Here is a 253,456-nt window from a genome sequence, read left to right on the forward strand (position 1 = left end):
TATAGTTTGTAGTATTTATTATTTCCTCATTTATTACGGTTCTCAATTCAGTTCAGCTAAAACCTAATTTATGTTAAGTGCATTAGAGAAAACAAAACAGATCACAATCAATGTATCAATTCTCTTTATGGAAAAGGATATGTGTTATGAGACGTAAGTTTTGGACTAGAAAAATAATGACCCTTCACCCACACTTTACATTCAGTTTCTGTGAGAATGACGTCTACAAAACACATTTTACTGCATTCACTTAAATAGAGGCTGAATCCTGCTCAGAGTGTTCTTTTGCCAGGCCCAGCATGAAGAACTGTGTGCTCCTTGTAGGCTGCAGGGAGCAACAGCTAGTTAAGGGAGGTGGATGGGGAAGGAATGCCAAGCTTTGACTGGCATGGGTGATTCGTTGGCAAGCTGCTTAAGAGTAGGAAGTAGAGCTGAGTAAAAATTTTTGACCAAAGCTTTTTTTCCAGCAAAAAATGCAGATTAGCGACACCAAAACATTTTGCAAATGTGTCAATTTTGCAGAATTGTTTCAGTAAAAACAAACCCAAAACCAAAACAAACAAAAACCCTAAAAAACTTCCAAAAAATCAAAATGTTTTGGTTCTCATTTTCTAAACGAAACATTTCAATTTTTCAGGTTGAAATGAATTTTCATTTTGAAGTTTCCTTTCATTTTAGTTTTAAAAATTTTTTAAGTTTTTTTTGTGTGTGTGGTTTTTTTTAAAAATTCAAAATCAAAAGAAAACATTTTGTTTCAGGTCAAATGAAATATTTTGTTTGACCCACAAAGTGATTTTTGTAATATATATATATTAATTCACCAAATTTTGTAACAAATGTTTATGGTTTGATGCAAAGTTATTTTATTTCTACTCAAATTTTTTTGGAATTTTCAGCAAACTGCACAGCTCTACTTGGAAGTGCCAGGGAAGTAAGAGGTTGAGAGGGAGCCCAACCAGAATGGACTCTCTCACACTGCTAGTGGCCCTGCACTCAGACTCCGTGGCCAATAGTAGGGTAACAAGTAGGCAGGAGTGACTATGAAGAGTAAAGGCTCAGAACAGGGAAATAGATGATGCAGCCAGGGGAAGAGAAGTGACTGGGAGAAGTTGCTGTTACTCCAGGGGGACTGTGGCTGGCTGGAGCATGGTGGAGGTGAAGGGAAGGCTGCTGACTGGCAGCTTGGTGCTGAAAGTGACTTTAGTGTGAAGTATTCAGGACTAGGAAATTATGGGGTTTGGTGAGCAAATCACAGGGTGTATGTAGGAGTTGAGGTGCATATAGCTGTCAGTGTGTATGTGTGGGGAAGATGGGTGAGGAAAGGAGGTTGTAGATGACAAGGTGTGAAGAGCGGAGGTTGTAGATAATGGGAATGGACAGAGAGGAAAAGTGTTGGGTAGGAAAAAAGGTCAGGGACTTCAACTGGCATAATTAGTGTAGCTCCACTGAGAGAAGCAGTTATAGTTGCTGGGCTGTGATGGGGGAGGCGGTAGGTGGTGGGCTGTGAGGACAAATTGTAGCTATCGTGATGCAACGTTTGAGATAAGGCTCGTCATTGCCTCCCCACCTGCTCTTTACAGTTGTCCCAAACTCAGCTCCTTGCCCCACGCACATTTCTCTGATTTACTGCTATGCTGTCTTGCAAACAGAGGTTACTGTGCTGCTGCAGGGGACTGTCTCTGGAGGGCAGAGTCAGAGAAGAGCTGCTGTGGGTGTGCTAAGGGTGAGGTGGCCATGGGGGCAGGAAGGAGTTGCTGAGGTCAGAAGTGAACTGGCAGAAACTGCAAGGAGAGAGAGAGAGAGATGCAGGGATGTTAGTGGTAAGGGAGGCGCAGAAGAGAAGGTATATTAGGGGAGGGAGGGCAGAAAAGAGGCATGATGGAGGAGAAGCATGAGGAACCGGACTCAAGGGGGGGAGACTGGGGAAGAAAGTGAGAGGAACTGCAGGAGAAAGGGGAGACCTAAGAGAATGGGAGGAGAATGGGTCAAAGAACTAGGAAGGAAGATGTGATGGGGTGTACAAACGCCACACTAGGCAATAAAGGGGTAAGGAACTACTCTGGGCTCAGCCAGCCCTGCCCTGCCACTAGAAAATGCACCAGCTGGAGGAGGAGTTAAAAGGCAGGAGAACAGCTCACTTGGTGGTAGACCGGGAAAGAAAGCAGACCTGTAACTCCAGCAGAGGAGAGCTGAAGGAACGGCAGAATTTCTTCCTAAACAATTGCCCAAAGATCCTTCCCTGAGAGAAGGGAGGTCCTGCTACACAGAGAGCCTGACAGGGAAGCATCCCCTACTCCCTCTCATATGAACTCTGGGTTGTGCTAATTCCCTTTGTTTTGTTTGGACTACCCTGGCAGGGGAAAGCTCTAAACCTGGTCTGGTTCAGGAGGGAGGCCCACACCACAGAGGAAACAGTTGCCGTCCCGAGAGAAAGGAAGCTCCCATGTTGCACAGCTGCTGGAAGACCTCTTCTGGTGAACGGACACCCTTCACACCATCTTACCCTTGGGACAATTGCAGGGAGGTGGTAGGAAGTGGCCCAGGGAGGGCAGCCTTAAGTGCCCCTGGCTGTCCGATCACTGATTGCCCTCAAAGGGCTCTGGGTTAGAGCCTGATGGAATGGGAGTGCCTGGGCTCCCCTATCATCCTTACTACACATTCTACTATGCCAGGGGACCAGGGCCGGCCCACAACATTTTGGCACCTGAGGCAGGGAGCAAAAATGACATCCCCATGCCCCCTCGCTTGGGCCAAAACTTTGAAAGGTCTCAATTCTGCCTTCTTCCTGTTCTACTTCTCTCATGGTACTGCTCTGCCACCTACCCCAATAAAGGAGAACTAACAACTTAAAATGCCTTGTTCAAAAATTCTAAGTAACATTTAACTTTCAGATGCCTGAACAGCACATGTAACTTTTCTTGTCTGCATAGTAAACACTGGCATTTTTATCTGTTTGAATAATCAAAGTGGTGCCTTCCGTGCCTCCTTGGTTGCAAAGATGTGAACTGCTCCCTGCTGAAGGTGCACAGTCTGGGCCAGCTCAGTCTCTGTTGAGATGGTTGCAAGGCCGACCAGCCTCTCCTGAGTCATTGTGGAGCGTAGATGTGTTTTTATTAACTTCAGCTTGGAGAAGCTGCGTTCTCCACTGGCAACGGTTACAGGAAGTGTTAAAAGTATGTGCAGAGCAACAAAAGCATTTGGAAAGAGGGTGGTCATCTTATTTGTGCACATATATTCCAGAACAGCCTTTGGAGTTGATCCTGCTGAAATGTATCTTGAAAGTTCATCACCTAAATCACCTTTCAGTTCATCGCCTAAATCACTCGCATCAATATCGCGCATGTCATCATGTGTCAACACTGTCTCTAGTGTCCTGCATTGCTGGTGAAGGTCTTCTTCAGGTATAATGAGGAGTTTTGGAATATCATACAACATCCCAAATATACTGCTGTGTTCCTTGAGCTGCAGGAAACGTTCAACTGACTGTATTACACAATCTAGCGCCTGGTTAAAGAATTAACTTTGAATTGTTGTTTGGGATCTCTTATGGGATTAACCCATGCCTCGTAATCAAAATGTCGTCTTCTTCGGTGACTCCTGTATTCTTGAATGGGTGGGAAAATAGCTTCAGCGTGAAGTTCCTCTGCCAACTTCTGTGCACTCTTCAGAATGTTTTGAAATCCCTCATCTGATCAGTAAGACTGTAGGTATGACTTTGCTTTGTCCAGTTATTCCATTGGTCCAGATATATCAAGGTCAACACCTTGGAGTCTCTTGCTTACAACATTTATTTCAAACAGTAAGTCATGCCACAACACTAAGCCACAGAGAAATTTGAAGTTATGTATGTTTCTGGTGATTCCATTTCCCTCTGCCACTGTTCTCCCATGAACAGTTCCTGTCATAGCATTATCCTCCATAATGGCAATTATGGCATTATCTATCTTCCCAATTTGGTGTTTGATAGGCTTTATCGCCTCCACTCGGCTTTCCCATCGTGTGGCACTCAGTGGTTTCAGTATCAGAGAGGATGTTCCCAGGTGCTGCTTCAAAATTTGCCATTGATGAGTTGATGCAGAGAAAGATACATAGATGCTTTGAATTACATTAAAAAAAATCAGCAGCCTCACTAGGAGCTGATGCTGCATCACTGACCACCAAGTTCAATGAATGAGAACTGCATGGGACAAAAAAAGCTCAAGGGTTTAACTCTCGGATTCGTGTCTGCACTCCTCTGTTCTTTCCTCTCATGTTGGCACCATTATCGTAGCCCTGACCTCCCATGTCAGCTATCGCAATTCCTGTATCTTCCAGCTGTTTAAGAAGCACATTTCTCATACCAGCTCCTGTAGTGTCATCAATGTCAATAAATTCTAGAAAATTCTCTGACAGTCACCATTGCAGGGACATTTTCACTAGGTTCTGTTGTTGTTACAAACCACACCATTAAAGTCATTTGATCCATATGGCTGATGTCAGGTGTGCAGTCCAGAATAACAGAGTAATATCTTGCTGACTTCAGATCTGCAACAATCTTCTGTTTGACTTTTGTTGCCAGTAACTGTATGACCTCATTTTGAATTGTTTTTCAAAGGTAGTGGTGTGTGTACATTTCTTGGGTGGTGACTCTTCTTAGATGCTCCTGGAGTACAGCATCAAACTCAGCCATCAGCTCCACAATTTTAAGGAAGTTTCCATTGTCTGGCACGTACAGCTGATCTGAAGTGCCACGCAGTGCTAGGTTTTGGGTAGCAAACATTCTCAGAATGACAATGAACTTTTCAGAACATTTTGCCAGTAAAGAGACTCTGAGGCAATCTTCTCTTGATGCTGATCATCTGTGGTAGCCTTTAACCTCAGTCTCATCACAAGCTCTTTCCACCTATGGAATGCTGTCTGCTGATTTGCTGCCTTCTCATGGCATGCCAGATTTCTAGCCAGATTTTTCTAGTCATTTATTCCTGTAGAACACAATGTGGCTGGAACATTAGACTGGAAGAGTTTGCAACAAAAACAGTATGCAGCATTTTGGGTTTTTGAGTACATAAGCCATGGCCTCTCCACTTTGTCACCATTGGGGATTTCATGCCAGTAATGTGTTGGATGGAACTTCTATTTTCATTGTCTTTGGGGAACATGAAGTTTTTGACTTGCTGTGGTCCATGCAGTACAAGGAAGTCCCTCAGGCTACTGCTCAAGTGGGTCCACAGTGCTGGATCATCTAGACTTAAGGAACTAAACTCAGCAGCAGCTGTTTCTTGCGCCTCCACCACACGCTTCTCTGAACTACACTTTTCTTCAGGAATGTGCAAGGTTACATCCATTTGAGATGGAGATAGAAAAGCTTCCTTTGCTTGCTTTCTTTTTCTGAATGCTGCCCTAGAGGGGCATTTTCTTCTTTCACTCATAACTGCTGTTCTGTGCCAGCTATAGTGGCTCTCAACGCTCATTTGAAGGGGACAAATAAGCAGGCTGGTAGCAGGGCCTGAGCGAGGGAAGATATCAGCATCTTAAGGGCCTAACTGGCTCCTACTACTTCAGATGACTGCCTGTTCTCCCCAAGTGGGTTCAGGGAAGCAGCAGGAAACAGGAAGCTCCCTGAGAAGCTGGTGTTAATCAGTCCAGGCTGCTGGGGGTGCTAGAGAGGTGCATAAGAGGCTCCTCTTCCTCTCTCTCCCTGCAGCTCCTGCTGCTTTCTGTTATTCCCTCTCACCTTTTCTCCTGCTGCCTGTTATGTCTCTTGTGCCCGCCTTCCTCCAGCACAGCACTCCACCCTCTCTGTGCATCTAGAGCAGAGCGAATACATATGCACCAGCAGCAGACACAATTTTCTACACTCTGGGTCCTAGTGGCGCCCCCCCCCCCCAGTCTGGCACCTCAGGCAGCCGCCTCAGTTCGCCTCATGGTAAGGCCAGCCCTGCAGGGGACCCAATTACAGCACAGCATTACCGGCTTGCCAGTCCCAAAGGTGCAAAACTCATGAGTCAGACCATGAAAAGCATGAGATGGTGTGTTTTGGTTTTTGATCTTTGAACGCCCCCTGCTCACCCCCAGTACTTGTGTGGCTCTCTCCCATGTTTATAGAGGAAGCTGATTCTGGCCCCCACTTCAGGTGCTCATGCTGGCAGCCTGGTGATGTGGAGCTTCCAGCTTCTTCCAAAACTCTAATTAATTAATTCTGTATCCCCCAGCCCAGCAATTAATTTGCACCTTCCCAGCCCCCACGGTTGTAAGTGAAAGAAGAAATTGTAGGCATCACAGTGTGAGTGAAGAGGCTATAGGTACTGGGGTGTGCGTATGGAGGGGACTGTAAGTATAGAGGTAGCAGGATGCTGTGTGGGGAAGGGATTGCTTGCAGCTAAAGGTTGGGGAAGTTTAGCTTTTCATCACAGAGGGGCAGTAGGGAGTGTTATCTTCCTTTTTACTCCTCACAGCACTTGGTTAAAGCGAGCAAGCTTTACAAAAATACATATCTACTATTCTGGCCTCTCATGACCATGGGTTGCTGGGCAGTTGCTTCCCCCACACTATAGGCACAGCAGCAGGCTCTTCTGTTTACCATCCTGGTTACCTCCTCTCCCTGTTCTCAGTGCAAAGAGAGATGAGCAAACACCAGGAAGAGACAGCTCTTGACTGGCTGAGTGTGTGCCAAGGAGGAGCTGCCTGGGGGTGCAGGTTGCAGAGGCAGATGGGAAAAGGCTGTATGTATTTGTGTGTGTGCGTGCATGTGGACTACAAGGGGACAGGTAGCTATTTGGGGTCTCTGTGGGCCGAAGAGTAGGTAGTTGTGGATACAAGAAGGAAAAGTAGTGGGGAGAAAGGGGAACAGTTCCATAAAGGAGAAACGAAATGGGATATTTATTGAGAAAGGGACCTGAAAAGGGCAGAAAGACAGAGATTGAGATCAAGGAGAATAAAGACCCAAGGGAAGTGAGTCCAGGAAGAAAGTGAAAGGGAGGGTGCTCAGGCTACTGAGAGTGAAAGATTGCAGAAGAAAGAAGAGATCCAAAAGGGAAGAAAGCTTTGAAAGTATCTTGTCTCCTCATTGGTCATTTTGGTCAGGTGCCAGCGAGGTTATCCTAGCTTCTTAATCCTTTACAGGTGAAAGGGTTTTTCCTCTGGCCAGGAGGGATTTTAAAGGTGTTTACCCTTCCCTTTATATTTATGACAACCCCTGCTTTAGATTGTCACCCCTCACCATGTAAAAACACCCCTACTCCTCTCACACGCACATACACATGGCTGCCTCTCCTCCTACTTGATGTGGCCTCTTTCTGCCTCTCCACCAGGTCTGAGGCCACCATGTGCTCTCTCTTATGAGTCACTGCCTACCCACACTCACCTGACAGCCGCAAACAAGGCGCGCCTGGGGCTGCGCTGACTGCTGACTGACAAGCAGGAGGAGTGGAAAATATGGGACAATTTGCCCGTTTTTTTTTTTTTTAAAAGGCAGGACACCTGCAAGAGGGCTTAAATACGGGACTGTCCTGTTAAAAATGGGACGGATGTCACCCTATCCCAGTGCAAAGTTTATCTTTTAAATGTCATACTTACATGCATGAACAAGACGAGTAAGGTGGTAGCAATCTAGTTTCTCATCAGAATGATGTTTAGGTTATAGCTCTAAATAAAATAAAATAGAAGAGGATATCCTGTATCCTTTAGCTTAGCTTGGTAGTTAGTGAGCCTGCAAAACTCCCACCTACCGTTGCTGAAATGGCCCCAGGAAGACTTGTTAGACCATGGGTCATCCAAGAAGGTAGGGAATTTGACCAGTGATCTGGCCAACAGAAGGCCTTGGAGCACTTTGGCAGTTAGACTGTGCCAGCACTAGCCAGGAAAGGGAAGCTGCCTCCTCATCCTGTCTGAGTTACCTGAAAGCCTAAGCTTCATTCAAAGATCCAGGAGATATGGGGTGTCGTTGTGTGGAACGCGGGACTGGAAATAGGTAGATTGGAGTGGAGAAAAGTAGTCCCGTGGCTGTTGGAGGAAAGCCAAGAAGCTTAAAAGAAGCTTAAACCTTTAAAGCCAAGAAGCTTAAAACTTTAAAGAACCTGGTATTTAGAAATATAGCTGCTTATGTATTAAATAGTTTCTGTACTTTCCTCCCTTGTTCTTTATTATTATGGACATCTGTATCACATCATGCAAGACATGTTCATAATCCTGCATGCTCTTGCACAGGGGGGAAAATCCTGGCCCCCTGAATTTAAAGGGAGTTTTGTCATTGGCCTCAATGGGGCTAGGATTTTACCCAGGATTTTACTTTGTGCGCACCCATACCTACAGGCTGACGCAGACACAAAGAAAGTACTTGTGTTATTTTCAGTGGATTGCAGGTTGCTACTTAACATGATTCGCGTGTCATAATTCATGATCACTCACAGTCATGCAAAAAGTTAAGACTCGTGTGCTGACTGGCACTGTGTACTTAGCAGTAAGGGAGTGGAAGAGGCTGAATGAGAGGAAAATGATCAATCTGAGATTTTACACATAAAACACTAAATTCAGTTTTAATTGTTGCACTAATAGACATGATAACTATTGTTTCTCCTTACTTTACATCCACAGAGAAACCTTCATTTTCAGATTCAGGCAACTTGAGATGTATTGTGAAAAATGAGAGAATAAAACCAACAGGTTCCCATTGTAATTCTTTTTCTCTCCTGCTATTGTAGAAAGGATTAAATTACAGTCAGGATTGCCTTGGAGATTTAATAATTTTTCCCCTAGAGAGATTTGTGGTTTATTTTTCAAGACAAAGGAACCTGAATGCAATACACTATGACTATCCACACAGTGTCTTTTAAATGTGTTTAGTAAACTATTTACTCTAAATTTTATGTCAGCATTTGATTTTAATAATGGTCAGAGGAAAAGAAAATAATATAATCAGGAATTTACAATGGGTTAAATTAGCTTGTTCTAAGGCTGAGCTGTAGCAAATGCCTTAAAGAGGGAAATGATTGAGCTAATGAAGATTCCAAGATTTGTGCTGGACTTACCAGAAGTATTTGTTTGCACACAGAGGAGAATTTAGTGTGATGTCAGTACACTGACTAATTGCCAATATTTAAAATTTACGGGTTTTTGATCATCTTAAACTTGTTCTTTCAAAGTGACAGGAAAAAGTGATAGGAAAAGTCATCGATGATCTTAATATACTGGAGATTTGAAAAACTCCCCAGTGTCAGAATCAGTGTGAATTGTTTCTTTTGGTCTCATTGTAAACTAAACTACAAATCAAAGGCAATCAATGAAAGTGTGACGGAGTTGCAACATTTTAGAGACTTGGGAAAAGTCTGTTTATTTAATTGATGACTTTAAGCTGCAAGGAGTGGCTGTTAGTTTGTATGATATTTTATGTAACTTATTTCGTGTGGTAAAATATTGTCCTATTATTACCATGTTGTTTTCTTTATAGCAACGTTTTTTAAAAGTGTAAAAATTATTGTGGTCTTATTGGTTATTTTCAGTTTTAAAAAAGGCCTAAAAGAGTTTTGCATGGTATATATACCATAAAGAAGATACATGCACACAAGAAATGAAGTTTTAACAGATTTCTCAGTTTTATGTGTTGTATTCTAAGTATTTAAAACGACTATAAATAACGAGGTGAGGATGAGGTCCTTTAAGACTTTTACCTGGCATTGTCTTCAGCGCTGTCCTCCTGGGACCATTATTTTGATGCTTGGTCTTCTGTTTCAGTCACTCTGGGGCTGATGTCAGGATCTCACTATCAGAGCACTTTTGCAGCAGTAAACCTAGAGTAATCTTTCTTCTGTGTGCCAGGCTGTTTGGTTGGTAAGTACAATTTTAAAATTTTGGAAAACCCTTTTTTCCTCAATAACTGATTTGAGTTGGAAATATAACCCTTCAAACTGCAGTTTTTCATAGGAAGAATTTAGCACGCCTCTCCTATTTGTTAGATGAAGCCCAGAATGAAAAAATGATTGTATGGATCATCCTGTAGAATTCAAACCCAATGAAAAGGCCTATCATGTCCTGTTATGGCAGAAATAACCAAGAAAAAGATGTGTGGGGGACAAAATCTCCACAAGGAGTCTATTGCAGAATGTCTGTTTTGTTGTTCTGTTGGGAGATGGTGAGTGTTGCTTTCCCCACTCCTCCCATAGAATGGGCCATTGTTCTGTCTCTACATCTTATTGATTCTCCAGGATACTGGCAGAACCTCAGGAGGCAGGGGCTATTCCTGCATATGTTCTCTGCTTCCATGCTGGCTCTGGAGTCTCCTCCTGCTCCCAGAAAGCACAACTCCATTTGGAACTATGCTGCCAGGGAATCACTAAATGGTGGCTCACCCCCAGAACATCATCCCCCGTCACATTCACATAAAGCATTTCCAAGTGCAAAGAAGGGCTGCGGAAAAGTTCATTCATTCTCATGCTGGATTAAATTTATGACCAGTTTCCTGCAGAGTTTTAGAGAGGCGTGATGTATGTGTCATAACATCAGCTGCTGATCCCTGGGCCCACAGAGCTCTCTGCAGGTTTGGGGCCAGGAGGAAGATGGTACTATAGAAACAGCTGAGCCCAATCTACCTTTGTGGGGGATGGGGGTAGATCTGTGAGGAGAGTCTTCTCTGTACTGGTTCAATGAAAGGAGTGATCAGGCTTAAATAGTTTAGGCTAAATTCAGCCCCTGTTTACACCAGTGCGACTCTAATGGAGTGTACTAATATTATTAAGAATCTTGTAATTATGTAAAAGTAATTTAAAATTAATAGGTACTTTCACTGTGAAGTTACCAAGCAGCCTGTAACGATGAAGAACTCTGTTCACTATATCTTCTACCAGCTGAAGTATTTAGACAGCACAGGCTGCAAGACCCATGAATAACAAGAACAATAATAAACCCTTGAAATAACAAAGAAGAACATTTGCCTTTGTAAAAATCATAAATTAATGTTATGCCTTCCAACTCCAAACATTTCCTGATGCAATGCTCTTTCTGATCAGAAACATCTGCCTCTTTGACAACATCTCCAGATCGCTTTTTACATTACTTCTCCCATTCTGTCTTCGGTCAGGTTAGCGCTGTCTTCCGTCTATGTTTAAGTTAGCAAACATTATATCCTTTACAGAGGTCACGTTGTCTGGTAACATTGAGAAATGCATGTTCACAGGAATGAAATACTTATTCACATCAAGTTGTGTGCAAGGTCAGTGTTTCGAGAGGGAGGTGGAATGGGAGGAGGTGGAATAGAACTGACTGCTTTCCTTGTACACGCAGATTTCAAAATGGAAATCCAAAGGGATGTTAATGCTGCTTGAAGGCCTGGCTAGATTGGAGGGACATCGTGAGGGAGGGAAAAGAAGGGCCTGGTATGGAAAAAATTGAGATTAGAACCATTGAATTAGAGATCTGGCTAAGGAGCAGATGCTTTTGTTCTTCTTTCCTCCCTTTCACTTCACTGCAAGGCAGCTTATTAAGTGCTTTTCCTGCTATGCCTCAACTTCTTCCTCTTGCCCTGCAGGGGTGCTATAAGCAGGGAGTCTGAAGGCATTCGCCTTCTTAGCTGGTTCTTTCAGCTCCCTTCCTCTCTGCACTCACTTATAGGAGAAAAATAAGGCAGATAAAGTAGAGAGCGCCCCCTGCCGCCCACCCCAAGGGTCCCAAGAGAGATCCCTGAAGGTGAGGGACTTAAGCAGTGTGGAGACAACCACCCCACAGAGATGGGGTCCTTGAGAGACCATTGCCGCAGGATTGCGGGAAATCTGAGACACTGTCCACCACCAGGAGGAAATGACCAGAGAGACCCCAAATAGAGGACTTAAAAAACCCTCCATGTCAAAGTGTCAGAGACCCCAAGTATCAGAGGGGTAGCCATGTTAGTCTGTAGCCACAAAAACAACAAGGAGTCTGGTGGCACCTTAAAGACTAACAGATTTATTTGGGCATAAGCTTTTGTGGGTAAAAAACCCTACTTCTTGTATCTGTAATTTTCACTCCATGCATCTGAAGAAGTGGGTTTTTTTACCCATAAAACATATGCACAAATAAATCTGTTAATCTTTAAGGTGCCACTACAGACCCTAAGTGTGGGACACTCCGAGAGATCCACGAGCAGATGGGGAAGGCTCGAAGCTCCTCAACATGGAGGAGGCCCTTGGAGATGCCCCTAGGGGGAAGTGAGGGGCAGAGAGATCCTCAGCCGACTGGGGAGAGCACTGAGATGTTCCCCAGCAGGCAGAGGATGGAGGAATGAATGGGTGATTGGTGGGGAATGGTGGGTGCGAACTGTGTGTGCCGCACGGGTGATTCTACTGTATTCAGATTTTTATATTGTGCCCATCACCCGGATTTCTCAGCACTTTCCAAAGGTGCCGTAAGTGACAAGGCCAGCATCTGTCACCTGCAAGTCTCTCTCCCTTTATCCTTCTGGGGGAGAGCTGCGTGACAGTGAGCGATGGAGGAGTGGGGAGAGAATGAGTGAGTGAGTGTGTTGGTTGGCTGATTATGTGAGTGAGTCCGTAGGTGTTTTATTAGCAGAGGGAGTGATGTGTTTTTTATGTTAATCATAAAAGTAGACTCCAAGTATAAGCAAAAATAGTGCAAAATGAAAAAGTGTGGGTTTAACAAGCAGAGTTTTCACCTCAGCTATCGTTTAGAGCCTCCAGTACGTTGGTGAATTGTTACGCTGCTGTCTGGAATGATAGAAATGCAGCATATATTATTGCGACACATCTTTTGGAGGTCCATAAAATATGACAAACTATAGCACCCATACCAGTTAATTTGCTTACACAGTGAAAGCTTTTAAAAAATTGCTTGACCATGACCTTATATTACCTGTGTAGAACAACAGTGACACCGAATGGCAAGTTAAGTTAACGACCTGTACATGTATTCTCCACATCTGTAGGATATCACTGATGCCTCCTATTTGCTTTGTGAAAATGTTGGTCTGTATTTTTATATTCCAGAGAGTAATTTACTGTTTCAATAGCTTAGTGACAATTCCTTAAAATGGTTACTCTTTGATGTCTTCATGTAATGATTTACCCAAAATGTGTTGGAGTGTCTGGAGATCATCATTTTGCGCTTGAAAATATGTAGTTTGGCTGTACTGTAACATTCCTGCTCCTGAATAGCAAAAGATGAAACTTAAGACTTAAGTATTTATTAAAATTATACAGCAGAGACCCTGGATTTATGCAGCACTGCCCTCAAGTTCTCTCTTCCTCATCGCCCGTTCAGCAGTCGTCCAACCAGTACAATATGCCCTGATGTTATTTATTTATTTAAGTTGATACTGAACTAAACTTATTTTAAGGGGACACGTGGAGCTTTTGACACACAGGAATATATGGGAAGCAGTTTTGGTTTTTGGCATCCAGGAGGCAGTTGAGGCTTTTGGTACTGCAAATGGAAAGTATCTCTTCTTACTTTCCTCCTTTTGGGCACAAGGGAGATGACTTTAAATTTGGGAGAGGGGTTTGAATTCCTTGTTCCTCATCTCTTCAGCTAGTTGCCACTCTATACTCTGCCCCAAAATCTGCCACTACTTTCTGCAACAATGGATGAGCACATCAGCTTGATCCTTCTGCTTTAAAGATTAACAGGAAATAGTTAACAGTGTTATCATTTAAATTGTGGTCACTGGGCTTCAGAATCAACACCCCATTGTGATGAAGTGGAATCTTCTTTCAAAGTTATTGTTTCTGGCTGTCTTTAGCAGAAGGCACTACATCTGTAGCACCTGGTTCACATCTTGAAGGTTTTCTTCACAACCATATTGAGCGACAGACTTTTTATGATTTTAAGTGAAAGGTTCAGCTGTGGAGCTCAATTCATCTGAAATTTCAAAAGAATGCAGAATTATGTGATTATTTATTCAGCTGCATAAACATATTAAACTTAGGGTCCTGCTTAAACATTTCAGATAGCAAAAATGTAAATGACCATTCGTAGTTCAGGAATCATTTTAAAAATGTGAGCCCAGAAAAATGGCCTAAGTATCTTTTGAGGAATATTATTCTTGCCCTGCAAAATAGCCTTCTTAGTTTATTTCAGTAAATAAAAGGTAAAGGAACTAAGGTCAAACTGTTCAAATGTTGGTGCCTAAAATCAAGCACTTACAGCCATATTTAGTTAACTAGATAAAATAGAAATAACAAGTAATTTATAATAAAATTTAATTAACAGCTGATGGGTGCTCAGCACCTCTGAACTTCTGACCGTTTATTTTTGTGCTTAAACATTGATTTAGGTATCTAACTTGAGGCACCCAAGTTTGAAAAGTTTGGCCAAAATTTTAGAATAAAACTAATGTACTACAATTACAGTTCATCATATATACCCTATATGAGATGACTAGCTTGTATGAGTAACAAACCTTATACAACATTAAAAATTCCTTATTTTAAATGGATTCTATCTTAATGAGCAATAGAGTAACTTTTCTGTATCAGGAATTAAGATTTTAGAAGATAAATCGTCTCACCTGTAGCCCAGTTCCAAAATAGGAAGATTGCAGCAATTGCTTTGTTTCCAAAAGAATAAGAACAATTGTCTGTTTTGAGATCAGATGAGGAAAAAGTGGAATTGATGACATTTATTGTAAATTTGAATTTATTTTTTGCTGATGGACTGTTGAGTAACTCCATTTTGTTGTGTCAGGGTTTTTCCCATTTGCTGTGTTTATAGGAGGTTTGTAATGAATTTTCCAGTTTCCATAATGTCCTTTTGAGACACTGAATCCAGATAAGACCATGCCAGTTTCCTCAATAGTGGTCTTATGTGCCTGAATTTTTGATATTATGCGGGAGGGTCACAGACCAACAGTCTCTGTAATATGGAAAATACAAAATATTTTTAAATTGCTGGCTTAAGCAAGACTTTTCCAAGTTGGTGCTTACTAACAGTAACCCAATACAAAGTTGATTGGTTCAAGTTGCATAGCACCAAGGTAGGCTTTGCATCTGTTTTGTCTAAAGACCTTGGACGGAAAGTTTCAAGGCAGAGTGATTAACACTATAAATGGTTTGAATTAAGGGTTAGGCTGAGAAGCCTCTGGTTTTTTGGGGGTCAGCAAGACATCAGAGGCAGACTGTCATTCCAGAATCTTCAGGGCTTGGGAGAGCAAGTCACGGCATCAACAAACAGACCAGCTCAGCCTTTGACCAATCTCTGCCAGCACCCAAAGAAGTTCTGTTAGTGAGAAGTGTTTTGCCAGCAGAATATCATTGTCTGCACTCCTGCTCAATAAAAGCCCAGAAGACTGAGAGAGCTGAAGAGTTTGCGAACATTTTAAATACCTTATTTTTCCCTTTTCTGTTCTTTGTCTTTTGCTTTTATTAAGTGGGAGAGGTCTTAGCCTTTTTATTTTCTTTATTTTTAGAGTGTGGAAGTGAAAGTGTGGCTGTGTGCATGCACATCCAGAAACCCCACATGGGGAAAACACCAAAAAGAAAAGTTTCCCAGGTTTAAACAGCCCTAAATTTTTTGATAAAGACACTCGTTTTCTGATAAAGACGCTCATTACAGTGTGCTCTGTATTTAACAGTCTTGAGAGACTTTAGATTGTCACCTGCAATTTCTAGTACATAAACTTCTGCTTAAGGAGAGTGTTCTGTTACAGGTTTGTATTATAATATTGGTGTTGGGGACAGGGAAGGAAAAGGTTAGCTTCCACATGAGAACTGAAGTCTAAAAACAGGAGTACTTGTGGCACCTTAGAGACTAACAAATTTATTAGAGCACAAGCTTTCGTGGGCTACAGCCCACTTCATCGGGTGCATTGAATGGAACATATAGTAAGAAGATATATATATATAAATATATATATATATATATATAAATATACACATACAGAGAAGGTGGAATTTGCCATACAAACTGTAAGAGGCTAATTAATTAAGATGAGCAGGAGAAAAAAACTTTTGTAGTGATAATCAAGATGGCCCATTTAGACAGTTGACAAGAAGGTGTGAGGATACTTAACATGTGGAAATTGATTCAATATGTGTAATGACTTTGTTGGACCTGTAAGGACAGGTCCAACAAAGAAAATAACAGAACACCGCTAGCTGTCACCTTCAGCCCCCAACTAAAACCCCTCCAGCGCATCATCAAAGATCTACAATCTATCCTGAAAAATGATCCCTCACTCTCACAGATCTTGGGAGACAGACCAGTCCTCGCTTACAGACAGCCCCCCAACCTGAAGCAAATACTCTCCAGCAACCACACACCACACAACATAAACACTAACCAAGGAACCTATCCTTGCAACAAAGCCCGATGCCAACTCTGCCCACATATTTATTCAAGTGACACCATCATAGGACCTAATCACATTAGCCACACCATCAGGGGCTCATTCACCTGCACATCTACCAATGTGATATATGCCATCATATGCCAGCAATGCCCCTCTGCCATGTATATTGGCCAAACCGGACAGTCTCTATGCAAAAGAATAAATGGACACAAATCTGACATCAGATTTTGAATCATAACATTCAAAAACCGGTAGGAGAACACTTCAACCTCTGGCCACTCAGTACAAGACTTAAGGGTGGCAATTCTGCAACAGAAAAGCTTCAAAAACAGACTCCAATGAGAAACTGCTGAGCCTGAATTAATATGCAAACTAGATACCATTAACTTGGGTTTGAATAGAGACTGGGAGTGACTGGGTCATTACACATATTGAATCTATTTCCACATGTTAAGTATCCTCACACCTTCTTGTCAACTGTCTAAATGGGCCATCTTGATTATCATTACAAAAGTTTTTTTTCTCCTGCTGATAATAGCTCATCTTAATTAATTTGCCTCTTACAGTTTGTATGGCAAATTCCACCTTCTCTGTATATGTATATATCTATATCTATATCTATATCTTCTTACTATATGTTCCATTCAATGCATCTGATGAAGTGGGCTGTAGCCCATGAAAGCTTATGCTCTAATAAATTTGTTAGTCTCTAAGGTGCCACAAGTACTCCTGGGTTTTTTTTGTGGATACAGACTAACGCGGCTGCCACTCTGAAACCTGAATTCTAAAAGGAAGCTGGGTAATAGCTCTGAGATTGAGATTCACACATTAGGTAATAGTTTACTTTCAATATTAGGCTTTTTAACCAGATTCAAATTACACATTTGATTGACCATGGTAAAATTATTTAACTGGGATATATACCCAGCTGCACAGCCACATTCTTAGGCTCCTTAGAATTTATATGAGGATCAATTATTTTTTATATTAATTTGATGATCTAACTCCAATCCAATATTTGATTTGTTGATTTGATCTTTATTTAATTCTGATTTGGCAGTGTTTTATTTTTAGTTAGTTTATTAATACCAGCTTACCTTTGGTGATAGGTTTCTAGGTTTTATATTAGTTTGTTTCAGAATTTTAATAACATTTCTAAAATAGAACCTGATACTGACACACTTTTTTCAGTAAGCAATGTGGGTCCAGAACCTTTGAGGGTCTGAGATGGATACCAGCTGGTCAATTTAAAAGTTTGACCAGCTCCCTGTCATAAGTCTGTGGTTCTCACACCTGTATATATCTCTTTAAAGTGCTCAGTTTTTGATGTTTCATTTTTTTAGTGTCTTGAAATGAGCGATCATTTGGAAGAAAATTGTACTGAGAAAAGCAATTCTGCCCATGAGGAACCTGCAGAAGCACATGCCCCTCCTGCTAAGGATTGTCAAATAGCACAGAAGCAACTGGTATGACTTCTGAAGTACTGTGTTACTGATCAGGGCATTGGAACAAATGTGCAAGTATAAGTAAAGGCAAAATAGTGAAATGACAGCAGTACATGTGCAGGTACTTAACAGAGTGTTTAGAGCCATTCAGAGTTCTAGCATTAGCAAGGGAGGATGCAGGAAAGTGGGACAGTCCTCTCAACAGGAAGTAATCTTTGTAATTAATTTTACCCTGAGTTCTGGAAGGGATTCCTTGTGTTTGGCATTTCAGCCTCCATTGTTGTCTGTTATTTGCTTCCAGTTGGAACGTTTGTAACCTATGAGTAGGGACTGCATATTAACAGTAAAACCCAATTTCTACCCACAAAATTTAAATGTCTACATGTGGCCAGCCGATGAGGTTGTCCCACTGCTTATCAGAAGGCCAGTGGCTTTAATTTTCAGTACTTGATGTTAGCCAGCTTGCAAATAGAAGACCATCAGTTGGCTATTGGACATGTGCCACAACAACAGAGAATCTGCTTAAGCTCCCACTGCTACCACCAGTGTGGAGTGACTGGAACCCGTCCCTGGGAGCACATTGTTGTTAAAAAAATTAATATAGACTGTGATCGAAACAATATGGTGGAATCTGAAATGAAGATGATGGAAGCTGATTCACATAAATTTATGTTTGAGAAGATAAGATCAATTTATAAATAAAATAATCTACTATTACAGAAATCTTGAGAATCCCAAATAAATGTTACCTCCTTGCACCTTGTGTCATCATTTACGACATCATGTGTGTAGTGAGTGAAAAGTAGGTGTAGAATGCTACTGTTCTGACTGGTAACATTTTATGCTTACTCGCAATTGCATTGTACTGGTGTAAATGACAAACCAAGTTGTAGGACATTGGAGAATAAGGCCCATTCTTAACCCCCCAAAACAGTTTAATCCAATTGTAAATCCAGATTTCCAGCAAAAATACCATAAAATAACCCCGCTAAAGTACTGTCAATCTCTATGAATTGTTTGCTTTGGTTCCTCCACTCTTCTCCTTTTTTCATACACTTCAGTCCTGCGAGTTGTTCTTTCCTGCCCTAATGATCTTCCATACCTTCTCCTTGCCCCCAGATTCTTCTTGGAGAGATAGGCCATGGAGAGCTGAGGGAACAGAGGCGGGTAAGAGAACAGAAAGAATGATCCAGCTCAGATTAGGACAGTGACAGTATTTTCTTTTACATTGTAGGCTACTGAATTACTACCTTAAAGGCACATTGTGTACTTTAGTGGACCTTCATTTTATTGTTTAATGTTGCAATAATGCTTTCCTAATTATTGCAACATTAATAATTACTTTCAGAATAATTGCAAATGATGCAATATCCTTATTAAAGGGTTTTTTTCAGATGTTGAGTAAGAACTGTCCAAGAAACTGTAACTTGAAGAATGCAAAATTAGGTTCACAGGGGAGAATTTGGAGAAGAGCTAATATAACATAGATGAGGGCCTAGACCAGTCAGAAAGATCTTATGGGTAATTGGTAGGGATCAGGCAACATAGATATAAACAAGGGATAGGGCAGAAAGGCTCCAAACAGCATTGTGAATGAGCTATGAAAGTTTGAAAGGGTGTATTACTGAGCAGCAGAAATCAAACAATCTTTCAGCAACTCTATTTCTGTTAGAACTTCTGTTTTGAAACTCATTCTGATTCAAAGGAAAACACACAATGGCAACAGTATCTAACTGCAAAATATTTTAGAAAATGCAATGTCTGCTTTCTTAGATGGCATTTTTGAAGGTGTCCAATCTCTCTGACAGAAAGTGAACAACACAAGTGCTAAGCTCCCTCTTTCCTGTTCTTGAATTCACTCTAGCTAGGCCTTTACAAGAAGGGAGTGTTTCTGTCCACGGTGATAATTTTTCAAAAACCAAGAGAAAAACAACCAATATAATCTTTGTGGTGAGGTACTACAACCTGAGCTCTCTGGGTGTGTCTACACTGCAGCTGGGAGAGAACCTCCCAGGTCTGGCAGACAGACCTGCACTAGTGAGGTTTGATCCAGCACACTAAAAATAGCAGTGTGGATATTGCAGCTTGGGCTGTCATGTCATGCTTACCCACCTTCTTTCTCTGCATTCATACCTGCATAAAATTGGCTATGCCCTCCTCTGTTAGCTGACAAAATGGGCCTTGGGCATAATTGGTTAAAAAATTAATAGATGGGTGAACGGTTTTTAAATGGGACTATTGCTACAGTAGGTCAGATTTTTGCCTTACATGCCAATCACTGTGTCCTTTTTATATTTTTATTATGAAGATTAAAACTAGCAAACATATATGGCAGTAAATAAAAAAATTCTGGTTAGCTTTGGTGTTTATAATCTTTCCTTTGTTTGTTCATTCATAGCAGCAAATAGAGCGGCAACTAAAATGCTTAGCGTTTCAAAACCCAGGACCTCAGGTAGCCGACTTCAACCCTGAAACTAGAGAGCAGCAGAAGAAAGAGCGTATGGCAAAGATGAACCAAGATTTTTTTTATAAACACAAGTAAGACGGTATCTTTGATTTATTATATGTCTTTTGAAATTGAGGTGTTTACTCAATATACAGAAAATTTAAAAAACAAATATTTTCATCGACCTTGTTTAAAATGTGAATGTTTAGCAGAGTAAATAGACTTTCTCTATTTAGTTTAATAGAAGTTTGACTTATTTTTGTGGCACACATTACTTAACATTTAATAACTGTCTATTATTATCAGAATCTTATATTGGCATTTCGCTATGTTGCAAGAGTGTTCAGAAGAAAGTACTTGCTCCTGTGTAGATTTTTCCTCATTAGCTTACTTCAGTCATTGAGCGTGTTTGAAATATTCTCTGAAGGTCACTGTTTTTCTCTAACAGAACTATGAAGAAGTATGACAAACATGGCAGGCTGCTTTGTAATAACATGGATTTGTGTGACTGCCTGGAGAAGAACTGCCTGGGTTGCTTCTATCCGTGCCCTAAGTGCAATTCGAACAAATGTGGACCAGAGTGTCGCTGTAATAGAAAATGGGTTTATGAGAGAATTGAGACTGAAGCTGGTGAAGTGATCAGCATGTTACCATTTTTTGTCCCTGAATGATGTTTTTCTGCTAGCTTTTGTAACTGAGCAATGTTTTTCTTTTCATTCTTTTTTATTTTTTAACCTTTAATAAAAGTGAATTTTGGTTTTGTGAAAGGGGCTGGATTGACTTGGCTAAAGTACCTGCTGGTGGTGCTCATGCGCCTTTCTCTGCCTCACCAATGTGCCTTAATCCTCACCATTAGGGATAAGTATATATTTCATTCTCCTTAATCCTTGGCAACTTTGCTGAGGCAGCTAACAAGGTCTTCCTAAGTCTTTACTTTCTAAAATTACAGGTGTCAGGAATGCTGTGGTCAGACAACATCCTTACTCTGGAAAACAGGATCACATTGCTTTGATTTTTTTCCTCATTAATTTTTTTCACATATGCACATATACAACGTATGCCAAATCCATTCTTCTTCGAGTGATTCCGCTTGTATTCTGCTTCTCCTGGTGTGCATGCACTGCATGCGGGCAGGTAGCAATGTCTATTGGGGCTGCACTTGCACCCTGCATGTCCTCTGGTGCCCCATAGCTGAGGGCATAAATGGCAGTACAGCCACAACTGCCCTCCAGTTCCTGCTTACCGTTCATGTCTGTGAGACAGAACCCCTGTAGTGTCCGTGTCTCTGCTCACTGTGTGATTCTTTCCTTGTTTATTTGTTAGTTAGTTGTAGTTAGTGTTCTCAGCATAGAACACTATTTAGGTCAGTACAGTTAAATTTCTACTTCTAAGCCTGTTGCAAAAAAGAAAACTAGAAAGAAGGCTTCATGTCTAGAAGGTGATCCGGCACTGGACACCTTGGGATGTGGCGGATTCGAAATCTCCAGTATTCAAATCATGTCCTTCCTGTGAGGCAGCTATTCTCATCCGTGATGGACACTCTTCATCTTCTGCCTTGGTGAAGCACATGTACTGCACAAGTGCTCTATATGTTGTGCCTTTTGGAAAAGGCCCCCCAAAATGAGGGAATCCCACCCAAAGCTCTTTCTCTTAGGGTATGTCTTCACTACCCACCGGATCGGCGGGTGGGGATCAATTCATCGCATCTAGTCTAGATGCGATAAATCAACACCCAAGCACTCTCCTGTCGACTCCTGTACTCCAGCGCCGTGAGAGGCACAGGCAGAGTCGATGGGGGAGCGGCAGCAGTCGACTCACCACAGTGAAGACACCATGGTAAGTCGCAAAAAGAAAAGGAGTACTTGTGGCACCTTAGAGACTAACCAATTTATCTGAGCATAAGCTTTCGTGAGCTACAGCTCACTTCATTGGATGCATAAAGTGGAAAATACAGTAAAGTCGATCTAAGTACGTCGACTTCAGCTACGTTACTCATGTAGCTGAAGTTGCATAACTTCGATTGATCCCCCCAGTGTAGACCAGGGCTTAGAGAGATCTACAAAGACCTCTTTGGTTCCCAAAGAAGAGAAGACCACCTAACCTGACCAGACCATCTCAGTGATTGATTTGGTAAGCTGGGGAACGACCCAGTGCTCCAGGGCTCATTTGGTGGCAAGAAAGTCTCAGTCCTCCAACTCCTTGACTACGGAGTCAGTAAGAGATTCCCTCCCCTTGCCGACCCTCTCCTCTGAAGATAGAGGAAGGAAGGAGCACCGCTCTTGGGGTGATTGGAGTCACAGATCTCCCTCACTTTCAGGTGACACTGTAAACAAGCACCGGGCAGCATTATCTCTTGCAAATGTAAACAAACCTGTTCGAGCAATTGCCTGAACAAGAAGTAGGACTGAGTGGACTTGCAGTGTAGGGACAGGATTTTATAATTGTACTATAAAAATTGATGTAAACTTTGAATTAATTCTGCCAGCCACCCTTTTTGAATAACAGAAAGGAACGATAGATTTCAGAGCGATAGCCGTGTTAGTTTGTATCAGCAAAAAGAACCAGGAGTACTTGTGGCACCTTAGAGACTAACAAATTTATTTGAGCATAAGCTTTCATGGGCTAAAACCCACTTCATCGGATGCACGCAGTGGAGAATACACTAGGAAGATATATATATACACAGAGAACATGGAAAAATGGGTGTTGCCATACACACACTAACGAGAGTGATTAATTAAGGTGAGTTATTATCAGCAGGAGGAAAAAAACCACCGTTTGTAGTGATAATCAGGATGGCCCATTTCCAACAGTTGACAAGAAGGTGTGAGTAACAGTAGGGGGCGAAAATAAGCATGGGGAAATAGTTTTACTTTGTGGAATGATCATCTGAGACTGGGATCTTGTTTCCTATATGCATTAGAAACTTCCCTCTAGTCATTTCTTTGGTTTAAGGTTTAGTGAGTAAAAGACAGGATCTTATATTGTGTCTGTGTTAATTAGATTAAAGGAATGTTAAAGGCCTGAGCCACAATGTAAACTGTTTGGACCACAAGATTTAGTGAAGTTTAATTTACAATGTATTCTGCTGAATATAAAATACTGCTGTCTTCTCTGTGAGAGATTGTTTGTGTGAATGAGGAATGCATCCATCACGAAAAGATAAGGTGTGAAAGCCATCACAAATGTCCAGATGGTCAAAAAAAAGTAAAAGACTTGGAAACACCAGGAGACAATCAAAAAACATCCATTGTATCCTATGCTAAACATGTTAGCAGCATTGACTGCCTCAGAGGTGAGGCAACCACCCTCGAAGGCAAGACAACAAATAGGAGACAACGATGGGAAGCCCGACAATAACCATCAAATGATAACAGCGGAAAACCCCAAGATTACCACCACTTAAGGACTAATAATTACAGGATGACATTGCAAAATGCATGGACTCAAATGGGAATTTACAAGAATAAAGCTGGGGTGTTTTGCCATAAAACTCTGGGTTCAGTCCTGCCAAAACATTGGAGCATCGGATCGCAACCGACAGAGCCCAGCTCCTAACTTGTGTTCAATCTAACTGGCCATTAGATTGACTCGCGCTACAACAGACTGGGAACTATAAAAGCATCAACTGGCAGGACTGTGTGCGTGATGTGTATGTGTGTGTGACTGAAAAGCATATGCTAACTGTTGTATTCTCAATAAATGCAGCGTGCTGCCTTCCCCCCATAAAGATCCCGTGTGCTTTGTATAGCAGAACAACAGGCCCTAAAATTTTACATTATTTTATTTTTGAATGCAATATTTTTTGTACATTATCATGAAACTGAATTTGCAAGTGTAGAATAAAGAGATTGCGCTACAGCACTTGAATTAGGTGAATTGAAAAATATTATTTCTTTTGTTTTTTTACAGTGAAAATACTTGTAATCAAAAATAAATATAAAGTGAGCACTGTACACTTTGCATTTTGTGTTGTAATTGAAATCAATATATTTGAAAATGTAGAAAACACCTAAAATATTTAAATAGAATACCATTTATTATTGTTTAACGGTGCAATTAATCGTGTGATTAATCACGATTAATTTTTTAAATCACTTGACAGCCCTAATTGACGTGATTTATGGTAGTTTCACTGCTGCTATTAGTCCCTGTGGCTGGGTTGCCCCTGAGCGGGGGACCCTGGAAACCTGGGATTTTCAGCCCTGAGGTAGTCTACATGGCAGTGCTGCCCCAAAGCCATGGAAGAAAATGAACATTCTCTTGGACAGATTCAGCTAGACACAGATTAACCTTCATAAATAAATCCCTGAAGCAAGTGATTAAAAACCAGAATAATGTAAATCTACAAAGAAATCCATTTACAGGCCCATTATTTGTCTTCTAGTAGCACTTTGAAATCCTAAAATGGCTTTTGACTCCATTCTGCTGGGCATATACAAACACTGAGTGAAAGACAGCTCTTGCTCTGAAGAGCTGCAGTCTAATCTGAATATACAACAAGCGGTTGTAAGAAATAAAAAGGAAGGGGGAGGGAGGAAAAGGGCAATAAAAATAATATCATGGTACATAGGGAACTACGACACAATTTGAAGATGGTTCTTCCTGTTTCCAAACAATGTTCCCTCTACTGTTTCCTGTATGCAGAATGAGCAGCAGTCAGTGCACAAGTTTAATTCACATAAGCGCAGCTGCAGAAAACAAAACCACACAATGTCAAGCATATATTATTTATTGATAATGAAACTCAGTGACAGGTAAGAAACAAGTAGTAACAAAAGTGAAACAAAACCTAGGCACTTGCCTATTGGGCTTTGTGTAGTTAAATGTCAAATATTCAGTACTATGTTAGAGGGGACTTGCAGGTGATCTTTAGTTAAAATCTGTCAGCAACTTAAAGGGAAGGTTTGGATGATTTTCCTGCCTCCTACAAAACCACCCCCTCTCATAATAGTACAAAATCATTTTTTGCCTTATAAAAATACTTTTAAAGAGCAAATATTTTGCTCTTTGGAATAACTTTGCTCTAGAAGGCTAATTAAAAAAAATACAGGGGGGAGAAGACCTCTGGACCACCCCACAAGGTCTGTCCACACATACACACTTTCTGTCTCTCTCTTTCACTGACACGCTTCAAATTATAGAAGTTAAACAGGGTCATTATACTTAGCATATCTATTCCATACACACACAGCTTCTTTTCTGACAGTTCTAGTGCCTCAGAGTTCTCGCTATGGCTAAAATAAGATGAAAACTCAGATACATTAAAAATATAGACTGATTAAGATAAGATACCATCACACAATCTTCTTATCCCATCACCTACGGTTGGGTCATCATGCAAGCATCCACCATCTTGTCTGTCTGAGACAGTACTAAGGTCCTTCTGCTTACCATCTTTTTTGATGCAATCCAACCAGCTGTCCATTGCTTCCCAGCCGTCCATTGCTTCCTTGGCTTTCCGTAGGTTCTCCTTACTACCATCCCTTCCTGCCATGCTGTCTTTATCAGGTCCTCTTCATTCGTCCACTGCATGTGTCTGAACTAGCAAACTCTTGGTTCCTGAATTTTTTCAGCCACATCACAGACTTTTCTCCCCTAAATTCTCATTTGCGTGGTCATTGTGTTGTCTAGACTCTATATGACCACAAAGACCAGCTAAGTAAATTCTACCCTTTATGTTCTTGACAACTGGGAGAATAAAATAGAGCCACTGTGTGATTCAGTTTCTGTTTGAGTCTCAGCTGCATATTTTCATCGTACTCCATCAGATTTAGTAGAGGATAGTTAGCAATTGAAGATCACTGCTATTTAATCACATGTCCAGATCTGTAGCATAGATCATTGTAACTCCACTATAATCAATGGAGCTATGACTTACACCAGCTGAAGATCTGGCACATTATAGCTCATGTAAAAACACCACTGACACACTATATGACCTTGGGCAATCTCTTCACCTCTCTGTGCTTCAGTTTTCCCACATATAAAATTGAGCTATTCATATTTATCTTTCTTTGTTAAACACTTTGAGATCTCTGGGTAAAAAGTTATTTATTGGAGCTTAGTATTATTATTTAGGTAATTCCTTCCACCCAAAGGATCCAAAAGTACTTTAAATTACAGTTTGTACATACACCAGTACCTCTGGAGTGGAGGGTAGCAGCCAAATGGTCTATGGCATTCTGTAAAACAGCAGGTGATGGAGACCCCCCTATTTATATGAAAAGTGTCATATGATCTTGTCCACATGGAGCCTAATTTTACAGTCTTGTCCAAAAGATCCTCACCCAGTAAATTATATGGTACTTAATTTATTTATAGTGCTTAAGAAGGATGAAGGATTGTCGGCTTTGAGAGAATTCAAATCTGTGGCTCCAGAGAGTCTAGATATTTCAATCCTATGCTTAGACCACTAACCCATTCCTTCTGGTTTTAAAATAAACTTCTGTGTATTGGCTAGAAGCCAGTCAGATCCACTCCATCATTTAGAGGAAAATTAATCCGTCCTGTTATTGAACTTATACACGTCAGCATCTGTTGAGGAACGAACTCTATAGTTAATGTTCACCAGACTCTGCAGTAAAAAAAAATTGCTTTGAAGCCTTTTTCAGGCAACTCTCTTGATCCCTTTAACACCCTCTAACAAAGCAAAACTGAGCTCAAGCACTATTTCGAAACCAGATTAAGGACTCTAGCCCCAAACCAGTAGAATTTGAGACATTCCCCAGATAAATAGTTTCACCAGAATCATAATATCCTAGTTCTGTTGAATTTCTTATCTTGTAACAAAGACAATGCTTAGTCTGTAGATTCTCACTTTGGCACATTAGACATAATCTTTAGCATTTAGCATATCTGATCTCATTCCACTTGGAAAGCAGATGTGTGGAATTTGGACTAACAGCACCCTTTGTACATTTGTTACAATGTAATACTGGCACTTCATCAACTCTGATTTTGACCTTGGCATGAAACATGCAAAGGCTTTTCCCCTTTCTTTCCATCCATAAAAGTAATTTTATTAAAAAAAAAAAAAAAGGAGTACTAGTGGCACCTTAGAGACTAACCAATTTATTTGAGCATAAGCTTTCGTGAGCTACAGCTCACTTCATCGGATGCGTTCAGTGGAAAATACAGTGAGGAGATTTATATACACACAGAACATGAAAAAATGGGTGTTATCATACACACTGTAAGGAGAGTGATCACTTAAGATTGTAATGGATTTTTTACCTTCAGTCCTTTTGGTACGATGTCCATCTGTTTGCATTTGGAAAGGAAGATGATGTCTGTCTGTATCTGTACGAGTTTTTTCATGAAGTTGATAGATTTCTACTCCATACGGCTAAATGCAGTGCCTATGGAGTGGAAATCTATCAACTTCATGAAAAAACTCGTACAGATACAGACAGACATCATCTTCCTTTCCAAATGCAAACAGATGGACATCGTACCAAAAGGACTGAAGGTAAAAAATCCATTACAATCTTAAGTGATCACTCTCCTTACAGTGTGTATGATAACACCCATTTTTTCATGTTCTGTGTGTATATAAATCTCCTCACTGTATTTTCCACTGAACGCATCTGATGAAGTGAGCTGTAGCTCACGAAAGCTTATGCTCAAATAAATTGGTTAGTCTCTAAGGTTCCACTAGTACTCCTTTTCTTTTTGCGAATACAGACTAACACGGCTTGCTACTCTGAAACCAGTAATTTTATTGTTCTCTTAGGGCCAGATCCTGTATGATACTGAGCTCCCTCCATCTCTATTCAAGTGGGAGTGTATGGACCTTGGTCCCTCATAAGATCATGTCTTACATGTAGGTTCACATTATGAACAAATTATTGTCTGCAGATGCTGCTCTTGATTATAGAAGTTAGATTATGTAACCCTTACATTGTGAAGCACTGACTACTCATGTAAGTGCGCACCTGCATGAGTAAAAGATGCACAACGTAGTCCTAGAAATCCACAGTGATTATTTACATAAGGCCACGTTCTAGCACCCTTGTACATGTTGAGTGCGTAGTATCTTACTCTGTAAGTAGTCTCATTGAGTTGAGTGGAATTATTCAAAGAGAAGGGTATAACTCAGCATAAGGGTAGTAGAATCTAGCCCATAAAAATATACATAATATATAGTTCATCAACAGAAACCAACAATGGCAATGCTTGTTTATGATGTACACAGCCAAAATGAGGATATATTTAAGATGTATTTTACTAGAGGGGTTTTTTTTCAGTTAGATTTTGAACTCCAAATATATAAGGCTGGATGTGTTCCATAACAACATAGTAATCCTAGTAGTTATTTTCAGTCCCATCTCTTGCTTCACAACTTTATAGTTTGCTAGATGCTTTTGCATAAACCATTTGCTACATAATTAGTTGCAGTAAGAGAAAGTTCATGTGAAACATTATTTTTATTTAGTAGCAGGATGATTACACAGTCAACTTTTAGGGCCAGGTGCATTGTACAAACAGCATACTGAAAACAATTTTTAAGTAGTTCAATAAATTCATGGGTGTACATTCGGAACTATAGAGACACATAGTGTGTTCAAGATAGGGATACAAGAGTGTGCTTCAGAAATAAGGACAAATGCCAGAAGAGGGCAAGTGATGAAACATAAATGAGGGGGTAGGAAAAGAGAAGGAGTGAGGGAGTACAGAATGACAATGAGAAGAACAAATTGTGGGAGGGGCAGATCCAAAAGATACTTTGGAGTTGGAAATAGGGATGAATATGGACATTTTCAAAGCATTCTTTAGTTATTCATATTTCCTCTGTCTCCTGTAGGAGTATTTTAAAAATTAAAAATCACAAAGGAAATTCCTGCATGAATCCTAACTGAAAAGTTGAGTGATGAGAACAGGCTGTAAAACATTTCTGTGCAAATGATATGAAAACAGTATTTAAGGGTCTATTGGTACTTGTGCATCACAGCCTACAATAGAACAGAATATATGATTCTACACCTGAGAAGGGTAAGGCATAGATGGTCATGGAGACTGAGATTTAAAAAGCTGTTCAAGGGATTTAGAAGCCCAATGTTCATTAGCTAAATTCAGCTAAATTCCCTAAAATCTCAGCCATAATGCCTAGGTCCCTGATCCTGCAAAAGATTTCTGTAGATGGATTAAAGCACCTCACCACAGCCCATTCACTTCAAGGTCTACAGCAGTATGTCTAGAGCAACAAAGCTGGGCAATTTATGGTATTGATATACTATTAAATGGTGGAACATGCCTTTGAACCGTTTTGAAAAGATCTGTTAATCACACTGCATGAATAAATCACTTGAATAGGGGTGCAATTTTTTATCATGTTTTTCAACCCCCATATTCAAAGGACACTGTACATTTAAAAAATTCCACTTATGTCTGAACTTTTTAACCTATTATTGTTACAAGAAACACCTAAAATGAGTATAAATGAAAGACATGAGGAAAAAAGAGATTTTTTTTCTCTTTTCAGTTTTACTTTGTGCATTTGACAGCCCTTTGTGTACAGTTTCACCGCTTACTCCTTCTAATCAGTTTCCTTTGTTATTTCTGTTGGTCTTTCATACAGTAGTAGGTGAGATAAAAACATTTTAAACATAGGAAAATATAACTGTAAACCCAGAACTGGCAGGGAGATTGTGGGGCATATGCAATACCTGAACTAGATTGAAATCCTTTTTAAAAAAATTATCTGATTTCTAGTCTACCTAGTCCTTTTAAAGGGCTGATTTTTGAGAGATTCTCCAGGCATGTAGAGCTTCCCAAGCATCAGGCTATACACTGTTAAAATTCTTTTACCCTAGTGTGAAATGTTAACTTTTTGGCCAACTTTAATTTCTTTTTACTCTATTCATGGGTTGTATGTCTTCTGGTGGTTGCATGAAAATGTGTAAAAATAAATGCAACATTTGTATTTAATTATCTTTTATAGGATAGCTTGAAAAAATAGTTGACTTTCATAAAAGAGATTGCGGATTTAAATCCTGCTAATATATTTGGTGGGAATTCTGTTATTCCCTCACTCTGGAGACCTCCACTTTAGAATTCAATTCCTCTGTTGGAGTAAAGTCAGTGGTTTTACTCAGACTTTTTTTTCTGGGGTGCCATATATACTGAATTCTGTTCTGAACAAAGGATTTACTTAAATAACTACTATCCTTTAAAAAATAATGGATAAAATCCTGGCCCCACTGAAGTCAATGGCAAAATTCCTGTTGACTTCAACATGACTAGGATTTCACTCTATATGTTTAACACGTTTCTTTACATAAATTATTAATAATTCCTTCGATCAAGGATTCTCAACTTCTCTCCATCTGATTCCAGCGCCTGCCATGGTTTCTTGCCATGACTCCCGTTCCATAATCCTTTGTTATTATATATTAGATGCTCTTGTGCCTTCTGACACAAGGCAACCCAGGCTTTCCACCTCCCTTTGTCTAATGCAATGTTCTTTGCTCTGTTATAGTCTGTTTCCATGACAGCAGTATCTTTCTCAGTTGTTTTCTTATGTGTCATGTGTTGTCCTCCTCTTTTCTGCCTCCCACAAGGGGCGTCCAATCAGGGGCTTGTCTAGTAGTACAGTTTCTTGACATCCATACAGCATATCCAAACAACTTCAGTCTTCTTTCTGAAATCACTGTCTCAGCAATCTGCTGGCAAGTCCTTTCTGGTAATATCTCACAAACCTTTCAACCACATTTAACTGTTCTTTCCAGCTTTTTCATTTTTTTATTATAATAAATGCACCCATGCTTTACAAATGCCTATTTTATAAATCTAAAATAAAAATACATCCATTTAGTGCTAGTGTGTTGGGAAGTATTGCTTCAATGGTTGCATGTATGCTTCTGGGTGGGGGGTAAAATGGTAGTTAGGTCAGGGGTGGGGAAATTATATACAGGGCCATGAATGTAGGGCTAGGGCAAGGGGTGTGGGAGGGGGTGTGGTGTGCAGGAAGGGACTCAGGGCAAGGGGTTGGGGTGCAGGAAGGGGCTCAGGGCAGGGGGTTAGGGTTTGGGGTGCAGGGGGCAGGCTCTGGGGTGGCAGCAGGGCTAAAGCAGGCTCCCTGCTGCCCTGGCCCCGCGCTCCTCCTGGAAGTGGCCAGCATGTCCGGCAGTGGCTCGGTGGGGTGGGGCAGGCAGCTCTGCTGCACGCTGCCCTCACCTGTGGGTACCACTGCCGAATCTCCCATTGGCCATGGTGCCTCTTCCCGGCCAATGGGAGCTGAAGTGGCTGGTGCCTGCAGGCGAGGTCTGCGCATGGGACCCTCTGCTCCGCCCCAGGGGCCTTAGGGATATGGTGCTGGCCACTTCTGGGAGCGACGTGGGGCCAGGGAGCCTGCCTTAGCCCTGCGCCACCAATCCCGCGGGCTGGATTGTAAGCCCCAACGGGACAGATCCGGCCCACGGGCCATAGTTTGCCCTCCCCTGTGTTAAGCAGTGCTACAGGGCTTGTTGCTAATGAAAGGTGTTGAAATTGCTCCTGTTGGGAGGGGTGCTGGGTGAGGTGATGCAATGGAGATCGTAGGGTGGAAAGTACTAGATTCATTGACGCTGATCTCCCTACTGCCTTGAGCTCTGGAGAAAGGTGCTGTCTGAAAATGGTGTGGAACTGGTGTGATCAATCGGACTTGGAGGCCCTGAGCAGCCATCACACAGAAAGTTCCACACCAGCCTCAAATTTCAAGAGTTGAGCATGGTTCAGATGTGAACAGTGAAGAGATGAAGTTGGGACAGGATTGTCGTTACCAAAGGAGAAGAGAATGATCTTCTCTTTCGCTCCTCTTATGTCCTCAAAGCTGCCTTCTAGGGAGCACTTAAAAAAAAATTAAGTATGACGACTCAGACACTTCCTCACACCCACATGGGGGTAGTGAATTTGATTGTATCTAGACTAGAATAAAAAGGTGTGTTAAAATGTTTTAGTTTAACGCATTTGAAAAGTTAAGCATAGACAAGATAGCGTGTGCTGAACATGAAGCTGGTTGAGATAAAGTCAAGAGGGGGTCTATCCTTTTCAAGTGTGTTTAATTAGAACGTGTCAACTAACATGTTCTAGCAACACACCTTTAAATCCTAATCTAAACAAGGCCTTAGATGATACCAATGTAAAGAATTTTTAGAATGCAATTGCCTTTTAAAATGTAGGGCTGTGTTTTCATTTCCCCCAGACTGGACAATGAAAACCTCTGGAGTCAATTTCCCTCTGGTTGATAGTCAGTTTCCCCTTCAGTGGCGGGGCTGGTGTCAAGACTTGAGAACAGCGTGGAGCTGTACAAATGCCAGATTTCCGTCGGATTTTTAAACCTCCTGGGTCGGTTCCTTCTGCTCTCAGGTTCTGTAACAGCTGTTACCTCACACTTCGCACTGGCTCTGCGACGCCGGACTGCCAGGTTTCGGTGCGGACTCCGAAATCCAGCACCCACCACGCGCGCAGGACGCTGAGCTCCCAGACCCGCCTGTTGGAGGAGGAGACCGCAGCGCGGGCCCCGGAGCGGGCAAACCCGCTGCAGGCCCCGTTCTCCCCACGCCGGGGTGAGGCTGGGCTGGGCAAGGGCCCTGCTCCGTGCCCACTCGCTCCCGCGCTTCCCCCCGAGAGCCGGCGGCCTGGAGAAACCGCCGCCAGGCCCAGCGCCCCTAGGGGCGGACGGGTGAGGCCGCCGGGCAGCGAGTGAGGGGGCCGGCCAGCAAGGGCCGCCCATAGCACCGCCCGGCACTGGGGGCGGGGCTGGCTGAGCCTGCCGGGCTCCCGTCCGCCCCGCCTACCCCCCCTCTTGCCGGGAGCTGGCGGCGGAACCAGGCAGCGGCGGTCAGGATGGCAGCGCCCATCATCCCCGAGAGCGGCAGGTACAGACCGCCCGGCAGAGCGGCGCCTGCGGAGCCCAGGCCCGGCGGGGAGGGTGGAGCTGGGAGCGCCTGCGTCACTGGCTCGCCCCAGCCTGACACCCGGGCTGGGACCCCCCCCACCCCCCAACTCCGCAGCGCTCCGGGGGCACCCGGGCTGGGACCCCCCAACTCCGCAGCGCTCCGGGGGCACCCGGGCTGGGACCCCCCAACTCCGCAGCGCGCCGGGGGCACCCGGGCTGGGACCCCCCAACTCCGCAGCGCGCCGGGGGCACCCGGGCTGGGACCCCCCAACTCCGCAGCGCTCCGGGGGCACCCGGGCTGGGACCCCCAACTCCGCAGCGCGCCGGGGGCACCCGGACTGGGACCCCCCCACCCCCCACTCCGCAGTGCGCCGGGGGCACTGGGCCTGTGTCCCCAGTGGGTCAGTACTGCGCCTCTGGAGGTTTCTAGCATGTGGGTTTCCCCACTAACGGGGCAGTGTGACCATATCAGTATGATACAGTGGGCTGGGCTACGGCACCCAGCGTGTCAGCTCCGCTTGGTTTAATTGGAGGGTGGGACTATTTCTATTTTCATCCTTACTCTCACCTTGAATTTTTATAATTTTTATAATTTGTGTTTAAAGTATCAAACATTTAGATTAGAAGCCAGTAGCGCTAGTGTGCTTGGTTTGTGAAACACTGGAAAACAAAAATATTTGCACTACATTGTTTAAAGGCAATATGTTTATGTTGGGAAACTTACCTGATCTCTTTCATTTAATTTAGCATAAAAAAAGCAGTGTTGCTCATTAACATGATAGACACAGGCAAATTTCCTCGATTGCTCTCCCGCATCCTTCAAAAGCTTCATCTAAAGGTTTGTATAGTATGACAATAACTCCTTAGCTCTCACCTTTTAATACATTTTTAAACTCTATAATGAATATGTCATACCAGTTACTGTGTATTTTATGCTTTTTAAAATCTTGTCATAAGATACTGTTTTCTTAAATCTTTAGGTTTTGTCTTGCATGTTTAACATACACATTATTTCAAATTACAGAAAAAGTATACCCTTCTTTCTCCAGAGAAGTATATCTTGTTCTGAGTGGCAAATAGTATGGAAGGGTGGAGCTGGCTCTCCTCTCTTATACCCTTGCGGAGTTAGAAGTGAGAATAAAACCTATAATTAATTAATTCACCATAAATCATTTATGCTGGCTGCCCGTATTTCATTTCTTGCAGTTTGGGCAATGAAAATAGAATGAACAGTCAGTAGTAATCACTTTTGTTTATATCTGATGTTAGGTTGACTTTCTGGCACCAATGAATCAGAAAAGTGCTCCAGTGGAAAGCTAGAGGAAATGTTTAAATCTAAACAAACACTGTTTTTGCTGGAAGTTTTCTTTTGGCTTTATGAAATATTTCTCTTGATCCTAAATTAGGTTTTGTATAATATTTAGTCAAAAAATGTGCCTCTGTGTGCATGCTAGGAATGGATGAATCTAGATGGGTCAGATTGAATAGAATCAAGCCTATGCACAATCTGCATTTGTGCCCTATATACAATGGAAAAGGAAGACTAGTAGCTAGATTAATTAGATTAGATGCAAGTCTTTTATTAATTTTTGTTGTAAGAGAACAGAAAAGCAGAATATATAATAGTGAGAACAATAGTAACGGAAACTTGGTCTTGCCCTTCAGAGGCATGGGTACATATTTGTTCATTTGTTTCCAACTTCCCGTAGTCATTGTATCAGTGTTTGATAGATGCAAACTTGTATTTATTTTTTAAAAAGAATTTAGAATGATAGAAGGTGCCAAATTGATAGCATTGGAAATTGAAGTCTAGACACAGGACAGGTACAGCGTGGCTGAAAAAAAAAATACAAATTTACCTTTATTGTTCCAACTGTGCTCTAGTGGGACCAGGAATGTGAGGGTTGTTTCATTGCTTTGATTCAATTATTGATTTTTCTGCTGAAATTACTAACAAGAGTCTGGTAATAGTAACTGTGATTTATTTATGAATGAATGAAGATATTTGCCCACTAGCAGGTGGAAAGAGCCATTAACTTAATGTCACCTAAATTACTAAATGACCATTATATAGCATAATAATTTTTGGTGACTATTGTTCTGCACTGGATTTGAATGACTGAATTGGGTTGAAGACTCTGTATTATATTACTAGTTTCATGAGCCATGAGTTATCTAACTGTAGGGAGCATGGAATTGGTGGAAATTTTAAATAAAAACTTCCTTGTATTAGCAAAGATACTTAAAGTTGCATATTTCCTTCTAAAAGCTAAAAATTAAACAGACAAGCTTACACAGAGCTCTTGTTCAGGACTGAAGAAGAGTTCTGTGTAAACTTGAAAGCTTGTCTATCTCACCGACAGAAGTTGGTCCAATGCAAGGTATTATCTCACCCACCTTGTCTCTATAATATCCTGGGACCAGTGTGGCTACAACAATACTATATACAAAGATTAAACTAACAATTTCATTTTTGCATTCTTGTTAGAGATTCAAATGTTTTGACCATCTAGGTCTCCTTGTAATTACATCATCTTTGGTCTGACAGCCCAATTGCTTGTTTTGAGTAGCTGTGCACTTACAGCATTGCTAATTGGCCTGACTGTGTTGTTTGAAGTCTAGAACATAGAATATTTTGTTTTAAAAGATGACAATATTTGCATTATGCTTAAACATTCAGTACATTAGTTCAGTAAGATTTTCCATTCAATGATCTTTTAATACGACATGTTGTAGATTTTTGACTTTTTGTATGTGGTTTTCTAAATTTCCCCAAATAGACTTTTATTATTGTGTCTTTTAGAAGAAAATAGACTGTGTTCAGACCAGAGGAATGTCAATAGTAAACCAAGAGAAGCATATATATATGCACTATAACTTTGCCTTCTTTTTGGTGCTTTTATTTCTAGTCCAGCTGGTGTGCATTACACTGTTGTCACTGGTTTGTATTGTCAAGTATAAATATGTAACTTTTTCCACATAATGCATATTATCAAATGTGGTCAAAAGATGAGTTTTTTACATAGTAATTTCAAACATGTTTTTTATATACAGAGAGAAGTGTGCACTTGTATGCATATTTCATAAAGGCCTGATCTTAAGGCCATTAAAAGCAATGGGGAGGTTCACTGAAATCAGTGGGGTTTTGGTCAGGCCCTTGGTATCCTGATATATTTTTTCCTCTGACAACGTTTCTTTTTCCTCTCCCATTTAAAAACAAACAAACAAAACCCCTGACTCTTTAATGTTTTAACTAAACTTGCCTTCTGGATAATGAGTTCTGGATGGCAGATGGAATACCAGGAATAAACTCATTTTTGTACTTCAGGCTGAGAGCAGTTTCAGTGAAGAGGAGGAAGAAAAACTTCAAGCTGCGTTTTCAGTGGAGAAGCAAGATCTTCATTTAGTCCTTGAAACTATATCATTTATTTTGGAACAGGTACCATTTTTATCAGTATGAATTGTTAAATATTTGAAACATAATGCTTGTTTGGTAGAAAAATTATTATACAGAGCAAGTTAAAATAGACGCTTCCTGAAAACAAATATCACAGTCATGCTATTTATTTGTTCAAGGTTTGAGTCTACCTCCTTTACTAATGTTCCATAGTATCTTACTTGGCAAGTAGTCTCATTGAGGTCAGGGTTGTACTTGAGGAGCAAGGTTCTACTTAATGTGAGTAAAGGGGGGTAGAAGCTTGCCCTCAGTCTGTATCCTGTGCTTATCTAAATATGTCTGAGCACCAGCTTGTGATCCTCTCTCTCACACTGAGCAGAATCAAACTTCACAGATACAAACCCGTTTCTGTTGAAGTCAATGGGAGAACTCATGGAGTAAGGTGCTATGTATCAAGAGTATCAGAATCTGTCATTAAGTACCAGAGCCAGCCTTAGGGGCCGTGGGCCCCAACTTCCTGGGGCATGCCACATCACTTCGAGCTATTTTTCTTAATTTTATTTTATTTTATTTTTTTTTTGGGAAACTCAGCTGCTTGTGGCGGCGCCAGCAACATTTGCTGTTGTGGGTGGCAAAAAATCTAAGCCACTAAATACATTGACATACTTTAAAATGGTGCATACGATATTTAAACAACAACACTTGCAAAACTGTGAGAAACATTTCCTCCCTGATGATGTTTTAGATAAATATTTCATAATATTGTACAAAGTAATACAAAGCAATAGCTTTATTATTTAAGATATCAATCATGTAAGCCTCTACTTAAAAAGTAGAAGTTAAATCCAAGTGAGGAAAATAGAAAGGAGCATAAACTCTGGCAAATGAAGTGTAAAAATATAATTAGGAAGACCAAAAAAGAATTTTAAGACTAGCTAGCCAAGGACTCAAAAAGTAATAGCAAACATTTTTTTACGTACATCAGAAGTAGGAAGCCTGTTAAACAACCAGTGGGGCCACTGGATGATCCAGATGCTAAAGGAGCACTCAAGGATGATAAGGCCATTGTGGAGAAACTAAAAGAATTCTTTGCATCGGTCTTCACGGCTGAGGATGTGAGGGAGATTCCCAAACCTGAACCATTCTTTTTAGGTGAAAAATCTGAGGAGCTGTCCCATATTCAGGTGTCATTAGAGGAGGTTTTGGAACAAATTGATAAACTAAATAGAAATAAGTCACTTGGAATTGGAAAAGGTTCAGAAAAGGCAACAAAAATCAATAGGGGTATGGTACAGCTTCCGTATGAGGAGAGATTAAAAAGACTGGGACTTTGGAAAAGAGATGACTAATGGGAGATATGATAGAGGTCTATAAAATCATGACTGGTGTGGAGAAAGTAAATAAGGAAGTGTTATTTACTACTTCTCATAACACAAGAACTAGGGGTCACCAAATGAAATTAATAGGCAGCAGGTTTAAAACAAACAAAATACAGTATTTTTTCATACAACGCACAGTGAACCTGTGGAACTCCTTGCCAGAGGATGTTGTGAAGGCCAAGACTATAACAGGGTTCAAAAAAGAACTAGATAAGTTCATGGAGGATAGATCCATCAATGGCTATTAGCCAGGATGGGCAGGGATGGTGTCCCTAGCCTCTGTTTGCCAGAAGCTGGGAATAGGTGACAGGGAACAGATCACTTGATGATAACCTGGTCTGTTCATTCCCTCTATGCCACTTGGCATTGGCCACTGTCAGAAGACAGAATACTGGGCTAGATGGACCTTTGATCTGACCCAGTATGGCCATTCTTGTGTTCTTATGTACTTATGTAAGCAGTCTTTATCCCATTTAAGTGGGACTACTTTTATGAGTAAAAATTTGCAGGCTTGGGCCTGCAGTTTGGTTCAGTGTTGTTTTGCATACATTTTGGCTAAATTACATCTCTAATCTAAATTTTTAATATTGTTCTTCTAGAAAATGTGAATATTTTTGTCAGTAAATAAACTCAGTCAAAATGCTTCTGTGCTGAATTGTACTTTACTCTTATAAAAAATAATAAAATCTTAGGAAAAGGTCAGTTTGGGAAAGAAAGACAGAAAATGTTAAAAACGGTTTGTGGCTTCACTTTCTTTTTTTCCATGAAGAAGTGCCAAGGTGATATAGTAGGCCATAAAGAATAGAACACTTATTTTTAATGGATGGAAAGATATGTTGGCCATTGTAACTTTTGCTTTGCATAATAATACCTACCTGTGGAAAATAATAGTTTTGAAAAAATGTAATTGTGACATTCCGCTCAAGACAACCAGAACTGAGGTCTACTGTGTTATCCCTCTGCCCCAGAAAGAGTGAGAGCTTTGCTACTGCCAAGCTGTGTGTCAGCTGCCTGGCACACCAGCCTGTCTGCTTAGCCAGCAAACTCTTCAAGATTCTGCCAGGCCAAACCTTGCCTTGCAGGTAACAATCAGTGAACCTGAATTCCCCCAGAGATGTCTCCCTGCAGTGTCCATTCCCTCTCACTGAACACTCATAGCAATTAAGTTTTCTGCCTCCAAAGAAACAGAACGCATCACCTGGTTAGGTTAGCTGTAGACTCACACTTCACTTTAATACACAGCAATGAGATGGTTTTGTAGTAAAACAAGAATAAGTTTATTAACAAAGAACAGAATTTTAAGTGATGCTAAACAACAGAAAAAGAGACAGGTCTGGTTACAAGCAAAATAAAACTTGTTTTCTAGTGACTAAAACTTAATTTTAACAAGTTACAATCTTTGCCTAAGCAGTTTTCTTACTTACTTCAAGTTACCAACATCCTTAGCCTCTGGAGTAGGCGATCCAATTTTCACAGGCTCAGAGGGTGCTGTACCTTATGTCCCCAAAGTGATAGATAACTCCAATGGCTTTTTGCTCTCCTTATATTTTCCAATGTCCGTTTTCTCTGTCTCAAGAGCCAGGAAGGCTTCCTGGGGTGCAGATTCTGTCCCCCAGATGTGATTACTACACCGTCTTCTCCCCTGCTTGTTAGCTTGACGGCTTTATTGTAAAGGTAAATATACATTTTGTAATGTATATTTGTAAATATACACTTTAATGTAAATATACTTCTGTTGTCCTCTGCCTGGAAGCAAGCCAGTCAGACAGGTAAATACACATTCCTTTGTCTAGGACAAGCTGGATTTATGCACTGCCTCCCAAATACAGCATACACACAACTTTGTACACAACATGTATATATACCACATAATGATTTTTGGTACCTGCATGTCATCAGTTTACATAAGACACCTTACATGACACCTTTTAGATAATATTATGACAACAATGTGTAGGATGTAATGAGTGGGTCAGGCCTGGTGTCAGATACAGTATGGTGGGTCCTTTGTCAACTGGCATTGAGGGGCTCCCAGGCTCATAGTGATCATGTAACACGTTTTTGTTTTGCATTAATAGAATACTTTATTTTAGGCTGAAAAAATGAACCATTTAGACCTCTATAGAGAAGAGCATCCCGATTTAGAAAAGTGCTTTTCTAAATAAAGTACTAAAGTTGCATGTACCAAAATGGATTTAACTCTTTTTTTCTGCTATACAGGCAGTCTATCATAACCTGAAACCAGCTATTCTGCAACAGCAGCTGGAGAGCATTCACCTTGATCAAGACAAAGCAGAAGCATTTGTCAGTGCGTGGACTGCTGCAGGTCAAGATACAATTGAAAAGTTCAGGCAGAGGATTTTGGCCCCTCAAAAGGTAGCAATTGTTCTAGTTTTAAGTGGAACTAGTAGTTAAAACAAAAATTATTAGGACACAAATATTACAATATTCCTTTTTTTGTTCTGTAAGGACAAATTCTATTGACCAGCCAAGAAATTAAAAAACCAATAAGGAAATTTTATATATAAAGTATGTCATAGGTTTGACACTTTAAAATCCTGTACTCTACTTAAATTACACAAAGTATGTTGTAAACTGTTGTAAAGCAGTATAACTCCATTGAAGATAATGCAGCTCACCAACCAAGAATCTGGTTGTGTGCATCCTGTAAAAATGTATATGAAGCAATGAATGAATGACATGTGACAGTAGATAAAATGCACAGTATATGGGTCCTTACATATTGTGTAATTTAAGTAGAGTATAGGACATTAGCTTTAAACATGTTTGCTTCTTCCCTCCTATTAAAAAAGTGAGCTTTTTAAGTGCTGTGTGTGTTACCTATTGTTCCGCTATCTGTATGTTAGGGCCTGAACCTACAAATGACTTTGATCAGGTGTAATTCATACTCCCATTGACTTTAAAAGAACTTCTTACGATTGTAAACATTTTGCCTGTGGGACTGGCCCTTATATTACAAGATGCCATGATTAGTACTGTAAAATGGTTGGACAGCATTGGAGAAAACTAGTTTTGCTTCTGTGCTTTGTCTGAGGATAACAGTTGATTATTTAATAATTTTATTGTGTTTTTATGGTATAGAAGTAAACAATATATAGTACACAAAACTAATAGATAAACAATATTTAATACACTGACAGGAAATGAATGTATTTGTTTATGGTCACAAATTTTAAACTTCCTGCCACAGTTAAATCCTGATTTTGGGACAAAAGAATTGGGGCATGGAAGAGATCTGAGAAACTTAGAGCTGTATTAAGGGCCTAATTTTCTAAAAGGCAGAAGCTCAGGCTTGTGCACAGTTGTGTACTTCATTAAGGGATGCAGTTACTGTGACTGTATGTTCAAATCAAATATTTGTGCACTCAGATATCCAGTGAGGGAAATAATTGATAGAGAACACAAATACTAGATTTGCACATGGGGTTTCCCTTCTTTTGAAAAGATTTGTTAACAAACACCTAGATGTTCAGGTTTCGTACACTGAAATGCCAGAAGTTAGTTAAGAATCTAGAGTAGTGTCACTCTGACTTTAACAGCAAATGAGTCACTTGTGTATTAAATGAATGAGTTACCAAAATACCTTTCTTAGAATACACAAACTGCATGTAAAAATGAAGTGTGATCTAACAAAGAGAATAAAGCCAGAATGAAAAGGCTTTGTTGGTCTTAAAATATGCAGTGGAACAGCATGACCGTGAGTTCTCTTCATCCACAGCATGCAACTACATACTGGGAACTGGCTTGCTGTTGGCTACTGTTGGACATACGTGAATTTACCAGACGTGACCTTTTGGCCCTCCACTGTTTTTGGGGTTGTGGCCATCCTGAATCTTGCTCTGTGTGTGCTAAGCATGTTTGTGCATTATATGCCTTTGCTTCCCTCCTTTGTGTTTGCCTTTGGAGACTTGCATCAGATATTTCATCTTGAGTCCCTTTCTGGAGATTCTTCATGTCTTTGTCTTCATCTCATGTAGTGGAACCACATTGTGCCCAGTGTATTAGACTCAAGCCTCCGAATATAAGCAAACTCTGAATATGGTTCATAATAATCTTCCAGTAGAACAATCTTCTAGTGCAATAATGGAATGTTGCACTCACCTTAGTTGTTTACCAAAACAAATATAGGCTTAACCTGTGTGCCTAGACATGTTTAAATTACCATTTTTCTGTGGGGCAACTTCTGGGTTGTCCAGATGTTATATGATACTTTACTCAAACTTGAGAGCTGAGCATAGGAATGTAAGGAACCAGATGTAACTCTCTAAGTTGAATATAGGGATAGTGTTATGAATTTATTTTGGCTGCTTGCTTCAGAAATCTTTTAAGGACTCAGTCATGCAGATCTTACTCAGGAAAAATCTCCCCCTGAAGTTAATGGGAGGTTTCCCTTACTAAGAACTTAGAAATGCAGAACTAGTCACTATCTTCTCAGCTGTCTAATCAGCTCCAAATAGAAATAATTTTAAAATCAAAATAGGATAAGCCTGCAAGACTTTATTTATGGTTTCTCTATATTATTGGTTTCCCATGTGTTCAGCATATATGTGTAAATTCTTTCATCTAACCTTTCAATGTTTATTGATGTATTCTTAAAGTAATTGCATAGTACTGCATTTTGGTAACCATTGTGTACTCAGTCTTAAAGTCCAGAAATATTTAACCATCATCAAAGTTATAAAAGATTATTTGGTGTCATCACTTAGTTTTTATTTTCACAAAATGGGTTTTTTTGTGTACCTTTGGCAATATTGGAAAAATATACTTTGTGTTCGTATTTGGAATATGTTGTTTTAGTTCTAGCAGTAACCTCACTGTAATATTTTCATCCACCCCTATTGACAGAAAATCAAATATATTGGAGTCCTGAACATCCTTTGAAACAATTAAAGAGATGTTTTCACTGAGACTGGAATAGCATCTACATAGAAAGTAGAGATGTAAAATCCATCTAAAAATACTCTTTGACAACACTATCCTCATATATGTATATAAAACGTGGAAGATCTTTGAGGTAACATTTTTCAAAATAGTTGGAAATGTTTAAATACTCCTTTAGTTGTACTTGTGTGTGTATGTATTTGCATACGTATACTGTATTTATGTGGCCAAGTATTCAACATGTGGTATCTGTTTGCATGTGCAGTTTTCACATGTTGTCACTTATGTGTACAAATGATAGAATATATTTGTGGGATTTTTAGAGGAGTCTAATGTGACCAAATCCATAGACGTTTAATGGAAGCTCAGCAACTAACTTCCGTAGGCTCCTTTAAAAAGCTTAGCCCACGTATGCAAAATATTTGTGCTGCCCTATACCTGCAGATGAAGTCGGCCATTTGTACATTAATCATCTTTGTGTGCAAAAAAAATGACAAAGCCTCTTTGAAAACTTGTCCTATAACATTCATCAACTTCTGTTTTCCATATGAAGCTCCATTATTGTTAAGATGTACCTTTTTTTGTCACTTTCCAGTGTATTAGTGTTTTAATCTAATCAGATGCTGTTCTTTTAATGAGAGACACACACAATATTAGAGTGGTCCTAGCAAAGGTAAAGTACCAAATTTCAGTAACTTTACCAATGCATTCTAAGTTTCTCTAATAGTCAGACTGACGCGATGACTGCACTACCCTGGAGTTTGGACTATGGGGGCGTAAATAGCAGTGTGCACCAAAGTGCTGCAGTGTAACTCCCCGGGGTGGATTCTGTGGGTGCAAACTAAAAGATACCTAGTTTGCATTAGTATAGTCCTCTTCCTTTCAGTTAGTGCCTGCAGTTTCCACATGGGGGAGTTATAACACAGTACTGGTGCATGCTGCTATTCACACCTGCATAGGCCAAACTGTGTGTCAGTGTAGACAAGCCCAAAGAGGTGCATTCAGCACTTTCTCGCACAAAAGCTTATGCCACAAATTTCAAACTTGGATGCCCAGATCCTGATTAAGGGATCAGATGTTAATAGATGCCGAGTACCAGCAATTCCCATTGACTTCCAGTCAATAGGGTGCTCCTCTGAAAATCTGGCCACGTTTATTTAGCTGCCTAACTTGAGACACCCTACGGAAATGTTGGCCATGCTTTTATTTTTCTTTTAGTTTTGGGGATGTTTCAGCTCATACCGATCTAAAGATGCTGGAATTTACACTATATATTTGCAGGTCACTTTTTAAGATCCTTTTTGGCCGAGCAAAGCAGGACATTGCACTCACCTTGATGTCATTTTTCTGTGTGTCTGGATGTAATCCTTTTAAACGCTGCATCTAATCAACTGCTAAAGTTTCAGGGAATGTTCTAAGCATCAATAGGCAGAACTGCCTATTGATTTTGGTAAGCACAGGAAAAGCCATTTGCACTTAAAAAGTTGTTCCTTACTCTTTGTGCTGGAATCTGCCTAACAGCTGTGGGGCAGATGCTCAGCCAGCAGGGTGAACCAGAAGGAGAAGAGAGTGAAGTAGGTTTCATTCTTTCCACCCTCCTACTGATGCCTCCCCAAAGTCTGCTCCATGATGGGGGGGAAAGGAGGAGAAGGGGGCACCAGCTGGCTGCTGTCCCTTCCATTCTGGGGGTAAGAAAGGTATTTTGGAAGGAGGAGGAAAAAGGAGACACACAACCCCGGGAATGGGTGGCGGGGGGGACACAGAGCCCCTGGCATGGGTGAGGAGGTAGGGGGAGGGCTTCAGGTTGCTCTTGAAATAGAGGGGGATGGGACGGGTGGCACACAGGGAGCTTGTGTGTGTGTGGGGGGGGGGGGGGGGGGGGGGGGGGGAGCAGTAATTCACAAACTTTATTGGTTCAAAGAAAAGGAGTACTTGTGGCACCTTAGAGACTAACAGATTTATTTGCGTATAAGCTTTCGTGAGCTACAGCTATCTCCCCACTGTATTTTCCACTGAATGCATCCGATGAAGTGAGCTGTAGCTCACGAAAGCTTACGCTCAAATAAATTTGTTAGTCTCTAAGGTGCCACAAGTACTCCTTTTCTTTTTGCGAATACAGACTAACACGGCTGCTACTCTGAAACCTGTCTTTATTGGTTCAGATATTGATGTTTGATATACCACATGCAAATTTATCCTTTTTGTACACATTTATTTTAGGCCTTAATAAGCTGAACTTGAGTATTTACAGACTTATAGTAAAATAAGTTTTGAATATGGCTGGGCGATTCTAGGTGGGAGGGTTAGAGGACATGAGGTATAGAGCTGTGATGGGAATTTTTCAGCAAAACTTTTTTTCCTGGAAAATGGTGATTTGTCAAAACTGACCTTTTTTGGGGGGTGTGAGGGGGAAGCATCAGGAAAAGTTTCTTAAGTTCAGGATGGAATTTTTGGTTAAAACCAGAGATAGACCCTCCCCAGAATAGCCTCATGGCTAGGACACACAGATGGGCTGTGAGAGATCCGGATTCAGTTCATTAGTCTACCTGATTTAGACCAGGGACTTGAACCTGCATCTCCCACATCCCAGAGGTTTTCCCTGACCACCAGGCTACTGGTTGTCTTAGGGTGGATAAGCGCGCGCACGCTCCTCTCGCTCTCTGTGTGTGTTGGCTTCTACCTCGGATGTGGTGATATCTACCTCCATATCCTCCTTCCCATTTGTCATCCTACCATTAGCCCTAAGCTCCTCATTAAAGACTGAGGCAAAGTATTTGTTTAGATATTGGGCCGTGCCTAGATTATTCTTAACCTCCACTCCATCCTCAGTGTTTAGTGGTCCCACTTCTTTCTTTCTTTGTTTTTTTTCTTATTTATATGGCTATAGAACCTTTTACTGTTGGTTTTAATTCCCTTTGCAAGGTCCAACTCTACATGGCTTTTGGCCTTTCTCACTTTACTCCAATCACTTGCCTCAGTGGCAAACTGCAGTCCCGATTCTAGCCGCTCATCTCAGTGGCAAACTGCATTCCATTCACCAGCCACTGCCTTAGGTGGCAAGTGGGGGGAACCTGGCCCACCCGCTACTCTGAGTCTCGACTCAGGGACCCTACAGCTGACAGCCACGTACTGCCCCTCCTCCAACTCCGCTGTCTCCTTCCCTTGGCCACTTTCCCGTAGCCCTAGCATCTTCTTCACCCTTGTATCAGGGCCGCAGTCTGGCAGCTGTCAGCCTGGAGCTTTCTCCTACTCTACTGACCCTGCCCAGCACTGGTCTGTCCATGGTCCTCCAGCATTCTAAGCAGCCAGTCCTCCTCCCTCACCTTTCAGGGAGTGACTGCCGCCTCCTCTGCTCAGCATTCCCTTCTTATATGGGCCAGCCTGGCCCTGATTGGATGTTCCAATAAAGCTACTCTTGATTGGCTGGCACTATGAGCCTTTTCCTCATTGGCTGCCTCCTGCGCAGCCTCCCCAGGCTGGCTTTAACTCCTTAGCTATCAGTGAGGGGCAGCTGCCCCATGACAGTGGGTGTTTTTCTGAAGTTTCTCTTCCTTCATCAGAGTTAAAAAGTTACAGGAGAAACGGGACTATGAAGTTTTGCACTTAAAATATCAGAACTTCTTTGTGTGCTCCACCTTGCAAAATTAATAGATTTTAAAGCTAGAAAGGAGTATTAGGATCATTACATCTGATTTCTTACACAACACAGGACATGGATCCTTAACCAGTAATTTCTATTTTGTCAATAGCATATCCTTTAAAATGATGTCCAAACTTTATTTAAGCTTAAAGTGACAAAGAATCCCTAGATTAAGTCATTCCAGTTCTTTATTACCGTCAATGTTAAAAATGTGTGTCATATTTCTAGTCTAAATTTGTCTAACTTCAGCTTCCAACCATCGGATCTCATTATGTCTTTTTTCATTACCTTAAAGAGCCATCTAACTATCAGAAATCTCTTCCCCACGGGCAACCCTAATTCTGGAATTTCCTAACTTCAGAGTGTTTGCATATATGTGTATGCATATATATTAGGGCTTACGATTAATTGCATTTAACTCACGTGATTAACTCAAAAAAACAATCGCTTTTAATCGTACTGTTAAACAATAGAATACCAATTGAAATTTATTAAATATTTTGGATGCTTTTGTACATTTTCATATATATTCTATATTGTAATTGAAATCAAAGTGTATATTATTTTTGATTACAAATATTTACACTGTAAAAAACAAAACAAAAGAAATAGTATTTTTCAAGTCACCTCATACAAGTATCGTAATGCAATCTCTTTATTGTGAAAGTGCAACTTAAAGATTGTAGATTTTTTTTGTTTGTTACGTAACTGCACTCAAAAACAAAACAATGTAAAACTTCAAAGCCTACAAGTCCGCTCAGTCCTGCTTCTTGTTCAGCTAATCGCTAAGACAAACAAGTTTGTTTACATTTACAGGAGATAATGCTGCCCACTTCTTATTTACAATGTCACCAGAAAGTGAGAACAGGTATTTGCATGGCACTTTTGTAGCCATCATTGCAAGGTATTTGTGTCAGATATGCTAAGCATTCATATGCCCCCTCATACTTTGGCCACCATTCCAGAGGACATGCTTCCATGCTGATGGGACATTAGACATGCAATTTTCTTTCTATAGGTCTAAAAACTGTAGATTGGTGTGGATGGTTAGCTCAGGCTAGATAGTTCTGGATGCTTTGTATTTGTGATGAGATCACTACCACTGTCTGTAAAGTTGGTTTGGTAAGCCCAATGATTTTAAAACTTTGCATGGTGTGGTAAAGTTTTCTTCTTTAATCTTGTGTTATGTATGGTATAAGTGTTGGAAACGTTACAAAACTGTAATATTTTTAATAGTAATTTTGGAGTTACCTCACTCCTCTAGATAGGCTTCAGTTTCCAGCATACTCTGATACTGGTTGTCACCTCAGCAGACTGCTTGCTGCAATATCTCACCTAGTGGGAGCTGGTCATTCATCGTCAATGGATTGGCATTGCAATGTCTTGCAATATGATAATGAGGAAAAGCAAGTTTTTCAGGATTACTCTGGGTCAGTCAGTACATGAAGTACTGACACTGCTATATATTTTTAAAAAAATTTGTGGATACTTTCTAAATGACTTCTTACCTTAATTTTAAGACCTCTGTTCCATTGCTGACTGTCATTGTTTCTTACATATACATCAGAATAATTGGCTCCAGTTCAGCTTCTGCCAAGAGTTTGTCCAGTTATGATAGTGTCTCCTCCAGAGGGAATAAAACATAAGGGTTTATGTGTCTGCTACACATCCCCATTCACCTTGCATGTTTCTGAAAATTAAATCTCCTAGTCACTACCATCTGCCTTCTTTGTTATGTTTTCCCCATCTTCCTAGATAGTGTTCTCTTGATAGACGTACTGCCGTTGCATTACTTAACTATGCTTTCGTTTAACATGGTTTTTTTTCCGCTTTTGGGTTTGTTCATATTCATGAATCTTTTTTATACAATCTGTTTATGGATTGCTTTTAAAAATGAAAAACTCATACACTCAGCACTGGATATAGCTTAATTAGATTCAACAGTGTCCAGGTGCTTGACAGGGAATTTCTTCAATTACCCAAACAATCCACTTAATCAAAAACTCTTGGGATTTGCATACTCCTCTTTAGTCCTAAATTGTGTAAACTTTTTTTTTATAATAGATGGCACAGATAGTGATGCCTGTAGTTAAGATTGCCTGACACTTTCCATGATAAACCATGTTTTCAGTTGAGAAAATCTTTGCCAAACTTAAACTGTTTGGGCTGAAATTTTCCATGCTGTGGGTCTGCTTTGTTTTCAACCCCCACTGAAGTTTTAATTAAAACAGCTCAGCTGTTTCTGGGAATGAGTTTGGGGGAAATATGTTGTCCTGTCCATATTAGAAAAAAAAATTATCTGTTTCGCTGAGAAGCTCTAGTTCTTCCGTGAGCAGGAACTTGAAATTTGGGAGGGGGGTGGCCTTTGTGTCGGGGTGTACTTTTGCCATCCTAGCGAAAATTTGCCCAATTTTGGCCAAGTTATAAGCCCCTGAAAAATCTGTTTTTATATGCTCAATAGAGGTTTCCCAGAGTTTGGGCAGCTATCTCTTCCGAAGATTTCAGCTACACTGATTACGCTCCATGCCCTCCTAACTCCTACATACCAACTGAATTGCAGATGTTCCATCCCCCCAGAGTGAGCATGCTCCTCCAGGGGGCTGCAGAGCCTGAGAAGGACTCTTCCTGCAATTGCTCCTCCTGGCCCTGATGGTCTGCTATTACTTTGGGCAACAGAACTGAGAGTGGCGGGGCAGGGGAGAGACTCTCCTGTAGACTCTCAATGTCCCTATAGCTGGCACCAAGGCAACATGGAGGAGGAAACAGCCAGACTCATAGGCTGTGTATACACTGGAGCAGAAGGTGTGATTTTTCAGTTTAGGCAGACATACCTGAACCAGACTGACTAAGTTGGAGCACTAAAAATAGAAGTGTAGCTGCTGCTGCTGTGGGGTTTCACAACATGTGAAAGAGTACTGGCACAGGAGTCTGTGCTTTGGGAGTGTGCCTGAAAGACTAGACACAAAGCCAATGTCAGTCTCAGTAAGTTTAAAAATATATGGGATCCAAGGTTAGGTCTAATACAGCAGTCTGGTGACTATCCAAATGGGGAGCTTAGCCAAGATTGTAACATCAGAATTTTTTTTTTTTTTAAATTGGTCTATAAACAGTTAGGAATTAGGTAACACAGGTTGTGTTGTCTTTGGGATTGAGCAAATAACACTTTTACATATTAGTTAACTTATAAATAACCTGGGTTGGGTTGGGTTTTTTTAAATTTTTTTTGAGTCAGGACAATCAGTTTATTGTTCCTTCTAAATAACTTTCTCCTTTAATGTCATGAATAGTTGCTGTTCTGTCTCTTCTTTCTGTCACAAACAAATACTATAATAGCTTTTTCTGTAACCATCACTAGCCTTTCTTTTTCTCAGTCAGTTTCTCATTGTATTTATTCACCATTTTTATTCATGTGGTTTTATCTGCCTGTGTACGTGCATGCACGTGTATAATCATTACTGTTGAGGCTTACCAGCTGTCTCTTTTTTTTCAGTTGCTTTATAAACCTGCATATAAATTCCTTGTCTTTTTTTTTTCTTGAACATATATTTTTAATGTCTAGCTCAAAGGCATTTGTCATTTCACTGTGTAATGATCAAGAGGAAAACTGACCAGGAAAAGAGGTGTTTATAGCACTCAATAGAGAATCTCATGAAACATATGAGAAAGGTTTTAAAACCTATCTTTTATACAATAGGCAGCCGCTGCATATCCCCTAGGATTGGTAATGTGGCATGATATCCTCTCCAGTAAACTAAAGAGGTTATAAAACTGCAGGTTCTCTTTTAGTCTATAGAAGGAAGACTTATTTTAATGAGACCTGCTAAAAGAAGTTACAATATCTTGGCGTGTGCTACATAACTTCCGTCTCCTGGTTCTTAATCCTGTTTCCTGCCTGCAGTTTTCCAGCAATGACCCATCTTCCCACACCAGCCTAATAAAATATAAATCAATAATAGCAATTTAGAAAACAAACAGTTTTTATTTCAGATATTTTTTGTGAGAAATGCTTATCTTTGAACTGTCATACACTTGGGTTGAGTAAAATGGATATACTGGTATGTTCCTTTAAAGAAACATAGCTAAAACAAAAACTAACCTTTTTTTAAGCCGAGAAACTGAATGTTTCTCATTTCATTTTTGAAAACCCTGCTTTAAAGGATTGGGATTTTTTTTGTCAGCGCTTGTAGCCATTGGGAGGACTAAGCCTTTTCTAAGTTAATCAGGAACAAATTCATTCAATAGTCTGTAGGAAAGAGTGTGCAGAGCTGTCCCACTGAGTGGGCAGTGCAGATAGTGCTAGACAACTCTGTGTTAGTCTCTACTGCATGCAGCTTACTACACTGGTTTCTTTAGAGGGCTACTGTCCAGGAGATAGTTGTGGCTCCCTGATGCTGCCTCAGCTCTGTTGCAGTTTACAGCTGCTTAGTTAGGGCAGTTTAGTTGTCAGATACTATTCTGCCTGGTATTCACATAACTTTTTAATACTCACTTCTTCCATGACACCACCAAGAAGTGAGTCAACCAAGACATTTTTGACATTTATTTCAAATGCATAGTTTTTAAAAGCTATACAAAAATGTGTTCAACTATACTGTACGCATGTCCCTGCTGTTTTGTGTGATGTTATTGCTGTAACCCTTGTCTTCCTCCCCATGTTCACCCTATTGTTGGTTGCCCTGTCACTGTGGCATATATGAAACAATATTGCACACATTTTGGTGCAACTCATCTGTGTTGTGATGTGTCTAGCACACTTTTGAGTACTCTAAAATTTATATCTTATATAGTTTAGTTTAGTTAATATAGCATCTTAGCCATATACCATTGCGCGTAATACTTTCTATTGTTAGTTTTTTGGCCCTAGGAACTTTAAAATTAATAGATTGATTTAAGCAAAGGCTATTTTTCAAGTCTATGATTGAGGAAAAAGGGATTATTAATATGCTGATGCCAAAGTAGAAACACATTTATACTGTATGGTTAAACTAAAGTTGTTGTTTTTACTCATGGAGACTTGGCCAATGTAATTTGATTGTGATCTTTGCAAAGTTACTGTAGGTCCTGAGTTTACAAGAAAGTACTGTCCTGCCGCTTATTACTTAATACCTTCAGCCTCTGCAGTATCACCACAGAGGTACTGAAGTATGCATAATTTCTATCATCAAACATAGATAATAGTAACAATAACCTGTTGTCTCACCGGCCTGGACTTTCTTGATCTATGAAATGTTTCCAGCTTGTGGTCCAACAAAGAAGGTAGGAATCTAATTAGATTCCAAGAACTTGACCTAGCCAACATGCTCTAAAACCTTACCAACTGTTATATAATAATTATAATAAATATAAGCCAAATCCTGGATTCAGTGCATAGCCTGTGTTAAGCTTGATGCTAAGAAGAGTCACGTAGGGAAGTATCTTCCATTCCCTTGTCCTCCAGGATGTACTCAAATCACTGCTGCAGCTTCAAGGTAGTACATGGGTGGGGAAAATAGCTGATGGAGCCACATAGGTTTGTCTGCACTGCAGTCAAGGTATGTGATTGCAGCACATGTAGGCACACCCAAACTAGCTTTAATCTGGCCAGTTTGAGTACCAATAGTAGTGAAGCTGTGGCAGCATGGACTTCATCTGGGCCTCTGGGTATTTGCTCAGGATGGCTAACCCGTACTGAAGTCTTTGCTGCCAGAGCTCCATTGCTGGATCAGAGCTTGCTTGTATGTGTGTACACATGCTGCAATCACACCTCTAATTGCAGCGTACACATACCTGTAATTGCATGTTCTCCAGATCTGCCCTTATGTGTCCCTCCCACAAACCTCCTCCATTCTGGAACACAGGACTCTCCCAGTGGAACATTGCTTCCAGACACAGTAGGTGTGGACCCTTTAGTAGGGATGACCCATATGTTGCCTACCACGTGCCTTGGAATCACACTATTTATGCTCCCAGTTATGCCTTGTATACTCACTAGGGGAAAGGCAAAATATGTCCCTTATGAAGAGTCAGAGACACACTGCTCCAGCACATCTTCAAATTGTTAAACTAGCTGTAGAGAAAAGTAACTATAAATGTGAGTAATTGACTTAAAATGGCGGTTGCATCAATAGTTAAGGAGCTTTGGATTTTACATATCTTCTATACAAATGTGAATCAATGATTTCTTTACTAACAGCCTAGTAAGTAACTGGCTGAAACTGAAAGCATGAAGGTCCATCTTAGTGGCTTGAGTAGACATTGCTAATACCAGAAAGGTCACTACTGTTAGAAAGTAGCCTCAGATCTGTGCCAAGATTTAAATTTATAAAATGGATATTTATTTTCAGTCATGCTAAAATCAGTGACTGTATCACTGGAAGCTGATTTGACGCGATTGATGGGCTCATTATAAGCTAGATCAGGAGTCGGCAACCTTTCAGAAGTGGTGTGCCGAGTCTTCATTTATTCACTCTAATTTAAGGTTTCGCGTGCTGGTAATGCATTTTAACATTTTAGAAGATCTCTCTCTATAAATCTATATTATATAACTAAACTATTGTTGTATGTAAAGTAAGCAAGATTTTTAAAATGTTTAAGAAGCTTCATTTAAAATTAAATTAAAATGCAGATCTTATCAGTTTAGTGTAGTGGTTCTTAAGCTGGGGTGCACGCACCCCCTGGGGGTGTGAGATGCCCTTTCTAGGGGTGCGAGACATGCAAGATTTTTTTAGAAGGTAAATCATCAAAAACACGAATTAAGCACAGGCACATAAGTACAACTACTTTGTTTCATCAAACCTATGTATTTATTAACATTATACATTTTTTAACGATTACTGTAATATACAAAGTTTTTAAGTTTTCAAGTTTTAAAGCTAATTGTAGTGTAATTTTTGATAAGGGCTGCAGAACACTGGGCCCAGGCCAGGAGCAGAGCCCTGGGCTGGCTGCTGGTACCCTAAGCCGGCACGAGGGCTTAGCAGGGCCGGAGGCCTGGACTCCAGCTGGAACCCCAGACCAGCAGCAGAGTGAGCGGGGCCAGGGACTGGTATCCCAGGCCAGCAGCAGGCTGGGCGGGGAAGATGGCTGGGATGCTGGCTGGCAAGGGGCCGGCAGCCGGAACCTCAGACTGTCAGTGGGCTGAGCTGGGTGGCGGACAGAACCCCAGATCGGTAGCGGCTCACCCGCTGCTGGTCTGGGGTTCCACCCGCTCCTGCCAGCCGGGGTCCCGGCCCCACTCAGTCCACTGCCGGCCGGGGATTCCGTTCACTCAGGCTGGCAGTGGGCTGAGCTGGGCCGGCGGCCGGAACTCCAGACTGTCAGTGGGCTGAGCCGGGGGTGGCCAGAACTCCAGACTGGCGGTGGGCTGAGTGGCTCAGCCCGCCGCCGGTCTGGGGTTCCGTCCGTTGGCTCCTGCCAGCTGGGGTCCCGGCTGCTGGCCCCGCTCAGCCTGCTGCCGGTCTAGGGTTCCGTTCACCCAGGCAGGCAGTGGGCTGAGCGGGGCTGGCGGCCGGGACCCCGGCTGGCAGCAGCATGCCGGTAAAAATTGGCTCATGTGCTGCAGGTTGCCAACCCCTGAGCTAGATCAATAAGAGATTTAATACTGTACCATAATTTCCTTGGTATACACTTTTCTTCTCAGTAGTTGCAGTAGTACTGTGTAATCTAGCTGTTTCAAAGGAGGCTACAAAAGATGCCTATGGTTTTGTCCTTTGTCACAAACTTAGTTTACTTTAAGTTTCTGACCAACCAGTATTACATTCCATGCTAAATTTAAGTACCATTCTGTCCTACTCCCACTAGATAGCTAACTTGTCCAAAAACTTATACTGATTTAATATGAGCCAGATCCATGTGTAAGTAATCCTCTGGACTTTGTTGGGAGTATATATGCGTGTATGCTTTAAGCATGGTAGTGTTTGTGCGATCTAAAGGTTACCTTCTTAAACTTACTGTTCCAGGTACAGAAAATTATAGAACACTCACTCTCAATTTAGCACTACTGCTGCCTGCTCACAAGTATTCTGTCCAGAAGGCTATGCTTTTCTGATTTTGTAATTAGGATGAATTTGCAATGTATTTATCTGAGATAAATGTAAATTATTTTTCTACTTTGTCACACCAGGACAAAGCCAGTCAGCATTCAAATCCTTTTATATGAAAACAGGAGTAGTGTTTGTTTGTGCAGAGATCTAATGATGTATATGACAAGGTATTCAACACCATTCCTGTGTCTAGGTTTTCTATGAATATAAAGCAGTGTTATAGGCTTAATATGGTTTAATTGTGCTTGCATATATGTATTCTAATCCGAATCAGAAAATATCAAAATCTTGAATTTATTAGATATTACAATAAATTTATTTTAACAGTTATTACATAGTTTACAGTTTGTAATCATGCACAAATGAAAGGTGTAATTTGTATTACCTTTAGTGAAAAGCTAGTAATTTTAAATGCCGAACATCTGGGAATCTTGCACAAATGGGAGATGCAATTTGTATTATATTTTAGTGAAAAGCTAGTAATTTTAAATGTAGTACATTTTTTCAAAAAATCACAAGGATCTGAATGTAATAATCAAGGTATTCATAATATGTTGATACTAAAGCTTTAGCTGATTGGTTGTCACGTAATTATCTAAGCTGCTTCTTTTGTAGAAATTCTGATAATGTTGATTTCAGTACCTCTTAAAATGTGCAGCCTTTGTTACAGTTTAAGCAGTACTGCTTATTTATTGTCACTACTATCTCCACTGCTTTCTCTGGGGTAAATGCTGCTGGCACCCTCTACTCTGCAGATATGTGCTAAAGTGTGGAAAATCCGTGGAGGAGAAACAATGGGTGGTTTAGCTGATACTTCAGCATCCTGTTCATGCTGCAGAAATGTATAAACTTTCTGCTTGACCTCAGCTTGATTTTATCACAAGACTCATCATTAAAGCCCTACCAAATTCACGGTCCATTTTGGTCAATTTCACTGTCATATGATTTTAAAAATGGTAAATGTTATGATTTTAGCTATTTAAATCTGAAATTTCATGATGGTCTAATTGTAGGGGTCCTAACCCAAAAGGAGGTGTGTGTGTGTGTGTGTGGGGGGGGGGGGGGTCACAAGGTTATTATAGTGGGGTTGCGATACTGCTACTCTTACTTCTGCGCTGCTGATTGTAGTGGCACTGCCGTCAGAGCTGAGCAGCTGGAGAGTGGCGGCTGCTGGCTGGGAGCCCAGCTCTGAAGGCAGAACTACTGCCGGCAGCAGCCCAGAAGTAAGGGTAGCATGGTATGGTATGCTGCACAGCTCTGAAGTCAACACAGAAGTGAGGGTGGCAATACCGTGATCCCCTAAAATACCTCCGCCCCTCGCAGCTCCTTTTTGGTCAGGACCCCAATTTGAGAAATGCTGGTCTCCCCTGTGAAATCTGTATAGTATAGGGTAAAAGCACACAAATGACCAGATTTCTTGCGGGGCATGGGCGGGAGACACACTAGATTTCATGGTTCGTGATGTGTTTTTTCATTGCTGTGAATTTAGTAAGGCCCTACTCATAATATGTAATCCCTAGCTCTTGGAGACAGGTGATTTGGTGATAAACCCAGATTTCATGTTGTAGTTTTTTTTTTTTAAGTAAATTTTTAGTCTTCATGGTGATGGAGAAAAGCTTGAACATGTGACCAGAATGGACTCTAAAAGCTCATAAATGAGAAGACAACAAGGAGTCTGGTGGCACCTTAAAGACTAACGGATTTATTTGAGCATAAGCTTTCATAGGTAAAAATTCCACTTCTTCAGATGCATCTTCTGCATCTGAAGAAGTGGGGTTTTTACCCACGAAAGCTTATGCTCAAATAAATCTGTTAGTCTTTAAGGTGCCACCAGACTTGTTGTTTATGTGGATACAGACTAACATGGCTACCCCCGATACATAAACGAGAAGGCAACACTCCTCACTCCAACACTTCTATTTTCAAATTGCATGATTTTTAAGCCTGTCTCAGGTCCCAGAATTTTGCCTCAATTTTTTTGACCTCTTGGAGTTGAAAATTGTGACTACCCAGGTTACAGTCTGGGCTATGTCCCCTCAATTCTCCAATCTGGGTGCTTTTTACCTTGCTTTACTATGTGGGCAACCACTCCTGTGGTCTGCTCTCACACAGCCTCCAGTTTGTAAATCACTCCCAGTTATACTATATGAATGCTATAGCCAGCCACTCATGATCACATTACAGGGCAACATCAGCAAACTCCCAGTCTCAGACTTTCTCCCAGAAATGTGCGTCTTGTACTGCCCAGCACCCTCCTGTACATTACAAGCTCATATAAAGTCTGTCATTTATTAATGGAAAATAATATGCACAAATCTGGTTTCCCAAACACTTCAGTCCAAACAACAAAACAAATTTGTTAACTATGGAAAGATAGATTTTAAGTGCTTACATGTAATGAGGTAGGTATGTATGTCAGAATTGGTTACAAGGAGATAAAAGATAAAACACAACTAACACCTAACTTAACAAGCTAAGTGAATACAAAGCAAAGGTCTCTCTCACTCACCACATATTCCAGTGGTCCTGCTGCCTGAACCTCTTTCAATCAGGATTTCCCCCCTCCTTCCCCAGTACAATGCTGCTGCTTTTGTTCTTCAGGTGTTGCAGCTGGGTAGACAGCAAGGGAGAGATGATTCTCTTGTGCAAAAATCATCTCCAGGTGATGTTCAGGAGACAGAGTTTAAGCTGCTGCTTTGACAAATTGTAGCTTTTTGCCCACCCCCTCTCTCCTGCCGAAGAATGGCCACTTAATTAGGTGGTGATGGTCCATTTGATCTTGTTGACCCTGGCTGAGGGGTTGGCTAGCGTTTTGTTTCTGGGGGACTTGTTTGTGACTGCCCTCCAGAATACGTTGGAACATGTCTTGCTAACATTATTCAGTGGAATTTTATATCCTTACATACAATGTTGCCACACACATTTTACCAGGATACTAATGATCAGCAAATCATGAGTTTTCATATATCTTACACAATATGCTTTGTATAGAATTTAACATAGTCTTGTAGAAAGGGTGAACAGAGGGGTACAGACTGTCACAGCAATACGGGGAAGTGACATAAGATGTTTCACTGCCCGCTTTGAGTGTCTGCTCACATACCCAGTTCTCTCTTCGGCTGTAACGCCCCTTCTCTTCCTCTCAAATTGCACTTCTTACCAAGAATTTACCCTGATTTCATCTCCAGCTCAGTTTCTGATTGGCACATCTGACCCTGCTCTCCACACACTCAGCTGCAACCCTAAGTGTGTCTCTGTCATGGACATCCAGTGTTCCACCACTCTCAAGTTGAGCATCCTTCACAGTCCTTTCTTGCTCCTTCCCTGGCAGATGTTCCATAAATGCTAACTTGTATTGGTGATATTGATTGCCTTCCCCCCATCTTCTAGTTATACCTCCTTAGTTTACAGACACCTGAAAATGTGATTTTTTTTTTTTTAAATAAAAATGTTGAGCTAAAACTAGATAAATGTTAGTGCTATCAGTAAGACATTATGTAGCAAAATAACACGTCCACCATATTTATCTTCAAATTAGAGAGAGAGGAGCTAGCTTTTCTTCATATAAATGTGTGTGTGTGTGTAGAATATCTATCTATAGATGTGTATATTATATATATAAATGTATAAAGTATGCTGATGAGGAACTGTGAAAAGATGCCAAAAGTCTACAGTAACTGAACGCATGTATTTATTTTCATAAATTAAGAGGACTATTTTTTTTTTTTTTTAAATCCAAGGAATTACCTCTGAGATTACATTAAAACATCACAGTAGATTGTGGATACTGGAAAATCGTTCAAACCTTTTTGGGTCATTATAGTAAATATTATATTAGAAATGAAAAAATTGAAATGTCTTTTTATCCTTTGGAAAAATAATCCTAAAAGTTGTACCACTTAATTGTTGGCAAGTACTGTGAAATAAAGTATTTCGGAAATAAATATTGTACAGAAACCTTGTTACCACTCACAAAAGGTTAGTTACTATTTCAGAATTTTGAACATCTTCCAAATAAGCAAAGCCACGGCAAAATATATGTTCTATCTCCCTTTCAAGAAAATAAATAGGCAAACCATTTGAAGCTTCAGATAGCATAGAGTATATTAATCAAATATTGTTCTCATACAGCTATATTAAAATAAAAAAACCCCATGAATCTTACCAAAAACAAAGTAATTTTAAAGTAAACCAATATAAGAAAAGTTAGGGCTTTTATTGCATTGTTTAGACTATTGTGTTGCAGTATTTATTGTGTGTGTTCTAAGATGTCTGCAATATTCCAGAATAAGTGTGAATTAAGAGTGAAGTAAAAACCATAAATCTGCATTTCTAACACAACATGATATTTAGTTTACTGCTAGAGGTCCCTTTCAAAATAAAACAAACATTTGGCTCAAGCCCCCCCCTAAAACCCTATTGACACTTACAGTTCTAAGAAATTTAAACGAAAACGTTGGACTCCCTTAATGTTGTTCCATCTGGGGGCAGGTAGTGGGAGTGAGGAGTCCAGCTAAATGTGCAGCTGAGGCTACTTAACCAAGGTAGCATGCAGCCACCAGTCGTCTCTCACACACTTAAAGTTACTGAAACAATCCTGTAGTAAAACTGTCAAGGTTTTGGGGCCTAGACCATGGATGAGAGTTCTCTCAACAGCCCTGTTAGCAAATACACATTGCAAGCATGTCAAAGCATAACCACTATCCCCATTCCACTGTAACAAAATGTACAGGAGACATGAGGAAAACTCAGGAGTCGCATAGCAACCATGTGGTCTACTGAAATCACTACTGTATTGGGATTATTCCTAGCTCTGCCAGTGGCCTGCCAGGTGACCTTAGGCAAATGACTTGCCTTCTCTGTGCCTTAGTTTCCCGTCTTTAAAATGGGGATGATGAAGTAAAATACTTTGAGATGAAAAGCCCTGTATAAAAGCTGGGTCTTTTCATTATTACCTAGCCACAGTAGTATATCAGCTGCAAACCTAGGTGAGAAATAGAACTATCTAAATGACTATTAGCTCCTACCAACAAACATTTCTCTTTCTTTTTTAAAAAGCTAGGAAATTAAATGGCAAAAAACTTGATTAATGCAGCGTTAAGGTTGCTGAGTGACAGCTCATGCCTTTCCAGAATATCAAATTCAGCAAAACTCAAACTTTTGAAAATTAGGAAATACAGAGTTAAGGTAACTCCTATGCAACCTTAATGCTGCCCTCTTTGAGCAATGTCCCATAGTGCCTATAACACACACATTCCCACTGTGCTTTTTCACTTTAATTGATGGACGGTAACTTCACTTACTGTACACAATCACAGTTCTTCTTAGGAGCTCCAACTTATTCCTCTCCCATCCAATACAGTTACACGTAAATGTGAATGTGTCTGGACTATATGGAGACCATTCCCAGTGGCTACTGGAGGCTCTGGGGGCAGAGCTAAGGTTGTGTGGGCGTTTACCTTAATTCTGTATTTCCTGTTTTCAGAAGTTTTAGTTTTGCTGAATTTGACATTCTGGAAGGGCAGAAGCTATCACTGGACAACCTTAACTCTGCATTAACTAAGATTTATGTCATTTAATATATTTAGTTCCATAACCAATTTAAAATGCATTTCTATGAACAAAACATAAAGAAATTCCAAATAGAGTTAAAAATCTTTATAAGACTAACTTGAAGCAGGTGATAATTATGCTAATTAAACCTCAGCAGGTAACTGCCCTTCAGTTTTCTTCTCTTCTCCTATAGCCAGAGACATTGGTTCCTGAAAGCCCCCTAGTTCTGTGGCTTATGTAGTAATACCTCCCTTACAATGGGATATTGTGATGCATAATTTGCTAATGTTTGTAAATCACTTTAGGTCCTTGACTTAAAAGTGATATAGAGTGTATTTTGTGTGTGGTTTCCTTTTATGTGCATTTTGTTTGTTACTGAAGAAGGAACAGACTTTGCAGGTCACACTATTAGCTGTTTTGGTTCTGCAGTGTTAACAGGAGTGGAAAGCAACACAGAATAATTTTTGTCATAAATATTGGCAGGCATGATGGAATGCACCCAGGGTGTGGACCTGCTGATTAAGAATTTGCCATTTTTATTTAGTCACTTTCCAAAGCAGACCACATTTGCCATTAAGATTCTATTTTTGGAAAGGAAATTTAAGCATAAAACAGAATGTAAATGGGAACCTCAGGGGGTCAGCACTTTTGAAAATCATTTATTTTTAGATTTGATTTATAAATTGCTTCCCAAGAGTGCGGAAATCAGTGTAAGTCACTGTCCTCTTTAATTTTAGGAATACAATGATTTACTTGAACATATCAGACCTTTACCCTCAAGGCTATCACAATTACCATAGAATAAACAATATTTAAAGGGTGTTTTTGCAGATTAATTTAAAACAAGCCACATTATATAGTTGAGAGAGAATTTGCAGAATGTGCTTTGCATAGGAACCCTAATGCCTACGTAGAGCCTGGCCATCCATCTTCATTGACACAGACTACTGAGAAACGTTGAAAGCTTACCTCCTTATTGCTTCTGCAGCAACTGATTCTAATTTGAACTTGTGTTTTATAGCTTGAGACAATTGGATGGCAGCTTAACCTTCAGATGGCTCAGTCCACCCAAGCTAAACTGAAATCTCCTCAAGCTGTATTAGAACTTGGAATGAGCAATGAAGATTCAAAGGTAGGAAAGCCACTGCCTGGCAGAGTGAACTTAGGAATTTTTGTAAGTATTATTATTTTAAGGTTCTAAGACTATAACTAGCTCTACTGATGGTCATTAATCTCACAGCAGTGTTTACATTTATTTTTTTAAAGGTAATTTAATTTAAACAACTGGAATTAATAAAGAATTGCCTTATTGTTATTTGCATTAAATAGGTTTTGGGGCTGAATGCCATATAAGCAGTTCTTTGTGCTATGGGGTATGGTTATTGTATATGATGTACCTCATGATAGATAATGCTTAGATATTTTGCATATGGTTTTCCACTGCCTTCTATTTTATACTTTTTCAAAGTAGGGCTGAGATTTTATCAAATCATTATGCATGTGTTCTAAGACCACTATACAGGTGTAAATGACAGTGGAGAGCCAGGGTCTTTACATTTTTAATCGTACAGCCTTATCTACCATGTGGTTTTTAGCCATTGGTTTAGCTACACTGAGACAGCCACTGATGTAAACATACTGCACCAATGTAAACCTTGGGTTGTGTTGGTGATCTTACTTCAGTTTGAAATGGACATGCTACGTCAATGGAAGCCACTTTTTACATTTATGTTGTATATTTTGCTACTGGTTTGAATTGATTCAATTGCATTGACTTATCCACAGTGGTGGGTAAACCTTAATATCGGCAAAGTCTGACTAATAGGGAAAGTAAATTTACAAAATCCCGAAGTAATATAAATAATGTTTTGTTTATGCTTGAATAGTAAGATCTACTGGTTTAGCATATTTTAGGATAGGATTATCTCACCTTGCCAGTGGAAAGTAACCTCTCCCCAACTTTTGTGGTCTCTACCTTAATCTGTGTTAGTGAAAAAGATTTAAAAAAAGGGGGAAAAATTTAATTCAAGGGACCTGATTCTGCTCTCAGACCTACGTTAAACCACAATAACTCCACTAACTTAAGAACATAAGAATGGCCATACTGGGTCAGACCAAAGGTCCATCCAGCCCAGTATCCTGTCTACTGACAGTGACCAATGCCAGGTGCCCCAAAGGGAATGAACCTAACAGGTAATGATCTAGCGATCTCTCTCCTGCCATCCATCTCCACCCTCTGACAAACAGAGGCTAGGGACACCATTCCTTACCCATCCTGGCTAATAGCCATTAATGGACTCAACCTCCATGAATTTATCCAGTTCTCTTTTAAACCCTGTTATAGTCCTAGCCTTCACAACCTCCTCAGGCAAGATGTTCCACGGGTTGACTGTGCGCCGAGTGAAGAAGAACTTCCTTTTATTTGTTTTAAACCTGCTACCCATTAATTTCATTTGGTGGCCCCTAGTTCTTATATTATGGGAACAAGTAAATAACTTTTCCTTATTCACTTTCTCCACACCACTCATGATTTTATATACCTCTATCATATCCCCCCTTAGTCTCCTCTTTTCCAAGCTGAAAATTCCTAGCCTCTTTAATTTCTCCTCTCATGGGACCCGTTCCAAAACCCTAATCATTTCAGTTGCCCTTTTCTGAACCTTTTCTAATGCCAGTATATCTTTTTTGAGATGAGGGGACCACATCTGTACACAGTATTCAAGATGTGGGCGTACCATGGATTTATATGAGGGCAATAAGATATTCTCTGTCTTATTCTCTATCCCTTTTTTAATGATTCCTAACATCCTGTTTGCTTTTTTGACTGCCGCTGCACACTGCGTGGATGTCTTCAGAGAACTGTCCACGATGACTCCAAGATCTTTCTCCTGATTAGTTGTCGTTAAATTAGCCCCCATCATAATGTATGTATAGTTGGGGTTATTTTTTCCAATGTGCATTACTTTACATTTATTCACATTAAACTTCATTTGCCATTTTGTTGCCCAATCACTTATTTTGGCGAGATCTTTTTGAAGTTCTTCACAGTCTGCTTTGGTCTTAACTATCTTGAGCAGTTTAGTATCATCTGTAAACTTTGCAACTTCACAGTTTACCCCTTTCTCCAAATCATTTAGGAGTAGGTTGAATAGGATTGGTCCTAGGACTGACCCTTGGGGAACACCACTAGTTACCCCTCTCCATTCTGAAAATTTACCATTTATTCCTACCCTTTGTTCCCTGTCTTTTAACCAGTTCTCAAACCATGAAAGGATCTTCCCTCTTATCCCATGACAACTTAATTTACATAAGAGCTTTTGGTGAGGGACCTTGTCAAAGGCTTTCTGGAAATCTAAGTACACTATATCCACTGGATCCCCTTTGTCCACATGTTTGTTTACCCCCTCAAAGAACTCTAATAGATTAGTAAGACATGATCTCCCTTTACAGAAACCATGTTGACTTTTGCGCAACAATTTATGTTCTTCTATGTGTCTGACAATTTTATACTTTACTGTTGTTTCAACTAATTTGCCTGGTACTGATGTTAGACTTACCAGTCTGTAATTGCCAGGATCACCTCTAGAGCCCTTCTTAAATATTGGCGTTACCTTAGCTATCTTCCAGTCATTGGGTACAGTAGCTGATTTAAAGGACAGGTTACAAACCATAGCTAATAGTTCCGCAATTTCACATTTGAGTTCTTTCAGAACTCTTGGGTGAATGCCATCTGGTCCCGGTGACTTGTTACTGTTAAGTTTCTCAATTAATTCCAAAACCTCCTCTAGTGATACTTCAATCTGTGACAATTCCTCAGATTTGTCACCTACAAAAAACGGCTTAGGTTTGGGAATCTCCCTAACATCCTCAGCCATGAAGACTGAAGCAAAGAATTCATTTAGTTTCTCTGTGATGACTTTGTCTTTAAGTGCTCCTTTTGTAGCTCGATTGTCCAGGGGCCCCACTGGTTGTTTAGCAGGCTTCTGATGTACTTAAAAAACATTTTGTTATTATCTTTTGAGGTGTTGGCTCGCTGTTCTTCAAACTCCTTTTTGGCTTTTCTTATTACATTTTTACATTTAATTTGGCAGTTTATGCTCCTTCCTATTTACCTCACTAGGATTTGACTTCCACTTTCTGAAAGATGCCTTTTTATCTCTCACTGCTTCTTTTACGTGGTTGCTAAGCCACGGTGGCTCTTTTTTAGTTCTTTTACTGTGTTTTTTAATTTGGGATATACATTTAAATTGAGCCTCTATTATGGTGTCTTTGAAAAGTGTCCATGCAGCTTGCAGGAATTTTTCACTCTAGTCACTGTACCTTTTAATTTCTGTTTAACTAACTGCCTCATTTTTGCATAGTTCCCCTTTCTGAAATTAAATGCCACAGTGTTGGGCTGTTGAAGTGTTCTTCCCACCACAGGAATGTTAAATGTTATTATATTATGGTCACTATTTCCAAGCAGTCCTGTTATAGTTATCTCTTGGACCAGATCCTGTGCTCAGGACTAGATAGAGAGTTGCCTCTCCCCTTGTGGGTTCCTGAACCAGCTGCTCCAAGAAGCAGTCATTTAAAGTATCGAGAAATTTTGTCTCTGCATTTCGTCCTGAGGTGACCTGTACCCAGTCAATATGGGGATAATTGAAATCCCCCACTATTATTGAGTTCTTTATTTTGATGGCCTCTCTAATCTCCCTTAGCATTTTATCGTCACTATCACTGTCCTGGTCAGGTGGTCGATAATAGATCCCTACTGTTATTTTCTTATTACAGCATGGAATTACTATCCATAGATATTCTATGCAACATGATTCATTTAAGATTTTTATTTCATTTGATTCTACATTTTCTTTCACATATAGTGCCATTCCCCCCCCCAATGACCTGTTCTGTCCTTCCAATATATTTTGTACCCCGGAATGATTGAATAGAGTTACTCCTGACTGACACTGGAGTAAATAAGGAGACTTAGGCCCTTGGTCTTTTTGGTGCCTTAAACTGGTGCCTGTAACAGAGTTTTTTGTTGTTAGAAAAAACAGTAGATTGCCTGAGGGTGAATTTTAAAAATCTTAATACAGAAAACAGATAGCATTTTGTATACAAGTTGTAATGAGCAACATATGTAAAATGCAGCTACAAAAAATGACTAAAAGAAAACACTGGAAAAACATGCACATGCTGCTATAAAGGAATATTCCCTCTTAATAAATAGTTTCTCTTGAAGTTTTGTTGTAGTTTTGATGATAAGAGTAAGTAACCCTTTTAAAAAAAAGTGAATTTATTAAGATTTCGTACATTTATGGCAGAGAGACAGAATGGATCCTAATGCATCCAACCATGCCACCTTGAGCTATGGTTTGTCCTATATTAAAGTCACATGGGGTCAGGCTTGGTCATTACTTAGATGGGAGATCGCTAAGTGAAATGCAGGTGCTGCAGGTACTTGTATTAGTGAATCAAGTGAAGATCTTTTTGAGGAGGTGCAGAACCAATGCATATGCTTTATTTTAGTGGAGCACTGTACTGTTGGATATGCTGATTTTTGGTTGAGATGTAAAACCAGGGTCATGTTTGTAGTTATTAAAGACCCCGTAGCACTTATAACAAGAATAGGGTGATAAGGCTATGTCCTGGCCAAATTCAGACCTGCATAATTATATTCTTCTTGTTTAAATTCTTCCAGAAGAAACTGGATATTGTATTCTTTTTCACTTTTTGTCCTAAAACGTTTTGTAGCTAATGTTATCAGCTGCAGGATTGCTCCGGGCTGGGACCAAGGGGTTCGGAGGGCAGGAGGGGGATCAGGGCTGGGGCAAGGGGGTGGGGCGCGGGAGGGTGTCAGGGGTGCAGGCTCTGAGCGGCGCTTACCTCAAGCAGCTCCTGGAAGTAGCGGCATGTCCCCCCTCTGGCTCTTATGTGGAGGCACGGCCAGGAATCTCTGCGCATTGCCCCGTTTGCAGGTGCCACCCCCGCAGCTCCCATTGGCTGCAGTTCCCAGCCAATGGGAGCTGTGGAGCTGGCACTTGGGGAGGGGACAGCATGCGGAGCCCCTGGCTGCCCCTACACGTAGGAACCAGAGGACATGCCGCTGCTTCCAGGAGCCACGCAAAGCCACAGCAGCCAGGGAGCCTGCCTTAGCCCCGCTGTGCTGCCAACCGGACTTTTAACGGCCCAGTCAGCAGTGCTGACTGGAGCTGCCAGAGTCCCTTTTCAACGAGGTGTTCCGGTCAAAAACTGGACACCTTGCAACCCTAGATCCATTCCTTGTCACCCATTCCAAGCTTCTGGCAAACAGAGGCTAGGGACACCATCCCTGCCCATCCTAGCTAATAGCCACTGATGGACCTATCCTCCATGAATTTATCTAGTTCTTTTTTGAACCCTGCTATAGTCAACCTCCCAACTTAACTAGGTACAGCCTCCTTCCTTATTCGCAATGTAAACTCACAAGCCCCAGTAGTCAGAGCTCCATACCACTCTGGGCAGCAGTGATACTGTGTCCAGCTCCAGTTTGTCCTTCTTGGGAGATTTCTCCCTACCACAGTACTCTTCCTGGCTCCTGTCCTGGGATGTCCCCCGTTGGCCGCTCTGTCCCTCCCAGGCTTCGGGTAGGTTCTCGGCTTTTTCACTCTGGGAAGTCCTGCTTGCTGCTGCCCTTCTGTCTGGAGCCCCAGACACACATCCTTTTGCTCTCCCGCTCTCTCCTTACATCTCCCCCTCAAAAACAAGCAAGCAAGCAAAAGTAATAATTAATTAAAAAAAAAAAAAAAGCACTCCCTCTTCCTGGAACAATTAGCAGTTCCCCCCTTAGTACAAAGATTTAAAAGGGCTGTGCTCTCTAAACCCCAAAGGGGCTACATTTGTTTTTCTGGTACCATGATGTACGTTTTCTTATCTTTGTTGTGGATACTATATTCCACCCCAGGGTACTTCTACCCTGTGTTAGGACACAGAACCAATGGCTCTTGCCTTTGAGAGGTATTTTATTCACTAATGCCAAAAGCTACATTTAGTTTTGCAGAGTATTGTGGAATATATATTACTTGACATAAGTGAGCAAAGTGAACAGAACTGTAGGAAAGACCTAATATAATTTGGTTAACATATCTGCCCATATGCTGGGTATAATACGTTATTAATATAGCGTGCCTTACCCCTAACATACATGTATTGGCTAATAGTTAAGACTGTTAAAAGTGTGTATGCAGATGTTCATATCTTTGCAGTGTTGTGCCCACTATTTCCACCTGTGACGTGTAGGACCAAGTATATATATGTGTGTGTGTGTGCATGCGCACGCAATTATATGCATGGACACACAGCAGTTGAGTAGAGGCCCAGCTGAAAGTTTTTTCCCTTGTGTTTAGTGGATTCATTTTGGCTTGTTTTGTAATCTGTATACAGTATTTTCAGGGTTTAAAATAGAGAATTCAGGCTCTAATTCTGGCTTTCATATATTTGGCGTTAGACAAGTCACTCAATTCCTTTGCATCAGTTTCCAGCTATAAAAATATAAAGACAAAATCCTTACCCACTGGGTTGGGTTGGCATTAGATTCCTGTGGAACCAGTCTGCCTGTGTGATGTAGCTGTTGAAACCTCAATCAATATATCTCAAAAGTGGTTTTTTCCCACCCAGCCTGGCCACATAGTGACATATTAGTATTTACCAATAGATCATGTGGCTTTTTTTTAATTCAAAAGACAGTTTATTTTGTTCAACCCACCGGCACACATTTCCTTTATAAACACAACTCCAGTTCCTAAACTCTTTCTGTTGATTCTTTGTTTCTTTTTATTGATGCAATCAGATGGAATTAGATTTTCTTGCAATTTCTACAAGCCTTGAACAACTACTCTGAAATTGGTGCTTAGTAGATGGAATGGTGCAACAACAAAAACATACAAATGCTGTAGTGTTTTGGACACTGAAATTTAGAAATCTGGTTTGACCTGAAGAATAACTGCAACTGGCTTGCGGCTTATTGATCACATAGGACACGTTTTAAGACAGAAAGGCACTCATCTACCTGATTCATAAAAGTGTTGAGGCTTAATTAGTTAATGTTTGTAAAGTACTTTTCATCATCAAAGTTCTGTATATGAAAATGCTAAGTACTTATCTCAGCATCCTAAATGTTCTACAGCTTCTCATTTTCTCCCTAAACTTATACGTAGAGGTAATTGCAGCTTCTTACACAGAATTTTGATATGCATCCCAGTTACTATTCAAAATGGCTAATTGTTTATATATGCTATTTATCCTCCATGCTTGAAAGTAATGGCCTGTTGTTGCTCCATGAAGGAGAGAGATGGAAATGATTTACAGAAATTTCTTTCTAGATTAGCTCATTAGGGGGCAGTAGTGCTCTTTCACTTCATTACACTTCTCTGGCACTTGACTGTTTTTTGAAATAAAATTCAAAATCAATTGTGAAGTCAGTAGTTGTGGGAAATGCTAAGTGTTTACATTTCTAATCTGTATATAACAATAGAGTTCTGTTGCACCAGTTTACAAAATTAATGCCTATTAATCAAAAATATGCAGAGCAAAGTAAATGAAATTTGTCTTTATTTTCATTTTTGCTAATTGTACTAGTATAAGCACATTCATTTAGGTTTACTACAGCTAACTAAATTAAAGATCACTCAAACATGAGCTCCTTTGTCAGAATCTAACATTCAAAATTGGTACTTGATTTTCCTCTCTGGAGAAATAATTTTAAACCCTTGGATGTTTCTATGGTATTGTTCCACAGCTATGATTTAAAGTAGTTCAAAGGTGATCTGTGTTGAAGGGTACACAATACCTCAGATTAGTATTCCATGCAATAATTTTTGGCAGGTATAAAATGACTTTCAGAGTTATAATACTTAAAGTATTATACCAGAAAAAAACCTGAAGGAAATATTCTATTTGTATTATTAGTTGCAGAATTTTAATTGCCAAGGAAATATGCTGTCTAAAACTCTAAAATTAAACTAGGATTATCTGAATTTTGGTAAATTTGTATTCTCATTTGCTACAAGATTCATTGTTCACTTATCCTCAGTCCTTTTGTTTCGTCTGTCTTTTCCTGGGGAGCTGGTATGAAATCACCTTGACAACAAAAACATCATTTAGCTTATGGTAAATTGGATTGGAGTCTGATTACAGATGGTGCTTTATTTATGGAAAGGAAATTTTAACTTGGAGTCAAAGTGAGACCTGCTGATACATTTTGAGGATCGAAAATGTTAATTTCTGAATCTTAAACAAGGATCTAAAAAGGATTTCTTACATAGGTTTACTATAACATTTCTTAATCATAGTGCTGTTAAAAATGTCTTGTGTAATTTTAATATTTTTTTTCTTGTTAAAGAGGCACTGAAAGAAATTTGTTTGGGAATATTTTATTGGTTTTTAAAATGTTGCTACTTTTTCCCTACTGTAAATAGTTACCATTCTGACTTTTTTCAGAAATTGTAGAAAACTGATAATTTATCTAGGACCTAATGGGTATTACTGTCTTTATGGTTGAAGAGCCAGTTGACCAGTGGAAGGAATACAAGTTAATAATTCTTGTTCCGATATCTGTGCTGCCAAGTATGATACTAGTTTGCAAACAAAGAAGTAATCAAAAGAAAGAGCCCTGAGGTGTAAAAATAAATAATCTAGACAAATGCATTTTCATAATAATTTATGTATGTAGAAAATGAGGTGATACAGTATTATTATACTTTCAGACTATGGCATCAGTTGTGCCTAAATTGCAGATGACAAATCTCCATAAACCATCTCGGCCTAATCTCTATAATAGCTCAAGATTATCCTCTGTATCCCCTGGGGCCATCTCAGACACTTGTGTTGTGAAGCTCATAGAAAAAAAAAGTTTAAGAGATCTTCAGGATATCGCCTTAATGTTTGTACCGAGCGCTTCCCAAAGAGGGATGAGTGTGTTTGAGCTCCTGGAAAGGTTTAGAGGCCTGGTTGATCTGTCCCCCTTTTTACTCTCCAGGGATCATGGCTTGTTTAGTGCCATTGGCCATTCCTGCCACACCATTCCATTAGGAGCAGACAACACAAAATGGAAGAAAAGGACACATATGATTTATTGTAAGATTGGACATATATATTGCCTGAATTATACCTGAAAATCCTCATTTCCTATCTACCATTCTTCCATTTTGTATTCTGCTTAGTATTATTTTCTCCAAATATATTACCTTGTAGTTATCTAAATGAAATCTTATTCCACTGACTTCTTTTCTCCCCTTTCTTGTTGCTTTCCCCCCCTTCTCCATTTCACATACAAACTTCTTTTTAACCTTTGGTTCTTTAGGTATTTCTTTATGTGGCCACACTGGGCTTCTTTCTTTTTGCTCATATTTTTCTTTTCTACTAGAATTGCTATTTGTAGTGTTCATGTGATAATATCTCTGAGTATATTGCAGTTTTCAGGTATCCTGTTACTTCCCAAAACTTGTCACAGGTGATCCTGTCAGAGTTGCCAATATAATACGAAACAAAACTAACAAGATGCCAATTTTTTGTAAATACCCAATTTTTTCCTGACAGATCTTATTAAAATATAATTTTACCATAGTAGGTTTATGTTCATGCTTATGTCATTTTTATCAGACAACTTTAATAACACCATTGACCTTTCTAAAGGAAAGATGATAGCATTAGAAATATTTTAAACAGATTTTCTTTAATAATTTCTTTAAAATCAGTAAAGCAGTCTTACTATACTTGGCAGAAATGCAATGCATCATCACACAGGAACTATTTTAGATCTATAAAGGTCTAAAATTAGTATTTGGAGCAGACTCTTTTACTGACCGCCCAATTGCTCCCCCCATCCCTGATCTTAACAGAGTTTCTGCGAGTGTATGGACTTTGACAAGCTCAGATCCTGTCTACTTCTCTTATCTTCACAAAGTATGCTTTTTTTGTTCATTAGGTTCACCATTCTGGGCATTTCCTTCCATCTTTAACAGCAAGGCAGAGCAGACCAAGAGAAATAGTGCTTTCCTTCTCATTGAGCTATGCTATCTGCTGACTTCAGCTGAAAATGTAGTTTCTGGTCTGCATGCCACCTAGGCAGAAATGACCTGCCGTCCAGTGCACTATGGATCTTTAAGGAAAAATGTACGAAACTTTATCAAGTTTCCCTTTTCATTCTTCCTCTGAAGGGGTTTTTTTCTGTAGCTTGGGCTTAACAGTTTGAAACAGTGGCCAGTGGTGATAGCCTTTGAAGCAAGGATGGCTCTTCTTTCCCCTTCAGAGAGTAAAGCAAGTGGGGTTCAGGTTCAGGAGGCAGGGCTGAACAAATCTAAGGCTGAGGTAACCTCCCATTCCTCTTAAGAGCCTGGTGCTTCCACAGTTCAGGGATCAGGGCTTATCTGGATATTGTTTTCTCAAAAACCCCTTAATAAGTGTAGTAGGACGAGAGCCTGAAACATAAGCCCTTGTATTAGAGGCCTGGTATGAGGCAGAACCTGCTCACAAAATTTGGCAAGAACAGGGCTAATATTGCAAAAATACATATTCTTAAGGAGTGCTAGTCACAGTGCTCACGCAAACACATGCCAATATCAAGTGGTACCAAAACATCCCGATATCAAGGATGGTACAAAAATATTCCCCAAGGATAACAGGAACACACTGACCCACTCCTAAAAGATAAGGTCAGGATAACAGTACGAATAAAGATGTTTTAATCAAACCAAGATGTACAAGAATAAGTAATAACTAGCCATGTCAGGGGGAAGTAACTACAGTAACTATGTCAGAGGGGCAGTACTAACTTGTTTGTATCAGGGTATAAAAATGTATCTCAGAGGGAATATTTTTGTCTGGCCTAGGGAGGAACGGGAAGTCCTGCTGTCTGAGCTGGTCCATTGTTATGGGCATACATGTATGAGCAGTCCGGTAAAGTCTGTGGAATACTAGTACTGTGCTTCGTCAACAAGAAACCTGTCTGGGTGCCTTCATCCCTCAATGGATCTTGTGGTCATTGGGTGGTTTGCTCGAGGTCTCCTGTGCCAGCTGTCAGCGCAGGGCTGGGGCGGCACACAGAGGGAACACACACATGCAGCCAAACATCTAACCACACTAAGAAGAGTAAATTGTGCTTCCAGCTCCTTCAAAAAGAGGGCAATTAAAACAGAAACCCCTTACTTTCAGATGTTGGAGGAGTTCTCATCAGGAGCAAACAGAATGCAAAGGTAAACTGCCCCCCACAGCCTGCACCCTACCTGTGCATTCTACCCTGGCCCTTTCCCTCCTAGATAGGAAGATAAATGCTCGTTTTCCTTAGAAAACGTGTTATAGTTTTGCCTCTGTAGTACAGAGGTGAATTGAGCGCTGTACATAATTTTTCCACGGTTAATTTCAGTAATTGGAAAAATAGTTGAATTACTTAGATTACGTTAGTCAGTGATTCAGTGTGTGGTGATGTGTGGACAGAGTTAAACTTGTTCCTGGAAATTTAAGACTTTTAATGCTTAGTATCTCTAGATTTCCTGATTTTCAAATGTCCTGATATTTTTGAAATACCATGTTCTGATTGAAGGTGTATATATATTTTAGCTTTTTCTTTCTTTTATAGTTTGTTTGAAAATTTTCCTCTTAGCTATGTGACAAAGCTCTGTCCTTGCCTCTGTGGGTCCCACGTTTCCTGGCAGATTTCGCTAGCCTCAGAGGCTCACTGTGACCCTGCACGTAACCCTTCTCTCTCTAGAGATAAGGGTCACGGTCTGAGCTATTTTCATCATAAGCCAGCGAGGGAGGTGAGGAGAAGTTATCCTTGCGCAGTCTCTGTTGTCTCCCAGTCTCAGTGATTAATCAGGGGGCAAAGGTGGGGTGGGGGGAGCCTGGGCCCACCCTCTACTCTGGGCTCCAGCCCAGAGACCCTAATAGTATCAGCTATGGTAGCTGACCTTTTAGAAACATGACATGTACAATTCCCTGGGCTACTTCCCCCCCAGGAGCCCTCACTTCCTCAAGCTCCACTTCATCCTTACCTCAGGGCCTCCTTCCTTGTGCCTGATATGGTGTGTACTACACAGCCTCTCTAACAGCACCACTTCCTCCCACAGCTCCTGACATGCACACCCACCTGACTAACTGGGAGGCTTTTAACTAGTTTCAGCCAGCCCCTGATTGGCTTCAGGTGTCCCAATCAACTTAGCCTTCTCCCTGCCTTCTGGAAAGTTCTTAATTGGCCCCAGGTGTCTTAATTGACCTGGAGCAGCTGCCATTTCACTTATCCTGGTACCAGGGATTTGTTTAGCCTGGAGCTAATATATCTATCTCCCACTACTTTTCTATAGCCATCTGGCCTTGCCCCGTCACAGCTAATACTGTGGGCTTGACTCTGCAGTCTTTACTCTGGTAAAACTGCTATTAACTTCAAAATAAATTAATAGGAATTTTGTCTGGGAAAGGACTGCAGGATCGTGCTTTACATCCGAAACAAGACTCATTATAAATAACTTTTGAATCACGGGCAGCAATGTTCAACACACTCCAAGAACTGTGTTGCTGTATTAGTCTTAGAATAATATCTGGGCAGGTAAGATTATTGCCCATGAGGTCTAGCTCCTGTGAGTTTTATTTTTTTGGGACAGCCTTTCAATCAGTTTCTAAACAAAATTACTGTTACCTTCATTCTAAATTAGTGGTATATTGCAGGCTTTTACTGAAAATTCCCGTTTATTCCTTCTTTTATGTTAGCCCATAAAACTTTTTTACTTGTCATTGATGATAACTCTAGAGTCTAATTTACTGTTATAGAAATTATATATTGTACTACTCTGTTATAAGGTTTTATGAAATTGCTAAAATGCTAATTCTGTCTGGCTCCCATGGAAATTGATGGGAATTTTGCTGTTGATTTCAATAGAAACAGGATCTGGTGAACCAAAGTAATAGTTTCATAAGGAGGGAAAATGTAGTTCAGAATTAAATCAACATAGATAGTATTTTGAGAAGTCTTCATAAAAAAGTACAAGAAGTGTGTATTACTAAAAAAAGCCCTCCCTTTCTCTCGCTCTCCAGTGTCAAAACTCACCAGTGGCTACACATTATCATATCGTGTGTACCGGAATAAAACTATGCTGTCAAGTGAAATCAAGATTCAGTTTCCAATTGTATGAGCAGTATGAAATGTAATAGAACTGGAAACCCAAATAGGTTTTTTTTGTCATGTCAGCATATCAAGTTCTTTTAAATTCTGTTTGACATACCATGTGCAGCATAATTGAGAATTGCTTCACCTTTAGAATCTAAATTAAATTTTAATGGTACTCTCACTATTCTATTTTCCTGTCATTGTATGCAAATTCTTGTTAACAGAAATGGGGTAGGTAAATACATGTATGTTGAGAGGTGAATTTACACTTTTTGCTGTTTTTATCTGTTTTTAATTATGCTTTCAATTTATAAAAAAGATGTTGCGCCCATTTACTAGTATTCATTCAGTGGTCTGAACCAATGCATGTATCTTGCCCCATTGATAATATTGGAGTAGGTAAAGCTAGTTTGGTAACAAGTGTTTAAATACTACTCCTCATTTTTTTCTTTGACCCATGATATTTTATCCTTGAATATTGGAGGCATGGGAATGGGGGTGCACAAGACCAGCAGTCATATTTGGAATGGGGAACAGAGCCTAAAAACTCCTTGCTGAGGGAGTTGAAAATTAGCTGCCTACTGAAACTGTGAGTGATAGGAGATGTAGAGCGGGGGAGGATAACTACTGACTAGCTGGTGCTGGCAACTTCTCAGGAACTGCACAGAGTGATGGGAGAGGAGGTTTTTGTCCCCAGCCTGGATCCATTGCCAGGAGCTCTTCCACTCTCCCCGCCCCCTAATTCTCACCAGGACTTTAGCTTGCTACCTCCCCTTGCCTGTCAATAATCATAGAATCATAGAATGTCAGGGTTGGAAGGGACCTCAGGAGGTCATCTAGTCCAACCCCCTGCTCAAAGCAGGACCAATGCCCAACTAAATCATCCCAGCCAGGGCTTTGTTAATCCTGACCTTAAAAACTCAAAGGAAGGAGATACCTCCCTAGGTAACGCATTCCAGTGCTTCACCAACCTCCTAATGAAAAAGTTTTTACTAATATCCAACCTAAACCTCCCCCACTGCAACTTCAGACCATTACACCATAATACCTTTCTCTGTCTCAGCACTCTCCTCCTTCCTTTCTCTCATTTACCTTGTTGGCTTGGTTCCCCTTCAGTTAGCAAGCAAGTTATGTGCTCCTCTTGCAGGTCTATTAGGACTGTGGAAATTTCCCCTCACCTTGTCCTGTGTCGACTCCTTAAAGAAGAAGGAAAGAGTAGGAGTGTGGATAGGGAGGAAGAGAGAAAATGTTGTTTCTGTGTCCTATTCTAACAGCAATGTTGTGAGTTGAGCTCTGCTACATACATCAGCTCTCTCTTTCAGAAAGTGGAGGAAAGAACTAAGAAACACAAAATATGGTTTCAAACTAAATACTAATTTTTTAAAAATACCATTAGCCGTGCCCATATTTTAAAAGTGTGGAGGCATGGTGTAAACCACCCTTTAATTACCAATAAATATGAGCATTATTCTTGTTTCACAGAAGATTACAATAAATTTAACAGCAGCAGGAGTCAAGGAAGAATGGCTGTCATAAATACAATATGATTTTGTGATCCAGAAGCAACTGGAGAAGAAATGGAATATGCTTTTTATAAAATAGGAGATGAAATCACAGATGTCTTATATTGTGCATTTTGCTAGCATCAACACAATTTACAGAATTGCTGTGTGTGTGTTTGTGTACACAATCCACTGAAATGCACAGTTCCCTCTGAGATATGCTGCAGGTATTCAGCTGTGCACACAAACACCACACAGTAGTTTCATGATAGGAAGTGAAGAATATAGATTCATCCCCTGTGCATCTGTCCTAATAATGGAATACAGTTCTATGGTATCTGAGCACCTCTCAATGGATGATATCCAAAATCACGGTAGACCAGCAGTCTTAATTTTGATCCCCACTTCCCTTAAGGCAGTTTGAGCTAGATGATCTGGTTGTCCCTTCTGGCCTTAAACGCTGTGACTTTGTGACTATGAATCTGTGTGCTATTGTTTGGTTCTTTAATTTATTTTCTCCTCCCCTCTCTTTACTGTGTACCTTCTCTTGTGTCTCTTCTTTATTGTCTGTCTTCTTAGCTTTCCCATAATGTCAGGTAAAAACAGCAAAGTTGAAGTGTATTTTACATTTTGTTCTGGAGATTTGTGCTCAAATAGTACCTACTCTGCAGGTACAGTCTGCCCCTCTTTGTCCCATTTCAGATACCAGGTGTATTGTTACCAGGTATATTGGCACTCATGGCTGCTGGCTGCACATCACAGAAGTGCTTGGCACTATCTGTATTTTTTCTCTTTTTGTTTAATATTTGCCTAGAAACTTATTTGGTTCTTTAGTCTTAATTTTGTCCCTCCATTTGGCAAACATAATTTCTTTCCATATTTTTGTTGGAGTTGAATTCAGCGAGGCTGTCTTTGTTTATTAAACTGTTGTAGTTACATAGCACTGTGTTATACCAAAACTACTTGGTGTGTCTTCTACCATTCTCTAAGTGTATTTCTTTCTCTTTTGTTATTTTGGTAGTTTAGGTCCTGATTCTGGACCCATTGAAGTCAGTGGCAAAACTTCCATTGGTGTAAGTGGGAGCAGGTTCAAGTTTTTAGGGGACAAACCTTCAGGGTGCTTGCTCAGCATTTCCATGAGGTGCTGAGTACCCTCTAGCCCCTATTGTAACTCCACTCTTCTCATAATTGAGCTGTCATTGATGAAGAGTCATCAGGAGCACAAAATTGTTTTTATATGTCCAAAAAAGTATAAGTTCCTCAGCAATATTTGTTGTGATTTGTTTATTTTTGTTTTTAAGGAAGTTAGAATTTGTGGGATTTTTCCACTGCAAAGGGCAATTGGTTGTCAAAGTTTTAGTCTTAACATTTGACTTATGTTTCTTTATGTGTTATTAGTTACTCTGTGGTACACTGGCAGCAGCACATATGGTTTCTGTTTGTTTTTTAGAAGTTCATGGAATATTGATATTAATTCCTTCTATTGGATGACAACTGAATGTTTTTTGTATTGACAAATATCTCAGCAACTACGTGCAATTACAGAAGTGTGTGTGTGTGTAATTTATTTAACAGAGGGGGTAACTGAGCCATAAAGATGTTAAATGACATGCTCATATCATTCGTGTGTGTATATATATATCTGTACACGCCCATGTATAAATATACACTCACAGTTCAACTGATCCTAGAGTTTATTAGCTAGGCTATCATTTTTATGGGTAGCTTTGAGCAACTTACTATATATATTATACTGTAATTCCATAAAATCCCATTTGCAAGACCCAGGCTGTTGTGCCTTGAAGTCCATCAGCTCTGTCTCTGATGACCCATCGAAGGGAGCAGCTTTGCTACGTGACAGTCTTCAACTGAAAATAGTCCACTGCCAGTCTTATAGAGTACTGCTCAAGAACTAACAGTAGGAGCGACACACATGTCCTGTTCTTTCTAATCTGATATTAGCTACCATGATGAGATATATAGTAGGAGAGTAGACTTCTCAGGTAACTGGAACCTTTAGACCATTATATATATCCACACAAGATAAAAGATGTTGTGAAGAGGCCAGTTTGATCTAGTAGTTAGTCCAGAAGACTGGAAATCAGGAGACTGGGATTGTCTTCTTGACTGTGCTAATAATTTGCTTAGCCTCTTTGACTCAATTTTCCCATCTGTAAATGGAGATTTTTATACATTTTTGTAAAGTGATTCTTCAGTAAAAAGCACTAAATAAATACTAAGTAGTATTTTAGATCATACATATCTTCGATGAGTATCTACAGCATACCTACAAGTTAACATGCACTAATTGAAAAAAAAATTGCATTTTTTGCAAACTCTGCTAGTCTCTTAAATCCTGATCCTGCACCGCTGAAGTCAAGGGAGACTTTGCTTTGGCTTGAGTGGGTATTGGAGTAGGGTCTTAATGAGGTAAACTGTTGCAAGTGTCATAATGTCTGTTTCATGTTCACAATGAAAGAGATGATTTTGAACATTTTAAAGCAGCGGAATTTGATACTGCCGTATGCATATACATGACAATCAAAGAAACAACTTTCTCCCAGCAGGCAACTGGCCTACCACAACACATCTGTACCTATTGCCGACGGAGCTGCAGTTCCAGGATCAGACTCCTGAATCATCTCAGGACTCATATGTAAATTTGTGGTAGTTCATCCTTGAATTGAGAGATCGCTAATGAATGAATGATACATGACAGTTATTCTGTGACATGGTGTAAGCATGATTTGTAATAACTGTAAGACTTGTATGACTTCTTGGTGTCTGCCATTCTCACTTTAAAGGGATTCACTCATACTGTGCGTTGTAGGGTCCATTAATCTGTTATCTCTCTGCTTGGTTTTAATAAGATGGGCCCTTTGGGATTTGGATTTTTAAAGTGTCTTTCTTTCAAAAATATTTTTATTATTCATAATTCTAAAAATAAAATATGAATTTCTTCCCTAGTAGATTCTGGCTTGCAGTTGCGTTAAATCTTTAAGAGCTGATTCATTAATATTTTATCTACAGGAACATAACTTCCTTTCTGTAAAGTGTGGCACATTCTAGATCCTCACTTGTGATTGTCCGTCTTATTAAGGGGTGATGTGATTGCTTTCCGTGATGGAGTGTCCACCCCACACAAGCCCTGAGTGAGTTAATGTGGGCCAGGAGGGGCTAACTAATCGTAGATGCTGCACCTGGAGCGGGGAACCAAGGATTGATAAGGCCTAAAAGCAGATGAAATCCAGTGGTGGGGAGGAGCTGGTATAGGAGTATAAAGCCAAGAAGTGAGAGCATGAAAGGGGCTGCAGGGAGGAGGTCTGCAGTCACTGCCTAGAGGAAAAGGGAGTTGTCCATGGACAAGTAGGAGATCTGGGGGAAAGTAAGCCCTGGGGTCCGGTCCTGTCATGGACCAGAGTCTTACAAGAGGCACAGAGGAGTAAAGTAGCCGTGGGGAACCGAGGAAGCTCTGATGGTAAACCGACAGATAGGTAAGGAGGTGGAATAGGAAGGAACCCAGGGAAATAGCAACAGGGTCTGAAACTGAGCTGATCTAGGTTGCTAGCCATAGGGTCCCTGGGCTGGAACCTGGAATAGGAGGCAGGCCTGGGTTCCCCACCAGCTGCTGGGGAAAGTGGCACAGGACCTGAAGTTGAAATGGAAGACTACCTGAAACGGCATTCAGACAGCTAGTTCCATGGAACTTTGTTACCCTGGAAGGGAAGGACTTTATAGTGACCTGGCTGGAAGGCTGAGTCATGAAGAGGGAGTACTGAGTCCTGGCAAGAGAGAGACAGGGGCTACAGCGCAAGCAAGCAAGCAAAGGAAGGTGGCACCCGACAGGGAAAGAGCTAATTCCCAGACCTAGTTCCAATTAGGTGCACCTGTAGTGATTGGAACCGCTTCACACTTTTGTGTAGGCTATTGTGATGTAGTGCTGCTTCCAGTTGCCATTCTTTATAGTGGATCTGGAGTGGGATATGACGATGAAATACTTTCTTCCTTCCACCTAAGAAGTCAGCAATGGCCATATTTTCTTCCACCCAGTCCCCTTGTTAGGACATGATGCCATGGTATCATGGCATAGATAACAGTCTCATCTAGAACCTGTATTGTGGGGAAAGGCAGCTGCTTGAGATCCAGCTGTTGAGCTTCTCATTACTCCAGTAGTAACCACTGCAGGTTTGGTTCGGAGCAGTCGGAGCTTTGTCTTGCAGCTTTCTACCCTGTCTCTATGGCAGAAACAAGTGTTAGAAACAAGGACAGGAAGAGGAACATTCATAGTGAGTTTTTATTCCTGTTTGTTTGTATTCTGTAGCACTCACAAGGTGCTAGGTGCTGTCCAAAATGTATGTGAAAACACAGTCCCTGTCCCCAGTTAGTCTAAGAAGATGAGCAACTTATGAAAGGGGAGGGATAAAAACAGTCTCCCAAATTAGTGATCCACCTCTATAATTAGTTCACTAGCTTCTTGTAGATGTCACAGTAGAAATAAGTTTCAAGGAAGGACTTCCAGGAGAACAGGGTAATGGCCTACCTTGAACTCAAAGAGCCCCCCATGTGTATGGAGCCCCATACAGTGGAAGAAGGCACAAAGTCAGTTGTGGGAGAGCAGACAAAACGGAAATTAAGTCTACTAAAAATTCACAGAATTGGAAGTGTGGAAGGGGCGGGGAAAGTTGACTCTCAGACCCTAGTCTTTGCACAACTTTCTTGCTTTCTGGCTGCCTGCAAGATTTTTTAAAAAAAATCTTCTATACCTTCTTCCCTTGTCTGCCACTAGGTTCTGCTTCTGCAGCTTCTGCAGGGTGGTCAGGAAATACAATCAGGATCTGCAGAGAGTATTTTCTGCCTTTTGGCTTTGAGTTGTGCTGATGAGTCAAATACCAACCCTTAATGGTGTTCGTCAACAGCTCTTTGATAGGCTCTGCTGGATTCTGGGCTGTCTCCCCACCTAAACAGAACTAACAAAATTGTTGTTATGACGGAAAAGAAATGTAAACAAACACAAAGAGCTGGGGAGGAGGACCCTGCCTACCTGAGCACAGATGGTCTCCCAGGGGAAGGGTGAGCTAAAGAGTGGTATTGTGATTAGGATGTTTATTTTCTTTGTGATCTGTACTCTGTATTTCTTGTACTTAAGGAAAGAGCAATAATGTGTTAGACTTCCATGTAAAGCACATGTGTTTATTATGTGCTACACCAACCATGCAACCCCCGAGAGAATTAAAATGTAACCTAGAAGGTGGGATTTTGATAGTGAGTGTGTTTAAGATACTGGGGTATCTTGTGGGTCAACACAGGTCCTGGGGGCATAAGGTAGAAGGATTGTGGGGCTCCATTTCCATGAAGAGGTAGCAGACAGAGTCAGGATCCTGGAAATATGCCAGAGGTGCCAGGGAAGAAACAGTACTATAGCTTTCTGAGACCCAGGGAAGCTTAGCATACATGAAAAGAAAAGGAGTACTTGTGGCACCTTAGAGACTAACAAATTATTTGAGCATAAGCTTTCGTGAGCTACAGCTCACTTCGCTGGACTCTTTTGCAGCAGTCTAGTGGGCTACTTGTAAGGCAAGCCCAAGCAGAACTGTCTCCTCTCAGTTTGGCATCTCATGGACAGATCATAGCCTGTGGGTAGAGTCTGTAGAAAAGTATATTCACTATTTTTTTTTTTTTTTTTGCCTTGTCTGTGATCTGTATCTAGCACCTTAGAGTTATCGTCTGGGAACTGTGGCACTCCTGGTGATTCAGTTTCTTTTAAAAGGCAGATAGTTTTCTAACCAGTTGCATGGGAGAGGGTAAGATGTATAAGAAATGTAGCTTTCCTTTTCACTGGTAAGTATGAATGGTTGAGGGTGTTTTGTGCATGTCATTGTGCTATTTAAAAAGAACTCTGCCTCTCAAGTTAATGTTTCTGTGTAAAGCTACTGCAGGACCCTATAGCTACCAGTTAACTTATTTTTTAAGTAGATTCAGACCCTGATGTGACCCTCACTTCATGATGTCTGGGTTTTTTTTAGTCTTCAACTGCAGTGTAGAGTAGGAGTCCAACATGACTCTCATTAATGAATTATAAAATATAGTACATTTGGTTTCTTTTGCGTAAGTATTCAAGTAAAGTAGAAAAGATTCATGCAGGAAAATTGGCTGAAAACATTGTTAACCATCATTAAAAATATTCCATTAAATGCAGCATAGCCATGTCCCCACTCGCCATGTCAGCTTGGCCTGAATAACTGTTGGCTTATAACTGCCTCTTGCACATCAGCTACCTTTTTGGACACTATCCTTAAAGTGGGTCATATTGCTTGGATATTTTTTTTTCTTAATATTTAAGAGAGTACCAGCAAGACTTAGTTGGACAGAAGCCAACTATTGTGGTGGACCTAGTTGTTCAGATTTGTTTTTTGTACTTTTGAGGTTTAATAAATGTTGAAGTTGAGTGTTATCCATTTCCATGAAAATTTAGTTGTGTTGTCTGACACGACAAAATCTGAACTGTACCACTTTGGACACAGTCAACTGCATGCTGGGAGATTTCCACTAAATTCCTGAAAGGGTTAAAATTGTGTGTGCTATCTGCCTACGCAAATTGAGACTGACATGATAAACTGCAAAACTCCATTAAAAGTATGTGTTTTTATACCATTATATTGTGTGTCTGTCTGTAATAACTGTTTCTGAAATCTGTTGCAGTTTGGAATACTGGATACTAAGTAGGAGACAAGAATGTAAAATAAATACCATCTTAGAAAAGAATTTGTATGACATTGTACAAAAGTTGGCCAAAAGAGAGGAGTGAAGAAGGCAAAGGTATTTTAATAATACTCTGGTAAAAACTTGTTCAGTCCTTGTGAAACTCAAAGGTTTCCCTCAAGATTTTAGGAAAGGGCTTAGGGAGAAGATGTCATAATATTGTAGGGCTTCGTTCTACCCTTAATAACGTGATCTTTAACTGCAATTGACCTCAAAACTGGTGAGTACAAAATGTTAGGTCTCTCACTACTACTAGACTAGAGTGATGTGAATGGGAGCTGCACCTGTGAAACTGATGGAATAGTTGGGTTCTTTGTGCGTAGAGAAGAAAGTATTAATCAGGTTTTTTTGCACATTTTTAAACAAGCCCAAATTAGATTTTCTTAGTTTTAAGATCTCAAAATAAAATTAGGAGAGGCAGAGAACAAATACAAGTGTGGTGGGTTCACTATCTTTATATTGTTTGAAGAAAATGCTAGGTCAACACTAACATTTGAGCACTACAGATAACATTCTGAAAAAGCCAAACTAAATTTTGGGGGCATTTCTTTCTATTTCATGGCACCGTATTGACAGTGTTCTATCTTCTAAATGTAATTAGAAAATGTAAAGAAGCAGCCTGATTGGAGAATGACTTTTTATCTCATAAAATATTTGTACTTTCATGTTTTACCTTATGAAATCATTGTATACTCTGATGGAAACATGGGGAAATAGCCATTCAGTTTTTAATAGCAAAATATTTTGACTGAACTGGTGTATCTAAGTGGTCACCAGCCTTTTCACTAGCTTGGTCACCTCATCTTTGGAATGCTGCACAGCAAAATTTTGAAATGCACTTTCACTGTGTACTCAGCGTTTTCTCTGAAACAGTATTTTCATATTTAGTAGGAAAAAATGTTAATACAGCATTAGGGTAGTAAACTGTCTCCAGCTCTTGTCCACTGACAGTGATATGTGAGCTGATCCCATCACGTTTGTTTGTCATCAGCTTGGTTTTCTTTGCACTGATTTCCATGCCGTATTTTGCGGAGGTTTCGTCCAATTATTTCACAAGGTTGACAAGTTCATTTTCGCTGCCTGCCAGGCCATCAATGTCATCAGCGAACCGAAGATTTGAGATTGTTCGCCCCCCCAATGCTGACTGTGCATATGTGATCTTCCAGGGATTCAGTCATTTATATGTTAAGTTTAGTAAATGCTGTGGGTGCCTTTCCTATCCTTGATGTCCCTTCCTTCTTGAGGTCTCTGTTGGCCAATGTGTGCTGCCCAGGTAGGTGAATTGTTCTATTTTCTTGATATTTTTCCTTCTAATGTAATACTGCTTGACATCTGGGCTTCAAGGATGTTTGTTTTAGCATACCTAATTTTGAACCCTGCTTGGCCTACTGTTTTTGCCATGTTTTCTGTCTTTCTTTGTAACTTTTCAGGTGTGTTGCTAAGTAGCATGTTATCAGCAAAGTCGAGATCTTCTTGGCATTTGCCATCAACTCATGCTATGCCAGTGTTTGCGTTGCTAATACACTTCTTCATTATCCAGTCTGTAGCATGCCAAACAAAAGCGGAGATAAAATGCAGCCCTGTTTCATGTCAGTGTCTGTATTGAGCTACTCTGGAGTGTATGGAGCACTTTGCATCTCTGTGCATGACCTTGAAGATGTTGATGACTTTAACTGGGATTCCATAGAGTTGAAGAATATTCCATAATGTATGTCTGTGCAGGCTGCCAAATGCCTTTTGAAAAATCAATACAATTGATGGTGAGGGGAGCTTGCCATTATATACATTCTTCTATAGTGGTCCTTAATGTGAATATCTGATCTACACGAGATCTCTTGGGCCTGAGTCCAGCCTGTTCTTCTCTAAGCTTTGCATCCACTGTCTCTTTTTTTTGGTGTAGTGTCTCACTGTGGAAGGCTTTCTCTACAACAGAAAGTAATACAACTTCTCTCCAGTTATTAACGTCAGTAAGATCACCCTTTTTGGGTTTTCTGACGATAATTCCATGTTCCCACTGGTCAAGAGGGATGTTTTCCCAAACTTCATAGAACAACTCTGTCTGTTTTGTGAGGATGCTGAGGTAACGTGTGTTCAGCATTTCTGCTGTGATTTAATCCTCTCCTGCCCCTTTATTGTTTTACTGTTACTTGATTGCAGCCTGTACTTCTGACACCTCTATTGGACAGATGTTAATGTCAAGTTGATCAGGTTCACATGTTTCATCTGCAATGGGTCTGGGTCTGTTGAGGATGACTTTGAAATGCTCTGCCCATCTGTTCTGTTCTACCCCAGTTGTAAGCATTTTTCCATCATTGCTTTTTATTGGCCTGTTTCCTGTTTTGGAATGTACAGACTGGATTTTAGTCACATTGTGAATGGCTCTGTGGTTTTCTAGCATAGCAGCAGCTTCAGTTGCTAGGTCTTCAATATATCTCTGTTTCTCTTTCCTTGCATTGCTTTTCATTGCCTTTTCTGCTTTCTTGTACTTCTCCTTTGCTTTTTCCAGTATGTTGTTGGTCTTAGCATTCAGGAGTTTTCCTTTCAGTACTTTTCTGTCCTCAGTGAAACGCCACATCTTTTGACTTACCCAATTCTTGCTTTATGTTGATATCCAACTGTGACTGCTGCAGCTTGACTCACGTGCTCAGGCCAACGAACACTGCCCATTTTTCTTCAGTCCCAGTGTGTGTGTCTTGCCTTCGGCACTGCCTCAAACCTGTTCCTTAGTTCAGGTTGTAATTTCTTGCAGTACTTTTTTGTATCCAGTTTTGTACTGGTGCTATTCTTTACCACTTTCTGTTTAAAGATCTTTCTCAATTTTAGTTTCAGGTTTAGCAATGAAAAGATTGTGCTTTCTGCTGATATTTGCTGTTCGATATGCCCTGGCCTCTTGGACAGATGACCTGAATCTCAGGCTAATGCAGATGTAGTTAATGTAGTTTTTCATTTTGCCATCTGGCAAATGCCATGTTTTTTTATGTACATCTTTGTGAGGGAATCGAGGGCTTGGAAGAACTAGATTGACTACCAAGTACAGTCCAATGAGTCTCTCGTCATTTTGGTTAATGATTCCCAGCCTATGCTTCATCATTGATTTTTTCCATTTCTTGGTTGTCACATCCTATTTTAGCTTGAAAGTCACTCATCATAAGGAGTAAGTCACTTTTCCTCAACTGTTATTTTACCAAATTATACATATTTAGTCCATTCAATATGTCCTCTTAAATTAACTCTTACAGCAAAGTAATCAACTTTGTTGCTCTCCTTTGAACTCCTAGTTTACCAATCAGTTCTGGAATGTAGTGCCTGTATTGGTGGTCTCCCCCTAGAAATTCTCCAGTGCCTTTACTCACCTAGGGTACATGACATAATATTCATTTAATTCAATAAGTAATCTCTTCACATGGAAGGAGAAGTTGGGAGGGTCTTAAGTGTATTAATGGGATGTAGAATCTAGGATAGTTTCTACAACTTGCTGATTGGGGCCAGGACCTATGGAGACACCCCTCTCCTTGGGGGATCTCAGTCAGGAGCAGATAGGACAGTGCAACACACCCTTCTTTGGCTCCTTCTCCCGATGAAGTGCAGCATGGGTGTATGTGTATGCATCTTTCCTTTACCTTCCCCTCTTTCTCTGTACTGTGTTGAGGGGGTGCAGGCCATTTCACACTGCCTCTGGGCATTGGAGCTCATCCCATTCACTCCTGCTGCCATTAGCCTGGGACACTGGGGCAGCTACTTGATTTTCGCCTTCTGGAGTAAGAGGGGTGGGATGGGATGGCTACCATTTGCTGTTAAGCCAAGTAGCCATTTTGGGCTCTCTGTTCCAGTCCTACTTTTTTCCCACCTTACCTAGTATTCTAGAGTCCTGTGACACTGGGGACTAGGTTGATCTCATCAATCTTTTGTTTGGAGGTCTGGAAGGGATTTTTTTCCCATATGGCAAAATTGGCAAACTGCGGTGTGGGTTTTTTCACCTTCCATCTGACATCTTTGAGTTCCAGTTTTGGGATTTAAATTACATTTGTCACAACTTTGGTGGGTTCAAAAAGGATCTGAGATGAGATCCCTGTAACCCAGTGAGATGCCCCCAAGCACATTACTTGGTGAGGGGATATGCCCTCATGTCTCATCTAGTGTGGCTCCCCTCATCTCACATTTGCTACCTCCTGTGTGGAGGAGGGGAACGGGTTGGAATTCTGGCTTCTAGATGGGTCCCTAGGTAGGCCTGAGGGTGTAGAGGGTACATTGCTCTCATACCCACCCTCATATATGTAGAAACTGGAGCCATTGGTGCCCAGTTGAATTCCACAATGCACCAGTCATTCAGAATGGTTTGAGGGGGAAGGTTAATAATAATTGTAATAACAATAATAATTGTTGGTTAATAATCTCAAAGTTTGATTTCTCCATTTAACCATACTACGGCTGTGCGTGTCATTGTTTCCGTGTCCACATCAATGAGAGGACGGTTAATTTCAAACATGTTATAGAAAATTGGGGAGTGTTTGCCATCAAATTTTCTTTTATTTTAAATTTTACTCATTCTTTCAAATTCAGCAAAGCAACTATGCCTGAGTGATGACTAGCCACATGCTAAGAAATTTCTAAAATCAACTGTTTGAGGAATTTGAGCAGAACAAGTGTTCTTTCTCACTTGACTTCCTCAGAAATAGCTGAATAGATTTGTTTTTTGTTCAGACTTCTTGAAAGAATTCACCTTTAAGGTAAGACCAAACGTGAAGTTTCAACCCCCAAAGTATTATTTTTAGAAAGATATTAACAATTGAAAATGGGGAGCTTAGCAAGGAATGCTATTTTTAACCTCGCTATGTTTCTGTTGTGAGCCTAAAGTACAAGTCATTGATCTATATTACCAGTGCTATTATAGACTAATTGGATATTATGTATGAGCCAAAGTGCATTAAGACTGGTTAGAATAATTAATCTAGAATGCCCACATAACCTGCAGTTTATCATTACTTTTGTGAAATGTCAATTTGTGCTATTCCTTTGTCACTAATTCTTCTTTTCTTTATGTGCTTTGGACAAATCATTGTCATTTCAATGCAGAATTATAAGTGAAAGGGTAATCTTCCCAGAGATTAAAAAATTCAAACCTAAAACAGCATGCAGGGTAATTGTATGTTTCTGAATCCTCAAAAGAATTCTGACTACTCTGTATTTTTTCTGGCCATTTTACAAAATCACTAGACTTGCTTTCTTGGCAGTTTCTCCTGATGAGAACTTTTGAGTTTTTATCCACATGGAACTTTTCAGACTCACGAAACCAGGTTTCCTGAAGAATTAATACATATTCTTGAAAGATTACAAATGAAATATTGTCTTTCATCTTGTTAACATCTGTCCTGCTTGAGGCACAGAGTATATGGTACTTGCTGCCTTATCAATATTGTGTGCATTTGACACTGAGGAGGTGTCAATGGTAACAATGCTGTGGCACCCTTTACATTCATGCTTGAGGAAGAAGGTGGTATAGGTGATCACCTCAATCAGTTGCAAGCCCAGCAGTTTTCATCCATCCTGTTTCCTGTGATTTATAGCAGTCAAGGACTTGTAATCTGCAGTTATAGTGGCATTGAAGTTTGTGCCACTTGGTTTCATTAACACTTAGCTAAGTTTAACAGCAGCAATGACAAACAACCTTTTCCAGTGGTAAAATACATGAAAAATGATCTCTCTTACAGTGCAAAGAACACCACCAATGTAGCATAGTGTACAGGCCCTGAGCAAATCTTGCAGAAGTAGTACGATTGTGTAAAATCACTACTAATAAAATAACATATACATCTTTCTAAGAATGGCCTGCCAAGACACTAATAGAGACTTCAAGTAAAAGAAAACATGCATTTTTTCTCTTTTGCCTAATGAGACAGATAGTGTTACTAAGAATACACTCTGAAACCTTTTGTTACTACAAGGGCAATACAGAAACAATATAAGAACAAAAGCCATTTAATGGAAACAGTCTCCTATATTGTTGTGTTTATGTAGGAGGAAGCTACCATAACAGTTTCTTTTTCTGACCTCTTGAGAAACTTATTTCAGGACTCCTGCCATCTTCAGAATATGACTTTGTAGTCAAAGAGTTAAAGCTATTGCTCTCCAGTGTGAGAAGGAAGCATGCAAATGGGCTGAGATGAAAAATAAATTGCAGCACAGTGCTGTCTTGTTGAGGTTTCTGTTGCCTTTTCCTAAAGGAACAAAACACAGTGCAGTGCACTAAGTATAATAAAAGTAGTACAAGAATGGCTTTGTAAATGCAGGTCTCCAAATGGTTCTTTGCTTAGGGGTATGTGGGTTAGTGTGGGGTTCTTCAGTGGTGTCTGATGAAGACTTGTTAGAGAACTCCCAGTCAGCAGCTGCAAGAAATGCCATGAAATTCATGAGTGGCTGCAGCCATGTTTAAAAAGGGGTAGCAATGTTATACTGTTTCTCTTTCCTCCCTCTGCTCTCCTCCCCCCCCCCCCAACAGAGCAAAAAGAAAAAAAGCATGGAGTGAGTGAAGGGGAAGGGAGGGGAGGGCAAGACAAACTGTGCTAAAGCAGAATTTTAAAAGGAGGAAAAAAGATGAGAATGATGGGAGTGGACAGGTACACAATTGTTAAGGGCCAGATTCTGGTCCATGAGAGCTACTCTGGTGATGTACAGGGGCCTTAAAGAGGCTGTTTTGGTCCCCATGGATATTCCCTTGGTGCAGGAGCAGTGTAGGGTCAACATAAACGGTCCTGTGCTTTCCCAACCTGGAACCCATGGCATACGAGTATTCCATGGGAGGGAAAGTGGCTGTAGCTCTTTGCGCTACAGCTATTCTGGATTTTGGAGCTGTGCTGGGTTTTGAAGCTGCCCATTGGCAGCTGTAAGGAGGCTGCCATAAGTTAGAATAGCCCCAGAATGCATTGGTTCCACTGGAATGCATTGGTTTTGCCAAAGGTACTCTAGCAAGACAAATTCATTTAAGCTGCGTAGTGATTTTTGATTGAGAACATCATAACAAGGAATAGAAGCGCATGAAACTAAACCAGGAAGAAGTCAGTAAGGGCAACTAACAGCAAATAAAAGTCAATACAATGTTCTACACAGTTGAGACTTTTCCACTAGAGATATTTAAATTGTATGCTGGGGGAAAAATTGAAATTAATATATAGGAAGATAATTGTTATGCAGGATTACCCACTGGGTCTCTTTCAGCCTGACAGCTAACTCTGTCAGAGCTTGGGAGTCATTCTGAAAAATTCCTCAAACTCTTGTGAGTTCAAGTGTAGCACAATCTTGAAGCTATAAAACTCTGGTAGGCACTAGTGGGGTTATTTTAAAATTCACTTTAGCATTTTTTAAGCCACAGTGTAAACTGCTGTAGCCTTGAGGGAGTTATAAAGAACTTGGAGCCATCATTTACTTTAAAATGCTGCTAATTTTAATATAAGATGTCTGGGACAAAGAACACTTGTTGCTTTAGTGCTCTTTGAAGAGGAGACCTTGACAAATGTCAACTTGAGGCAAGCAATCAGAGTGAACCAAACACCTACAGCATATACTTCAAAGATATCTGTGGGAGGAAAAATGGAATGGTTTTCATTAAAAAAACAAAAACAAATCATACATAAATTTTGCATCTTGGTTTCTATAAGGTGTAAAGACAAAATATTTCTGCCAGTGTGTGGAGAATCATATTATCATAGACATGTAGGACTGAAAGGGACTTCAGTAGGTCATCTTGTCCAGTTCCCTGCATTGACGCAGGACTGAATGTTATCTAGACTATCCCTAACAGGTGTTGGTCTAATCTGTTCGTAAAAGCCTCCAGTGACGGAGATTTGCACAGCTTCCATAGGTAATTTGTTCCAGTGCTTAACTACCCTTACAGTTAGGAAGCTTTTCATAATGTCTAACCTAAATCTTCCTTGCTCCAATTTAAGCCCATTACTACTTGTCCTGCTCTCAGTGGTTAAGGAGAATAATTTGTCATCCTTCTCTTTATAACAATTTATTATATAGTTGAAGACTCTTTTCATGTCCCCCTCTCAGTATTCTCTTCTTCAGATTAAATAAACCCATTTTTTCCCAATCTTTCCTCATAGGTCATGTTTTCTAGACCTTTTATCATTTTTTTGTTGCTCTCCCCTGGGCTTTCTCCAATTTGTCCTCATCTTTTCTGAAGTGTAGTGCTCAGAACTGGACACAGTACTCCAGCTGAGGCCTTATCAGTGCTGAGTTCAGTGGAAGATTTACTTCTCGTGTCTTGCTTATGACTGTCCTGCTAATACATCCCAGAATGATGTTTGCTTTTTTTGCAACAGTATTAGATTGTCGATTCATATTTGGTTTGTGATCCACTGTAACCTCTATATCCTTTTTTGCAGTACTCCTTCTTCATCAGTCATTTCCCATTTTGTATTTGTGCAATTGATTATTCCTTCCTCAGGGTAGTACTTTCATTTGTCCTTATTGAATACCATCCTATTTAGTTCAGACTATTTCTCCAGTTTGTCAAGATCATTTTGAATTCTAATTCTGTTCTCCAAAGCTATTGCAACCTCTCCCAGCTTGGTATCATCTGCAAACTTTGTAAGTGTGTACTGTATGCCGTTATCCTGTCATTTATGAAGATATTGAATAGAACTGGACCCAGGACAGATCGTTGCAGAACCCCACTTGATATGTCCTTCCAGCTTGATTGTGAACCATTGATAACTACTCTGAGTACTCTTTTCTAACCAGTTGTGCACCTATGTTATAGCACGTTCATTTAGGCTATGTTTCTGTAATTTGTTTATGAGAAGGTCATGTGCAACAGTATCAAAAGCCTTACTAACGTCAAGATACACCACATCGTCTGCTTCCCCCCCATCCACAAGGTTTGTTAACCTGTCAAAGGAGGATACGAGGTTGGTTTGACGTGATTTGTTCTTGATAAATCTATATTGACTGTTACTTACCACCTTATTTTCTTTTAGGTGCTTACAAATTAATTGATTATTTGCATCATTATCTTTCCAAATACCAAAGTTAAGCTGTTTGGTCTCTAGTTTCCTGAATGATGCTTATTCTCCTTTTTATAGATAGGTACTATATTTACCCTTTTCCTGTCCTCTGGGATCTCTCCCATCCTCCATGAGCACTCAAAGATAATTGCTAATGGCTCAGAGATCTCTTCAGCCAGCTCCTTAAGTATTCTAGGGACATATTTTGTCAGGCCCTCCAGACATGAAGTCATTTAACTTGTCTAAATAATTCTTAACTTGTTGTTCTCCTATTTTAACCTTAGATCCTACTCATTTACACTAACGTTCACTATGTTAGTTGTCCAGTCACTGCGTTCTTTTTTGTTTAAAACTGAAACAAAAAAGGCATTTAACACTTCGGCCATTGCTGCATTTTTTATTATTGTCTTTCTCTTCTCATTGAGTAATGGGCCTACCCTGTCCACATTGTAAAATGTTGTTACCCTTTATGTCCCTAGCTAATTTAATCTTTTTTGCCTTGGCATTTTTAATTTTGTGCCTACATGCTTGTGTTGTTTTGTTGTGTATTCATCCTTTATAATTTGACCTAGTTTCCACTTTTTGTACGACTCTTTTGAGTTTCAGTTCATTGACGATCTCCTGGTTAATCCACACTCTTACCACTGCCTTTCTTTCCTACGCATTGGGATAGTTTGCTCTTGTGCGCTTAATAATGTTTCTTTAAAAAACTACCAATTCTCCTGAACTTTATTTCCCTTAGACTTGCTTCCCAAGGGATCTTACCTGAGTTTGTTTGCTAAAGCCTGCCTTTTTGAAGTCCATTGTCTTTATTCTGCTGTTTCCCCTCCTGCCTTTTCTTAGAATTATGAACTGTGTCATGTCCTGATCACTTCCATCTTCAAATTCTCAGCTAGTTCCTCCCTGTTCGTCAGAATGAAATTTAGAATAGCCTCTCCCCTAGTCACTTTTTCTGCCAGCTATAATAAAAAGTTGTCTCTGATTCATTCCAAGAATGTGTTGGATAGTCTGTGCCCTGCTGTATTATTTTCCCAACACATTTCTGGGTAGTTGAAGTCTCCCATTACTAGCAAATCCTGTGTTTTGGATGATTTTGTTAGTTTAAAAAAAGTTTGATCCATCTCTCTTTCTTGTCAGGTGATCTGCAGTAGACACCTATCATGACATCACCCTTGGTTTTTAGCCCTTTAGAAGAGGTGGACTTTCTCTGGCTAAAGCAGGGATCGGCAACCTTCGGCACACGGTCTGTCAGGGTAAGCCCCTGGCAGGCCGGGCCATTTGTTTACCTGCAGTGTCCACAGGTTCAGCTGATCGCAGCTCCGCCTGGCTGCGGTTCACCGTCCCAGGCCAATGGGGGCTGCAGGAAGCGGTGCGGGCCAAGGGATGTGCCTGCCACCCTTCCTGCAGCCCCCATTGGCCTGGAACGGCTAACCGCAGCCAGTGGAAGCTGCGATCAGCTGAACCTGCGGACGCAGCAGGTAAACGAATCGGCCTGGCCTGCCAGGGCTTACCCTGATGGGCTGTGTACCAAAGGTTGCCGATCCCTGGGCTAAAGTATTACAATGAAACATTTAGATCTTTAATCAAGACACATTCTGGTCTCATTCTGAATTTTTTTTCAGTAAAATATAAGATTAAAAAAGCTTCCAAGCCAACACAGAACAGCAGTTTGAATGTGTTATAAGTAGTTCACATTTTTTGTTTAATAGGACTATTTTTAGAATGCTGCAAATATTTGAAAACATGAAAGACTATTACTGGCTTTTTTTATTGCCAATGCAGCTTCAAAAATTGTCCCTTGGTATTTTTTATTATTGCTTTGAGCACTAAGGTTTTTCCAGTATTTTCTGAAGAACTTCAGTTCTTTACTTTTAGCTTTTAGTGCATCTTCAAAAAAAAAAAGGGGGGGGGGGTCGGGGGAGGGGGGAATAAAGGACCAAACTGAGTTAACTTATGAACTTGCAGAGAGAGCATTGCAACTGAGAAAAAAAATCTAGTACTAATTTCATACATCTTGTGAACTATAAAAATGTTGTAAATGCTTCACAATTCAAGAATGATATATAGCTGTGGCATGGATTTGTTTAAATCCTTCAAAACACCTTGTAAATGGGGTATTGCTACAATGGCTGCAGGTTATTATTACTCCTGGAAAAATATCCAGTAATCTATTGTTCCATCAAGAGATCTGGAACAGTTTTAAATTAATCTTTTGTTACTGAATCAATGTAACATTGTTGTCTTCATACTACTTCATAGGTAGGAAGAATAATTTACTTTTGGATTTGGTTCTGTGGAAGAAAAGTAAAGAAATTTCCAGCAGCCTGAAATAATTCAAAATATAGTTATATATGGTTGCCCCCCGGTCCATCTCTGATTTTTTTGTGTGTCTAAACTTTACAGTTACTCCTAGGTTAATCATAGGGAGAACTGGTAGTGACACCTATATTTATTTGCCCTAATACTTTCCACTATAAAAGATTCTTGTGACAGTTTTTGGGGAACAGTTCTAACCTCTGCATTGTATGCGGAAGTTGTTAAAAATTTGGCAGGGGGAAAGTCCTTGGGCTAAAGAAGTACCTTGTTTTTGACCCATAAAATTTCATTCAAGTTTAGCTGAAATTTAAACTGTTAAATATCATCATTTCCTTTTTGCTAGTCACTTTGTTGGCAATATTTTGGCAGTATGCCAAAATAAATCAATATGCACATTCTGCTCTAAGGCCCTTGTATTTTCTAAAGCAGCAGCAGATGGCATTGCACTGGGAACCCTGGGAAGCACATAGCATGGTTGCTGCTGGAGCAGATCATGTAGCTCCGGGAGGGAGAGGGCTGGGCTGGGTTCCTCCTGACAACCTCTTGGATCCAGCACATTGAACCAGCTGCCCACCTTCCCTTCCACCCCAGGGATACCTCATAAGGTGGGAGCATGCCATCTCATGTAGAGCTGGGCTGTGCTCCCCCGACCAATTCCAGACCCAGCATATGGCTTCAGCAGCTCATACTCCTCTCAAATGGGATAATGTCCTTCTGCTGCTGCCAGCTAGTGTAGTTAATCCTATAACTCAAGCTGTGCTGCATTGCTAAATGTTTAGGGTTCAAATCCTGCTGATGTTGCATGATGGGGGCTTGTTATAGTTGCACATGATAGAATTTTTGTACCATTTCTCTTAGGTTTTTTTTCCATATAATATCCTTTATTAAAAGAATATTTAGATTGCAAGGTCAAGCAGTAGGAAGTGAGGAAATAACAGAATTTATTACCCCTGAAGCCTTAAGTATATCCCACTGAGTATATGTATTATGATACATTCTTTAAGCAGATGATTACATATTTTGCCAGGTACCCCACCTTATTCAATGCATACAATGGATGGTGTTAAAAGAATAAATCAAGTGTATTGAATAATACTCTTTGTAGGACCCTGGTCTCATTTGCTGTAGAAGTTACAAGGTGTGTAGAGAAGAAAGCAATGGATTTCAAAGAACTGGCCTGTGGCAGTCGAATACTACATAGGAGAACTCTATTCTGTCCCTGTCTCTGCTTTGTGTTGCTGATCAGGGCACTTAAACCAAAATTATGGCAGGTGGCCACTAATTGTGAGACTGAGGTCTGATATTCTGAAAAGCTGACCGCTCACAGTTGCAGTAAATGAGAGCTGTGGATGCTCCACACCTCTGACAGTAATGCAGTGTGGTGTACAGGAATGAGCATGCGGCTAAGAGTTAGAAGGTCCTGAGTTCTAAGACTGACTGTCACTGATTTAATGTATGGCCCAAACAAGTCTCTGTCTTTTTTCCATTTCACAAATGGGGATGATGATGCCCTTATCTCACAGGGGAGATAAATTCATTAATAGTTGACAGTCACTCAAGTAGTGCAGAGCTGAGCTCCTTAGAAAAGATCATGAAGAAATGAATAATTCAATAGTCAGTGTAGTGTTTGGAGTGTGTGCAGTAAATAAGGCAGGGTTCTCACATTGAATGATGGGGGTAAAAAGAAATAGTGAACATCTGTCTCTTTACCTGAACACCGTTTATCCTATCACTAAATAAGACAGGTTACTGTGGGGAGAATAATATGAGATCACATAATTAAAGAGTGGGTAAAATTTTCTAAATTGGCTAAGTGGCTTAGCAGCCTAAACTCAGTTTTCAGAAGTGACTTAGGCACTTTGAAAATAATTGGGACTGACACTACTAAGTCACTTAGGTACTTCTGATAATTTTATCCTATAATCATAATGCATACACACAAGGGAGCAGAATAAAGGTTGTACTGGCAACCTGAATGCTTGTCTTTCCTAATTTATAGGGTTTAATGAGACGCTGTCAAAGTTAAGTTTCAAAACTTGAAAAAGTGGAGTGGACAGAGTATTAGAAAATATAAGTTGGGGAGCAATCATGCACTGGTGAAGGGATGGACCAGATGATCAGTAGGACTTTTCTAACAAGTTTCTGTGATTATCTGAAGATTAGTAAAACCCTAACTTTAACCCAATAAAAATAACCATAAAAAAATTCTAGGGAGGGGTACACATGTGACTAGTAAGTACAGTAACCTGTTTCTCTTAAAATGCCATTATCATGGTTGCTGATTGCATGGAGCTTGGGAGTCAATGAAGAAAGGTATGTGGAATATTCAAGCAGAATGGAGGCCAGTGCCAAAGGCAGTAATTGGGGCGATGAAGCAGGCTGTACTTGTGTAGAGTTATATGGGATTGAATTTCATGGTTTTTTTTAATAGTGTGTGTGTTTCTGTTAAACTAAGTACAGCATTTTAAAGAATTTTTACCCTTAAGTCACTGATACATAGTATCAATCTTAATGTCAATCAACTTCTAAGTTTTTGTCTGTGAAAGAATATATGTATTTCAATCCTTTGACATACCCTTTATATATATATATAGATATAGATATAAATAAATACAGGGACTATATATTTTAACCGTTTGACAAATTCTTTTTTTAATATATATATTAAATGTATATAGCTATATATCTACATATCTATCTATATAAAAAAACCAAGAATTTGTCAAAGGGTTGAAATGTCACAGAGAGACTTCTGTAATGAGACAAAACTGAAATTCAAGATAAACCACAAAAACAATAAATCAGTCAATGACTACATTAACAGATATCTTGGGCGGGGGAACCCCACCACTTACTGTTGTTCAGGCATGTATTTAAATCTAGATTGCTAATCTGAAAGATGCCAGTTACTTTTTATAAAGTACTGCATTCATGCTTTCAAGGATTGCAGCTCTCTTTTCTCTGTAGATTCTAGTGAAAGTCTCAAGAGAAGCATATTGGTCTTAAGAGAACATAAGAAAAAGCAGGGATCTCCTATATAAACATCTGGGCCCTTTAGAAGAATTGATGTCATCAGCTAATAATAAATTCATATGGATTATAGTAAGGTTATGAACATAAAATGAGTGTTCAGAGGCGGAGAGAAAAGTGCCCCTTACAATCAATAAAGTATAAATCTCTTGTTAATGGAGTCTACAGGAGGGAGAGAAAGAATAAGTTGAGAATTAAATGTTTTAGGAATTCCTTAAAGTTTTGAAAGCAGGAGATTTGTCTGCAATTTTTTTATGATGTGCTTATGAGATATTTGATTAGGTTCAGCTTCAGCCTATTATGATTATTTACTGAATGTCATCAGCATGCTTAACCTTACAGAAACATAAAGGAATATATAGTCTCTGTCCCAACAAGCTCTCACTCTTGATCAGACACACAGTACAGTTCAGACACATAGGTACGCAGATTGAAGAATCAATCTCATAGTAGTGTAGCTATTTTAAAAATCTATTTATATTATATCTTATTTTGGGGGGGAATTATGGTCCACAAAAGCACGTGATGAAGGAGGAGGAATAAAATATATAACAAATCTTAAGTAATAGAGGGAACTGATGACCCAATCATAGACTGTGGGACGTCATCAAAGGGAACACTCAAGGAAATTGTGATTTATAGATGTGGTACATAGAGCCAGCTTCTGGGACACCATATTTAAAAGGACTAAACTAGAATAGAAGAAATAACTTGTCTGATTTAAATCACCCTGGATCCTCAAAGGAAAAAATGGGGAGGGGGGAGGAAGTAAGCAATGGAAATTGCTATATGAACCATTTTCTGGTGTAAATATTATGTATATTAATAAAGGAAAAGATGAAATCACCAAATATAACAGGAAAACTGAAAAACTAAGGGTGAGTTTAAAAAGGTCAACAGGAATACAGAATGCGTGATACTCACTGAGAAAGGAAATGAAAGGCTACAGAAGAAAACCTAGCCCAAGCTGGGGGAATTAGTGTAACACTTAAAAATATTAATAGAAGGTAAGAAAAACAATGTGGCTAACTAAGGAAGTCATAGGAATAAAAGAAGTTGTGTGAAGCATGTGTAATGATGCAAAATGAAAAAGGGATAAAGAAAGTTATGAAAGAAAGCTGAAAGGGGAATAAAACTGCTTGTCAGCCAAAACAGAGATTGAAAGGAAGATTGTCCAGGTAGAACAAAAACAATACAACATTAAATACAGAAATGTTACAGACTGATGTGGAGAAAAGGAACAGCATCACTAAGTACTAGTGAAAGGAAATTTGCAGAGGAACAGGATACATGGTTTTGTAGCTGAAAAGTTTTTAAATGAGTTCTAAGTGTTCCCACAGGGTTAGACCGGGGTAGTTTCCAGATTAAAGTAAAATGTATGTGCTTTAAATTATGAAAAGATTCTAGGGTTAGTTAGATTACACCCCAGAATCCTGAGGGGGGAAAAAAGGCTTAATAGCCTAAGTACAAACTATGTGTATGTGGTTTATTCTGATTTTTTTTTTAAACACTACACCACCTTAGGGCACAAGGAAATTCCAACATCCTTTAAGAAAGGAAAGAGGAAGGCAACTATAAAATCACAGAAATTAAAGACAGAAAAGAACATTTTTTAGACAGAATTGCACTTACATTTTCTGCTAGAATCTTAATTTAGTACAGCACTTTCCACAAACACTGCACATTTAAGCAAATTTAGCCAGTTTGGCACACTTTTTTCTTCTGGGCATTAGTGAGTAATCATCAGTATTACTGCTAACATTAGACGCCAAAAAAAAAGAAAAAAAAAAAAAGTACAGCACTGGAAGCACGATATGGAACTAAACAACTCTGGTTAAAGACGCTTAGTACCTCCACAAGGTAACGTAAAATAACAACTTGTTTAGCACTTTGCAGGATATAGACCTATGTAGGATGTTAAAAAGAATTACAATACTTTGTGTAACCTGGAATTATATTCATTATGTGATGCCTACAAAATAAGAAGAAACTATTTGAGAGAGATGTACAAGTAAAAGCACTAAAGCCAGGTAATTTTAATGAGCAGTACAAAGGACCAGATGGCAATAATATCACTGGTCATGGCATATTCGTTTTGTGGAATTCCACTTTTACACCGGTTGTTAAAATAGCATGTGCACATAAATTAGAGTTTTTGGTCTTCTTATATTTGCATGGATTTACTGTGTAGATGAGTACTACAATGGACCTGGGTTCTGATCCTTTACCAGTTTCATAGTTGGTAGTGCCATTTACTTTAATAGAGATACTCTTGATTTATACCCATGTAAGTCAAATGAGAATCAGGCCTAGTGAACAGAATAGAATTCCAAAGAGACTTTTTTATATATATAATTCAGCTTCTTCTACTATTCACTAATCTATCCCTCCTCCATTTTATTGGTTCACAAAGTTCGACATTTGGGTAAACCAAAGAAGATAAATGCTGTATATTGAATTCAATTAATAGTGCATCTCTTTGAAAAGTTTTCTTATTTTACGTGCTGAATTTAATTTTTTACAATGACTGAAAGGAATGTGCAATATCTTACTCCTGAGGGAATTCTGCACCAAACTATTAAAAATTTGGCAGCAAAAATTGAAAATTCTGTGCACAACATTTTAAAATTGTACAAAATTCTGCATATTTTATTTGTCAAAATAACACAATATTGATTATTTTGGTAATTTATTTAAACTATAATACAAGATATGGAGAATAGGAGTGGGGAGCACTGGAGGAAATCCCCGGACCCTCTCTGTCTAATAGTAATATAGCTAGTATTGATCCTTTTCTTCTAGTTATTAGTCAACAAATATATGCAGCCATATGCTCAGTGTTATATCATAGGCAACTGAAGAGCAAGTGAAGACTGGGGAATCAAACTCACAGATTATATTGGCTATTGACCATCTCCAGAAAGGTCAGTAGTAAACTGTTCATGGAGCACATTTTGATATGAAAATTCTTCAGTCCAAAAATGTAGACTAATCACAAAAGCGCCATAAGCATTCATAAGGCCATACTGTCCTTTACACCACTCTGGCAATGTAAAGGAGCCTTACAACTTTTACACCTGTTTTACACTCCTGGGGGAATTCACAAAGACAATGGGAACAATTCACTAGGCAAGCAGGGCTGCTACATTCTGCTCTGCCTGAGGGGCCAGAGCCGGCCCCATGTCTATCTCCTCAGAAACACCCCGAAACGCTGCTTCTCCATGCTGAGTGTGCCACAACAGCAAGCAAGAGGGAGAGCGTGTCTCTCTCTCACGGATGACGGCCCAGCTCCTGCCCCCGGTGGTGATTTACATCTCTACCAGCTGCTCTGGGTCCCCAAATCAACCTGCCTGTGCTGCTGGGGAGGGGCTCTTGACTGCTCTTGTGGCCTCCCTTTGCTTCCCTGTCATAAGTCATTTTTCTGCAGGGAAACAAAGGAATCTGCGGGGGCCATGAATTCTGTGCACGTGCAGTGATGCACAGTTCCCCCAGGAGTAATATCTGTGTTTGTGATAATAGGAAAATGTTATAAATTTCCCCTAAGAAGAAATGAAATCAGTAGAGGAGAGAATTTCTCTGACTTGTTGCTTCAAATAGCTAATATTTGAACAAGGGTACAAAGTATAAATTCCCTGCAGCCAAAATCCATTTTGCTTTATTGAAGAAGTGCACTTCCCCACCACAATTGCAAACTGCTACCCGAAACTATTTATTACAGTGTCAAAGCTGCAATTCTTGTCTTTGACTTTCATACCACAATCATATTAATACTCTAGTCTGTTACTGAAAATGTTCTGTAATTTTGTAATGCTTTCCTTAGCTATTAGTCTCAATGTAGTGCTTATACTTCATGGAGGAGAACTGCAGTTCTATTTATGTAAACGGTACTGGACAACTCTGCAGTTTGCTTGGACTCTCTGCACCTCTGCCACTCTTAAGAAGGCAGCACACCACGCTTTTTAAGGACCCTCTTTGCCAAGAGTGCACTCTGTTTGTCTCCTCCTCCCCTCCATCTCTCTCACATAGTGTCTCCCCATCCACTACATGCAGTTTTTTTCCTCATCCCACTAGATGGGTGGAGAGACCATGAGTGTGGAATGGAGGGAGAAGCAGAGGGGCTCTGCAAGGGAGAGATGCAGCAGTGGCTGGGAGGTAGAATCGGGGCGACAGTGGAGGGAGGGGAACCATAAGGGCACTAAATGAGGAAGTAGAAGCTCGGGGGGATAAAGGAGGGAAGGAAAAGAAGTGGAAGTGTTTTAGGGTTAGAGAGAGACTGAGAGATCAGGGAATCTCTGCGATCTAGGTGAGGAGTGAGGTGGGGAGGAGTGGCTACAGTTGTTGGGAAGGTTGGAGATGTTGAAAGAGGTACAGCTGGTGACCAGGGGAGGGTTGGGAGGTGAGGCATTCAGAGAGTATGGTTACAAGAGTGCAATAAGAATCTATATAGAGTAGAATTGAGTGCCAGGACAAGCTGAAGTAGTAGGATGGCTGCACTTCTGGGAGTCATGCAGCATTGTTTCTTGAAGCTGTTGCTGGCTAATTTGGCTGACGAGGAAGAAGGTGGCAGTTGGAGAAAGTATTGTGTGCCTGTGGGGATGGTGTTTTTAAAATGTTCAGAATATGAAGATCTTATAAAAATCCAAATAGAGATACAGTATTGCACTGGAATCTTATTTAGTTCTTAATATGTTTGAGGAATAAAAAGAAAATATCTGGGAGATAAAATAACATTTTATAAATGTTTAAAAAATTGAAATCTGTATTAACCATTTACTAGAAAACCACACCTGGCAACTGAGCTTTGCTGACAAAGTGGTGTTTTACAGAGCTGCATTCTTCCAGTGCTAAGCACTGCCCAGTTTCATGCAAAACTGCATCCTTACCAACAGCATTGGTATAACTAACTGCATTATGATCATTGCAGAATATAACTGTAATAGTAACACTTGAATTCTTCCTCATTTGTAGATCATTTAGCTTCAAAAGTATGCTTTTTTTATTTAAAAAAAATCATGCTGTGGAGTGTCCTCTTCCTGATCCAGTACTCTTTTTTTTAAAGGGAGTCAGGTTTATTTCCCACACACTCACATTCTGATTAAGCCTTTGGAAAAATCTGAAAATCTTCCTTTTCCTTATCATATTGTGGTAGTAGTATTGCCCTGAAGCAGAGACCTCAAAAGAACCTTTTGTTTTTATCTGATCTCAAAGACAAGATGAGTTTATCAGGACAAACAATGTATACAAAAGGAAGGAGCTCTGATTTAGTACGTGAAAGTAACCTTTTTACAGATAAATTTGTTGGACTAATAACCATTCTTAGTTAGATGTTTCATCTGTAGATTGCAAAGTGCTTTACGAAGGAAGAGAAGTATATTTTACCTGCTTTATAGATAGAGAAACTGATTCACCTGGGAGTGAATTGACTTGCTTAAGGTGATGCAGAAAGCAAGTGGTGGACCTAGGAATTAGAGCCAAGCCCTGCCCACTGGACCATTACACAAAATATCTTAATTCTGGAATAATTGGAATAATGACACAGTCTGTTATAAGCAAATATTGTACTATTTTAATGTGCATGTGAATATTTATTTTGTTTGGTTGTTGCCTTTTTATAAGGGAGAGGGGAGAGAAGCAATAAGTGGCAAAACGTTCATTCCTCTTCTAATTTTCCACCTAACAATGTTAACATTTTTTGGCCTTCATACTGATGTTGGAATAGGTGACATAGTTGGAGCTACAATTTTTATTGATTTTGTTTTGTGGTATTGTACAGTATTCCTCTTGCTGACGTAAGTCTGAAACTTCACCATTCACTCTCACAGCCAGAAATCTACCGTGATGTCTTTCATTTTTTTCATACTGGCTTAAATCAGTTATATATTTCTATATTGAACTTTTGTTCTTTGTTTGTTAATGTTTTACTTTTAAGTATGTCATAACTTGTAGGCTTTTTAATGGGCAGGCTGAGTGATTACAAAAAATGAGAGGATGTGGATATAAAAAGAAGGCAAATAAACCTAAAATGTTGAAACCACAGACTGTAATGAAAAATGATCTGAATGGAAGGCATACGGCAATACTTATTCTGACACAAAAGGCACATACAACAAACTGGTGGGCGGGCAAGTGGCGTTTGGGTTATGATATTATCTATGGTGCACAATAAAACTGAGCTTAAAAAACAGTATAAATGAAACCATATAAGATTTGCATCTGTCCATTCATTTATTATTTTAAAATGAGGTTACAGTGAAAACTGATTTAAGTGGGCCCAAACAGAATACATTTCAGGAATGAATTATCATAGATCTTGTATGCTAAAGGTTGATATAATCAACAAAACATGATTTTGCTGTAATGCAGACAAACAAGTAGACATAATTCACCATCTGTATTTTACAAAGTATAATACTCCTGCCTTTCAAGTATCTCTCATTTAACACTAAATATCTGTTTCATAAATCTGGAAATGTCTCACTTATTATTGTAAATTACTTCAAAAGAGTGAATCAGGATATCTAGGCTATAGAAAGAAAAGGAGTACTTGTGGCACCTTAGAGACTAACCAATTTATTTGAGCATAAGCTTTCGTGAGCTACAGCTCGCTTCATCGGATGCATAAAAATGGAAAATGCAGTGAGGATATTTTTATACACACAGACCATGAAAGTAGGCTGAAGGTAGGCTATAGAAGTATTTGTGAAATAAATCCTACCTAGTAGGTAGCTTCCTGCAGTAGCTTTATTTTTATATCCTCAGTTTTAGTAGTTTATACATTTGCCAAGGACCCAAAATGGACTCTTACCCTTAACATGCTCAGTACAATCAGGTTTTTATATGCCTTTTGGCAGCTTTCTTCGGAAGGCAACATTATCCTGTTCCTGTTCATTGCCACCAAAAGGCTGCTGATTTTTTTTTTTTTTTTTTTTTAGCTAATAACATTTATATAATAAATGGCCTGATTCATCTCCAGTGTTTAACCACGCCTACTTTGGGCCATTTTATTAAAGCAAGTTAATGATATCCACATCCTTGACATAGTCATAAACGTCTCATGCCCTCTTCTATCCTCTGAAATTACTTTAAAGAAAGATTTTCATATGCAAATGGTCAACAGGAACAGATAGAGAACCTTAGTATTGTTAACCAAAAATTTTGTTTTCCTCTTGCTGTTGTAGATATTTGATATTTTTTAATCATGCTTTTATCCTCACAGCTCAGCTGCTTTATTTATATTCCAATGTGATGTGGTCATCCCGTGATTGTGACATCAGTGTTTGATAATGGAAATGGATATAACGTCAAAAATTTAGTTTGATTTTTCTGTAGGATTGTGATGGCGATGCAAATGGTCCAGAGTTGGTTTATATAATGGACTATCCTACAGGAGTCTGCAACTGTCCTAAAATATTTTTAGACCTGACATAGTGCTACCTTGTGAAACTCTACCTTTCCTCTACCTTGGAGGACAAATTTATAAATTTTAAAATGTTATTGTAAAGTGAGGGCGCAAATGCTTGTTTTAATCAGTACTTCTGAAAATTTGCCTAAATGGTTAAGGAAAACTATGAAAAACATAACAGACCATTGGATTAAACTTTCAAGTCTGATGGATTTGAAAGTTTTCTGTGTACAAAAGTCCTTTCTGATTTTCATTATCAAAAGACAATGAAACACATCTAGGCAAGAATAGGATTTATCTACACACTGGACATACCCAAAGATAAAACTTTCCTCTCAGACATTGAGCAGAATAAATTACAAGCACCACTGACTCAAAATAAAACAGTTGTCTCTTGTTTACCCTTTCACTATGGCCTTTCCTTTTCAGCTACAATTACAGAATGTGTTAAAATCAACTGAAATGCAATACCAAAGAACACATGTAAAGACTTGCTTTCCTTAATCAAATGCTGCAACTTAGAGACAAAGACTACATCAAATATTTTTTCATGCTACTGTTTCCCAATTGGTGTTTTGTTTTACTGGTTCTGGGCACACACAGCACACCACCTGTTTTTCCTTGAGATGGTAGCATAAAAGGTTAAAGAACAAATTCACCTAGAACTACGTTTCTGATGAGCTCACATAGTAATTGTAGTAACCACATGCTGTTTTACTGGAAGGGTGAATTTAGGATATTGTCTGATCTCTCTCTACCTCCCATGGTAGACCTTCTGTTAGCTTTGTGAATTTGGTAGTCGAAGGTGAACGATAAAACGTGCCATCTCTTATTTAATGAACCTTCACAGGCTGTGAGGCTGCCAAACTGCTGCAGATTTTAATTTTTTTTTACTTCATTAAGCCACACAGAGGGACAGGTCATGACAATTATCTATTCAGTCCGAACTCCATATTGACTAAAACCTTTAAATCTATAAACCAATATGTATAATAAAACAAAGAGCTTGAGTGAAGGAAGGGACATCCTCCTTGCTCCAATTGGACTGAAGAATAACTCCAGGAAAATCAAATCAAAACAATTGAATTTTTTGGATGAGTGAAGTGAAGGAAGAAAAAAGGTTAAACTGGCCTTGTTGCAATGAATTATTTTAATATTGTTTCAATAGAATAAAAGAAACTTTTCCACCATTCTTCAACTACAAGAACACACTATGTGATAGCTGTCTCCACTTTCTGTATTGGCAATAGCTTGTTCTTAGTGACACTTTGTGGTGCCTAGTGCTTCATTCTCCAAACAGCAGTATTATATTGTCTGTCGAACATTCTTTAATAATAGGCTGACCTGTATCTGCTGCTTTTATGGATTAAGACTAAGAGAATGCTAGTTTGACACCCTGCTACTCCTCCACCCCCACCAAAATGATTTACAATATAAATTGTTTTCTTTCAGTTATGAAGTCCATGTTTTCCCCAGTGTGTCTGTTTTCATGAATATTTGGCAAACATTAAAAAATATTCTCGCACCCCCCACCCCCCCCAAGTAAACAAACTATACCAGTTGGATTATACTTCTAAGCAATCTTTTAATTTATAATAGCATGATTGGAACATCATAGTTATTTTTTTTTAAGTTTTAAGATAAGGAAATTCAGTGAAACTTTTAAAAAAATCTTATGTAAACCAAAACCAGAGAAATGGAAAGCGGCAGGTCTAGTGCAAATTATAATGGCCTGATTCAAAGACCATTAAACTCAATGAAAAGATTTCCATTGACTTAAGTGGACTTTCGATCAGGTCCATACCAAGAGGATGGAGGAAAGCTAGGTCTCCAGCCCCATCTAATAGATGGAAGTCTCAATTTACATGCTGGCATGTAGAGTCTTCCTTGGGATAATGATTGAGGGTAGTGGTCTGTGGCACCTGGTTGAAAATTGAATGATACTCAGGTTGATGTTGGTACCTTAATGAGTGTTTCCAAACTGGTGGACAGAATTTCTTTGAACTTCTTGAAATTATTAGATGAGTATGTTGCTAGATGAAACTTTGGCTTTCCAATAGTTGCTGCCATGTTCGAGCCCTGCAGTGCGCACATAAACATCTAAGGCCAGCGCACAAAAAAAGTGTCTGCTGTGTAGTTTACCAAATCTGGTATCTTGTTGTATTGTTAGAGGGAAAATATGCTCTTTTAAAAAATAAAGGGGGAACATTTCCTGGCAGTTCCTTGCGTAGGTATTTTTAGTAAAATTGATTCAGGGGCCCTAGGCTCATGCTTTTTTATTAATCTTGCACCCACTATAGAACAAAAGTGAAGATTGAATTAATTCCAGATTTACATATTGAATGCCCACCTTAAACATGCTGGCAGAGGTGGTGGGTAGAAAATGAATTTTATAAACTTGCATTTAAAAAAGAAATCCTTTGTGAAATATCCCTGGAACCTCCTGGTGTGCTGGAAATATCCCAGAAAAGCTTTATTCTGGTATGGAATTTGCACAAATATACTCTCTTACGACTTTGAGGCTAAACAATTTACATTATTCTGTCCTTGAGGTTAAGCAAAACATGATGATGACATAGTAAATCTGATTCTATTGAGAAAATAATTATGAATTCCATTCTTATGGATATTCAGTATTTGGCTTGCTTTTTTATATTTTTGACTTGAACTAGTTATTTGTTCAGGTTTTGATGGTGGTTTGTTGAATGGCATTTGGTTTGTCAGACTTAATTATGACTTCTTTATAAAATGAGCTTTATTTTGCAAGCTTAATGTTTTGTCTTCTGAGATTGTTTTCTCCCTTCTGGATGTATAAAAGTTATCTGGGACTCTCAAATCACTTCAAATGCTTCTTCCCATGCAAACCCAAAATAACTGGGCTTTGTGCAGACGGCTTAGCAGGAATAGGAATGAAATTCACCTGAGATCTATGAGAAGGTACACTTCGACCCCGATATAACGCGACCCGATATAACACAAATTCGGATATAACGCGGTAAAGCAGCGCTCTGGGGGGCGAGGCGGGGCTGCGCGGTCCAGTGGATCAGCGCGTCAGCGTGTTTGGCTCCGACACGCTGCTCTGAGCGGCATGTTAAGGGTGCCGGGCCGGGGCTGAGTGGTTGGATAAGGGGCAGAGAATCTTGGGGAGTGGTCAGGGGACGGGGGGGTTGGATGGTTTGGAGGTTCTGGGGGCGGGGCGGTCAGGGGACGGGGGCGTTGGATAGGGCGTGGGAGTCCGGGGGGGCTTGTCAGGGGGTGAGGGTGTGATAGGGGGATAGGAGTTCGGGGGGGCAGTCAGGGGACAGGGAGGTGGGGGGGTTGGATGGGTCGGGGCTTCTGAGGGGGCAGGAAGTGACTATTAATAACGGAAATGCTCAAGGCCAAAGCAAGTTCGATACAACGCGGTTTCACCTGTAACGCAGTAAGATTTTTTGGCTACTGAGGACCGCATTATATCAGGGTAGAGGTGTACTTCCATTAACTGGAAGCCAATAGGAATTCCCCTTCATGCCATGCACGGGGTACAGAGATTCCCCCCCTACATGATTGTTGGTTCAGTGGGCCTACTACACAAGACTGCTGTGGACCTTAATCGGTTAAGAGAACCTTATGCAGGCTTCTAAGCAAAGGTGAGCTTTGACCATTAAGAAGGAGGATCATATTCTTTAGGACTGCCAAAAGAAAAGAACAGGAAACTTGAATTGTGATTCTAGAAAGAAAAAGTTGAGGTGGGGATATGCAAAACAGAAGTTATTCAGATGATGAAAAATTGATTGTGCCCTCATCTTTGGGACAACCTTTTCTGCATGTGGAACATTTTAGTTATGCTTTTGTATCTGTCAGGGCTAGCAAGTCTATCAGATGAAACCAAAGACTATCTGGTGTAGCCAAAGGAACTTTAGTATATGCTACAGAAGATGTGGTAAGAACTCAGGCTATAAAACACATCAGGCTCTTTGTCTGGGTAGGGGTTCCATCAAGATTCTTACATTAAAATGTCACTTATGAGTTTGCCTGCAAGTTGATTCACTGATAGCATAATTACCCAAAAATGCGAAGTCTTTGATTGTGTGAAGTATGGCACTTCTATGTAATTCCTTTAAAAGAAATCAGGATTTTGATTTTTTTGTTCGTCTCCTGTTAGATAAGATCAAATTTTCTAAAAAATCAGTTATGCTTGCCTTCACATCTGCAAGGGAAACCAACTTAAGCAAATGATTTTGTGTGTGTGCTTGATGAACCAGGTTGACTGTGCTCCTTTAATAAGAGTCCATTACAAATTCCTAATAGTCTAGAGATACCAAACTGAAAATGTTAAAAATAGGACTTCTATTGTCCCATTACTGGGTTTCTAAATCAGAGGTTGTCTTTAATTACCACTGGGGTTTTTAAATTTTTGTTCTAGGAAGTATGTAAACTAATACCTTATTAACAATGTGGTGGCAGTCAATAGATCTGCTAGCACTAAAGCTGCATTGTAGAACACCATTCATTATTGAACACCATCATTTAAGGTAATAAGACACTAACCCCCCTATCATTTTCCCTCGTCATAAATGTTAAATGTGCCCATAGTGCACACTTTAGAAGTTCCTTCGTTGTAATTACCTGAACCTAAAGAAGCAAGGAATTTCAAGATAAAGGGACCAAATGCACAAGTGGATTCTTCACAGTTACTGATTTTATTAAAGGCAATAAAACTTACTTGAGTATTGTTTGGAAGAAGAAAAAAAAAGTGAAACAAAGTTTAAAAACCCAGCAAATAGACTGTGTTTACATATAACTGTGAATTAAGTTGAAAAGTCTCAGCTTTAAATTCATTATGCTCAGCTGAATAAATACTTTAGTCTTCTTACTAGATTTAAGTAAGTTTTACATGGCAAAATTTAAGAATATTAAATTTTAGCACATAAATATATCAGTACTATTAATTAAAAAATGAAAGAGACCTCTGCTTTGCTTTGGGCCTGAGAGATGCTTTGTATTGCATTGCCCTATGGGGAAGAGTTTGAGCCTCGTATCCTATTTGAGATTCACAGGGGAACCAAGCCTGCATTGCTTCCTGCACCTCCAAAGGAAAGACAAGATGAGGGGAAAAACAAGCTGAGCACACCTCAGAGAATTTGAAAAGGGGCCAACCAGTTGCAAAGTAAAGACAGTAGTTCATTAAGACCCTGATCCAGCACAGCAGTCAAGAACAGTGTTGCCGACTTTTGCAATTTTACTGCAAGTTTCACATTTTGTGTTTTTTCTAGAAGCTCCTCAGCCGTCGTTCCGCCCCACCACCACCAAAAAAAGTGTCTAGCCCATATGGCAGTGGAGAAAAGCTTTAGAATATGTAAGTGCCCTATAAAGGCTCAGAAACCAGAATACAAATAAAAAGAACCAAATTTTATTAATTTATAAAAATCATGATTTTTTTTTTTAAGCCAGTGGGGGCACTACAAGTAGTGTCATAATTTTTTGCAGGTCTGATTCATGGTTTTTAAATGTTTGGGGTTGGCAATACTGTACTTATTTAATTTTATATGCATGAATATTCCCGTTGGCTTCAGACAGCTCATGGTTATAATTAAGCATATGCTTAAGAGATTTGCTGGATTGGGCCTCAGATGCCCCTCATTAACTGTCAGTAAAAAATGACAAGACTTGCTCTGGCTATTAGACCAAAATGGGAGAATCTGCTTGGATGTCTCAGGTGTCTGCCTAATTGAGGTCCAGATTGGTAAACACTGAAGAGGTCACTAAGAAACCGTGCTATGCCAGAGACTAATAAAACGCTTTTGCGTTAAGATACAGGATCTAATGGGTATGAACTATGAAATCTGGTCCAGAGTCCAGTTCACCTTATCCAAAGATAGTAAAGCTCAGATCTGGCGTTCTCATCCTGGAGCCATCTACAGTACCTGTAGAGACAGGTTTTTAGAAATACGTGTGTGTATGAGAAGTGAAGTAAAGTTTTCACGTCTATGATGTTTGAAAACTGGGGAAGATACTTATTAAAATATAGTTTGGGCATCATTGATAGCCTGAAACTGTTTCATACAGACCTGACATGAAATTACATAATCATTAATTTACTTTAATTTCCAGCTTCAAAGAAAATATTTTATGGTGTAAATATTCCATGCATAAAAATATGTTGCATTAGGATAGTGCTATCATTTAAAAAGAAACACGTTACTTTTAAAATGGACAAATCAAACTTCCAATGTCAAATTAATAATAATGAAAAAAATCCCAGAAGTATTAACATTTTAAAAAGCAGAAAGAGGTATTAAAAAATCACCCTCCTACAAGAGTATACGTAGCTATCCATTCTAACCCAAGAAACATATTAGCTATCCTCATCCCTTTCCTTCGTAGTGTTTGTTAGTACTCTGATTTTGTCTTTATTAGGCCTCAGTCTTGCAAAGACTTAGCATATGATATGTTTAACGTCAGCAGGACTACACATGCTTGAAGTTAAGGGCTTGTCTTCACTACCATGCCACATTGGCTCAGCTGCATCCGATGTAACACATCTGGTGAAGACATACTATTTCAACAAGAGAGCACACTCCTGTTGGTGTAATTACTCCACCACTTCAAGTCGATATAACTTATGTCACTCGGGGGTGTTTTTTCACACCCCTGAGCAACATAAGTTACATCGACTTAAGTGTTAGTGCAGACAAGCCCTAAGTCTTTGCAGGAAGTCTAGGCAGATTGCTGCATTTACGCAGAGCTCTACTGACTTCAGTTGGGCCCTGCTGCAGAGGCCTCGGTCCGTTTGCACGTTGTATATTGCAGAATTGGGGCCTAGGTTTGCAAACTGTTCTGGGCAGGGACTGTCTCTGCCTGTGTGTTTGTATAATACCAAGTTCAAAGGGGCCCAGAATTCACTGGAGCCCTTTGAGCTATTGGGATACAAATGATAATACTGTACTACACTATACCTCCATCTCTCAATATAGTAACTTAAAGAAGGATAAAATGTTGAATTTTAAAATGTTCCTGTTTTAAAATCTGTTCAACCTAATTAAAAATTGCTTATTATCACAGTGCAAGCCTTCAGCATGTGGAAAAAAATCACCTACTGTAGAAAAAGCAAAATATGAAGAAAACTCCCTTTCAGATAGTTTTATCAACACGCTTTAGCTTCTTACCTCTGTGGCTGCCACAAGTATGTGCAGCCGTGGCCTACTTAATTCTTCCAATTACTTTAACAATTTTTCTAAAAGGCCTTAAGCATTGGTTGCTATGTGAAAAATTGTTCTTTCACACTGTACTCAGTAAAAACATAGCTCTTGGTTCATCTAGTTTCCTCTGTTGTAGCATCTTCTACTGTATCTTGACTTGATTAGTTTCAGCAATCTGTTTTAAAAGGCAGGTTTGTTTCCTTGCCATCTAAGTGTTTGCTCTGCTTTAAATTTTCACAGCATCTGCAGAATGGAAATGGAAGTGTTTCATACAGTTTTGTCAATGCTTTTTTTAGTTTTATAAATTCAACAATCAAGATAAAACTTGGTGCCTTCTGCTTACTGTTTTGGCAGCGTTCGTAATATTGTACCTTTTGACTTCTACAATCTCTCTACTTTCCTGGCAAATGGATTTTTTTCTCGGCTATTATTAAACAAAATCTTCTCTTCAGAATAACTCTATCAAGTAATTTTATTGTATTTTCTAATGCCACTACTTTACTTTACATTTTATTCTAGTTTGGTTTCCTATTGATGCTCTGTTTATTGCAACACTTTAGCTTTCTTACCAATTTTGTGGGAAACTTTGAGTAGTCACACTAATGAATTCTTAGGGAAAAAAGTCTCTCAGTTACTGGTCAAATTTCAGAGCCTTCAAAACTAACTTATCCAATTTTTACAGAATGTCTCCATTTAAATTTTGGAAAGTTTAGGGGTTGAGAACAATGCTTTTGTTTTCAAGTGAAATAGTCCTGAAGACTGAAGTCCTTTCTCTATTGTATCCACAGCTAAAGGGACATTCTGGGCACTAATTAGCAGTACAGGTTACCTCACAACTCCCTCCCAATGTGCTTCAAACTTGTCATCGAGGGACCGCCTAGTGGGTCTCAATTCTGTTCAACCCCTGAGTCTGCTGCAACTACTAACAAGGTTACCAGTTGTGATGGCCATCTTGATGTGGACACCTGCCCACTAGAAACTGGACTGAGACTAATTCACTTCTCATAAGCCATCCAGGAATCAGATGGTTACAGTTTGGGTTGTTACTAAATGTAGTATGTCCCTGTGAAGCCATCTTATATTTGTAATGTAAAACTCCCACAACACTATGAAATTGAGTCACATACACAAACTTTTCGAGAGTCAAGCAGACAGAGGGTGCTCTACAATTCAAGAATGTTAACCTGGTCCCTGTATGTGCTCCTGGATTTAGTTCTACAGGGCTCTGAACCAGTTTATGCTGTATTTTAACAATTTTACTTTGTTCCCATAGGTAGGATTTTCTAAAGCCCTTAAGTGATTTAAAAACACAGATATCATAGTTTTTTAGGTGCCTTTGAAAATTCTACCGTTAGCCTTGTGGCATCTCTTCCTTCGTAAATTATCAACTTTGGATTTATTTCCTCATATCAGTAATTTTTTGCTGTCCATAGTATCTGCCTAAAAACCTGTTGCCATTGGAATTGAAGAAACAGTTACCCTAATATGTTTAATATTTTCTAATTATGTCACATTGAATTTAGAAAATTAGGATTAGATTAACTTTTTTAGTTATTTAGTTAATCTTTCTATATTCATAAAACACAAGGACAGTATACTGTCATTTTGTCAAACTTATATGATATCCTTCCTCCCCAGCCCAACTCTGGCAAACAAAATCTTTCAGTAAAAAGAAAATCAATGCTGTCATCTAAAGGTTTCTATAATTTTAAAATTTTTATGTTTAGAAATAAAATTACTTGAAATTGCCGTTGATTTTTTTTTTGTAAATTCTCAGTTGCTGTCACAAAACCCCTCATGATGCCACTTTTATCAAATAAACCCAATAATTAGCAGATTTTTTGTAAGAATAATGATTCTGTGAATTAGTTAAAACATTACAAGGACTAAAGAGATTATTCCCTCCAACTTTTAAAGGGAAACTGAAGACATGTTTAAGCAAAGAATAGAATTTCACTTTTTATGGTAGGAGAAAAGGTGAAATCACTAGGTGAAAAAGTGTGAGATCACTGTTGTAGACATCAAATGTGTAAATTGTATATGGAGAGTTGTGTACCTGTAGAATCCAAAACAATGCCTCTCGATATAATTGTAGCATCACATGTGGCTATTACATAAAGAATGACTCTAATCAATACAATCCATGCATATAGTTGCAACTGTACCTATTCCTAGAATAGCAACTATAAAACCATTTTTCAGGAAGATGCTTTCACTTTTAAGAAATGTAGCAGTTCTTTACTATGCAATCACCTTGCATTTATATAGTGCCTTTCATCCTGAAGGATCCCAAAGGGATTTACAGTGAGGTTTTTTTTCTCTCTCTGTCTCTCATACTCATTTAATGTGCCTTTATTTATGCTGTACACACACACTTCATCCACTCCTGAAATGAATATTAATTGTAACCTGGTACAAATTTTATTCAAGAAGTGTGAAATTCACCTTACTAAAGCCCTTTTTGCTGGACCAACTAAGACGCAAATGGTGCAGAGGGCAAGGTTTGATTTACCAGCATTTGAATGAATTTAATTACAAGTGAATAACCAGGGAATTTAAGTACACAGACTGTAATTACCCAAGTCAGAATTTGGCCAGAATACTTGTGAAAAATGCCATGGGATCTTTCATAAATACGAATGGTTAGGACCTCTGTGTTTCTCTTCTCATTTGAAAGATGACACCTCCAGCAGTACCTCACTCCCAAATACAAAGCCTAGTCATTAGTTCAGTACTGACTTGAAGGGAGAAACGTCACATACTCCAGTCCTAACTGTGTTAATACACCAATACAACAATGGAAGAGGATAAAATAAATTTAGATTCTATGATTAAATGAACTGGATAATTCAGAAATAAGGTAGCACAGCATTCTAGCCATTCATCATTTGATAAATCCAGATTAGTCATATCTGCTTATTGAGTGGTAAAAAGGAATTGAGGTGGGGAGCCATGCTCCCTTTTGTAGCCTCATATTGCATGTTTGAAGGGGCTTGTGCCTCTAACAGTGACTTCTTGTAGAGTGTTCTGGGTTTACTAGCTGATGAGCTTCCTACATTCTGTAGGGCTACATCACAGGAAACAACTTTTGTGTAGGAAACAACCGTTTGGTATGTTCACTGCCCCTTGTGTCATCACAATGTCTGATGGTAGTGGCTGCACTTGTGGGACATCAGTGCTGGCTTCTCTTAAATATTGCAAATTTGCCATATTCGCTAGCAGTCAATGAGAAAATGTGCTTTGGTAAAATAAAAAAAAAAAGGTAAGAAAATTCAAAGCCTTTTAAAATGACATACTGTGTGTGTTGCGTATTTTTTATTTCCTTTAGCAGATAGTATGTGTGTGCCAAATTAACCATTCTGTTTATATGTACATATAAATGTGTGTGTATTTGGAGGTGTGCACACTAGAAATAACTACAGTTGAATTTTTCAGTGATTGGATATGAAATTAACATGTTGTAAGAGCCCATTCTTACAAGGGATTAATCATCACAGCAATTACAAGAAATAGAACTTCACTTTACTACCATGTAGTATAGAAGCTGTGAAAAACAGGATCTTCCATATTTGATCTACAACTGGTCCAGAATTCCATAAACAAGCCTAGTGAGTAGGTCTTACTGTCAAGAGGCCCTGCTCTGCACAGCTTCATAGGGTAATAAAATTAGATTATATTTCTTCCAATTCCCTTTCTAGAGCATAATCTCAGGTTTTTGATGTCAAATAATCAGTAAAACTGAGAGAGCTGAGCATTTGAGATGTACCTCCTTCTCTCTTTTTTTCAGGACTTGTTATTTAAGTGTTGCATTTTTTTTTAAATCATGATTAGACATTCAAATATAGCACTTAATTTAATTAATTCAGTGTGAGACTAGTTCCATGCCAATGATTGTTTCAGTGCTTACATGCTGAAATAAGAGCAAAGGAAATCAAATGGGCATTTTTTTCATTACAAAAATAACAAAAACACAGGATGGTTCGATGAGGAAAACAAAATATTAAAGCATAAATTTAAAATTAATCAAAATTACTATATTATACATGTATAATTTAGCTAAATTTACATTTCAGTGGGAATCTTAGTTTTTGAGTTTCCTGACTTTTGATAATTAAAATTTTCAACCTAATTGGTGTATTGGAGTTTTTATTTAATAAGCAGTATTTAATAAAGTGTTAGTCATCTGCAGCTTTTTCCGTGATTATTATGGCCTGTATATAAGTAAAATATTGGTGCTTTTGGGTGGAATTTATATTATATATTATGATAAAAATGCTGGATTAGTTGCTTTAGTTTGTTTCAGAATGCAGCAGGAAACAGCTGTTAGTTTATTACCAACTTTCTTTGGGATTATATGGTAGGGACAGGGGAAAAGAGTGAGCATTTGAAGACTGATTAATTATGTGGAGCAGTGTAATATATGTTAAGCCTTCATTTGATCTCTTCACAAGGAGATGAATTGTACAAATTGAAAGGATTCACCCCCCCCCCCCACTCCCCCACCCCCCAAAAAAGGAGAATCTGAGGGAATTACTGTTAGAGCTCCACGGTCAAATTCTTCTAGTGATGATGCTGGCTAATGTCAGTGTTGTAAATGCTGTCTGAGGACCCTGAGGTAGGCAGTTCCTCAGGGTGGGGAAGCTACAGGGAAAGTGATCACCACCTCTCCTGTACCTTAGGAGGAAGGGAAAGAGGCAGTGGAACATATGGTATGTCTACACAACGGCTGGGATTGTTCTTCCCAACACGAGTAGACAGACATGCATTAGCTCTGCTTGAGCTAGTCTACTAAAATAGCAATATAACCACAGTGGGATGAGCTAGCTGCCCAAGTACGTACGCACGCAAATAATTGAATGGGATTGTATTTGGGCAGCTAGCTTGGTCTGCCTGTGCTGCTGCAGCCATACTGCTATTTTTAGCATGCTAGCTTGAGCAGAGCTGGCGCATGTCTGTCTTCCTGCACTGGAAAGCACCCTTCTAGCTGCTGTGTACAGATACCCATAGAGGGAAGGGCAGCTGAAAAAGTGTGTGTTGCTAGCTGAAAATGGGATGTGGACAAGATGTGGTTTTATTTAGTGCATCCCTTCAGCAGCCCTGGTCGTCAAGTAAAGCTGCATGACCTAACAGGATCCCCAAAGGAAGGTGGCTTTGGAAACAATTCCTTCAGGATGAATTCCTCCAGTGTCATGAGGAGTTTTGGTTGGCTTATAAAGATGCATGTGAATCTGGCCCCTGAATTTCTCTGATTAAAAATGTGCTCCTTTATAAGCTACCGTTGTGAAGAAAAAATCTAGCTGTGCTTTTTAAAGATTTAAGCAAATGACTGAAAACTTGCAATTCAATTTTTAAATGTATTTGATTTTTATATGAATTTAGAGATTGTTAGAATTAAGTTAGGTTCAGTCAGGTGTTACATGCTGTGGGAGAAAAGGAATAAAGGTTGTGGGTTTTTTTGTTTTTTGTTTTGGTTAAATTTATGTCAGAAGGACATAATGTTTTTTCTTGAAATGAGAACAAAACTCAAAAGCATTTAAAACCGAAACTGATGATATTCTTCCAACAAGATAGCTTTGGGACTGCAGTATATCCTAACGGAATGGAGGATTGAAATGTGTTTTCCTTACAAGAGAGACATATGCTCCAATCTGCTGAGAATTCTCCTCAGTCAAGCGTTGCTTCTTTAACTAGCATGGTTGTTAGACATAGATCCTCTCTGTCTTTCTTGCTAGCCTTCATCACTGTGGTAGCAGAGTGCCTCCCATCTATATAAAAGTAGGAATAGCAATCTCGTTCTACCTTCCTAGCTTGTTGGAGGTGTAGTTACATGTTTGTGATACTTAGAGGGAAAGCTAAGTTGAGGGACTGGTGCTTGCCTCTAGTTCTGAATGTAGTTGAGATCCATTGTCATTCTTATCTTTTCTAGTAGTGAGTTCTGCAATCTTTGTTCAGCTCAGGCGAAAGTTCCGTCCCCTGCACTTTTGAGCCTTCTCTTATTGGTTGACAATTTCACTGTTATGATGAAGCATAACTGTGTATAATCACAGAGTGGTGGTGGTTGTGAATGGAGTGGTGCTCTTTAGGATCAGTCCCATAGAAAGTTTTGAATAGTAGAACAGAGACTTTGAATAGTGCTCTGAATGCAACAAAAAGCCAGTGCAGGCAGTGGAGTACTGAGATGATGAGCTCATTGTGACCTGGGGTGGCTGAGTAGGTGGGCTGCAGCAATTTATATGAATTGGACTTTTTTCAAGATGTATGGATTCATTCCTGGATTAGATGAATTACAGTAATCAAGCATGGAGGTCATGTATGCATAAATAACCACGTCCAGCTCTTGGTCTGAGAAGATGGGGTGAAAATGTCAGATTAATTGTAGATGGATGTGCCTGTCTTCTGATCCAGTGGTAATCAGGAGACCAACAGGACTCTTGCAGAAAGTGTGAGGTAATATAGTGAATATCTGTTTGTTAGTGATAATTCCTGTACCCTGCGGAAGAATCTCTTTCCTGGTTTTGGTTGTTCCACAGCTGTTAAATGACAGTAGTGCTATTATGCTAACAGTGTCTAGTATTGTATTCCTTTTTCAGTGAATACTTCCACTGAAGTCAATAGGGATTTTGCTTGGGCAAGAAGTGTGGGGGATCTGGTCCCAACTAGACACTGCTTATGATGGTACAGTATTGAAGTAAAAGGAGAAGAAATACGGTTTTGTGGTGGAGCCATTTCTTTCCGTCCCAATTGCAAGTTCACCTCATGTATTCTGCTTTTCCTTCCAGGAGTAAAAAGGTGTCTACATTCTGCTTGCCTGTGGTATTCTTTTCTTTTCCTTAGAGGCATGTTAATATCTCATGGATCGCTTTTGAAAACCATTCAGTATAGGAAACAATTCTTCAGATATAATTTTTATTTTCTTTATTTCTCCTCTCCTGCTCTTAATATTGAAAACAAACATCCTGTTTTCATGGATGTCCCTAATGGTTCATTTATCCCTGATGTGTTTTCTTCAGTTAATGTAATTGCTATTTTTTGTGACCTCATAATTGGTTGCTCTGGAAAGGACTTTGATGTAGCAAAAGGCACATTCTTTCTTTAGATGAATATCTGGGAGCAGAAAATTCCTGATAAATATTTTGTTATTAAAAAAATGTTTAAAATTGTAAATGTTACAATATACATGTTCATAACACTTTTCAATAACATATCTGAGAGTGACTTTATATTCGTATAATATCAAATAAATATAAAACCATATGGGGCAGGAATTAAATTTGTATGCGATTTCTCCACGAAAAACTAGGGCAGAAAATATAGAAAAGCAAAAAGCTCTCTCCAAGCAAAGTGTTTTTCCTGGTGTTGGAAGGTCTTTAAGAAGCTGAGCATTACAGCGCTGTGCTGTGAATCTTCTCCATGCACCAGGACTAAACTGTGATACCTCAGTGCAGTAGTCAGTGAGTATAAAACACAATCCAAAGAGAGCTGAAATAAAAGAGAACTCCTAATTCTCTCATGGGATGTTGGGCTCAGCACACAATAGGGAAGGCATTGTGATGACGCCAAATGCTCTTCTGGGGCATTCAAGCTCAATTTAACTTCCACTACTAACCCTGCTTTCATGAAAATACTGCCAAGTGCGGAAGGGAGTGAGACAACTCAACCATATCTTAGGACAAGTTAGTTTTAGCCATTTGAATTAAATTTTAATAGATTAATTTGGAAATCTACTCAACCTGAAATTTCATTTAATAGGAACATGCAGAATTGTAATATGAATTAGACTGGAAATATTTATTTCAATAAACTTTTATAGTCAACGGGCCTTAATAGGCCTCAAAGTGGCATATTCAAGCCGTTGTATGTTACTGTCCTTTTCAGTGGTGAGCACTGTGGTGTTAGAAACCAAAGTTAGAGGACAAAATGATATTCCAGTTCCCATAGCAGAAGTGTCATGTCTGTGCTGTCTTTTGTACAGGGTTGGAGATCAGGAAGCACTGAAAATTGATCAGTATTGTTGTGCTGTTTTTCTAGCAACCTTGCACCCTGATTTTGAGCTGGAAAAGAAAAGAGAAATCTAGTAGCGGCATTAGGCATAGGTGCCTTAGGAAGTCACCTAGGCCTAGGATACAATGCTATAGAGAGTGCCAAAATAATCCTGTAAAGGCTTTATTTGACCTTTTTTCCTTGTTTTGATGTTCATGAAGCAAATTTCAATTTTGCTGTGTCTGGCCAACAAAAGACACTGTCACAGATTTTCACAAGGATTTAGGCATTGCTGTGCTCAGTGCTGCAACACCTAAGCCTCATTTTCAAAAGGAATTTAAACACTTAGGAAACAAAATCCAATGGAGTCAATGGGGTTTAGGTTCCTAAGTGCCTAAATCCCTTTTGAAAAAGGAGGCTTAGGCTCCTAAATCATTTAGCTGGGACAATGATGGGCGCAGCAATGCCTAATTACCCTTTAAAAATCTGGGTCACTGTGCTCCAAAGAGAGATGAAATAAAAGAAAACTCCTAATGCTCTCATGGGATGTTAGCAGCCAGTAGCCACCACTCACTTGCAGTAGAGAACAGAAGTTGTGTGTACTGCCTTCTGGGAGAATGCAGCAGCAACAGCTGCTGTCGTCCTTCTCTCTTCTCCCCCTCCCACAACCTGAGACCTTATAAAAAGACATTTCAGGCTAATCACAGACCAGGCAATGAATGAAAGGAGAAGACCCATGGATAAATGAAAGTGTGTCAGTGTGTGTGTGTGTGGGGGGGGGGGAGGAACAGCGTGATTTGCATGTGGGAAAGATCAGGAACAAAGGAACAAAGAAGTAGAAACTGTCTCTAGAAGGTGAAGGGCATGAAGAAACTGCATGAGCCCATCTCAAGAGGCATTCGACTAAACAAATGGACTGACCAGTTTGAACTCCCAGGAGTTCATCTCTGGAGATGGAGGGTAGAAGGTCTTGGAATACATCTACCATTTAATGGGTCTGTGTGTGATATTTGGAGGAGGGAAAAAAGAATGAATTTAGGGAGGGAAATGGGTGTGAGGGAACAAGGAGTGTGCCAGAGAGCAAATAGGAGGAATGTAAAATATGCTAAATACAGAAAAAGAGGAAAAGAAATGAGACCCAATGGAAGAGGGAAATAGATGGGATGAGAATGGAGAGAGATGTGGGAAGAGAGAAGAAAATAACATAAAGGAATAAGTAAAATGAGAGAGAGAAAGGAGATAGACCAAATATAGGAGAGAAAATCTAAGAAAGAAAGATGGAAGAAGGGGAAAAATAGAAAAGAGAGTAAGGAAGGGAAACCACTTGAAGGTTGATACATTCTTATTTGATTTATTAATGTACCTGCATTTTAGGGATACTTCTTGAAGATATGATTTGAGATGTGATTTATTCTATCTGTTACTTAAAATCAAATATCAACATCTCTTCATTTTGGTAAGAAATGAAAAAAAATCTTCTGTTAGAGTATCAGTGCACCTAAAACTGACACTGAAAAAGTTAAAGAAAATCTTATCCTTATCCCATGTAAAGTGCCTATGTACAGTTTGATGCTTATTGTTTAGTTGTTGGTGATTTTTAAACTAGATTTATCATTAGAGGCTGAATAAAGAGATCACGTTTGTTTGTTTGGGTGGGGGACACACCATATACCAGATGAGGACAAGTTACATTTTCCACCCCAGCCTTATAACCTCTTCTGGCTCTCTTCCCACTGCAACTTCAGCGCCCTTCCCTCCTCCTACTTTTTTGCCGTAGTTGGCCACAGCAGCTGCACCTATCCTCATCTAACCTTTTGTTCACCAACCCACATTTCTTTCTGATCCACTTCCTGATCCCCTCTTGTTCGGACGGGATACCATTTCATCTTGTGGTTCAGATTTCCTCTCAGGAGTGCAACCGCATCAAAGCAGAGGAAAAGGAAAATGAGGCTGATGGGTGAAATATCAGGCTGCTGGGCCTGACTTCAGTGGTAAAGGTCCAGTCCCACAAGGTGTTGCGTATTCTGAACTCCCGTTGGTTTTACTAGGAGTTGCAGACACCTGGCACCTTACAGGAAAGGGTGCCAAGGCCGGAGGCAAGAAGAGAATAGAGCAGGAGACATCAAAGTGGCCTTTTAGACAGAGGTGGCTGAACATCTTTCTAGATGGTTCTACTGAAATAGGGACAAAATTGGTTTTATGGAGCTGATTAGGGCACTGTGGCAGTAATTCCAAACAGTGACAACATGGTAAACTAGGACATGTGATTACCCAAACTTAAAGATCCATTTTTCCTCTCACGTGAGTTTCGCATGGGTGGAACTCCATTGACTGAGGTCTTGTCTGCACTTCGGGGGCTACAGCAGCATAGATGCAGCTATCCTGCTGTAACCCCACGGTATTGATGCAGACTACAGCAATGGAAGGAATTTTTCCATCACTGTAGGAACTCTGCCTCCCTGAGCGATGGTAGTTAGCTCCACGGATAGTCTTCCGTTGACCACAGGTGTTATGTCAGCACAATTACGTCACTTGCGGGTGAAAAATTGGGCATAGCTGGGGCACTCAAGGCGGAGAATTTTTTATCCTCCTGAGCAATGTCAATCTAAGTTTTTAGTGTAGATCAGGCCTTATTGGATTTAGTTTTGATTTGCACTGTTATAAATGAAAGAAGACTCGGGCCCAATGTGTAATTTTTCTACAAGATAAAAATTCCATTTGAAAAACTAACTCACTATCATTCGTACAGAGATAAGGAAAATTGAATTAATTATATTCCTGTCTAATCCATCTTGGTATCAGAGCACAATATTTAAGATTGACCATAATAACTGTAGACATAAAATCTAGTAGAAGGAAATGGCATTAAACAGTGTAATGCCTGTCTTTTTTTTGTTTTTGCACTCCAGATCAGCACATCTGTGTGTCTCATTTGGTGTACAGATGACATTTAATATTTTCTCTTTTTACAGGATATTTAAGAATGTAAATTGCTGTTAAAATTGTTTGAATCTAGTCTTTTAAGTGTTAAGAATGTAAGCTTCATGGTTGGATCATGACTTTGTGTTTGTGTGTGTGTTTAAATTCATCCAAGTTTAATAGTCGCTAAATTTAATCCAGTATTGAGAAGACAAACACTCAATAGAGCGGAGAAGGATTTAAAGGGAAAAGAGTCTAGCTGTAATGCATTTCATATTTAGTTACTGCTGATGTGCTGTAGTTACATTTACACATGAATTTTGAACTGACTGTATGGTTCAAGCATTCATTAGTACAGTAGATTTTTAGACACTTTGCTACTACTTACAGACATTGTTAAATATTCCTATATGAACATCTTGCTTGCAAAATCTGCTCACTAAATTATTGAAATGAATCTAGTTATGTGTTCTTTACTAATCCCACAGTATACTGTAAAATTAGTCACGGATTACTGTCTGCATCTGGTTGGTGCTACTGGTAGTGATGTAATTTCATCCTTTTGTCACAAGAATAGATACAGTTAATGACTTTAATTGGGTTCATTGCTTAGTATACCTGAAAATAGTTCCATGTTTGACTTCAGGGGGGTTTTAAGGCTTTGTTTTAGTTAGCCCATTTTGAAAGTATATGTTTTAAAATTATTTTTTGGGAAATGGGACCGTTTAGTTATGCATAGCGAGACAATAGTCAGTGGTATTTTTTTTAATTGATCACTTTATGAAGTAACTTTATCTTATCTATTTTATTTCACATATACTAGCTGTTACATTTTTCTTTAAATCGTCTTTTTTTAAAATGTTTTAAAAGTTGGCTTAAAAGATTTGTTGTGATTCCTTTAAAAAAAGAAAAGGAGTACTTGTGGCACCTTAGAGACTAACCAATTTATTTGAGCATAAGCTTTCGTGAGCTACAGCTCACTTCATCGGATGCATACTGTGGAAAATACAGAAGATGTTTCTTTAAGGCTTAAAAGTCTCTTACTATTTATCTGTATACTTTATGCATAAAATGGGTATCTTTATATAATGTCCACATGTCTCTTCTTTAAAACAGCTTCCATGGCTATCGGTTTTTTAATAATCATTTTTTTTTACCCTGAATGAAATAGACTTGATAAAACTGTCTTGTTTTTTTAATGCAACAACAGATTTTTGTTGTGGTTAAATACAGCTCTAGAGAAATAACTTGAGAGTCTAAACATGTCTGGAAAATTTAGGCTCAGGGATACTATATTACTTATCAAATAAGGGTGTGACAGGTTTAAAGGTGAAAGAGATTTGTCATATTTATATTAATGTGTGTAAACTAATTTGTCCTGTATTTTGTAGCCTCATTTGTGACATTTTGTATCGCATTATGATGCACATCAAAGCATGTTGGCACATATTTCAATAGGCTGGTGATGCAGAGCCTTCACTACTATTACTGCTTTTCAATTTAGAAATGAAGGGTTTTTGTCCAGTGTTGGATATCTCTTCTCTCAAAAACACAAGAAGAAAGAATTGGGTTTTTTCACCCAACAGCACTGGTGCTTGCATATCATTGGGAGCCAGAAATCATATCTGGGCAAAATTACATATCAAACTCAATATACTTTATCACCATGGTAATTTCAGCCAAACTAGTTCTTTCTATAAATGTTAATAAGGGAGGAGAGAAGGTAATACACCAAACCCTTGCTAGAACGTAGGGTTCGGGATCCATGCGCGGTACTGCGTTAATGCGGGGACCGTGTTATAGCGGGGGCCACGATACCATAGATCCCAAGTTAAATATTTAAATTTGGGATCCATCGCCGCGACCGCGCTATATGTGAATCCACGCTATAGTGATGCACGCTCTAGCAAGGGTCCGCTGTATGTCATCTGAAAGAGGCACATATGCATAAATGTACTTTAAAAGTTTTTATAGGTAACAAAATTATAGATTTGTTTTCCTATAGGTATAAGAAGTTTTCTTTTATATTTTTAAATATATATACACTCACCACACATACACGAGAGAGAGAGAGAGATGGGGAACTTAGGCACAGGGAGATGAAGATCAGAAATATCCACTCCTTTTGGGTGCCCAATTTGAGATATCTAGGACCTGATTTTTCAAAGTACATACCACTATATAGCACTTTATACATTCAAAGCACAGCTCTCATTGATTGATTTCAGTTGCAGTTGTGAGCACTCAGCATGTCTGCACATCAGACACCAGTGACTCAGTTCAGGCCCCAAGAAAATGAGGAATTCAAAATTAGTGACTCCCTGTGAAAAATTGAATTTAAGAGCCCACCACATACAAACTCTGTGGCAGAGGCAGAGATATACAATCCATTTCTCAGGGCATCACTCAACTGCCTTAACCCTGAGACCATCATTTCTCTTCCTGCAATCTCTTGCCTCGTTCACCCTTTCCAATTTCTGCAACAAATAAAGCATGGGTTATACCGGAGTCTCCTTCACTACAAACAGTGATTCATCCCCAGAGCAAGTCCATTCTGTCCGCTGCAAGCCATAGGGGTTCTGTGGAAAAAACAGTATGTGATCATGTAATTAAAGACTGTATGCATTATGATATACACGGGCAACCTTAATTCTGTCATTTTCTAACTTTTGAGTTCTTGACTTTGAAAACTTAATATTGCTCTTTAAACATAGGGGTGTGTGTGTGTCTGTCTAGTTACCTATATTTTTAAAAAAAGCAAAATGATTTTTTCCCCATCATACAGTATCATATTGATACCCACATGGATCATCAGCAGGGTTTGGAAATTTTAGATCCACTGCACAGATCTCTGCCACTTGAGCTAATGGATAATTGATAGCAGTCACAGGTTGTCATCTTCTATGGATACTTTGCCTCTTGGTTTCACAAATATTTGCTGGCAGCATGGGAATGATGAGACTCGGGGATTTTCGGTTCTATCCCAGGCTCTGGAGGGGAGTGTGCTATAGTGGTCACGGTCTGTTCTGCCCTATCCTCTTCTTGTCCCAGGCTGCTCGCTCCTCCCCACCCCTGGCTTCTTGTCTCTGGCCTAGTCTCCTTAACTACCTAGACCCAGTCTTCATTTCTCAGGATTCTTACCCCAGTTCCAGTCTACTTGCCTGCCAAGTGTGAGGCCCATCACCCTGGATTCCCAGTCCCAATCTCCTTGCCCAGACATTCTCAGCCCTGCCTATAATAAAGGCTGTGTATGTTAAGATGTATATGAAAATTATAGACATGTAATGTATCTCTCTCTTCCATTATTGGTATGTTGCTTGTTAGCTTAGACTGTAAGATCTTTGGAACAGGGACTGTGCTCTTCTGTGGATGAGAACCCATTGTGGATGCTGCTTAATACAAGTAATGATAAATAGTGAAGAAAACTGTGTAGATTCACTGGAATGTGTAATCCATGACTCATAAGTCTTTTTTCATGGTTTGTAAAAGCCTCAGTCTTCATGTTTAAATACAAATAAATTGTGCTTTTTTGCCAAGAGAACAATATATTTATTACAAATTCCAAGTAATTCAGGTTGATTTAGTTAAATGTCCACTCACATAAACTAGAGCCCCGCTATTGCAGTGATTGTCACCTTTATAAATACAGAAAATAGTAAGAAAAGATCTCCTATTTAATGAATCTTTTAAGATGCACCTAATTTTTTTAAAGTGAAAATAGGAAGTTGGATAAAATGATACAGAATTCATGGAAGGCTTAAATTAAAAGGTGCCATGAATGGCTAATATAAGTGGAAGTAACCTTACAGAAGATGGTTTAATAGGCCATTGTTTGATTTATTTTTTTTTAATTCTAAGCTTCAGTGAAACCTACAGATAAAGGCATGGTTCTTTTTTAATGAATGGCTTCTTAGGAGTAGCAGAGAGTCCTGTGGCACCTTATAGACTAACAGACTTATTGGAGCATAAGCTTTCGTGGGTGAATACCCACTTCGTCGGATGCGTGTGGTCTTCTTCTTAGGAGTAGAAGTCCTTGTTTGAATGTGAGTGAAGATCTGGTACGTTTTTATGTTTTTTCTCTTGGGCTTATTATAGCATTGACTGTTATGCACCATGCCTCTCTGTGACCATTTGCTTGTCAGTTAATATAACATAACTCTGATTGTGTTTTTGTGAAACGCATATTCAGAAGCATGGTAAGCATTTTTTCATAATAATTTTGTATTAATGAATGTGCCTTGTTTAAAATAGTATGTTCAGGTGTAATGATAGATAATAAGGCTTTTTTACATTGTATTCAATATGTTTCATTGTATTGACTCTACATCATTGGATGACTTCAGTGAGAGCTATTGGCTGATCAACACTTTCGAAAATCAGGCCACTTATTTATCTTTTCATTTAAATATGGATTTAAGAGCCTAACTTTAGACACCCATTTTGGAAATCTTGGTCTGTTTTTGATGTATGTTTGTTTATACCTTTTTATTTCAGTGACTAACAGGATGTCATTGTTAAAACTCGGCACTTTCGCAGTGGCATAAGAAGGTCCCAGAAGTCCCTAGTGCAAGAATAGGTTGGTGCCCCCTTCCTGATTCTGAAATCTGAGCCCCCGAACCTACCCCACTGTCTCCCAGCACCTCTCATTCCTCCAACAGCTCACTGCACTGCACCATAACATATCCTGTGTGCTCCCAACCCCTGACCCGCAGATCCCCAGCACTTCCTGCTCACCCCTAGCACAGCAACAACTCATCACCCAGCTTTGTTTCCTGACCACTCCCTGGCACCACTTGAGCTATGCAGCTCCAGCCAGTAGTTTTGCACAGCAACTCAGCTCCATCCATCAACTGCCCTGCCCTCACATAGTGCCGGCCAAATCTGAGTAATGAGTGGTGTTGCGACCTGGCACATGGGGTTGCAGCACTGCTTAGGTTCAGCCCAACCGCCTCTCTGTCATGACAGAGGGGCAGCTGGGTAAACCTGAGTGGCACTGTGACCCTGCATATACTGTTTCACTGCCATTCAAATTTGACCCAGCTGCCCTTCCATCCAACAGAGATGCAGTAGAACCAAATTTGAGTGAGTGGTGTTGAGCCACTCTGTCTAGTTGGGTCCCATAACCTTGTGGACCTTGACATGACTGCAGCACTTTGCACTATTGTAGCTACCTTATTGCACTCTCACCCCTTAAAATACGTTGTGTGGGCTAACAATGGACATCCTCCAAGATCGGCACATCCTCCACAAAAAATACAAGCAAGAATAGAATTGACATTCCTGAGATTCCACTATAAAAAACAAAACAAACAAAACCAAGCAGTGTAAAATAAATAAATAAAAAAATAAAAATAAAAACCCCACCATTTCAACTCTCTTTATACATCATAAGGAAGAGCTTTGAAAAAAAATGTGTAGAACACTCTTACGGGCAGAATTGACTAGATTTTTCATTCATTTCACAGGAAAAACTATAATCCATTGGGTTGACAGAGTGACCTCCAGTGGACAGTAATGCTATCATCCTGCAGCTGAGTGTTATTTTTCTGCAGATCACTTTTATACCCATTGGGCAATATTTTTTTGCCAATAACCTCAGAAAAAATGTCTAAAATGCCTAAATCACATTTTCAAAGGAGACATAGGCACTTAAGAGTCTTAGGTGCTTAACTAATTTTTGAAAATGGTACCTACACTCCTAATGTATTTAGATCCTTTAAAATTTTTTACCCCTACACTTCAATTAGAATTTTGTCTTTTATTAATTTTTTTGTCTCAATTTCTCTAAGCAGTTTATTTACTATGGAAATAATGTTATTAAAATGAGAGGGGTTAAATGGCAATCCATAAATTCTGCATGAAGTCATTCTGTACAGTAGTTTGCAGTTTGTACCATGACTAGATTTGGGGGTACACAGAGTAAAATATTGCCTGAGTATAAAATCAGTTCTTAATAAACACCTCCTGATATATATATTTGCTTTTCATTTCATTTCTTGCATGACTATTCATTTTAATAACTTTTATAGAATCATAAATAACTAAACCAAAGTGTACAGATGAAGCAATTTAATTTCTCTAAAATTATATCTCTGCACATTTGTGATAAAATGCTAGTGTAACTCTTCTCCCCTTCACTCCACAGTTTCACTGTTTGAGTGTTCATAACACCATTTGTTTTTTGAGAATCAAGGCTGCATTTAGGATTGTTTGAGTCACAAGTATAAAGTAGGATTTGAGGTTCCTGGCTGCATATATAAAAAGGCATAAATATGTTATGGGTAACTTACCCTGTCTCATACTATTATCTGTACTGCTGCACTCTGTACCTTGGCATTTGCAGTGCTCTGCCTTTCTTGGGTACTCCAGACCACTACTTTGAGGTAATTTGTTTTCTGTGACTTCACAAGTACATTTTACTTTGTAAAGACATCTGAAATACAATTACTGACAGTGGAAACCTGCATAGAGTTTTGTCAGACACACAGGTTTATAGGTTTTGGAAAGAGCATTTATTTAATCACTGTGGTGCAGCAGATAGGTCCCACCCTGGCAACAAGGGCATTAATGAGGCAGATAGGCCCCACGCCAGCAAAGAGAGGATTAAGGGGAGCCTGGGGATCCAGATGGCTCCAAGCCACTACACCTGCAGCAAATGTCAGGCATGGAGAGGGGAGTTAAAAGAAGCCCAGTCCAGGGCTTCAGCTGAACAAAGAAGCAGAGCTCTGCTGCTCTTAATCAGAGAGAAGTCTGGTTGCTGCCTAGAGACTGAAGTAGCTTGCTAGCTGGATAACCCCTGCTAAGGGATGACCAAACCCTGGGGATGAATCAGTGGAAGCACAGACTGCTTGTAGATAAGCCCTGCATAGGGGTTTGTTGGATGGTGTCAGTTGTGGTTGTTTTGGTTCCTAATATCCTTTGGACCTTAACACCTCAGAAGGGGTAGGACTGAAGTATGCCTGGGCGAGAAGAAATACCTTTGTACTACCTTCACTATGCATTATATTTTTCTGTAATTATAAATCGAACTGCATGACTGCTGCCTCTTGGAGTTGAAATCAGATGTGGATTATATGTTGGATGTTTCTGAATTTATCTCAGTGAGGAAAAAGTGTGAGAGGGTTGTATACCTTGTGGTAGTGCTGCCTGTTGGATTTTTGTGTGGAGAGGAAAGTTTTATTATTGAAAATTGTATCTACCTTTTAAAAAATTGCATTCTTGTGACAGTATATTTTCTGTTTTTTACCAACTGGTGGTACTTGTGATAAGAGTGTGGCCTGAAATTATGGTATATCAAGTACGATGTAATATGGGGAAAACTTTCAGCTATAATTTAAATTAATCCAGTCATTCTTCTTCACAGGGAAAGAACACAGATCCATTACAATGGGTCTTACCCCTACTTGCAGCTCCTAGGAGGCAGAACCAGACCTGTCGGTCCTGGCAGACTGGGAGTAATCATACCTGAGAAGACCCATCTGCCTCCAGCAGCTGCAAGGAGGATTTACCAGAGCTTCTGCTTAGCACAATGAGAAAAACAAATGGGGAGGGATAGCTCAGTGGTTTGAGCATTGGCCTGCTAAACCCAGGGTTGTGAGTTCAATCCTTGAGGGGGCCATTTAGGGATCTGGGGCAAAAATTGGGGATTGGTCCTGCTTTGAGCAGGGGGTTGGACAAGATGACCTCCTGAGGTCCCTTTCAACCCTTATATTCTATGATTCTATGAAAAGCACCAGAAAGGGATCCTCCTTATTCTTAATAGTCATCTTATGGGAATCTAAGCATTACTGAGCTCTTATTTAATCTCAGGAGCTCGGCGACAAGCTTGCTGGAAATACCACTTCTGATACTGAGGTAATGGGCTTTTGCAGCTTGCAGTACAGCATGTCCATGTGGGCTTCTCTGACAGGGACACCTCATTGGCAACCAGAAGAATAGAGAAGCAGGCAGGAAAGAGTGCAAAAATGCGTGGGCTAACCATATCTTGCTCATATATTGTAGGCTGGCCACGCCCAATCTGCTGGGCCAACAGGACTCTGCACATTCTGCAGGTGCAAATTTTCTTTCAGATTCCCTCTTCAGTAATATCTTGTCTCAAAAATAGAAAGGCACTCCCCCTGTGCCCTACAAAGATGCGGGGGGGGGGGCGACTTGTAAGGTAAGGGTACTGTCAGTATCCGAGTCTTCAGAGATTGATTTCTCTCTTCTTTCCCCATCCTTTCTTCCCTGACCACTTTCTCCCATCAAAATCTGAGAAATTGGGAAAGGCATCAGGGAAGGATGCTACAGATTCTGATTGCAGGGGTCACTCCTGCAGAGAGAGGAATTTCTAAAGTTCAGTTTTCCCAGTAAAACAAGTAACAAGGGGTGTAGGGAAGTTCACCATAATACATTTTTTTCTGCAGCTCAGCATCTCCCACAATGTGATATGTATGGGCATTTCCCCTCCTGTCTGCAGTTTCTGGAGGCAGTTCATATCTATAGCACAGCCCATGCCAGCCATGTCCCCCTCTCTGGCTTGCTGCCTGATCTTCTGCCGCAATGGCAGCAGTCAAGTAATGGTTTACTTTGCTCCCGACTTTTCTTTGCCAGCGTTTTTTTGTTGTCTTTTTTTTGAGCATTGGTGAGTGATTTTTCTTTAGTCTTTCTTCTCTCCCCCATCTTGGCTTAGGTGTTGAGTACTGGAGTGGTCTCAGTCACCCAGAGCCAGCACTGCAGTGCCTCTCTTCCAGATTTCTCTGTCACCTCTCAGGCAGGGCAGAGCTGTCTTGCAGCTAACCAGGCAGGGAGGCAGCTTTCACCGGCTCTTTAGAGGGCAAATTATGCCCTTTCTATCCTCAGTGAGCTTACCCTGGCATGTTGGTACAGGCTAAGTCAGGCTGGTATGTTGTGGGCCCCACGGAGCTGCGACTCCAACATGGAAAAGCTCAAGCAGGAACTACAAAACAGAACAGGAAGAGACTCCAAAGATGAGGAGCACTTCAGCCAGACAGCCCAAGGAATAAGTCCTGGGACAGAACAGAACCAGAAAGACAAAGCCTTAAGGGGCACTAGGGCATGTTTGTGTCCCCTCATGTTATACCAATAAATTAAAAACCAGCAGGATCTTATTAAAGGGAAAAAGGCAAAATACCACATTTATTGTGAATACAGAAAGAATCATAGTAAGCAGTTAGTTATAGCTATAACATTCCATTCAATCTCATATTTGTACACACACACACACACACACACACACACACACACACACACACACACAGGTTCTGCAAGGTTATCATAATAGTTACCAGCCTTAGAGTTGTTCATGCCAAGCCACTGGCCAGGTGGCCTGGACATGAGGAGGGAGCAGGGCCTTGTCAGATGCTCATCTGATGCACCTGGAAGTTGGTTTGCAGAATTAGACCCCCAGAGTTCTCACTTTCTAGAGTCCGTTTTTATAGGAGTTTCTTCCTATGCCAGTCTATGGAAATTGCTTCATCATGCTGTTGCTAAATCAATCAGCAGATGGCACATTCCTGACGGCTCCGTGCTGCTAGATGTTATCTTGTTCTTTGGTTCTCCCATTCTTAAGGCTGTTGGGTGGATTCCAGTCTGCCCTCCGGGGGTCCTCTGGTTATTTCCACTTGACGTCTTCTTCAGCCGATGGACACTGGATTCTTAGGCTGGCACCTCCCTGATCATTCAGTTATTATCCACACCAAGCATCCATCCACATACATCCTCTATCTCTATTTTAATCACAATTGTTAATACAACAAAAGGGCGGGGAGTCTCTGGGTGCTGTTTCTGTTGTTACAGAGTATTGCTTTGAGTCTCTCTGTGTGAATTGCTTTGAGAACAGACTCTGTCTTAGAATGTACTAATGCAATTAGCAGCTTGCAAGTTTCACACATAGAGGGAGAGAAACAGTACCAAAAACCAAGAGACCTCTTAATTAGTAATACCCTGGAATTTAAACTATGGGGAATCAAACTCATTTGTGATTTTAGTACAGAACTTCTTTAATATGATCCAACACTCACCCCCAAAGTACTAAAATGGATCCTAAATTGCCCTGGGAGAGAAGCAGGGCTCATACTTGGCTCCCCTTTTCCCCCAAATTGATTTAGGGAGCTCTGACAACGAAACCACATAACCCAGTCAAAGGGAGATGGACCCCAAAGGGGAGGACAGTGCGGGAGGCATATTCAGAGGGCTAACAGTGCTGCATAAAGCAAGCCACAAAAGACTGCAGCCAGGGAATGACTCCTGCAAAGTGAGCCCAAAAATCCAAAAAGATTAAAAAGGAAAAGAAAAGTACAAAAAGTCTAAGGTATTTGTCCTCTGACTCAACCCTTCCGAGGAAGGGTTGCTCTAGGATACAGGCTTTGAGCAGGACATAGTAAAAATGCAGCAAAGATTTTCTCTCTTTCAGATGTTTGAAACCATGTGCATTACAAAGATGCTGGTGGTAAACACCAAGAAGAACTCCTTGACTCTCTCCAGAGAGAGATTTCACTTGGGAGTGAACCTGAAAAAGGAGTAAATTTTTCCTGGTTTATATTCCCCAAAAGTCTTTGTTTAACATATAGTGCATCTGCTGCTTTCATGTCTTGTGCTAGAGCCACATATGCATGGTCATACTCCCTGTTGCCTTCTGTACCATTCAAGATCAGAAGAATCTCCTGGACTGGCTGTCTTTTTTTAAGAGAGATTTTTATTGGCAGTGGCTGTCATGGGAGATGTTTTGTTTCCTCAGCCCTTAACAGTCTAAGATTTACAGTAAGAGCAATGATTATATATATACATTGTGGTGTCATGACAGAGTTGAATAATAATAATATATATAAACTCTGTGTCACAATACTAGCTCCACCTAAGGCCCTGGAAAGCTAATTTGCAGGCAAAGCAGGTACTATTTACTACTAAATATCCAAGGGGGCAGGCTTTTTGGTGACGTAGTAGGTTGTGCTGCCCTGGAAACCTCCTTTCAGTTAGATTTTTTTAAAAAAATTAACTAAGGAGGCTTTTTAGCTCAAATGGAAATATAGACTCTACTGTGGGTCTTGGCACTCTTTGATCCAAATAACAATTATATGAGGAGTTTCAGAGTAGCCCCCGTGTTAGTCTGTATTCGCAAAAAGAAAAGGAGTACTTGTGGCACCTTAGAGACTAACAAATTTATTTGAGCATAAGCTTTCGTGAGCTACAGCTCGCTTCATCGGATGCATTCAGTGGAAAACACAGTGAGGAGATTTATATATACACAGAACATGAAAAAATGGGTGTTATCATACACACTGTAAGGAGAGTGATCACTTAAGATGAGCTATTACCAACAGGAGTGCAGGGGTGGGTGGGTGGAAGGGGGAAGAAAACCTTTTGTAGTGATAATCAAGGTGGGCCATTTCCAGCAATTAACAAGAATGTCTGAGGAACAGTGTGTGTGGGGGGGGGAGGGGGGGGAATAAAATGGGGAAATAGTTTTACTTTGTGTAATGACCCATCCACTCCCAGTCTCTATTCAAGCCTACGTTAATTGTATCCAGTTTGCAAATTAATTCCAATTCAGCAGTCGCTCATTGGAGTCTGTTTTTGAAATCTTTTTGTTGTAATATTGCGACTTTTAGGTGTGTAATCGAGTGACCAGAGAGATTGAAGTGTTCTCTGATTGGTTTATGAATGTTATAATTCTTGACGTCTGATTTGTGTCCATTTATTCTTTTACATAGAGACTGTCCAGTTTGGCCAATGTACATGGCAGAGGGGCATTGCTGGCACATGATGGCATATATCACATTGGTAGATGTGCAGTTGAAACAGCCTCTGATAGTGTGGCTGATGTGATTAGGCCCTATGATGGTGTCCCCTGAATAGATATGTGGACACAGTTGGCAATGGGCTTTGTTGCAAGGATAGGTTCCTGGGTTAGTGGTTCTGTAAAACCACTTTTCTTTTTAATTATATGAGGGACATCCATTAGATGAGAGACAGAAGGGATACTGCAGAAAAACCTTCTTCATTCTTCAAGCATACATGACTACAGTCTGACTACATAGTGTAGTTCCTTGAATAGGGGACAAGTGGCAGAAGATGTTGAAGTGTGGGATCACTACTACATTAGAAAAATGAATCTGAGGCAGAGAGATCCTTAGGGTTAAATGTAACCCCTAAACCAAGGTTAATGATGTCCTATTCTTCTTCCAATCAGCTGAAACTTCAGAGTATGAAGACTGCAATATATCATCTTAAAACTGCAGTAATTGATCTCCCAGGCAACAAGAAGACTTAGAAATTTACTCCATCTTCTTTTTAGAGCACAAATCATTCCAAAGACAGAGGGTGCCTAACCTCAGCTTCTTAAACTGATTCCTCTGGAAGCCATGGTTCAGGATGGAAACCCTAAATTTCACTTTAGCAACCATTTCTAAAGGAGAATTATTTTCCCCCCTCTGTCAATCAATTTGAAGAATACCTATCTGCACATCATAATATGAACCTCCCATAGGAGACATCTCATCTTCGCATGCAACAGACAACATTTGTAGTATGTTGACTTACTTTTTGGCCCACCTGCCTTTCTGAGTGCTTCTCAACATACTAGTTAACATATTGTTTTCCTTGGACAGAAAAGAATTCATGTATACTCACTCTAAAATGACCTGTTCTACAGAGTACCCTCCCTGCAAAAGGCCACATAACAGCCTAGGTTGTATTCTGGATTTGTCAACACTACCAAGAGTCAAATGATTCCACACATTTGATATTATTTACAAGAGTTATCATAGCTATCAACCTCCACAGAAGTATTTCTATCAAGAGAGGATTCAGAAGCTGGTGGCCGAAAGGCACAATATAATTTGTTATTCAGGCACAGCTATGAGCGCTCTGATGTCTCAGATTAGAACAATGGTGTTGCAGAGTGGGCTGCACGATAGCGCCCCGGCTGGCTGATCATGGCACTGTAGGCTCTCTCAACCTCAGTTTCCCCTCACCCAGGTTTTGTGTCTCTCGCAGATTCATGTGGCTCAGTTCCCTTTTGGGATAACAAAAGACCAGACTTTAATACTATAATAGGGTGGAAAGCCCTGAAGTAGGGTAAAGAGGACTCTAGGAAAATAGACTGGGAGTCAGCACTCTATCCCAGAGCAGAGAGAGTGAAAGGTTGCCCAGAGGGGCTGAGACTGTGAGAGGGACTCCAGGGAAGAATTCTGGGAATCAGCACTTTTTACCCCACTTGAGCCTCCCCTGAGCCTACCTTCTGCTCTTTTAAGTCTCTCCACTCTGTTATAGAGAACTGAGTCCCCATGTTGTTTCCCTTGGAATACACAGCTTTCTGCAGACCCTGGCTCAGGGCCTTCCACAGAAGCCTGCCCACTCCCCGTGGTTACCTATCTCTCTCAGCCTTTTTATAAGGCCCAGCTGTCCATTAAACTATCACCTAACCCTACTTAATCTTGCCCCCTCAGGCTGGGAGGCAGCAAATCAATTTTGATACAGGTAGGGCTGGCTCTGTCTCTCCTTAAAGAGGACAGTCAACCTGTGACAGTTGGTCCATTACACCAATATGCTATTGAGTGAGGTTCCATATGAATCCACTCTAGAAGCTTCCTGATTTCTTGAGTCCACAGGACCCATCATCTGTGTCCTTCCTTGTCATGTTGCAAAGGGGTACTCAGAGGGCCAGAGTATATAAAAATTGAAGAGGGTTGATGAAGCAAATTGATGTCACCTTCAAGTGCAGGGAAGCTAATTCAGGGAACAGTTTCATCCAAGGTTAATGGAGGAACAGACGTCCAGAACAGTATCAGTTGGATCAAACTCAGAGTAATCAGTTATGCCCTAAGACTTTTAATCCCAATTCTGATCAGCCAAGATGTACTTACATCTAACAACATCTTTTTTTCATCAAGAGAAGGTACCAGATCGTCAATCCTGTTATGAGCATTTAAACTTCTCTTTTCTTGGGTGAAGGGAGAAGGGATAGGAAAGGGAAGGGGGGAGAGAGCGAAAGAGAAATCTGTATTCTCAAGCACCACATGTAAATAGATTATAAACACCATACCAGCTGGTTAAGCAGGCAAAGGATAAATCCAGGAGAGAGGAGTACACACCTCTCAAGGTCTTCAAATGGGGAAACAGACCCTGTGTTGCTGCCCTTTGTCAACAGACCTTTTGCATCCAAGATCCACAAAGATACTGAAGTCGTATTCCAGATAAAGAAATTAATAGTCAGGGCATGATCATGGCTACGTTCTTCCCTGGCAAAAAGCATGACTGTCTTTTTCTGTTCATAATGTTCTCCAGGACATCTTTTTTTTTAAAAAAAGGGCAAAAGTAGGCCCCTCGTTGTCCAAAGAAATCCTGTTTCTTGAACCCAATTCAGGTACCACTAGTTGGTTATGCCACCTTTACAAGAAGACTCTTCTCTCAAGGACCAAAATCCACACCCAGGACCAGAGTAAATAATATAACTACAGAATCCTGAAGAAGTATCAATTAAAATAAGTTATTCAGATGTGTTTGTTGTACCTTTAACTTTGAGCAAGTATTCCACAAAAAGGACATATTCAGGGCCCTGCCAATATGTAAGGCATTAGTATGGATGGATCCATTCAAGACAAGTGCAAAGCCTGTCCTTTTTTGGAGTTCTTACAGTAAAGTCTTAATACAGGCCTAAAACCTCAAACTGTAATATCCAAGTGGTAACTATTTCCAGCTTGCTAGAGATAGCAAGCAGGTTTTGGATTGCCCTCTTATCCAGACATATGATTTCTTATAGCTGTGCTTCTCAGCTCTTCACAAATGAGGAGAAGTCCCTCTAGGGATCTAAATCTTGTTGTAAACACCCTGGTTAAGCATTCTTTTGATCTCTTGTCAGAAGTGCCGTTAGATTTTCTATCTTTAAAGATTGTCATCTTGGTTGCAATCACTTTGGAAAGGAGTGTTTTTGGAGGTTTTGGAGTGTTTTACTGAGGAACAGCAGTACTGAGCCTCTCATGAAGGCAAAGATGTTCTAAGAGCTAATGCAGTCTTTAGTCCAAAAATAATTTGGTTACAAGATCCTTTTTTGTGCAAAAACACCTTTTAAAATAAATAAATTTAAGGAAACCAAACAAACGTCTCACTCACCTCTGATATACTCTTGATGGGAGGAAAGCTCTAAAAATCAACATTGAATACAGTACCCAATTCAGAAAATCTCTAACTCTGTTGGGCTCTAACTTATTTATCATAAATTTTAAAAAGGCTGGTAAGTCTTTAGTTATTACATGGCTAAAGTGGTAGTTTTCAGAAACTATAGAAGGGAAAAGCTGTTTTTTCCCTTGAACATTCATGCTCATTCATTTGGGGTCATGAAAGCCTCCTAGTGTGAAGCGGTAGATGAAACACACACAAAGAATTGTGGGGTGGCCACCTGGTCATTTTTCCGCTCCATTGTGTGTGTGTGTGTGTACACGCAGACATTGCCCCCTCCTTTAAGAAACTCCCTCATATAATTTATTTTTTAAGAGGGAGTTTCTTAAAGGAGGGGGCAATGTCTGTGATTGTACATACACATATATTTATATGTATTTTAATTTTTGGAATTCAAACTGTAATTCATTACTCGTTGAGATGACTGGTTTCCTGTGTGCCAACATCTAAAACAGTAAACCACATTATCAAACTTTGAGACTTATTATGATTTTATTGCTAGTAATGTTACAGTTCTATAGTTACTTTTTTTATATATATATACATGCCAACAGTCAGTTTGGAAAACAAGAGAAAAGGATTGCATCACATCACTAATGCTAGCAAAAGAGTGAAATTTTGGCCATTTTATTTTTGTTCTGAAATACAAATGTGGTATATAATGCAGTGTCTTAAAATTGTAAGGAACACCTCATATGGAACTTCATCATAGGAGAGATCTTTTGGAGGCTTGAGCGTAGCTCTGAAACCAGTAATTTTGATTAGAAATTCAGCATTCTACATTAATTTAGCCAGAGAGACACGCTGAAAGAAAAGGTATAATACTGTTATCCATTTACCAGTAATTGATATATCTCATAATATTTATTTGTCCTCCTTTGATTGTAATATAGAATAGCATACAGTGCTCCATCATATATGATGTGTACAAATGATGTACAACAAATTTAACTTTCATCTTCCGTTTACTGGTTACCGATTATTTTGTTACCAGCTACTACATGGCCAAATGTATGCAAATAAATAAAATCATTGTTATAAAATAGTGAAACTTTCAGACAAAGTAAAGAAAGGGAGTAATTGGAAGTGTGTAATAGGATCCATGAGATTACTATCCAAACATTGGACACTTGAAAGCTTGTAATTCTCCTCGGAAACAGACCGCTAAGGGATTTCATGTTCAGTTTTATTATGACAGCTGCTACTCCTGTGAAGCTCGTTTTTGTGAAGCTTTGCCATTTTGTTGAAAATCTTATTTTTTTAGTTCTCAAAGTTTACAGTAGCTTATTCAATAGCGGATGTGTAGGAACTAGTCCAGCTTTTCTGTGTAAATGACATAATTCCCAATGGGGGAGAATTGGATGATATACAGATACTGGATATGTAACTTACATGCACTGATTCACTAGGCTTAAAATAGTTCATAAATTTCAGGAACATTGTTCAATGCCATGTGTAAGTGCTCTGAAGCCTGGTTTTAAAGAGAGATGCATGGAAAAACTAAGTTTTATTTTGCTTCTGGATGTGAGCAAACCTCTAATTTTCCCCCTTGACCACAAAAAAGCAATACTGTGTGTGCTTTTTCTCATCACTAGCTAAAGTCAGAATTTGCTTTTTAAAGGTCCAGTCCAACAACTCCCACTGAGGTTATTGCAACTCTAACTTAGCATTCAGGCTTACTAGTTGACAAATCAGATAATGAAATTATAGTTTCTTCCAGTTCATGTTTTAGGGTAGTGATGGAATATTTAAACTTTTTATTAAAAAAAAACCTATTGTAATTAATGATAACAATAAATTAGTATGTTTACAACTAAAGTTTTTTCATGGTTATACATTTGGTTAACAATTTTAGTAATTTTTCTGCACACATTGGCATGATGAATGCAAAAAGTCTGTTAATCAAAAAATGCAATAAAAATGTTTTTATATACTTGTGCTGTGGTTAAGAATGAGTTTAACTTTAAGCATGAGAGTAGTCTCATTGACTTCAGTGGGACTCGTCACATGTTTAAAGTTAGGCATGTTTCTGAATGTTTTGTTGAATCAGGGCCACCTGGAACAAAAGGTACAGTGTTCTGCTTTTGACTGGAAATTTGTCTGAGAATTTAAGTTTACTGTTAAACAATTTTAGTCTTCTGTAGTCCCTTCATTAAACACCCAAGAGTTAAGTAACTCATTGATCACTTCTAGGGAAGAATTATGTATTTATTTTTTTAAAAAATTTGTTTCTTCATGCCATATGTTGGTACTTACAATGGTATTATTTTTATACCTGAGAGAGATTTGAACAGCTAAGTTCATAAACTTCAGAGCAATTTAAGATCAGCCAAATTATTCGTCTAAACAATTGACAGTGTTAAAAAGATCTGTATTTGTAAATGACAAAAGCGATTTACTAACTGTATTGTTACACAGTGATACATTGTTAAGGGTTGTTGTGGCTTCTTCATAATGGCATTGCTGAAACAGAAATTATGTCTATAGAACCCTTGCATAGCACTTATGGCATATTTCAGAGAAATCTTCTAGAAAACACTAATAGTACACACTGTGCCTTCAAAGTTTACCTTAAAGTTAAGTTTTTATACACAACAAACCTCCTGCCCTTTAAGCTGTGGGAGTGTGTTGGCTCATAAGATCCACAAGTCACTGCTTTTCCCACTGAAACTTATGAATGAATGAGTGATACAGATGAATTTGTTTTAGAATTATAAACAGATTAGAATGTAAAAGATCCACTTAAAATATATCAGAAGACCAGTCTAATGAAAACAGAACTATTAATAAGATATGACTAAAGCTATTTCCTTGAAGAACAGACAAAGGAGGCTATTTTCTGTGTTAAGAAAATATGTACAGTAAGTGGTGTTGGCAGTACTGCACAGGTGAAAATGTCAAACAAGACAAGAATGTTACAAGAATTCTATTTCAGTGATCAGCATACACACACACCAGGAACTGTGACATGGTGAGATATTGCCATGGTTGGGGTCTGTTTGTTAATCATGAGAGTGCTGCAGCTGCTATACAGTAGCACGGTCTCAGGACATGTGCCTTCTCTTACTGGGGGGAAAAAGCGGGACACAAATGTAGTACAGTTATTTAAAAGGAAAGAAAATGGTGAAATATTTGTAATAAAAAGTATTCTGAAACCACTTAAAGTAGCTTCACCCATTAAGAAGGCATTAGAAAACTATAAATGAGGTTAAAACAATTAACGGTCAAATGTAAATCATCATAACTTCATTTGAAGTCAATGGAGCTAAAGCATTTTATGACAACTGAGAATCTGGCTAAGTGACTACAAATAAAGCATCATTTGATTAAGCTACTTTTGTTTCTGATGGCTGAAGTTAGGTGCCCCTGACCTCTGACACTAGCTGCTTCTGCTTCTGCTTCTCAGCAAGCTTAGGCCACCCAGTGCCCATAGTGAGAAGTTTCATTTTATTTAAATTAAGTGTAAAGCTGAATTGAGAATCCGGTGGATTCCCTTACACAGCTGTGTTTTGTAATATCATAGGAACCAGAACCAGAGCAGTGGATAAAGTTCACTAAAATATATTGCTGAAAAATACGTCCTGTTGATTCTGGAGGCAAAAAAGGAGAATGGTTGCAGATCATCCACTCTTTATACCAGTGTAGGGGAATCTACCTGGGTAGAAGGAATGATGTGTATGGTTCAGTCCTCTTCTGGAGCCCATGGATGTCCCTCCACAGATGCTCTGTGAGAGAGGAGCTCCAGGTGGGTTTCAGGAGACAAAATAAAAGTGGAAGAGAGAGCCAGACACTCTTAACAGGAGCATCTCCTGCCTAGCATGGAAATTTCAATGTGGAAAAGGCATGCGTTAATGCCTGCTTTGTTCAGCATAAAGTGGAGTTCACTCTGTGGCTTTTACTGACCAGCTGAAAAAGGACTTCACTAATTGCAGCAGGAAACCTGCTGGAGCAGTACTGACTAGAAATATGGCAGGGCTGGTAGAGCAGTGTGGAGGAGCAGAATATCATGCATGCAAGACAGTTCCTGCCTCTGCATATTTGTGGGGGGAACCCCCAGTGACTAGTCACTATCCTCTGCTCACACTGCAGCTCCCAAGCCCTTACCATGAGTGTCAGTGAAGTAAGGGACTGGGTTGAGCCTTCTAAAGATCACAGGACATTGAGAGATGATAGAGGGTTCAAAGGGTTGCAGGTAGGACAGTAAGGAAAGGTGGATTGGAGATAGATGATATATATGTATATATCAAGATAGATCTGGGGAATAAGAGAAGCAGTAAGGTGGAAGAGAAACATGAGTGGAGTAGAAAATCTCCTAAAATTGTATGAAAGTTAAAGGGAAGTGGAGAATGTAATTACATTTAAAAAAATGCATTGCAATACATCTTTAGACCAATCTGTGTTTTTCACTAATAAATAGGTACTGTATAACTGGTGGAAGCTCAGTGACATTCGCTAAAAAATATGACTCAGAAAACAAAAATTAAGTCCCTTCCTGTAGTTTTAATTGCCAGGGTAGTATTGCTTGTATAGACCAACTGGAGTGCAGGATTTCCCAATGTCATTTTATAATGGTAAGTATAAATATGTTATGGAAACAGTACTAAAGTAGTAGTTTGTACAGAAGTGCCAAATTTTACAGGAAAAATCCTTTCATGTGAGGCTCTATAGAAAGTTCAAGGATGTTGCATCCTGCTGAGCCATTGGGTGTTACTATTTTCAGTACTTGTTTATTACTTGAGTCATATTGATTTCCAAACATTATAAATCCATACAAAACAGGAAGAATATAATATCCTCACACAGTAGCTGAGTTAGTTTTAGATTTTTTTTGTCTTTTGGTTTTTAACCTTAGTTGGATTATTTGTTAAAATTGAGCAAGATTAGCTTGATGCAATAAATTGTTTGCGACTCATGCTGCCATTTGGTCTGAGTCACATTGTTTCTGCTGGTATCTGGAGGTAAAGCAGCAGCAAAAAATCTTTAATCTCTCTCCTTCAACCCTAAGTGGGTTGATCATATGATAGGTGCAAAGTCAGATGTGATGAGACCTAACAGTAATGTGAATTATGAAACAAAGAATGTATTTCTTGTATTTGTCTTCAAGTGATCTAATCTACTTGTCTATACCTCATTGCAGTAATTCATATAGGAGAACACCAGCTCTGCTATAGGTAAGGTTGAGCATCACTTTCTGTCTAAAGGTCAACTATTCTAAGGGTTCGTCTACACATACATTTAGTTCCCAGCAAGATGGAATGCAAATCCACCCCACACTAGCCTGCTGTGCGCAAAGTGTCCATGTGGATCCTGCTACCTTGCACCGAAAGTTCTCTAGTGCACTTTGATTTACCTCGCTTTGAAATGGAACTACAGAAGAACCTCAGAGTTACGAACACCAGAGTTACAAACTGACCAGTCAACCACGCACCTCATTTTGAACCAAAAGTACATAATCAGGTAGCAGCAGAGACAAAATAATAATAATAAAGCAAATACAATACAGTATTTTAAAAAAATATGACAAGGTAAGGGAACAGGCCAGTCCTTGCTTACAGACAGCCCCCCAACCTGAAGCAAATACTCAACAGCAACCACACAACAAAACCACTAACCAAGAACCTATTCTTGTAACAAAGCCTGTTGCCAACTGTGTCCACATATCTATTCAGGGGACACCATCATAGGGCCTAATCACATCAGCCACACTGTCAGAGGATCGTTCACCTGCATGCACATCTACCAATGTGATATATGCCATCATGTGCCAGCAATGCCCCTGTGCCATGTACATTGGCCAAACTGGACAGTCTCTACGTAAAAGAATAAATGGACACAAATCAGACATCAAGAATTATAACATTCAAAAACCAGTCGGAGAACACTTCAGTCTCTTTGGTCACTCGATTACAGACCTAAAAGTTGCAATTCTTCACCAAAAAAACTTCAAAAACAGACTCCAACGAGAGACTGCTGAATTGGAATTAATTTGCAAACTGGATACAATTAACTTAGGCTTGAATAAAGACTGGGAGTGGATGTGTCATTACACAAAGTAAAACTATTTCCCCATGTTTATTTCTCTCCCCCCCCCCGCCCTCCCACTGTTACTCACACATTCTTGTCAACTGCTGGAAATGGCCCACCTTGATTATCACTACAAAAGGTTCCCTCCCACCCCCCGCTCTCCTGCTGGTAATAGCTCACCTTACCTGATCACTCTCCTTACGGTGTGTATAAAAACACCCATTGTTTCATGTTCTCTGTGTATATAAATCTCCTCACTGTATTTTCCACTGCATGCATCCGATGAAGTGAGCTGTAGCTCATGAAAGCTTATGCTTACATAAATTTGTTAGTCTCTAAGGTGCCACAAGTACTCCTTTTCTTGTTTCTGTCCTAGTTTCATTCAAATTAAGATGGTTAAAAGCAGCATTTTCTTCTGCAAAGTAAAGTTTCAAAGCTGTATTAAGTCAATGTTCAGCTGTAAACTTTTGAAAGAACAACCAAAATGTTTTGTTCAGAGTTACGAACAGTTCAGAGTTACAACCTCCATTCCTGAGGTGTTCATAACTCTGCTGTTCTACTGTATATCAAAGTACACTAGGGAACTGTAAGTGAGCAATAAGAGGATCCATTTGGATGCTTATTGGGTGGCAGGCTAGAGTCGGGTAAATTTACACACTAGTTTTCTTGCGGGATAAATGTTCGTGTAGACAAGCCCTAAGTGCTCTAAAATCTGCATGCATTTGCTGGGAGTGAAATTCGCTGTGCCCTCTAGGTTTTTTTGATAGTGTTAGTGGTCCAAATTCAGAGTCTTAGGAGCAAGGGATTCTCAAGATACCAGCATTTTACAAAATCAACTCTCTTTTTTTTAAAACCTGTTTTTGCCCACATCTGGGGCTCAAACCAAGTTTGGCAAGAACTCAAGAGTATCATTAGCTGAAGCGAATGAAGTGCACATGTGCAGCAAGATGAGGGATCTGTTGAAGCAAGAAGGCTTCCAGGCAAGCTGTTGTCAGAGTAACTGGGTGGCTCAAAGGGTCATGTTGTGTTCATTGAAGCTGAGTTGCTTGAGTTCAAGCTCTGCCTTTGGCAGAAATCTGAGAATGATTGGTGAGCATATTGCTGCTATCTGTCTCTGCTTCAGAGAAATGTCCCCTGATCAGTACAGCTACTTTAGAAAGGACTGTATTTCCTTAAAGATAATAAATTACACATTCTTTACTCAGCTATGTGAGAGTGATTGTTGGGCAAGCTGCTATTTTTCCATCTGTGGGATAAAGGTTTTACACTGGTAGGAAAGTAGCCTTGAAAGCACAGCTAATTTAGAGGGCCCTATAATTATTTCTAACTATACTACTGCTCTGCATAGTGTCCTTGGCATGTGCCTTGTGAGTATTCCTTGCTCTCTGCCTGCATTCTGTTCCTGTTGAAAATTTTGCCTAAAACCAACATTTCTGGGTTAAGAGTGAAATTGTAAAGTGCCCTATAATCTGCATGCGCACTCTGATTTTACTTTAGAAGTATTATCAAAGAAGTTAGCAATGACTACATAGGGAGAAGATAAAAAACTGAATTGTGCACTCATGTTTCCTGCACAATGGAACTAAGTATGATCAAAGGCAAGTAAGTTGCAGGTTCACTTGATCAGGGATTCCTGATAGAGAGCCCCCTAATGTGAGCAAAACTCTGCTTTAGGTCAGATATAGCTACCACATCAGGCTACACTCAAACACTGAGCCTGCTCCACACCAACCACCCTAGACTTGCAAAAAATAACCAATCACTCCCCCCCCCCCCCCCGCCACAATACAACACACTCATTTATCTTTGACCTGTGGATTCTTTATGATGCACTGAATAAGACAACATCCTATCTACATCCCATTTTCAACCAGAACCACTCACTTTTTTGGCTGACCTTCCTTACACAGGTACACCTACACAACAGCTGGGAGGGTGCTTACCAGTGCAAACAGACAGATGTGCTAGCACTGCGCAAGCTAGCATGTTAAAAATAGCAGTGTGGCTACTGTGGCATGGGTGCCAGCCCATGGTGTTGGGTGGGTTTGTACTTGGGCAGCTAGCCCAAGCCATACCCATGCCGTGGTGGCCATACTGATATTTTTAGCCTTCTAGCTCTAATAGAGCTAGCATATGTCTGTCCAGCTGTGCTGGGAAACACCTTCCCCATTGCTGTGTACACATGCCCTAAATCCGAGAGATTACTGTTATGTATGCCGTCAGTCCCCATGGCAAGAAGGCACACTTATGCTCTTCTGTTGAAACAATCTACAAAATTCAGTGCTGAAAATGAGCCATACTTGATCCGTCAAGGTACACGTGCAATACTTTTCATATCACATTCACAACTCTGCCAAGCTGCTCCAAGTAATCCTGTCACTGTTCAATGCAGGTATACCTGGCACAGTGAATGCAGCCAGAGTGCATGCAGATAAATTCTGGAATTCAGATCTGTGGAACATATCACAAGCACATAGCACTAAAAGCAAGTTCTCATAGTCCTTCCTCATATCTGCTTATTATAGATTCATAACTTTTAAGGTGAGAAGGGACCATTTAGATCATCTAGTCTAACCTCTCTTGCCTGTGTTATCCATCCGGTTACTCCTTTATTGAACCTAATGACTTATTTTTGACTTAAACATCTTCCAGAAAAGCATGCAGTTGGATTTGAAGACATCAAGAGTTGGAGAATCCACCACTTCTGTTGAGAGTTTAATCTTTGTACTTTCATTACTGAATCATTTCCAGTCACTATGGCCAGCTCCCTGGGGGCAGAGTGTTGTGTTGCTGAGGTGGTGCGAGCCTTAACTCTTCATTTAAGTCTCTGAAAACCAGGAAGTTTTGCTACTCTCCACATTCTGGAAGGGCACGAGACACTACTGGAAAACCTTGACTCTGTGTTAACAAAGTGATGGAGCATTTAATACACATTAGGCTCAATATCTGGAGAAATAATTTGTCTTCAGTAACACCTGCAGCCACGCTGTTTTAAGGTGTGCTGTGTGGCTGCTCTTTATCACCGGGAGAGAACTCTCCTGGTGACAAAATAAAACCACCCCCAAAGAGGGGTGGTAGCTTCGTCTCTGGGAGCATGGATCCCCCCAGACGAAGCGCTGTCCACATCGTCGCTAAAACTTTCCTTGTTCAGAAGGGTGTTTTTTCACATGCCTGAGCAACAAAGGTTTTAGCAATGAAAGTGCCAGTGTAGACATAGCCTAAGGCAGGAGTTCCCAAACTTGGTTCGCAGCTTGTTCAGGGTAAGCCCCTGGCAGGCCATGAGACACTTTATCTGAGCTCGCAGCTCCCAGTGGCTGCGGTTTGCTGTTCCCTGAACAAGCCACGAACCAAGTTTGGAAACCCCTGGCCTAAGGGGAACCAACCTCAGGAAGAAAATTTAGGCTGAGGTTTCTGTTAGGATTTGTCAGTGATCAGTAAAGCCAAACCCCAGGAAAGGGGTGAAGTTTGGACACTTACGCCATGTCTACATTACCACTTATGTTGGCAAAACTTATGTCACTTGGGTGTGAAAAAACACACCTCTGAGTGACATAAGTTTCACCAGCATAAGTGGTAGTGTGCACAGCACTATGTCGACGGGAGAGCTCAGAGCAGCTACACAAGAGATCTTACTGCAGCACAGCTGCATCGGTACAGCTGTGCCGTTGTAAGGTCTCTAGTGTAGAAATAGCCTAATTCATGCTCTGCGTACTTCCCTGAGGTTGAAATATACTTTCTCTGTTTACTTTTTCTTACATGATTGAACCCTCTTCTGAGAAAACTGTGGAGGGCAAACTTTTCATAATCTGTTACTTTATCTACATTATTTTGCTAGGTTATAATATGAGAATAGAGCCATGATATTGCTATTATCTCTTTGTTCCAGTATTCTTAGTCAGACCTATTTACAAGAATTGATCTAATGGTGAATTTTAAATATCCTTTTTTCAAATGTGTGCTGGAATATCTGTCCTCTGACCCAGAAATAATCTTCTTTATTATGTTTACTTTTAAGAAATATACACGGTTTCTCAGCTAATGAAATTCTGAAAATTTTGTTTAATAGATATGTTTTTTTCCTTTAATGTCCTCCCTTCACCTGAGAAATTTCAGAAAAAGAAATAATATGAAACAGCCGCAGAAATTTTTTTTCTGACCTGGTTTAGACACTTTTAATTGATGCTCAAGCCTCAAGTGAAAATATGAAAGAGAGTTTAATTCACTTAACAAGGATGACGAAGGAAGTCTGCATTCAGTGTTATACTTCATTTTGACACAATTCTGTTCACATTTTTAATGGAATTAACTCATGATGTATGTACCCAATACTTCATATTGTATTAATTTCTATTTCCTTTTTTGGTCTTCACACTCTTTTTTAAATACAGCATTTTAATACCAGCAGTGGAGAGACACTGTGACATGAGATGATTCTGGTGTTTTGAACATTCTCCCTTGTTATGTTGTCCATTCTAAACTGACATATAAATAGTATTAGAATTTAGTTAAACCAGGTTTTTAAAAATGGTGCCTGAAAATATTCTTTGCTTCTAATAATGTGGATATGCTTAAGAACATAATTTTAAACACACTTTTAAAATTATTACGCTTGTCTGGCCAGGCGCAAGCCACATGTAAACCATTTGAGCATGAACTGTTTTCAGACTGTTTCTGTCTTGCCTTGGGATTAGCTCAGACGCTTTTGCTGAGACTGTCTTGCCCTGTTTCCTTTCTGACCAGACAAAGCATTATATACCGGTTAGGCTGCAGTTGATTTGAAAAATGGGGACAGCTATCATTGATTCTTTCGAGTACAAGCATTGCCTGAGTCTCACCAACTTCAGCACTATTACAAGGATCAAGTTTCACAAGACAAACTGTTCTGAACAGTTTTGGCCGCATGTGAGCCAATTTTTTTTCATTATCTGGACTACAGATTTCTTCTCCATTTGCTTTATTTCTCTTTAATAAATAGTTGTTTTTTCAGAATAATGAAAGGGAAATCCCAGACTATTTGTTCTCAACAGTATAAGACATGTTCCTTATAGGATGTGGTACATTCCTCACAAGATCTTATGTTGTACTGTGGTCACGTGAAATCATTCAGACATGTTAAGGGCAGTATTTAGCGTTCTTTAACTTGGTACCTTTAACCTATTTCGTTGCCCACTTCTCGTTTTACTGTATCCCAGCCCTATATATTGGTGGACTCTCAAGGCACAATTAGTATTGTAAGTAGAGGTAGTTGGGAATTTTTCATAGGAATGATTTTCCAGTGGAAAATGCCCTATTGGGAAAAATCAAAATTTTCTGTGGGAAAACTGCAATTTTGCCAAAAATAAATAAATAAATAAAAATTCCATTTTCCATTGGAAAAATATAAATAATGGTTCCCCTGCTGCCCTCCTGGAAGGCTTTTTTGTCAATTTCTCTTTCACTACATGAAATTGAGAAAAGCCTTAAAGGCAGGCAGCCAGGAAACTGAAAAATTCTATTTCAGTTCTGCTGGAAAAGGATTTTTTTTCCCCCTTTGAGTGGGATTAGGATTGATTCTTCTCATCTTGGCAATTGAAGATTCCCAAATGTGCCCTCTTCCAGTTTCCCAAGAGTGTAAGTTGGTAGCAGCAGAGAAGACAAATAGGTTTCAGCCCTCAAGAGTTCTGCGGGTTCAGTATGTGAAGGCTGCATTATGGGAGCTGCTGTCTGTTTGCTCTGAATTCTAATATGTAGTGTGCATTGGTCACTGGTGGAGATTGTATATATGGCAGAATACTGTATGAAGTCTACATTATGCTTTACCACTTGTACTATTTCTGTTTTGCTCAAAAGAGAGAAATACCCCTATGCACTGATCTAGTGTTATGGACTTAAGGTATGTGGACTGAATGGTGGGGAGAGATTAAAGTCAGATTTGGACCTTTGGGTTTTACCACTACCAAAATATTCAGTTTAGCTTTTAGGCAACTCACACTTTTGAGGCTGCTTTCCTAAATCTGATGCATTATTTACAGATGAGTGCAGATTCCTGCCAAATGGCTTATTTAAATGCATCATTAATGGACACCTCATCAGCTTCATCCATTTCAGCACTGTGTATCTTTACTTCATTTCAAAGCTTATTTTACTTAAGAAGCCACTACACCTTTGCTGATTTACTGGTTGTGCTCAGATAAGGATTTTACTGGTGTTTGTAGCCATTTACAGTATACTGTTATTACCATAGGATGTAATGCTTGTACCATTAATGCTTTTTTCTGTTTATGAACTATCCTATGAAATAGGATATCTAAATGAGTCATTTGTTTAATAGGTCATGTTCGTTTATTGTTATTTTTTAATCCAGAACTGTTGCTAAATATTTTATGCAGAATGGTTCAGAATTTCTATTTACATTGTCTCTTGACATATACCTTATTACATAAGTCCATTTGAATTTTGCTGCTTCAAATGTGTGTTAACAACAGTGTGAATGTGGTTCTGATCTGAAAACTGATTGTTCAAAGCCAGATTTTGATTGAACAGTAAGTTCTCTTTTGGTGATGTCACAATAATGAAACTGTGAACCTAGAATGTTGCATAGATAGGATTTCAGGTCCAGGTAGAAAGAGGAAAATCCCTAAATCTGTCATGTTGAATGGATTTTAGTACAAAGAAAATTAGAAGGAGGGAACACTTTACCATACTTTCGTCCACTTAATATTTCCCTATTGAAATGAATAAAATAACTATTCATCTTAACTCATGTTAGGGTGTTTATATTGCCTTTGCAGCAAAAGCCTCTAGATTACATCTCCCCTGCATCGGGTAGTGCAAGGACTGTGATTGGAGCTAGTCCTTGTTCAGGCATAACAGGGAAAGCATGGAGGAAAGCAAAGTCCTGGACTGAGGATCTTACTGTGGTGTGGGAAAAGCTGGTTCAGGTCTTGTTCCCTTAATGCTTTTATTTTTTCCACTTAATAAGCTCTTTGAGTCAGGAACCCTCTTTTTGTTCTGTTTTTGTGCAGTGCCTAGCACACTGGGGTCCTGATTCATGACTAGATTTTACGAAAATACAAATAGTGTTTAGCTGTACCACACCTAGCGTGACTGTAATGGAGGGGCAAGAGGGTTTCAGAATGCATTACCCTGCCCTGACGTTGCCCAACCAAAGCAGCTGACTAGTGTAGGAGTCCACTTCCTGAGAGATCCTAGTCATCAGCCAAAGTGAGAGAGTATGACCCATAGCAGTTCAAATATTGGGTGACACAGATGGCAGGAGACGATGAGTTTTGGGGGGATGTATCCATTTATGTTGAATGCAGGAGAGAATCACTTGGATGAGCTCCTGGAAGGGCCTGTCAGTAGTTTGGGAATATGAGTTTGTCATCCCAATTATATGACTCAATATGAGACAGTGGGTTTATAGATTGAGTGATTTGCTAATATTCTTTGGCATAGAGGTTGCCATGGAAGTAATCTGTGAGATTAGGTTTTGAGGCCTATGTTGATTCCATGGGAAGGCAATTAAGGTGCAGAAGTGCACCACTGAGAGTAGTTGTAGAACCCAGGAAAAGCAAAGATGTTAGCTGTAGGAGGAGCAGACAGCTAAAGTGTTGAGAGAGAGCTGCAGCTATCCATGCGCTTAAAAAGTTACATTGCAGTTTGATTTTGCTAGGAGTAACGCCAGTGCGTTGCTGTTAGTGGAGAAACAAGAAATGTCACTAGTGACATATTAGCAAGTATGTTGTTCCTTGTTTTTTGGGGGGGTTCATCTTTGTAAGTAGAGCAGAAAACAGTCTTTCCCTCCCATGAAACATTTCAAATTTTTGAGGAAAAAAAATCACCCTGAATTGGGATGAAAGATCAAAAAGTCAAAATTTGTCATGGGAGGGAAAGATTGAAAAAATTCCATTTCTGGAATACCAGAGTGGAATTTTTCAGCTTCCTCCCCATTCTGCCCAGTTCTGCGGATGGGTGACCATGTCAGCCATGGAAGTCCCCCCCCCCCCCGCCCCTCCAGCCCATCCCTAATTGTATGGGTAGGTTAGGGGGGAAAGGAAGTGGAGGGGCAAAAAGCCACCATTGTTGAGTTTATGTATCCATGATATTCTGGTGTGGTCCGTAATAGCTGAGATAATTAAAAGTAAACTTTGAAGCAAAATATTCAGAAAAGAATCTAGAGTTAGTGTTGCATTCCTGTGAGAGGGGTTAAAACCTTGTAAGAAGTTTTACGACTCTTCCTTGTGGAGAGTAGGAACTTGGAAGTTGTCAGTTTGTGCATTTTCCCCCCAGTCTATTCAAATTGTAATGCAAATTTATATTGGACTCCAAAATGTTTACTTATGTCATCAAGCAACTTGACTTGTACCTCTATTCAGTTTGGGTCATGGTGTGCCCCCAAGACCTATTCTACTATGGTGGTGGATAGTTCAGGTCTAAAGCATTATTCGTGATTATGCTTTTAATCATAGGTGTTGTCATTAGAGACATATTTAAAATGGATATTTAAAAATATAGAGGTGCAGGGCTAGTCACAATCTAACCACTATCATTTTCCACTCTTGATTGAATTTTTGTCAGTGGCTACCTTGAGTTCTCTTTCAGATATTAACTGCTTGTCCCAAAGATAATCAACAATGGGTTTGTAAAGGTCAAATGAAAGTTTACTAATCCCCCTTTTGAAGATTCCATCGGAGTTGAAAACTAAGCTTGGGATCCTTAGATCCTAATGTGAGTATTTATTGAGCTGCTGTAAAGTAGATTCTACATTCAAAGCGGGAAGGACAGTATAGTGGTAAAAACAGGGGACTGGAAGTGAGGAAAGCAGGATCCTATCCTCTGGTCTCCCACATTTCTGTAAATGTTTGGTTATAATACTGTGTAATTCACTGCAGTATGTAATACATATTTGAGTTTTAAATAAATGTATGCAAACAGTGAATAAGGGCCTAGCAGAGTTGGAATTAATTTTTGGATACTGTACCTCACACTTCTTTAAATGTCCAGTTAATGTACAAGCTTACTAATACCAGCTTTCTCATCTATTATATTTTGTAAACCTTTCAGTAGAACTGCAATATCAAAGCAGGAGGTAATTATTGTTTGGTTATTTTGAGACCTCCTCAAGAGTTCATGCAGCTTTAAATTGAGGTCATATGTTGATAATTTTGAAGTCCTGTGTGAAAAATAAGAATTTACTGCAGGGGTGCTTTCTCTTCCCCATTATTAGAGAATCCATGTTCTCAGAATTGAACTCTGTTTCTACTTTATATCTTTTGTAATCAATTTTAATCAAAGCTGAATAATTAGACATTTCATCTTCTCTTGCAAATTTCACTGTCTTTTGGTGGTGGCTGAGGACTTATGTCATATTCAAAAGGGCTCTAAGCCATTGTGGTTAGAAGAATCTCCCTCTTTTTCATTCCTTTTAAAAACATTTTTTGGCTGAATCCTATGCTGTGGCTTCATTAAACTGCTAGGCTTAGCTTCGTGTGTTGCCTTATTAGCTTCATATTTGATTATACTCTTTATATGAACAGTGCACCAGGAACAGAAAAGTAAATCTTAATTATCTGAATGTTTTTATTGTGTTACATTTTTACATAGTGTACATCCTTCTTGATATATTTAATTATAATGTGAATTTTGCCACATCCTTACACTCAGACATCAGGACATGACCATGCAAATGTATTTCCCACAGGAAATCTACAAAAAGCACTGTCACTGATTTGTTTATTACTCCCTTCCTTCTCTCTTCTAACTTGCAACTGGACGTCATCACATGCTAGCTTTTAAAATCCATTTCTTTTTTTAGAAATCAGAATTAGCTTTCATATCCCTCTAAAATTACTTAATCAATTAAGAGATTAACTACCATTTCTGAATGACCTAAGAAGTATTGTTTTTTTACTGAGTGCTGTCAGTGTGTTCGTACTATGCCTAAAGGGAGACATACTCTAAAATAGAGAGACAATACAGTCCAGATAAGGTTGGCAGTTCTGGGTGCCACATTTCAGGAAAAATGTGGACAAATTGGAGAAAGTGCAGAGAAGAGCAACAAAAATGATCAAAGGTCTAGAAAGCATGACCTATGAGGGAAGATTGAAAAAATTGGGTTTGTTTAGTCTGGAGAAGAGAAGAGTGAGGGGGGACATAAGTTTTCAAGTACATAAAAGGTTGTTACAAGGAAGAGGGGGAAAAAGTGTTCTCCTTAATCTCTGAGGATAGGACAAGAAGCAATGGGCTTAAATTGCGGCAATCTTAGGTTGCAGTTTAGGTTAGACATTAGAAATAACTTCCTGTTAGGGTGGGTAAGCACTGGAATAAATTACCTAAGGAGGTTGTGGAATCTCTGTCATTGGGGATTTTTAAGAGCTGTGCAGATTTTTAGACAAACACCTGTAAGGAATGGTCTAGATCAGTGGTTCTTAACCTGGGGCGCATGCACCCCCTGGGGGTGCAAGATGCCCTTTCTGGGGGTGCGAGACATGCCAGATTTTTTTAGAAGGTAAATCATCAAAAACACAAATTAAGCACAGGCATGTAAGTACAACTACTTTGTTTCATTAAACTTATGTATTTATTAACATTATACATTTTTAATGATTACTGTAATATACAAACAAAAATATATCTAGTTTAAAGAACTGACCTACTTGAACAATTTTTGTTAAGAGGTGCGAGAACATATTTTGAGAACCAAAGGGGTTCAGGCTGCAGTAAAGGTTAAGAACCACTGGTCTAGATAATACTTAGTCCCCTGCACTCAAGGCAAGACTGGGCTTGAGACTTCTCGAGGTCCCTTCCAGTCCTACTATTCTATGATTCTGTGACACAAAATGTCTTCTGGGGAGAATTTCTGTCATCACTTAGTCTCACAAGGCTTTGGATATTTGATAGAGGAGTGAGACAAAGAGGCAGACTCACACCATACTCTACACCAGGCATGGCCAAACTGGCTTGTGAGCCACATGCAGCTCTTTTACAGTTAAAGTGCAGCTCACGGACCCCGCATTCTCTACCTTATGGACGGGGAGTGTGGGGTGGGAGGGAGCCCAGGGCTTCTGCCCTGTGGCGGGGAGGGTGGGGACGGGTGGGACTAGGGGCTTCTGCCCTGCAGGGAGAGGGGGTCTAAGGGCTTTAGCCTTGAGGTGGCATGTTGGGGCAGAAGCCACACACCCTGGCAGGCACTGCCCCATGGGGCAGGTTGTGCATGTCTTGCAGCTCTTGAACTTCTGAAGATTATTGTATGCCGCTCGGCTGGTCAATAAGTTTGGCCACTCCTGCTCTACCCAATACTCTGTAGACTAGGAGAAACAACATTGAGCTGAGATCCCAGACACCATGAGTTCTAATCTCTCCACGTCACAAATATTAGAGCAAAATAGCTTCCCAAATAGATGGACTGTGATATTAAAAAGTGCTGATATGTTGATGCAAGAGAATATGAAATTGCCTTTAAGGAAGAGTGAGAGTTTGACTTTAGCGTCCACATTACTTTTCAGTTTCTGCTGGAGATGGAAACAAAATCCTTATGCAGCATGAGAGTGTTATTGATAGCATTGTAGGCAATGAGAAAACACAAGGGAATGTAGGAAACTCTTCCTTTAAGTTCTGATCTTGTTTTTAGTGTTGATAGGTTGTGTGACTTTGTGACCTTCACTGTCCCTAAACAAAGTTCTTGGTTATGTTAATTATGTCTACAGTGTTGGAGAAATGTAACTTGTGTGGTACTCTTGTGGATATTGCTGTACGATGGTATCGTGGCCTAAGTTTCAAAAGTAACTAGGGACTTTGAGTTCTTCTGTCTTTGGCTGCCAACTTGAGATACCCTAAAGGAATCTGATTTTTAGAAAATGCTGAACAAGGCATCTTCAGAAAACCAGGCTAATTTAAGGTGTCTCAAATCACTGATACAGTTTGTAGATGACACAAAAATTGCGGAAGTGGTTACTAATGAATAGGACAGGTCTCTAATTCAGAGTGATTCGATCACTTGGTAAATTGGGTGCACACAAACAATATGTATTGTAATATGGCTAAATGTAAATGTATACATCTAGGAACAAAGAAGGCAGGCCATGCTTATAGGGTGGGAAGTTTGGTACTGGGAAGCAATGGCTCTGAAAAAAGATTTTGGGGTTATGGTGGTTAATCAGCTGAACATGAGCTTCCAGTCTGATGCTTTGGCCAAAAGAGCTAATGTGATTCTGGGCTACATGAACAGGGGAATCTTGAGGAGAAGTAGAGAAGTTATTTTACCTCTATATCTGGCATTGGTCTGACTGCTGCTGGAATACTGTGTCCAGTTCTGGTGCCCACAATTCAAGAAGAATGCTGATAAATTGGAGAGGGTTCAGAGAAGAGCCATGAGAATGCTTAAAGGATTAGAAAACATGCCCTATAGTGATAGACACAGAACTCAAAATCTATTTATCTGAACAAAGAGAAGGTTAAAGGGTGACTTGGTTATAGGCTAGAAGTACATACATGGGGAACAAATATTTAATAATGGGCCCGTCAATCTAGCAGAGAAACATATAACACAATCCAATGGCTGGAAGTTGAAGCTAGACAAATTCAGACCGGAAATAAGGCATACATTTTCAATGATCAGAGTAATTAACCATTGGAACAATGTACAAGGCTCATGGTGGATTCTCCATCATTTACAATTTTAAAATGAAGATTGAATGTTTTCTAAAAAATATAATCTAGGAATTATTTTCGGGAAGTTCTGTGGCCTGTTATACAAGAGATCAGACTGGACAATCACAATAGTCACTTTTGGCCTTGGAATCTATGAAGTTGGGCACTGCAGATCACTAATCACATGTGATAATTTAGACCTTTATATCTTTCATCCTGTTGTTATACACAGTGCATCTTGAATATGTAAGCTACACATACAAGTTTATACCAATCAGATAGTATTACATATAGTGTGGTCAACATTTTGCAGGATCAGGCCTTTATCCAATATGGGTAGAATGCACCCAAGTGCAAAGGGCCCATGCTAGGGTTCTCTGCACAACTTCTGCTTTACACAGTAGCTGTACAAAGGTTATATGTCTCCCTCTGTGTATACGGGATCTGGAGATAAACTAGATAAAATATTTTAAATAGTTATTACAATGGAATTCTGCAGCAGAATGCAGTGCAGCAGTAAGACCACATACTTCTACTTTGCAGAGAGTGCTAAATTTTCCTAGAAAGATGTGGTATGCTATCAGTACCAATTGCTGTATGTTCAGGGCTTTTATTGGGATGAAGTCTCAGAAAAAAGTATTATGCTTGAACTCTGCAGACAAGCTATAATATCATAAACCGTCCAACTTCAGGCAGTTCTGCACTAAACAAATGCCAGTAAATTTTCAGAACGAGTTACCTAATATTAAACTACTCGCGTACACAGGGTCTAAGCCATGAGTATATTCAGCAAAGTCTTTGTTTTGTTTATTAATAGGTTTATGAAGGTCTCTCTTTTTTAGAAACTTTTCTTCACACTGGCAACTATTCCATTGATGTCTCTGCAACCTATAACTAGAGTTGCTGCAGTTGAATCTAATGGGATATAACAAGGTCTCTAGCTAATACTATGCAGCCATTTGATAGAATTTTAAAACAGTGCAGATAGGCACAATCAGGAAGGCCAATATTAATATACAGATTTTTTTTTCTAAATTTAGTAATTGGATAAGTATAATTTTTGACTCTGAAAGCTCAGTATCATGTATTGATTTCCCATTCTATATAGATTTTTATATCCTTTAACTCTTTTTCTCTGTGTAGTGTCTATATTCCATGCTCTTTCTTCTCCTTTCTCTCCCAGCCACACAATCTGCTGCTGTTGAGCAAAAATCAGACTTAAATATCAGACATTATTTTGTGACACAAGATCTTATGAGACTGCACTTTCTTAGACTATTATCAGCATATTGATGATGGAAAGACCACAAATGGAACATTATCATGGTATTTCTGTTTATTCACATATGGGACATACTATGAGTATTGCCTGTGACGATATTAATTTCCACAAAAACTCATTACAAAAAAGTTTTGTGGACCTACTTTATTAACATTACAACTCAGTTGCTATCAGCACAGTCACATACTGCAAGCTGTAAGCACTGTATTAAAGACAAAGAAAATTTCTCTGTTCTTAATTAGATTAACATTTCTGGATGTTTTAAATAATATGCATCATATCTCTTAGGAGAGGGAAAGAGGTGCAGCGGAAGAGTAAATCTGGGTTTACATAGTTAATGTGTGTATGGTTAAATACTGGTTTTTTTTCTGAGCCTGCCATTAAATTCAAACTAAGAGTATGAAATGTAAATAGACTATCCAATTGTCCTTAAATTGCACTGAGCTAAAAATCTGGCAAATGGTAAGGTCAGGGGGGAAGGGCCACACCACTATGCATAGCATTGAAGTAAATTTGATCACAAACTGGTTGTCAGTAATAGTAGATAATCTATAGCACCCTACTTTTTATAAATACTTATTACTTTGGACTTATTAATACCATGTTAAAATCACTGTCTTTTAGAACAGAGAAAATCACTTTATCTTACAGAATCTGTACTTTCAGGGTTGGTAGAGGAAAACTCACAAGGGAAAGCATTGTACCTCAGGTTGCCTTTTTTTTTTTCTTCTCCCCCCTTCGTTTAAATGCCTAGATGAGAGGACATAACTCTCTTCCTGACACTTAGCAATATACAGACATTGTAATGATTAGCCAAGACTAAATTATTATGATAAGTCAACATCTACCTTTAAGCAATACTAGAAACTTATTTCAACTACTATTCCATTTTTTTCTCAGCATTCCGCAGGTATTAAAAAAAAAAAAAAGTTTTGTTTTAAAAAGCCTGCCTTAACATGTGAGATGGACAGGATCTATTTAGATTGCAATTCTACATTTACAGAAGACTATTCTGAGATACTCAGTTTTGGGACAAGAAGGTTTTTTCAGCCTCCATTCCAGTGCAGTCCTTGGTCTTAACTGAGACTACCAACAGAGAGTGCCATTTGTTATGGTGTTGTTTTTCAGGTGTGTATACCTGACAGCTTGGAAATAGACTGAAATCACCCACTCATTTAACATAAGCCATTGAACAGATGGCAGCCATTTTCAGTCATTACCAGGCTTGTCCGGATTCTAACCCTTTGGACATTAATGTAGTGTACTATTAACTAGAGATGTATAAACCTTCTGAAGCATATTTTGAAACATTTGTTTCAATAAAGTCTATTGTAGCTGCTTGTAGCAGGCTCCAAGGAGACCCCTGGCTGGAAAGATGCTGCAGGGCACCCTACTAAATTACTAGGAAATTGGGGACAAAACCAGTACATTTTAAAAAAAAAACCCAAAAAACATTTTCTTTGGGCCTCCATTCTTGCATTGGGATTTTGCATAGAGAAGGCTAGCACAGGGGACTTTGAGTAAATTCTATTACCTGGTCTGTCACTGTCTGAAACTCTGATCCCTAGCCATGTCAATTAGGCCAATTCCTTCTGCCATTTTATTTAATTAGAAAATTCACCTTAACTTCACTGGGAACAGGATTGGATACATAAACTCTTTTGTGCTCCATTTTACTAAATGGGTAGAATAACACTAACATATCTCACCAGTTGTTGATAGGCTCAGTTAATTTATTGCTTTTAAAGTGCTTTGAGATTCTCAAATGCAAGCAATGAAATGTAATTTTTCAGTGGGGAAAACACATTTTGACTATGAAAACTTCCTTTCTTCATGAAAAATCAGCATGAAAAGAACCAAAATATTTTCCTTCTGTAAATCTTGCAAAAAAATGTTTTTTCTCTGGTTTAGCCACTAGTGCTAACTTATTTAGGTTACAAACACCTAAAGGCAGGGACTGGATTTCCTTGTCTTATACAGAACCAGTTGGTGATTTTAATTATTATATATTAATGATAATAATGATTAATGATATTCATACCACAGGGAAAATATTTTTAAACATGTCTTTCCCCTAATCCGGATTCACCTGTTGCTCAACCAAGTGTTCGCTACTTTATGAAAGGAAGTAAAATTCTCTCTCAAATTATTACTCTTACATATAGAGGGGAAATTGATTTCAGCAGTAAAGAGATGCAGAAGAGAAGGTGGAGAGAAGCTGCGCTAGCAGGCAAGATAGTTTGAGTGGTAACTGGGAATTAGGATAGAGAAAATTCCTTACTATTACATTGTAAAATATATCTGTTCTAAGTCAGAGCAAATAAAGTTCAGTATAACCCTTTTAATAGTGTTCTAACATCTTCCTCTGAACCTGACACTGGAACTGTTTGGCAGTTTCAGGCAGAAAAAAAACTTACTGGGATTAGTAACATGACTGTATTAAAATCACACCAGGTTTTAAAGTAACCCAGAATGCCAGTAAGTAGCTTTTATCAAAACTAAGGTATTACACAAATACCCAGGAGATCAGCAATTTCAGAATCACAGAGAAATGGAAGAAAGTTACAAAGACATTTTACAAATCTGTTTAGATTTCTATGTTAAATTTTCTCCAGCTGAAATTAAGTCTGTCCTCAAAAGGAAGAGACATGAACTTTGAAGAAACAAGCTCCTTGGTATAATATGCTCCTCCTACTTAATCTTTTTGTCCTCTTCATATTAAATATCTTGAACATGGCAGGTCTGGATAAATAAATGTATCTTCAAGAAAACTTTGTCTATTCATCTTTTTTTCCTGTCCCAGTTCTTTGTTCCACAATGACTGTGTTTTTCTCTGCCTATTCCTATATCTCTAAATCCAACAATGGGGAGAGAGTATTTAACCTTGACTAAATAAATTAAAGACTTCAATAACAACAAAGAAGATATTCCCAACCATATTATTTTACTAGTTCAGTAACAGACACACAATTAAGTGTGTTTGATGTGTTGTGGTTTTAATTTTTTAAAATGGGGTCTTTGTTGATGCCTTCTGAAAACCGACCACCCTGTTTCAGTAGAGGAAATGCCCGGGAACTGAAACAATGATACCAACCCACTCTAAATACAAAACAGTTGGAATACTTAAATATAAACAAATAAGTGGAGACAACAAGCTTGAACAAAAATGCTACAGATAAGACATTAAGTGCATCTGTATAGGACTAAGTGTTTCAGTTTGCAGTGGGTGTGACGTTGCACCCCATGATGCTTTATGGAAATATACTTATGACACAACTGGAATATGTTTTATGCTAGATATGCCATGTAACATATCTCTGCAAAGTTTATGATCTACTGGATCTATTCATCCTATTTGTATGCATGTATCATTTTTGTATTCGAAGTTATGAATATTGGCTAGGTACTTGTTTAATTTTAAGTAGCCTCAGTGAAGCAGTTGGTCAGCTTCCTGAGAAAAGACTATTCTCAGTAAGTGCCCAGTCAAGAAACACTTAAGCTAACAATGAACTTGGAGATGCCAATCCACATCTGAGCTTTCCCGGGAATGTGGCCTGGCTGGTAAACAACTCAGTCATGCATGGCCTTGTGACTTGCCCATGTGACTCCAAAAATCCAACTTGGAGCTGGATTCTGAATAGGAGAGAGGAGGGAGTCTCCATCCACAAGAGAAAGTCCATTTAAGCCCCTGGGAGACCCCTCAATTTTGTTTTCAGCTGGCTCAAGAGAGAGCCTCTCCACCCCCAAAGGATACCTGAAAGAAACTGGAACAAAGGACAGTAACCACAAGGGTGTGAGTGATTGCTGGACCCAGACTAGAAGGATACCAGTCTGTAAAAGAAGGCATGCTCATTCAAAACGCCCCCGATTTTCCTTAATCTCTTAGGCCAAGTTCATGAACATTACCAAATGTCACTGAGGACTTCATTTTTGGTTTTTATTCCCTTCCCCACCCCAACCTCCCTAATTAGATGATCTTGGGCACTGAGCTTAGTGAAGGATGGGGGAATGGAATCTATCACCAAAGCTGCTGCTGTTGTTGTCCCTTGTGTGTGCCATGGAGGCAGGTCTCCATCCTGGCTCCAAATAGATCTGAACTGAGGGTTGAGTGAACATAAGGGGAAGGATTATATGAATTCAGTATCCCCACATCTCTTTGTAGATAGGAAGCAGTCAGGAGCTGCAGCAGTTATCCAACCTATAACCAGTCAGGAACACTGAATATACCATAAACATGAGCACTGTCAGATTCTGAGAGAAAGAAGGCAGGTAGTTTTCCAGCACGGAAATCTACCTCTCCTACGCTTCAAAGGGAAATTCTTACTGGCATGATAGAACTGAAGGCAATTTGAAGTTTAGGCACCAAGGACCTCTGTGACAAGTGCACTGACTGTACTCATATGAGTCACACAATTGAGGAAGACATGTTTTCATTTCACTTGACCATAATTGGTTTTGTTTTTATATGTTCTTTTCCTGCTTTGCTGGTCCTCGGTTTTTGCATTATTATCCGAGCTGGTCAGAAAAATTGTGGCAAACCATTTTGTCAGATTTCAGAGTAGCAGCCGTGTTAGTCTCTATTCGCAAAAAGAAAAGGAGTACTTGTGGCACCTTAGAGACTAACAAATTTATTTGAGCATAAGCTTTCGTGAGCTACAGCTCACTTCATCGGATGCATTCAGTGGAAAATACAGTGGGGAGATTTGTATACACAGAGAACAGGAAACAATGGGTGTTTTTATACACACTGTAAGGAGAGTGATCACTTAAGATGAGCTAATACCAGCAGGAGAGCACGGGACGGGGGGGGGCGGGGGGGAGGGAAGAAAACCTTTTGTAGTGATAATCAAGGTGGGCCATTTCCAGTAGTTGACAAGAACGTCTGAGGAACAATGGGGCGGGGGGCGGAAATAAACATGGGGAAATAGTTTTACTTTGTGTAATGACCCATCCACTCCCAGTCTCTATTCAAGACTAAGTTAATTGTATCCAGTTTGCAAGTTAATTCCAATTCAGCAGTCTCTCACTGGAGTCGGTTTTTGAAGTCTTTTTGTTGTAATATTGCGACTTTTAGGTCTGTAATCGAGTGACCAGAGAGATTGAAGTGTTCTCTGATTGGTTTATGAATGTTATAATTCTTGACATCTGATTTGTGTCCATTTATTCTTTTACGTAGAGACTGTCCAGTTTGACCAATGTACATGGCAGAGGGGCATTGCTGGCACATGATGGCATATATAACATTGGTAGATGTGCAGGTGAGCGAGCCTCTGATAGTGTGGCTGATGTGATTAGGCCCTATGATGGTGTCCCCTGAATAGATATGTGGACACAGTTGGCAACGGGCTTTGTTGCAAGGATAGGTTCCTGGGTTAGTGGTTCTGTTGTGTGGTATGTGGTTGCTGGTGAGTATTTGCTTCAGGTTGGGGGGGCTGTCTGTAAGCAAGGACTGGTCTGTCTCCCATGATCTCTGAGAGTGACGGGTCGTCCTTCAGGATAGGTTGTAGATCCTTGATGATGCGTTGGAGAGGTTTTAGTTGGGGGCTGAAGGTGATGGCTAGAGGCGTTCTGTCCCCGCTCTCCTGCTGGTAGTAGCTCATCTTAAGTGATCACTCTCCTTACAGTGTGTATGATAACACCCATTGTTTCATGTTCTCCATGTATATAAATCTCCCCACTGTATTTTCCACTGAATGCATCCGATGAAGTGAGCTGTAGCTCACGAAAGCTCATGCTCAGATAAATTTGTTAGTCTCTAAGGTGCCACAAGTACTCCTTTTCATTTTGTCAGAATTTACCTATTTGTCAAAATCAAAGCATTCCGCAGGACCATGTCAATTTTAACAAAATTCTGATAGAAACCATATAGGATTCCGATGGAAGCTTACCTGGTTTTTTCCCTGCTTGCTCACTCTGCTCTTCAGCAGCCCACCTGATGGGCTAACAAGGGAGCCTGGGCTTCCTGGCTCTCAGCTCCGTGGCAGGCTACCTGGTGGGTTGACTGGCAGCCGGGAACCTGGAAGCCTAGAGAGTTCCAAGCATCTCAGCAGCCTGGGATTCCTGGCTCTGGGGTAGCCCATCAGATGGGAATAGAAACCAAATTTCATATTGCTGAAAGCTCTTATCACTTGTGATGTATTTGTTTGTACTGTGGTCCTACCCAGTCAGTTTTTGCGTACCATTGTGCTAGGTTCCGTACAAGCACATAGAAAGATAGGAACTCATCCTGAGAAGGTTGCAATCTAAAAAGACAAAGCAAATAATAGGCATCAAATATACAAAATATGCAAGGTATATTTCTTATTAATTATATTTTGTTTTAGTGTTTTCCTCAAAGTATAACTCCTCACCTAGGTGTCCCAGACAGTCAGCACCACCATCACTGGCCTAATGTGCTTTTTCTGTTCACAATAAATTCTGGTCCAGTGTCAGAGGGCATGTTTATAAATGGTTGCCACCTCAGAAGTACAAAAACCTGGGACATCTGGGATGATCCTGTGCCCACAAAACTGGACAACTGGCTGTGTGTACTGAGCGCCCTTACATATTTCTGTGATGGCTACCTCAGCAAAAACAATGAGGAGTACTTTTGGTACCTTAGAGACTAACACATTTATTTGGGCATAAGCTTTCGTGGGCTAAAACCCACTTCATCAGATGCATGAAGTGGTTTGCATCTGATGAAGTGGGGTTTAGCCCACGAAAGCTTATGCCCAGATAAATTTGTTAGTCTCTAAGGTGCCACAAGTACTCCTCATTGTTTTTGCTGATACAGACTAACATGGCTACCCTCTGAAACCTACCTCAGAAAAGGGATGATCCTGGGGAAATCTGGACAGGTGGCAACCCTATGTTTATGAAAACAAAAGCAAACTGAGTCAGATGGTGCTGAAGTTACTGATTACTGAAATGTCAAAGACAATCCTTTCTGGCAGCTCCAGCTGCTCTTCACCTCAAAAAGGAGGTGAGTGGAGAGGCTCTTCAACTCTGGAGGCTTTCTGTGTCAGCAGCAGGGTCCAGCATAACCTCTTTACAACCCTTTCTGGCAGCTCTGTGTTTTCCATGTGTGTCTAATTAGAAATAAGTAAGTGTTTGGAACCCTTTGATTTTGTTGTTATTGTAACAGACTTGCCATTGACAGGTTGTTCTCCCATAGGGTTCCAGAGTTGTACAAAGCAAGCATACATTTTTTGCATAATATGTTTGTTTTAAAATGTCTTTACAAATCTTCTAAGATGCAAGTAATTCCAGCTGGCATTTCAACATTTTATGGACTCCCTGCCCTTCTCATCTTTGTTTGTTTGACTGCCAGAAATTCTCCCTCCTGGTCAATGACAAAAAAGAGTGTGTGTGTGTGTAGAGTAATGTCATTTATTTGCTTTATCATGACACACTATGTAAAGATATACCCACAGTTAGTGTGGAAAAGTCTGAAGGTAGGAGTTTGGCATGTAAAGAAAATTCAGATTGTCAGTCAACTAGCTTTGCAAGCATGTTCAGACCTGCATTCTGATTCCATGCTAATAGACTGATTACTATTAATGTATGCTGTCTGGTACTGACCTATTTTGTTTGGAATGCATGTTGGTTTATAAAGTGCCATGACACTTAAGGGTTATGAATTAAAAAAAATTAAATTTTCCAAAATAAAAAAAATTCTCATACATTTTAATAGGGTTTACAAAAGAACTCCTCTACGTCTTGCCCATAGCAGGATGGTACAGAGTGAATTAAGTGTCAGTCCTTCTGTGTCCATGAAGAGGAATTGCTAATCTGGGCAAAGAAATTAATTGTCTGTTGGAATGGACAGATGGATTTGTTTAAAACCTTCTTGTTAATTGGATTTTTGAAAAATGAATACCTTTTCAAATGAGATTTCAGGCTTCAATTTTTTGTAATACCATTTACATTCTGTAAATGTTACTTGGTTTTCCGAGGGGAGGTATGTGTGAAAGTATAAGAAAATTTGTCTTCAGTGAGATTCACACTTTCTTTCTATGGGAGTATAAAACTAGCTCTGATATAATATATAAAAACTTAAACAAGCTCGCATGCATGGGCTCTCTTATATCCATCTTTGGTTAAAAAAAAATTATCCTAATAGCCTAGTGGTTAGTGCCCCTCCCTGCCTTTTCACAAACCGACCCTACTCTTTATAAACTAAAATAATATAAAACACAGTGAAGACATTATCTGCTCATCCAGGACAAGTTAATACTTTTAAATTCTCTTCACCTTTTTCAGCAACAGAAATTTTTAAAATTTTACCTTTATTATTGTGGCTAAAAAGGAAATTAAAAAGCAACAAGAAAACATTGGAATACATTTTGTGTTTCAAGGGGGAAAAAATGGAATATATCAACTGTGGCTGGGAAGTGGTTAAGAAAGTATTACTATTACTTTATAGTATAGTGAATATACTATAAAGCCAGCCTATTCTCAGAGGTAATAAGTATTTGGTGAATTCTTCAGTGTGTCAGCTCAACTGCATCTTTTTTTATAAACTACCATTTCATTTATCACCATGGACCTTTTATTCTACTGCAACTAAGATTCTGTCAGCACTTGCATTATAAACCCTTTTTTTCCCCCCTCCAGGGACTAAAAACTTGGCCATAATAAACTTGCTCTGAGCTAAACTCTGGCATGAATGGTATCTACCCAGGAAGGTTTTTTTGTTGTAAAAAACAAACCACTTACTACCCATTTAAAGAGCAGTTTACTTATTTGAAATACCTGTTTCCTATAAGAATGTCTAAAAAACAACTTCAATTTAAACAAGAGTTTAAAAGGCCAGGATACAGTAGCTTAAATAATGGATGCTGCAAATGTGCCCCAGGTATTTCACCACAACATTTTACAAGGGTTTTTACTATGGATATTAGGTTTTCCAAGCACATCATAAGAGTATAGAGGACATTAGTTTCTGAAATTGGATAAATAGGCTGATCTCTAGAAAAACAAACAAATGAAATCACTCAGAATGTACAAATAAGTACAAATTCATTGTAGTTGGCTGAAATGTAGCTGTATTTGGAAGAAAATCTGACATTTTGAGAAAACTATGCATTCCTACAAGTCTTTTAGTGGAAGGCATTCAATGGAATTATCTGACTCAGAGAGCAGAATGGCTTTTACCATTCCAGAAGCATTCTTTTTTTAAAATCTCAACTTTTTTCCTCATGTATACTTGATTAATGTAGCACTTGGGCCCAAGGCTTTGCGCCATGCACAGAGCCTGAGTAACCTGGCTTTACATAGGGATTCTCTTCGGGGTTGTGGGAGAAAATCTTTTCCCCTTCTATTTCATAGCCACAGACTGTCTCCCTCTCCACTATGTTTACTGGCTACACCCTACTTTCTGTCTTGCCCACATTCCCACCCTCGTGTTACTGTGGGGAGAGCTGCTCCGAGAGTACTCTAAGGTGTGCCTGCAACCTCCCTTTCCTGTAAAGTAGAACCACTGCAGTTCTACTGTGCTTAGTATCCCCCACTCCCATGTGGCGGTGGGAGCATGTGGCTATGGAGGATTTTACCTTATGGTAGTTTATGGATCGATAGCTCTAAAGGACTTTGCACAATATTAACAGAACAGGCACAGTGAATGGAACAGCAGTACTCATATCTCTGTCCAGGACTCTGGAATGATTATCTCTAGGAGTGAGAGGGTAGTTCATTCTCTGTGCTGATTCATATCTTGATCTTTACACGTAGACTACCAAAAATATGCTAACTTTGATTGTGCCTTTGATATTGTTTATACCTCTTTACTGGAACTGGACTGAGGCTCCCAACTCATATTACCTGCATTACCAAAGACATAATTTACACAGGGCCAAACCTCTATCACAGGTCACAGACCAAATAACTGAGCTGTGCAGTGTGAATTTGACAGGGGTCAGTAGGGAAGGAATGCACGTCTTTCCCAGCTCCTAGGTTGTGGAGCAATAGCAGAACTGTTCTTCAGGCACTACTCAGCCTCTTCTCCTTTTGTGTTCCTCTGTCAGGTCCAGGATGAATGCCTAGTGGATATTGATAGTTGTGGATCAATCATCTTATCAGCCCTATCATCTTCCATAATATCCCTGTTCACTCCATGGCACAATGTGGGTGCAGGCTAACTGAACGTCGACTCCTCTTACCCTCCATGCAGTGGAACCACCCCAATTGTGCTGCCATCTTAGGCCCTTACTGGTTATAGTGAAGGTAGTAGGATTTACTCTGTGGTCATTTTTCATTTTAAAAAATGCTTAACATTGTCCGCTCTGTAGGTGTTCACTGGAGAGGTAAATGCGTTGGGCAACCATGAACCTGAGGCACACAGAAAAATACAGGATTATTCTCTCCTTTAAAAGTTTCATTGACTTTGGCAGATTAACAATAACATATTGTTAAATACTGTAACTTTACATCATGGACCACTAGCACTTTTTCTCTCTCTAGATATTTTCAGTAAAATGTGCAGCAATATAAAGGTAAGTGTTAAGGAGATGGTATGATGCTGTATTTCCACATTTTACCCATGTTTTCTAGTAAATATTGTTAATGTCAAAATACCCTTTCTGCAGTCCTCTATGGTATTGCTTCGGGGAGGTGAAATGTTCCAAGGAGCCCCTTGGTATGTAATGGCTTTCAGCAAAGTGATTTGCAGATCAGTTTCAGTTTTTGTCTCCAGCTCTTCAGTCAGTTGTTTGCCTGGTAACATTATCATATACCAGTCTGTAAACAGTTCTTTCAGTTAATCTATAAACACTTTAAAGCAGGTCAGTACACTAAGATGAAACTAAATCCAGCAGCAAAACTTCACTTTCAAGTGTGTGCCATGCAGTCATGATGACTGGTGCTCCGAAATGTTGTTATAGTCATAAGTGACTAGAAATGGCATCTTCTTATCCAACAGATCTTTTGCTTGTGGGTACTCAGTCCCATCTTCTTGTAAATTTTCACTCTTCTAAAACTCAGAGCTCGTATGGCTATAGGAGAATGAGCTGGAATATTTCTGACTTGTGCATGTGCAAAAAATTAAGTTCCAATATCACAAAACTGTTGGTGATATGTGAGCCAGTGAGAGCTCAGCATTAGAGCTGGTTGGAAACTTTCCAATTAAACTTTTTTTGTTGAAATACATTGAATTGTCAAAAAGCTACGCTTTTTTCAGGGGAAAATACCAGTTTTCCTCAGGACAGGTTTCTCAAGTCCAGGATGGAATTTCTGGTCAAAACCAGGAGGGAGGAAGAGAGACTGACTCTGTAGCCCATTCGTCAGGGCACTTATCTGGGAGACCCAGTCCCTGCTCTGCCGTTCTCACTGGGCTATTTTGGGGTGGATGTCTCTCTTGTTTTTCATGGACAATTTCAAAGGGTCTCCGTTTCATCCTAATACAGAACGAGAAAAATTTTGAAATACTGAAAAAATTTGCAGGATAGGAAAAATGGTTTTCCTCCCCACTCTACTAAGCATAGGTTTTAGATCCTAGTGTGAATTTGCAGTGTTAGCTGTTCAATAACAATCTTTTTATTTGTCATAAGCAATGTTCCCTCTAATTTTTGACAGGCCGTGTGCGCAAAAAATTTCTTCTGTGCAAATTGTTGTGCTTCTATGCAAATTTTTGTGTGCATGATGTTTCGCACTGTGCGCAGGGTTTAGGATCTGTATGTACGCGAACAGCTTAGAGGGAACAGTGGTCATAAGAACGGCCATGCTGGATCAGACCAAAGGTCCATTTAGCCCAGTATCCTGTCTTCCATCAGTGGCCAATGCCAGGTGCTTCAGAGGGAATGAACATTCCCATTCCCAATTAAGTCAGTTGAGCAATCTGCTATGGAGTCATAAAGTTTTGATCTATTAAAGAACAGAAATAGTCCAGTAAACTGGAGAGTCTCACATTGACTAATGATACATTATTATCAATTATAATGTATCAGAATTCTGATCATGATACTGCTCCAGATTATCTACATTTGCTATGTTGTTGCTGGGGGTGGGGGGAAGATGAGGGTCGGGGATGGGGACAATTTGATGATATAGGGCTGATCTCTGAGTGGCACAATACCAGAATGACTTGCCTTGACAATGTCTTTGCAGTAGAAGAAAGTGGCATGATAAATGAGGAGGTAGAATTACAGATGTTCAGGCAATGCTTTCAATCTCTGGTTCCTAATCTATCTTGTCTGAATTGAATTTAATCAGTTTGATGTCATTTATTTCCCTACTTCTGTCAGGCACTGGAAAACACAGAACCGCAGAATCTCATCTCATTAAAAAGGAAATGTAGATCTAAGTGTCATTTTGTGGATTGGTGATGCTTCAGGCCAAAAAGTCTCTTACCTAGAAGATGTATGTGCTAATTGAACAAAAGGGGTGACAAAATAGAATCCTGCAGAAGTAGACACAAATGTCCTTTCAGAAAATTTGATTCATGATAACTGTATCTTCCTAAAGGAATGCTTGACTTCAGTCCTGCTAACCATTCTGAAGCCAGTCATACGCTCTTTCATTCATTACCTTATTGTCTATTAACCAGTAACAAATTTTCTTCTAATGTTTGTTTAACAAGGACAAAAAAGTAAAAAACAACCATAATATACATAAAAATAGGCACTGCACATGCAGCATGTTATGTGTACAGTTAGTCATTTCAGGATAGAAATTCGTAATATTACCAACATTCTGATAACTTCCCCTTCTGTTCCTTCTTCTATCCCATCACTTTACATTATATATTGTTTACTTGAAATGGGAAAAAATGTAATAATTTTGGAGTTAAATAGATTCATTGTTGGAAGTTGTATAAAACCATTTTTGGTATTAACTGACACAGTTCTAACCTGCCAAAATATTGTATTCTTGTCATCTGTAGAATAATCCAAATCTAATTCTATGTTCAACTCATCTGTCGCTCTTTTAGTCCTACATGACCTGTAAATAAAAACAACCTATAATGTATTTCATACCCTTTCTTAGTATTAATGTTTCCCTTCCAAATGTCTAAATTCTATTAATTCCTTTCCAATTATAGCACTTAAATAATGTTTTAAAAGTAAACATTTAAATATACTTGGTATAATTTTATATTTTCCTTTTGAATGGAAAAATACATTAATACCTTTACTTCTCTTCTCCCATAAATAAAAAAGGACCTTTAAAAATCTCTAGAATTATTATTGAATCCATAATGGGGACATTTGTTATATTGTTTTTTTTTTTAAGTTTCTAACTTCTTGCCAGGTTACAGAACTAATATTAGCGACTGACTTGTTCATTACACTTTTAATATTTTTAATAATCAGTGTAGACAAAACGTTAAACAAATTACATGGATTCAATATTGGTTGAGCCACTTCAGGCAGAGAAGCAATTTAGTATCTCCCTATATCCAAGATATAATAAAGTGAAGCTGAGCAGCCTCGTAATTCCATAAAGCTGGTACCACATTTCCTCCTCTCCCATAAAGATGAAATAGATTTTTGCAAAATGACCTCGTAAACCCTTATTTTTCCATTAAAAATACAAGCCTGACATATAAATATGTTTCTTAAACTTTTTTTCATTTGAAAATGTTAATCTTCCTATAAGGACAGGGACAAGATTGACCATGTAATGTCATTTTTAAAAGTTAATTTCCCAAATTGCCTGCATTAGCCAAAAAAATATTTTTTTCTCTCCCAGGTAGATATTAGCTACACATCTTTATTTATCCTCTCTGTTAATAGTAAGATTCCCCATGAATTGTGTGATTATTTTTTCTTTGTGTGAGAAAACAATACAACGCTTGGAATATTTTCCATATTTCCTCACTCTGTCTAGTTCAAGTATTATGGGACTGAACCTATATCATATTAATCAATTATAAAATGTCCATGGACATGAGATGTTAGGTCCTTATATTAGGCTTTGCAGGATATCTGGTATTTACAAGAATATAATACAGTAATATGCTGCTTTGTTACAAATAAAGATACCAAACGTTTATTTCTCTAAATATTTCCAGTTGGTTTCTGCTGAATGGGCTTTTGACCGTGTCACTCAATGAGTAGGCAGAAACATCCATGAAACTGAAGTGGGTTTTTTGGTCCCATCCCTTCTTTTCCAAGCTTTCCAAATTCATTCTGCCATGGGGAAAATCCTACTCACTTCTCTGTGTGCAGAGAGTCTTCTGGCACAAGGCCAAGCATAATTTTGCTACACAAAGGGAGGGGGAAATACATAGGGAAGCCACATAGAGAGAATGTGCGCCGCCTACATGAGGCAGTGCAGAAGCACATTCCAGAGGATGTATAGAAATGCACAGAAGGTGGCAAGAACAGCACAACATGAATCCTCTGATCCTTTCCCTCCATTAAATATGGACCCTCGGGCCCCAATCCTGCAAACATCCTGTGCAGGTGGATTCCTGTGCCCAGTACAAAGCTCCATGGACTTCAGGGCTCTGCCTGCACACAACAGAGCTTGTAGAAATGAGACCTAAATCTGCAAATATTTCTCTAGTTACCAGGCTGGCGTAACATCTGCAGAATAGCCTCCTTTGTCACTTGGCATACTGAGGGGTGAAGAGTCTTCTTCCTGATTCTGTGTAGTTCTCCAGTGCTCAGCTCTAGTTGTTCCAATTGTCTTTAAAATTTCCTATTTCAAATCCAGGTATTTCAAAGTAGCCAGAAGGATACCTTATGCTCAAGTATAGTTTTGCTAAACAAAATAACTAGTTTTTAAATGATCACCATATCATGTCACTGCTGCCATTTTTATGGTTAATATTTTTATTGTTTGTTTTCATAAAGAAAACAATACCATACACTGTACAGGATACCCAATAAAATTATACAATTACGCCACTTTACAGCTTGTCAAAGCTGCAAGAATAGACAATTTCCCCACGGATATTATTGTAGTCTGCAAAATCTAAGCTATTGCTAAAAATATCTTTCAAGCTCTTCTGGTTGCAAAGAATGCTGGCCTCTGTGCTGTGATGTAATACACAATATCAATATCTTGTTGAACGTGAGGGACTCTTAATATTAATGCCACAAAAGATCTAAACTTTCTCCATTCATCTAAGTCTGCTGTAGTTTTCAGACATGTCCTGATGTTCCATTTATTTGGATGGCTGTCCCATATAAAACTACTGCCAAAGCAGATGTGCTAGAAAGAGACCCAACCCACCATGTTCTGATCAGATCCAAATTTCCTTCATAAAAGTTTGACTTTTAGTGCAGCCAGATAGATTGGCAGCCACAAGGTTTGGATCAGGATCTGAGCTTCCTCAAAGTTCAGGGATGGGGTCAGGCTCATATCTGATTTGTGCACACCAGCAACGGAAGTATTTGTAATACATTGTTAACCAGGTCAGCTCTAAGCCTGCTTTTCAGAGAGGTTCTTTGTGAGATTCTGTAGGAGCAGAATTTTCCCTACTAGGTAGCTGAAGAACCAGGGGAGCCCCTTACACTCCCTTTGATAGGGAGTTTTGGCCACTGGATCTACATCATACCTCTGCCATCCTGTTTTATGGTTCTTGGGAAATGAACCTCCACATCTTTGTCTTTCATGACACTTCTGCAAGCTGTAATATTTGCCCTTTAATAATTAATAGCTTAATGTGCTATGAATTTTCAGATTCCAGATATTAGGCTAAATTCACCCTGGCATTTATGCTGGCTTCTGCCAGTCCTAGACTCAAAGGCACCAGGAACAGAAAACTGACTGGAGTAAGATGACAGAAAGTTGCCAAAACTCAAGAAACTGTAGGGGGCTATCAAAGCCTAAAAAATATACAGTGTTAGTTGCGGAGAGGCTATGACCATGAAAGCCATGTTTCAGAGAATCCCCTCGGCATCTTTCAGCAGCACGATTCCTAGGAAACTACTGTAGACAGGTTTTAAAACTGCCTTCTTCTAGCCAGTATGATAACAGCTTTTCCTTTCCAGTGCACAGATGTAATTTAACATCCCTGTGCCAGCTTTAGTGAATCTCTGCTTCAGAAAGATAAGTAAAGTGTGTAGCTTCCCCATGTTTTACAGGAAGAGGAATTCCAATTAGCTGTAGTAATCCAAAGTGTAAATTGTAACTGAATTGTGAAATTAACACTCATTTGGGTATACATATTGATTTCCTTGATTTTTGAAGACTGGCATGACAGCACATGGTGGAAAGAAATTAAACATACACTTACATTTGTAACGGCCTTTTCCCTGTGCATTGCAAATAACTTAATTATTGTGCAAAATATGTACTGCCATAGTCTGAAAGAACATAAAAAGTTAATTTTTATCTATTAATAAAATGCTTTAGTGGCTGAAGTAGAGAGATCCTGATTGAAGAAGGAAGAAGAGACGTTTACATTCTTATTGTCTTCGTCTACATGGAGTGTGAGCAATTTGGAGTGATAAAGGTGTGCATCCCTCCCCAGGGACCCTTTAGCTGTGTGTGATACAGTGCATTTTGCCAGGAAGAGGAATACAGCTGTTTTAAATCTGTAACCAGGTTGATGAGCCTTAAGAGAATTTACTGCACCAATAGGAATAAGATATAATTTGCAGAATAAATTAACTGATAATGCAGGAGAAATGTTATTGGTTCCTGCGAGATGGCTCCTGGAGGCCTCGTGGTCCTGCCACATCCTACCCCAGGAAAAGGAGCAGTGAAGGCCTGCCTCTGGGCCTGCCTTGAAAGGCTGCAGTGAAGCAGACAATCAGAGCCCAAAGGCTTAGTTAAAAGGAGCCACAGGGCCTGAGCAGATCAGTTGCTGGCTGGGACCAGAAGGATGAAGAAGGACAGGAAGGCTGTGAGACTCTCCAGGTGAGGAGGCCTGGGAGAGACCCTGCTCAGGCAGGGAACAGACAGAGAACTTAGCCCCTTCCTCTTCACCCTTATCTCAGGGCTGATGTGGGAAGTAGCCCAGGGAATAGCAGCAATGGAGTTAAAGGAAGCACATGGGGCTGTTATTTGTAGGGTCTCTGGGTTGGGACCCGGAGTAGTGGGCCGGGCCCTGGTTCCCCTGCTGGCAGAGTGGCCAAGTCCCAAGAAGGGGACAAGTATTGTTTAAAAGCTCAAGAAAGGGGATAGAATTTAAAGGGCTCAAGGACTTGGCTGAAGACACTAGAGGGCCAACCATTTGTTGAACTTTTTTACCCCTGGAAGGGGACTGAATGTGAGAAGTGACCTGCCTGGAGGGCTGGGTCAGTGAGAACCACTGAGGACAAAGAATTTCCAAGGAAGAAGCCCTGTGGGCACTGCTCTATCACAGGGCAGGAACGGACTTAGAGAGAGCCCAGAAGGGGCTGAGAACTGAGCCCAGAGACAGGGCTGCAGATACAGATACTGACAAGGGCACTGTGATAGGGCCAGTGGTGAGCTGGAGCCGATTCATACTGGTTCACACGAACCAGTTGTTAAATTTTGAAGTCGGTTTAGAACTGGTTGTTAAAGGGATGGGCAAACTCCAGCCCACGGGACTGTCCTGTCTGGCCCGCCTGAGCTCTCGGCTGCGGAGGCTCCCCTGAGAATCCCTTTTTAATTTTTATTCACCCAGTGGCACGGTCCTTCAGTGCTGCCGAAGACCCAAAGCAACTGAAGGAACCGGTTCTTCAGCTTTTGGCAGCTCATCACTGGTAGGCCCTGGCGGACTTTTAAGAACTGAGCTCAGAGACAGGGTTAACGACTTTACCAGGACACAGGAACAGGCCTTTTACCCTGGGTGGGGTTTTTGCGTTCATGCATATTGACTGTATGTGACTTGGCCAGAGGGCTGTGCCACTGAAAATCCACCTGACGAGATTAATAGCCGACAGGGGGGCGGGAGCAAGAGAGAGGTAGGTTCACACCTGACTGACTGGAGGTGTTCACGAGAGACGAGTGGCCCCTGCCACAACTTGGTACCAGAAGTTGGATCTTTTCGGACCAGCCCCTGAAAACAAGGGGACAATGGAGGAGTTAATAAGCACAGCTGGGCTGAAACCCAGTGGATACTAGCACAAGGGCAACAAGAGGCCCAGGTGGCTCCCCAACAACAGCAGGATGTACTCTTGGAGGTACTTCAGCTGCAGCAGCAATAACAACTCCAACATCATCGCTCTCGGGCTTGGCAGGGAGCCCAGCAGCCACAACAGCATCCAAATAAACCTGGCTGTCGCGCTTGCCAAAGGGAAAGGGGTCAGAGAGGCCCACTAAGCGGATGCAGGTATTGTGGACAAGGGGGGCATGCAAGTTCAGTTTGCTCCTGGAGTAACAGAGATAAGGGGGATTACTGGCATGTGCAGAGCACTGAGACACCTGGGGAGGTTTGGGTCACAAAGGATGTGTGCGCTCAGATGCCAGAGGCGCCAATGGTGGTGAAAAGGCATGATAAGACAGCCTGGGGCCAAGAAGACTGATGTCCCGGGGTAAGGTGTTTTAAGTGTGGGGAACCGGAGTGGGGTGTGGCAGGACTGCAAGGCCTCCAGCAGGGGGCCTCAAAGGGCCTGATACACCCTGTCAGTTCCTTAGCTTAATCAGTGGAGTACGATGAAATGGTGAAAAGTAATATGGGAAAGTGATACTAATGATTTTCGAAGACCTCTCTTATATATTACATTTGGCAGCCACAGCTAAGCTGTCCTCTGTTGAGGCTTAAAATTATAGTGACATCTCTGCACACGCGCACACTTCCTATTACATTTAGTGAATGCTGTATTGCAACTGGCAGGGAGTCAATAACCGATTTGTACAGTACATATTGTTCAAAAAAGGGAAGAACATGAAGGGCGGGGTAGGGAGCTGGCATGGAAAGAAGCCCTACTTGACTATCACAGTAAGCCTTCAGTGGACTTCTTTCCAGCAGCTGGCAGGGGGAGGGAAAGGCATGCAGCAAGACACTTTACCTGCTACTAAAGCTGTTTCAGTTCAAAATATTTCACGTATTAACTCATACAGTTAGTAATTCATTGAACAGCTTATTTGTTTGTTGTTAAACACTTTTTTTTACAAAATCATATACATTACAATAGATGTTTTTTTTCACAAACCTGAAAACTCTTGATTTCTTCATCTTCTAATCTAGGCTATATCTCCACTGCAAAAAGGTGTGTTTTTACTTTGAGATAGTTCTCTCAAGGCAAATTCCTAGTGAAGATAAGGGACAGATAATTTGTACCTCAGTATAACTATTTGAGGACAACACTGTGTCCCTCACCTGGGGTTTACCTCAGCTAGCTACATTGAAATAAAGCCTACAGTGCCTTGTCTGCACTAGGATTTTACATCAGAATAGTTATCTCAATGTGAAGAATGACCTATCCTGCCCGTAGTGCCCTGTTAACTTCATCAGTCTGTAGATATTCATACCGTTTGTCACTATGATAGCTGAACATCTATTCAATTTTTAATTTTCAAAATAAAAGCTATCAAAAATCGAACTCTTCATAAACACAGAAGTCATCGTTTCAAAGTAGACTTGTTAAAGAGAAAGCAACTCTTACAGGTGGATAGAAAGCCCTACTAGTGCATTGCAGAGTGGAACAAAAACACCATTGTGTTTCAGCTGACTCTGACATCTTTTTAAAGACTATAAAGAATTCTACTTCATTAACAATTAAAATTGCCCAAATGGGAACATACCTTAAAACTCAGGAATTTTATATACTTACAAACTAAACATAAAAATAGATATGAGAGAAATGAGTTATTTTAGACTGAAAAATGTTCTTTCCATTTCACATTCCAGATTCTGTTTTAAAATGATCACATATTAGGATCTTAAGAGTCTGGGTACAGTATTAATACAAGTGGCTTGGGCAATGAAAGTCATGAATTTTTCTAAGAAAATGGTTATTTGGTATCACAAGGACATACAAGATTGGGAAAAGGCTGAAGAGTAACTATCAGATTTTGTGGTGAGGTGTAAGGTTGGGTTAATTATAAACTTTTGCATTCAATCTGGACTCCATTATGCTCAGTTCACTCCGTTTAACCTACTTCCACCCACTTTCTGATGTCTGAATATAAGTGAGTCTTAGTGGGTGTCACTTACCCTCTTAGAGATTGGTCTATTTTACCTTACACATCCGTATGCCCTCCTGCTTTTCTTGCTATGCTGCAGTTCTCTTCTATGTACTCCCAGAATATGAGGTGCATGAACTTAAACTCACCTAGACTCAGTGGGCCAATTTCAGTGACAATATGTAAAGGGTGAGGGGCATAAGCTATATGTTGATAAGAGGGTGTGAGTCCAAAGTAGTGGTCCAACTCTGAGTTGGTGCAACACATATGCTGAGAGGTCCAAAGGGAGGTGAAGATTACTGAGCACCAATGTTGACTTATTTAAAATTGCATCTGAATTTGGCCCTAAATTTCTTGATTTGGTTATCCTAACCCTTTCAATCTATTAAAGATTTTAATAGAACTTATTAGGAGTAAACTGGAGCTTGAAAAGTAGCTGTGGAAAAAATCATATATATTAAATATGCATAATTTTGAATTGGCTCAAGGTAGCATTAAAATCTGGGACTGTGAAGAATATATTGGGTTTTTGTTGGCTCTACTTATTTGCTCTTAGCAAATTGCACTGAATATACTGAATGTTTTACATGAATTAAAAGCTACACAGCATTATTACAGAGACATGGTGGGTGAGGTAGTATTTTTATTGGACTAGTTTCTGTTGTTGGATTTCTTGCATGATTTCTAAGTAAGTTTCCTGATTCTTTTTTTTCCTTCCAGTGTGTGGGTGCATGTGATGATTATTTTGTTTGAGGTGTTCCCTTCTGGAGTATATGAGGGGCAGTAAGTGGTTCCTTAGCTTTTGTTTGTTTGTTTTTAAGTTCTTCTGCAGAGCTGTTCATCATATTTGGAGTTGTATGCAGTGATCAGAAGGTTATAGATGGTGAGACCTATGAGGAGGATGATTTGTTTCTTGCAGTTGCTCAGGAAGAAGATGTTGCTCTTAAGTTTCGCTTCCTTTTTCTTCATGTTGCGGAGCTTCCATTTCAGATGGCAAAATTTGATATATTCCCCCATTGTTGTAGCTGTGTTGGCCCCAGTATATTAGAGTGACAATGTGGGTGAGGTAATATATTTTTATTGGACCACCTGAAGCAATAAAGATATTACCTCACCCACCTTGTCTCTCTAATATCCTGGGACCAACACAGCTACAACAACACTGCATACATACAGCATTATTGTCATCAGTGATTTATAAATACAAGCCAACCTGTCTCTCCATCTGTTTGCTTTGAAGTACTTAGCATTAATTGACCAAAGCCATATCTACACAAGAAACTTGTGTCGACTGAAGTAACATTGGCATACAGCTCCTGCAGTTAATATGTTGTTTGTGCATACTTGGCTCCTTATGTTGTTGATGCGCATACTCAGCGGGAGTGCTTGTATCAATGCACAGTGCAGTGCACCATGAGCAGTTATCCCAGTGTGCAACTTGTTACCATCCAGTGCACTGTCTTTTGGGAAGTTTTGGCAGTGCATGATAGAGCCGAAACAAATTGCACAGAGGTGACTGGGAGGATGGAGTCAACTTCCCAGTTTGCAACTGTCTCCATCCTGTAATGTCATCTGTATCCCATAATTTTCATACCCACAAATCCGCGTGGCCCTACTTGCTGTCCACTATCTCCAACAGAAGCATGGAGCCTGCACAGCTCCATGTCATTAGCATTGTTATCATTGGGTGCATAATCCTATAGTATTTGCAGAGCTGCAAGAAGAGCCACAGGGAACATGATGATTCCTTGGAGGACAGATTACTATGAGACATAGCGAGAACCAATTCAAGATTATTGGTGGTGTTCACTGAGCAGCTACAGTTGGTGGAGCGCCTCTTCTGGGCCTGAGAGACAAGCACTGACTGGTGGGATTGCATCGTAATGTAGGTTTGGAATGATGAGCAGTGGCTGCAGAACTGTCAGATGTGCAAGGCCACATTCCTGGGTCTGTGTGCCAAGCTCACCCCAGTCCTCCAGCAGAGGCACACCAAATGAGAGCCATACTGACACTGGAGAAAAAAGTGGTGATCTCACTGTGGAAATGTGCAACACCAGATTGCTGACGGCTAGTTGGGAATCAGTTTGGAGTTGGGAAATTACTGTGGGGACCATTGTCATGCAAGTGCACAAGGGCATTAATCACCTGTGGACTCTCATCGACATGCAGGATGTAGTGGATGGATTTGCAGTAATGAGGTTTCTGAGCTGCAGGGGAGCGATAGATGATGCACATACCCCTCTTTTGGCACCAGACCACCTTACCTCAGAGTACATCAACAGAAAGGGCTGCTTTTCTAAGGTTATGCAAATACCGGTAGATCTCTGGGGACACTTCACTGACATCAGTGTGGGCTAGTCAGGGGATGTGCATGACGCTCACATCTTTAAGAACATAGAACTGTTAAGAAAGTTGCAAGCAGAGAATTTCTTTCCCAACTTGCAGATTACCATTGGCAATGCTGAAATGCCAGTAATGATCCTGGGCAATCCAGCCTACTCGTTGCTCCCTGGCTCATGAAGCCGTACATCAGCCACCTTAAGAAGATCAAGGAATGCTTCAACTACTGGCTCAGCAGGTGCAGAATGACAGCTGAATGTGCCTTTGGTCATTTGAAGGGATGCTGGAATTGTTTATTCACAAGATTGGACCTCAGTGAGAACTATCCCAATGGTTATAGCTGCCTGCTGTGTCCTACATAATATCTGTGAAGCAAAGGGGGAAACATTTCTACTGGAGTGGAGGTCAGAGTTGAAGCAGATGTCTGCTAAATTTGAACAGCCAGATACAAGGGCTGTTAGCAGAGCTCAAAGTGGAGCTCTACAGCTCAGGGAGGCTTTGAAAGACCATTTTAATAGTGAGATAGAGTAGGTAATGTGCTCTACATGGCCCTGCTCTTTTGCAGCCTGGTATGAATTATGTGGTGATTGCTGTACAGGTAGGGATATAACATTGCCCATTCACCTGTTAATTTTTTTGTGAATGATTTTATGAGTTGAGTGACACGGTGCAGTAATAGGTAGTTGGTCACTTTCAGAACTGATGAGCACCAGCCAGCATATGTTGTGAACTGATAAAGATGAATTATGTTCCCAATAATAGAATTTTATTCTGTAACAAAACCAGTACAAAAAAACCCATGTCAGAAACTGGGCAGAATTTAGTTGCTATAAAAATGAGAGTAGAGAATAATGGGGAAATTAAAGTGGGGGAATCAATCCTAATCAATTAGACTTATTTAAATTGTCCAGTAGTTCTCAAACTGGTACATTATTGGCATGGGAGGAAAGTGAGGATGAAACTAGATTTCATGGAGATGTATGAAGAAAGGCAAAATAGCATTAGGGTTAAAATTAACCAGTTAAATATATATTCAGTAATATTGGGTGGCTAACTATGTTAATTCACTCATTTCATAATATTTAGTCAGGTATTGGCACCCTTCCTTTTGCACTGCCTGATGGCTGCGCTGCCTTCAGAACTGGGTGGCCGGAGAGGGTGGCTGATGGCCAGGCGCCCAGCTCAGAAGGGAGCGCCACTGCCAACAGCAGTGCAGAAGTAAGGAAGATTCATAGAATCATAAAATATCAGGGTTGGAAGGGACCTCAGGAGCTCATCTAGTCCAACCCGCTGCTCAAAGTAGGACCAATCCCCAACTAAATCATCCCAGCCAGGGCTTTGTCAAGCCTGACCTTAAAAATATCTAAGGAAGGAGATTCCACCACCTCCCTAGGTAACGCATTCCAGTGTTTCACCACCCTCCTAGTGAAAAAGTTTTTCCTAATATCCAACCTAAACCTCCTCCACTGCAGACCAAACAAGACTATATACTCTACAATGGCAACTGAGTAAGTAGGTTGTGGCTACAATGTTTTTGTCCCATGACTCAATTGCAAAATATATAGATATTTTAGTGTAGACAGGACCTAATTGTAATCCTGTACCTGAGCAAAAGCCTTGGATGAGCCAAGATTTTAACCTAATTTTTGGGTCCCATCCATTCTACAGATTTTAATTATATTCTGCCGGATCATTAGACAGCTGGGTAGTAACCTGATCCCCTCACTCCATTATAGTTTAATTGTGGTTGGCTCTCAACATAGTTTTTGTTCACCAGAATATGGATAATAAATAGTAATTGTGGCAACCATTAATATTTCATTGTTGACAGAAGCCTAGGCTGGCATAGAATTATATTCCTATGAGCTGGTTATGACACTTATTCTGCAGTGCAGACAGACCTCTAACCATGTTGTTCTAACCAGACTGGTTGCTGTTTCTTCTTCTCAGTACTCTGTAATGGGGCATCATATTGAGCCTTGTCCAGTGTTTTGCTGGTGTCACCTTGTATGCTGGTCACACTATCCTCTGCTAAGGCAATATGACATAGTTGCCTGCATTTTCCCAGAATGCTCTAATCCAAGTATGCTTAGGCAGAGTAGTTGGTAGAGATACACACAATGGTTGATATGGGCTCTGATTGTGTTGTGTTTAACACCCTTTTTCCCTCCATCCCTGCAAAAAAAATATTCCCACCAGACATAACTAAAGTGTGTTAGATTTCTTAGACTGCATGCTTGCTTTTAGATTGTTAAGCCTTTGGGGTCTTCACAGATATTTGTACATTACCTAGCACAGTGAAACCTAATTCTTACTGAGCTTTCTGCGTGCTATCAGAATGTAAATATTAAATAATAATGAGGAGGAGGTCCCAGCCAGCTCTCAAAAACATGTTGAGGTTTTGTAGTGTAAATCAAAACGAAGTTAAGCAGATTTGCAGCTCAGCTCAGAATTGTTTTCTTTTCACTGGTTTGTGTCTCAGTTGTAACATTTTATTCACATGTGTACTTAAAGAAGAGTAATAAAGAAAATATTTTCAGTGTAACTTTTGTGTGTGAAGCTGCCCATAACTTGGTTATTTATGAGCAGTAGCGGAAATTGCCAAATCTTCATTGATGCTTACACAAGCTGACCCAAACTGTATTTAATATGACTAATAAACTGTAAGTAATATAATATCTTTCTTTTACTTTGCTCCTTTACTTTTCAGAGTTTCTATGTTACGTTCTTTTTTTTTTTTAAAGCACTGAAACTGCAAATGCCAAACCTGAAGTCTTGAATGACGGATCCATTTCGTACTGTGTGGGGTTTCTTTTCTTTTTCTCTTCTGCAGAAACCACTTGTTTGCTTTCTTTTGGTTTCTTAGCTGATAGAATTTCTTACAAACACTTTTACTTTCCTGTCAATGTATTATGTTCTCTGGAGAGAGGATCAGCTGGAATCATGGCAAAAAGAACCACTGTTTCTTTGATTTTTTGATTCACCATCCCGTTCCCAGAATTGCCTTGTTCCGTCTCACAGGCAGAAGACTTGTCTCTCATACAAATTACTGGTCCATTTCTTTGTAACCTTCCTGAAATCGTTGGAAAGAAGCCCTCTCTCTGGAGAAGAGGAGACGGCATTGGAGCAACAGGCTGGCCCCAGTAATTCATTGGCTTTTAATATCTCATTTTAGGAGAAACTATTAGGCATTATGTCAGGTTTCAGAGTAGCAGCCGTGTTAGTCTGTATTCTCAAAAAGAAAAGGAGTACTTGTGGCACCTTAGAGATTAACAAATTTATTTGAGCATAAGCTTTCGTGAGATGAAGTGAGCTGTAGTCTCTAAATTTGTTAATCTCTAAGGTGCCACAAGTACTCCTTTTCTTATTAGGCATTACTTACCTTGAGTACTCAGTTCTCCAGCTACTTCTGTGACATAATTGGGCCAGTGTAAATTGAGTTAATTCCAGATTGACACCATTGTAACTCAGAACAAAATCTGGCCCATAGTCCTTGGTAAATGCAAAATTTCCTTACTAACTTAAGATACACTGTTATAAGGCACTTGTAAACAAATTAAAGAGAGTACACACAAGGAGTTGGCACCATTTGAACTAGATCAGTTTCTAAACTTAATTTTGTTGAATTGGTGCAAATTTTGTGTATTGACAAGACCGTAGACACAGTTTGTATACAGAGCCTTAGGAGGCTTTTTTGAAAATGCCGTTGTTATCATGAAGAAATGTACAAGTCCTGGAAAGTCAAACACTGACATATAATATATGGAGTAATGATTATAGATTCAGTGACAAGAAAATAATAAAGTGACACGGTAAACTAAGAAAAATAGATGTGGAAAAATAACAGAAACATAAGAAGCTATAGAGCCTGTGGGAAGACAAATGAACTCATTTTTCCTCCTTTTTATATTTCCCTCTTTATTATGGCTCTCTTCAATGTAAACAGTGGTAGCAGGAGAAACGTAGTGATGTATTGAGATGCATTAATATCTGGTTTTTTTAAGAAGTGCAAGCGCGCACACACACCCTCCCCCCATGTTTAAATCTAGATGTAAACGCTTCAGGGCAGCAACTTCTTACTCTAATTCATGGTTGTACATCCCTTAGCACATTGGGATCTAATCCTGATTAGTACCCGCGGATGCAGCGGTAATGCAAATAGTTAATAATACTGTGCGGTCAAATTTGTTATTTCTTCATACAGCCTCCCGCCATTTTTCTCTGAAACACCAAAATAACATTATATGAAGTGGGAACACATTTGCCAGATCAGTAATATAATTGAAATCAGTGACAAGCATTAAATTACCTGTTTTGTGTAAGTAAGTAAAGCGGGATAGAATTTTTTATTTAACCCCCTTCCCAACCCACATAAGCATATGCGTGCAGAGGGTTATTATCTGCCATCTGTTTTATCCACAGTAGTTTCTATCAATTGGGTTATTTTGGGTTTTAAGCACTACTTTGAAGCTGTTGTGTTGTTAACTTTGGCTGAGACTGTGCGTAAATGACGATAGCAATCTCAGCATGTTAAGATCATAACTGTTAGATTAATGATGGAGGTATTAGCTCTGTGCTGGTGTATTGCATTAATGGATATGTAAGTTCAATCAAATACACTGCCTCCAGTGTCTCTGCATAACGGCATTTACTAGGTCTCAAATGGACTGCTGAGAAAAGTGAAATACAATCTTCTATTTTATCTGCGATTTAAAAAAAATAGATAATGAAATCATTCTCTTCCTAGCATATATTTTATTGTGGTTTGTGGAATCACCTCCAGAAGAACAGAGGTAATTGTAGGCCTAAGTTCTTTGCTAAAATGGAATGTGTATTTATTAGGGACATTGTGATCTCTAGAAACAATTAGAGTTGCTGGTGCAGGTATTGTACATTCCACCTAAACTTGAACCCAAAAGTCAATGACAAATTAACATTCTGTTATAAATGAAGAGTAAGAAAATAAAAGAGAAATTCACTGAACACACTAATTCCCTCCTTTTTCTTTTTTCTTCATAGAACCTGGAGAAAGTGTTTGTGGAATTCAGTCATCAGGAGCTGTTTGAGTTCTATAACAAGGTCTAGCTTTTACAGTTACCATTTCCTAATATAGTTTAATAACTTCTATTTCACACTGATAAATCTCATATTAAATACTCCTGCACCGCTGTTTTCCCCATATTACAGAAGTTAAGCTTCCACTTAACTTCCTTTGTAAACACCTTGTGCTCCTCAGCAGGAATCATTTACCTATATGAATACAATCTGATGAAACTAGAACAAAAATGGAAATAATTTTATTAAACCATTGAATTTGTTAGTTCGCATATAAAGCATTTTCAAAAGTCGTGATTGCAGTCAATGTTAGAATAAATTTAATACAGTGGTTTGGTCATTCTTAAATGTATCTTGCTGTTAAATATAGAAGAGGCGCTGAGGACTGACAGTGAGGAGCAATCTGGAAGGAGTGTCTTTGAATGTGTGTTGTCTTCAGCCCAAAATGCTATGCTCATAATCCAGTCAAAATAAACTCTATTATTTTTTTACTTTGTTATTATGCATTGGAAATTCACAGTAAAACAGCTGTGCATGCAAAAAAGGAAGTACTTAGACAACTGTTTCTTTAAAATTTGAATATTTAAACTGCAGCAATGAATTCTAATAGCTTCATGTAAAAACAAATATTCATGAGTAGGAATTTTGTATTGCCATATGAATAGATTTAATATCCATAGTTGCAGATGCAGTTATTTCTTGTCTGTTTGCATGTTTCTACACAACATTTTATGTGAATTCTTTTGTTGTTGTTGTTGTTGTTCCTTTAAATAGCTGGAGACTATACAAGCACAGCTGGATTCCCTTACGTGATGTTTTTGAAGACTTGTTTCTCCATCGCACTCCTGCCACCTCATTATTTTGAATTGAAGATAGATTGCCAAGCTGTGTTCGCTGATGAATTCAATGGGTTGCTTCCTGTAAAATTATATGGCTTATCTCCTCTTAGACCAGTAACATTAGCCAAGGGAGATCATTGTTAAAAGTTCTGAGCTTCTAATTGACTTTCTCTTGTTTTCTGAACCAACAGAATTTGTTAAGAACAGTGTTACTTGAGAAAAAAATGTAATATCATACTGCTGGTTTATAGTTCTTTTATGCTTTATTACCTGTGTTGTTTGATTCATTACATGGCTGATGGCAATTCACATACTAGTGAGGGGCAGGAGTAAAATCTGTATCAAAGTTGTTAGAAGAATTATAAAACTTAAGGAGTAACATTAGTAGAAGTAGTCAAAAAATAGACAGAATTGTCTCCATCCTTTTGAATTCCTACCTTCCCTCCCCTCACATACAGTGGCTAATGTTGATTGCAAATTAGCCAAAATACATAAATAAAAAATGAAAAAAGTGGGCTGTCTTATTTTGGGTCATTTAATTTGATTTAATTGCATTTATATTCATTTTTGGTTTCTTTTTGTTCTTGATGATGATGTCACTGCTTTGAATGTTTGCTCTTGACATTGAGATTAACTAGGGCTCCTAGGCACTGCAGTAGTACAGATAAGAAGTTAATAATAATCACTGAGTATAAAAAGGAAGGATGAAGTACTGAGAGTAGATTATCAAGAATACTGAACTAGTCATGTGACCAGATTCCTGAAAGCCATTCATTGATCCTTCCTAATATTATCTGTTTTTATTAATGTAAGTAAAGATATTCATAATCCAAGTTAATAATATTTTCACATTATTGTGGGATGAACTCAAGTCCAGGAGCACTTGATCCTGTTAGAGGGCTAGATGTAGTCTTCTTGCCTGTCACTGCAGAAAACAAATATGCGCTCTCAATACTTTATCTTAATAATAGGAAAGGTGGGCTAATAGGAGGTGAAAAGAAATAGAAATTCAAGATGTTATCATGCCTTTTTTCAGCTAAAAGACTCTGTGAACAAGGCTTTGCACTTTCACTTCCAAATCCTCCAGTGGGCCTGGTTAACACCCAGTGCAGCATTTGGTAGGAGTTCTCTTGAGATCTCAGTTTGGGGATGACATGAGTTTTAACTATCACCAAAAACATACTTTGAATATCTGGGATTTGGGTCCCCTTGTGCCTAATTTGTGGCATATATTGTATAACAGATCAACAACTCACTTTGTTTTTAGGAAGGATGTTGTCAGTTCCAAAATTTCAAACTAGAGAAGTGAGCTCTTCAGTGGCTGTAAGATTAGAGGAAAGGTTTTGAGGACAGCAGCTTACACAGAAGAAAGAGTGAGTAAAGGGCATCAAAGAGATCACAACCAATAGGCCCAGTGTCTTTGGTCAAACATATCTACTGAAGGAATATTTTAATTGCTGATAACATACCATCACACTTGCAGTATAGTGTGATACCATCAATGCAGTGATCCCACTGGGCAGACGCAATAAAGAAAAAGATTGTACACTTGAAGCATATTGAATCAATATTGTTTTTCATGGGGCAGAAAGCAAAACTGTTGAACAAGATTGACATAAAACACCAAAATTAAATTGGTAGATTGACCTGTCTTAATCTGACATAATATCCTCAGTTGTATCTAACTGAATCTTAAAACAAAATTAATGTCTCTGCTGCAACTGAGTGCATTGTTTGCTAGCACTTCCATTTGCCTCATAATCAGTTTTGACTCCAGCAGGCTGCAAGGAGCCTCTTGGCTTGCCATTTTTTTTCTACTTTCCCTTCCTGCCAGTCTCCATTCTATAAGGCCAATAAGTTCTCAGTGTGCACCAGTCAAAATTTAACGTCGTATCACTACCGAAGATAAACATAACCTATTTTTTTGCCTGGTAATAAGGGCCTCAGCATTTATACCTAGGGGACATTTTTACCCGAAAGAGTAGCTTTCTCACACGGGCAGCTCCAGGCAGGCATAGTCTCAGTGCCCTCCTCTGGACATGAAAACTCTCAGGTGGCATCAGACCAAAAAAATAAACACGCAATCCAATATGAATTGTTATATGACATCCTCAGTGTCCCTGCATGCTTTCACAAGCAATACTAACATGGATGAGCAATATTGCAAGTATGGTCCTTCGCAGTCTGAAAATCATACGGCCTAATGGCTTCTCCCTGGGAGAGAGTGAAATAAAGGAATGGTATTCAAATCTGTTTCATGCACGTATATGGGGCTTTGGTCTTTCTGATCAGATGCTCAGACAAATCAGTTCCCAGCTATCTTAGTGATACAGTGGGAAACTTTATGGACAACTGAGACTATTCAGTCATCAGAAAAGTTGACTTACATTCCTGGCTTCTGCCAGATTGTATAGAAAGCAATACAGGTTATGGGGCAAGCTGAAGCAGACTGTGAAATACAACAGGAGACAATACGTCCATACAAGTGCTAGCTAGAATAAGTGCAGGGTCAGTAGCTGCCTTTTGTTGCCTCAGAGCTATCTGTGGGTTTCCCAACCAGCCCTATCTGGAATTAGACCCTGATTGGTGCCAGGCACTTTGAATTTGGAACTAAAAGGGCTACCTGTAGCTGTGATCAAATAAGGTCACATGCCATTGTCCGTAGCGGGTACCCTATGGAGCTGTGAAATAGAAGAACAGCTTTTTCCCATTCCCAACAGATCAGAGCTTCTACAACATGCTCCCCATCCTATTTCTAGCCTCAGAGAACTGGGGACAAATGGAGCAGGGCCCTGTCTGAAGCATCTAAATAAGTTCCTGGAAGAGGCTTGTCTTCAAAGCATTCCCATTTTACCATCCTCAGACTGTTCTTACATTTGGGAAAAAAAAAAGATCCCATCCATTTGCCCCTATTTTGATCACTATCATGGTAACAATAATATTGCTTTAGAGAAGAAGGAAATTCATCTCAGCTCTTCCCAGACCATTTTTCTGTTCAGGGTTCTGTATGCAGAGAAAGCTTAAGCAAACATACAGGGTGATACAGTTCCAGGAGTACCTTGGATTCATGATAAACACAGACTCGTAATGCCAAGGAAGGCCAGAACTGAGGATGAATGCTATCAGATGCAAGAAAAATATTATCAGAAAATGAAAATATTATCTCATCCCAGAAAAATATTAACAGAAAATGAAAATGCAAAACAAGTGTCACAGAACCAAAAATCCCATTCTTATTGGAACCTGTTGGAAACTCTGATCTCATACATAGGAATGTTTCAGTGATCCAGAGCTCACGACATATATCCAGGTTTCAGAGTAATAGCCATGTTAGTCTGTATTCGCAAAAAGAAAAGGAGTACTTGTGGCACCTTAGAGACTAACCAATTTATTTGAGCATAAGCTTTCGTGAGCTACAGCTCACTTCATCAGATGCATACCATGGAAAGTGTAGAAGATCTTTTCATACACACAAAGCATGAAAAAATACCTCCCCCCACTCCACTCTCCTGCTGATCACTCTCCTTACAATGTGTATGATAATCAAGTTGGGCCATTTCCAGCACAAATCCAGGTGCTGGAAATGGCCCAACTTGATTATCATACACATTGTAAGGAGAGTGATCACTTTAGATAAGCTAGTACCAGCAGGAGAGTGGGGTGGGGGGAGAGAAAACCTTTTGTAGTGGTAAACACCCATTTTTTCATGGTTTGTGTGTATAAAAAGATCTTCTGTACTTTCCACAGTATGCATCCAATGAAGTGAGCTGTAGCTCACGAAAGCTTATGCTCAAATAAATTGGTTAGTCTCTAAGGTGCCACAAGTACTCCTTTTCTTTTTGACATATATCCAGTATCCCCTCTGCATCTCACCCTCTGGTAGAGATCTAGTTCCAACTGTATGTTCTTCACTCCCTCAACTGATGAATTCTGAGAATCAGATTTTATTTTGAAAGGATCTTTCCAATTCAGCTCAGGGAATGGGTACTAGAAAGAGAGAGCATGGCATCCACCATCTGGACCATAGTGATTCATTAATGTCTCAGAGCTCTGCTCCTTCCATGGATAACAGTAATTGTGTCTGATAGGCTTCTCAAAATAACTGGGGAAAAGATGACTGGATTTGGCTCTACCCCAGAGAGACATCTCCTGTTCTGGATGGAACAGTTTCCTATCTCTGTGCACTGCCCACTAACGAGGAAATGAACACTAAGACTTACATAGCAGAAATCAGTTAGCAGAGTGGCTCCTTCATTCAAAAATATCTCATTCATCTTAAGTCAATTTGGTTGTCTGGTGTCTTTGCCTCTGGAAGCAGTTAAATAAAGTGTCCTGTGGCTTTTGTGTGTCAGGACCCAGGATGTAAGGTGGTGAATAATAGTTTGCAAAGTTGGGCAGTGTCTCCGCTATATGCCTTCCTATCTTTTCCAATGCTCCTCAGTACAATACAGAAGATAGGAATGTAAGAGTGGCAATGATACTGCTTATGCCTTTCTGACTGAAAGGACTATAGTACGTGAGCTTGCTTGACTTCCTGTTGCCTCCTCAGATGTTTCTACCTCACAGAAGAGGTCTGCTGTTGCAAAACCAATCCTCCATCTGGGTCCAGCACGTTCAAAATGAATACTTGGATGAAGTCATTATTGTGTTCATGGACCTCAAAAGTGAAGTGAATAAATACAGTTTATTCTACTGGCTGGTGCAAAGTCCACAGTTTAATTGCAATGATAAACAAGTGAAACATAGCCTTGAGTTCCTCCAGGAGGGCCTTAGTGTGGATGTATGAGTCTCCAAGCAAAGAGATCAGGTGTCTGTGTTATAAATGCCTTCAGCATGTTCAAAAAAAAAGGAAGCACTAAATTATTCCTTATGTGATCAGCTTTAATCCAGCCCTGTAGGTCATGGAGCATGACCTTGGAATCTCATTCTGCTCCCTACACTAATACCCAGATTGAATGCCTGCAGGGGGTGTTATTACATTTCCTGTCCATTAGAGTAGACCTGCTGGCTGCTATCTCCAATCAGATGAGTACTTTATTTGAAGTTGCAAGCTTCCTGTAATACAATCCATATTGTACTTTTAATTCAGACAGGTAGGCCTTACAACTGTCATAACATTCATTCCCTAATAAATTCAAGAAATATTCCTTCCTGGGTTAAGCATCAAAATCCAGTCCTTGGAACTGATGGCTATCTCAAGGCAGGGAGTCATGTTTCCTGTATTGAGATTTGGTAGGCCATCAATACATAGATTCACCAAATTCTGCATATTGGTCATTCAATCTTAGCTAATGCCATTTTGACAGAAGTCTTTGCCACACCTTAGTGCCCAGGGGAAGACTGACGAGATATTTTATATAATCTATCCCATTTTGGATGTCCACATTTAAAAAGAACGATTCCACCCTGGAGGTGGAATCCCATATGCTCCCATAAAAATCCCATCATAACAGATCTGTTGACTTTAGCAGGAAGAATAGGTTAAATTTTCTGTGTTTACCTGAGAATGTCCTTTATTAAGGTAATAAGATCTGCAGATCTGACCCACACTAGAGAAAATGGATCATCCAGAATAGGAATGGAAATTAACATGCAAGGATTTGGGTTTATTGTCTTTTCCATGGAATTTACCATGCTCTGTAATTGTAGAAATTGGCTTCTTCTCTTAATACAAACTACAATTTAGAAAAGTAGATCTGAATCAACCTGTCTCTAGAGGTTATCTCACTGAAGGGAACTTCAGAAGTTGGGGCATTTCCCCATATGTCTGGTTCAGTCTGCAAGCTGGCTGGCATACCCATTGTAAGGTGTCTGTGGACCTTATTTTCAAGTAAGCATAGATAAATCTTCCCATTCTTCATGTGAAGGTTCACAGAATGAAAAAGTTTAACATTTTGTTATGCTTCCTTCTTTGGACTCACTTGTCCCATTAGTTTTCATCAGGATCAGGAGATTATGCTGCCTTTTGTTCTTTTTCTGCTAATTATACTGAAAATTGATGTCCAAAGATTCCTTAAATGTTTACTGTATATTAATGAAACGGGGGTTCTGTGTTGGTAAGTATTTGTTTATTTCGAAGGGCTCAAGAAAGGTCACAAGCCAAGGAAAAACTATTTTCTAAATGGATTCAGGTGTCTACACATGCATTATTCATACCTATGTTGCCCAGAGTCATTCCTGCCTGATCTTACATGCAGGCCTAGAAAAAGGAAAGAATAAATAAACTAACAAGACAAGGAAACAATAATACAGTGAAACCTGTTCAAGAGACTGACCTTATTTGGAAACCTCCTAGCTTGTGAGAACATTGCCAAAGTATCCACAAAAATAGTAACATTTCTGCTCCACCTATATTAGAAGACCACATCTATTAAGAAACCAATTTGTTACTGGTTCCTTGATCACATAAGAATTTTTTTTCTTTTTGTTCGTTAGCAGTGAATGTGGTCCATTTATCTACATATTGGTTTACAGTAATTCTCAGTTATCTGGCTGAAAAGTAATGGGTCTGGGTTACCCCAAGTAACATGGTACTATTTTATAAACTCATTCTTCCTCTTTTTAAGGATTAATATGAGCAAAGTTGTCTAGACAAATATAATGTTGAAAACATAGTGCTTAAAAGTTCCCCTTAATTTAACCAGATTATCATAATAAGTAAATAGTTAATGTGTAATGTCGGATTAAATAAAGAGTATAAAATGTTTACCTCACAGCAATATGGGGATTTATGATAGCCAGTGGTGCTGACCCAGACTTTCTTGTGGAACTGAAAAAGTAAACACAAGGTTTGCATATACTGAAAAATAATTGAGTCATTTCGATACTTCAGAGGTGATTAATGCAACACGGTCAAGTTAAATCCTCTGAAGAGACATTAACAGGATTTTTATTGATATTTTTGTAAGCATGAATTTGGTCTTATTACATGATAAATTTTAATTTCCTGCTAAGGTATGGTTGATGATCAGAACAAAGATACACATAAATTCTAGTTGCTGAGTATGCGATATTGATACGGTTTCCCTCAGCAGCAAATTATAAGGGTACAAAATGTGTTGAGTCATATGGTGCAAACTATTCCATGTTATAATAAATGTACAAAATTGAACTACAATATTCATACTGAGAGTACTGCCAAGCTACTGATAGTAGTATATAAAGCTGCTAAATAATCTTTTCTAATGCAAACTTGGGTTTGTTATCCAGAGTATTGTTTAATATTTTAAACAAAAAAAAGTTATAATTAACATTTTAAATGGCTTGATTTTCTCCAGGGATTTGTGGGTGCTCTGCACTCTGAATGTTGGACCATTAGTCTCTTGATATTCTGTTGTTTATGTTTTTGTAATATAAAGACTTTCAACCATGTTGAGTCTTGAGCTCTGTTTGCCATTGTTTTGAAGCTTTTTACTTCATGTACATTATCGTGTTAACTGTCAGAATGCAAAACAGTTGGAGCAGTAAGAAATCAGCAAGCCGTAGTACATCACTTTTGTAGTCTACTGGCTAAACTTGCCATTAATTTACAGTAATACTACTACATAGATCTTATATAGTGTTTTTCATCCAGAGAGCTTCAAATGCAAAGAAGTCATTATCATTATCCGCATTATAATGTAATTAATCTCCATTATAGTCACTCTCACCACAGAGGACATGCATGGGATGCTCTTTTCAGACTGTATGTACTGTATACTGTACCCCCCTGTATATTAAGATAAACTTTAAATTAATACAGTACTTTGGGTGGTGATTTACATATGATGGTCTATTTGTTTGGCTAAGGATCCAATGAAGCATAGCTACTATCTGTAGAATTTTCAGTGAACACCTCTAAATCAGAACACTGTCATCTAGGATAGATAAGTCCTAGTTTCCCACTTCTTGGGGGACAGTACTCAGAGTAAAGTGACTTCCTTAATCTACTGTCTCTTTACAAGCTTGCTCCATACAGCTGGAAGCTCAGTCCTGCTGCTTATAATACAAATACTTAGAATCATAGAATATCAGGGTTGGAAGGGACCTCAGGAGCTCATCTAGTCCAACCCCCTGCTCAAAGCAGGACTGATCCCCAATTAAATCATCCCAGCCAGGGCTTTGTCAAGCCTGACCTTAAAAACTTCTAAGGAAGGAGATTCCACCACCTCCCTAGGTAACACATTCCAGTGTTTCACCACCCTCCTAGTGAAAAAGTTTTTCCTAATATACAACCTAAATCTCCCCCACTGCAACTTGAGACCATTACTCCTTGTCCTGTCATCTGCTACCACTGAGAATAGTCTAGATCCATCCTCTTTGGAACCACCTTTCAGATAGTTGAAAGCAGCTATCAAATCCCCCCTCATTCTTCTCTTCTGTAGACTAAACAATCCCAGTTCCCTCAGCCTCTCCTCATAAGTCATGTGTTCCAGTCCCCTAATCATTTTTGTTGCCCTCCACTGGAGTCTCTCCAATTTTTCCACATCCTTCTTGTAGTGTGGGGCCCAAAACTGGACACAGTACTCCAGATGAGGCATCACCAATGTCGAATAGAGGGGAACGATCACGTCCCTCGATCTGCTGGCAGTGTCCCTACTTATACACCCCAAAATGCCATTGGCCTTCTTGGCAACAAGGGCACACTGTTGACTCATATCCAGCTTCTCGTCCACTGTAACGCCTAGGTCCTTTTCTGTAGAACTGCTGCCTAGCCATTCGGTCCCTAGTCTGTAGCGGTGCATGGGATTCTTCCGTCCTAAGTGCAGGACTCTGCACTTGTCCTTGTTGAACCTCATCAGATTTCTTTTGGCCCAATCCTCCAATTTGTCTAGGTCCCTCTGTATCCTATCCCTACCCTCCAGCGTATCTACCACTCCTCCCAGTTTAGTGTCGTCTGCAAACTTGCTGAGGGTGCAATCCACACCATCCTCCAGATCATTTATGAAGATATTGAACAAATCCGGCCCCAGACCGACCCTTGGGGCACTCCGCTTGATACTGGCTGCCAACTAGACATGGAGCCATTGATCACTACCCATTGAGCCCGACAATCTTGCCAACTTTCTATCCACCTTATAGTGCGTTCATCCAGCCCATACTTCTTTAACCTACTGACAAGAATACTGTGGGAGACAGTGTCAAAAGCTTTGCTAAAGTCAAGGAACAACACGTCCACTGCTTTCCCTTCATCCACAGAACCAGTTATCATGTCATAGAAGACAATTAGATTAGTCAGGCATGACTTGCCCTTGGTGAATCCATGCTGACTGTTCCTGATCACTTTCCTCTCATCTAAGTGCTTCAGAATTGATTCCTTGAGGACCTGCCCCATGATTTTCCCGGGGACTGAGGTGAGGCTGACTGGCCTATAGTTCCCAGGATCCTCCTTCTTCCCTTTTTAAAAGATGGGCACTACATTAGTCTTTTTCCAGTCGTCTGGGACTTCCCTGGATCACCATGAGTTTTCAAAGATAATGGACAATGGCTCCGCAATCACATCTGCCAACTCCTTTAGCGCTCTCGGATGCAACGCATCCGGCCCCAGGGACTTGTGCAGGTCTTGTGGATTGTGCTTTATTCTCCTATGCATTAGATAGTGCATACATTTAAGAGACAGAATGTTTCAGTATGGTAGTTTATCATCTTTGAGAAGTAAGTTGCACTAGGAACAAATCGCCTCTGGCTATAATAGCTAGAATTCATACGGTTTCATAGACATTCAGGTGCTGCTGCTTCCAAGTGTTTTGTCATCCTAAGGTAGGACTTTATTTGTACTAACTGAAATCTAAAGAGTTAACCTCTGGCTGAAGGATTTAACAAATTATAAATTAATGACCTAAATATTATACATAAAGTATGAGTTCTGAATATTTACATGATGTATAACTAACTGCTTGTTGAGCACAGTAGTTTGTCCCTTTAAGCTTTCTGCACAGAAAAAGCAAATCTGCTGTGAATTGGGGATGTCACCTGCTTCCACCTTCTACCCTCTCCTCTCAAGCAGCCAGTAAAAGAAGTGTTGGCTGTCAGTAGAAGAAAGGAGAAGCTATATGGGGAAGTAAGAAAGGATGGAGCTGAAGAATTGACTGGGAAATCAGCTACTTTCCAGCTGTCTTCCAGCCTGAGCACTGCTGACACCCTTTAGTTTGTGCAGTGGCCTGTCACCACCCCGTCACCTACTGAAAGTTCTGTTTTCACTTTGAGAGCAGTTTACATTTTAGAGCACTCTCACTTGAAGCATATACTTTAGTATATTAGTTTTTCTTTTTCTTTATTATTTCTTTGTTGTGTATTTATTTATATGGATATTTCAAATTTTCTGACAGAATTTCTTCTCAGGAAACTACAACATGGTTGATCTCTGTCAGATTTCTCTAGTATGGAAGGAAAATGCAGGATAGCCTTCACTAAGTCTTGGCATTGTGCGGCCTGTAGCATAGTACTCCAACTTTGAGTTGTAAAAATGTATCTGCTAACCAGGGTACATTGATTTGTCTCTGAATATTGTCCATGTAGAGTCAGCTTCTAGAGTGCGCACATCCCTTGGCCCAGAAGTTCTCTATGCTTTGGAAAGCAATGAGTATGCGCCCTCTCAGATCTGAACATTCTTCTAACCATCTGTCATCATAGTTCTTTTTAAACATTAAAGCTGTGAAATTGGAACTTTTTCTTTCTTGATTTCTCTTTGTCAACATTTGGCATTTTTCTCGGACTGGTTCCTAGCTTTAGCATTAAACTGATTTTTATTCTTAGTGTTTCAGAAAGCGGATAGTTGGTTTTTTAGCTTTTCAGGGTCCCAAAGGGTCAGCTCCTTCATCCATAGCCCTCCTTTCAGTTTGTGTCAACATCTCATATTAGAATGGACGACACTAAGAAGAAGGATGACTTCAAATGCTCTGCGTACTGCCAAGACAGATGTTTTTTGGGCCAACACGTCTGTTGGGTCTTATGTCTCAGCAAGAAATATCTGCCGGGATACTGCACAGCTTGTGCCAACTATTGCTGGGGCACAAAATGACAGGCGGGTTATTTTAAGAGAGGGGTTAGAGGCTAGTAGAGCTACGGAGGTGGGCCAGGCCAAGTCTCAGCCTCAAAAACATTTGACTCCTTCACCACAGAAGCCTGGAGAGAAATCAAAGAATGGATCTGCAAGCTGCCTGGATTTGAACCTGCAGAGAGCCCAGAGATCTCTGTCACTGAGGGAGAAGAAAAAGAGGAAGTAGACATCACTGATCACTATCTTCAGCCCCTTTTCAGCTTGAAGACATGCAGGAAGCATTTGTCTGCTGGAGTGTCAGTGTGGGAGAAGTCTTATTTCTTCAAGTGGTGGCCCCTGTGTGTATACGTCTCCCTAGTGGAGGTACAGGACTCTCAACGCAAATTCGTGGATATACTGCAAACTACTGGATCCAGTCGAATAGCACTTCCAGTTAATTAAGCTGTTCTGGAACCTGCTAGAGCAGTCTGACATACACCAGATATATGTGTCCCTGCCCCTAATAGAGCAGAGAAATGCTATTTTGTTCCAGTCAAGAAAGTGAAATTTCTTTTTACCCATTCCACACCTAATTCTCTGGTCATCCAGGCTGCCATGGAGAGATCTAGACAACAACATCCAAAAGCCACTCCGTCTGACAAGGAGGCTAAATGTCTAGACTTCACATCCCCTAGCCTTCAGTTCAGAATAGCAAACTATCCAGCACTGTTGGCAAAGTACAACTGTCTGAACTACTCCAAATTCACAGACTTTGTAGACAATTTGCCACAGCAAGACAGAGCTCCATTCTAAGCCCTTATTGAAGAAGGTAAGCTGGTGGTCAGAACTGCACTTCAATCAGCAGCAGACACATCATCAAGGTCAGTGGCAACATCCATTGTAATGTGCCCTGAGTCATGGCTACACGTCTTGATTTCCCGGTGAGGCCCAAAACACTGTAGAGGACTTGCCCTTCAATAAAGCCCATCTTTCCAATGAGAAGACAGATGCGTCCTTACATACTCTGAAAGACTCCAGGAGCACTGTCCGCTCCCTGGGAATATATATGCTGCCCCAAAGAGAAAGTATCACAGGCAGCCATACAAACCTAGATCAGTGACTCAACAGCTTTATTATCAGCGATTTTACAACCCTCCTTTTAAGATGCAAAGGTCTCATATCCCTGCAACTCCCATGTCAGCACCATCTTACACTGTTCCCTGGCTAAAAGATATTTTTTGAAGGGAGTTCAAGAGCTGCAAACGATGCCACCACATATCCTTCTGTGAATCTTTTGTTTAGCACTCTTCTTCCACAACCGGAGTACTGTTACAGTGGACAAGTGAGTATTGGACATCATCCAATCTAGCTATGAGATAGAGTTTACTTCCCTTCCTCCTCTAATGACCCTCTTCAGAGACCATTCTCACAGGGGCTTTTTCAGGCAGGAAGTGGAGTCCTTTCTCCAGCGAGGAACAATAGAGCAGATACCTCTCCAACACCAGGAAAAAGGCTTTTATGCAACATACTTCCTTGTACCCCCAAAAGAAGGGGTAGTTGGAGACCCATTCTCAGTCTCCACAATCTCAACCGCTTTATTCACAAACTGAAATTTCACATGGTCACATTGGCATCCATAATCCCATCCTTGGAAAAGGACATTTGGTTTGCAGCTCTGGATATAAAGTATGCATATTTCCATGTGGGCATTCACCCCATCCACAGGCACTTTCTCAGATTCATGGTGGGCCCTGACCACTTCCTATATAGGGTGCTTCCATTCAGCCTTGCCAGAGCCCTTGGAACTTTACCAAAGTCTTCTGGTAGTAGCATTTTCTAGTTGCCAGGATATGTTGAGAGGCCAACGTGTTGACCTCATTAATGCTTCAGCTCCTATCCTCTCTAGGATCAGTGTAAACGTGGAAAAGTCTATCCTCACTCTGACAGAGACCACCGATTTCATAGGGCCGACCTTGGACTCAGTCACGGCAAGAGCTTTTCTACCAGTGGATAGGTTTCAGGCCATGACCAACTTGATAGACCAGGCTAAGTGCAATCCTCAAGCATCAGCCAGAAACTTGTCTTTCCATTCTGGGACACATGGCTTCATGCACGTATATTACTCCATTCACCAGGCTCCACGTACGTTGCCTACAGGGGTGGCTGCAAAAAGTGTGTTCGCCAACCAAACACAGCATGAATACTACAGTAACAATTCCTTCCAGAGTAATGTAATTGCTAATGGGGTGGAATATCTCCACTAAGTATGCATGGGCATTCCCTTCCTGTCCCCCTCACTGGACAAGGCACATGCCTCCTTCCTGGGCTTCGGGAGCTAGGATGGGGTGGGGTGGGGGCACATAACACAGCCATACAGCACCTGGCACTTGGATGCCCAGAAGCCAGGCTGCACATCAATCTTCTGGAAGTTCAGGCAGTCAGAGAAGCTCGCAAATCCCTTCTGCAATTATCAAGTTCTACTATGTCTTCATAATGGCACACAATATGATAACTATCTTTTACATAAACCAACAAAGGGGTGAGAGCTGTTCCTGTACATAAAAGCGGTCACCCTATGGAATTGGTGTATCAGGAGTTGAATCATCCTGTCAGCAGCTTACCTTCCGGGAATGCAGAATGTGTTGGGAGACACCCTCAGCAGGCATTTCACCATATATCACAAGTGGGATCTGCACAATTTGATAGAGAACAGTATCTTTCTTCAATGGTGAATTCCCACCTGGGATCAGTTCGCCTCTCAAACAAACAGCAAATGCAACATGTATGGCTCTAGCGGAGCACTAGGTCTATGTGCTCAGGGTGATGCTCTCCTTCTCCTCAGGTCAGGACATCTGAGCTATACTGCCATCACTTAATGCTCCTACCTCAAATCCTATGGAAAATTCAACAGGCTGGCATGAGTCATCCTCATTGCCCCCACTTGGCCCAGACAGTTTTGGTTCCCAAATCTCCTCCTGATGTTACCTCATCCTCAGATCGGCATCCAGTCCTTTCCTGATATCTTGATCCAGGAGAAGGACAGGATCAAACACCCAACTCCGAAGCACTCCATCTCATGGCTTAGTTTTTGGATGGGTGTCAACCCTAGAACATTCCTTCTTTGAAGCCATACAAACCATATTAATAAAACCATAAAAAAGTCCCCTAGGAAATGCTATTCAGCCAAGTGGAAGCATTTTTCCATCTGCACATGCTTGAAACAAGTATCTCCTGTATCGGCAGATAGTCCCCTTATTTTGGACTATCTTATTTCTCTCAAAACAACTGGGCTCTCCTTCAGCGCTATATGAGTCCACCTAGCAGCCATCAGTGCTTGCCAGCCACCATCAGATGGTTACTCAATTTTCACTCATGCATCGACGAACAGATTCTTGAAAGGCCTAATCAGAATCTTCCTGACAGTTAAGAAACCTGCCCCTCACTGGAACTTGAACCTTGTACTTTCAGCACTCACTAAGCCTCCCTTTGAACTGCTAGCCGTGTGATCCATAGATCACCTATCAGTGAAAGTTGTATTCCTTGTGATCATCACCTTAGCCAGGGTAGGTGAGCCCTAATGTCAGATCCACTGTACACTATATTTAAGGCTAAGATTTTGTTATGGTTATTTTTAGTAAAAGTCATGGTCAGCTCTCAGGCAACGAACAAAAAGTCACGAAAGCCCCTTTTACTAGAAATGGGGGACAAACGGAGTGCTGCCAGGGCTTGCAGCTGCTCCAGCCCTGCCACTGCTCTGATGGGGAATCTGTGACCTGTGTGACAGAATCATACCCTTAACTATATTCCATAAGGACAAAGTCTCATTATGACTACATCTGACGTTCACCTCAAGGTACTTTCAGAGTTCCACTTAAACCAGTCAATCCAGTTACCTGGGTTTTTTTCTGAAACCACATGCATCTGAGGCAGAGAGAAGAGTTTATTCCCTCGATGTGTAATGAGCCTTGGTCCTTTACCTACAAAGGACAAAAACAATTAAAACATCACCTAGACAGTTTCTTGCCATAGCAAAATGACTCCAAGATCAAGGTATATCTTCCCAGAAGCTCTCTCAATGGATCTTTGTTGTATCATACTCTGCTACCAGCTGTCACATCATCTTCCCCTTCATGAGTAGGGCCCTACCAAATTCAGGGTCCATTTTGGTCAATTTCACGGCCATAGGATTTTAAAAATCATAAATGTCATGATTTCAGCTATTTGAAATCTGAAATGTCATGGTGTTGTAATTGCAGGGGTCCTAACCCAAAAGGAGTTGTGGGGGGTCACAAGGTTATTGTAGGGCGGGTTGCAGTACTGCTACCCTTACTTCTGCTGCTGGGGGCGGCGCTGCCTTCAGAGCTGGGCAGCTGGAGAGCGGCAGTTGCTGGCCGGGAGCCCAGCTCTGAAGGCAGAGCTGACGCCAGCAGCAGCGCAGAAGTAAGGGTGGTATAGTATGGTATTGCCACTCTTACTTCTGCACTGCTGCCTTCAGAGCTTGGCCCTCAGTCAGCAGCCACCATTCTCTGGCTGCCCAGCTCTGAAGGCAGCAACACAGAAGTAAGGGTGGCATGGTATGGTATTGCCACTCTTACTTCTGTGCTGCTGCATGCAGGGCGCTGCCTTCAGAGCTGGCACCCGGCCAACAGTTGCTGCTCTCCGGCCGCCCAGGCAGCGCGGAAGTAAGGGTGGCAATACCGCAACCCCGCTAAAATAACCTTGTGACCATCCTGCAACTCCCTTTTGGGTCAGGACCCCCAATTTGAGAAACACTAGTCTCCCCCGTGAGACCAGATTTCACAGTCCATGACATTTTTCATGGCTGTGAATTTGGTAGGGCCCTATTCATGAGATAAGGGCTCATTCTACATGAGCGCAAGCCATATAAATGGCATCTCTTCAGAAAGTATCTCCACTTGACATTTTCTCAGCAGCTATGTGACATTTCAACCGCACGTTCACCAGACATTATGCTGTAGTCCAGGACTCCACCGCTGACGCATCCTTTGGAACAGCTCTGCCACCTTCAGCCTTGCCTATTTAGTACTGGTCATCAGTTACCCACAGTGGAATACACTTAGGGACCAGCACTCAAAGAAGAGGAGTAAGTTACTTACCTTATAGTAACTGGAGGTTCTTCAAGATATGTGGTCCCTATCTGTATTTCATTACCCACTCTCCTTCCCCTCTGCTTCAGCTCATTCCTAGATTCACAGAAGAGAAGGAACTAGAGAGACACTTGGTCCACTCCTTCCTTTATATTCTCAGGTTGAGGCATGAGGGGAACAAGGGTGCACGTGTGAATTAATGTGTCCTGCTTGAAAAATTTCTCAAAGCCAGGGTGCATGAGCACATGCTCACCCACAGTGGAATACAGACAGGGACCACACACCTCAAAGAACCTCCAATTACTATAAGGTAAATAACTTACTCACGTGAAGGAGGGTCTGGATGCGCTTTGGATGCAGATCTCAGTTTTTCATATCCTAGTGTTCAGATGTTCTTGGTTCTGGGGTTTTTTGGTCTTTTTTATTTTTTTTAATTTTGCGTGTTCAAGTAAGGTTCCCCACCCCTTTAAGTCAAGTCTGTACAACCTCAGTTCTAGTTTTAACTGTTTTTTTCCCCTTGGAATAGAGATTTTTATTTGGGCCAAATTTACCCCTGCAAACACTGTAAAGTTATCTGGTGGACAACTAGGTGCAGACAGCACCAAGAAGAGACTTCCTGTGTCAGCAGGTGTTTGGTAATCTCTAAAATGGCAACAGAAAAACAATTGGTTGGACAGAAAACTAAATTCTTTAGGGATCTTTTTTATTGACATTGTCAGGATCCAAAGTGAAGGTATTATGTCAATTCAAATGGATGAGACACTCAGGTCCCCTATCAGATCAAGGAAAAACCCTTATCAGAGGATAGCAGCAGAAGGAAAAAAATGTTTCCTAGAGTTGGGTGCCCTCAGAGTAGCTATATTAATATATCAAAATGCCTTTCAAATGCCTTTGCCACAACATAGGCAAAGTGGAACAATTCTATTCTCTATTCACAGCACTATTCTCAGTCTTAAAGCAATAAAACAGTGCACCCGCTAACTTTATTGCTTTCAGACAGAGACTAGTACATTGAGCAATGCTTGCTCTTTGTTCTGTGGAGCCATTTAAGTAAATGACCACTTCACTATCTGGTTTAGCAGATAAATCAACAGGTTTCCAAGTGGATAATCTCTATTAGCAAAATAAACCTGTTTGCATTTGCACACACATGAACTGCTTCACTTCTATAGTAGAGCATGAAATCGAACAGCAATAGCCCCAAATACACTTGCTACTTGCTACAGAGCCTTTCCTTCAATGCCATTAATTTCTCTGACTCTTAAAAAAAAGTAGATCTGCAATATGAGAGTAATCGCTACAAAATTACCATGAAGACTGTTGGTACAGTATGTGAACTCAGCTGAGACTGAAATCCCCAGTTGTTTCATTGAACTTAGCAATATAAAAGGATCTATTTCTCTAGTGATCATTATGCTAGTCAGATACAATTAGCCTAACAAGGGGGGCTTAAATGCTGAAAGGCAGAGCTTCATAGGGAAGGGATATTCAGACAATGATGTGGTGCACATATATTTGTTGACACATCAATGTTAAAAACAGAAACCTTATACCATTAAATTGACAGATGAAGTGATTGTAAGGTGATGGAATATACAACAACAGTGCTGAATAAAGTCTAATAATCTTGATAGACTGGAATCCCCTGTTTGTAAGAGTGTAAGTAATTTGTTTTAGCCATGGTAGATTGAAAGATATTGGACCTTAAAACTGCAACATTATCCTGGATAGTAAAGCTGTTTTAGATTACTTTTAGAGGTTTACAAATTTTGTTAGTAATTTTCTCTCACTGAGGCTAGTTGAAATCATCATTCAAAGTTAGCTTGGCTTTTCAGTCATCGGAAAAACAAAACATCAATACTTTTTTAAAATACTCTAGAACATTTCCAAATTAGGGTTTTTTTCCTGTAAAATATATAGCATATTTTGATGGGATATCCACCCCACACAAGGCCTGAAGGGATTAAGGTGGCTAGGGTGGGCAACTAACTTCCCAGGCTGCACCTGAAGGATGAGAAGCCAGGCAGCAAGTATTAATTAGATGAGGCTCAGCTGGACAGAAACTGGAGGGGCCGTGTAAAGTCCAGGAACTGAGAGAAGCTGAGGGCTGCAGTCCCTTCCTGGGAAAGGAAGGTGTATTTGGAGGTATAGAGGCAAGTACCCTACAGTTACTCCCTGGAATGAGGGAACTTGAGCTGGCAAATTGGGAGGAAAAGCTCTGGGGAAAAGCAGCAAGGCATGAGATAGTGCAGACCTTGGCTGCTGAAAAGAGGGCCCCTGAGTTGGAACCTGGAGTAGAGAGTAGGCCCAGTTCCCCTACCAGCCAATGGTGAAGTGGTACAGACCAGGTCATGAAAAGTGAACTTCCTTGGGCAGTTTTCCTCGAAAGACTTTGATACTCCGGAAGGGGAAGACCATAGTGACCTGGCTGGAGGTACATGCCTTGAAGAGGAAGCTGCTGCTCCTGGAGCAAGAGGGGCTGCAGGGCGAGAGAGGATGACGGGTGGAGAGACTGCTAGAGGAGCGCTCAGCCCCTGGAAGGAGCTAATCCCCAGAGTAGCCAGAAGGAGGTGCCCTAACGGTGAGTGACACACAGAATTCAGGATAGTATGGAGTAACATTTGCTTGGGATAACCAACATAAGTCATTCAGGGCTTCTCCATTTGTGAGTAATGCAATCGCCCAAAGCTCATGCTGATAAAAAGCTTTATACCACTTCTCACCATCATATATGCTCTTTGGGTCAGATCCTGGGATGCAATGTGGCTGATGTTAGCCATCCTCTCAATGGATTCTGCTATAAAGCCAAGTGTAGCCAGCCTTGGGAGGATCAGCCGGTGTAGTGGGATCCTGCAATGGCATATAGGCAGCGTAAAGGCTCCTACACCACCATAACTTCACTTTTACCAGAGGGGGCATGGCTAAAGGAAAGGAGGCAGAGTCAGGAAAGCCTTTTGCTATGTCTTATCCCCAGCTCAGCTTTCAGTTCTTTGGGCCCTTTAGCAGCCCTGCTGTAACCTAAGTTTGGAGACTGGCCATTCCCAAGGAATCAATATGTCTGAAGGAATGCAAAGTTGAGTTTTACACCACCTTTGCAACAACCCTCCCCTTTCAACCTGTATTTATACCTACTCTTTCTATGTAACAATAGTCCTGTGGACCATCAATTTACTTAACTCTTGGAGTACCATCTTATAGGATCTACACCAGTGGTGGACAACCTGTGGCCCACGGGCCGCATGCAACCCATCAGGGTAATCTGATTGCAGGCCGTGAGACTTTTTGCTGATGCTGACCATCCATAGACATGACCTCCCGCAGCTCCCCGTGGCCGCAGTTCTCTGTCCACTAAGCAATGTAATGGTAAAATTTCTAAACCTGCTGCACTCTGTCTATTTAAAATAATAAAAATACAAGTGTCTGTAAAAATTGTATATGCTTCATAGATTCCAAGGCCAGACGGAACCATTGTGATAATCTAGTCTGACCTCCTGTGTAACGCAGGCCATAGAACTTCCCAAAAATAATTTCTAGTGTGTATTTTTTTGCTTGATTGTATCTGTTTCCTTACACCTTTCATATGGCACTTGTCTTCTCAAACTATATTTTTGTGGGCAGGGATCATTTGTACAGTGCCTGGTTCAATGAAGTCCACATCCAGTTATGGGCCTCTGGGTGCTATTACAACATAAATGATGAAAGAATTCCTTATATTTCATTTCAGTCAAGTTAGAACTTCGTGAAGGAAAATATCAGAAGAGCTGTGACCATTGAAATTCAGTTCTTCAGCATTCATCAGGATAGTGTAATATGAAGAACTGCTTCAGAGTTTACTCTCAAGGTGAATTCTGTTTTTCATAGATCAAGTCATAATGGTATAATTCTGTCCAGAACCTAAACATAGCAAAGAAAAGCTATGGCATAGATTTAGTGTCAGAAGGCCCTGCGGAGAGCATTAATAATTTACCTAAAAAGAACTAGATTTCAGACTTTCACAAGCTCTGTTTGTACATCTCCACACTAGATACAAGGTTAAGAAAATGTTTAAAACCACACTAACTAGTTGACTTAAAAAGCTGCATATCTGAAGCCTGCAAATCTCCACCAGATGTGATCAAAGCACACACTACTAGTTCAGTTTCAGCCTCCTGGGCAAACAGAGCAAGCTCTTTTACAGAGGGAATCTGAAAGTCAGTTACCTATTTTAATATCCATACTTTTATAAAGCATTATAAGGTAAACCTCCAAGATTTAGGGATGTAGCTTTTGGAAATAAAGGATTCCATGCTGCTGTTTCTAGTTAGTCACTGTACATTTAGCCCAAGCTCTTTATAGTTCGTTCTCTAATGTATTTATGCTTATCTTTAATAGGAGGAATAGTAGCTTAATTTCTTCCCATTCTTACTTGACTCTTAACTCTACTCTGTCTATAGCTATAGCCAGTATTCCTCTGAGGTGGGTGTTGAACTTGAGTGAAGTAATGCAGAAGCATATGTCTTGTAAATTATGTTGAATTCAGTCAAACAATGGGGCTGATTCTTGCAATAACTTTTATTAGTGACATGCATCATCAATACATGTTCCATCATTCAGCTTTGTCCAGCAGTCTGAACCTGACACCAATGGGAAAAAGAGCATTAATCTATTCTGCTTACACCAGTAGTAAGATGGAGTAGAACTACCTTGGCCATGAGGGGAAATGGCACAGCTTGTTTAGTATTACTCCTGGATGGATGGCAATGTTAAAAGATGTTTGGGTTTATCCTAATAAGCTAATTTACAGATTTGATTGTCATTTATTCAAGTTTATTAGTTTATAAATCAGTAGTTTTAGAAGAACTATTCTAGCTCCCATGGACATGCCCTTCAAACTTGCAGTGCAGACTGAGAGTTTAACCAAGAAGGATGTTACTCTTTTGTTTGAATTAACTACACTTCTATGTTCATTTTGATGCTATACATACATACTGTTCTATAAAAACACTTTTGATTCTATTTTAACTGTTTTTCGAACATAAAGATCTTAAAGTTGCTTTGTGGTTAGAGTTCTTTATTGGACTCAAATTGGCCTGGCAATACCAGAATTACCAGACGGCAGATTCATTCCATCCTGTTTCTTTCCAAATCAGATTCTGGACTAGATTAAGCACCATTCTTAACTGGAAAAAAAAATTATGGTGGAAAAAACAAAAGGGAGGCTGAAGCCAAACTTTCATATGCTTTTCTGCTGATCCACATCTTTTGTATTCAGATGAACAATTTATAAGACCCAGCTTTTAGATTTGTTTCTATTATTCAAATCATTTATAAAATCAGATGGGAAAAATCTGGAATACTATATATTTCACTAGATACATTAATGGATACTCATAAAAGATTATCCTCTTCCCCTCTCTGACTTGAGTTCACATCCAATTTAATAAGCCAGATTTCTGCTTGGTGCGTTTCCTCTGAAGTCAGTGGAGATACTATAGGGATTAATTTGCCCAATATCTACGATGAATTGAGTGTATTGGTATAACCGGGTGCACTCACTTCACGCGAGCACCCCCAGGTCGAGTGCATGTGTGCCTGCAGTTTTTTCTTCACTCACAGTGCCCCAGTCAGCCATTACGCTTGTCAGTTGGTGCATCTTTCTGTAGTCCTCCCTGGACTCAGTCATTAACCAGTCCATCTAGATTGCAAAGTTCCTATTCTGGTATTGAGCAGCACCCCGAAGGCTTCTTCCCTGGTGACTCTTTGCCTCTACTTGAGTCCTCAGTGACCCCAGCCTTCCTGCTGAGCCACTCTTCTTGAACTCAGTTTGCTAACCACAGCTCCCCGCTGAGTGAGTCCCAGAAGTGCGGCCCTCTTCCCTGGGGTGTCACAGTTCTAATTCCCTTCCTTAGCGTGTAGACACTTCCCCTACCAGCACCAGCCACTGTGGGAACCAGGTCCTACCCTGCTTCTTTTAAGTATAGTGGCCTCATGCTGCGTCCCTTTAGTAATTGGTGCTCTGTGTTTCCATGGGCCACTTCCCCATACCCTGTCTTAGTTGAGTCCCAGCAGGAGCTATTCTCAGGCTTCCCCTGTACCTGCCAGCAACTGATCTATCCAGCCCCTTTCGCCTCTGCACCCAACCAGTAACACCTCTTGTTCACTTGGTCCCTGCCAGCAGACTGAACTCACTCTAGCCCTGCAGTTCCTTTTATACAAGACTGCTGGGACCTGATTGGCTGCTCCCTGCAGCCTCTTTCCTCATTGGCTGTGTCCCATGCAACCGCTATAGGGAGTTTGGAAGATCCTCTCCACTGCCCTTTTCTGGGGTGGGTTGCAGCAGAGCCGCCATGCCTCCAGCAGGGGGCCTCAGGGGCTAGCCCACCCCTTCACAATTGAATTTATTGTGGTGCCTGAAGACAGCAGTCCTCTTCACAAAGCCATTAGCACCATATAATACTATACAACTGATTGAAAACCGAGGACCTAATTCTGATCTCAGAATGCTTTTACATTGACTTCAGTGTAGTTACTCTTGATTTTTCACCAGTGTATTAATTGGCAGTGGCGGATTAATGATTTTGCCCTCCCTAGGCCCAGAAATAATTGCTGCCCGCCCCAGCTCACCTCCGCTCCGCCTCTGCCTCCGCCTCCGCCTCCTCCCCTGAGCGCGCCACCGGGTCCTGCTTCTCCCCGCTCCCTGCCAGTGCTTGTGCGCGAAACAGTTTTGCGAAGGAGGGGGGAAAGGGGGGAACACGGCGCGCTCAGGAGAGGAGGCAGGGCTGGGAAGGGGACCAATAGGGGCAGGGAGGGGGCGGGGAATGGGGGCTGGAGAAGGGGTGGAGTTGGGGCAGGGCCGGGGGCGGAGGGCGCGAACCGGCACCGGGGGAAGCAGCCTCTGACTGCTGTTATAAATTTGCTGCCCCTGCAAATTTGCCGCCCTAGCCCTAGGCCTTGTCGGCCTAGGCGTTAACACTCTGCTGTTAATTGGTTGCACAGGGTCAGAGATGAGGCTAATAGTAAGATCTAAAGAAATTTATAAGCACAGAATATCTGAGGAAACACAAGTTTTATTCTCTACTCTAGGGAGTTGTAAATCCCTATATAAAATGCTATTGAACCCTAAATTCTTTTCTCTTTCTAGTGTTGGCTTTCTTTGTGACTGGGATTCTTGGTATCCGGTGTTGCAGTAGATGATGCTCATGCGTTCGCTGCAAAATGCCCAGCAGGGATAGAAGAGAATGATATATTCCCACTGAACTGTTCTGTCACGAATATGAGGAGTCAAAAATGCACCACTTCAAAATAGACATAGGTGAAATGTTTTCCTCCGTACACTAAACCATTAAGCGTGTTTATTTATCTGGCTGTTATTTTTGCTGTACTGAGTTGCTCCTCTTAGTGTACCATGCACAAAGGCTGCATAAAGTTCAATACAGGGAATGTGTTCCCAGGCTGAGAAGGTTACAAGAAACCCAGCAAATTAGCCAAGCTATTTTTCTATAGGTCCCTTCTAAATATGTTGCAGGTGGACTCTGGAGCATGGGTTGTGCCAAATGTTCTTTGTCTGCTTAGTGCTTTGTTTTTTTCTTTGCCTTCTTTGTTGTGTTTTCTTTGCTCATTAAGGGCCAAATTCTGATATCCCTACTCCCACCAAAATAGTACCTTATTCCCAGTGATGAGCTGCCAAAAGCTGAAGAACTGGTTCCTTCAGTCGCTCCGGGTCTTTGGTGGCACTTCAGCAGCGGGTCCTTCAGTCGCTCCGGGTCTTTGGCGGCACTGAAGGACCCGCCGCCGAAGACCCAGAGCAAGTGAAGGACCTGCCGCTGAAGTGCCACCGAAGACCCGGAGCACCGCTGGGTGAGTAAAAATTAAAAAGGGATTCTCAGGGGAGCCTCCCTAGCCGAGAGCTCAGACGGGCCGGATAGGACGGTTCCATGGGCCAGATGTGGCTCGCAGGCTGGAGTTTGCCCACCCCTTTAACAACCAGTTCTAAACCGGCTTCAAAATTTAACACCCGATTTGCGTGAACCGGTGCGAACTGGCTCCAGCTCACCACTGCTTATTTCACAAATGAAGTCAGTAGGGCTACTCACGCTAGAAGGTGTCGTTCAATGCGAGACTGTCAGAATCTAGGCCCTGGTAGCATTTATTTTTCTCCATTTGTTCTGTCTTTGTTTCTTCCTGTACTTTTAAATTGTGCTTCTTCATCATGTAAGTACTGGGGGGACAGTTGTTAAATATACGTTTGTATAATTGTTGTAGAGAGTAAGCAGTCTTAAGAAGAAGGTTTCGAAAATCAATAAGCTTTTGGGGCCACTTTCAGCAAAGTAGTTAAAACAAGTGCCTAAATATACGTATGTGAATAGCCCAACTGACTTGAGTGGGATTACTCATATATTTAAAATTAGGCATATGCTTAAATACCTTCCTGAACTGGGGCCTAGTCAGAATTTTGACAAAACTTCTTGATTTACTATAAAAAAAAAATGTTTAAAGTCTTCCTTGGATCCTGTCTACAGATCTAGCATATTAAGAATGCTGAAGTGTGTGCTGTTCTTTTCTCTCTTCTGCAGTGCGAATGACAGGAAACTTCGGTGCTTTCTAAAATTATAGATATCAGGCCTCATGTTAATACACAACAGGCAGCACCAGACAAGAAAATGAACAAATGTGACACAATAATTTTGTATCAGTGCCTCCCATATTTATTTTGGATGAGCAGCAGTGAAGTTGACTAGAATCCTGACCTATGAAGTTCTAGCAGACAGCGCCTTGATGGTTTGCAATTTTAGTTTGTTACATTTGTCCTTTTGGTGATTTGTGGCAATGAAGTAAAGCTGAATTAGAACAGTAAACTATTAAGCAATGTTTACAGCAGCGTCAGGGATCACAGTTTTGGTCAGTTTTATTTTGCTGCCATCTGGAATGTAGAGTAGAATAAAAAAGAGAGAAAATGCATTAGGAGAATGTGGAGCAGTGAAAAGAGGGAGAAAAGGGGAAGGCAGAACACAAGGAAGGGAGATATCAAGACTATAATTTAAGGCAGAGGTGGGCAAACTACAGCCCGCAGGCCACATCTGGCTCGCAGAACCACCCTGCCCGGCCCTTGAGCTCCTGGCTGGGGAGGCTAGCCCCCAGCCCCTCCCCAGCTGTCCTCCCTCCCCTGCAGCCTCAGCTCACCATGCCACCAGCGCTCTGGGTGGCGAGGCTGCGGGCTCCTGCCAGGCAGTATGGCAGCGTGGCTGATTCCGGTCGGGCGGCGCGGCTGCCAGTCCTGCTGCTCTGAGTGGCATGGTAAGGGGGTAGGGAGTGGATAAGGGGCAGGGGGACTCCCAGGGCAGTCAGGGGACAGGGAGATGTTGGATGGGGTGGAGGTTGGGGGGGGAAGTCAGAGGACTGGTAAAAGTGGGGGTTAGATAGGCATGGGAGTCCCGGAGGGGCCTGTCAGGGGGCGGGGTGTGGATAGGAGTCGGGGCAGTCAGGGGCAGGGAGGTGGGGTTTGGGAGGGGCAGTTAGGGGTGGGGGGTCCTGGGAGGGGGGTAGTCAGGAGACAAGGAGCAGAGGGGATTGGATGGGTTGGGGGTTCTGAGGGGGCAGTCAGGGGGCGGGAAGTGGGGGGAGGCGCGGATAGGGGGCGGGTGCCAGGCTGTTTGGGGAGGCACAACCTTCCCTACTCGGCCCTCCATACAGTTTCGGAATCCCGATGTGGCCCTCAGGCCAAAAAGTTTGCCCACCCCTTATTTAACGTAACTAAAGAGACATCACAATTCACAAACGAAAGGGGTAGGAAGAAAAGCACATATTATTCAGTTCCACCTGTTGCATCACACACAATTTTCCACCACCCACCCAGATCCCTCTAGATGTGTATCAGGCCCGTTTTTGAACATGTAATGATACAGCCTCAATTGCCATAGTAGGCAGTCTGTTGTAACATTACATATACTGTTAAGCATTTAGATAAGATGTTAGGAAAGTTTCTTATCTTACCACTCATCTAAAATACCACGCAGTACACAAAAATGTAGCGGGCATTTGTGGGATCCTGCAAATGTTCCTACGTGCTCCTGTTGCTTTTTGTTGAGTCTCTCTATTTGTTCACAGACCCTCCTCCTCCTCCAGCACTGATTTCCCCAACTTCATACGGATGTGTTTGTCATGAATCCTCATAGTCTTAGACTAGGAATGCTTTCAAGTCAAGGAGAAAGAATAGCCTAGGTTGTGAAATCTGGAACTTTTTGACAGAGAGCCTAGAAGGAACTATATCTGCAATTTCACTCAGCCTTATTGCGTCCTCTTACAAGTCCCAATCCAATGCCCACTGGAGTCAGTGGGTGTCATTCCATAGATTTCAGTTGGCATTGGATCAAACTTATATGCATAGGCTATATGCTGATTGGCCACATGAGCAACTTGAGGCTCATCTTTTCCATTGGATCTGAGAATACCATCTTTGTAGTGCTTCTGTCTATTGCTCCTTTGGCCATGGGAGATCATTTCTGATAGTTCAAATCCAAGTGTCTTGGTTGGTCATTTTAACTCTCTCGAAATCAAGGAGACAGTCCCACCTGCTACTTTTGAAATCAGTGACTGGAATTTCAATGTTCATATAATAATAATTAATAATAATAAAATAATAATCACTTTTACAGATCACTTTATCAGAAAATCTCAAAGCACTTTATGAAAGTGGGTAAGCACAATGAACTCCATTTTACAGATGAAGGAAGTGAGGTAGAAGTGAAATTATAGGCTTTGCCCATGGTTGCAGAGCAAGTTAATGGACTAATTATTAATCCAGAACCCTACCCCCTGGACCACACTGCCAGATTTTATTTCCTAAATTTAAAACATTTTAAATTCTTGAAAACATTGAGTAATCAAATTAAGAACATAATTACTTTACAACTCAACTAATGCTCTAATTTAAATTAAGTTTACAAAATTAAAGTAAATGTAGTTGATTTGCTTCTTAAAAATCCCCTTGTTTAATTTGACCCAAATAATTTCTGCCTATGCCTTTACTTTAAAAGAAGTATGTCAGTTTGCTTCAGCATAAGGTTTTTGGTAGATAGTGTATTTAGCACATAATGTATTGGCAAAGTGTTTCATTTTATTTTTTTTAACACTCCACTAGTCTGTAAATACAACTGGGAGAGAAAGCTGTGTTATAGTGCAGCATTATTTCTGAGTTGTTTTATCAAATATCAATAATACTTAAAGGAAGGATACAAGTGGAAAACCATGTTTATACAAACCTGATGTTCCCTGGCTTCACTATATTTTGCTCAAGAGGTTAGCAACCTTATATTTCATAACAGGAAAGAAACTAAATCATAGGGAGTTCACCTACACACACATTTTGTTAGATAATTATTCAGCTGACATCACAGAGCTTAAAAGACTCCTAGTCTTCATGGTCTCTGAAGAATGAATTCATTACGTCTTAAACAAGATAAGGTTTCCCTTTGGGATTTTGATCTGGATGCTTTCTTTATATAAATTACCAGTTTAGGAACTAGGCAAAGAGAATAGATCAACTCTTATAAGTCGGTACATATCAGATATTAAAAGATATTTTCTTGCTGTTCCAGACTTAACAATGCTTTTTATTTTTTTTTAACGTAGGCAGGCACATATTTTTGCCCTGAGTTGAGACATGAGGCCTATTCTTTGTGCCACTTTCATTTACAGTTTGCCATAAGGCAAGATGCATGGGATGTAAAGCTCTCTAGTTATGATTCTATTAAGGATACATGAAAAGAAGGTATAAATTGAACATAGGAATCCTGTCCAAAGAAGTATAACTTGCTTAAGCAATAAAGTAACAGTGGTAGTCTCTGGAAAATTTGGACATTTTTGGAAAAGTTAGTCACAGAAGTGGATATGCATCAAGAATCCTTTTGCTTCTTTTTGGCAACTGACAATTGAAAAAAATCCCTAAAATTAAAGGGGCAGATCCTTAGTATCATTCCACTGAAATTGATTTATACTGGCTGAGAATCTGGCCCAAATCGCCATTAAAATCTCCTTCTTACAGCTGAGTGGCTTAAAGCTGAGTACACAGGGACTGGTCCTAAGGATCATGTTTTCCTTGTGGAAAATGATGGTTTTTATCAATATCTGGGAAATTTCATGCTTGTGATACTCTCCTTTCTCAGTGAATAACTGAGTTCTTGTGGAATTTTCATTTTAAATGCTTGTAATTGAATCAATGGTGCCTTGAAAAGGAAGAACAACTCTGATTTAAAGTCACTAGCCCTCATGAGTTTCATAATTCACAATGGCTTCTCATTTATTCTGAAACATATAAAATAATTGCTTTTCTGCCTTAGCACAGTTTGTTACTTGCATTAGCACATGTGAAACATAGTTTTAGTTCTCAGTCCCTTTCTCCTTTTTTCCACTGGGCCTGGAATCTGTTGACTGGTCATGTAGGCTTTGGAGAAAGGAGGTAGTTTAACATTGCTGAACTGTGGTTCGTTCCACCTGCTTAAGGAGCAGCAGTGTCTGGCTTTGAAGGGTGCTGGCTGATTTTAAGCTTAAAGAGGGTGGCATGATGTGGGGTCTTGAGCACTATCTCTACACATGACCCCACTCCTCCATCAGCCTAGTATCTAAGCATTCTGGGAAACAAAGAATCCTACCAAGGGAAAAAATGCTCATCTCACTAGCAGCTGGAGCCAGGAGTAGTGGAGACACCACTGGGGAGTAGTGGGGAGGAATAAAATGTCAACCAGGAGCAGTTAGGGCAGTGCTCCACATGCTCTTCTCCCACCCCCCAACTTGCTGGGGGGGGGGGCTGCTTCTTTCTATTTCCTCTCCTCCTTCCCTTCCTTGTGTTGCAGTACAGGCATGGGGTTTTTTGGGGGTGGGGGGAAGGAAGGATGTCACATGCTGCCGCCAGGCACTGGAGCCTGTCTCTCCCACCACAGATGCCACTGGGGAGTGGTAATGGGACTGCCTGGAGAAGCTGGGGACGAGAGAGGTTGCTACTGTATGCTGCCGAGGCAAGTAGCCCTTTTGGGCTTCCCGTTTCAGCCAGTCCTTCCCATCCTTAATCTAATTTGCTGGATCTTTGGTGATGCCAGGGGCTAGGTTCATTACCAGTGTTGCAGTCTGGAAGGATTCTTTCCATATGGCAAAACTGTTTCCACCTTCCATCTGGCATCCTAGAGTTCTAGTTTTGGGTGTTTTCAATTACAATCATCAAAACTTTCATAGAGTCATAGATTCCAAGGTCATTAGGGACAATTCTGATAATCTAATCTGACTTCCTGTGTAACACAGACCATAGAACTTCCCCAAAACAATTCCTAGAGCAGATCTTTTAGAAAAACAACCCATCTTGATTTAAAAATTGTTAGTGATTGAGAATCCACCATGATCCTTAATAAGTTATTCCAATGGGTAATTACTCTCACTATTAAAAATTTAAACCTTATACCCAGCCTGAATTTGTCTAGTTTAAACTTCCAGCCATTGGATCATGTCATACCTTTCTCCACGAGCTTGAAAAACCCATTATTAAATGTTTGTTCCCCATAGGTAGGTACTGACTGTTATCAAGTCACCCTTTAACTTTTTCTTTATTAAGCTAAATAGATTGACTCAAGTAGCTCAGTCACTATAAGGCATGTTTTTTAATCCTTTAATCATTTTCATGGCTCTTCTCTGAACCTTCTCCAATTTATCAACATCCTTCTCGTATTCTGGATGCCAGAACTGGACACAATATTCCAGCAGCAGTCACACCAGTAACAAATACAGAGGTAATATAACCTCCCTACTCCTACTGATATTCTTCTATTCTATACCCAAAGATCCATATAAGCTGCCTTGGCCACAGCGCTGCACCAGGAGCTCATGTTCTGGTGATAATCCACCACGATCCTCAACTGTTTTCCAGAGTCAGTGATTCCCAGGACAGGAATAAGGATTCCCCCTTATTGTAATTATGGCCTACATTCTTTGTTCCCAGATGTATAAACTCATATTTGGCCACATTAAAACGCATATTGTTATTTTGTGCTCATTTTACCAAGCAATCCAGATTGCTCTGTAACAGTCTCCTGTCCTATTCGTTATTTACCACTCCCCCAATTTTTGTATCATCTGTAAACTTTATCAGTGATGATTTTATGTTTTCTTCCAGGTCACTGATAAACAAGTTAAATAGCGTAGGGCCAAGAATCAATCCCTATAGGTCCTTACTAGAAACATACCCATTCGATGATGATTTCCTGTTTACAATTAAATTTAGAGTCCTAGCATTACCCAGCTTTTAATGCATTTAATGTGTGCCCTGTTAATTTTGCATCTTTTTAGTTTGTTAATCAAAATGTCATGCGGTACCAAGTTGATCGCCTTGGAGAAGTCTAGGTATATTACATCAACACTGTTATCAACCAAATTTATAATCTAATCCAAAAATATATCAGATTAGTTTGAAGGGATCTAGTTTCCATAAACCCATGTTGATTGGCATTAATTATATTACAACTTTGCCAGATTCCAGTGTGATTTGTAGGTTAAAACTGGTCCCTGTAACTTGGTGGCTGCCTGGGCTTTGGTCCTGAGCACAACAGCAGTGCATGGTGACTGGAGGTGTGTCTATGTCTCAGGCATTTTATATCTTCCCTTATCTCATCTCTCCTGTGTAGAGGAAGGGAGTGGGTAGGGAACCTGACTTCAAGTTAGGGGCCCAGGGCCAACCTGAGGTTCCAAGAGGACATGGTCTTCATACCCATCCTCAAGTTTATAATACCTATGGCCGTCAGTGACAGTTGAGGTCCACACAGGAACAACCCTGCTAGGTAGTTTGTAGTTGTTACTCCAGTTGTGTAATAGTTTAAAATAAAGTTGCAGCCTTTGTAATTAACTATACTATGCCCTATGTGTCTCATTGTTTCTGTCATCACATCAGTGTTTCTTTGCACAATAGAAAGTGATGATCTTTAATCTCTTTGATGTTTATACTGTAGAATCTAAATATCTATACTGAACAAACCAGTCACTCAAGAGTGACAGTGTTATAGCTCACTTTCCTGGAATTTCTCTCTTTTGCCCAATCCCTATTAGTTAAGCATTCAAGCTTCTCTCATTCTCCCTCTGAGCTCAGTACCCCAATAGCCATCCCACCTAGAGCCGTTGTGTTAAATGTCATAAGCTAACCATGAACTGGTCGAGTCAGTACTTGAATGAAAAACCGCCAAAGAAAACTTGGGTACTGTGGAAAGTGATGTTCGTGATTCAGTAGGTGGCAGGCACTCTTCCCTCTACATCGTCGCTGAGCCAATGCTACTATATGGGGAACTGTGGTCCTGAAAATGATATATATCCTGACCACTCATGCAAATAGAAAGATTCTATAGCGGTGCAATTGAACTGTGGACTTTTTTCATATATAGCAACCATGGGTCCACATGTTCAAGAATCTTTGTGGAGGAAGATTTGAGAATCGGTTTTGGACATTGCAGAGTATGCTCTGCCATACAAAACCCTGGTACCAGTTTTGGGGTTATCAGTATTATAAACCATCTTTAAACTTCATAAAAGCATTACAATGTGTTGTACTCTGTATGGAAAAATGGCATTGTAAGGTTCCATGTTTCTTGTGTCTCATTGATTACCTGGGATCTAAATGTTAAGCTGGGCTTTTCATTTTCCTGTTTTATCACCCAGTTACTTAAGGTTCTGCAATGCAAATTATGCCCTCAGTGGCACATGTGAAATTCATTGTCTTCAACTTTGGAAGTTAGTAAGCAATTCTGTTGGTGTCTAAGAAGGCATAGAATCCAGCTCTCTGGGCTGTGTTGGTTCCTCGGGGCTAACACGTAAAAGCAGTAAAAATGTATTTTAGTCATTAAAGTCAGCAACCGTGACTGAATACACAGAGGGAGCAGAGCTGTTATGTGAGAAGGTGTCATTTCTGCAGTCAATTTTCAGAGTAGAGCTGCACTTCAATTTCGCACCACCTAGTAGCTGCTAAATATTTAGAGGAAAGGACCCATACTTCTTCCCCCAGGTTTAACAACTGTCTGGTTATGTCCCTAATTTTTGCTATAGTACTAATGGAATAGTTAATGGTAGAACAAAAAGAAGACATCTGCTAAGGAATCTGGCTGCTATTTAATGTTTTTTCGGATACAGCACATTCACCACCTGTTAATCCAAAGCATCTAGGGCTCAGTCCTTGTGTGTGTACAAGCTGTCAGGGAAGGAGAGGAAAAATGTGGTTATATGCCAGCCTTGCACTTGAACTGATATAGGTCAGTTAATGGCCTTCAGGTGACTTTTATGTCAGCTAGAGATCACTGGAGCACAGCAACTCTCTCATACAATACTTCCCCCTTCATGGCCCACTCCCAACACAATCCCTATGCTGGTGGTAGGTCCTACACCTGCTCTATATCAAATAGGAATTTGTACATACCAGGGACACGCTTATCTGTCCAGTTAGGGCAGCTTTGTGACCCCTTTGTGCCATAGGGACCACACAAAGGGGCTGTATGCTCTTTGTGAGTAGTAACTGGGATACACCTGGGTCATAAAGGATATGGCAAGATCCAGGAGTCAGCCCCTGTCCCTTACTCCAATACATTCTGTTTACAATATATATCCAGTAATGTAAGAAGCCAATGTAGCTATTACTATGAAAGTCTTAGCACATGCTGCTATCTTGGTTTCTTGTTACTATAAGCACTATATCCTCTTTAGACAAACAGCACATTTTATCAGATTCTGCCATCCCTTCACATGTTTAGTACCTGTCTCCTTGAACAGTTCAATTCATTTCAGTGGTCCTCCTCAAGAAGTAAGGTACTACTCAGTGTGGGTTAGGGTGGCAGAATATGGTGTATAGTAGGGTTATTAGTCCTGCCACATCAAATAGTAGGCTAAGCTCAGGTTCTAGCCAAACTGTGATCAATCAGTCCTGCTCCACACACAACTACACCAGTTGCTAGTGACGTCAATGGGTTTTCTAAGCTACTGCACTGTGGTTATGGAGACTTTACCCTCAATCTAATACCAGCTGGAGTTGGAGTGTTTTGCCTATGAATACACTTTGCTGGCTGGGGCAATGGTCCTAGCCGGTGGCTCTATCAAAGATGTGGGAATAGTCAACCTTTCTGAAAACTGGTAACTCCAAGATTATCCAAATACTTGGAAATTTATCCGTGATGCACTATAAATCACTTATTTTCTGTTACCCAAAGAGAATTATTTTAAACTACAAATAGAATCTCAACACTGAAATTAGTTACTTTCATTGATCTAAAATACATATATTTTAAACCAGTATAAACATTAATGCTGATGACAAATATGATGGCATTTTGAACTGTCACATTTTATAATGTGGAGTAACATTCACTGGAGGGGATTTTATTAACTATGTCACATGCAAATGCATCTATCTAAAGGCTGATGACTTCTTTTTGAAGATAATTTTGATCTGTCTCTATCACACCTGCATCTACCATTCTTTACTTCTGTCTTTAATCATCCTCTTTAGGTGCTCAGATACTGCCACGATAAGCAAAGTGTAAAAGACCTGATAGATAAATGCGAACTGTATGCCACAAACACGTAGACAAAAAAAGTAACAAAAGATCCCAGCTGAGAAATAGTTCATTACCCTTCTCCTCCTTCACTAAAAACTCTGTAAAATGACTGCTTTACCATGGCCAATAATTAGTACCCTTATTTGGAGCAATGCCCGTTGTGCTCTCTGTACAGCGTCTTCCCCCAAAGATGAGTAAGTAAAGCAGAGGATGAATCTGAGAGTAAATAACCCCATACTGGGAAATGTACTTTAGCCTGAGAAACAATTGAAAGGAATCTGTCATAGCTGCACAGTTAAAGGTGCAATATTAGTTTCTGTCTATCTGTCATGTCTATAGAAAAAATAAAATCTTTACTGTTACTGATGGTTCACTGGTCTATTTAAAATAACTGCACAGTACTCAGACCAAAAATAAATGCCTCTTGAAGGGAAGCTGAGGCAAATTTACCACTTATTTTCCACAGAGCAGCTTGACATCACTTCATTTCAAATTTCAAACTGACTATCCACGCAGCAGGAGGGATATTCATTTTAAAAACATGCCAGGAATTGGACTTCAAAGGAAGCAAGGCGAATTTGTTGTTTCCTCACTGGAAATTCTCTATGTCTGTACCAGTGAATTTTGGCTCACTATTTTTCCTGTTAAAATTAATTGCTATCCATGCTAAGCTAGAGCAATTAGATCTCACAGTGGCTCATGACGGGGAGAGGATGAGGGGCGCAAAGAAGGAGACGTAGTTATCAAAGTACTGGTACCAATTGCTATCGGAGCTTAAAAAAATACAGGAGAGGGCGCTTAGGAAAGCAAGATCTGAAGTTTTTATCAACTAACTTTTGGCTTGAACCAAAATCTTGTCTGACAAGGGCTAACCCCTTAAAGCACCTTTTAAAAAGAATCATCAATGTTTAAATTGCAGCAGGAGTGCAACAAATGTGCATATTTGCTGAATCTGGCCTTTTTCTAACTTAGGGTTACCAGATGTCCCAATTTTATAGGGACAGTCTCGATTTTTGGGTCTTTCTCTTATATAGGCTCCTATTACCCCTCACCCCCTATCCTGGTTTTTCACATTTGCTGTCTGGTCGCCCTATTCTAATTGCAGTTCTATAACTCACCATGTTTCTTTTCTTTAAAATAAAATGTTGCTTGTCATTAATATGGAGTGTGATTAATATATACGAGAGAGGTATGAGTGTATCTGTACAGTTAAATGAAATCAATGATTGTTTCAGAATAAACTTTAAGGAATATGCAGCCATATTTTGTAATGTCTTATACTGTATGCAAGTTACAGCGCATTATTGATGTAAATGTTGCATACTAATGCCCAGATGGATTTGATCAGGAATTACTGTGTGAAATTCTATGACGTGTGTTATGTAGGAGGTCAGATTAAATTATCAAAATGGTCTCATCTGAGCTCTGCTTGTGAGTATAAACTGAGATGGCGACTATAAACTAAGGATTATGATTCAATCATCCAAATACTTGAATTCTAAAATATTCTCATGAACTGGTCTTGAGCTGTGTGTACACATGTACTACCGTCCTTTTCCGGATGGAGTCAGAACTGCTATACTATAGTTCATAGTCCCTATACAGCTAATAACTAAAAGAGTCTCACTTAGCTCAAGTGACAGGGGGCTGTAGTTTTTGAACAGATGGTTCTGTATTCCATTCCCTTTGTCACCATGAAACTCTGAGAAGCCATGGCTTGCAGCATAATAGCAACAATAAAGTTCCTAGGGGACCACAAATTTGTTATAGTAATAAGGGTCACATGATAACAAAAAAGTGGGGAAAATCTGGTGCTTGAAATAAAGCTAATATTTTCTCTAATGGTTACTTTGGGGCTTTCTGCAGTGTGCAGAGAATGACAGCATCAAATTAACAGAAAGGAAACATAGCAACAGCATGCCTTGTCACTTAGTAACTAGATGGAAGTACGGTGAGTAAGGAATGAACATATATATAAGTAAAATATTCAAAAATATAGATATTTATTCAAATAATAGATGGAAAACCAGAGAGAAGAAAAATGGAAATAATTAAGATTCTCGAAGTACACTTCAGTGAAGTGCTAAAAAGAATCCTAACTGTCTGTCACCATTCAATGTGCCATAATTTTATTATCTTTCCACATGAAGCGGTGCTATTGCAATGTTGTTATATTCTCTCCCCCCACCTCTGGGTGCCAAAGAAGTTTGACAGATGAACCTTCAAGGAAATACTTTATTTTGCAGACACGGGTTGATATTTTATTATACAAACCACATCTACATAAGTGATGTTCCCTATGTGCTGTCATGCCCAATGCTGATGAATATACAGTGATATATTTCAGCTAAAAGCAGAATCCCAATTAATTTCCCTGTTACGTTCTTTCACCCTGGGACTGAAAGAGTGTTCCTTATCATTAGGATTCCTTCCTTTACCCACTGATCCAAGTAAAGCATAGAAGAAAAAAGAGAAGCAGGCTGATGGGGAACGAAAACTCTTCCTTTTCGACCCACCCCCTGACCATTAAATTTCTGCCAAAGATGTCAGCTTTTTAATGAAAAAAATCACCCTAAAACACAATTCAAAACTCTTTTTAAGGGATAGGGAATGAGATTTTGGGAAAGTGGCAGGACATGATTTTATGTTTAGATTTTGTTCTCCTAGTTTGGGTATTTAATTGAGTATGCAATCCAGATCTTGTACAATGCTAGAGATTAATTATTGCACTTATGAACCATTTCCCCCTTTCACTGCCATTGCTTCAACAGCTCTTCATTTTCAGTGGAGTACAAGTGCAGCTCCTTATCTACAAGTTCTCATTTTTATAGGCTCAAGGTAGAATTGTAAGCAAATGTTAGGAACATACCTTTATCGCTTATTTCATAGAAGACATGATGCAAGGGTGATCTCTCTTTTACACTGCACCATCTTTTAATGGTTTTGTCTCAAAATATTGATGCATTAGTTATGAATTTGCATAAGCAACATCACATAAATCTTCTCTACGCTCTTTGCAGAAAAGAAAGCTTTACTGAAACTGTGCTTGACTAGGGAGGTGTCACATTGTGTTTGGTAACTCTTTCTGTTACTGAGTAGCTTCCGGGATTGAATGAGTGTTTAACACAAAGAAAGGTACTATTCCTAACTTCATTCATCTTAGGGACAAATATTTTATGTGACTAGTGGCTATATACTGTGGTTGTGGACTAAGTTACCAGTTAAATTTAGTACATATCTCTGATAATGTTATTCTTGTTCATGGTGCTTTCAAAACAATTACCATTTAAATTTGGTTCATAGAGTATGTTTTTAATTAAAAATATTCTTCCTATTTGAAAATTTTCATAATAAACTTAGCAAAATACTTGAGTACATTTTAAAGATACAAATATTAACATCATCATTTTCCCTGTGTAGCATTAGTCAGTAAAGTTGATTGGTGGATGACAATTCTGTTTTGCAGAATTCTGTTAAGAAGCCTTGGTTGTGTGTTTGTTGACGTTTCCTCTTTTCTTCTGCAGATATGAATTCCATATTTTTATGGCCTCTTTTCAATTAAAAGGAACTCTGTCAAAAAGGTATAAGTCCAACAACTATGTTGCCTAACACAACAAACAGTGGGGTCCCAGTCCATGACTGGGAGTCCAAAGTGCTACCACAATACTACTAATAAATAATATTAACAATAAAAAGTTTCATAAAATTTTATGGGCCAGATTCTGCCTGACATACTCCTGTTGAGAAAGATTTACTGCAAAAGCTAGTATTCTGTATTATTCCATTGAATAATATGAGACTGCTCTCAGAATAAGGTACCACTCAATGGGATTAAGAGTGGTAGAATGTAACCCAAATGAATAAAAATATTTTCATTACAAAATTTTAAACATTTAAATTGAAATATAAACATTCCCCAGCAGTGTTGTGAACCCAAACATCATAACATTGTCCTAGTCTGTGGGAAACTGGCCAGTTTTCTGTAGTTTCATCATCCAAGCCAAGTAAAATGCAAAAGTGAACGATGACCATACATCTAAATTAGACTTTTTTACAATTATGTTCTTTTACTAATTTGTCATATAATTTGTGTCATAAATAAGGATTTTTGTTATTACAATATATTCGTTTTATCCTAGCAGCTTCCCTTTAAGGTCAAGGCAGAAAAGCAGTGGGTTTAAATGTAACAGAAATTATGAACTTTTTCAACCCTTGTTGAGCTGCTGTCCCCATGCAGTGTGATCCAAACTAAACAAAAAGTAGCATCAGCGCCACCTGGTTGCCATACTGAAGCCAGGTGTAAACAGGTAGCATATTTCTGTTAAAGCAAGTATGATTTTTAAATAAAGAATTGAAGAGCCAACCGTCTCACTTCCAAAGTTGCTTGTGATTTTTTAGCTGGCAGTTAATTGCATTCAGAGATCAAAAGCAAAATTGTGTCCGACAGAAATTGCTCTATCCGAGCCTAGTGTTGCTTCCACTGTACTTTAACTGATCATGATCAGGCATTTTCCGTGGATTTTTGTTGTTGAAGGTAAAACAGCAGTCTTTCCTGTCTCTGCTGCTGCACGCAAAAGAAGGGGAAAGGATCAAATGCCAACAGACTTTTCCTTAAAGCTTCAAAAGCCCAGGTTTTACGGTGCTAGGTTTTTCGCAGTGGTGTAAAATGATAGGACTTGCCATTTCCTATGGTGTTAGAATCCAGAAAGGAGTTCCTTGTTAGAAATACAGAATATGATCTTACGTTCTGTTAATTCAGCAGGGCTGCCCCTATATTCATGCATATGAATACCCATTGTATACCTTTCTGAGGCAACTGCTGGATATGGTGTTCTTTATGAGAGCTAGTTTGTGACATTGCATTAGCCTTACTATGGTCCATCAAGCTAATTTAATTGCATCAGGAAATGAGAGCAAGGGCACCATGATGGTGCAGCTTTTCTCTCCCAGACCCAATCAGGAATCCCCAGACATGGCAGAAGTCTCAAAGAGGGACCTGCTCTGCTCAGTATGCTAATTGGGAGCAGGCTTTGAAGGATATAAAAATGTGGTGCTCACAAAGCTGTTTTTCAGTCAGCTGGAGCGAGGTCACTGCTACCACTTGCCCTTGCTCCAGCAGTAGAGTACATCATCTCACTCCAGAGGGGTTTTCTGCAGGAAGGGAATACACTCTAATTGAGTATGGTTGACTAGGAGACCAAAAACTATTGTCAGCTTAGTATTTTTATGTTTTAAATTGAACTATCACATTGATTAATTAGCATCGACTCCTATCACTTGTAATTTGATAATTTGCCGGTGCATTAGAATAAGAAGGATTTGCATAATAGTTTTCACTTGTCTGTTTAGAAACAAAATAGTTTGATATTTATGTGGACTAAATGGGATCAAGCTACCAACTGCCAGGAGACCAATTTGATTTTAAAAAGACACCACTGGGATTAAACTGACTTTGCTACTGCTGGGCAGCAGCTGCTTCTGCCCCATCCCTGGAGGTTTCTGCTTTTTCCCCCAATTATTTTGCCTTCCCACTCCAGACTGACCATTTGTATCAAGTTAATCTTAAATGCAATTTTTCTTTTCAAAATCCAGAACCATCCTGCAAACAAATTGCAAAGCCTCCATTAGCAAGTCCAGCCTTCTTTGGGATGGTAGCCAAAGAGGCGGTGATCCTCTGTCTATGTACTTCCGTGGGCCCCAACACACTAGTATCCCCAAAACATCCCTGAGAGTAGGGAACTGAGTCACAGGTTAGATAATGAACTTGCTGTAGCGCACACATGAAGGCCATAGCTGAGCTGTGGTTTGAAGCCAGGTCTCCTGAGTCCCAGTCCAGCACCCAATCCACTAATGCACATTTCTGACCTATTGCAAGTTTCAGTATCATACCTCTTTAAAAAAGTCAAGCATCCAAAGGCTCTCTCCTTCCAGCATCCTCTTACATCTCTTTAAAATTCTGCAATTGTCATCCTTCCAACTCTGAATTCTTTAGGTTGCCTCTAGTGGGTATTTTAAACATCTTTTAATTTATAACTAGATTTATACATAAAGTGGAATACTCAATGGAGATTTTACATTTTTTTCCTGGGGCTACTTGATAACATTTTTTTTGATCTATTACAGCACCCAACTCCTTTCAAAGATAGGTCTACAATATGATGTGCCGTATCTGACTTCAGGCACCTTCAAAACTTGCAGTCTTTCCTGGGAGATCACTCACTGCAGATCAATTAGAACATCATGTTTCCTCCCTTTTTGTTGTATATTTATTTTTTTGTGTGTCTAAATGTTTCTGGTGAAGGCATTTCCAGGGAGCTGTCGGTCTTCTAGCACAAAAGTGTATTATCAAAGTATTTCTGCAGGTAATACCAGGAGAATGCTAAAATCATCCACGAGTCCAGAGAATGACAGGAAAAGCCTGATACCTAATGGTAAAATTCTTCAAGCTTTCCATTTAAAATGCCAGTGTTTTTTCTAGGAAATGCTGGGGTGATAGAGAATTATTTCTAGAAAAAAATAGATGAAAATTAAAAAAAATTAAACAAAACTTCTGGGCCATATTCTGATCTCATGTCAGTTTTACACCAATGTAGTTCCATTGATTTCAGTGGAGTTACTCCTGATTTACACCCATGTCAGGGAGAATAGACTGTCCTTGGGTATCTACATCTGTGTTCATGAGATTTATCTGTATTTAAATATTTATGTCTTGTCTGGGCATGTTTGAGAGCCTTGTGTATTTATATATCAAAATTAATACACATATTTATGAAAGAAAAACAATACTTGTAGAAGTTTCAATATTTCTGTAGTTGTGGACACCCTTGAGCTTACTTCATAGAAAAACCTATTTCAAAGTAATCTCTCTTTCTGTCTCTCCATCTAGTTATATCTTATATGAACTCCATCACCATATTATCTTAGCATTTCCCAAGTATTTCAAAACAAATACAATAACAGTATATCGTTCCTTCTTCCTTACCAGCATGTTGGTGGAATAGTTGGATTGGAGGTTGTGTGTAGTTGGATTGGAGGGTGTGTAACACACGAGAGAGAGAGAGAGAGAGAGAGAGAGAGAGGATGATATTGAAGAAGAAAAACAAAGTCAAAGAGACGAGGGGGCAACCAGGATCCAGTCTGATCCTTGCATGATTTAGAGCAGCCTGCCGGCCCAATATACTGGAACATGGCATGCTTCTGCTGTGCCCTTCATAGGCTCCCCCATAATTCTGCCTGTGCTGGGGAATTGGTGGTGTACAGCTGGCTACGCCATCTTCACACCACCCAGAGATTTCCCTCTGCAAGGAGGTTCTATGTATTGAGGTCAACTGTCGACCCATTTATGCCACATGACATAAAAGAGAGAGCAGTGCAAAGGATCTGGTCTGAAGTTTTTAGGTAGTATTTCCTTAATTTTTGTAAATATAATTTAGTTTTATATTTATGTTTGATACCTTGTAGGTAGAGAGGGTCCAGGAGCTTGTAGATCTGCTACCGTTTCCCCAGAGGACAGATGTCCCTCTGATCTCCTTCTCTACTTTTTTTATGAAACACCATGCACCATCCCACGTTTTCTCCTTTCTTGTGTGCTTCATTATATTATAGCCTGGATCTCAGTGATGAAGGGTTTCAGTATATATTCTACTGCTTCCAAGAGACTTTTAAAAAAAAATTCAAAAATCTATCTCATTCAAATTGTCACAACTTCATGGCTCTGTTACTGATTGTCTCCCATTTAGTTAAAAGCACTAATTACATGTTTAAATAACAGCTGTGGAAGTTTTTCTTCTTCTGGAACCTTGCAGTCAAATTTTGGAATTTTGTTGTTTTTTAAGCCTTCATGTCCTTTTACATTTAGGAAAACTGAGAGTCTGAAAATATTATAGCTCAAGTTCATCCCGCTGAATGCTGCAGAGGTGTGGCCACATTAAAAAGTGAGTAGCCACTGGAATATGTGGAATTCCCTGTCATGTGACATGGGTATTGTTCTTTGTAACCCTGACCCAGGTCACGTGACTGGGGCCAGGAAATCGAATGCTGTTTCTACCTGCACTCTGATGTGTCACAAATTTATTATAGTTGGAAGTGTGCAGGAGACCAGAAATGAAAATACAGGAGTCCTGTATCCTCATTTTGGTTTGACATCACAAGAATAGATTAAAAAAAGTCTGCTTTCACCCCTTGGCTTCCATGATTGCCTCTTTGCAATGGAATCATACCAGGAAGGAATTTGGTTTTATCTTCAAGTATGATTTACCCTGACTTGCCTCAAAGTTGAAAAAGAATAGCTATAATGTTAGTTAACATAATTATTTACTGCAAAATAGTCACTACTTATGTGTATATAATACACAAAATGTCTGAGTCTTGAGAAGTACTAAGCACTAGCCACTCCCATTGGACCTGTCAGGACTAAGCCCTTTAGAAATGTGTAATAAGTAAATCATTGTCTATGAATTAAAAGAAAACTGAATGCCTTTTTCCCCCTGGAACTTTGCATTTTTCTGATCCAATATAAAAATACAACACAATCTTTCTGGTAGAAAAAGAGTTAAGATTATTATTCCTTGTTCTAGATGGTGTTTACATAGGTTTAGGCAATAATATAAATCCCCCAAATCACTGATAATATTTAGTGAGATAACTCTACAGTGAGGTGATCTGCATATCAGGTTAAGCTGATCTTAAACTTACAAGTACTCATTGGAACATTAGACCTCATTGCTGATAAGGTTTTGGCATGAAATACAACCTTTATATATTTATTTATTTTTTCTTTTTAGATAGTACTTTTCATTGTGAGAGGACTAGAACTACACTGGAGTGCTCTTGGTACTCTGAAAAGCACGTCTGGACTATAGCTCAACTTCTTTCTCCATTAGTCCACATTTGTGTGTGTATTTTCCTAGTTTTGTCTCTGTCTCCTTTCTCAGCTACCCTGGCTCTTGGTCCATTTCTATCTAGGGGGCCGTGGGCATTCCTGGTGTAATTCTGAGTTATAACAGGGATACGTTTGGCCCAATACGTTTTCTGTGACTCTTGCTAATTTAACCTGCATTCGCTGATTTCAGAATTCCCTTCCATAGTAAATGTTTCCTTTTGTGTGAAGTGTCTTCTTAACTACAAAGTTGTACATTCAGAGGGTTAGTAGAATCACACTGACACCGTACAAATTCATGACCTGTTGGCAGCATAGTTAGTTTCATGTTGTGAAGATGTCGGATAGATAAATGCAGGTTCATATTTAGTCTGAGATGTTGTCAGGATGTTTCCATAACAGATTTTGGGGGATAGACTGAGGGGTCTTAGAAATCGGTGAACAATAACATTACAAAAGGTAGCTTTCCGATGGGTTCCAAACATTTCGCAACTGCAGAGACTGACGGTATCTTTATGGCTGATAATGTGAATGGATGGTATCAAGCAATGTGCCGTTGGTTTCATTTCAGCTTAGGTCAGTAGCGACCAGCCATCATTACCATTTAAATGAAATTAGTTGGTAGACTTAGCTCACGCCCAAGTTGACCCAGGTGACCACATCCCAAACAATATCATCGTGTCTGGCAATTTCAGGAGAGGCCAAAGACTGAATGAGCGCTGAGGGGGGAATTGCTGGATTCTTTTGCTCTGCATGTGGTCCCTAGAGAGCATGATTTTGGAAATACTGGCAAAACAAGATGAGGAAATTATTCTGCCAAACTCAGTGGTACTTGTTCTGAGCAGAGAGAATTCAGTTCTAGTGCTCTTTCTGGAGCACTAAAATCAGCTTACGTAGCAACAAATACAGCTAGTAACAAAAATTATCATCCTAAGTACTTAGTCATATTTATTTTTATTTTATTTACTAGTATCCATTTAACTTATGGAAAGATTAACCCACTGCTTTGTGCTCGTAAATCTGGAATAGTGGTAATACCAACTGTAAATGGCAGTAAATGGAACGTGTGCAAATTTTCACAGATGGGCTGAGATGTGGGGAGTGCATTTGTAGAAGTGTGTGACAGGAATCACTGTGGTCTGTGCTGCTGCAGCATTACTAGAGTCATTGGGTCTATTTCTGATTGTAGTTACAACAGTGTAAAAGTTTTAAAGCAGAACTGGACTCATTACGCTTGCCTCAGGAATGGCACCTAGGGGAGTGGCCCCTCCTCAAGGCCTTATAATGCAGATAATGGCTTAAAAAACAGTCTTGCCTCTCTGTAGACACAGGCATGCAGAGGGCTAGCCCATCACACCATCTAGGCATCTGGAATCATGTTGTTTATTGTTCTGTCATCAAGAAGCAGCCCCGACAGTACATAATGTATTGGAATAATTTGCACTTATGGGAGAGGTGGAGGGCTAGAAATTTCTCAGTGCAGTTCAGTCGGGTAGAGCCTGCCACCTTTGATTTCTCAAAGAGCACGGTCTCCTTTTCATCTGCATGACAAAATAATAATATGGATTTTTGTGTGAGAGGATGAAGGTAAATCAATATCAAACCTCTGCACAGGTGCCTTTGTGATACTGGAGTGTTAACAAAGGCAAGATCAAGCTCCTATACTTCATCTCTGCCCCCCAAGCTATTCTAAGATGAACCCAAACAAATATTAATGAACTGAGAAACTTTCTCTGCTATGACCACAATGTAGAGATTGCAAGGGAAGTTTCTCTTGAAGCAAAACGAGTGGGCAGAGAAGACCTGCTCGGTTAATATGAAAGAAAGGCCTGTTTAGATTGAATATATTGGAGAAATTGTTCAGGAACGGTTATTCCTGTTTAAAAAAAAAATCCCTGTAATATTGCCAAGGTCAGTGAGGTCTGCAGTGATTTCCTGTCTGAGTGCCAGTCAGGCAAATTAAAGCTACTGACTGCTTTATGTTACACATCCAGTATGTTTTCTACCCCAAAGGATGCAGGCAATTTGTAAAATACAAATATGTGCAACTTCTTTGGGCCAGTTCCTCTATTTGGATATTCCTATTGCTACCAACCCCGATTCCCACCTGGCCAAGATTTCTGAGATCTGCCGCAATTTCTGGTAGCAATAAGGCTGACATTGAATAATAAAACGAGAAGGCTACTTACTACCTACATATTTTGTCTACATTTTTCAAAATCCAAGAGTGTTTTGTGCAGCATGAGCGGGTTCAGAATCTGAGTGTTTGAGCCTGCTGGTGTGGTGGAGTAACTAAGCCCAAAGCTCCTGGAGGAAAAACTCCTGGTTTCCTAAGGCTGCCACAATTTACAGTGAGGAGGAGAAAAATCTTTGTAATATCTTCTTCAATTTGATGATGGTTTAAAAAATAAAACATAGAATAGTCATCTTGTGGTGGTGAGCTCTGCTGCTCTGTCACAATAAAGAAATGAAACTAAAATACCTCAAACATTTATCTTAAACATTCTCTAGTCAGAGATATCAACCAGTTCTTCAACCACACAAACACTATTAAGCTCTTTTTCCTTTTGGAATTAATTGTGATAAGTTGACAGAGCTCTAGAGATCTTTGAAGAATAAATCGAACATGTCAGTTTGCTCTGAATTTTCCACACCTCTCCAGTGCATATTAAATTGGAGACCTTTTAAGTACGTTGTAATCCAGTAGTAGGCATTTGTCAAATTAGAATTTTCTGTGGCATCAGTATAAATTAAAGCTCAATTGATATTTATTTTTATAACTAAGCTGATAGTTATATTTTACTGTTGGGGCATGCAATTATGTTCACTTGCATGGATTTATTTTCAGCATCTACAGTATATGGGATTTTAAAAGGTTTTGCTTTATGCTTACGTGCAGCTTGGCATACCTAGCTGCAAAGCGGGGAGGGTGTTTCCTCATTTTAATGTGTTATTCTTTTGGCAGGTCTTAATTTGATAGGGTTTTACTGTGTACACAAGATTTTAATAAATCTCAAATTAGTTCTTTCACCAATCAAAACCTTGTCACTGTGTAAAACTGCATAATGAAATAATAGTAGTTTCATGTTAAATTTAGTACTAATGTTTCCAGAATGTCTTCACATCTCCAGCTCTGCGTGGGTGTTAACCTCAGAGTCCTTGCTTTACCCATTTTTCCCTTCAGCACATATAGTTGTTTTAGAGAACTTAACACACACATCACAAAAAGCTCAGTGCCCCATGTTCCATGTATTGTGTGCTAGGCAAATAATGTTAAAGGATTTCATATTTGTAAAACTAAACTGGCTTTTTATTAAGAAAAATATGTAGAGAGATGATGCAACTGCAGCTAGCATTCCAGCTATGTGCATATAGCCCTCCAAACTCTTCTCTCCAACAAACTTCAAGTTTCATGCAGGTCGCTATATCTTTCCTTTTAACAGTTTTGTTGTTGTTGCCTTTTGTGCAAGCATTTGCTGATTTGCTGGGGCCAGAGTGTTTACCACCATACCATTGCAGGCCTCATAGCATTCCAGTTTTTGTTTGTGTTATTGCTGTTGGTGGGGGACTTGCTTCCACCTTGTTGCTGTCTTCATTCAATTGGGTGGGCCTCTGCATTGCTCATGTACCTCATTTCTTCTGACTTTCCCGTATCTGGCCAGCTGATAGTTGAAGCTCTTTCTATGTCCCCCTCCTCCTTGGCCCTGTCTGTCTGGGTGTGCCGGCTGTCTGCTGCTTCTCCACTGTTCTTTGGTGTCATTTCTACCACTGACCAGCGTCTGTAGCTATCTCATATGACCTATGTCCCACTGCAGCTTGGACTGTTACTGTTTGCTATCGCTTTGTGTGGTTATTCGGTGTTTAGACCCAGACTGGCACACCTGTGTAGTAGCCTTGGGTTCTTAGCTCTTTTTCTAATAGGCTGCCTGCTTATCTTGGTGTTCTCTCAACTACTTCTGTGTTATGTCTATCATTCCTCTGCTGGGCTGCAGCAGGCTCTCCCCTCATGGTTCTCCAAGCCATCAGTCCCATGCTGGGCTAGTGCCTGGGAAGGTGTGACAGTCTGCACTCCTGCGTTCACCCCTTCTACAAGACTATGTTAAATTTTGTACCAAGCATACTATGTAAGGCAGAGGTGGGCAAACTATGGCCAGCGGGCTACATCCAGCCCACAGGACTGTCCTGCCCAGCCCCTGAGCTCCTGGCCGGGGAGGCTAGCCCCTGGCTCCTCCCCTGCTGTCCCCTCTCCCCCGCAGCCTCAGCATCTGCGCCGCTGGCACTCTGGCCCACTGCTCCTGCCGGGCAGGGCAGTGGCATGGCTGTGAGCTCCTGCCGCTCTGAGCAGTGTGGTAAGGAGGCGGAGAGGGGCTGGATAAGGGGCAAGAGGTCCCGGGGGGCAGTCAGGGGACACGGAGCAGGGGGTGGTTGGATGGGGTGGAGGTTTGGGGGGGCAGTCAGGGGTTGGGGAGCAGGGGGGTTGGATAGGGGGTGGAGTCCTGGGGGGTGGTTAGGGGCTGGGGTGTGGCTAGGGGTCGGGGCAGTCAGGGGACAGGGAGCAGGGGGGTTGGATAGGGGGTGGGGTCCTGGGGGAGTGGTTCGGGGCAGGGGTCCCGGGAGGGGGCAGTGAGGGGACAAGGAGCATGTGGAGGGGGAGTTGGATAGGTCGGGAGTCCTGAGGAGGGCAGTCAGAGGGCAGGAAATGGGAGGGGGCGGATAGGGGCAGGGTCCAGGCTGTTTGGGGAGCCACAGCCTTCCCTACCTGGCCCTCCATAAAGTTTTGCAACCCCGATGTGGCCCTTGGGCCAAAAAGTTTGCCCACCCCTGATGTAAGGTATCATTTGAAAACTCATAATCTGCTGACCATTGTTGTCCTGGTAAAATATGTTTAGCAACATTATGTGTAAAGATATAAGATTCCACAGTATAATATTGCCAAAACATGTTCCAACATATTGTCAAGGGCTGTCACAAACAAGTTCCCCAGAGACAAAAGGCTAGCCAATGCCTCAGTCTGGTGTTAACTAGATCAAATGGACCATCAGCTGATTAAGAGGCAGGAGAGAGGGTGTGAGCAAAAAAAATCTACATTTTGACAAAGTAGTAGCTTAAGATTCCTGACCACACAGACTTTGTCTCCTGAACATCAGCTGGAGATGGTTCTTGTGCACAATAAAGGGCTATAAGAGGAGAGGGCAGATGCCCCCAAATCATCTCTCTCTTGCTTTCTACCCATGGCATCATCAGCCCCCTGAAGAACAAAGGAAGCAACATTGGACAGGGGGAGAGATCCTGACTGAAAGAGGTTTAGCCAATGCTGGAACATGTGGAGAGAGAGAGAAACCCTTCCTTTGTGTTAGTTGTGTTTTACCTTTTATTTTCTTGTAACTAATTCTGACGTACATATGCCTCATTACTTGTAGGCACTTAAAATCTATCTTTCTGTAGTTAATAAACTTGTTTAGTTGTTTTATCTAAACCAGTGTGTTTGGTAAAATCCATTTGGGAGAACAAGATTTGTGCATATTTCCTATTAATAAGTGATGGACTTTATATGAGCTTATATTGTCGAGAAGGGTGCAGGGCAGTACAAGACACGCATTTCTGGGGGGAAACATGTGGGACTGGGAGTTTGCTGGTGTTGCACTGCATGGGCGACAAGTTCTACGGGACCGTGGTGCTGGGGCACCAGGAATATTCCTGGACTGGGGGCCCGGCTCCAGAAAAGTTTCCCGACTGCCCCCTCTGTGTGTCCCCTGGCCCCGCCTGCCACTACCTGGCAATTTAAAACAGCCTGGGTGCTCCCGCCACCACCCGGCAGCGCAGCGGGGCTGAGCAGCTTCCTGCGTGCTTGTTCCACGTGGCTGCCGGCACGTCCTGGCAGCCAGTGCAGGCGGGGAGAGGGGCTGTGCCACTGCACGCTGCCCCTACCCCGAACGCCCCTGCAGCCTATGGGAACCTGCAGGGGTGGTGCCTGGGGACAGCAGCGTATGGAGACCTCCTGACCTGCCTACCTAGGAGCTGCTGCCAGAGGGGGTGCCCCAGGTAAGCACCGAACCCCGCATCCACTTCCAGAGCCTGCACCTACACCCCTCCCTACACACACCTTTTGCCTCCCAAATTTCCTCCTGCACCCCCACCCCCTGCACCCCCTCTCACTCCCAAACTCCCTCCCAGAGCTTGCACCCCTCATCCCCCTCCTCCATTCTCACCTCCTGCCCCAGCCCAGAGCCTGCACCCGGCACCCAAACTCCCTCCCAGAGCCTGTCTCCTGTCCCACAGAGCCATCTGCATTATACTCTGGAATATATGCACTATTCAGTGTATCTGCCATCAATAGTGATTTTCCTTAGCAGATCCTGAGCCTTTCCCTCAGATCGTAGCACTGGAATCCAAATCACTGGCATTTTAGTCACTTGTGTACATTCAGCAGCAACTCCTTCATGATGCTTTGTAATTCCTTGTGATCTGACTGTACATCCATCTCCTGCCCAAAGGTGAACTGATGGAATCCGTCCATTCCAAAGAGCACAGGCAATAGCCCTGACTGTGCATATCCCCCATCTGTGTCTGTCAGAGCCCGAGTAACCATTGCTATGGGATGCTGGCTTTGCGTGAATGTTCCTCCGAGACCTCTTCCTGAGGCATCATGCTGTAGCTCTAGCTGCTCTGAAGGCTGTAGTATTTTAAGTCTGGTGCCTCACTTATGATTTTCTTTACTCTTTTCCAAATACCTGTTTTTGGGTCTCTGACCATTCCCATACTGTGTCATTGAGAGCTAACTGTCGCAAGGGTTCACAGGCTTCTGACTGGTGTTTTCAGAATCTGGAAAGAGAGTTGGCCATTCTTCCTTATACAACTGTGGACTCCCTTCACATCGTTTGGTCTGGGCATTTCCTTAATGGCTCTCAATTTCTCAGGGTCTGTGCGACATCTCTCAGAAGTCAGATGTCCGATGTAGGGAACCTCAGTTCTCCTCAGCTTCAGCTTGTTCCATTCAGCCTAATAATATTCCATATCTGGCTCCTGTTTAGGAGTTGTCACAGCTTGGTATCCTGGCCCTGAATTGCCTCTTCCTTGATCTCTCCTACCCCTACACTAGAACGTCATCAGCTACAATGTCAATGTCTGTTTGGGAGCGCCTGGTTCAGTTTACACTGGAACACCTTTGGAGCCAGGCTGATGCCTATAGGCATTAGTATCCAGTGGAACCTGCCAAAAAGTGGGGCACAGATCACAGGCGCTGGCTTCCTCCTTGCTCCAGGGGTGCTCAATCCCCCTCCACCTCAGGCCCCGCTCCCACCCCACCCCCACCCCTCCTCTTCCTGCCCCCACTCCACTCCACCCCTTCCCTTCCCCCAAGTCCCCGCCCCACATCTTTCCACCCCCTCCCCCGAGAACACCCCGTCTCCACTCCTCCCCCTCCCCCAGCGCCTCCTGCCACGGAACAGCTGATTGTGGTGGGCAGAAGGTGCTGGGAGGGAGGAGGAGGAGTTGATTGGCAGGGCTGCTGTTGGGCAGGAGGCACTGGGGGGAGGGGGAGGAGCTGGCTGCTGGTGGGTGCTAAGCACCCATTAATTTTTTTTCCATGGATGCTCCAGCCCTGGAGCACCCTCGGAATCGGCGCCTATCACAGAGTTTGCCAGGAGGCTGGATTGCTCATCAAGCTCAACATGCAGAAATCCATTCTTGACATCCCAAACAGTGAACGGTTTTTCTCTGGATAAATCATGTAGTATGTCCTCAACCATTGGTAAAGGGTAGCGACTTCTTGTCAATGTTCTGTGCGATGGTTTTGGATCAATGCATATCCTCAGTTTACCCAAAGGTTTTCTCACAATTATGAGTCTGCTGTTCCACTCTGTGCTAGTTTCCACAGGTGTAATGATAACTCTTCTTTACAGGCTTGCCAGTTCCTTCTTCAACAGCTCCCCCAGGGCTAAGGGTACCCGTGTTTCAATATTGTCACAGATGGCATGTTGGGGGTGGGGCGGGGTCTGTTTTTACATTTGCTTTGCCCTATAGGTGTCCATCGCCTTAAAATATGTCTTTATATTCTGTTAGAATGCTGGTCAGGGCCAAGGTGTCTGTTCTTCCTCCTCTCCCACATTGAGAATATGCTATGATCGAATCCATGGTTTACTCCGCCCTGCTTCCTAGCAGGGAGTGGGACTCCAGTGTGTCTGCTATTATCAACTCCTAGTGAGAATGTCTTTTGTTTTGTGGGTTTCTGATCAGCAGCCTGCATTTGCCCACTGGCCGCAGGATGGTTTTACTGTACGTCACCAGCACCTGGTCACATTTCTCCAATTGAATATTGCTGTTTATCAGTGTTGCTGTGATACCATGACAGCTGACTCTATAATCCAGTTGAAATCTAATTGGTCATGAAACGAATATCATAGTTACAAATATGGCATTTGAATGGCTAGCAGGCCTTCTTCTATAGTGTTCATATATTGAGAGTCTTTGGATCTGCTGAAGTCACACTGCTGCTCTCCTCCTCTTCCTTGTAAGTCTGTACATTCTCAGTCTCTGCAGGCATGACTGCTTTTTTCTTCCTGTCGTAGGTGCAGCATTGGGACATGAAGAGGTTCTGTCTCCCAGACTCCTCGCCCAGTTGCCCAGGGGGCATTTTTCTTTCTCCCTTTTCCGTTGCTTTCCATTCTGCATTCTGTGTTGGCCTGTCTCTGTCCTACTTCCTGGGTTGCTTTAGGCTGAGCCCGTGTATTTGTTTTGCACTAGAGGTTGTTGTTGTTTTGCTCCTTTCCCTGGACAGTCCAGATGCCCTTGATATTTGGAGCCATTTCTCTCAGATTAGATCTGCTTCTGTCAACAATCTCTGTAAACTGGAGTCATGTAGCCACAAATGGTCCTGTCTCTAATTAGGGAATCTGTAATGTCTACAAAATTACATATGGATGCCAGAGTTCTCAATTCTGTAACATATCTATTTCCTTTTCTGCTTCTCAGTTCCAGGTAAAAACCAGTATCTCGCTAGTGTCTCAGTGTGTCTGTGATCACAGTAGTCATCAGATACCTTTATCAGCTGTGGAAGTATTTTGGGTCTTATTCCTCGCAATAGAATCTCACTCATTACTTGTCTTCTCCCACACACCCAATGCAATAATGGAAAAGCTTTACCTTCATTTTCACATCTTTATCCCCCATGCTCAACTCTGTTTATAGATATAGTCCTTGCTTCTACTTCCATTCTTATGCAATCGTTTTTTTTGGTCTGGAAATCCAGCACTCCTCTTGGTTTGAGTCCCTCCATGCTACCTGTTTGCTCTGCTTCTAGGTGCCGCTATGTTTGCCTCTTAATCACACTCTCTTACCTTGCTGGGTAATAACATGAGCGGTTTCCATGCTTGTAAAACTAAACTGGTAGTATTCTGAGGTTTACAGAGATGGTAGAAACGCAGCTGTCATTCTAGCCATGTACATAGAAACTGAGCTGCTCGTGCCTTCTCTAAACGATTCCCTCGGCAATCTGTGCTCCTCCCTCCAATTTCCATACAGTTTACTACACACCTGAGCAGCTCAGTGAGAAACAGGGCCTGCTCTGTGGATCCACTTGCAAGACTGGGATCTTAGGGATCAATTCTGTCCTCATTGAAATCAATGGCAAAACTCCCATTGCAGTAAGTGGGAGTCGGGACAGGCCTGTATTTTGGTAAGAGAGAGAGTCTGATCATTTGACCTTAAATTAATATATCCTAATACAATATTTGGTTTGCATCACCCAACCCAATGTTTGCTAAATCTATGAGGCCAAGGTATACACACAATTATTCATCTGATTGTATAAACTGACAATACTGGTTCCGAAAGAAATATGAAGGGTATAGTGTATTAAGTAACGCAGGGAAAGTCCTAAGTACAGGTGTCACTCCAGATGGGTAAGATGAACAAGTGTTCAGTCCTGTTCATTTGTGGTCCCAAGGCATGATGGCACCAGAATCTGTTGCTTTATAAACATTGTCCCATAAATAAGGATTCCTTGTGGAGATTCTCTCTCAACCTCTTGCTGTTACTACAGCCGTGTCAGCATCTTTCTCTGCTGCTGATGATAGTGCTGCTGGGTGACTTGCTGTTGCTTCCACATCTGCTGTTAGGATAGCCACACCAGCGGGGGTCAATGAAAGACCACATACTGTTTCCTCTGCTTCCAAGAGGAGACAACCTTTGGCAGGAAAATACAGAAAGGGTGATTAGTGCAGAAAGTGACCAAATGTTACAGCCTCATTTAGGCCCCAATTAAGCAAGGTGCTTAAAGTTACCCAGATGCTTAAAAACTTTGCTGAATAAGGGTTTTGTAGGACAGGCCCAATGAAGACAGATGCTGAAAAGAAAACAAATGTATAAGAAAGCCCAGCTGCCATCAGTCCTTGAATAAGCCGGGTACACGGCATGGCATCACTAACACATTGTAAATAAGTAATTAAGATGCCTAATGTAACTGAATAACATGGGAAATAGTGGCAATAAAAGTTAATTGCAAAATATTTCTGTTCTTCAGAGAAATGCACAGGTATGCAAAAAGGACTTACTGGTATATATTACTGCATTTATGAGAGACTGTAGTCATCACAGAGACAGAAAGAACTCTTGGGTAATCTAATTGAACTTTCTCCCAATGCGGATTTGTTTCCTACAATACATTTCCAAGTGTTTTGTTACAAGGGCTATGGGAAGCATATGGAATAGATACTTTATAGACATATGGCCCAGATCCTCAGCTTGTTTAAACTGACATAGCTTCACTGAAGTCAGTGGATTTATAACAACTGAAGATCTGGCCCCTGTGTAGTAGTAATCATGTAGGGCCAGATTCTGCCACTTTTACTCATGATGAATAATACCCTACTTCATGAATAGCCCCATAGACTTTGGAGGGTGTTTGAGTGGACAGGGCAGATCATCTCATGGTTACTTGCTAGCTTGGGATTTGGGATTTCCTGCTCTGCCCCAGTCTTCTGTGTGGCCTCAGGCACCATGTTTAGTCTCTCCAGGCCTCTGTTCCCCATCTGGGTAAAATGGGGATAATAGAACCACTCTGCCCCACAACTCTGTTGTGAAGATTGTGAGCTACCCAGATATTAGTGACGGAGGTTATATAATTACCTAAGATGGACAGACTTGAAATCAAAGGGCTACTCATGGAGTAAAGTACTGTAAGGGTGCCAGAATCTGGCCCATAGTGTTCAGTTATGTTTATATGAGTATTTTAATAATATCTTTCTTATAAATTTTAGATTTACTGTTCATGTGTAACATGAACTCAGTGCATACATATTGTGATACAAGGAAAAATGTAGAGCACGTGCAAAACTGCACAGCTCTTCTCTGATAAAAATGTGCTTGTTCGCCTTAATATTTGTTTGATATAGCCACAGTGGGCCTGATTCTGCCACTCTTAGTCACACTGAGTGGTACCTTACTGCTTGAATAGTTGGGAGTTAACTACTGCTCAGTAGGAACAAGTGTGGCAGAATCTTGCCCTGTGGTTGTATTCACACTGTAAAATCCAGAAACTACCCACTACCATTCTTACCTGAAGTCTGAGTTCAGTGCTCATTGTACTCTGGCCTAACTGCATCCTTTTGTACCACCTCCAGAAATTCTCTTCAACCCGATGTCTTCTACCATAGCTTCAGAGACCAAGACAAGGATTAAAAGCAATTTCAAGTAAGAAACTATACAGTACAATTTGATGCACATATTACATGATCATTTTTAACATAATGTCTTAGAGTAATATATACAATATGACTTTATTGTGTATAGCTTCTTTCATTCAAACGGCATCTCATATTTCTCTACAGTTGAATAATACAGCTGCAGGGTGAAATAATAATATCAGAGGGAGTGGGAAATGAAGAGGCATAGCTGAAGACAAAAAAAAGATACGTTTTCAGATGAGATTTGAAGAGAGACTGAGACTCAATGAGGCATGTAAATGTATTCTTTAATCTTTATAAAGCATCTTTTGCTTCAGAAGAATCTTTTCCAGTTAGCAGCTTTTTCATTTAGGCCACAGAGAATCAGAACCACATGGTGTCACTGAGCCCTTGCCAAGCTGCATGACTTACCAGCAGTCAAAGCACATCATTCTACATTGTGTGGTTGGATAATATCAGGAATCGGTGAAGGTATCTCGATGCCGAGTGAAAGAGAGAAGGACATCCTTGAGGAGGCAGAAAAAACCTGATATACCTTAGACTAGAAACCTTTTTTCCCCAAAGACTTCCTTTTTTAGCCAGCACATCACCGTCTCATTCAGAGAGGTCTGCTATTTAACATCCTTCTCCCCAATCTCTTCGGAGGACAGATCTCCCTGAAAGATGAATACTGCATCCCAACCATGGAAAAATTGAGTAGAAATACTCAAGTGCTATAGGGAGGGACAATTTGCAAGCTTACTGCTGAAGCAGTGAGGAGATGCCTTCAACTTAACCATTTTATGCCTCTGAGACAAATTTAGGCTTTCTTTATTTTCAAATCTGTGTTAATTGCAGAGGGAAGAGAAATAAGTCAGAATAGTTAGTAGAAGACAGTTTTTTGTCACTTCCACTTAAGCAAAGTTTTGCAGGTATGTCTATATCTATACCCTACATATTCTGGCTGGAGAAAGGCAAGAATCAGAATATCTGGATTACGGATACCTACACCACATTTGGTTTGCATATGAATTCAGGCTACTTGAGGTTATGTCAAACCCATTTGAAAAAATTAAGGCAGCCACATGCTGTTTTTGACAAGACACTGGCATTTTTTCTGCAGTCTTTAATATTGAATGGGGTAGTTGGTTTACAAAAAAGATGAGCATCTCTTTACTGCATAGCTTTTGGTCTAACAAATGTGGGTTATGTAATCATTCAAGGTACTTGCCTGGAGTAGAGAGCTGGTCAAAAAAAGGTGTTTCACTGAATTTTTGAAGGAAATAAAGTTTTTAATTTTATTCAAAAACTTTTGTGAAAATTTGTTTTTTGATGATTTTTCAAGTATTTTGAAAAGTTTCATTTGGAGAGAGAAAACGCCTTTTAAAAATGTTTCCATCTTTTTTCCACTGAGAAAAAGTGTTATTTCCCCATTGAAATGAAAGAAAAGTTTTTGAAATGTTTTGGGAAAAAAAATTGAAAAATGTCTAATCCTATTGAAAAGGTATTTTTCATTGAAAAAATATTTTTAGACCAAATGTTTTCTTCCAGCTCTAGTCTGGAGCCACCTAGTCCTCCATCTTCTAAATAATCTTTGAGATTGTGTGTGGAAGGCCTCAGAGATGCATTGATTTTAAGCCCAGAAGAGACCTTTATATCATCTGGTCTGATGTCCTATATAACACAGGCCTGAGAATTTAATCCAGTCACCCCTGCATTGAGCCCAATAACTTGTTTGACTACAGCAAAACCAATGGATTCTCTTTGCTCCATTGTCCTTTCAGGCTCTGATGGGATGGGAGTGCCATGGAAATGCTGAGTTGTGCCAGGGATAATTAGTTGCATTTGGCTTTGAGCACTGCAGCTGCTTGTGTTCTGGACATTTCCTCAACAGCCTATCCTCAGTTTAGTCTTTTCAGTAGGATGGAGGTTGCCTCAAAACAAGATAAAGTATTTGCCTACTTCATATCTATAGCTGTTATTGTTGTTTCCCCTTCATTTACCTCACCTGATTTGCAGTCTTACAGTGGAAACTACAGGAGGGTCATCTTAGAAGATGAGCTATTCTGATCTGTGGGGTTTTGTAATGTTTATAGCTCAGGAATGATTGGATATATTTCCCCACTCCCCCCAAACACAAAGGTACTTGCTTCCAGTGACTGCTTTATTCCTTTGTTATAGTACAGGCTGGGTGTGGCAGGGAAGAAGCCTGTCTCTAAATCAGAGATCAGTTTACAAGAAAGCAGGCCAACAATTAATTCTTTTGCATTGAATACTCCCCAGGTTTTCATTTCGGGGAGTACAGATGCAGATTCTTGTGTCCTCTGTCTCTCTTCCCAATCCCTGGAAATGTAAGGGCGAAAGGGAAAAGTACAGTGAGTACAAAATCCATTAACAGCATTGCCCTAGTGCAGAGAGCTTGCTTCCAGAATAATTAAGTACAGATATAGCTATTCTAAACAGAGAATAGTTGCTTCTGTAATAGGAATTTTTCCAGAAAGGCTTTGCATGGTTAAAGGGACTTTGCACCCTTTTACATGACCTTGTGGGTCCTTCGCTTATCAGTCGAATTGCCTGCTGTGCACTGGCATCCCCATTTACTGCTGTCTCCAGATCTTGTATTATGTGAAAGGCATAATTTTAGCATGAACTCTTGCTATTCTATGAGACACTATGATGTCACTGGTTATCCTGATGCGTACCCACTATTTAATGGGGGAAGAGCAGCTAGTGCTTGGGAGCTGCCAATTCTTTTCCCCTCACCCCTAAAATTCCAAACACTCAAACCCTGAATTCATCTGATTTCCAATGTCAAGGACAACTGGTTCCATAACATGCCAGGACCACCAAAGTGAACTAATTCATGGTTTTCAGGTGGCCCCTGATGGCCTCTGTCATCAGACAGTAATTTGGTAGGTTGGCTCAAACCAATGAACAAAAAAGTTAGGCAGTGTAGGACAAGCACTCTCTGCAATTCTGCATAGAGTATAAGAGGTATAAAGAAATCTTCCTCTGCTGTCCGATCTCAAGAAATTTTCAATCCTTTATGTTTACTTCCAGATCCTTTTTTCCAGAGGATCTGAAAGGATTTGTGAATCTGTCAAGAAAATGGAATAATTCCTGTGAGCCTTACTTGATTTTTATTTAATCTTTACCCAGGCAAACACCAGCTGGTCTCAATGTAACTGGCCCAATATGCTGATCGTATGTGTATCATCCGACTTTTTTCTTTTAAATGCTGTCATATTTATATCTTGCCTAGCTCTATGGAGTCTATCCTGGCTGTGGCCTTTAAGGGTTACTGCAATCCCAATTTTAAAAAATATAATTCATTAATAATATTCCCCTTGTTCCTCCTGTTATAAACAACACAATCATTTGAAAAGAGAAAAGACAAATAACAGCCTTTTTATGTGTGAAATGCACTTGAGAAAGAAGAATGATTGAATCTGGATGACAAAGTGGACTGTGGTCGTGTAGGTAAGCCTGAAAAAGTGATCCATCATAGTTTTAAAATATTTTAGGTATTATTTAGTTGGGTATAATGAGCAATCCAACATATGGATCCCTACAATCATGTTTACTGCCAGTTTATTATGGTTTTACACAATTACAAGATGTCAATGATAAATTAAAATACTGTCAGTTTGAAAACAAGTGAGAACAATTTTTTTCTCTTTTGAGAAAGGGCTGAGAATGACAGTTTGCTTCGGTATGCACAATGGATGCAATAGGATTTCAAAGAAGAAGTTTGTCATTAACAGTAACTGGTATAGGGACCCATATTACTCATTCTTTTGGATTCCTTTACTGTCACTACTCACACAGCGCTTCCCCTATCCTATTTGAATTCTGTTCCCCTCCTGGATTCTTTTAATGATCTAAGTTTTAGTGTGTGCCTGATGTTTGGCAGTATATCTTAGTGCTTCCTTCAAGGATGTCACACTCGTCTCATTTCAGAGCCATGTAATGTTAATATTCTGCGGAAGAAGGCATAAGTGACTGATGTAGAAAAAAAAAGTGTTCATGTAACAATGTAGTTTATTAACTTATGTTTATGCGAAAAATCTAAGGCCAAGGTTAACCTGTACATTAAAGCTGTCTAGAATCACTTCTAACTGATGCCTCTAGTTTGTTGTTGTTGTTGTAGGCTTTGGGGAGGGGGTTGGGGGGGGGGAGAGGGAGTTGTTTGTTTTGGAAAGAGGATAACATGAATAATTTTGCTCCCTTGCGACAGTAACTTTTTATGTTCTCTTAGCCCTTTTAGCTGGATGCTCATTGTTCCGTTTTGTAAGTTCAACATATCCTGCTGTGGGCTTTACAGGAGATGGATGGCAATAAGTATAGAACATTTATTATGTGTAGCTTAAACGCGAGGTGTAAAGAAGTGCATTACATGCGTAAGGGGAAAGTGACGGGCACCAAACAACATGGAGCACAATTGGATGTGCAATGCAAATTTAAAAATGTATATTGAATTATTAGCAGTATCTGCAGATCTTTAGAAAGTTATCAGAACACTGTCTATCTGCCTGGAAGCCAAGTTCAACTGCTTACTTAAGTTGCTGAGCTGTATCTGCCTAGTGTTGGCATTTCCAGCTGCCTCTTTTCTATATCAACCATGCAGCAGAGCTGTAACTGTTGCTGAGGCAATCCTGCTGGATAGAGTCTGAGAGATAGCATTGACTCACTGGGGTTAGTGCTCCTCTTCTCTCCTGCTCCCCCACACCTGATTTGGAGCTGAATCTTTACTGCTGCTCTCTATTTCCTACCTGTAGACTTGCCATAGCCTGAATCAATAACTGGGAGTTCATGTTCAATGGTGCTTCTGTTTTTTGTTTGTTTTTGAATGCCCTGAGAAGAGTAGGGCCCTATTTTCTCTTTTAAATGAGAGTTGCTTGTTAATAGCTATCCCTTCTGTAAATCAGACAATCTTTAAAAGGCCATGGCCTGGCACAGTAGGCACGTGGGGTGGCAGAAAAGTCATGAATTCCCAAAGTCTTCTCACAGATTTCCATTGGCTTGTTCTTGGGTTCTGCAGTTTCAAAGCTTTCATTTAAAATAAAATTTCTAACCCTCCTTTTTGCAAGATAACCTTGGAGTATTGTCTAACTAGTAGCTAAAAGCTACCAGTGGGTTTTGGTTACCATTGAACTATGTTAAATGAAATCTTATTCAAAGTTGGCTTAGCATTAACAGACAGTGCTGGTCTGCAACAAGGTCAAATGCACTAAACTGTTACAAGTGGAAGGCAGCATGGTCTAGCGGATAGGGCACTAGACTGGGTGATGTGGGTTCAATTCTCAGTTTGGCCATTGACTTGAGGTGAGACCTTGGGCAAGTCACTTCATTTCTGTTTCCTCTCTCGCCCTTTTGGGGTCCTGATCCTGGTGGATGCTACTGTGATACAAACAATAACAATCGATGAGAGCCATGGTCAGGTCTGCTCCATTAGCAGCGTTTGAATATTGTTCTGTGGCATTGCTCTTAGCATGTTGTAATGAGGTGTGGACACAAAATATATTATGCTCATTTGTGGACAGGGTTAGCAAGACAACACTGCATCATTTTATAATTAATAGGGTATCTTTGCAGGCAGAATAGATAGAAGCTATTTTTAAATGAATCTGAAGAATGCCTGGAAATAACCCCCATGGAAACCTGCAGACAACATGAAAGAATAGAACTAAAAAGTACGAACCTTTCCCGTTTATCTTAAATTTGAAGCATAGTTGCCAGTGTTGTTAACAACTTCCCTGTGATAATTGTACCAGAAACATGCCACACGTTTGATTGTCTGGTATATCTGTGCTTATGTATCACACTCCATTAAAGTGTTCTCTAGATCTGTCATTGCCAGGCCTGTCATAGCTAGATGATGGAATTAATTAGTTTGTACCAAATTTTTAGATCTTAGACTGACAGCTTGTTGATATACATTTAAAATGCCCATCGGCAGCAACAGACTTGCCTGGACCCCACCACAGCCCTCTTTATTGTTTGGTCTGGCCTGGTTTTTATGTGACCTAATGCCCACTTTAATCTTTAATTTCCTCACTTTCCATTTATGTGCGAGGGCATTCCAAAGGAGTGAAGCTGCAAGTGTTTTAACTATGCAAATCAACTCTTTTCCCCCCATTTTTGATCTTTCAGATGACTTTGATGTTTGCAACTTTCCTTAACGAGCTGGAGTTTTCATATGAGCTGAAAAGCTCCTACACTGCAGCTTGCAGAATTAGGTATGTTTTCCTATAGAGGTTTTCCATACAATCACCTCCATGAGCAAGACAGACAAAATAATAAGCCAATGCAAATTTGTTCGTGACCTTCCATGCATCTTGTATTAAGATCTGGTATCAATGGATAAAATGAAGGTCGAGTAAACACACAAAATTGAAAGAACTATTGTTAATAATTAATACTTTGCACTCCCATAGCACTTTTATCCATAATTCTTAAAGCGCTTTAGAGATGTGAATACATTATTATTAATAATAAAGCTACTTTGTATTTCTACAATGCCTTCCACTTAAGGCTCTTGAAGTATTTCACAAGCATTAATGAATTAAGCCTCAGAACAACTCTATTAGGTAGAGACTTTAAGATTTCCCCATTTTTAAGATGAGGAAACAGAGGTACACAGAGCTAAAGTAATTTGCCTAACACCAAAGAGTGACTGGAATAGAACCCAAGAATCCTGATTTTCACTCTCCCATTCTATGCAAGGCAACACCTCTTCCCAGAAACCATCCTGCAGATTTGGACGGAAAAACACTGTGTACTTTACCAAAATACCTGACAGATTTACACTATTCATGAAAGTTGCTAAGGGCCCTAAACCTCATAGACACAGTTGGTTTCTGCCATGCTGTTGGCTGTTCTGCCAACAGGCTGGTTTTTTTAATCTCTTTGTAAGGCAGAAATATGGAACCTTTACTTCTGTGATTAGTTTCATCTGCAAATATTTTATTTTATATGTTACCAGTAAGTAGCATTTTCAGTGACCTCTTTATTCCTCAAATATAAAGCAAGTGATAGTTGCAAATATCACAGCCAGTATATCCTCAGTTCTCTCTGAAATTTCAATTTGTTTTAAAGAGCCCATTGTCTAAAATATATTTTAAAAAGTGGCTTCTTTAATTGAAGCCAACATTTGTTCCAACTATATAGTGTACGGATTTATGCTTCAATATAACATAAACCAATACAGAGGGATGAGGTTGAAGGCTGATGCTTACAAAGATCACTGGAAAGCGGCATATGCAGCACATAGCTGTCAAATTTGTTCACTCAGTGCCTTTGAACCCTATAAAAATGTGCTTTAACTGATGGCAGCTACAGTAGCAGTTCATCATGTTGCCCTGCAAAATCCACCCTGCTATGTGTGTGGACTCATGATTTAAAAAGCAAATCCTAATGCCCATTTGTACAATCCTGAGGCTGCTTTACACCATTCTTTGCTTCCTAGAAGGATAAAAGCAATCTCTGTACATCTTTCACCATGTATTAACTAGCAAGGTTGAAAACACAGACACGAAATGAAAGAGGGAAAATCATTCCACACACACAGAGCAGCAAATCAGAATGCTTGGAGTCCTCATCATTTTAAAAAAGCACGGTTTGCTAATGCTTACCGCAGAGTGGCAACTGAGACATTTCAGTTATATCCTGTTCTAAATACAGGGGGAAACTGGGGTATGTCAGATGCCATTCTGTAATAGCTATTGGTGAATGGTAGCTTTCTGACTGTGATTATATCACTTGGATTGATGGAAGGTCAGGCTTGACAAAGCCCTGGCTGGGATAATTTAGTCGGGGATCGGTCCTGCTTTGAGCAGGGGGTTGGACTAGATGACCTCCTGAGGTCCCTTCCAACCCTGATATTCTATGATTCTATGATAAGATGGTAACGTGTCTGTACAGCTACAGTGATAGGTAAGGTTGTTTAACATTTCCATTATAAGAACCTATTTACAAGTACTTATAATTTAGACAAACTTTTTATTGTGTTGGGACTGAAATTACCTATGCCAGGTATTTACCTCAGGCTCAATTTTTTTTGAAAGTTTCAGAAAAATGGATTGGGCTTTTCTGTGAGCAAAGTCAGGAAACAGGTTCATTTGCCACTTAAAAAATTCGTACAACTCCGTCATTGAGAATCTCTAGTGCTTCCTTATTTTGATACCTGGCAGGAGGATCACCCTGCCGTCAGGGAGGTGCCTTTGGCTGTGCCTATGAAAATCCACCCAAATTTGGCTTCAATATAATCTTCTGAAAATCACTGTTTGCACATGCTCAGTAGAGGTACATTCTCCAAGGAGTCCTTTGTGCATCATGCCCACAAAGCCCTGTGCTATACACACTGAATGTGTTCCGCCACCCACAGAGCTCACTGAGCATTTTTCCAGCCTGAAACTTATCTGGCCTTTTTCTGAAATTGCTTTTCCTGACAGCTGGAGACAGTTGGTCTGGGAACACAGAGACTTTTTTCCTGTGCTTCCAGTGCTTTCCCTGCTGGCACCCAGGTAGTGTTGGTAAGAAGGAGGAAACAGCTGAACTAGAATGTTGGAATGTAAGGAGCAAAAGGCAGGAACAGAGTCAGGCATGGTGCTCAGGCTGGGACAGGAGTGACAAGGGCAGGTGTGTGTTCCAGGATAGTAGCAGAGGTGGATAGAAGCAGGAAGGACAGGGACAGTAGAGGACAGGGCAGATGGCATCTGGCTGGGGGCAGGAGTCTGTAAGGACTAGAGCACACTCCTCTCCAGAATCTTGAATTGAACCCAGGATTCCTGAGTCACAACATTCCTCTGCTGTCAACTAATAACCATGAAACCCACTCGCAAAATGTCTTATTTAGTGGAAGGTTTGGATGATATGTGTTGTATAAGTAATGGAGCCACAAACTGAATGATGAGGGTAAAAAAGTATGAAATCGCTACCCATCCAGTGAACGTCATCCACCCGATGCACTGAGTGTTGCAGGGATCTTGTGGGGAAAAGAATATGTTATCGTGTAATTAAGGACTGTATCATAAAGCACAAGGGGGCTGATTAAAGTTGCATGGGCAACTTTAATTCTGACCTCTCTTAACTTTTGAGTGATAGACTTTGCAACCTTAATGTTCTTTCAACATAGCTTCTGTAAGTAATAGATATATAAAGGGTGTGTGTGTGTGTGTGTGTGTATATCTATATATAGTGCCAAAGTATATATAGTATGATGCCTTTTGATGGGTTGCCGCCAGCAGGGATTGAATCCAGCACCTCTAAATCTACAAGCATGAATGTCTGCTGCCTGAGCTAAATTTCACAATACTGTTGTAGCAGACTCTTAAATCTGTACATGTGGAGTAAAACTAGAGGGTCATCAGAGAGCCACACCATGCAAGCATGGGTTGCACATACAGAGGGAAGCAAAGGAACACATACATATTCTTACTATATAACCTCATGTTCTCCTTTCTCTTACCCCTTCTCCTATTGTCTTGCTGCTTTACTTGTGTTATTTAGGCAAGTAACATCTTTGGGAGGAATCTCATCTTTTCTTTCCCTGTAATGCATGGAGCACATTTGGACTCTGTAGAAATATTAATAAGAATTAATAATAAAATGATGTGGAGCAGAAGACTATGCTTTGGAATTACCTTCAGTACACTTGCCCTTCTGACTGGGGAAGGCAGTGCAAGGCTCAGGTTCTTGACCATGGATGAGCAAGGGAAGTAAGGTGGACTTGGATGAGGGCAGGGATATGCTGTAATCAACCATGCTACAGCTTTTCTTCTTCTCCTTTTTAGCATAGCAGGTCTGCTGAATGGGAAGGGAAGGAGTAGGGGATTACAATAGGGGGATAAAGAGAACCTAGAATGAAGGGAGTGAAGAAAATATTTTGACCCTACTTAAGACTATCCATGATGTTCTGGTATTCAGGAGCTGTCTCTCTCAGGGTCAACAGGACACAGTTAAGCCAGGTACTACCTGCTGCTTAAATCTAAAGTAACGAGAAAAGAAAGCAATGTGTAAAATGAATATATTGCCACCAGCTGTCTGACACTTTATCTGACAAGTTCCAGTGTGAAGGACCCTCCTCCTGAACTCTTGGGAGCAAGCAAGCAAGTACAGAAGAGAATTGGAAATGAGGTGGCACTAGTAATAATAATTGTATTTAATAGCCTTTCTCCACCCCTGAGATAAACACTAATGGAAACACACAATACTTAAAAATAAATTAATATAAACCCCTTGATTAATGTGTAAATAGAAGCTAAATCAAGACAATAACGTATCATCACTAGATCTGATGACTGTGATAAAAGACTTAGTTCACTGAAGTGAACTATTATACCTGACTCATGCCCAGTCCTGGTCCCAGTGGATGTGAGTGGAATTGGGAGAAAGCTGCACTTTTTGGAACTCTGCTGCAGCATTTCGCTGACTGCAGTATGTCAAGTCAACAAGCAGGTGGGGAAATAGTCTGAGCTCGATCTGCAGATTTCTCTGTTTTGCCTGAGTGGAGTCTATAATTATTTTTATTTTTATGGCAGTGAATGTTGTGCTTGTAATATAGGAGAGAACTTTAATTAGCTGCGTAAGTTCCCTTTGTAACTCTGAGCTTACCTTCAGTTACCCTATACATAGGAACCCTAAACCAATTCCAAGTACCCTACTCATAGAAACCCAAACCCTAGCTCCAAGTACACTACTTATTGGAAACCTAATCCTGGATCTGGAACTTGTACCCATTGCATCCCTAACTGTATATCTCAGTACTCTACCCTTAGAAACCATAACCCTAGGTCACGAAGTCCTATACATAGCAACCCTATCCCGAGCTCCAAGTGCCCTACCCATACAAACCCTAACCCTAGCTCTGGGACCCCTACCCATGGGAACCCTAACCCTTACTTGGAGCGCCTACCCATAGGAACCGTAACCCAAGAGCTCTACCCATAGGAACCATAACTCTAGCTTGGAGCACCCTACCTATAGGAACCCTAACCCCAGCTCTGGGTTCCCCTCCCATAGAAACCCTTACCTGAGCTCCAGGAGCCCTACTCATAGGCACCCTAACCCTAGCCCCCAGTGTCCTACTTATAGGAACCCTAACCCTAGTTGCGAGCTCTCTACCCATAGGAACCCTAATCCTATCTCAGAGTGCCCTACCCATTGGAACACTCACCCTATTTCGGTGCACTCTACTCATAGGAACCCTAGCCCTAGCTCCAACAGCTCTACCCATTGGAACTGTAACCCTAGCTCCAGGAGTCTTACCCATAGGTACTCTAACCCTAACTCCGAGCACCCTACCCATAGGAATCCTAACCCTAGCTCATAGCATACTACATATAGGAACTCTAACCCTAGCTATGGGCACTCTGCCCATAGGACTCCAAACCCAGCTCGGGGAGTCCTGCCCTTAGGAACCCCAACCATATCTCCAGGAGCCCTGCCTATAGCAGCCCCAACCCCTGCTCCGGGTGCCTTGCCCATAGGAACCCCAACCCTACCTCCAGGCACCCTATCCATAGGAACCCTAATCCTAGCTCCAGGTGCCCTATACGTATGAACCCTAGCCCTCGCTGTGGGCATCCTACCCATAGGATTCCTAATGCTAGGGCTGAAAGCTCTACCACTGGAACCCAAACCCTAGCTCCTAGTGCTCCCATAGCTAGGGTTTGGGTTCCTATGGGTAGGGTTTCTGGAGCTAGGGTTAGGGTTCCTATGGCTAGGGCTCCCCGCCCTTGGGTTAGGGATCCTATTGTTAGGCTACTTGGAGCTAGGGTTAGGGATCCTATAGGTAGGGCTTTTGGAGCTAGGGTTAGGGTTTCTATGGGTAGGGCTCCCGAAGCAAGGGTTGGGGCTTCTATGGGCAGGGCACTCGGAGTTAGGGTTGGGCTTCCCATGGGCATGGGGCATAGAGTTAGGGTTGGGCTTTCTATGGGGAGAGCGCATGGAGGTAGGGTTATGGTTCCTATAGATAGGGCACTTGTATTATGTTATACAAAGCACACAGGATCTTTTATAAGAGAGAAGGCAAATATGCCATATTTATTGAAAATACAACAGTTAGCACATGCTTTTTAGTTACACACACATACACATCATGCAGACGGTTTTGCAAGTTGATGTTTTTATAGTTACCAGTCTGTTGTAGCTCAGGTCAATCCAATGGCCAGTTAGATTGAACACGAGTGAGGAGCTGGGTTCTGTTGGTCGCAATCTGATTCTCCGACGTTTTGCAGGACTGAACCCAGAGTTCCATGGCAAAATACCCCATCTTTATAGTTGTAAATTTCCATTTGAGTCCATGCATTTTGCAATGTCATCCTGTAATTATTAGTCCTTAAGTAGTGTTAATCTTGGGGTTTTCTGCTGTTATTATTTGAGGGTTATTGTCGGGCTTCCCATCGTTATCTTTTATTCTTTTCCTGATGCATGCATTCCTCATTCACACAAACAATCTCTCAAAGAGAAGACAGCAGTATTTTATATTCAGCAGAATACATTATAAATTAAACTTCACTAAGTCTTGTGGTCAAAACAATTTACATTGTGGCTCAGGCCTTTAACATTCCTTTAATCTAATGAACATAGACACAATACAAGATCCTGTCTTTTACTCACTAAACCTTAAAACAAAGAAATGTATATTTAACTAGAGTGCCTAATTTGTAATACATATAGGAAACCATAGTAGACATTATAACTTATTCTAAAACAAAAGAGTGACCAAGTCATAAGGATTGTTCTGGTATGTCCCTGCCTTAACATCAGTACAGACACTGGCAGTCAGTTAGATGCATTCCTACCAGTGTCCGAGAGAGTCATTGCTCTCTGCTATTCAAAAAGGGTGGCTGGTAAAATGAAATCAAGACCTACATTAGTACCTCTATTCTTATAGTACAATTATAAAATCCTGTCCCTACACTTGGAGCTGGGGTTATGGTTCCTATGGGTAGGGCTCCCTGCCCTAGGGTTAGGGTTCCTATGGGCATGGCACTTGGAGCTAGAGTTAGGGTGCCTCTTAATAGAGCTTCTGAAGCTAGGGTTAGGTTTCCTGTGGGTAGAGCTCCCTGCCCTAGGGTTAGGGTTCCTGTGGGCAGGGCACTTGCAGCTAGAGTTATGGTGTCTATGGATAGGGCTTCCAGAGCTAGGGTTAGGTTTGCTATGGGTAGAACACTTGGAGATAGGGTTAGGGTTCCTACAGGTAGGGCTCTTGGAGCTAGGGTTAGGGTTTCTATGGGTAGAGTGCTCCGAAATAGGGTGAATGTTCTAATGGGTAGGGCACTCTGAGATAGGATTAGGGTTCTTGTGTGTATGGCTCTGTGATATAGGGTTATGGTTCCTATAGTTAGTGCTCCTGGATCTAGGTTTAGTGTTCCTGTAGTTAGTGCTCGCAGATCTAGGATTAGTGTTCATATGGGTAGGCCTTTCAAAGGTAGGATGAAGTTTCCTGTGGGCAGGGTCCTCTGAGATAGGGTTAGGGTTCCTATAGGTATGGGACTCCAATCTACTGTTAGGGTTCCTATGGGTAGGGCACCTGGACCTAGGGTTAGGGTTTCTATGGATCGGGCGCCTTGAGCTATGGTTACGGTTCGTATGGGTAGTGTGCTTGGAGCTAGAGAGAAGCGCATCTGGGAGAAGCAGTTTACGACCAAACCATCAGGACCCACCTCATCACAATCACATTGTCTCTGGCAGGAGACAGTAGGTCATCTGAACCTGATGTCTCTGCTAACCACAGCCTTCCTTTGACACTTCAGCTGTAGCAGTCTGCCTCACACCGCCCCATAGCTTGCTAGCGCTTGAGTCCGATGATACCAGGGTTCCTATGGGTAGGCTCTCGGGGCTAGGTTTAGGGTTCCTAGGGGTA

At 40.3% G+C, this 253,456-nt stretch overlaps 2 protein-coding genes across 14 annotated transcripts; both read left to right on the top strand.

Moving 5' to 3' along the window:
• The first annotated feature begins 13,777 nt into the window (after positions 1 to 13,777).
• Positions 13,778 to 21,278, top strand: ARL14EPL (ADP ribosylation factor like GTPase 14 effector protein like). The gene is made up of 5 exons (XM_043547535.1): positions 13,778 to 13,821; positions 15,366 to 15,447; positions 17,590 to 17,712; positions 20,090 to 20,229; positions 20,586 to 21,278. Exons 1-5 carry the CDS (start codon positions 13,778 to 13,780, stop codon positions 20,806 to 20,808), a joined length of 612 nt encoding a protein of 203 aa, XP_043403470.1. The 3' UTR covers positions 20,809 to 21,278.
• An 11,526-nt stretch (positions 21,279 to 32,804) lies between these two features.
• COMMD10 (COMM domain containing 10) lies at positions 32,805 to 185,824 on the top strand. Of its 13 annotated transcripts, none has more exons than XM_037901583.2 (7): positions 32,805 to 32,997; positions 33,765 to 33,855; positions 36,346 to 36,456; positions 40,014 to 40,169; positions 60,931 to 61,083; positions 184,563 to 184,622; positions 185,373 to 185,824. In XM_037901583.2, the coding sequence occupies exons 1-7, from the start codon at positions 32,966 to 32,968 to the stop codon at positions 185,409 to 185,411; spliced, it is 642 nt and encodes a 213-aa protein (XP_037757511.1). In that variant the 5' UTR covers positions 32,805 to 32,965; the 3' UTR covers positions 185,412 to 185,824. The 13 variants fall into 13 exon arrangements, 10 of the variants coding, with proteins under 10 accessions (XP_037757511.1, XP_037757512.2, XP_043402707.1 ...); XM_037901584.2 differs by lacking the exons at positions 184,563 to 184,622; positions 185,373 to 185,824 and adding exons at positions 78,095 to 78,186; positions 126,617 to 127,501 and having other exon boundaries at positions 32,840 to 32,997; XR_006290930.1 differs by lacking the exons at positions 184,563 to 184,622; positions 185,373 to 185,824 and adding exons at positions 126,617 to 126,698; positions 127,588 to 128,088 and having other exon boundaries at positions 32,841 to 32,997; positions 60,931 to 61,041.
• The last annotated feature ends 67,632 nt before the right edge of the window (positions 185,825 to 253,456 follow it).

This window comes from Chelonia mydas, chromosome 5 (genome assembly GCF_015237465.2).
Source record: "Chelonia mydas isolate rCheMyd1 chromosome 5, rCheMyd1.pri.v2, whole genome shotgun sequence".
NCBI lineage: Eukaryota > Metazoa > Chordata > Testudines > Cheloniidae > Chelonia > Chelonia mydas.

Coding starts and splice junctions, on each gene's coding strand:
- ARL14EPL (XM_043547535.1), top strand. CDS start 13,778: ATGATTTTAAGTGAAAGGTTCAGCTGTGGAGCTCAATTCATCTG. Junction 17,713..20,089: donor AAATAGCACAGAAGCAACTG/GTATGACTTCTG, acceptor GTTCATTCATAG/CAGCAAATAGAGCGGCAACT. Junction 20,230..20,585: donor GATTTTTTTTATAAACACAA/GTAAGACGGTAT, acceptor TTTCTCTAACAG/AACTATGAAGAAGTATGACA.
- COMMD10 (XM_037901583.2), top strand. CDS start 32,966: ATGGCAGCGCCCATCATCCCCGAGAGCGGCAG. Junction 61,084..184,562: donor GAGTGAACTTAGGAATTTTT/GTAAGTATTATT, acceptor TTTTCTTCATAG/AACCTGGAGAAAGTGTTTGT. Junction 184,623..185,372: donor TGTTTGAGTTCTATAACAAG/GTCTAGCTTTTA, acceptor TCCTTTAAATAG/CTGGAGACTATACAAGCACA.